Here is a 288,358-nt window from a genome sequence, read left to right as displayed (position 1 = left end):
TGCATCAAAAGTGAAATAAATTTTAAAAATCACTCCATCAATTTTAAGAATCGCTCCATCATTAGAAAATTTAATCGAACACCAAAACAAAAGTTGGGTTTGCTGTAAAAAGGAATCATACCTAGATGCAGAATGAGCAGTATGAAATCACCCTAACATGAGTAGTATCAAAACACCTTTTACTGGAGGATAGATTTATGAAAGAAGCCAGGAAGCCTCTAATAAAAACATGTAAAGATAGCACCATAAATAAACAAAGGACACATATTTTCGAACCACCAGAATATAGATTATGAAAGTTTCTATGATGAAACAGGAACCATAAACAAAACCAAACCTTATGCCAAAGCCAAAAATAAAGAAGATAGTATCAGACAAAGACCTAGATTGTTAATATGTGTTTTATCTGCGAATGTGTAAAAAAATAAGATGGAAGAAGGATAACTCTCACCTTGAAAAAGAGAAAAGAGAATGTGTTTCTTGAAGAAGAGAGAACGGAAGATAAATAGGAAGAGATGAGGAAATAAATAGAAGTAAATAATGGTGTTTTTAAGATAGATGTAAAAGACAAGAAGAGAGAATCTGTGACGTTTGGCATTTCCAAGATTTATCTGCTTATTTTAATTTGGAATTGAAATGGAAAGAGATATATGCTGGACAGAGAGTTTTAGTAGGAGTTCTTTTTTTGTCCAGGAAATTGCGGTAGAAGAAATCCGTTTTAATATTCTGAAAAAGAGTTAAAGAAGCACCCTGACATATCGAGAGAAAGGATTTTATGGGATTTAAAGGCTAAATTAAAGGAATATAGAGAGTTTTTTGAGATTTAACTACGGTCATTATGTTATTTACACGTTTTTTTTAAACCAGGTATAGAGAGGAACTAATATACGATATCGTATGGGAAAGAAAGTTTGAAACGATTTAGACTATTGGAATTCCGACCTTCCTAATTTAGAAAATTTGCCAAAACATGATAAATAGGGCTTTTTAAAACAACGGGATAGAGGAGGGGCTGACACGTGGCACCACCACAGCTTAGAGGAAAGCAAAGTATTAAACACAGAAAACAAACATATACCCATAGATCTAAGAAGCCCGCAAACGACCGTGGAGATATTTTAGTTTTAGTAGATAGAAAGAGATGCTAGGATGATTTGTAGGTATTTTGAAAACGAATGAGTGATTTTTATTATTAGGAAATGTGTTAAAATTGGAAACGATTCATGAGGAGGCTTCGTGAATAGGAAACGGCAGATATAAAGGCAGGTTTGTCAACGACTCTTTATTATATAAATTTTAGAATGTTTAAATAGGAAACATGGATTTTCTATATAAAGACTCTTAATTTACATTCTAACTGTTGGAATAAAACGTTTGTGACGTTTTGGAATAAAACGTTTTGGATTTGTGATATGTTTGTGCTGTTTGAAATCGGTAACCGAATAAAACGGTTATTAGAAACTTGGTTGAATGTGTCAAAAAAAAGGGCTGAATGCGGTTGCAAATGAATAGATGCGTCAAAAACAAAAAAGGCTATATGCGGTTTGCAGAGGTGGTGCCATGTGGCAGACCCTCAGTGTACCACATCCAGCTTTATATAGATAGTATAGATTTGTGATATGTTTGTGCCGTTTGAAATCTGTAACCGAATAAAACGGTTATTAAAAACTTGGTTGAATGCGTCAAAAAAAAACAGAAAGGCTGAATGCGATTGCAAATGAATAGATGCGTCAAAAACAAAAAAGGCTGAATGCGGTTTGCAAAGGGGGTGGCATACCCTCAGTGTACCACATCCAGCTTTATATAGATAGTATAGATAACCAAAGGGAAAATCAGAATTTTTTCTTTTTTCCTCAAACTTACATGTAGGCACGTAGGCGTTACCCTTTTACTGTCAACCCCTTTGCTGCTATTCTAACATCTATATCTATGAGAAATTATACGAGGGTAAAATCATCAATTTAATGACCTTATCTCTATTAGACATCCCCTCAAGGCTCTCTGTTTTACGCATCTCACCCTCTCTCTCTGTCTTCCACGTGCCCTTTCTCGAGATTAGTTGACCCCTCCCCTTCCAAACCCCCCATGTGTTGGTCTTGACTTTTTCCCTTCCGCGTCCCTCTTCCACATGTCCCTTTTCCTCTCCCTCTTCTCCACAAGTCCTCTCTCTATCTCTCTCTCTCTTGGTTGTTCTAACCGGAAAAACCATCGCTGCAATCCGAGATCTTCCTCTTCTGAAGTCTAATCACAAGCTGAGAGGACATTTTTTTTCCCCGTTAATGTAAGAGGAGAGTGAAGATGAAGTTTATCCAGCTAGGGTTATTTTGATCTGTGTTTTTCTCTTCTTCTTTTTTCCTCATTTGTTTCTTTTCCTTTTTTAATCTTTTAAAATGGTGGATTTTCATTTTTATATCTGGATAGGGTTATTTTGATCTTTGTTTTTTTCTTCTTTTTTTCCTCTTTTGTTTGTTTTCCATTTTTATTCTTTTAAAGTGATGGGTTTTCATTTTTATATCTTGATAGGGTTATTTTAATCTTTCGTTTCCTTCTTCTTTTCCCTTAACGTGATGGGTTTTCATATTTATTGGGTATTCTTCAAAAAATGGATTTATGCTGATGGATTCTCATGGGGTATTCTTCGAAAAGGGATCCTGGGTTTTTTTAGGGGACTTCTTGATTATCATTATCATTATTTTTGAATTTTGGTTGCATGTTTTATTTTTCAAAGAGTGGATCTTGATTTTTCATTTATTTCTCGCTTTCTCCTTCGAGAGATTTTGTCTCTGCATGTTCTTTCTTTTCATTTTTTTAAATGGTGATGGATTTTCATGGATATTCTTCAATTGGGTTTTGGAAGGGGAGGGGTATCTTTGTCCTTTTCAGACTCTCCAATTTTTCATTGTTTACTTACCATCTTCCTTAGGCATGCATGTATTATTATGAGACATAGATACCTATAAACATCTGGATTTATGTGCTCTGTTCAATTTCAGTTTGGAAAATGGGTAAATTGTCTTCTTCCATGTAATTTGTTTCTTTATATTATCTGTAATTTTTTTTTTGTTTCTGATGCCTTCGTTTTGCACATTTTTTTCATAATGGTTTTATATTATCTGTAATTTGTTTTGCACATTTATTCCAATCAGATGAATCTTTGTGGTGATAAACATGTTTTTAGCAGGTATAAACTGTATGTTTTTTACAAATCTAAGTGTATTTCTAAAAGTTTGTTCTTTTTTTTTTTAGAGTGGGGTGTTCTGTTTTTGGGAATTCCATGGTGTTTAAATCGAACTTTGCTTATGTTAGATTTTTAGGTCATATGGGTTTTCATTTGTATGTTTTGTATTAATTAATTTTATCTTCATGATTGGTTTTTGGGTCACTGGTGGTGCTTCCGCTTGGACAACATTATGGGGCTTCGTAAGTTACTGACATAATCTCCTCAATTAATTTTATATATACATATCTCCATTGCATTCCCAATGATATTAGCTTGAAAACAATTCCAAGGGCATTTCTATTGCATCTTTATATTAGATTATGTATTATGCTATTAATTATTTTGATCTTCATGATTGGTTCTTAGGTTGGTTCTTCATTACTGAGGTTTTCTTAATAAGCCACATAAAGTCATCGGTGATAGGGTACAATTCATCTCTCCTTTATGTTTTGCACTTCGTGATTGAAGTTGATTGCATTGGTATGACGTTGGAGTCTCACGCTTCAAACCATATGCGATTAGAACGCGATGTTTTGGAAAGCTTCCGCCAAGGACACTAAATGCCAGCTATTATTTATTCCCTGTTTATACGACTTTAAATTTTTACAAAGATACAAATTTTAGGCCACTTTGGAAACATTTAAAATTATTGGCATATAATCTTAAATGCAAATGCTTCCATGAAAAATATTACTATTTGTATGTAATAAACATAGAAATTTTATAGATGCTATAAGTAATGGCTTCCAAGGAGGCCTTAATGTCACCTACAAAAAGAAATGAGCTCTTAATGTCCCATTTGCTATTTAAAGCAACTTCCTCTTTCAAGTTGATCACTGGGCTCTTCGCATTATAGGGGCCTTTTCAGCTTGGTGTGGATTCATATTCCTAAAACCTTCTTGGATGGACAAAGGCTTCAACTAAGGGTATAATTCATATTTCTTACAAAAACTACTTTGATTTTTATTAAATTGAATAACCTGCAGTATGGATCTTCCTTCACACATCTTATTTATGACGATTGTGAAAATTAGAAATTACCCATATCCAAAGATCCATTATTATAATTCTCCAAATCCGGATCAAACCGGGGCCTAATGACTATATTTAGTCCCTGAGCATTTTGGAATTCGGGAATTGATTTTAATTGCAAAACTGATTATTGTATTCAAATAGGCTGATGTTATTTTTACTTAAACAGGAAAAGATTGTTGCGTGTAACTAATTAAAACTTCTTCAGACAGAATCAGAAAATGGATTTATCAATAGTAGTCCAAGGACAAATGTTTTGAAAGCTGGCATTTAAGCTAGCATTGAAAATGCAGCAGGTTGTGTGTACACCACCTGTTTTCTGTGGACCACATGCGCAATGGGTTTGATTTAGACTACCTCTGCAGTCTGGCTCACATGGAGGCGCTCAAGTACAGGCCTTCCTTATCTAGCGTACATACTGTGACAATCTCAAATCATTTTTTTCAGCCATTATTTTCTTAGCTTGGTGGTAGATATTTGTTCACAAGCTCATCCCTATCGGTTGAATCTGATAGAGCTTAGCAACTCTTTCCTTATTCAATTTATACTTCTTCGTTTTTTTCCATTTTAACATAACCTCTCCAACTTCTCATTTCTTTAAATAAATGTGTAGTCACCTAAACAGATCTTATCCATGACAAAGACCAAGGTTAGGTAAGTAGCCAGGAATGATTTTGTGATTGTCCTTATCTCTGACATTTATAATTCTTATCAGCAAACATTTATAATTCTTATCACCAAAACATATAATCACCTAAACATATCTTATCCATGACCAAGACCAAGGTTAGGTAAGTAGCCATGAATGATTTTGTGATTGTCCTTATCTCTGTCATTTATAATTCATTTCAGCGATTCAATTTTGCTTAATTGTTTATATTTTATAGGTTATAGCCTCATGTGCTTTTCTGTTGCTTTACCAACATGATCCACTTTCTACATCCATGGTTTATACATGAGCACATGAGCTCTTATGGTCCACTTTCTACATCCTGTTTTTCTATTTATTGTTGCATCATGTTTTTGGATTTTATACTATTATATGAAATACCTTTTACCCTTATTGATTGTTAAATTTACAAACATTTATTATCCTTTGTGAAAAGCAATTTGTGTATTTCTGGTGCTTTTGTTTCAAATCAATTTAATTTTTAATCTGGTGAGGATGATTTGTTTAGACGTTTCAGACCTTATCCCAAAAATGATGTCTTGAATCTTGATAATATTAGGATTTCATCACTTTGTGGCTGCTTTTTGGAGGTAATAGTATCTTCCATGATCATCTTTCTCCAACAAGTTCTGATTTTTCCTTTAGGTGTACACATTATAGCCCTCTTCACTATATCACCCACTTTCACATTAATGATAAAGACGAAGTACATCCTTTTATACTGCATAGCCAATAAACTTATATCCAATAAACTTAAAATAGATTTTCAATTATATGAGCTCTTTGCAATACTTTATCATGCAGAAGTTCTATGCCAAATTTGTCAAATGTTTGTTGTGTGATCTTAGTCATTTTCAATATTCACTCTTCTACATATGTGCATATGGAAAGTTATTTTCGTATACAGATTAACATCACTGATGTGAATAGACCAATCTTTCATCAGCTCGACTGAATTAGGAATGCGAGGTCAGAGCATTAATTGAAAGTGTTGTGCCCAACTTTGTATGCGAAGTTCCTGCTGGTGATCATGACCTGAAGACATTATCGCTTCTGATCTCAAAGTTGTGTTGTTGTGTTTTACGTCGTTGGGTTTGTTTGTGTTTCTTCTTAAAATTTTTGAATAGCTGTTTATGTTCACATGTAAATAGTCTTACAACTTTTGCACTGCTGTTTATTTCTTGAATTGGTTATGTTTACATGTTACATGTGGATAGAATGATGTGGAAAGCTTTTAGATTTTCTTCAGAACCTAGTGAAGTGCGGTAGTATGATGCATGTGGTTTTTTTTTTGTAGTGATAATGTTGGATTACCTTCTACATATGCTTCAGAGACATGAACAAACCTGTGTAATGAACTTTTTCATCTCATCTATCATTGACTAAACAATTATTAACATCTATAACTATTTACAGATTTGGAAGATGAATGTTAGTTTCATTGGCATAGATCTAGGCCTCATAGGCTGCATTTTCAACTTGCATTTTTTTGTGAATATATCTTTTAAAAAATTTGAGTTTTAAATCGTATTTTTTGTAGTCCCTTGCATCGCACGGGGTATTTTACTAGTGAATGTTAATATCTATCTACTTTAATAAAGCAGCTGGGTTCAGTTCTTTTTCACTTTTTTCCAAACGAGCCGCTCTCAAAATCTCAAAATTCTTTCTATGTCTTCAGCTCTTTCTCTCTCTCCTCCCAACTTCACGTCTACACATGCGTTTTCAACTCGCCACGTGTCCAATCAGTTTTTTTTCTGTGTCCAATCAGATTTTGTCCGGACTCACTAAAAGTTGAAAAAAACCATAGCTAAAAAGAATTAAATAGAGGGAGCTAGATATGTGAAAAACCATAAAATCTTATCTTCTCTTACCTAGAATAGATTCCAGATCTAGCCGTTGGATGATTTGATTGGGTTATCAGATTAAATGAGAGAAAGGGATGGAGAGAGGAGACAGATTATAGCGAACTTATCTTAGATATATAACTTAGAGAGAAATATACGTACCTTTCTTTTTATCTAGAAGTTATGACGATCTCATTTCTCAAAGGAAACCCGGTAGATACCACAAAATCGTTCCTTAATTATGTCCACAAATATTTGTCAACCATTATTCACATCGAAAATTACATGCAAATCACCCAAAAATCACACGTACTATGAGCAAACATTACTCATGCAAACAGGGGGCGAAGCCAGGAATTTACACTTGGGGGGCCCGGACTAATTTACCCTTGAATGCATTGGTCATGGGGGGGGGGGCCATGGCCCCCCTGATGCTATATGTGCCTCCGCCCCTGCATGCAAAAATTATGTGCTTTTATGACTGCATTTGTATGAGATACAAATATAACTTAGGCGTACATATTAGAGAATAAAATTATATTAAGATCAAATCTTCTCTGATTTGATTTGATTGGGCTATATTGAGTTATGGGATTAGATTAGGCAAGTGAATTAGATTAGGTTTATCTCTTTCCCTTCTTATCATGATCTCTTTCTATGTTTATCCCTATCGGTGTTTTATATAAACACACATTAGGGCTCTTTGTAAAGCATCTAAGAAATCTGAGAATAGTAGAAATCTTAAATTCTTCCTAGTATCAGAGCCACCGATCTTGTTGGCCTGAGCAAAGCCCTTCAAGCTCTGTTCTCCGGCGGACGGGCCGTCCTCCCGGCCATGCCTTGCTCCCACCTTTCCAACATTTTTGTCTTATAGTTTATAGTAAATCTACCCCTCCTCCTGCACTACCCATTCCAAACCAGTTCTGAATTGTTCCTCTCTCGAGCCGCACTCCACTTTATTTTGCCATTCATTAGATAACAGATCCATCATCAATTACAAGCCCATTTTTCATCTTGGAGGTTACAATACTTATGCTACATAAATATTTGGGGTCAACAGCCATATTTCCCAAGTCCAATCATTCCACAAGCTCTTGCTTCACCGGGATATTTTCCATCACAAGGTCAAATGGATTAGAGGTAATGCCGATGCACTTGTGGACTTGCGGATAGTGGACTCTGTCTTGCAATGTTGCCCATGAAAGAGTTGTTTACAGATAGTGGACTTTGTCAGTTCGGTTCTCATGAACACATAGATAGAAAAGGGTAATTAATAATAGTTGCCCCTCATTTTGATCTCTACCAGCCGATTTTTACTCCCATTTGGAAAATATTTTCCTTAATTGATAGTTGCACCCTTAGCCATTTCTGTTTTTTTCCTATATATATTCCATGCATTTTTTAAAGTGCCTATTTTCTTGCAAATACCCCATTCTATCTTCCACTGTTAATGACCCCCAAATTTGACATTTTCATCCCCTTAAAAAAAATCCTCCATTCTTCAAATTCATGAAATCGTACTCTTTTTAGTCATACTTTTCCTGATGATATTTGTTGCTACAACCCGCTATTTGTCACCACTCTGTATATTTTCTCAACTTTTCTCTATCCTTCAATTCCACCGTTTTTTTGCCTTTTATTTCAGTTGAGGTACCTCTTTAAGGTGAGTGCCTGAAATAAATCGCTCTACTCAGTTGAGGGGCCTCAATTCTTTGAGGTGAGGGTGTAAACGGATCGAATTCGAAGCGGATATGGCTATATCTGAATTCGATTACAGAAAACACTATTCGAATTTGGATTCAAATTCGACGAATATTTAATATCTATTTCCGAATTCGATTCCGGCGGATATTGTTTGAATTCGGATATTATTCATATCCATGTATCCGATAAATTCGAACATTTTATTGCAGCACTTTATCTTTCTTCTCTTCTTACTCCTCGAATGAATTTTTCAAACCCTAAAATGAAACCTCTACCTTCTCTTCTCAAAATTAACTCTCAAATATATGAGATCCTCTTCTTCCTTTTAAAACAAAGGCGCACGCGCGCGCACACACACACACACAGGCGGTGGGATGGATGATGGTGCTGGTAGTGGTCTTTGGGTTTTTTCTCTTTTTTTGTGTGTATATGATGGAATGGGTTTGGGCTATTTTGAACATGGAAAGTGGGAGTGCTGATGGTGGAAGATGAAGAGAAATGAGGATGGAGATGGGGATTGGGTTAGAGATGGAGGTGAGTAGCGGTGATGGAGGTGGTCATGAGAAGGTGGAGAGGGGCGGTGGTGGATTTTGGTGAGGTTTGGCGGCACTAAGGAATGCCGGAGATGGTTTCACGGCCTCCTCCTTTCCCCTCTCTTGCTTATCCTTGCAAACCTTAGAAGTCCCCTCTTTTAATTGTATTTTGGGATTTTAGATAACCCTACGTTGGAAAATTGATCCGAGCCGTCCATTTACCATCAATGACCTAGATGGCCTTTTTGCTTTAGAATTCTCTAGAAGCTATGCCATCTTCTTTCAATCACCATCATCTATTTCTCTCTTTCATCCTACAGCCCACATTTGTTGCTTCATAAAGAAGCCATGTCAAACTCCAAGAATGCCCTAAAAATGAAAGATTACTCCATTTCCCACCCAAAACACCTTTTGTTTTTGTTTTTTTTTTTTCTAAAAAGAAAATTCACTTTTCTTTTAGAAACAAAAAATAGTGTCTCATTACAAAAAATAAATATTAATAATAAATAAAAAGGATGTACTTCTCGGATTCGGATATTAAACGGATCGGATATACCATTTACCAGATTCGCATCAGCTAAGAGCCGGATATCTCATAAACGGATTCGGGTAATATCCGCTCGAAACAGATTCAGATAATATTCATTTTAAACGGATTCAGATGCGACTGTTATCGAATTTTTGAATATCCATTTGCACCCCTACTTTAAGGTTCGTGCCTGAGAGAGCCAAATTCCATGAGGATCGGTACTTGCCGACCCATGCGTCTAGCCCATTGAGGCCCATTCTCGCCCATCGAGGCATCATTTTCCCCATCGAGGCGTTGGTCCATTGTGACCCATTTCCAGAAGGTTCGGTATTCAAAACTGTCCTAGGACATAGTTTGTCTCCCTAAAAGGGGTAGGCTCCAGCTAGCACTATCATTACCCTTGCAATGAGAGGGGATTCTAATGACTTGAAGCTGTCTTTATAAAAGACAAAAGAAAGAGGGATACTACATGGACCAAGTAGGTCTCCCTAAAAGATGATCTTGCTTAATACTCATGAACAATTTAGTTCTATGTTCAAAGTGATTAAAACCTTATATAAGTGTTTTGAATCATGAACTAGTGATATGATGTTTCAAGAAAATGAATTGAGCTAATGCAATAATTCTTAAGCATTTTTACTGAAGACAAAAGAATTATACATATTCACCAAAACTAAAATCAATATTGCTAATAAAGGGATTACTGATAAAGTATCAATATGATGCACAAAATGGATCCCTGAACAAGATAAAATAAGGATCATACGTATAGGAATATGATGAATATGTGAACAAGTATCAAATAAAGGTAGATGTGAGTCATGACATGTCTGTGGGCTGTCGGATTATTATATGTAAAAGTTTATAATAATTAACAACAATAAAAACTGGTATCATAGTAAAGAAGGAAAGATGCATATATGAAGGCTATGACAATAAAACATAATAAAGGTGTGGTACAATTCAGCATTTAACTTGTGAATAGGATTCTCTTATTCTGCCATATTTAAACAATTATATTGTTATCATCCATTCAACTAAACTGCACTCTACTGATCATGGTGGGCAAATATTTAATGTCATTGGACTAAACAAGAAAGTGAAGTTAACACCACTACTAAAACATTTTATCTTTCAAAGAGCAATCCAATGACCTTGAAAATTCCCATGAACAATATAAAGGGATGATTTAAACACTAACAGGTCTTGCCATCTCTATATAATCATCGCAACTCAACACCTCCATGAGTATTCAAATTATACATTCAATGACATAGAAGGTAACCATAGTTCCAGCCTTAATTTTGAGTTGGTAAGGAGATTGAAGCAATATAGATTTTCTATCCTGTACCACAATGATAATGAACAGACCATAATCATCCCCTCAAAACATTTGATTGATATGAGACAAACTGTATCTATGTCTTTTCATCAATGCAAATAAAAAAGAATATTGACACAGATTTCACTTAGTCCCAATAGCTACAACTTACCCATTCATGTATTTTATAGTATAGTGCAGGTCAAAATATCAAGAACTGAAGCAAGTGACTAAATCTTTGCTCTTGGTTTCCAAAATATTTATCAAATGAGTCAACATTTTCTTCTTTAAAATAGAACTTCAAAGTACACAGAATCAAACAGAACCTGTTTTTCTAAAAGAAAAATTAACTTGTCTCTATCCAATTTCTTCCATTGTAAATTAGTTCAAACTAAAATTAAAAACATGTAGATCGAACTTACAATACAAATCACCATAGTGCAAAATATATTAGATTATCTAAAAAATCAAATAAATATGATGATTGATTCATTCTCAGCATATTAACGAGGCAAAAACAAAAGAAAACACACAAGGACATGTAAATCAGGAAGAATATAATCATAAAAAAAAAAAAAACGAGATTAGTTTGGTTACATACCTCAAATTTCTTCCTCTTAATTTTTTTTACTCTAAGCTCTATTAACTTTCCATCTCTCTGATCTATCTTAAGCACAGATCACTCGAATTTCTCTCATCGCTATGCTTTAATTTCTTTCAGATTCATATGAGATCGGAGATTTGACGGGATCTGACCGGAGAAGGAGATGCTTTGATCGGAAAAGAGAAATATCTTACCGGAGATTTGCCGGAGAAGATCACCGGCCAAAGAGGAAATCGATGAAGAAGAATTGACAAGATCTGAGCTTTAAGTTTTCAGATCAGAGGGAGTAGCCGGAGAAGAATAAGAAGGCCGGAGCGCAAATCCGCCGGAAAATGGAGATCGGAGAAGAAAAGATTTTGATCGGAAAAAGAAAAAGAAAAATGAGATTTAGGTTTTAGATTTGGGGAAAACTCTCTCTTCTCTTTTTCTCAGATCTGCTCGAGCGAAAATCCCCCTATGCACTCGGATCTTGCCGGATCTCCGATCAAGATGATCGGAGAAGAAGAACGAAATTAAAAACCTTATTTCTCCTTTTCTTTCTCTTCCCTCACACTCCTTTTTCGCACAGATCTCATTTCTCTCTTCTCTGCTCGCAGATCTCTCTCGGAGTAAAATTAGAAGTCCGATCGGAGACTTACCTGAGAAGAAAAGCTTGGATCGGAAAAGGCATAGGTTAGGATTTGGGTTTCTCTCTCTCTCCCTCTCTCTGTGACGAAAATGAGATCTCCCTGCCGCATATATGCCATGCTCTGCACAAATCACCTCCGAAACTTGGCTCTGATCTGATTCCCGCACTAGCCGCCCGGAGAAGATGAGCTTTGCTTAGGAACCCTAGCTCCTCTCTCTCTCTCGCTCCCTCTCTCAGATCTCTTTTGGTTTCTCAAGAGAAACCCAAACGAAAATGATTTTTTTTTTTTTCTACTTCGATCTCTTATAAAGAGAAATGATATATTAATGCTCCCCCCTCTTTGACTTGGGACAACCCCCTCTAATGCATTTCATAGTCAATTTTTCTCTTAAGGTAGTCCGAGCAAGAACAGGGGTTCCAAAAAGAAATGACATATAATCTACCCCTTTATATCTTCCATGGACAACCCATTTTGAGGTGATTCATCCCCCTCCTGCGGTTTACACTACGGACACTCTTCCATCTTGTTCGATAGGCAAACGTGCTCGGATTTTGACAAAATTTTATGGGGACCTAGTTGGGCCCCTAAACTAGCCTAGGGTGAAATTTGAGGCCCTAGCTGATTGATTTGGTTGGTTTTTTTCTCAAACACGGGAGACTCAAGGTACGGTCAAAATGGGGTGTCTACACTATTGTAATCAAACGTATATCAATTTTCAATCCATATACGTTTGAGGGGGCATATTAGAGAATAAAATCAGATTAAGATCAAATCTTCTGAGATTTGATTTGATTGGGCTATATTGAGTTGTTGGATTAGATTAGGCTAGTGAATTAGATTGGGTTTTTCTCTTTCCCTTCTTATCATGATCTCTTTCTATGTTTATCCTTATGTGTGTTTTATATAAACACACATTAGGGCTTTTTGTAAAGCATCTAAGAAATCTGAAATTCTTTAGTACATGTTTAATAAATAAAGGGAAATGACTTCAGCCAAACCATTTTTTATAATGATTTTGTGAACGAGTGCCCTAAGGCACCCGTTAGGGTGCAGTGGGATGGAGATTTTATGAAATACAAGTGTGGCAACCCAAGAGGGGGGTGAATTGGTCAATTCAAAATTTGTGCCTTAAATACAAGGGTGTGTGAGATTAATCCTAGATTATTCTAACCCTTGTTCAAATATACTTGGTTGAAAATGAAGAATGAGATAATATCAATTTTAAGCCATTTATATATAACCATTGTTCAATTAAACATAAACACAAGTAAGGTTAGAGATTACCAATCACCACATGCAAGAAAGGGGCAAGTAAGAGAAGAAGAGACACTAAGATTTATAGCGGTTCGGTCTATCAACAAGACCTACTCCACTCTTCCAAGTTTGGCTCCTTGGGTACTCCACTAATGTTGAGATTCTACACGCCGAATCTCCAAGCGTTACAAACGTCTTCTCCACCTCCGAGGGGACAAACCCTCTAGCTTCGGATTCTCCTTTCTTAACGGGCCGAATCAGAGACCCTCTTACAATCAAGCTTCTCTTTTTAAGGCCGAAGCGAAAACCCCTCTCCACAATGTTGATTCATCTTTCTTACCGGGCCGAATCAGAGACCCTCAATACAATGAAGAACAAGGAAAAGGAAAAACTCTCTTAGCCTCTTAATACGCTTAATACAAAGATAATAACTCACAAAACTCTCCAAAAGATTAAGTAAATAAAAGCCCTATGGAGATTTTCTTCAAGTATGAAAAATGCAAGTTCAAAGCTCTTGAAGAAAACTAATGAATTTCAAGGTTTAAGCTCAAATGAGGTTTTCAATAAGTCCAAAAGTCTCTTAATCCATGATAGAATAGTATATTTATAGTCCATAATAATTTATGACCGTTTGGGGGTGATTTGGGTAAGAAAATATCCCAAACGGATCAAAAAAGCAACTAGCCGTTAAGCCGCAATGGCTAGTTTCTCGTGCAGTGCTAGTCGACCGGGGTAGGGCGGTCGCCTGCGGGAGGGCTGCTGGAATTTTAAAAAATGGCATTTTTACTGCCCCGGTCGACCGGGATTCTGAGGTCGACCGCGACTGCAAAAAATAATTTTTTGCCGCAATCTTGTAAAATTCATATCTCATTCGTTTCTTATCGGATTTTGACGCTCTTATACTTGACTTGAATGGAAATGATGAGATCTACATGTTAAAAATATTTTCAAAAATATTGAAAAATATTCTGGATAAATTAAAGTGGAAATAAGTTGATGTACACTATGCAAGTGCCAATTTTTATGTCATTCACTTTTCAACTTAACTTAGCACTTGAGATTTAATTCCTTAGGCTATGACCTTTTGTTTTAAGAGTATTTAGGACCTTTGAAAATGGTTTTTTATGAAATATAATTTGGTCTCAATGGTGGTTTTGAAAAAGGTATAAAAACTCTTCGAAATCTAAAACCTCATGAAAAAGATCTCCAATATATTATAGAAATGTAAAACTACTTAGTACCTTGATTGTATTGGCTTCAAAGGTCTTTCTTGGGCTTTTGGCTAATAAGTGAACACTTGAGAATGCTTGGTACATGTGACTTCCTCTTCTTTCATCATCTTCACTTTGAATGCTTGACATAGTCACCAACACTCGTTCATCTTCAAACTCCTCTTAGCATTGTGCATGGCATGCTTGTGGGATATTTAAGTTGAGCTTTATGCTTGGAAATCCTCCAAGGATGATGTCTTCATTGTGTGCAAGCTCTCTTAGTTCCTTTGTGTATGTTGATCATCAAGCCATGTGTTGTGTTGTATTGTGTAATGGCGATATGACATAAGAAGTTCTTGTTTAAGGCACAACACTACAAAGCAACACATTAGTCCATAAAGACTAATCAATTTGGGTTTGCTAGCATCAAAAAAAGAAGGTAAGGGTGAATAGTTGAACCCATGGGAACCCTTGGGCTAACATTTTCCAATCATTTTACACATACTTTCAATCATGATTGGGCTGATGTCATTTTCCGATCATGGTTGGGATTTTCCAATCATTTTACACATACTTTCAATCATGGTTGGGCTGATGTCATTTCCCAAGTTATGAGCCTTTCAATCATGGTTGGGCTGATGTCATTTTCCAATCATGGTTGGGCTGATGTCATTTCCCAAATTATGAGCCTCTCATCCGCATACTCAGCTACACGAACTAGGATTTTCTTTGGCCGCATTTTAGTCCCCTTCCACATTTTAAAGTGCTAGACTATATCTTTAAAAAAATTAAAACTGAAGTTGGTAATTTTTCATTCCCTAAAATGGCAGTTATCTTACAAATTGTCACTGTTTTCACTACCCCTTAACATAAGCTTACTAATTGCCATTCAGAAAAAAAATAAAAAATGAGCTTACTAATTTCATTTTTTCAATTTGTTTCCAGCTTTTGCTTATTGAAGAGGAGCTTGGGAATGTGTGCTATGCTAGCGAAGCTTTTAGATCACCATAGCAAGAGTAAATTCATCATTTTTATAGTGTATGAGGTACAGTATCAACAAATCTGAGTTATTATTTAGAGTAGGTTCAGCAAAATCAAGAAAAATCTTTTGTAGAACTGATCAGCTTAGATGCATTTAGGAGAGCATCTGTTGACCTGCGAGTGTTTGCAACTCTTTTTTTTTTTGAAATAGCGATTTGTATTAAATGAAAAGGGAGCACCCGAGAAGGGGCAACCCAGAGAACAAAAACAAGAAAGAAGATACAGGAAAGAAGACGAAAAGAGACAACAAAAATTACAAAATTATACTATGTGGGAAGATGATCGAACCAGAGAATACTCTCCCCCCAACTTCCTACTTGGCTAACACATCTGCCTTTTCGTTTGCCGACCTCTAAACATGTTTAAAGACAATAGCCAAACCCACAACAAAATCCTCAATTTCATCAAATAACGCCAAAAATCTCCAAGGAAGAGCTACTCCACCCTTCAACCACCGAATGACATTCAATGAATCTCCTTCAACAATAATATGGTCCAAGACTTCCCTACTCAACTTCTTCATCTCAAAATAGGCCACTTTGACTTCTGCCTCCAAAGAATCACACACACCAATAAGGCCAGAAAAAGCCCAAAGTATCTCACCAAACTCATCACGACAAAGTCCCCCCACTCCCGCTGGACCCGGGTTTCCAAAACAAGCAACATCAAAGTTGATTTTCAACATTCCTAGCATCGGAGGCTCCCATCCTGGTGAAAGAACAGTGCATGAACAAATGATCCACAGATTCCCCATCATTAAGACAAAGAGGGCAGTGATCAATTAGCAACATCCCACAGTTTCTCAAGAAGTTAATGGTTTGTATCCTTTGACGACAAACGACCCAACCGAAGATACTAACTGAGGTGGGCAATGAAAATTCCATATCTGCAGGTTTGCCTGTCCAAACTTCTTCAGGAGTTCTCATGTTAAGAGAAATCGTGGGTGATCTATTAACCAAATACATTGCAGTATTCACAGATACAGCTCAAAAACATTTCTCTAGTTTTGTAGTGCTCAACATACTACGGGTACGCTCCAAAAGTCTACGGTTCATCCTCTCAGCAACACCATTCTGCTGAAGTGTACCTGGAACCGTCAAGTGCCTATTAATACCATGGTCACTGCAAAATTTCTTAAACTCATTTGAACAAAACTCTCCTCCATTACCAATTCTCAAACACTTAATTTTCAAACCCTTTTGGTTCTCCACCAGTACTTTAAAAGATTTAAATTTTTCAAAGGCATCTGATTTTCTCTTAAGCATAAAAATCCACACTTTGTGAGAAAAATCATCAATGAAAGTCACAAAATATGAGCAACCTCCAATTGATTCTGTAGGTGCTTCCAAGGTGTTAGCATGAATCAATTCAAGGAAATTCTTACTCTTGCCGGTGGATAAATTAAGAAAAAGACAATCTACGTTATTTTCCATAAAGCAATCTTCATAAAGATTTAAAGAAGCATACTTTAAACTAGAAAGGAGATTTTGTTCATAAAGTACTTGAAGTCCACGCTCACTCATGTGACCCAAACGTTTGTGCCACAGCATAGTGCACTCCGACTTGGCACTTGTAACAACTGCTTCTCCCACCAAAGTCTCTACAATAAGTTTGTATAAGTTGCCAACTAGCTCTCCCTTTGCCACCACCAATACGCCTTGGACCACATTCAACTAATTATTCACACCTGTGAATTTCATACCATGCTCATCAAACTTTTCCAATGATAGAAGACTTTTCTGAAGACCTGGAACATGCCTAACATTATTAATAGTCCGAATACATCCATCAAACATCTTAATTCTTACATCTCCAACTCCCACTACTTTGCACTCGTTGTTATCTCCCATGTAGACAACACCACCAGTAGAGGTATTGTATGTGTGGAACCACTCCCTATGGGGTGTCATATGGAATGACGCACCAGAATCAAGAATCCAATGCTGTAACATATCCGTCCTCTCTAATGCAGACAAGGCATCTCCAAGATCAAAAACATCAGAGTTACTACCCTCTACCAAATTTTCCTGGGAATTATTAGAACCAGGTTTAGAATCCTTGCCACCGTTCTTCGATCTGCAATCGTTCTTCACATGGCCTAACTTACCACAGCCCCAACACTTCACCTTCTTTTCCCCCCTTTGGACTTTGACATGGACTTCCCTTTGTCATTGTGTTCCCTCTCAATGGATCTACCCCTCGCGAACATTGCATCACCGGAAGAACCTTGACTGGATTTTCTCCTCATTTCTTCAGTTAGAAGTGATGCCACAACCGGATCCATTTCAAGAGACTTAGACCGGCTCAAGTTCATGACCAAAGTGTCCCTTGATTTTGGCATTGAATACAGAAGAATGCTGGCCTTTTCTTCATCATCGATTTTAACGTCAAGTGCCATTAACTTGTTGATAAGGGTGTTGAATTCATTAAGGTGTTCCTGCAAAGATGCACCATCTTTCATCCTCAAATTGTACAATAGTCGCCGCAAAAAGATTTTGTTCGCCAACGATTTACCCTTGTACATGTTTCTCAACTTGTTCCACAACCCCTTCGCGGTTGTCTCAGTTTCAACATTGAACAAACCCTTGTCATCCAAAGCAAGAAGAAGACCCGCCATAGCCATCTCGTTTTTCTCCTGAAACTCTTCATCTTTCATCCCTGCTAGCTTTTTGTCTTTCCCCATGGGAGTGCAACCGCACAACCATCCTTCACCAACACTGCATTCATCTTTAATTTCCACAGTGTAAAATTTGTTGGGTATATAATATAACCCATATGTGTTCTAATATAAGCCAAATAAGATAATGGACCGGTGTAGTGGGCCTACATGGGCTAGAGTCCATTAATCAGTTAATAACCCTAGTATATCTCTATATATAGGTCCTGGAGGTTGTAGACACCTCATTTTGACCTGACCCCCAAAATTCCCAAAAATCGAATAAAATCCTGAAATTCAAGTTCCCAAACTAATTCTGAAACCAATTCCCAAAATCGAATAAAGTCCCCGAGCCGAATCCCCAAATTCCAGAATAACCAAGCCCCGAGTGTGAAAGAAACCCAAAAAATACTCATTTTTAGATCATTCTCAAAGTCTCATTGAAGCCCAAATAATCTCTAAACTCTTATCGGAACCCCCTCGTCTAGTTGCCCCAGTCTTTTCCCTTCTTTTTATAGAAAATTGAAAAAAAAATGGCTACAAGAAAAGTACCTGAGTTTTGGTACTGGCACACCTCTATACAAACCTCTCAAAGTGCGGATGATGCCGACTCGACCTCACTTTGATATTTTCACTAACTTATCTTGTCTTTTAGTGTTTAAACCATGATCAAATGCTTGTTGCATTTTCAAGTTAAAATCAGGCAAAAGACAAGCTGAGTTTGTGTCATGATCGAAACATGGAGACGCTGACATCATCACTCGTTTACAAAACATTAAGAAAAAGACAAAGTGATGGTGCCAATATCAAAACACAGATGTGTAAATATCATTTCCCTTTAAACAAAAAATGTACCAAAAGAAATAAAGAAAGAAAAGATTTTTACCCTTCCTTGCTTGTCCGGACCACCCTTGTGGAGTAAATGAATAGTCATAAATTACACTAAATGTGGGCTGCCCATAGAAATAAAAAGAGGTCAAATATGTCATTTTTTCATTTGGAGTTGTCTCACCTCAAGACCACCCCCTTGTAGCTAAAAACGAGTAGTCATAAAATGCACTGAGGGTGGCTGTCCAGGGAATATAAGGGGGGCCGAAAATATCATTTTCCTTAATATAGCCACCGAATTAGGGCTTTCAAGGGTGGATTCTTCATTTTTTTAGAGGGTTGCAGAGAGAGACGGAGGGAGAACTGAGGGAGAAGGAGAGGAATTGCAGAGGGGAGCTCGAGCTCCACCCCTGATCTGCGGCCTCCCCATCGCCGCCGGTTAGCACCACCACCTCATCCACCATCTTCACCCCATTTACCTCCATTGACAAAACCCACATCTGCTGCCCCATGGCGGCCATCTCCACCACTTCTCCACCACCTCCGCCGGAATCCGACCATTGACCACCACCATCACCATGACCACCATCTCTACAACCCTCTCAAATCCATCTCTTCTACCCCCCACTTCCAAAACCCATTCCTAGAACATGTCCCCTGTTTTATTAAAAAACCCCATCTCTATCATCTCATCTCCCTATTACCACCATCAAACCCTCTTCTCATTTCCCCAAAACCCACATCCACCATTGCCGCCACCATCCTCTTCGCCACCACCTTCTACCACCATTTCCGCCCAAGTCGGCCACCTTCTTCTTCCACCTTCATCACAACAGCCACCTCCACCCTCTTGCTAACCCTAACTCATTCCCCATCCCCATCATACCCTCATTCGTCTCTTTGGCCACCTCCTCCAATTCCCGCCAGCCATCTCCACAGCCAACACCATCCCTTCAAGCCACCATCTCCAGCCATTCTCACCCCTCCATGGTCGCACCTCCCTAGCAGCCACCATCGACGTCGTCACCCATACGAATCCGACCCTAGCTACCCTCCACCTTTATCCCATTTTCACCTCCATTGCAGCCCCACTTCGTCCAAACCCATTTATCTTCTCAACCACCAACACTACCAATGAAGGGGAGGAAAAATTCAGAGAAGAGGATGAGAACAGAGCTCAGAGAAAGTTAGAGATTGAGAGAGAAGGAGAGAAGGAGCAGCTCCGATCTCTTCCTCTGGTAATGCGGGTGCTTAAGAGGGAAGAAGAAGAAAATTAAAACACAAGAACACAACTTAGAGAAGAAGAAAATGGGAGCAAAGCTCAACCCAATTGATATTCCATCAATTACATAAGTTTATTAACATCCAAAATCCCCTCTAAAGATGATTTTTAACTCTTTAAATAAAAGAAAACCAAAGCAAATTCGTTCAAGATCCTCCACTAGCTAGCTTAGGGACTAACATAACATTAATTGCATTGAAACTCACTAACTTCGACTGTTTTGGGAACCCACAGACACATTCCACAAAAACTGCCATAACTTTCTGCCCTCTTGTCCAATTTTCAAGCACAAATACTTTTGGAAATATCTCAAAGATACCTACAACTTTGTAGTTTACCACTTTCCATAATTCTTCCATTTAAAAGCTCAAAAATCAGGTTCAAAACGGGCCAGCAACATTAATGAGGGATTGCACCTTGGAACTCCACCAAAACCTCCTAGGCATGACATAGCTGCCATGTTGGCACTGCATCATTATCTCCGGGTGAGAAAGAACTCGCCCACGAGTTCTCATCAAGCTCTCCATGATAAGTTGTCAAGTCTTTAACATTGAAGTTGGGTGAGTAATGATATTTGGAGGGAGCTCAACCTTGAATGCATTATCCCCAATTTTCTTAAGCACTTGAAAAGGGGCATCCACACGATCTTGAAATTTGCTAAACTTCTTTGGTTCAAGAAAACTCGCCCTCGAACCTTGAAGTATCGAAGAATGATCATCAATTGAAACTTTCCAAGATCAAACTCCGCTTCATAATTTCCATGAAGAAGTGATAATTTGTCTAGATTTTAAACATGTTTGAATATATAAATATCAACTGTGAGCTTCAATGTAGGATCGAATAAAAATGGATCGATGTAATTGGATGAAAAAATCAATGTAATATTTTTCCATTCACCCATCACTTCAATATCCATCGATTCACCTAATATGTAATCGGATCCAATTTTTTTGGTGATGAATTCATTGAATTGCCGTTGAAGTTCCTCATACTCCTCGTTAGTTTCAACAACAAGTAGAGCATTGAATTTACCATTATCATTGGTCTCTTGATCAAATTCGTTCTTGGAAATAAAAAAGTTACTCTCATACCCTTTCTTGAACCATGCAATCCGATACGGCTTTGGATGTTGTTCGGTTTTGAGCTTGTGCTTGTTCACCATTTTATAAGATACGATGTTCTTACAACTCCCACCATCGATCACAATGGAGCAAACCTTGTCATGAGATTCGCATCAAGTCTTGAAAATATCGGAACGAAGCCAATCATCATCGGATTCAACCTTTGGTGTAGCAAGTGCTCTTTGGATCACCAAACTTTCTCCTTCTTCGGATTCGATTTCTACATTTTGTATGCCATCTTCCTCATCATATATGGGTTGATTTGAATAGTCAATAAGATCCTCATCATATATGGGCTGATTTGAATCATCAACAAAATTATCATAAGTTTCTTCATCACCGAAGGCAACTACTTGCCTCTTTGGACAATCTTTGAAACGATGGCCAACTTGACCACACTTGAAACAAGCATTTGAATTGTTGGGGCGATTGAGCTGATTTCCAACTTGATGTGTAGAGGCTGATTTTGTAGAATTTTTGTTGAAATATTCGGACCTTGACTTTGTACCTCCACCATGTGAAGATTCACCTTTAGAAGAAGGATAGAGACTACGAGCATCCACATACTTTTTAGGACCACGACGAGAAAGTTTAGCCTCCACCTTCAAGGCTAGTTGATAAGCATCATTGACGCTCAATGATCGGTGCATTTCCACCTCATCACGAATGGAAAACTTCAAACCATCAACATACCTTGCCACAAGTTGATCTTCACCCTCTTGAATATCATTACGAGCCATGAGTTTGTAGAATTCTTCGGTGTAGTCCAACACACTCTTTGATTCTTAGCGTAGGTTGTTGAATTGAGAAAAGATAATTTGGGAAAAATCCAACGGAAGAAATTTCTCCTTAAGCCTTGACTTCATTTTCTCCCAATAAGAGATCTTACGCTTTCCTTTGCGGATTCTCATCTCTTGAACTTTATCCCACCATGTTGAAGCATAGCCACAAGCTTCACACGTTGGCTTTCGGGTGTCTCCTTGTAATCAAATAACTTCTCAATGGCACTAAGCCATTCAAGAAACTCTTCGGGTTGTACACGATTATGGAACTCCGGCAAGTCAATCTTGACGGTGTCGAAATCACGATAGAACCTTTCCAACCTAGCCTCTTCACGAGTATTGGCGAAGGGATTCACATCGAATTCATCATTAGAACCTCCACGGCTTGATCTACCATGCTCACTACGAGCCTCTTGGTGTTCAAGTCACATGGTAAGTTGCTCAACTTGTCTTCGAAGTACTTGAAGTTCATCATCTCTTTTATCTCTCAAATCTTCCATCATTTGGTTACCACGCCTTCGTCTACCTCTTCGTGCCGCCATAAAAATCAAATTGAAGCTAGCCCAAGAGAGTAACATTGGCTCTGATACCAGATAATGCGGGTGCTTAAGAGGGAAGAAGAAGAAAATTAGAACACAATAACACAACTTAGAGAAGAAGAATAAAATGGGAGCAAAGCTCAACCCAATTGTTATTCCATCAATTACATAAGTTTATCAACATCCAAAATCCCCTCTAAAGATGGTTTTTAACTCTTTAAATAAAAGAAAACCAAAGCAAATTCGTTCAAGATCCTCCACTAGCTAGCTTAGGGACTAACATAACATTAATTGCATTGGAACTCACTAACTTCGACTGTTTTGGGAACCCACAGACACATTCCACAAAAACTGCCATAACTTTCTGCCCTCTTGTCCAATTTTCAAGCACAAATACTTGTTGGAAAGATCTCAAAGATACCTACAACTTTGTAGTTTACCACTTTCCATAATTCTTCCATTTAGAAGCTCAAAAATCAGGTTCAAAACTGACCAACAACATTAATGAGGGACTGCACCTTGGAACTCCACCAAAACCACCTAGGCATGACATGGCTGCCATGTTGGCACTGCATCATCTGGCCATACCACCGGAGCTCTGCCCTTGCCACCACACCCCTCCAACACCATGTCCATTCCCCTCACCACCGAGCTCCAACCTCTCCATTAAAATTCCAATAGACCCTATTTTAATCACCTCTGCAAAATCCATTTCTCCTCATTTGCTCCATTTTCACTTCTTCTTTAGTGAAACCCATCAAACCCTAATTCCACCACCGCCAGCCAATTCGCCTCAGTTCTGATCTTGGACAAGGAAATTCTCCATCAGAAGACCCAGATGAAGGGCGTATTGTGGGACTGACCTTGATCTTAGGCTCTATCTCAGATAATTTTACCTTATTTAATTCATGTTTAGAGCATAAATTTAGGTAACTTGATGAATTCATCTCTTTTGCAATTTTACTTGATATACTAGCAGTTTAGGGTCATTCTATCTATCATGTTCTTGCATAATCTGGGAAATCTAGTGGATCGGATCACATCTTTGATGGGAATACATCTTCTAATCCGACTTCCTATGTGCTTATCCTATTCACTTTGCCTTAGTTCAGCCCCCCATATAATCATTAATAGATCTGGGCATAGTTCCGTTTTCTTTGAAACTAATTGATACTCCTACTACCCTGTCCTGATAAGGAGACAGATTCATCCCTTGATTTTTTGGGTAGTTGTCAAGGGGTTATTGCAGTTGTCAAGGGGTTATTTGAATGACATGGTGATAGAAGTGGGGTCTTTTGTTTTAATTTGGCTTTGATGTTGAAATTCTCAGTGTGTGTGTGTGTGTGTGTTTGAACTAAGCGCGGACATTTGAATGGCATAAAGGACGGGTCATCTGTATGATGATTTCTCTCAACTTGAATTTGGTGCTCTCACCCTCACCATCATCAGATTCACTTCCCCTTTAAATTGTCCTTAAAGAAAAGAGTAGAAACTGATATTCATGGGTTTGAGTTTATATCTTTTATTCTTCTCCCAAGTTTGGGTGTGGGAATTGTTGGAATCACTGCATTGATATTGGATCCGTGTGCATTTCCTTTTCTCCAGGTTATTGGCATTCTCGCCATCATGTCTTAATGTGGGACCCGATCCCGCGAGAGGGTCGCGGCGCAAGCCGCCACGCTCTCTCTTGGTCTCTCATACCCACCCGATTGGCGTGTGCTTTTTATTATTGATTTTAATTACCCAACTAAGCAGGCAGAAACCAAGCCATAGGGTGCAAAACAAACGTGCAACCCAGTACCCAAAAGGGTAGGGGTAAGCCGCCGAGCCTATTAAGGTGTGATTTAATTCATCTTTTCCGTGAACTTGAGATCGCTAAGGCAATCCGAATTCCACGCAAAAGAGAGTGACAGAGTCACCACCTAGATGAGGGATTCAGGACCCATAATTAACCAGAAATCTAGACTTTAACCAGAAATCTAGACTCGTTACCTGGTTACGAGAATGGAAGGTATGGGGAGTTACCACCACATGCACCATTCCTGCCCGATAATCGGTCTTCAATTCCAAAAGTTAACTCTTTTGAATTTCTTTTAAATGGCTCATTTAACTCTATCTTAATGTGCGAACTACATGACATGCATCCTAAGATCTAATTTCAATGTATTCCCTAATGTTGGTCTTGATTTCTTAATTTGTCTGAATTCAATCTAAGTGAAAGTTCTCCTAAAATTCTAATTTCATGGAAAGTCCTAAGTGATTTAATTACTTTTAATTTAAGGATTAATGTACAAAACACCACCACTTATGTGTGGAGCCGACTCGTGATTGGTATGCCATCAAGCATCCAAGCTGCCTACGTACCCAAGCCTCACTGGAATCAGAGTCGACGTAGTTCGGTGCACCTGAACTAAGCTACTTATGCCTAACTCATTTAGGACACCGATCTAGACTGGATTGACCGTTTCAACAGTTTTAAGAGAAATTATTTAATTCAAGTTGAAGATTTTATTATCCTAGGACTTCATCTAAGATGCTATATGGTCCTATTTAAGTGCAAGACGTCCCTTAGACTAATGCAGGTTAACCTACATCCTAGGCAACTAGGTTTGTCCTAGGGAAAAAGTGAGGTGACTAGTGTAACTAGATCTATGCCACGGTTGGTATCCATAGCAAACGCCCGTGATGAGGCTGGACTCCTAACTCTAGGACTCCCTAAAACTTAGGACACAACGTGACGTAAGTGTTCCTAAGAGGCCCTAAAGGTTCCTACGATAGGAGACCGTAATCCAACGGCTCCTAAGACACGGATCGAGTTAATTCGATTTGTTGAACTTAATGATTTTCAATTTTTGAGGATTTTTTATTCCTAAACATCTAAGGAATACCAAAAGCTCTATGGTTCGCAAGTTTCGGCCTCGAATCGCAACCATGGAAGGGAATCGTGCTCTCAACACTTGTATAATTTAGCATGTAAATTATAGTATCTTATTGCCTGGCATATTTCTCAGGATTTCCGTGGACATTGGACCTCGGAGCCAATATCATACTATAATTTACGCTCTCCAATTATGCAAGATTAATCGCAATTAGTATACGATTACGGTTGCGATCTCGGCAATTAAATTGTCATAGAATAGCCAATTTACAAAGGCAATCTATGAACCCTAAGGTTTCTGTTTCAAAAAGTTAGGGATTGAATTTATGATGAAAAGTTAAGATTTTTTGAAGATTTTTACTGACTTTTGTATTGATTTGCTATTAAATTGTGATTTAATATCATTAAGACTAGATTGCTAGAATTAGACAGTAACCCTAAGCAACCAAACTCCAACTCAGTTGAAACTTTTCCAGTAATATGATATGGATGATTGTGGCTTACTAGAGATTTTTCATGAATTCTCATTAAGATTTGATATCAATTTCTGATTTTTCAAAATTCAAATCAGATTATAGATTAACACAGTAACCTATATCATATCAATTTTAAATTACTCCAAACTTTTAAAGAATAAAGATATAGATGATTAAATCTTACTGAAAAATTTGCATGACTTAGCATTAAGATTAGATATCAATTTTTGATTTTTTAAAATTTAAATCAGATTATAGATTAACACAGCAACCTATATAGCATATCAATTTCAAATCAACTTAAACTCTTACAGTCTAAAGATAATCATGAGATTAGACTACTGTATCACTTTCATGGATTTTTACTACGATTTGATGCCAATTAATTCACAAAAAAAAAAGATGAAACCAAAGAATTACTTAAAAAAGCAAACATAATAGTATCCTAAAATCAAATAAAAACTTTCAGTAGATATATAATAGATTATAAATTTTCTATCAAAACTTAAAAATTAAATCCCCTCTATAAAATTGGTTTTTAAATATAAAAGATCAATTTGTTTCCTAGGCGTTAAAACCCGTTTATTAAAATAAATTGTAAAATGTTATCAAATCTTTACAAAATTAATTGAAAATATTTCTCTAACATTCCAGTAACCAAAGTTACTAGTTTGTAAGGAAAAATTTTGAAAATATATTAATTTAATAAGAAAAAGAATTATGGCACGTAAAACGGCAAAACGATTAGAAAACAGTAAAAATCATATTTGTTTTAAAATATTTTTCAATAGGAACCTTCATTTATTATTAATATTTAATTCTGGAAAGTTTCATCAATTTTTAAAACAATTTGGTATTTATTAAAAATAGCCGAAATTTAAAATAATTAATAATCCGATTAAACAAACTCCAAAAAATATGAAAATTTTTGGGTGATCTAAAAACCTTGTAAAACTACTGGAAACAAACTCTCACTAAATTTGGACATGATTTGATATACGTTTGGCTCCATTCATCAAGAAATAACCCTTTTCGGGGTTATTCTTTGAAAAATAGAATAAAAAATAAAACGGCCGAACCGCGGTTGGAAATTAAGTTTCCAGTAGTTTTGTATTTTATTTAAAACCCAGAAAATATCAGTTTTTAAAAAGAACCATGGTTTCAAACACTTGCTTTGATAATCTAATTTAAATCCATATTGAATAAAAACAAAAGAAAACCATTTTTAAATGGAAGAAAATTAATTTTTGGATCAAATTTTGGATTTTGAAAACTCATAATCTATATTATAACATACTGGAATTTTCAAAGAAAAACTCGTTGATTTGATCCATTAGAATTAAAACCCTAGCATGTTTTTTTCTACTTCACAAAGATGAGGAATCCTTACCGTTGATCGTGATCCTTGTCTCTAAGGTTGGTGATCCAATATATACGCTTTGTCCAACCCTTTTATAAGCTAAAAAAAATCGAAAGAACACTCCAATAATTCTTGATTGTGTGATGCCTTGGAGAAGAAGAAGGAATTCAAGAATTCATTTTGTGTAGAACACTTGAGAGAGAGATCACACTTAAAAAGAGAAGAGGTTTTTTTTTTCTTGGCAGGAGAGAGAAAAAGGACGAATTTGGATTTTTTCCCATCCTTTCTAACATTGTTTGCTTTGATTTTTATACAAAAAAAGCTAGGATTAAGAGAGAAATAGTAATTTCCAATGTGAGAGCTCCCTTTTTGGCTTGTTTCCAATTTTCCCCTCTTGCTTTCTTTCTTTCTTATTTCCAAATTGGATTTGATTACAATCTTAATTTCTTGTCAATCAAGACATGCTATTCTCATTCCATATTGCTTCTTTGGAAGAAAACTTTTTTAAGCAATCATTCCTCTTTTCCTTCTTTCCTTCTTTTCATTTTTTATTATTTTTATTTTCTTTTAACAAATATGATGTCACCATTGTGACATCATCAAGGTTGCGTGCTCAACTCATGTGGGTCAACCATGTGGGCCGCCCACTATGGTGGTGACCCATATGGGTGAACCCACATGAGCTTCATCTTTGGTGGCTTTAGCCCAATGGGCCATTTCACACGAGTTTCGGATTTTTCCTTAAAAAATCAATAAAATCTTTCTAAATTCAACATTCTATATATGAACCTAACCCATTTGACATTTATGGTGCACCCCTCACACATGATCGGACCATCTTTTTTGGAAAATAACTTTTCGGACCAAAATGCCCATATTTGACTGTTAGACATCCAAACGCGACCAAAATACCCTCAAATTGATTCACCCCTAAAGGAAAAAATTAAAAATGGAAAGTCTTTGTGGTCAAACTTCAAAAATAGAAACTTTTAAAATTTGGTCCTTTCGGTGAGCAATATTAAACAGGATCATTTGGTATCCCCTGAAAATCCCCAAAATGCCCTCAACACTTAGAATTTCCAAATTAAGCGAAACTCCTGAGAAATTCTAAATTTAGCAGGTTTTCCAAAATTCAGGAAATCATTCATAATCTCTCAGACATATTTCGGGGATCAAAAGAATTACACAGGAAAAGACCAAATTACCCCGAGGTGCTAGAATTTGGCGAGACTAGGAAAAACCCTGAGAAATTCTAAAAATAGCAGATTTTCAAAAATTTATGAACGGACTCAAGATTTCTTAGACACAACTTAGGGATCAAATATGATATGTTTGGAAATGTCTAAAATACCCCCGAAGTGCAAGACTAAGAGAAAATCTTGAGAGATCTAAATTTAGCAGGTTTTCCAAATCTTACGAAATTACTCTTAATACATCAGTCGTACCCTCGAGATGGTTTTGGACATATGAGAAATGATTGAAATATCCATAACATGATGAAAATGTGGAAGCCCCATGAGTTTCTAAAAATAGCAGCTTTTTCAAAATTTGTAAAATCACTCAAGATTTCTCAAATATAACTCGGGGGGTCAAATGAAACACATCGGGAATGACCAAGATACCCCTGCAGTTCAAAATAGGCAAAAATGAGGGAAACCCTGGAAATTCTAAAAATAGCAGGTTTTTTCATTTGCTTGGAAACTTGAACTTTCATCTTCTAGAGGCCAAAAGAACCCCCTAGAGACCTTCAGGATCGCGAATCAACTTCAAAACTCTCATAATGAAATGAAATCTACCCTAAAATGCATGGATGACTAATCTAATGCTGAATACGGATTCAAGACTCGATGATACTACCGAATCTTTTGCTTTTTAAAGAGTAGAAAAATGGGGGTGTCTACACTTAATAATGAGATAAATTCATGGCCTTCTCACTATTATGTCTCTCTTTAGTTTCGGCCTAGGTTCCTTATCGATTTCGGGAATTCTATCGGTGCTCTAGGGATTCTCTATATTTTTCTTTCAGAAGTTTTCTCATGTTAGGCAATAACGAAATGATTCTTAGGTTTACCCCATTCCTTTCTTATCCTCTTTCCTTTCCAGGACATCCACGGCGTTAAGAGTTTCTCCTTCTTTCGGGTCATTCTTTCCTCTCCTTTCTATTCTAGTGTCTTACGATCTTCGTAGGGTTAGGGGTTCCTTCCTTATCATCTTTCGGGACTACTCTCTTCACGTTCCTTGGGATATTCCTTGCATTTCGGGATCCATCGATTTTGGGAACACTCGTTCGGGTTTAGGCGACGACGGACGGAAACCTCCTGGGCCCAAAAACCCCTTTTTCAATCAAAAAGAAATAAAAAACAAAAACACATAAAAATCAAATAACACAAAAACACGAAACCAATAAAAAAACTTAAAAAACACTAAAAACGTATTTCGAAAAGTTGTTTCGAACTACGTTGGCTTGATCCCTTTCCACAGGATACGTAGGCAGCTTTGGTCCACCCAAGTTCAGTCAAACATTTCAAAAATCTTTCTTTCAAACTTTTTAAATAAAACCTTTTCAAAACAAGAGCTAAAAAATGGGCAAGGATAGTGATTGTCAGGTCACTTGGAGCCCTCTTTTCATTCTATTTCCAATTTTGATCGCTGTTTTTCGGTTCTCATCTGTTTTCTGATGTTTTATCAGGTTTTGGGATGGGTGACGACGTAGCCTGGCCCCTTCACAGGGATTATCCTCGCTGAGCCCAACGATAGGCTATGACGACGGCGAGACTGAGATTTGTCCGATCTTTAGTAGATCGGGATCACTGGGCTTGATTGTTTTAGAATCGCTCCCTGAGTCTATCGTATGCCCCCTTTTCTTTTTCCTAGCATTCTGGTCCTCGCATACCGTCGATTTTCCGATTTCTTCCTTTCCTTGCATCTTTTAGCTTATCGCGTGTTTGTCTTTGGTTGAAAATCCGATGTAGGGGGGTCCCAAGTTATACTTGATTGGCAACACAATGAGGAGGGAGAATATGGTTGTTTAGAAATAGAATCTACCAATTTTAAACTTTTAAACCGATTTTAAGATTAAGAGATCAAGAATCAATATTCAAGCATACAAGTTAAATCTAATGGTGCAATCCAAATAAGAGAGCAAAGAGATAGAAAGAGTGCACCCGAGATTTAAAGTGGTTCGGTCCTCAAATCCGAGGCCTACTCCACTCCACCAACCAAACCCGTTGATGGCTTCACTATTTGATCTTCTTAACCTTGGCGAAGATCGAATGCCAATTACAATAGCTTTAACTTTGGTGGCTATCCTCACCCCAATAGCTTTAACCTTGGTGGCTATCCTCACCACGGAGAATGGGCTTCGCTTCTCCGAATACTCGCCCGAATACAACACTCGAAGGTTGAAAGAAAGAAATGAAAAATCCCTCACAAGGGTTACAAAATGGATGTACAAATTTGAGCCTATGATCCAAATCCTAAAGATGGTGATGAGAGGCACAATTGAAGTTTGATTCACTCTTGGATATTCAAATGAAATTTTAGAGTGTTAGGATTGATGCTTTGTATGTTTAGAACACCCATATTTATAGGAAAACCAAAATATGACCGTTCAATGGTATTGAGGTAATTTCAGCAAAATTCCAAACGGCTCTTTTTCAGACCGTTGGAGTGTTCTCGGAGTTCCGAGAATAATTCTCGGAGTTCCGAGAAAAAATCTCGGAGTTCCGGGAATTCTAACAGAAGATGAAAAAATGTCTACTGGACCATTTCTCGGAGTTCCGAGAATAATTCTCGGAGTTCCGAGAAAAACTCTCGGAGTTCCGAGAAGCCTATGAAGAGCAGATTTTCAATTCTGTTTGAGCTTCCAATTCTCAACCAAGATGGGATTGCTATGAGGGTTCCAAGGTGTTAGAACTCCACAAATACAATCACTTGTTTATTTATGATGTGTGAGATTAACTTAATTATGCCTCTAAAAGCCTAATCTAGGTTTGGATCAATTACATTCTAAAAGACAAAAAATGGTCTTCAATATGAATTTCTTCATGTCTTCAAGTCTTCATGACTTCTTGCTTGATGACTTTGGCCTTCCAATTAGTGGTCCAATGTGAGCTTCTTGGCCTTCAATCCAAGCATCCTTGATCTTACTTTATCATAATCTACAACTTAGACAATCAAACACATTAGTGATAAAAGATCACTTGTGTATTGGAATCATCAAAACAAGATGGGAATGCTAAGGTAAAAACCATTGGGCTTACATTGGTTTCTTGTGTGTTTACTTTCAACTTGCATACTTTTCTAGCATGTGATTAATTACTATTTTCTTAGCATTATCTCTTGTATAGGCTCGTATGCTAGTGTGTTTATTCTACTTCTTTGGTTGTTTACTGCTTTGCATTATCTTCTACGTAGTTAGGTGCATATTAATGTATTTACTTTCTTTGATTCATCTTATCTTGATTATTTGCTTAGACGTAGTTCTTTACTGCTTTTCTTGCTTTTCTCATCTTATCTATCATTATCTGCTTAGTTATAGCTGTGCATGTGCTTGTTTATTGCTTTTCTAGATGCGGTGAGTTAGGACTTGTTTGCTTTGCTTTTTTTGCTCATCCCTGGGTCATGCTTGTTTAGGTAGGCGTTTTCTCGGGGATATTTATTCCCATTTCATATGATTTTCACCCAAAATTCTTCAAAGTTAATAACTAATGGCATAAGAGACAGAGTGCGCTCGGGCGAGTTGGATGCCTAACACCTTCCCAACTCGTAATCAAGCACGGATCCAATTATCTCTGGATTTATCCATTCCACAGAGTAGATTTATGGTTCTATGGCCTATCCATGGATGGCGACTCTGAGTTATTTTAGGTACGTCTTGGTTTCGAGGCTTTTATTTTCGGATCAGGATGTATCTCATTTATTTCGCCACTCGTGCTATGCTATGAGCGTGCACCTGTTTCGAGAGTTCCTTGGTAGAGTTCTCCTTCACATTGTGGAGATCCAAAGGATGTAGGGGGATCCGTCCCTTGGTATTCTCGGATCGGGGTCCAAAGGCTGGCGACTCTGCTAGGGATCTTTCAAGATATCGCATAACTCTGTTAAAGTGTCATTTTAATTAATTTTGAAGAAATGTGGACCAAAATTATTTTAAATGAGAACCTTATTACTTAGAAATCCAGGAGCACCAAATAAGTGCATAAAACCAAGGATTCACACACTGCACTGCATACATTATCATATTATTTTATTCTTTCAATTCTTTTTTTCTTTATTTTAAAGAAAAATGAATTTCAAAATAAATTGGCCCCAGGGATAGATACGACGCGTACCGAATGGGAGGTCATGACCCTGATGAAACTGCTGGAATCTATTTTCAAGCTATGTGTCAGTGTGGCGGCCATAGAACAGTAGGTGTACTTGTGTTCTACAGCAACCAGTGAGCAATGAACATATTCTGTATAACACTAGGTGTACTTGAGTTATACATCAAGAGTATGGTCATTTGCATAGTACCTTGTAGATTGAGTCCAGAGCCATACTTTCATTTTATATATTATGCATATAAATATATTTGCTGACTGGGAGAGACCCAACTAGGAGGTGCATGTGTTTGTATATAAATATTGCATATAGGGACGAACATTTGTTGCTTACACATGCGGAGCCTAGAGTTAAGAGCCCAGTCCTATTTATAGACTAGGAGAGTTCACCTCGTGTGGCTACAAATGTGGTCCTAGAACACTCACCAGTTTGTCACAAGTCAAGACCTCCTTGACTCCGCTAGATTAAAATAGGGATGGTGCCCCTAGTTAAAATGTATATATATATATATATATATATATATATATATATATATATATATATAGGGCTTACCTTCTTACTTAGGTTTTCCTTCCTAATCTAATCAATCCTCCCTATCTATCAATCTTTTGGATTATGATCAGTTCATTGGTTTCACATCATTATCTTTATAGCTATGATCTATCTTCTTTGAGCCTAATCCTTTGATTGATCTTGATAAGATTGCATTCTGCTTACCGATTGCGAGTCTATCTTACACCATTGTTAGAGTGCATGTTTTCTTTGCTGAGAGCCTTGCTTTATCTTGACCATGTCAGCATACCCCTCATGTTTAGTGATTTAGATCCCTAGTACAGCCGTCATGCTGTCGGATTTTATCTAAAAACCTTGAGAGTAATCACTATCCTTTAAGGTTATTGATAAACCATGAGTTTACCTTATCTAAAAACTTCGAGCGTAATCATCATCCTTTTAGGCTTGATGACAAACCATGTGCTTACCTTACCTCATCTCCATGTACAGTCGTTCTGCTACCGGATTTTATCCAAGGGAAGGATGTGTTTGTGCTACCTTTTATTTCAACTTGCACATTACATTGCCATGTGATTACTTCTCATTGAACCGAGTGTTTGTCAATTCCATGACAGGAGTCTGACTTAGTTACCTACCATATCTTCCAAAAAAGCCTTCATCTTTGAACTCGCTCAGTCTAGCCAGTCCTCACCCCACCCAGATGGTTGAGTCTCCTGAGAGTCTCGTCCTGGCAGAAATGAGAGAGATGATGAAATTCAGGACCTGATAGACGGGGATCCCCTCATTCGTCTCGAACTCAAATGCTTCCGAGAACCCTGCACCTAACCATGTTGCACCTCTTTCACCCACCATGGGAACCATTCCACTCATTCAACCCTTCATAGATCTTACCACTTTTACCTGTACCACCCCGGGGCTAGGAAGTGAATTGAAAAGGAAAAGGAAAGATGTTAGAGCTTGAATTCCTTGAAAATATCATGCCAGAGAAAGCCTTGCCATTGTCAGGTTCTAAAGAACAGTTTGAGCCAGGTCAACAGAAACCAAAGAGGCCGCCCCTTCCGAGATTCCTACTCCGGGGTCGAACTCCCGACATAGTATCATCATGGAGGAAGGCACGCCACCACGAACTTTCAGCGCCAGCCCACTGCCACTGAAAAAGTGTCTGTTCTTTGAAATTAGTCCTTGTCGTGTGTACCAACTCTCTTGTCCAAGTTGGTAAGTCAAATAATCATGCTAGTGTCAAGTCTGAATATTTTGTGTCTCTTCACCTTTGTAATTGTGAGTCAGCATTCAGCCCATTGTTATGTCTGCTGTAGAGCCCATTGTCGCCTGTCGAATATCGCCGATGTACATAAACTCCTCAGTGAAATGAACATGTGTTTTCGGTGTCCAATTTCCCTATACGTTCACTCTTGGATCTAATGTTAACAACAAGCTAAGACACCCTCCTCAGATGAGGATGCAGACGAAATTCCCCTCGAGATCTTAAAGATGGTCAAACGAGAGGAAGAGCGTCGAGCTTAGCCACTTGAAGACTAAATCGAAACCGTGGATGATGGTATCAAAATCCAAAACTCAAAAAATAGGGATTGGCAAAACTTTATCTCCTGAAGGGTGCTAAGAATCGATAAACCTATTTAGAGGGTTCAAAGAAGTCTTGCTTGGTCCTATAAGGATAAACCAGGAGCGTACCCTAGCACTGTTCAATGTAAGTCTCCATCAGCTTTAGACATCAGGGTGAAAAAGTGAAAATTTTAAAGGATGAACATCAAATATTAAGTGAAGATAATGAAAAGATTAAGAAAAGACTTTCGGACAACAAAGTCACAATCATAGAACATGAGTCCCACAAGAATACTTGGGCCATGCATTGTGATGAAATTTCAAGTTAGATACTTCAAGGAGTAGGGGCCTTCCTTACATCCAAGCAAAAAAAAAGAAGAAGAAAGAGAACGAAAAAAAGAGAGATAGAATCCAGAACAAAAAGAGAGAAGGGAACATGCCCTTACGTCACCTCTTTAGAAATATCGGAATCTCAAGAAGTGGAGTCTATTTCAAATCATCTTCAGCATACCGAGAAGACCCAGAGTCATAGAATACTAAGCATCAGTTCATCACGAAGACAAGTGAGAACTCAATCAGACAAGCCCGTGCATCACAATTGAAGTCGTGCTTGGAAATGCTGCCAGACTCCTCGAAAAAAAGGAAGAAAAAGTTCAAAACGATTGAACCTCAATCATTTGAGAAAATCTCATGCCAGAATACAAGGCCACCTTTGGTCGTTGAAACGTTCAAAACCAAAAATCCCAAGTTTGAAAAATCCTTTTGCAAACTCCTTTGAGTCTAAGTAAAATCAGAATTTCTTTCAAAGACCTATAAACCAGGGGCATTCTAACTTGAACTACGCTCGGCCTGATCCTCATCACACGGGGGTACGTATGCAGCCTGGCCAATCCAGGTTCGGTCGAAACCTTGAAATCCAAGACCAAATCCTTTTCTTTTGAACCCTAACCACCTAGAAAGTCCTTCTGGTGCAACAAGCAGAGGTTTAAATTCAAAAGAAAAAAAATGATGGAGTCTGAAGACCCGCTAGGCTGAAAACTTGAAAAAGGGAGTCTAGGCAAAAGTTATGGTCATTAACCCGCTAAGTTGGCAACCAAAAGGTCATCTTAGGCAAAAATCAGGGTATCGAGCTCGCTGGACCGATAACCCGAAAAGGCGATCCAGGCAAAAGTTAGGGGAAGAGGTCCGCCGGATTGAAATCCTGGAAAGGCAATCTGGTCAATGGCAATGACTTCATGCAAAGAGCAAATCAATGAGACGGAGAACGAATAGTCAATCAAGGTAAAATCCTGGAGTCCAAGTAGTGCCGGCAAGCTTACTTTCATACTCCTCTAAACTAGGGGCATTTTAACCGAGCAATCTGAAAGGAGATAATAACCATGACGGAAATACTGAAAGAGGAGGTTAATGCCTCTTGACAAGGTATTTGAAATGCTCTGAGAGTGGCTAGTCCATATCCTTTATAAATAACACATAAGATCCAAGAGTGAGTAAAAAAAAATTGAGTCGAGTCTCTAGAGCAATAGGAGTTTTCTTTGGTTGAGTCCTTGGAAATCTATTCATCTTTTTTTTCGCTTTCCCTTTCCTTTGAAGTCAAAGTCATTGGCGTTGGAAGAATGAAAGCATACCTTCAAAAAAAATCGGAGTAAACCCTAGTTTAGGTATCAGAAGGGGCAAGAGACATCCTATTCAAACCTACCAGAGACCATAAGCCTCCAAAAGTGAGCAATGCAAGAAAGAGATTCTCAGACTCAGCCATCATGGTGATTGTCCTACTCTCTCCACACACAAAAAAAACCCGTGAAACATCTAGCCTTCATGAAATAAAGCTTATTTTCTTCAACCATCATTGTTCCCCCTCCTTAAGACTCTTGTCATGGAAGAACAATACACTAGGAGCATCTTTTATGACTTGCGTCATAAAATATATCAGACACACAAAGGCAATCAATGTCAATGTCTTCAGCAAGTTGAGATGAGAGAGGCATGAGCACATTTCGATTCAAACCTCCAAATCCCCAACCAAGTCAACTCCCCAGCTGAGTCCGCTCTCTAACAAAATCTACTCTCCAGAAAAATCAGTATCTCCAGCTGAGTCCACTCTCCAACAGAGTCAACTCCCCATCAAAATCAATTCCCTAGCGGAGTCTAGAGTCTACTCCCTTCCAAGTCTACTGTCAACTCCTCGTAGAATTCAATCCCCTGGAGAATACAATTTCTCAACAAAAACAGTCAATACCCAAACCCTAGCAATTCATTCAAGTCTTGTCCTCAGCAAAGAACACGCACTCTCAATTTCTCTCGGCAAGAGATGATCAATCAATCCCCGATAGAGTCAATCAAAATCCTCTTCTAATTTCGGATCCAATCCAATTTCCTGAATCCCTTAGCTCCCTGTCTCGCTTACACATGGACTAACTCCTTCCGTTAACCTGCCTTCTTCGTCAACGAAGCCTGTTCATACACGGCATCAAAGCCCGTTTCTACACGGCATCTAAGCCCGTCCTCACAGGGCATCCAACCCGTTCCTACACGGCATCAAAGCCTGTTTACTTGATGAATTAGTTGTAAAGTTAGATGTATAATCACAAAAAATCATCTTACATGTACCGAGGACGGAACAAATATAGTCCGTCTAATAGAATCTGCCGCCCTATCCTTGTTGGAGGAGCGTAGGTAATTCCCGTATAAGTCGACCACCTTTACATATTAAACTTAAAGTTAGTAGCCTTAATGTTTGAAACTGAATATACACAGAAAAAAACAACACTTACAGCGCAACGTTGTGGACCCCGATCCGAGAGAGTCGGCGGGGACGAGCCCCCACACGCTAAGTCTCAATGGATCATCCACGTGAATGGAGAGCTCTACCAAGGAACTCTCGAAAGAAGTGCCTCTCACAGCATAAGTGGCGATATAAAAGGTGAGATACCTCTCGATTCGGGGACTAGCCCAGATTCGAGGCGTACCTTAAACAAAGAAGAATCGCCATCCAAGGAAGTGGGCCAAGGATCCCATACTATGCTCTGTTGCAACGGATAACCAGAGATTATAAAAAGAGGGTTCGTGCCTGGTTACGAATTTGGAAGGTCTAAAGAGCACCTCATCCGCCCAAGTGTAAACACCTGGTCTCTTATGCCATTTATTTAATGATTTTGAAGAGTTTTGGGCAAAAGTCATATGAAATGAGAATCAATATCTCCGAGAAGACGTCTATCTAATCATGCATGTCTCGGAGATGAATAATAATCACACATAAGAGAAGTGAAAGAAGTGTCGCCTAATAATAGCTAGGTTATCAGTGTCATACCTAATTGGTGTCTGAGTTCTGGTGTGCAAACGCATGCATGCTACAGCTAAAGGTATAGGATCTGTACATGAAAGTAAGAAAACACAGCAAAACACACAACACAATTCAATTCTAAACATAACTGGATAAAATGAATCCTAAAACTCTAATGCATTGACTCTGACCAAGATGGCCGTCCATCCCAGCTGCTCTACGTATCCCGGCCTCGGGAAGAATCGGAGTCAACGTAGTTCGATGACCTATTCTAACTACGATGCCTAACCATCTAGAACCGCTATCCTAGACTCGATCCACTAGACTCGACTGATTTTTAAAGCTTTTTTGTACGATTGCTTAAGTTTATATGAATTGTAATTTTTAGGACTCTATATGCCCTAACTAATGCAAGTCGGTTAGCCTTAAGCTAATGCAGGTGTGCCCTACATCCTATGTGTAACTAGGCTGTGCATCTTAAAGAAAACCATGGGCTAACTATATGCTTCCTAGTCTAGCCATCGGTTCGACTAAATGTCTAACCGATCGACTCGAGGCCTCCTAACTCTTGGGACACTCACACGACAGGACACACCATATCAATACAAATCAGGACAGACTCTTAACTCTAAAACACCTCAAACAGCTAAGACAGATTCCTAACTCTAGGGGAAGATTTTTTTGAAAAAAAGGTTTTTTGAAGAATTTTTGCATTTTTTTGAAGGGTTTGAAATGTTTATTTTTAAGAGTTTGGCTGGACTTGGGATGTGAATCCCAAGCTGCACTACGTACCCTGTTGAAGGGATCAAGCCAACGTAGTTCGGAAACGATTTTCCTAACTACTCCTAAATGACTCAAGATTTTTGAGATTTTTGGATTTTCAGATGTTTTTTATGTTTTTTGACTCAAGAGGACAAAATCCTATCATCATAAGGGGAGGACAGGCTCCCAATATCCCGCAAAGGTTGGACAGCATCCTATGCTTTGCAGGGGAAAAAGACAGAAACACGACTCTGCAAGGGTTGGACAGCATCCTATACCTTGCAAGAGCGGATAGAAGAACATGATCTGATGAAAGGTTGGATAAAATCCTAACCCCTATGATGATAGAATTTGATTCCTGAACAAGAGGACTGACTCTCTAGACTGACAGATTCCTATGCTAGTGGACTATCAAACCAAAATAAAGCTCACAAGTAATAAGGAAAAAAAGAGACCCTGTGCATATTTGGCAAAGGAAAAACACCCAGCCGGGCCGGACAGCTACCTAGCCCTAGGGTGCAACAAATGTGCAACCCAATACCCATAAGGGTAGGGGTATGTTGCCAAGCCGAGTAAGGTGTTCTCCCAAAACTAAACGACGCACAAAGAGGAGGTTTAGCAAGAGAATGAGACTGGGTAAGTCTCTTAGACACAGAGATAGGATAGAGGAAATTGCTAACGAGACTAGGCAAGTCTATTAGGATGGGCTTGGGCTATCACCTTCATCGCCCTACAAGAAAAGGGCTAAGAAGTCTCTATAGAAAGAAAGAGAAGGGAGAGGGAATTACTGAGACTTAGTAATTCTCCCCGTTAAGATGGGCTTGGGCTATCGCCTTCATCGCCGTTGCAATGAGAGGGGATTCCAATATCTAAAGAAATTTAACAGAAATCTATAAGACTGTGTTAGTCTATCAAAGAGAGAAGAAAAGGCTACCAGATAATCGCAAATTTCATTCTATTCTTATAAAAATAAATCAAGTGCTAAGCAAAGAAGAATTTTCAATATAAAAAAATACACAATCTATAGCAATCATAAAATGATAAACAACATTAATTAGTCCAGACCAGCCGCTGGATAGCCTAATAAAGTAAAAGAAAACAATATCAAACACTTCTATGCCCAACCACAAACACCACCCCAATATGGGGATGAAATCAGATGATGCTAAAGTAATCATCTGATATCATATACACATGATAATATTCCTATATCCCGCCTTGAAATCAGACAGTACTCATGTCGATAATATCGAATAGAGTAGTCATCTGATCTCCTTCTTCCTATTAAACAATTTATTTAAATAAAAAGGAATGAGTATAATAAGCTTTGAGATAATCTCACCTGAACAATCCATTTATTGCCGTCTTCGAACCCCAACTCAAAGCTTAGTATGAAAGAGAAGTATTAAATTTATAAATACTGGACTATAGGCTTAATTTTGGAAATCCTTATCGAAATTTTCTCAAATTTTATTTCAAAGTACTCTTTATTCAGTTTTTTTTTAATATATTTATCAAGACAAAGAAAAATGATTTTCTTTGCACGAGACATAGCTTGTCTCCCTAAAGAGGGACTCTAGATAACTCTTAAATTGGAGTAGTATGAAACTGTAACAAACTGAACAAAGACCATCAAAGTAATTGGAAAAACAAATAATACCAATGATCTCACTAGAAGTTATATTGGACATTGGAGTAGCAGATATACAAAGTGATATCAATACCTCAACTTCCAAATGATCCAAAAGAATAACAACTAACAGAACTTGCAGATTTCATGGGATAAACAAAACCATTTCCAACTATCAGTTCAGCAAACATAAATGAGCTTCCAAAGCTCTCAAATCAACACAATGTAAATGAACTACATATATCCAACAAGCACTTTTTCCACCTATCTGATCAAGAAATCTATCAAACAAACAGTATTATCTCTAGCTAAATTACACACAAACATGTAAGCGTTACAAACAATTTAAATTAATCTGTGTCATAACGAGATAACTTCCAACCATGTAAACATCTTAAAACAAATTGTGCCTCAACATTCACGACATCACCATACACCTGACATCACCATACACCTTCCAAATCTCACCCAACGATTCAATTAAAACTGGAATACTCATCTGATCAAAACAGGGTTGTGCAAATAACCAAATTTACTGAGGTTAATACAACAGGTTAGTTAAAAAAAAATGATATTGTTACCTCTCAAAACTGCCCCAACTCAACCTGTCTTATTTTTACTCAAAGAATTATCAAGTGGTCTTTACCATTCCTAAAAAGGATTCTCACAAAATACATTTGGAATTAGACAGATCTGAAAAATCTAGATGGATCAGCAACTTATAAAAGAACAAAATCAAGGAAAAGATCTCAACCGGAGCTCCGGTGAGCTCGCCGGAGAAGGGGATCGGTGAATGAAGAAAATGGGGTAGGGATTTGGGGAAAAATATATCTCTCTTTCTTGCTCGCTCTCTGCAAAAGCTCTGACCAGCTTTTAATGGAAGCTCGGTAAAAGACGGCTGACCGGAGGGAAAATACTGGTCGGAATCCGATCATAGGTGCGATCGGAGAAGATGAAGTAAGGTAAGATCTCCTCTCTCTCTCTCTCTCTCTCTCTCTCTCTCTCTCTCTCTCTCTCTCTCAGATGCTTTTCTCCTCCTCTTTCTCTCAGATCTTGAATCTCTCTCATCAGATAAGGAAATAGCCAGCCGAATCCTACCGGATCTCCGATCAAGATGATCGGAGAAGAGGAACGAAGTTAAAACCCACTCTCTCCCTCTCTCTGTTTCCGAAATTTTTCCCAAAAATGAGAATTCTCCTCTTGCATACGATTTTTTTTTCATTTTTATAAGGAAAAGGGGAATTGATAATAGCACTATCATTTGATGGGCGCGCGGAAAACTGCTATGGCGCGCCCGTCAAATTTGTCTCATTCGGCCCAGGTTCGGCCTCGTCCAGGATAATCCACCCCCCTCTTGAATTTGCCCTACGACACCCATCTCGGCTCGTTCGCTAGGCAAACACGCTCGGAATTCAACGAAATTTTACAGGGAGGTTGGTGGGACCCTAACCTACCTTGGGGTGAAATTTGGGATCCTAAAGCATTGGTTTGATAGGGTTTTGCGCAAAATCGGAAGGATTAGGGCACGGTCAAAATGGGGTGTCTACAAACGTAGGACTCTTCTCAGATTCAAAAGGTGTTCAAGGTCCTCACCAACTATCACTACACCGTCAACATTCATGAGGATACGACTGCAAAATTATAGCAGGGTTAGAACTTAGAAGATGCATATCTAACTTCCATACTTACATAACTTTAGATATCTACTCGCCTTTGTTCCTGTTTTTTCAGCCTTTGGATCAATTCTTTCTTCCTCTCAAGTCCACCCTCCTCCGCCTCCTCCTCCTCTATAATAGCATCTTTTCTCTTCTTCTTGTACACCTTTGCCTTTCCCTTCTTTGGGCCTACTAGTGTTGCATAAGGGCTTCTCTTGGCATAGCTTCCTTTCCTATCCCTAGCCCTAGTTTTCACCCCTCTTTCTATACTCCCTATTTGTCTCGATGCCGCGTGCTTCCTCTTTTTTGGGTCAGGGCTGCTGTCGGAAATGGAAAAAATCAGTGTCCACCCTGAATTTCTTCCACAACATTCATTATATCCTGACTTAGTATGTTTATGACTTCCACCTCCCCCTTATCTTTCTCATCCTCTATCCCCCTCCCCAATCCAAATAAACTTCCCATTCCATCCTCCCCCATTCTTCCTTTTTGCTCCTCATCTCCTCTATCTTCCCCCTTTGCCCTCACTCCCTCCAACTCAGTCCCCATTCTATAATCACTCCCTTCCCCCATTCTTCCTTTCTCCTCCACACCTCCTCTAACTTCTCCCTCACTCGCTCCAACTCACTCTCCACTCTATACTCAGCCTTCTCATTCATTCTTTCTTCCCCCCTTCCCTAAATCCCTCCAACTCCCTCATAGATGTAGGGTCATCCCCTTCTTCCATTTCTATTCCCCCTTCCCCATTCCCTTTTCTCCTCTCATCCTTTTGTTTTTTTAACACAGAACACTCTTCTTTTTAACTTATGCCTCTCATCTTCTATCCCCTCCTTAGCTTTCCTTAACTTCTCATTCTCCTCTTCAATCCTTAGCTTTTCTCTGCGGATACCCCCGCCCATGCTGCATTTATTTTCTCCCATTCTCTAACTATCCTTCCTTCCTCACCACCATCACCATCTACACTGTCCCTTTCTACAAATGCATGAGAGGTGGACAGTGGGGTGTTTGTTGGTGTCTGGCACAAAGTCTAGAGCCCCAAAACGGCTCTTGTCTCCTCTTCCTGATATAAGATAAAAGAAAACATAATGAGTTTGGTTATATCAGGAATTCTAATTAAATAATATAGACGTGCCCTATTATAATACCTGTTCATCGAAGTACTCAACTTCCTCGCCTACCGGCGTCAATGTCACCACCACCTGATGATTTGAGAAGTTAGGTAGTTCACGAGATATTGCAGAACTTATGATAGGGTATGCAGTTTTATGTCTACCTCAGAATCCTCTATCTTTCCATCCTCAATCAACTTATACTTCTTCGACCCTTTCGCTGTCTAGTCCCACTTGAGCACACGTGGATGGGCATCTGGTCTAGTATGAGTCCATAATTTGGTATGCTCATATAACCAAACCTGCATGGAAGAGGCATACTTTGTTATTAGTTTGTTAAGAATAAGATAACAACGCCAAATTATTGAACCACCTCAGCCCATCATACTTGCAATACCATCGCACAACCGCGGAGGTATTTCCCACCATCTTTGCTCCATCTATTCAAATATTCTACAAGCCATTCGTATGGCCAATATTTTTCAAATTGTTGACAAACAGCCAGAATAGTTTGTCGATCCGATGGGCAGTTTGGGTGAATAGGACGGTGCCAAATAGGTGCAGAAGAATATACTTGATAGTTTTCTTTATGGTTGGTTCGTCCTCATCCGCAACTAAACCACTAATCTTCTCCTTAAGAACACGTGCGATCACAGAGGCTTTATCAAATGGCCATCCGGCCACTTTGGGAGGATGCTTTTTCTTGTCCATATCCCTCACCACCTTTATTTTCTCTCCTGTGAGAGGGAATCCTATCGCTAAAGCAACATCACTGGGAGTAAAAGGAACTCATACTCTCTCTAGTCTGAAAGATCTAGTGGCGGGATCCCACTTCCCTTGTAGTGCTCTAATGAGAGGCTTGTGCATCACAATCTCCTTCAGGTTTGTTCAGATCAAATTATTAAATGGAGTCTTCTTTAGACCTTCATAATGCCATTCCCGCAACACCAAACTACCCATAGCCTTGGTAAAGCACGACGGCGAACATCGTGCAGGGACATAGGGAGCCTGCAAAACAAATTACTTAATCAAACTACAAAAGTAGAAAATAAACTTACCATATTTGAAAAGACATATATACTTACATGTTGCTTCCTGCTCGCTTTCTTTTTCCCCTTCTCCTTCTTTCCCTTCTTTAACTCACCTGTCGACTTCCTTAAAACCTGCTGTGTCATTTTTCCTTTCGTCTTCTTTAAAGACTTTGCCATGTTAGCAATCACTTGTAGCCCTAATTTAAGTGCCTTATCTCTGTTAACAAAATCATTTTGTTAATTATGATGATATGACATTGAAAAAAGGATTGAAGGCAATTCAAACTGTATGATTCAAGCCATTGAAAAAAATGTGCTATCCTTTCATATATATGAAGCATTCTAAAATATCTCACTGTTAAGTGATAAAATAATGAAGAAATGTCATTTTTAAAACACAATAAGTTGAAGTCTCCACCATAAACAATAAAAAAACAGAGTATGACACCAAATCCAACGGCCATGTCTACAAATTATTAGGCCACAAGACCTTCATGACCCTTATACAAGTTACAAAATGCCAGAAAGTCACTTGAACCTCCATGAAGATCTCAAGGACAGTAAGAAGTTCTAAAAGTTAGAAACAGAATCAAGACATTAGCCTAAAACCCTAAAGAGAAAGAAGGATAAAGAGAGAATGGACAGGAATAGAAACTAAGTTCTAATTATGAAAGTATCCAGAGCCTCAAACAAAATATTCAATCGTGTCTCTATGCTACCCAAATGCACAACATGAAGATTTGAAAAATGATTATGTATGGTTTTCTCGTAATGACATTTGGGACTTAGAAAAATTAGGCTTACTAAAGTCTTACCATGAGTTTGTTATCCGAAGGAACAAAGAATCTGGATCAATAATTCGAAGGAACAACAAATCAGAATCAATAACTATCAATTCTTACCTTTTTTTATGAAAGAACTAAAGAAATATTAAACATGCTAGTGATATGAATAAGAATCACTTCGTCCAGCTGATGAATATGAAACATTATACACATGCCAATTTGCCTTTTGTCATTCAAATACTCATACCTTGTTCACACACTTATGCTAAGAGCTGGATTCTCAAAATCATCTCAAAATAAAGAACATGTCACTTGCATACGATGGAAAAATTATTTGATTCACATATCTTTTACACAGTAGACGTATAACATTCAGGAAGAGCGGAATGTATACAAAGGAGGAATTATGAACCCATAAATGATGTAGAATCTGACAATCAAAATGTTCCCTCAAAATGAGGGCATCTGTTCAAATGAATAAGAATGGATTAATTTGACCCAACCATTCAGAAACAATGAAGCATTTATCTCTACTTATGTATACAAAATCAGTTAGGTTAGCACCAAGATCAATTTATGCAATTCTCAGAATTTACCTATACCAACAACATTTCTAATTGAGTACGAACACAAATTACCCTATTTTGATAAACCAGTTCTCTCAAAGAACATTACCTGACCTCATTTGGAAATTAGCATTTGAGCCTATTCGCAGAATTGAATGAAGTTAATCACTATCAATTTAATATCTTACGCATAGAGATAACATGCTATGAATAAGATGAATTGAGTAAATGACATCTCAAATATCCTTATCAGAATATGCCCACCAAATTTATAGGAAATCGATCAAAGCTTTAATCTACAGAGCATAATTCAGTTCCAACATGAATATTATTTGTAACATGAGAATCAATCAAAGCTTTAATCTACAGAGCATAATTCTGTTCCAACATGAATATTATTTGCAACATGAGAATCAATCAAAGCTTATTAAAGTTTATCAAAGCTTTGCAACATGAATATTATTCCCAACATGTATGTACTCCTTTGAATCCCTTTGATTACTACGAATAAGATGAATTCTCTCAACAATAGTGATCTACACCGTTGAAAATTCAGCCCAGAAATCAGAGATTACTACAAGTCCCACAAAAGAACTAAAAGAAAATATACTAGGCAAAAGTGCAAGCTATGCTCATGCAATGGAGAAAAGAGTAATAAAATGAAGGCATCTAACAAGGAAATTGAGAAAGACAGAAGAGATTACCTAGTCGAGATGGTTGCGAACTTCCTTGGCTGAAATTCCAAGGTGAAGAGAGATATATGAAGCGAGAATATGGTTGATGGCCGGTGGCGATGAGGTGCTTCAGATCTTGAAGGTAAGTATTACAATTTGCATAGGGATGGTTTGCGATGACGAGGCCAGCGAAAAGGTTAAGTTCTCCTCTTCTCTTCTTCTTCATCAACTAGTTATCAAAACCCTAATTAAAATAGCATTTGCAGACCCTATTTTCACATCAGCGACATCCCTTTGTAAACCCCAAATAAATCCAATTCAAAGGATGTAGATCGAATCGGAGAAAAAAAAATTGAAAAACGGTGAGGTTGCCCGGATTTGATGAATATCTATTATATCTGGGAACAAGGAGGGTGAAAATAGTAGTGATGGGGTTTCAAATTTTTGTTGCTCTGAAGATCTTATAGTATAAACCTGTAAAAGGGGTTTTTTCTTCATAGAGACTTTCCTACAAATTTATTACCAACAAAAATTGAGCAAAGGAGAGGAGTGAAACCCATACCAGTTTCTTCGCAGACGATGGGAGGGAAAAATGCCCTGATTTCTCGCGATGGAGGTGAGGGAGATGACCTCTCTCTCTCTCTCTCCTCGCTGTAAACGGTGAAAAAGGGCTATAATTTTTTTATTTTGAAGAAAAGAGCCTGAGGGGTATTTCTGTCAAAAACAGTGTCAGGAAAAGCAAAATGGCCCCCTTTTACAAGTTTCAAATTCGGTGGTACCGTCTCACTATTTCAAATATTTTTTGGGACCGTTTCACCAAATTTCCCTATAGAGAATGATAAACAAAATTTAATCCTTTTCCTTCTGGACAACCCTCCTCTTAGTTACTTCACCCCACTTTTATTCAAGAGCATATATGGTTCATTGAGTGGATAATGCACTCCCCTTTTATAATTTATCACAAACTAAGTTTGTCTTATTATGCTTTTTTTATCGGATTTCTTTGAAATTAAGCAGGGACCTTCTCGGGATTCTAAATACCTCTCGGACAATTTTGAGACTCTAATTCATTTATTTTAGGATTTTATTCGAATTCAATGATGGTTTAGGGTCCTGTCAAAATGGGATGTCTACAATATTGTATAGAGCATGTTGCAAATACATAGACATTACATGATTCATTGACAATTAGAAATTCTATTATTGATTATATTGAGACTCCATTGAATGTAATGCAATGTGAAATATTGTCAATGATTTGATTATTGGTCGCCTTAGCTGGGACCTATAGTAAGGTGTCATCTGATTATTGGTCACCTGGGCTGGATCCTCCATTAAAGTGTCATCTGATTATTTGTTACCTTGGATGGGTCATCCAGTAAGGTGTCATCTGATTATTGATCACTTTGGCTGGGTCTTCCAGTAAGGTGTCATCTGATTATTGGTCGTCATGGCTAGGTCTCCAGTAAGGTGTCCTCTAATTATTAGTCGCCTTGGTTGGGTCCTCCAATAAGTTGTCATCTGATCAATTAGTTACCTTGGTTGGGTCCTCCAGTAAGGTATCATCTGATTATTTGTCGCCTTGGCTGGTCCTTCAGTAAGGTGTCATCTGATTGTCCCCGTCATGAAGGCATTAAGGATCATGGCTTGCACAAGTCCTCTGTTACTGCCTTTGGACCCATCCGGATGTGGTTATTTGTATAAGTTATTTGATAAATCTTGAAGATTTGTTCTGTAGTTGTTTGCCCTTGGAGGAATTGCACCTGTTGTTTATTGTTATTATTTTGATCAATTCTACTGAGAATTTCTTAGTCGTGCACCTATGTGCCATATAGAACATAAAATGTTTAGAAATGATATGCATCATAAATTGCCAAACATTGTTATTCTGATATCGGTACAGTTGAGTGTTAACATGTTTTGAGTTCCTTCGCATCATGAGTAGGGCATTTATGTACTCATACGGCATAACGTAGTTACTTGCTGAGCCGTTTTGCTCATTTCAGTTATTCAATTGTTTTTATAGAGGTTGAAACTCCAAGAAGGGAAAGGGAGCAGTGAGGATCTTGGAATGGCTTCGTAGGAGAGCTGTTTTGCTATACCTCTGTTAACAGTTAATATGCGTATAATGTAAAGGGATTTGCTAGCGTCCGTCGCAGAAGGCATTTTGCGGAGCATCTGTTGCATGAGGGAGTAGCGACCTCAGATGAATTAAATGAATAAGACAAAATCTGAGCCTATGTGGTTGTTCCGTCATGCAACAAACGTTCTACCAAATGCCTTCTGCGATGGACGCTAGCAAATCCCTAATGTAAATATATAATCAAAGTTTTGATTTGGATGAAAGACAAAATGCCTTTTGCGATGGACACTAACAAATCCTTTTTGGATGTATGTAACTACTGAATAGATGAATGGAAGTGATCCTTGATTGTATGTTCATTGGAATTCGTGAAAGAAAAAAAAAATATAGTACTCTGTACCAATCCATGGAAAGACTTTTGTGTGGCACCACACCACAGGATTTTTTCGGATTCTGGGGCGTGGGTTGTTAAATAAAATCTCCCAAGGACAGTGCTTGCACATTAATTTTTCCTTCAAAAGCCATATGGAAGGCATGAAACCCTACCCTTAATCCCCTAGATCCATTGGGAAGGATCAGAGGTTCAGGTTAGCAGGAGAAAAGGAAGCTCAAGGAGGGAAAGAAAAGGCTACTCTCTCTAATCCTAATACTGAGTTACATCTCAAGATGGGGGGGGGGGGGGGGTGCTTAACATTGATTTTCCCTTATGGGGTCCGGCAGGAGCAATGGAGCCCTGACCTCAACCTCCATGATCTATGAAAAGAGATCGGAGGGGTGAGGGGACAAGGAAACAAAAGAAAGGGGAGGTGATAAGTTAAATTACCCTACTTCTATTTAGTAATGGGGAGGCCATGGGACGTGGAGTATATGGAGCTCCAAGCTCCATGGCTTCCCTCCCTAAGCTAATGTCCAAAAAAGAAATGAATAAAGAACAACAAAGGAAAGGAAAAAGGGAGAGATTCCCTAAGGGATTGATGAATCCCTAACACTCCAAAATGGTTGATGTCACCGCTCCAACTCCTTAAGGAACTCTTCTGCAAACTCACCGGAACTTCGACAGAGGAGAGTGTGCTCTCCTCTGGAAATTATTCGGCGGAGTTTCGGCTTCCTCCTGCGGCCTCCGAAGATCCAAAGGCACTAAGGTAAAGAGTTCCCCCTAGCCAAAAACACTTGGGAGCCCAAGATTCTTCTCCTCTAATGAATAGTCCACATGTCCTTTTATAGGCACAAAAAATAAGGTAGATTGAATTGGTTTTCGACGTGGGACTAAAAGTCTATGTTCTTACTATCCCAACAAAGGTTACAATCGCAAGGCATACTCAGGATCAGAAAACTTGAAAATACTATGGGTATTTGCTGGTTCCAGGGCTCGTCGTCTTGGTGTCTTAGATTGGCAAGCTCAGGGTTGTATTGGCAATCTGGTTTTGATAAATTTGAGCTGAATTTGGGTGTACTTTTAGGTCATAAGGTTTTGGAATATTTCTGTTTTCCATGCCGATAAAGGACAAGTAGTCAAGTCATTTAGAGAGATGAAGCCTTTTGGATTCATCATTGGAGTCATCTTCGCGGCAACCTATTGTTAGTCCGATCTTGGAAAAATGGGGTGTCTACTTGAGGATGTAGGCGAGATCTCTTTTTTGAAATTGAATTCAAAATTGAGCCTTTTTCCCTCTTTTATTGTTCATGATCTTCTAGTTTTACGCTTCCTTCCATTTAGAACTTTCTCATTGGGCCAGTGCGTCTGAGCAACTATCTTTTAGTCTGTTTTCATTGATTTTTCCAATGGTGTAAGACAACTGGTGTCAGCCTGATTTCCCTTTTAGTGTCTATTCCTTTTGTTCCGTGATTCATCTTTTTGATAATTCCTTTTATAGGATCTAGCAGGCCAGACTTCTTTTTATGGTAATCACTCCTTCTGCGGGCATGGCTTGAATTTTCTATTTTTGAGGGGGGAGAAGCTAAAGTGAGGTGTTCAGGGATAATCTCCGCTATTGTTGGGAGTGTGGGCGGGTTTTTCATTTGTTGTAAGCTGTTAAGGGCTTCTGTAATCAGTTTTTTTTTCTTCCCATTTGAGACGTTTGTCCCTCTTATTTCCGTGTTTCTCCTTTTCTCTTCAACCTCCCTTTGCACTGCTATTCCTTGATCTTATTTGGCAAGTTAATGATCAAGGGCTTCTCAGTGTCGATTAGGCAAGTCTCCCCCGGCTTTAATCCTGGCGAAGCAGTTCAAAGCAAGTGGTCTCCATCGTCGTCTCCAGTTCAGAGCTCCCGAATTCCCTAGTCAACAAAGTCGAAGGTTTGGAATGCGGTCTCATTTTTTTCTCAAGATAAATCTTTAGAGAAGAAGGGGATTCGTTCTTCTTAGTGACTTCTGCTGGAAACCCTAATCACACTAGAGCTTTCGACATGCAGATGCTCTTCAAAGTACATTTTTGAATGCTCTTCACCATGAATTTTTTTACCACGGGGTATTAGTTTATTCAATAGGATTTGATTATGGTATTAGTCGACTTCACCAAGTTGACCCCCAAATCTCACCGTTTCGACCTTAAATCTCATCAACTTTTCACATTCAACCCCAACTTTCTCTTCTTTTTCTTTGTTTTTTCTCATTTTATCCGGCGTAGATTCTTCTGTTTTATTTCCTCCTTTTTTTTTTTTTTTTACGGCGACTTCAATTTTTCCCAGCGCCGATTCGTCCTCTCTTCTTCTTTTTCCTCTTCCGAGCTTCATCGGTAGTCACAGTAATAGTGGAGATCGAAAAATCGAAAAAAAATAAAAAAGGACGAAATAGTTTTGAAGGATATTTTCATCTTTTTCCCATACATTGGGAGATAAAACTTGGGGTACAACTTGGGTCGGGCTCAACCCGAACCCGGCGGTTTGAACCCGATTTTAGCTCAGGTTGGGTTGGTATTTTTTTGGGTTGGGTTGAGTTTGGGTTGAGGCCTCGGCAACCCGACCTGACCTCCGTCCTCTAATTTTATCGTGATTTTCTTAGGATTATGGTTTTCTACTTGTATTTTTCTATTTGGCCCTAGATGAAACCGAAACCAACCCGACCTGATTTGGAGGCTGGTTGGGTTAGGGTTGACCATTCTCAACCCGAGGCTTGGATTGGGTCGGGTTAGGGTTGAGGGAATGCTATCTTGGGTTGGGTTAGGGTCGGCCTCAACTCGACCCAACCCGAGTCGAACCCTAGATAAAACTCCATGGGAGTGGGTCATTTTCCCAAAAAACAGCAAGGAAAACAAATCCAAGCACTTTTTAAAGCAATGGAAGGGCGTTTTCGTCATTAAGTACAAAGTTAGTGGCAATTCCTTCAACGGATGGTAAATTCGCACCCCCTCTAGGATAATTCGCACTCCGTTTAACTTGATTCGACGTCAAAAAGCGTTAAAAGTCTGCCACAATTCACGTTATACGGGGGTGCAATTATCCAACAGCTGGTGCGAATTTATCATCTCCCTTTCGTCATAAAAGCTTTTACTAATGCGTCTCCAACTCTCCATATATCGATCGACGCTCTCTCTTTTCCCCCATCGTCTCCTTCGTCGTCTTTTCGCTCAAGCGCTGTCTAAGCTCAACAAAAAAATATAAAACAAAACAAAAAAAAGCACCGCAAATTCTCAGATCTCTTTTCAGAACCCGAGAAATTCCCGAAATACTGAGGTTCTTCGATCTAATCAAGGTATAACTCCTTTAATTCCGTTATTTTGATCCTCAATTCTTCCCACGAACAGTTATTAGGTCACGAATTTGAGTATAATTACCATTAATGTTATGCTTTCTCTCGATTTCTCCATACTTTTCTCGATTTTTTTTTTCTTTTGCCCTTTTTGTTTTCTGTCTTTTTTGAATTCATCTATCGATCGGCTTTTGACTTTACGTGTTTGATTGTTTTTCTGCTATGTGTATTTAGGGTTATGTTTTTTCGATTCCTTGAGTCGTGTTATTATGAATGTTGAATGATTGAGATGGATGGTTTTTTCAATTAATTGTAGTTGTTTTTGTTAGTTCTGGAATTAATTTTAATAAGTTATTAGTTATCCAGAACCATTTTTATATATATGCATTTTTATGAGGAAATTTAGATAAACCCTGATTATATTTGAATAACTTATAGAGCAAGTATCCCTCAATAGCTATTTTATATATATCTTTTTTTTTTCTTTCTATTTGACCTTTTTTTAATGCAAAACCATGGTTCTTTATTTACAATCGCAATTGTGGTTATGAACAAAACCATGGTTCAAATTTACAAAGATAAATTGTGGCACGAGTTGTAATTGTTCTTAAGTATGGCTCAATACCTAGAATCTGTTTTTTTCTTTAAACTGTTTTAATGCAATTTCAACCCTCTTTGATAGTAGCTAAGTTCTCCATATAATTCGTTATTTGCAGTTTCAATTGCGGTTATCTACAAAACCATGATTCAAATTTACAAAGATAAATTGTGGAATCTGGTTACTGGCATGAGTTGTAATTGTTCACTTCAGAATTCTTGATGTGTCCTAAATCTCGAGGAAAGCATGAACATTGTTAAGGGTGTTGCTGACCTTCTCCGAAGGACATCTGGTGGCCAAACGGGAGAAGGTTCTTCATGGCCACAAGCTGGGAGATTCTCTGTTCCCCCTCCAAGAATCTGCTTTGGGTACTTCTTTTTCCATCATCATTATAACTGCTTTAGTTCATTATTTTAAGGGTGTGTTTGGTTGCCCAAAAGACAGAATAGGATAGCTTTGGGTTTTGCTTTGCATTTGGGTGCCACGTCAGCAAAATCTCTTGTTTAGTTGCCAATGTATTATCCAAATCCCCAAAGACTACCAGACAAGTTTCATAGGTAATTATTGCATGTCTGGTGACGTGGCCCTTCCTTATACCTTCCAAGCCAAATTTCTCTAAAAAGGTGGAATTTTGCTTGGAATAATACTTTTTCTCATTCTCTCTCTTCCTTCTCTTTCTATATTGGTAATGACACCCCCTCCCTCTGCTCTACGAGCTTGGTAACCAAACACTACTTATCACCATTCTACGAGGTAAATTTTAGGTAAATCAAATGTTTGTCTCCTCCCTATTGACTACTTATACCACTAATCTACAAGGTAAACTACCTGCAGCAAAACAGAACGTAAGATCATGAAACACTGCTGTTCATTGTCTAGCTTGTTATATTAGGGTTACTGAGGCGGAGAGGGTATATATGCATTTTTCTATTTGTCTGTTGCGTTCATGTTTACGAGTGATTTTCCTAGGCTACATTGAGCTCAAGGGTGGCATACACAGATTACAATAAGAAAAAGCAATAAAACTCTCTTCACAAGGGTGGCATACATTGAGCTCACAAATAAAAACTCTCAACAAAGATTTACGAGTGATTTTCCTAGGCTAATCCCTCAAATGATGTAACAAGGGTTTAACACTAAGCAAGTAGGTCGAAGATAACTCCATTAGTGTTAGATCGGTGTTTGTGGACCTTGGAACCCCTTTTATTAAATTTAGAACCCAAAACTACCCATTTTGGCCCTTACAATGGCTAGGATGGACGATCATCGGATGTTTGTGCAAGTAGCTGTTGGGAACTGGCCGTTGGGGTAGTTCCTCTGCCAGATGTCCACCCACGGCCAGATGTCCATGCGAGGTTCTGTTCTGGTTTGGCCGGCTTGCACTAGTTTTAGGCCAATTTGCACGGTTAACTTCAGTAAATCATATATACTTTGTTTTTATAGGATTTTGAAGTTCTTGTGCGTTCCGGAAACCTTAGAAAGTTTACTTTCTGTAAAATGATTTCAAAATAATTTGAGACTTCCCTAGTGCGATTACTCTTGTTTTAGATTAACCCTAGTGCCATTATCCACAAATACCATTGAAGGACTGGTTTGTACATTCTAACATTGAAGGATCCACAAATACCATTGAAGGACTTGAACATTTCAAATCTTCTCTTGAATCTTCAATTTGATCTTCTCCAAGTCTTGAGATGGATCTTCTTCTCCTTTCTTTGGCCCAGATGATCTTCTCAATTCAATCCGTGCCTTTGTCCAAACTCCATGACTTTTATTATGCATGAATGCTCATCACACTTCAACACTATTTAGCCATTAGTATGTAAGCAACTAATATAAAATATCAAATTGTGTTTGGAATCATCAAAACATGATTTGAGAAAGTGACCAAGGTTGACACTTGAGCTAATAAGCATTGCTGCCTGGAATTTCTTCATGCGTATTGGGAAAAAATTCGTCGGAGTTGGAGAAATTCCAACTCTTCAGAATGTTGACAGTCACCACATAGGTTATGGCCTAGGGCCCAAATTACGACTCTGTAGACCATGGCCTATGACCCGGAAAAGTGCTTACAGTCAGATTATGAGACCGACAGGTGCTAAACATTGGCCTCACGTGGTTCAAAGAACTGGTTTCTATTTAGGATTTATAGGGTTCTGACTAAATCTGAAATTAGACAAGAATTTCAAATGTAGATGCACAAGATACTAATATCTAGCTAAAGATATTACGATGAAGATATAATTGTAAGTAACAACTAGTGGGAAATAAAAGAAAATGAAATATCCATGGTTCTGTAACCTAAAAAATTTACGACCACAACTTCTTAATTTCAAGTGGTTAGTAAATTTGACTTCATGAGATCTAGTTTCCAATTTCAAATTTGAATCTATATCTATTTGCTATCACATGGCAAAACTCATGAAATGTTATCATAAGGACATTAGAAATTCCTTCAACATACTTTTGTTTCTTTTGATAATTTTCCTCCTTGTACACATTACAATGTCTCTTCCAAAGTTACTGGAAACACCCCCGGAAGGTGGGAAGTGCGCTTTCGTCATAGTGCATTTCAAAACCGGGAAATGCCGCACTTCCCAAAAATTGGGGAAGCATGTTTCCGAAATGCGGGAACCATGTTTCCCCAATTTGGGAAGCGTGTTTAACTGCACGTTTCCCCAGTATTTGCCTTTTATAATTTACAGAAGTAGAGGGAAAACACAAGGAAATACATAGAACAAGGTATATGCTTGCAAAGTCATTTAAGTACTTAAGATTTACATGTACGAAGGGAAATAGCCCATTTGGATTTATTAAAAATAGTTTCAATACCCAAATCTAAAATGATAAAAAGTCAACTTTTCAGTTCTAGTACAAAATCCCACATTTTTCTATCATTCTGGGTGGGTCAAAATCGTAACTTCCAAAAGATGGGGTATTTTGCCATTTTTAAAAATTCGTAAATTCTATCATGTCCAAACATTATTATATCCTTAATGTCCAAGAAAAAAAATCTCATAATTTGGACTTTAATTTTTTTTTCATCTAGTCAGACACTAGTCAACATAGGCATTTCTGCTAACAGTTGTTGAATAATGTATTAGGTTAGTTTAGTAATTACGTGTAAAGTTAGAGGGTATTGTAGTCATTGTACATTGTTGCCCTAGTTTGGGCCTATATATAAATCATTTACATGAGGAGCTCCCTATTGGTGACTCACCATCTTCTCCATTCCTCTTCTTCATCCTCTCTTCTAACCCTAACTCCATTTCTAACATAGTATTAGAGCAAAGATCCTAGGGAAGAAGGAAAAGAAGAGTCTCGCATCTTTTCCACGCTATTCACTCTCTCTCTTTGTCTCTGTCTCTATCTCTCTCGAAAACCTCTCTTTATTTCCGATTTGCGTTTTGCGCAAATACATGGGTTTTCTATCAAAACCCTAAAATCTCTCTTGGATCTCCTAAAACATCTATCACTCTTGTATTTTCCTCTATCTCTCCTAAAATCCCTAAAATATCTCAAATCGTATTTTCACTCAATCTCCCGTAGATTTTCTCCCTTTTTTTTTTTTTTCGACATCTCTCTCATTTTGTAGTTGCACATTTGCTCAAAACCCAATTCTGGGTTCGGGTTTGCCACCCATCTATACCTCCACGCCTTTTCTTTTTTTTTTTTTTTTTCACGGAAATATCCTCCCCAACCCCAACAACCCCAACAATCTCAAACATCTCTCTCTATAATCTTTCTCGCCATCCTCTCTGATTTACGACAAAGGTGTTTGCCGTAAAACCTCTCATCCTCTCAGGTCTCTCTTATGCGTATTATGGTTTGCCGTAAATCTCTCTTACACACAGACACAAAAAAAAAAATCTCTTTTGTAGAGCCCGGGACCCATTTTGGGTGTCTCCTCCATCTATTCCCCCTTTCTTTCTCTTTTGAATCTCCACTCACAAATCTCCTTTCCAACCCCTAATCTTTCCTTTCTTTCTCTTTTGAATTCATTTGGGTTGAAATCTTCTTCCCAAATCCCTTTTGGCCTTCCACCCAAAACTCCACATCTCAACTCCAAATTCTTTTATTCTTCTAGATCTACTCCCCAAAATCCCTTTCCATTTTCCAAATCTTTTCTCCAAATCTCTTTATCTTTTCTTTCTATAGATTTTTGGCGTGGCCTTTTTCTTCATCTTCAAGGTGCACACCAAGTTTCGAATGAAATGTCCGAGCGATGTGTGGTGCCTTGATTGTCTTCTTTTCTTTGCAAGTTGAAGGTATATGGCCTTGAACTTGAGGGGGAGTGTTGTCATGTTCTACTGTTGTTATGTTGTTCTTTTTCTTGTGGTTGTCTTCTTTTGTTGTCTTTTCTAGAGAGGGAGTGTTAGTGTTGTCTCATTGTTATCTTTTCTTGTGTCGTTGTGTCTGGGCTCATATAGTCTCGCCCGAGGGGGAGTATTGTTGGTGATTCCATTCTTCGTCCTTCGTCATGATGTCTCCTCATTGATGTATTTCACCATTCCTTCGTGTTGTGAGTTTCTTCTTCTCTTTATGTTCTTCCGTCTCCTTGGTGGTTGTTCTTTCATTGTGTCAGTTTTTCTTGTTCGTTGTTTCCTCTTTGATGTCTTCTTTTGGTGTAGTTTTACGAATTATTGTCCTGCTTTATGCCTTATCAGTCACCGGGCGATGGTTTCCCCATCGTTGGTCGGTTCACCGAGCAATAGTTTCCCCATCGTTTGTCGATTCACCGGGCGATAGTTTCCCCATCGCTGGTCGGTTCACCGGGCGATATTGTCCCCGTCGACCTTCTTTCCAGACGATGGTGTCCCCATCGTTGGTTGGCTCTTTTCAAGCGACGGTTTCCCTGTCGACCTCTCATCAGGCGATGATGTTTGCCCGTGAAAAGTCACTAGAAAACTGATATCTACTTCCTGTGTGAGGTCAAAAGGTCAGTTGTCAAATATCATCCACGTAGGAGATTGGTCAGTCATTTTGACATTATTTGTTCGAAGTTGGGCATGGATGATATTTATATCTGTCTTGAGGGCGAGTCTTAGTAGTTAGTATTGTTTATTGTTTAAGTTGGCTTTACTTTGTTTATGTTTCTTTTCATTACTCCTTACTCCTTAGGACAGTGTTGTAGTCTTGATTTATATTTCCTTTCATTACTCACGACTCTTTTTGTTTCTTTTCATTACTCATGACTAATTAGGATAGGGCCCATCATAGTGAGTGCCCTAATGTCATCTTTGTAACTATTCAATCGTGGAGTTAGAATTCAACCCTCACGAACGTCGCCTTCTCCCTACTCTTCCTTTCCACTTTTCTTTCTCCTTTCTCCTCTGCTACATCTTCCACAACTTAAGTGGTTTCTTCCAAGAATTTCTTCTTCTTTTTCACTTTACAATGTTGAAGTAGAATGCTACCATTGCTTTGTCGCATGGACATCATAGATTCTCATTCTCACACTAGCAAACTTTAGAACCCCAAGTTAGTTATACGGGATGATGTAATTGAGTCTCAAACAGTTGTGTATATTAGTATATTTTATTTTCATTGGGTCCACCATCCCGTGGATTTTCTTTTGTCGAAATAGAGTTCACCTTACATATCAATGTGTTTCTTTTGGTTTCATCAAAATATTAGCTTTTCATATTTTAGAAAGTTTTGCCATAAAATATTAGCGACATACAGTTTGGATGTCATTTTGGCAATTTTTTGAAGTGCTTTGATTTACTAAATATTGATTTCTAATCAAGCCCATTACCTGAGTTTTGTTCAATGAAAGGGGAATTTCACATATGCATTCCAATTTAGTCTGACAAATAAATATTATTTACCATTCATTTTGATTTGTATTTCCTATCTCATTAGTGTTCTAATTTATAAAAGTGGACACGAGTCTTGATTCTTTGAACCTTGCTGCTTGTAATTTTTGTCCAGCTAGATTTTGTGTGATAGAGATGGTAGCTTAAGTATTTCTTTTGACTGGTCTACACAACATTTGTTCCTTTAATTTGTATTTTATGGTTGCATGAACTTGATCTTATAATATTTCAATTTTTTTTTTTTGGAATGGTCATTGTATTTCAAACATTGTCTCTTTTTCAGTGAAGTTGGTGATGAGGCAATTCTTAATACGCTTTGGGGAAAATATGAGAGCGCTATTGACAAGGTATTTACACTATATTTTCAAATTTTTCCTAATGTTAATATCTGAAGTATAATCTGTTAATCTTTTGTAAATAGTAAATACACTTGACCAAGGTGGTTGCTAGACCAATTTTAGAAACTTGAAGTTGGAGCCGTCTCTCCCAAAGGCATTCTGAGGGAGTCGGCCTAGTCAATCGACTGAGACAAGTGAGTTGATAAAAATACTAAAATGGTAATTGATTTAAGCTTAAGAGGATAAGGGTAAAACTTGTTTTACAACTGCCTATTTATGATAAAAACTACAGGTTACCATCTACCCACTAATGTATCATGTAATTTTTTTTACTTTCAATAAAAATAATGTTATACTGAGTAGCTAGGTGTAACTTATCTCAAAAGCAAGATGATGTAGGACGAATTGGATGATAATTAAGGAACAAAGAGAAGGGATACGAGGGTTTAAGGCTGATTTAGAACTGTTGGGGAGATTTTGTTAGGGTTTTAAAATCAAGAATAACAATAAAATAAGCAAGGCTAATCAATGAATCTCACAACAAATAGAAGGAAAATTTTGGCTATCATTTTCAAAAACAAGAAAAAAAAAAACAAATAGAAGGAAAATTGCAGGAAATAAATACCTTAATCAGAGAATCACAATAGAGAAATATGCTAGAATCATTCTAGTATGTTCTGAGCTTCATTCACATCTAGACGCAAGGCATCACACCTGAGAACGCTTCATACCTCTTACTGCACATTATTGATGAAAATTACTTTCAAAAGATTCATTCATTCATCCCTTCAAAATTGTTCAAGGCCTTTTCTCTTAAGAAATGGGAGGTTCTGTTAGTTATCTAAATAGACGAGGCTCTCTTTAAAAGAGAGACTTACGCATGACAATGGGCTGTTTTGGTAGGACATAACTACCTGGCTAACTACTTGGGACTCTCTTTAAAAATAGACTAACACATGGCTATGAGTTGTTATAGTAGGACATAATTACCTAGAGCTCTCTACCTCTCTAAAGGAGAGACTGACACATGGCACCCCATAATTCTCTCAGTATAATATTACAAGCTTACAACATATGTAAATAAAGCAGAAAAAGATATGGTTTTCGTGGCTTCACGAGGTCTTCTAAAAGAGTTACCTTTTACCAGTTGTCATTTCTCTTTTTTTATAAAGAAAAACCTTTTGTAAAAAATACGTTTAGAAGGTTATCTTTGATCGATGCCCTGTTCTCTCTAGCAACCATTTTGATGCGGAAAGGACTGAAAGGTAAGGTCAAGAGATATGTGGGTATGGCATAGATCTCTGCTTATCTAGTCTTTCATCCTTCTCAAAGAACATGGAAAAAAAGAAGAAAAAAACGATCTTCATTAAAAAAATGGCCTTATGCAAGAAGAGAAAAGAGAAGGAAGAAACAATTTGTCATTTTTCAGGGAAGGAAAATTAAAAAACTAATGCTTTGTCAAAAAGAAAACCTAATCTGTAAAGGTGAAAGATAAAGGGTAAGAGTAAGAAGAAGATTGAGGGTGCATAAATAGTGCTCATTCTTCCTTTTTTTTTGTACATGTTTTATGGGAAGGGTATATGTATTTTGGTTTCTTGATGTTGGTTGCTTTCTAACCATCTGCCCCAATGTACATAAGGCAGCCTTGATTCCATTAGTGGAGCTTTACACAGTAGGAAACTCCAGTCTTTATCTAGGAAAAGACGTATTAGGGATTTGTCATCATGGCCAACGATTCCAATCTATTTACCGTTACATCGTCTTCATCAGGAAACTCCAGTCTCTATCTAGGGAAAGACGTATTAGGGATATTGTCATCCTGGCCAACCATTCCAATCTATTTACCGTTTCATCGTCTTCATCTTGGGAGTAGCAATATTGTTCCTAGAGGGGTTGATAAGGAATGTTATTCTCCAATTCCATGAGAAAATACTTGAGATCGTGATAACAACAAAACATGAAACTTTCCTATGGCGCGGAGGAAGTGCCATGAGAGGATACCCTGTTTACTATCTAAATCTGAAATATTTTCTACTATTCACTAGGTGGAGCAACATACCTAATCCACTTGATAGTGTCAAGACTCAAGAGAATCAATCTGTATGATTAGCTTAGAATGGGAGAACTTACTATGACATTGGGCACCACGTCATATTGTTTTTTTACTCCCCTCAACTTACCGAATGGCCTTGCTTGCTTTAGAAGCTGTACGGCTTTGCTAGAATGAAAGACATTTCTAAAACCTTTTGGACTTGGATTTTGTTTTTTTTATTTTTGAATGGTTTGGACTTGGATTTTGTTACTTTTTTTAAAAAAATGACTTATATTAATTATAAAGAAATCAGATAGGAACTAGTTGTTCCCCACTGATTTTACATCAATTACATTAAACTGATTACAAATTTGGAAGAAAAGAAGTCACAGACATAGAATCTCTCAGCACCTCTTCCTTTGCTAAAGAGTCAGCTGCTTCATTTGCTGATCTCCTTCTATATTCTATTCACGGCTTTAACACCAATAACAGATCCAAAATTTCTGCAATTATTTCTTCAAATTGCCAAGGCCCTTTTGATTTACTCGATGCCCAGCTAATTACGTTGGCTGAATCTCCTTCAACTATTAGGTGACTCAACGCATGGTCTTGGGCCCAACGAAGGCAAAAAAGGAGCACCCTTACTTCTTCTTCATTCACATTGCATTCTCCTATCGGGCTAGAGTAGGTCATCACTGTTGATCCTTTGTCATCCCTTATAATTCCTCCAATCCTAGCCCTACCTGGATTGCCGATCGAGCTTCCATCGAAATTTAGCTTGAACCCACCCAACAGTGGTGGTTTCCATTTAGGTTGAGGTTTAGCTGAGACTCTCTCCCATAGGTTGACTGCCAGTTTTGCAGAATGTCACTTATAGTGAAGGGAATTTTCTTTTTTAACCTTGCCAAAGAAATGGTTTCTACTTTAATGTCCGATACCACCCGATTGAGGTTCCTACTTTCCTCTTTGAAGATACGCCTATTCCTCTCTCCAAATGTTTCAGACAATACTAAACAGGGTAGCTTTCCACAACAATCTGCCTATGTCCCCAAATGGGCCGCTATTCTAGTGAAGAAGCACCTTCCTTATAGAGCGAGGGCTAAGCCAAGACATTCCAAAAGCTTGCAGTGCCCTATCCCAAAATTGCGAGGAGAAGGGGCAGTGAAGCATGAACTGCTCTAGTGTTTCTTCAGCTCCCAAGCACAAAACACACATACTGGCCATCTGAATTTTCCACTGTTGTAGCCGGTCCTAGGTATTGATTCTCCTATTTGATACAGTCCATGCAGAGGCCACTACCCTCGGCGGTGCTAAAGAATTCAAATTATTCTGACTGAGGACTTTCTATCTTTATTAATTTCCAGCAAAGAAAGACTTCGCCGAAAAATTTCCATCCGGTTCCTTAGTCCATATTTTCTCATCTTCTTTAAGCTTTGAGCAATATGCTGATAGTAGGTTACTCAAGAGCTCCTGCAGGTTTGCAACCTCCAGTTCCTTAAGGTCCCTTCTCAGTCTGAGGTCCCAAAAACCACGGCCAAAAGAGTTTAGTCATTACAGATATTCCGCCACGGTTACTTCAGGATTCGAGGCCACACGAAACAATCTTGGGTAGATATCTCTGATTGGTTTTTCTCCAATCAATAGGTCCAACCAAAATCTATCCTGGTCCCCTTTACCGACCTTGAAGCGAATCAACGGCTCAAACATTTCTCTTACCGAGCATATTGATTTTCAGGCCCCTGAACCCTTACTTGCCCGCGGGGCTTTGGTTCACCATTCCCACAGTCTGTCCCATACTTTGCCCCCACCACTTTGTGCCACAAAGCTGATTTTTCGTTTCCAAAACTCCATAACCATTTTCCTAAAAGTGACTGATTGCGACCTTTTATCTTCCCAATTCCCAGCCCTCCATTCTTTTTTAGCTTGGATATGCTCTTCCAGTTCAGTAGGTGCTTTAACTTCTTACTTTGACCATCTCCTTCCCAGAGGAAATCACGCTGCAACTTTTCAATTCTTTGAGCCACTTTTAGTGGAATTTTGAAGTGACAAAATATATTGGCATATTGCCAAGGGCTGCTTTAATCAACGTTATCTGACCACCCATCGAAATGTATCTTCTCTTCAATGATGCAAGTTTTCGCTCTATCCTTACTATCACCGGGTCCCATTGAGCTGTAGCGGGGATCCCAAAACCAAGGGGCAACCCGAGGTATGTAATAGGGAAGGATCCTGCCTCACAACCTATCGAGCCCGCATACCTCTGTACCACCCCTGGATCCACATTAATTCCTGCCAATTTGCTTTTCGCGAAGTTGATTCTCAGACCAGAGACTAGCTCGAACCATCAGAAAATATATTTGACGTTATCTGCCACTGCTTCCTCATTTTCAATAAAAACCAACGTGTCGTCCGCAAATTGAAGATGAGTAATATCTTCGCCATATGACCCTGCTCTCAGACCTCAGATGAGACCCAAGCCCCTTGCCTTAGAGATCCCCAGGAGTTAATGCTAAGTTAGTGTTATGGAGAACTACTTTGGAATCTAAAGGTTTTAGATTGAGTAGGACTAAGAAAGAGTATATGGAGTGCAACTTTAGTAATGTAAGGAGGCGGGGTGAGGATGTAGTAAATATGATTGGATAGGAGTTACCTAAGAGGGATATCTTTCGCTATCTTGGTTCAATCCTACATAAGGAATGAGAGATTGAAGAGGGTGTTAACCACATAATAATAGTAGGTTGGTTGAAGTGGAAGCATCCTTCAGGAGTTCTGTGCGACCCTACCAAGTTGAAGGGAAAGTTTTATAAGACAGCTGTGAGGCCAGCCATGCTGTACGGCTTAGAATGTTGGGCCACCAAAAAGCAGTGTGTGCATAAGATGAGCGTAGCGGAGATGTGAATGCTTAGATGGATGTGCGGCCACACAAGGTTGGATAGAATTAAAAATGAAGACATCTGTAAAAAGGTGGGGGTGGCACCAATTGAGGAGAAGATGAGAGAGCACTGCTAAAGATGGTTTGGGCATGTCCAACGTAGGCCTTTGGATGCTCTAGTGAGAAGAAGTGACTAGTGCCAAGTTGATGGAGTAAAAAGAGGAAGGGGCAGACCGAAAACAACTTGGGTAGAAACAGTGAGGAAAGACTTTTGATGGCTGGGAACATAACTGTGAAACTACCAGTTTACTCCAAAAGCTTAAGCTGTTGGAGAAAGACGTTTTTAATCTTTTATACTTTAGCACTCCCCCTCACGTGTGGCCCCTCTTTCTTTGGGTTGGCCTACACGTGGCACATGTTGCCCCTCTTTTGGGTTTGGCCATTACATGTGGATTTTTGCTATCAAGGAGGTTTGGACCCAAGATTTGCTCTGATACCATGTGAAACTACTAGTTTACTCCAAAAGCTTAAGCTGTTGGAGAAAGGCGTTTTTTATCCTTTATACTTTAACAATAACAAAGAACATGACTTTGGAAAGGAGAGAATGGAAGAAAATGATTCATGTAGACGAACCCAACTAGTGTCAGGATTAGACTTAGTCAATTTGAGCCGGGAAGATTCTTTCACCTTCTTCATGAATTTTTTTCTAAAGGAATCATTAGCCGACCCCAACTAGTTTGGGACAAAGGCTTAGTTGAGTTGAGTGTGTGTGTGTGTGTGTGTTAGGGCTTACTGTTCCTGCACTCGAGCACAGATAAGTGGGCCCACATTTTTTTTTGGGGCGGGGGGATCCAGAGCATTCATGTAATGGGCCCTATCATAGATAGGGTATCCACAAAAATCAGCTCCATTGGATCATTCAAAGTCCCGACCCTTCCATTTGTGGTTTGGGGGGGGGGGGGGGGGATGGGGAGATTTGTGGACAAACAGTATCTGCCCTTTTTTCACTCCAGAAATGGAAGGGTTATGATGATACAATGGAGCTGATTTTTGGTACATACCTTATGTATGATAGGGCCCATCAAATGAATGCTTTGGATCCATAAAAAAATGTGGGCCCACCCCTTTTTTCTGCACTCAAGCGTAGATACGCTTCTTGCGCTCGAGCGTAGATACGCTTCTTGCGCTCGAGCGCAGAAACAGTTTTCCGATATCTATATACTATATAGCAGAAGAGAAAAGAAGAGAATTTTTTGAAAATTCTATGAGAATTACACATCACTTTTTTTAACAAATGCACCCATTCAACCCACATATTTTCAATCCTACCCCCTCCTTTATGCTTTTTAACAAAGGCACCCATTAAAGCCACATAATTTCAATCTTACCCCCCTCCTTTACACATCACTTTTTTGACTTTTTTTAACAAATGCACCCATTCAACCCTCATATTTTCAATCCTACTCCCTTTTTTAACAAAGGCACCTATTAAAGCCACATAATTTCAATCTTACCCCTCTCCTTTATGGTTTTTTAATAAAAAATCTATAGGGTGATCTTAACCATCCGATTTAAGAGGAATTATGGAAACCTCTATAGATTGGAGGGCTAGGATCAGCCTATGGAAATGATTTTTGGGGCACAACCTATTTATGTTGTGTTCCATCACATGGACGGTTTGGATCAACCTATGACATGGTCCGTACAGTTCTTTGTCGGCCTACTAGTATATATATATATATATATATATATATATATATATATATATGTATGAGAAAAGGGTTCTTGCTCTCGAGTGCAGGAAACAAGGGTGAGGCCACATTGTTGGGGTGATCCTAAGCATTCATTTGGAAGGCCCCATCATGGATGGGATGTGTACCAAAAATCAGCTTCATTGGATCATTATAGGGTGTCCATTTGTGGGGGTGAAAATGGACAGATACTTATACTTATATATATATATATATATATATATATATATATATATATATATTATATTGGTAGTGACCAAGGTTGTAAATCTTGGTTTCGGTTTCGGTACAAAATTTCGGACGAAATCTTGTAAAAATTTCACCGAAATTTCTGAAATTTCGGGTGAAATTTTGTACTTCACCGAAATTTCCGAAACGTTTCACCGAAATTTTCAAAATTAAACCGAAATTTCCCAAATTTCACCGAAATTTCACTGAAACGAAATGTTTTGGCGAAGTTTGGTACTTTTCAGACTCAATGTGGATTTCGTTTCATTTTCCAACGAAACCGAAATATTTCGGCCGAAATGAAACGTTTCGGCTGAAATTTAAAACCATGGTAGTGACGTTTGTAGAAAGGGATTTTCGGCTGGCTGTTGCATATGAGAGCAGCCACATAGGCTCACTTTTCAACAGATTTTGTCTCATTCATTCAGTTCATCTGAGGTGTCTGCTCTCACGTGCAACAGCCAGCCGCGAAATGCGTTTATGTGAATGTCGCTAGTAAATCTCATATATATATATATATATATATAGGAAAGCGTTCCTGAGCTCGAGCTCAGATAAGCTTATCAGACTCAAAAACACGTGGTCCCACATTTTTGGGGTGATCCAAAGCATTCATTTGGAAGGCCCTTCCATGGATAGGGTGTGTACCAAAAATCAAATCAATAGGATCATCCTAACCCTGCCATTTGTGGAGGGAAAATATGGGCAGAAACATGGACACAGTGTTTGTCCAGCAGGTACACACATACCAACTGTTTTGGCTAGGTAGATGTGATCTGCTCTAATGAGGGTTTAGCGAGTTTCATGGTACTTACCCAAATCAGGCAAGTAGTGTGCTGTGGTTACACTTTGCACATTTAAACAAAGTAGCTGTTTTCATCTCCTAGAGCCAAATCTTAAAGCTGTGAATTGAATTTGTGATTACGACAACGGGCAAAAGATTGTTTGTATCCTGTACATTTGTGAGAAGCACCTAATAAAACTGTCTTCCTTCTGCCAAAAGTTACAACACATCACTTAATAAAAATGTCACCCACATCAAATAATTGTTAGGAATTCACTAGTGTCACTCAGGTCATAAATCACATAGAGAGACATAAATCACTTGATGGGTCTAGTATGGATAGCTTTTTTTTTTTTTTTTTTGAAAATTGACATTTATTATTCCAAAAGTGCCAAATAAGGGACAAGTTGTCCCCTAAGAGGCTACAACAGTACTGCCCCTACATATAGTAAGATTAGCTTACATATCCGTTATATGCTATCCATCCCCATTCCCCATTACATTACCCAATAGCCTAAATTGTATCGAATCCAACAAAAAGTGTCATATTTGAGGCCCCACCAAGTCATGATTCGCGCCGCCATGCCACGCAGACTTCTCCACCTCATTTTAGCCAGCGATTTCGATTTTCAAAAATCCCGCCCGAAGACCTAAAGCTATTGTGCGCCCCGAACCATGCACGATAGCCGTTTATTCTATCGTACGCCACTAAATCTGGTGACCTCTATTAGAGCTGGCCACCAAGCCCTGACCACAAGCCAACTTCCACGATTTTGAATCAGAAACCCACGACCTCCTATAACCAGATCTGGTGACCCCATTGCTATATCCGGTAACACACGGCCTCCTAGTATGGATCGCTTTGAACCACATAATCTAGCAAGACTTGAGACATACATTCCTCACTATATGTTCCCACTGACCAATTCCTACGTCTCAATGCTTAAATCTGTGTTAGTGCTTATATCGACTCTTATAATATGACAAACATATAGAATGAAGGTTAAAGTAATCCCAAAATACTTCATTTCAAAAAAAAAAAGTAATCCCAAAATACTTTGTTATTGAAGAACTGACCATGGTCCATGACATAATCATCCAGGCCACATGTCCTAGGATGAATCTAGTTGAACAAAAACAGAGGAAAATTCCTTTAAAGGCCACAAATTTTCATCACCGTTCTGTTTATATATCTTCATGTTTCCATCAAAATGTATTAATTAAGTCAACGTAAACTGGTAGTTTATTTATAATTTGTTGCAACATTATTTGTTGCTTAAGTTATTGTATGCCGACTTGCATGAATTCATAGTTCTTAATATTTATTTCATCTTTTGTTGTGACTTTTCAATTTTTTGTTTCTTGATAAATTTGTAGGTGGAAAAGAGAAAGTTATTTCAAATTTTTCTCATGCACTTTCTACGCGTATTTAAGAATTGGGAGCCTGTATATTCTCACCAGTTCTTAGAGGCTGCTTCATCTACCTTTTCTACTGCGGAATACACATCGAGTTCTGAGATTGTCTTTGTAGGCTGCTTTGCTGGACATCCGGCTGAAATTATTCTTGTCTTCAGTCAGGAGATTGCACGGATAACTGCTCTTGTTGCAGAATGTGAGAGCTTAAGTTTGTTTAAAATAATGTTCTTACTGATTTCTTATTACCATACTCTTCTAATTTTTAAGCTTTCAAGAAATAGGGATACTGTTCACTGTTTTACTGACTTGTGGTGACTTCAATCTTGGAACTACTACATTGCATTGTCTTGGACATGAATGCTTAACCCTAATAGCTTTACCTTCATATGTTACAATCTCTCTCTCTCTCTCTCTCTCTCTCACTTTTGGATGGTAACTTATTAGTTTTATTGAAAATCAGTGTGTGGTTTTCACCAGAGGGACTTCCAATATTCAAGATGGATCTCTCTGAGGACTTCAGATGGATTTCTCTTGGGACTTCTGGATTGATGACGATCTTCTAATATGACTGGCTTGGTGGCAAATGTTTTATCCGGTCCTTGGAGATTAGCTACATCCATGCAAGAAATCCAACAAGTTCATCTCCGAAAGCTTTAGAAGAGTCGAGATGGACGTGGGGTCCATCAAGGGATGATCCCAATTCCATCCTCTTGAAAATAACCCATCGGGATATTTTTGTAGTTTTAGACAGTTTATTTCGGCCAAACTAATCCACGTGGGTTTTTAATCTCCATTTTGATTTTTGAGAGCATGGGTTGGTTCCCCCTTGGTGGTCGACTATTTTTCCTAGAGGTTTTGTTTCAGATTTAGTTACTTTAGTGCTTGGTTAAGGACTCAAGGTTTCCTATTGGGAGCTTATTGGTAAGCGTATCTAGGTTAGTCTCTTAATTCTATATCAGTCTTTAGAAAGTGCTGGGTGTGTCTTTATTTATGAATTGTAAAAAGGCCTTTTTTTTTTTTGAATAGTAACAGAATTCATTAAAAGAAGACCGAGAAGGTCCCCCTTTCAGAACAAAGACACACATACAATCCAAGAGAGACTATTACACCCCACCCATATTCAGTTAGGGCGGAAGGAAATCAAAAAGCTCTAAAACCTGCTTAGAAACTCCATCTTTTGCCAATTTATCTGCCATTGCATTAGCAGATCTTCTCACATGTTGATATAGAACCGAAAGCCCTTCTGAACGATCTTTTATCTCATCAAATAAATGAAGAAATCTCCACGGAGGATTCAAAGATCCCCTGAGCCATCTTATAACGTTAAGCGAATCTCCCTCTACAATGCAACTGCCTAAATGTTCCCTTTCTATGGTCAAAATGCCTTGGTGAACTGCTCTTACCTCTGCTTCATTTGAATTGTAAAAAGGCCTTAAAGTAAGTTAATTCTAAAGTGAGTTTATCTTTAAGAAAGGGCTAAAGAGTTGATTAGTAAGTTTGGATTCAGTAGTTGCTTGGAGACAAGAGTTTTTTTTCCAGAATTTCGTCGGGCTTTGTTCTATATATTGTGGGCCCCCAGAGCCATATTTTTTTCAGTTCAACATCCATTTATACATCACCATATGCCTAGTTGCATGGCAAATTAGATCCTTGTGTGTCAGTTCCAGGTCGTGCCTTTGTTAAACCTACAACTTATCAAAGACAATCTACCACGGACATATCACAGATTCTTTGTCTGCCCTCATTTCCAGAGAAGCTCTTCGGCACAATATCAATCTTTCTCGTCTTGGCTCAAACGTTATTACAAAGTGACTTGAAATCAAGTCTAGGTATTTGGTCAAACAAGACCTACAGTGTTCCATAAAATGGAATTAAAATGGTTGATTTGAATAACAATCGTTGCCTTTTCATATCTTTCTCTTGTGTGTCTTCCATTTATTCAGTACATAAGATAGAATGTTCCTTTCTTTCCCTTTTTTTTCCCCGTTATATGGGGCTTCTCAGGCCCTTTGTTTTCATTCCCTTTTTAATATTAATTGTTATTCTCAATGTAGAAAAAGAAAGTGTGGTCTTTACTTGAGCATTTTATATATCAGGCCAATCTCTGTATGGAGAAATATGTTACATTGTCCCATTCTTGTTAATGCTGGCTGGAGTCCTTCAGGACATCACAGGCTGCATATCACTTTTCCTCTGAATGCTTTGATGACTAATCTTTGAAAATGCTGCACTTGTTGCTTCTATTGGTGCCTTGTTGTTAGGTGATTATAAGCAAAAGAAGGCTAGCTTTTTTTTTTTTTTTTAACCCTGTACACTATCTTTGTCGTTGTTGGTTGATTTGATTCATGCACATCCTTATTTGTTAACGGGCTAGGTTTTTTTTTGACCCTGTAGACGATCTTTCATCTTTTTCATGGTCCTTTATGGTTAATTTGATTCATGCACATCTTTATTTGCTTCATGATGGTAATTCTTTCGCTAAAATTTTTGTAACACCAGCATTATCTGTTTTTTTTTCTTTTCTTTTCACCGGGGATCTGATATTTCTCTAGGCAGTCTAAATGTGCAGTTTTTTAAGTATTTGAAACTTTTTACTGCCTAGTCTGACGAAGCATGTGATATGCTACTCCCCAAACTATTGTGGTGGATGTAACACATCTTTATTTGGACCATCTTCTTTTTGTAAGGATTCCCTGTTGTACTCTTTAAGGTTACTTCCATTTCCCTAGGAAGTCATCTAAGATTGTCTGAAATTAGTTTTATCTTATTTTTAATAAAAAACTATGCAGCACAATCTAGTCCAGACCTATCTGCAACGTCCATGAGCTTGACTTTTGGCGCTGAAGGGTTTCCGGTCTTGGATGCCTTGAAAATTGTAATTCGTTCAATGCACAATATCAGAGTTTTTATCTACTATGGAGGGATGCAAAAGCTTACAGCTTTATTGAAAGGTATCTCATTTTCCTTCCTGTACATTTTTCTTTATGCTACTGAATTCTTTTTATTATCTTTTTTTTTTTCCGTCTTATTTGTCCAAGGTTTCGGACAAAGGCTTAGTTGAGTTGAGTTATTTGTCCAAGGTATCTATATACATGCATGAAATATGTGTCACATCTCTAATATGCTTTGTTAGAGATGTGACACATATTTCATGCATGTATATAGATACCTTGGACAAATAAGACGAAAAAATAGCCGACCCCAACTAGTTTAGGACAAAGGCTTAGTTGAGTTGAGTTGAGTTATCTCTAATAAACTTTGTCTATCATTGTTAGTTGTTGCTTATTTTTCCTGATGATTATCTCTGATGTCATTCATGTTGAATAGTGAAGGTGATCTGGTTGTTATTTACTGATTTTAGCAATTAATTATCCTCCAATTGTTACGTTCATCATAACTAACGAGTCTCTACAGGATGCAATATCAGTTACTATACTTGTTTCACAGAAGTTTAGATGTTACTTGCAAGGATTCAGGTATCGGTTTCCGTCCAGACTTCAGTCTCGACAGAAGTGCTTAGTACTTCATGGAAGTTTATGGAAGTCCATGCAAATTATAGAGGTCTAAGATGAGACTTAAAGAAAATTCTACAATAATCACAAATACAGACTTAGAAACCATGACATACGGAAGACAACCATGCGTAATACTTTAACGAGATCAAACACCAGTGACATGTACTGCTCACTCTTGCCTTAATAGTAAAGTTCATTCTAAATATAGATATTCCACATGTTTTCAAAGCCGCTGATTGTTCTTTTCTTTTATGTTTAAGTATCATCTTATTATTGGAATGGGCATTAATATTTCCTGGATTGATATGATTATTTGGTTATGTGGGTGCGTGCAAGGAATCAAATTTCAGACCTCGTTACAAACTCACTTTGGACTATGGTTTCCATAGAAGTCGATACATGTTGGTCTAGATTGACACGTGCCCATGGAAGTTTAAACCATTGCTTTGGGTACATTGGGATGAAGCTCATGGTTGAATGAAATCCTCTCTATTATTATGTTGAAATTATGTTGATTCCTGACCCGAATGTGTGTGGCTCTTTGGCTTAAAGTCATGTGTATGCTCTCCAGTGACGAGAGTTCTGATCCCCCTGTAGTAAGCCCGATGCGCGTGGTTTACTGGTGATTGCGCGCATCCACCGGGATCAGTCACACCCTAAAATGACGTGGGGATACCCTATGTCTTCAAAAAAAAAGAAAAAAAAGAAAAAAACATTATGTTGATTCCTATCCATACACATTTAATTGTAAACTGGAAATTCATTGATGACCGATCAGATTCGTCTATTTTCTGGTGCTACATGTTAATGAAATCTTTAGTAGGTTTGTGATTTAAAACACGCATGATTAACTCCAATGCTTCTAGTCATCATTCGTTTTGTTTCTTTGTGTTGATATGAATTATATAATTTCATGCAACTTAGTGGTTAAAATTTTGGAGATGCATTGGTTTATGTTGGCTCAATAATTGTTCATTGATTTTGACACCACTGTTCGTGACTCTTGATGTCATCTGTTGAGTTTATCAATCTGTCATCCTCCTCCGTGTCTTGGCCTGCTCTTGCAACCATTTACTTGCTCTGGGAGTTCCGTATTTATTCAAGCTGTCACTTTCTTATCAGTAGCTGAATGCAATGGGGGATTTGCCATCCATTTTGTTGCTTGCAAAATGCAAAATGTTTGTAATGATTAGTTTGTTTTTTATTTAGTAGCCTGAAAGTGTTGTTTAGATTAATATATATGCATTCATAGAATAAAGGGTTGAAAGTGTTGTTTTGATATAAAGCTTAGCCTGTAAACAAGCATTTACCATGGTTACCGATTTGCATACATTATTTAGCAACTATTCGTGTTAAAATGCATGCTACTTTCAAATGCAAGGTTTTGAATTTCGGTTTCGGTCGGTTTAGCAGAAACATTTCGGTTTCAGTTGAAATTTCGGTGGAAATCTTGTAAAATCACGGAAACATTTGGAAACTTATGTAAATGATGAAATTTTAAAATCTTTTAAAAAACATACAAATTATGAAATTTTAAGATGAAACTTTGGGAAATGCTAGAATAAACACAAATACTAAAAAACCATCGCATAAGCAAGAAAGCCACACATAACGGTTTAATCACATCAAACACCTAGTGACTAATAAACTATAAGAAAGTATAATGACCAGTCTCCCCTATGAGGACCATGTCAATACCATGTAAGAGTTACGAGGTATTATTGGCCCCATGCCGATCCGACATCACATGCATAAGATACGGTTACTTTGCTGTGTAGTTCAATGATGTTGCCTACCAAATATCTTTCTCTACGTTAATGAAATGAAATTAAATGCAAATAATAATATCTTTCCAAAGTAATCGCCTCAGTAATTGCTTGGGCAAGGGCTCTCCCCTGTCCAATTTGTTTCGGCTTATGATCTTTGGGAGGCGTGGAAGGAGGTTTCCTTCAGTAGGGAGAATCAATCGCTGATAACCCAAAATTGGAAGTCTCCTCCGGATGGTATGGTCAAGATAAATTTTAATGGCTCTAGTTTGGGTAATCCTGATCCCGCAGGTATTAGTGAAGTCTTGAGAGCTTCTAGTGGAGTTGTCATTTGGGTCTTCTTGAGACCAATAGGAACTTGTGACGCAAGTGAGGAAAAAGTAAGAGCAGCGTATCAAGGAATAAAGTATCTAGATCAAGCCTTAATGAATTGTATGATTGTAGAGGGAGATTCCTTGAATGTGATTCGTTGGCTTAGAGGGACGGTTGTGCCACGTTGGCCGTTTGCGCACCTTTTTGCTGAGATTCAAGATCGGATAGAAGGATCCTCAATTGTATTCAGTCATGTTAGAAGATCTGCTAATAGTGATGTCATCAGATTGACGCGGGATGGGGTTGGAAGGCCGGGACTAGGGATATTTGATTTTTTACCCCCCTTATAGATCTTTTCTTTTGCTTTTTGTATCTTTTCATTGGCTCCTTTTGTATTGTTTCTCTCTCCTGTACTCTTTTGGGGTGGGTCTTCCCTACCTTTAATGGATTTTTTACCATTCATGTTGAATAATATGTATGGGTAGTTTAGGCATTACTTATAGGTTGAGGGATATTGTAATCATTGTACATTGTTGCCCTACTTTGGGCCTGTATATACATCATATACATGAGGAGCTCGACTCTCCATCCTTCACTCCTCTTCTTCTTCCTCTCTTTTTAACCCTAACTCCATTTCTAACATGGTATCAGAGCAAAGATCCAGGGAAGAAAAGAAGAAGAGTTCCCATCTTCTATCTGTCTCTTTTCACGCCACTTCTTTTTCTTTTTTCACACCATATTCTCTCCCTGTTTTGCCGAACAAAGGCAACCCTAAAATCTCTCTAGACAAATCCCTATAATCTCTCTCGCATTCTCTCTCTCTCTCTCTGATTTCTCGCTCATTTAGCGCAAATTTTTCTCTCCGTGCTTTCGTGCCGTTGAAAGAAAAAAAGGTCCGACGCATCCCTTGCTACTCTCTCTCTTTCTCGTACGTCTGTTTGTTGCCGTAAGTCTCTCCAAGTTTCTCTCTATCTCTCTCATATCCTTGTCTCTCTCCCCTGTCTTGCTATCCTCTCTCTTCTCTGTTGCGAAAATCCCAAACACAAAATAACACATTTTTTCTCTTTTGAAACCCTTTTTTATCTAGATCTACTCCCCAAAATCCCAAATCTTTCCTTTCTCTTTTGAATTCATTTGGGAAGAAATCTTCTTCCCAAATCCCTTTTGGCCTTCCACCCAAACCTTACCGTCTCCATCTCGTTTCTTTTTCTTTTCTCTTTTTTTTGGGTTGCAAATCCCTAAAATCTCTCTTGTGACCCTCTTTCTCGTTCTTATTTAATTTTGGGGTTTTTTCTGAAAATATCTCTCAATCTCCCCCTAGATTTTCTCTCTCTAGTCGTCTCTCTCTCTCTCTCTCTCTCTCCCTCCCTCCGTCCCTTCCTCTCTCTCTCCTTTGTTTTGCGCAAACCCATTCTTTGGGTTTTCCGTAAATCACCACCACATCTTTCCCTCGAAAATCCCTCTCGCCGTATGTTGTGTGTGCTACTCGTGTAAACCCATTTAGGGTTCTCCTCCACTCCAAATCTCTCTTTATTTTCTCTTTTCTATTTGCTACCATTTTGGGTTTTCCACTTCAACCCGACCCGACTCGAGGAACCCATTTTTCCAACTCGAACCCGACCCGACCCGACCTGACCCAAGGAACCCTTTTTTCCAACCCAAACCTGACCCGACCTGAGTTTTTAAGTTTATAAAAATAAAAAATTATAAAAAAATATCTGGTTACACTCAGGTCGGGTTGCCACACCCTCAACCCGAACCCGACCCGAAGTCAACTTGGGTTGGCAAAAGTCAACCCGACCCGAACTCAACCCGACCCGTCCCGTCCTTTTTTCGAGTTGAACCCGTTGGGTTCGGGTACTGCTCCAAGATATTGGGGTCCAAACGACGAAGCTCCGCCTCTGTAAGCCAAGTAGTGTCAGAATCTGGTTGACGGCACCACTTGACAAGATAGTGCTGGAAACCACCATGGCGTGATGAAACAATATCATCGGCAAGTATAGCATCAATCTGGTCGGTAGGAAGTGGTGGAACTGGCGAAACCACTAGTACTGAGATGGACTAGAAGAGTTGGCAGTTCGACCTGTAGAAATATATGTCGGCATAGTAGGAGGCTTGAAGGTACCTCGATATGTGATAAGATCTTCGATATTGAATACGAGACTAATATTCATATCAACAACTAAGTCTATTAAACATGTATTAGGGCCGTATCTTCAAAGAATATGAAAAGGTCTAATGGCTCGAGCATGCAATTTTTGAAACGCTCACGACGAACACGAACCATAACATAATCGCCTTCATTAAGTTCAAGGTTCCTACGATATACATCAGCGGCTACTTTGTAGTCAACATTACTTGTAGCAATCCTATGATGTATATCAGCATGTAGGTCATGGATGTGCTGGCCAAAAAATCGGTGGACTGAGAGGGACGTGCATCAGGGGGTAATGGTATAAGATCAACGGGCTGACGAGGCTTGACGCCATGAACACTCTCAAAGGGGCTCTTTCCAGTAGTCCAAGTAGTCCGATTGATAGAACTATTGTACGCAAACTTAGCAGTCGGTAACAAGAAATCCCATGTACCCATACGGTCTCCTACCGAACATCTTAACAAATCATCAGTCTGTGGATGAAATGCTGATGAAAACTTCAATTACTTTCTGAAGAGTTTCCAAAGTGTCCTCCAAAAATAACTAACGAATTTAGCATCACTATTAGACACAATGGAAATAGGAAGCCCATGAAGTTTGACAACCTCTTTAAAGAACAGCTTAACACCTGCCCGTAGTAGAGATGAATGGTATAATTGGTTAAAATCTTGAGAGTCTGACCATATCAGTTGGCGATACTGTCGATTTAGTGAAATGGTCTTCTTAACCCAAGAGGATTGTGTGTCTTTCCTAGGATTAACAAAAACATCTTTCTATATTCTAAAGCGAGTCCGTCGTCAGTATGGAGGTATGCAATACGGAGAGATTGATATAGCACCACCTCGTACCCCCACAACCCTTAATCCCGTAGTAGTCAGGGCATTAGCAGCTGCATGGAGGAGCAAAATTGTGAAATATTTGAAGCGAATGGTCGAATGAATTATGGGGCAAGTCACAAATGATTATTACTCGTGGTTGGCCAAAGACTTGGAGGAACGGAAATCCAAGAAGACGAATATTGAAGAAGCGGATTCTTGAGGAGTTTCATTTTGTTCATACATACTCAGATACTCGTTGATATTCATCTACATGTTGATATTGAGAACATGTTTATGCGAGGATATCATTTTACTTTTATTTGTTGAGTTCTCTTTCATGTTATCTCTTATTACTTGTATAGCAACCGAGAGTTATCAATAAAAATGTGTGTCCATGTTATTCTTGTCTCAATTTGTACATAGCATTCTTTCTGATTATCTTAATTTAAATTAGTGTTTTTACTTCCATCTCAGGAGTCTGAGATAAGCAAAATCCATTGCTCTGAAAAAGGTTACCATTTCACAGCCTACTTGGTCCCGACAATCTTATACGTCGAGACTGATTCATAGATCTTCTTCATCTATCTCACCAACTTCAGTTTCACTTGTTTCCCCTAATCTTAACCAAATGGCCGAGTCCAATGAATGTTATCTGAAATGAGGGACATGATAAGGAATCTCACAAGAGAGGTGTCTACCTTGAAAGAGGAATTCACTGAGATGAAAAGTGATAAAGCTACAACTCGAAAGAGCCAGTTGTCCAAAATCCTCCTAATGTGATTCAAAGCTTTGTTTGATTAGTCATCTCTCCTGAAAAGGATTTCTATGATGAGCAGTATGCTGAGGAGAACTGTCTCCCACAGCCCGTTAAGCCTAACAAAGAGAAGTTAGCTGATAAAATTGAAAAATTAACCCTACAAGTCGAAAGTATGCAAGTTTAGGGCCCAAAGAAGGTCAGCATGTCAGAATTTTCCATTTTCCTGGGAGTCAACCTACCTCCAAAATTCAGAATGCCCGATTTCGATAAGTATGATGGGATGGGGTGTCCAAGGAGTCATTTAAGATCATTTATTTTGAATCTAGAAGGATACGGGCTTTCTCCTGAGCAAATTGCCAAGGTATTTCCGATGTCTCTGACAGGAGTTGCTAAGAAGTGGTTCCTTCATTTGAAACCTGAAGAAATTGGAACCTTAGAAGAAATTGTTAACAAGTTTGTTGAACAATTTTCGATAGAGGAGGGAATAGAAGTTACGAAGAGGGATCTGAAAGCAATAAAACAAGGACCTCATGAGACATTTACCTCTTTCGTAAGAAGATGGAGAAGGAAAGCGGCTCAGATGACTAACGTCTTCCTGAAGAAGATCAGATCAAAATTGTGGTGAAGAACTTGTATTCTCAGTATTACCATTTCATGGCAGCACAGTATTATTCTGATTTCAATCACCTGATTAAGACCGGGACTATAACCGAAGATGCGCTGATTAAAGGGTCGCTGTCTTGCTGCACGGAATAAAGTGAGCCATCCGTGAGAATCAATCTACCACAACCAACAGAGTCTTGTCCTCTAGCTGTCCTAGGCAGTCCAAGGAAGAAATCCATGCTGACATCTTGCCATGGAGAGTGTGGAATAGGCAAGGCGTGTATAATCCAGTGTTTTGCTTCTTAGCCTTTCCCAATTGGCAGGTGCGATATTGAGACACAAGTCACGCTATGTCTTTCTTTAAAGATGGCCAGTAACATTGATCCTCGACTAACACGATTGCCTTATCCTTGCCAAAGTGTCTTGCTAGGCCTCCATCATGCAATTCCCAAACCCATCTTTACCACCCGATCTCCGGCAGCCTCCACATCGCACCACCACCAAGCTCCGGCGCCCCCATTAAATCTGGCAACATAGTTGTTTCTGCTACCATCCCCTCCATTTCCTACTTCCACTAACCCCAAAAGGTTAGAGTCCGGCGACCTCCATTACCGCTGGCCACCAAGCCCAACCTTAGGCCACCTCTCATGATATTGAATTCGAAACTCACAGCCTCTTACAATCAAATCCGGCAACCCCATTGCTAAATCCGGCAACCCACAGCCTCCGCGACCTCTAGATCCAGCAACCTACGGCCTCCACAGCCTCCCACGACCTCCACGACCTTCTACGATTCCATATCCGAAAAGCCACGGGCCTTCTATTGCCACCCACGGCCTTCCACGTCTCCAGATCCGGCCTTATGGCCTCTACAGATCCAGATCCGGCCTCCACGGACCCAGATCCGGCCTCCACAGACCTAGATCTGGCCTCCACAGGAGAGTCATGCTCCATATGCGGCTTCCACGGCTCCAAATCTGGCCTCCACAGAGGAGCTACGGCCTTCCACGACCCCAGCTTTGGCCAACATCACGGCTGTGTGGCTGAGAGAGAGAGAGAGAGAGAGAGAGAGAGAGAGAGAGAGAGAGAGAGAGAGAGAGAGAGATCTGAAGAGAGAGAGAGAGAGAGAGAGAGAGAGAGATTTGAGAGAGAGAGAGAGGTCGGCTCCCCTCCCCAGGGTTTTCATCGCCCTAGGGGGGAGCCAAAAGGCGGTTTCCGCCTGGTAGTCCAACCGGGATGTTTCTTTGAGCGGGACAGAGGGATGATTTTTTTGACCCAACTATTCACTCAGGCCGACAAATCCATGAATGCCGAGGAAACCCTGGCACTAGAGAGGGAGGTGGAAAAACATTGGTCGATTCTCTTATAGGCGATGATCTCAGTTTTTTCATCAACCTTCTTTTCCGGGCGATGGTGTCCCCATTGTTGCTTGGCTCTCTTATAGGCGACGACTTCGTTTTCCCGTCGATCTCTCTTTTTTCTGGGCTATGGTTTCCCCATCGTTGGTCAGCTCTCTTACAGGCGACGACCTCGTTTTCCCGTCGACCTCTCTTTTCCGGGCAATGGTTTCCCTATCTTTGGTCAGCTCTTTTACAGGCGACGACTTCGTTTTCCCTTCGACTTCTCTTTTCCGGGTGATGGTTTCCCCATCGTTGGTGGCATCGACTTCGTTTCTCGTCGACCTTCTTTTTGGGCGATGGTGTCCCCATCGTTGGTCGCCTCTTTTTAGGTGATGATGTTCATGTCGTCGACCTTGTCTCCAGACGATGATGTCCCCATCGTTGGTTGGTTATCTTCTCCCTCCTTTTCTTCCTATCTTCAGGCGATAATGTTCATGCCGTCGACCTTGTCTCGTGACGGTGGTGTCCCCATTGTTGGTTGGTTATCCTCTCCCTCCTTTCCTTCCTATCTTCAGGCGACGATGGCATGCTCCCTCATTTTCTTCCTATCTTCAGGCGACGATGTTCATGCCATCGACCTTGTCACCAGACGATGGTTTCCCCATCGTTGGTTGATTATCTTCTCATTTTCTTCTTCTCTTTAGGCGATGGTTTCTCTGTCGACCTTGTCTCTGATGGTTTCCCCATCGGTGGTTACCTTCTCTTGGTGTTGTGCTGCTTAGTCGGTGTTCCCGCTTGTGGTGCTTCGCCGTTGCTCATGTGGGCACCTTTGGTATGCGTATTCTGCTTGATGGATCGCTACTATTTCCTTGTAGAGGTGTCACCGTTCGATCCTTCGTGGTTTGCAGATATATTTGCTGGTTACTCATTCAGGGGAAGGCCACCCTGTTTTTTATCGCTCTCGCCGTCATGCTACTCCAGGAGCTACTTGTTTTTTTATGGCCGTCGATCTCGATGCTGTTCATGGTGGATGTTATCTTTTATTATGCTTTCATTATGTATTCATCACACCAGCTTGAGGCGTGTTATACTAAGTTAGATGTGTGTATGAGCTTATTCAACTTTTTGTTATTTTTAGTTGTTTGTGGTAGCCTCTTTGTAGCAAGCTGGAGTTCCATAGTATATACACTCCAACTTGAGGGGGAGTGTTGAATAATATATATGGGTAGTTTAGGCATTAGTTATTGGTTGAGGGGTATTGTAGTTATTGTACATTGTTGCCCTACTTTGGGCCTATATATACATCATATACATGAGGAGTTCCTTAGTGGAGACTCTCCATCCTTCACTCCTCTTCTTTTTTGTCTCTGTCTCTGTCTCTCTCTCTAACCCTAACTCCACTTCTAACAATTCAAAAATAAAATAAAAAATCCTTCCATTTTTTGTCATTCTGACCATTTTGGTTGTATTTTGGAAATTTTGGTCGAATTTTGGGAATTTCGGTCAAAATTTCAGGGAAATAATGTTCTAAAAGGAAATCATTTAGATTTTTGTTTCGGTGGGGATGGAAATATTTATTTCGATCCTTTCGGGAAAATTTCGGCGAAATTTACAACCATGTTCAAATGTTATTTTCATCTAGAATTCTCAAATGATGTTTTCAATATCCATTACTATAAGCTGTTGCCATTTCTTTGTATTTACGGTGTTTTTTTTTGTCAAAATGCCTTTTCTATATTTTGTTGAAATTCCTTTATAATGGTATTATGTATTAAGGGGTTACTTGAACTCAGCACTTTCTTGTTCTGTCTGATTATTATGTTTGTATTTTATTGCAATCTTTCTCCAAATAATAATCAACTGCAAAGTAGCAGTGTAGCACTAGTTTCCCTCTGTGTATGGTATTCAGCTTCAGACTAATTATGCGTCACTTTCCTGCCTATGCTATTTTTTTAACATCGTAGATTCTAATTAGATTTTTCTTTAAAAAAAAAAGATTTCTGATTATGGGGTTTGCTTTCTTCAGCTGCAGTTGTCCAACTCAAATCGGTGACTAGTGCATTTGCTGTTGAAGAACATTTATCACACCCTACTGTGGAGAAAACTAAAATTTTGCAGAAGATACTCATCTATGTGGTTTCAATAATTGCTAGTTTCGTAGATATGAACTCAAATGTATATGAGAAGACGCAGTCATACACCAATACTATGAACCGTTCCATTTCAAAGGATAGTTCTTCTTTCCTTAATCCTTCTAGCAGTGAAAAAGACCTTGTTTCTGAAGCAAGGTTCCATTGGAAGCAGAAGGCAATTGTATCAGTGTTGGAAGCAGGTGGACTTAATTGGTTAGTAGGTAAGGTATGCCATACTCTTTTATTGGATATTGTTGTAATTGGTTTGTAACCTTTGTGGATTTCATGCCCTTCACTTCTGAACTCTTAGTAGTGACTGTGGACTTTCTGGTAGCATTTCTTTTTGTAACTATTATATTCAAGTAAATTGACTAAACCCCAGATATTTTGTGATATACTTAACCCAATTAAATATTAATAGTATAGATATTTTATTAAGAAGTGAAATCCTAGGAGAAGTCCTAGATACTAAAAAATATATCCATTTATGCTATATATTTGCATGCAACTCCTTTCCAAACAAATAAACTATTGGGTTACCCATCTGGTTGAAAGGTCTTGAGTGTTTTTATTGGCTAGTGGGGGGCCATTACAATGACGACATCCATGCAAAGCCCCAGCTAAGTTGCTGATGCCGGGCAGTTTTACGTATGGGACCTTTACAAGGATACCACATAATGTGAAAGATCTATTCACCTTTCAAATTAACTAATTCTTGCTGTATACCATAGCTTCTTTCAGATTTATCTTTGCATTGTTATTCCATTCTTTCATTCACAGTGATTTTCTTTTTCCAGAGCTATTACGGGTTATCAGAAGGTTGAGTTTGAAAGAACAAAGGACAGAAATATCACTTCAGTATTTAAGTCTGAGCACCCTTAGATCAGCTCTATCTGAAAATCCACGCGCACAAAATCATTTTAGAAGTATTGGGGGCCTTGAGGTTCTTTTGGACGGGCTTAGTTTCCCATCAAGCAGCACGTTACCATCAATGAATACCTTCGATGGAGGGTAATTTTCTGAATGTCGATTTAATTCATCATCTAATATTTGTATATTTTGCTGCCTTTACTCTGATGATTTGTCTAGTTGCTCCTTTTTCCTATTCTTTTTATTAAGATAACTAGTTTTTTAATACCTCTTTTAGTATGGTTTCAAATGAACTCTTAAAAATGACATGGATTATTTTTTTTGCATGATTACCTTGCAACTATACTTCAAAATTGCATCTTCTGAAAGTCAATGTGACATTGGTTGCGTTGGCCTCATACAAGCAATTTGAGTTTGTTTCTTTGATGTTTATATTGCAAACCACTCTATCATCTTTGTGCGGTATTTTTTGCTAGAGTAGTAGTTAAATAAGTGGGGGATTTTCATCTTTTGCATTATGTGGTCTAATAAAAGTTGCTGGTAAAATTTTGTACAACCTGCCTGTGTTGTGTCTGATGCCCTTCCTAAGGGTGAAAATGAAGTACCTTCCATCAGTAACTGCCATAGAGAAAATTTTCTTTCTCCAAATTGTGGGGCAGAAGTCATTTTCTCGAGAGTGGTTTCTTAGTTTGGTGGTCAATGAATGCATTATTAGTTGACCCTTTCACGAAGTGTGGAAGTCAGCATCTTAACTGATTCCAATTCGTGTGTATAGGACGTGGATGATGCAAGTAATCTGTTAGCAACCCATAAAAAGTAGAATACTTGCTAGATAATTGAACAATTACACAAATATTTCAATATAACTCAACAATTCAAGAGAGATAAAATCACAATAGATTTAACTCTTGCAGTGAGAATTTGACTAAGGTTGAGGAAGTGGTGCGCATTTTTTGAAGTTATGTTTTCGTCATTCCTCTGTTTCCATTTTGGGAATTGGCTCATGTGATTAAATAATGCATTGGTTGAGTCCTAAATTGCTGCGTGACTCGAATAAGTGGATTTCTGTTGTGTGGGAGGATCGGAAAGTCCTTGATGGGTGAGCGGAAGTTGGGGCGGAGTCTGCAGGAGATGATTTCCAGATAGATGATTGCATTGTCTCATTTTGGCTTTATAACCAATAGACTTTGTCCTGCACACGGGGAGGAGAGCCAATGTTATAGTTGTGTTTAGTTGTTTTGCATTTGTAATTTTGGTTTAAAACTATTTTCTTCTTTTATATTACAGGCAACTGTATGTAGAAATGCAAATACACACCAAAAAAGGAAAAAATCCTTGTGTGTAAATCTGTTTTGCCTCATAAACGGGTTAGTTGTAACTTGTATCTGTTCATAACTGTTAATGATTTAGTCAAGTCGACAATTATGAAGTCTTGTGAAGTATGTTTTTTATTCACAAAAAAGGAAAAAAAACATTGAAACATATATTCCTGTAGACTAAATGGTGAATGATATTTCCCCTCTCTGACGGATGAAATCCCCCTGTTTAAAGTTATCCGTTAAGTTTTAAAGGCAAAGAAAAACGTTAAAGGGGGTGAATTTATCCTCAACCAGTGAACCATTCTCACCGAAACCGTTAAAGGGGGGGGGGGGGGGGGGGGGGAGGAATATCATTTCCCTATTATATATACCATCATCTAAGAACTCCCTGATTCGACTCGGTTTAACTTTTCCAAGTTCTTGTCTGAATCAGTGTTTGGCCTCATCAAGCCAATCAAAATCCCCTTGGACTCACCCGAGTGGATGACATTGACTGTGTCAGTCATTGACTCGCTCTAGTTGACTTGGCTTTACCGTGGTCAAGTTTCTATCGAAGTCTTGTTCTCAAACACTGAGGAACATACTGAATGGTTGATGAACTGGATTTTTACCTTTTTTATATTTCCAAGTATTAACATTCATACTCTATCCAGATATTACTATTTATAAAGAGCTGTATGGTTCCAAAAAGTGAAAGAAAAAGAAAAATTACTAGTGGCAAGAACTTTGACTCCAATATGTATGGGATTGTAGGTAAAAAGACAAATATTCATGCTTGGTCATGTCGTTAATGTGAAACGGGATATCCTGCATGGAATTGTGGCTTGTAGTTATTATTCATGCTGGGTCCTTTCGAATGTTAATTGATGTGAAACTAGATTTCTGGCATGGAAGTGTGGCATGTTGTTGTTATATTAATGTGGCCCAAAGGAGAAGAAATAGAAGATAGAGAGGAAAAGAGAAGAATAAGGGGAAGAGAAGAAGAACAGAAGAAGAGAAGGAAAGAGATTAGAAGAAAGAAGGGGGAAGACAAGAAATTAGAGGGGAGAAATAGAATAATAAGAGGTGGAAGGTGAAGAGAAGAGAAGGGGATGAAGGGGGATAGGGGAGAATCTCTATTCTCAATTCTTTAATAATTCATCATCAAAATCTAAACACACTAATACATGAGAGCCTTACATAGGCAACTAAAATAACCTAGAAATAAAATAACATGGAAAATAAAAGCCCTAAAAACTAAAACCTGGAAATAAAAATCCTAGAAACTATATAACATAGAAATAAATTCCTAAATTGTCTTAATGGGTGACTGTCTCTTATGGGGCCTACAATCTGCATCATTCTCCCCTTATTGAAAAGAACTCGCCTCGAGTTCTAGTCCACCCTGATCAAATATGTAAATGACCCACTCTCGCAGTAGGAGTACAAGGTCGTCGAAGTCACATCTGATATAGGCCATCAAAAGCGGTCCATCCGGTAAGTGCGACGGACTAGAAAAATGGCAACCCGACTGAGGCCAATCATAGACTGTAAATGGTCACTCATTTGGTAACTGTATGAAAGATCTCGGCCGTGTCAAATGTAAAATCCACAGGCATCACCATATCCACATGAACAATGTTTGCCAAAATCTCCTCTGTAATAGTGTGACCATCTGCAACATCGGTATCCCCATGCACCGCACATGTACCTATATGTATCAAGCCATCACCTGCATCCTCACGGCAACCTCATGTGCACTGAAATCCTCGGTCTCAACCTCCACAATCATCTCGATCGAAGCATCAACTGTAGAGTCAATACTGCCACTGTGCTCATCTACTGTAGAACCAAGATCCTCAATCACAATGCTCATCATGGCCTCGGTGTCTGCAATCTCTGCAATTGGCTCAGACTCAGTACGCCCAGCAACTGGGTCATCAGTGTTAGCCTCGTCACCAAGAACATCCGGACCATCAATAACATCAACGGCGTCTGGCATGTCATGGGAATCTGTAACATCGGTCGTGGCATCTTCCTCCCTTCTTGAGATGTAGCCTCATCAATAGGGGAAGAAGGAGACAGGTAGGTTGAGCACGAATTCGTGGTAGTCGTGGCCTCCCTGGGAGCCTTAAGCCCAAGATGCTTGTTAATTCGATTCAAGGTTACCGTCATATTAGCCATCATGTCTAAGTGCTGATCGTAGCTTGAATGTGTCCTTCCTAGTCTCCTCGGGGTTGGACTTGTCTTTGCCTTTGATGATAACGATAATAAGCCTTTCGAGCATATACCTTCGCGAACTCATCACGGACATCTTGCCATCGATTAAAACAAGGCATGTCGAAGTCACTGCATTGTCGCAAGAAGTTTCTCCATTTCACCTTGGCATTTCTACATACTGCATCCTTGACTCGACGAATGGTCATTTGATGATCATAACCATAATACTTATGGTATGCATCAAGAGCCTTGATCCATTGTAGACACACAACATCGTAATTTCTATAAGGATAGTAGTAGGCATCAAAACCATAGAAATATGGAACCCCTGGTGCAACCATTTTGAGGCGAATCAATGTCGCATGGCCCCCAAATGGAATCTGTGGAAATCAGCCGTCGGATATGCCCGCAATGTCGAAAGGAACATGTTGCCTTTCGCGGATCTCAATCAGACTCCTGGATGGCTCAAATCGACAATCAGACTAAAACGGATGGACGACCAAAGTTGATCGAAATAGTACTTGCGCTCTCTAGTGACTCTTGAAAGAGGGATGGTTGTCACAAACAACTTTCGTATTGATGTCGAAACCAAATTTTGAGTGAAAATTACCCGAGTGAAAAGAGAGAAAATGAGATGAGGGAGGAGAGAGATTGTAGAACCATTAAAAAAAGGAGATTGTAGAGAGAAACATTGCGGATTTTTTTCTCTTTTTTTATTTTCCTTTTTTATTGGGGTGCCTAAAGGTAAAAGAGGGGGGTCAAATTGCGTGAAGAGAATTCCCCAGGGGGGGGGGGGGGGGGGGGTTGCCCAAGGGTAGAACTGGGGGGTGTATAAGATATTCAATAACTAAGGGTGTCTAGATGGAAGAGAAGGGGGTTAAATTACCTTATATTATAAGGTAATAACACAAAAGGGGGGGTGGTCCAAGTAAAGAAGGGCGGTATTTTTCTTATCTTTTACCTGTAACTGGCAGTTACCTGGTCAAAGTTGCTAATGTAATTGAATTTCACCGGGTATATTACCCTTCCTTGCTTGAGTATAAACATAATGTGCATGTTAGAGAAGTTTTCAGGAAACTTGCTTAAGTTACCTACCTCAGGTAACTTACCTTTTACTTTTTTTTTTTTCACCTTGAATGACACGACAGCTGTTGTATGCGTGTACTGTTGTCTGCAACTTGATTCTACCTATTGCCAGAGCTCATCTATATTTGGAGTGAATTTGGTTCAACACTGTTAAAGTATAAACGTTTAAATAACGCCATCTCCAACAGCTTAAGCTTTGGAGTAATTGGTTGTTTAACATGGTATCAGAGCAACGGTCATGGGTTCAAAACTCTTTGATATTAAAAATCCATGTGATGCCACCTCAAAAGAGGGGCCAGATGTGCCAAGTGTTTGCCAACCCTAAAAAGAAGGGCCACACATGAGGGGGAGTGTTAAAGTATAAAAGATTAGATAACGCCATCTACAACAACTTAAGCTTTTGGAGTAATTGGTTGTTTAACGACCACAACAATGAGCATAGAGGGGCTTCTATTTTAGGAAGCCATCGATATGTGATGATTGTCACAAGTCTTTGATTATTGTCTAATTTTTACTCTATGGAACTGTTTCTATGTCTCTCTGCATGTTATACACTATTGGGTCTGTAAGATTTGGGCGGGAAATAGAAAACTGAAATGACTTTGACTCAAATGACTTGAATCAAAGGATTGTTAAATGAACAATTTTTTCCGCAATAATAGTGACTTGCTGACAGATTGGTATAATTGTGCAAATATTACCATGATGCAAATACGACTGAATGTGGGTCTTATAGTTGCACTTCCATTATTTTATAGTCGGAGCACTCAATAGCCATTTAGTGCTTCCTTTTTCTTATTAATTCAGGGTGTACCATGCTAAATCTTTTATTATTGTGGCTATGAGTATTCACACCCTCATAATATATACCCTAATATGGACACATGTATGCATATGTACATGTATAGATATATATTATATATATGCATATGCATATGTTTAGAGGGCAAGCCTTGGCGCGAAGGTAAGGTTGCTCCATTGTGACCTGGTGGTCACGGGATTGAGTCACGGAAACAGCCTGTCTGCAAAGCAGGTGTAAGGCTGCGTACATCTAGCCCTCCCAAGACCCCGCAATGGTGGGAGTCTCATGCACTGGGCTGCCCTTTTATATGCATATGCATATGTTTCTATAGTATGTATTTGTACATGTATATATATGTATGCATAAATATATATTATATACATATGTATATGCATATGTTTCTATAGTTTGTATCCGTATGCAGATATAGTATGTATCATATATATATATATATATATGTATGCATTTTTATGCATTCATATATAAACTCTTAACACACATACATAAATATATACATTCAGAGTTTTTATCTGGTGCCCGACCGTCATGTACCGTGCTGGTGGTACGCCCTTGATGATCCAACTGCTGCCCACATTTTAAGAGGCTGCTGTTGGATCAAATATCAAGGACATTACTTCCATCATAACACCTACGAGGGACTTGACGGCCGGCCACCATATAATTTCTCTATACATACATATTTGTCTATATTTATGTAAACATATATTTTTTTGAATGGTGAATATTATGTTCACACACACACACACGAGTTTGTATATGGTGGATGACACACACACACACACACACTATGTGCACATGAGTTTGTATATGGTGGATGGCTGTGCATGCACATGCAGGAAAACAAATGCACTAGGACCCACATTATTGGGTGATCAGGCCCAATTTAGATAGGCTGTGCCCCGAAATCTTCTTCATAGGATGATCCTAATTTTTCGAACTGTTAAAGTTTATAATAAACCTCCACAAATTGAAGGTTGGGATGATCCTATTGAACTGATTTTTGGGGCACACACTATCTATGTCAGGGATCATCAAAGGAATGCTTTGGATCACCAAACAATGTGGGCCCGCTGTGTTTCTGGCCGACCGAGCAGATAGCTTTATCGGCTTGACCGAACAGAATCACTTATATATATCTTTTATTTTCGTGCATTTTTTTTTTTTCATTTGAAACATATACTTTTATGTTTAATTTCATGATTTTCATGCCACGTACTGATACTTGTAATTTAATTGCTTTGCAGAAGTGAAAATCCTGTTTTCGGGATTTTTGAGCTCCAAATTCTTTCATTGGAAGTTCTAAGGGAGGCTGTGTATCCTTCTGTTTGCCATCCTTTTGGCTGAGAACCATAAGGTAGTGTAGTTTCTTTTCCCACAGATGATACATTGGCTATATGTAATGGTCTTAATAATATCTGTAAAATGGCCAACTTATCTTAAAAAGTTCTACCACTTCTTAGGAATATATGGCTTACTAGATCCACCAATGGTATGTCTTAGAATCCTCGTTCTCTTTCACTTTTTGAAGACCCATATGTATTGGTTAATTTTTTTCATGTATTTTTGTACAAATAGTTATCTGTGTCCTTAACAGTTGGTCCAGATTTGGGAATTTGAACAATTTGCAGTTTCTCTGTGAAAATGGAAGAATACATAAATTTGCAAACAATATCTGTGGGCCCGCCTTCATGCTTCAGGAGTTCCAACGACAAAGGGCGGAGTCATCTATAGAGAATGATTTTCAAATGGTTATTTTGGATACTGAAAAGGAAATCCATGAAGAGAATGTCTATGGTTCCAAGTCACAAAATTGGAATGAGTACGCTGTTAAATTGAGCAGAGTACTTTGTTCTTTCCTTCTTTCTCCTCAAGACATTGAATTTCATTGTATCCAAGCATCAGTTGGTCGAAGTTCTATGCCAGTCTCATTTACCTATTGGGAGCTTTCCATAAAATGGGTCATGAAGGTTCTTGTTACAGTGTTTCCATGCATTAAAGCTTGCTCTAATCAGAATGAACTTCCAAGCCATTTAAGGTCAGTTCGAATGATTTATTTGTATATTTATTTTTTTGGAATGGCAAGGTTAGTTCGAAAGTTGATGGACAATATCTGTTGTCATTTTGAACTGGCCAATGTTTTCCTAAACCTTGGGCTTGGTTTTCCTGTTTTTTAGTATTTATTTATACCTATTATCATTATGTTTGTTCATCAGTTTCATTATTTCTGTTATTTTAAATGTAAATATGGAACTGTATTGATGCCAAGGCATTCAGAGGCAAGCCATCTGAGCCACAAAGGCTTCAGAGGCAAGCCATGTGAGTCACAAAGGCTTTCCAATCTCCAAGACCGTGAAATATAAGGCATAATGTACCATCCAAAAAAAACAAAGAAAAGGAATATAAGGCATAAGGTGTTCTCCCCTCTAGACCTATATAAACTGTAGAGTAAGAAAAATTGAAAAGTGGGGAGAAATAGAAGTTGGCGAGAAAATTTATTAACAGTTTAAATAACACAATTTTAATCATACTCATTTATGTTCGGAATATTCATTGTCTATTAGGGTACATACCTGATGCTAAAAAAACTTTATGAACCTATTGTACCCTTTTTATAGACATAAGAAAAAAAGATAAGGCACATGAATTGAAATTTTGAGCTGATTACATCATATATCATGATCATGGCAATTGTTGTTCTTGTAAAGTTCATATCTGGACTCCATTTCCAATCCTAGTTTTACTGAAAACCCTTGAACTAAATCATAATTCCTTTCAAATCCTTATATATTTCTTTCTACTCAATTTCCAATAGCCCATGGCCAAACTTTGTGGAGTGTCTTAGTAAGGTTCTCCTGATTGGGACACAAGTTGGCTTTTGTTTAGTTTCTTTAAACGTGAACAACTCATTCCTTTGTACCACTTTTGTTAGTAAAATATTTTACGATTAAAAAAATCATAAAATGCTGGCAATCCAGTTAATTTAGACCATAATTATACTAAGATCAGGAAGAAATAAATTATCAACTTATATATATATATATATATATATATATATATATATATATATATATATATATATATATATATATATATATATAATACAGACACACACACACACACACATGTGTGTGCGTGCATGCGTGCGATGCAAAAAAATATATGATTTAAAACCGTAATAGAAAAAAGATGTATTCATGTAAAGAAGCAAGTTGAAAATGCAGGGGGTGACTAAAACGATGGAAACAGAATGATAGTTTGTATAAACTAAAACATAAAAAATTAAAGGAAACAATTTTTCCGCTAAAAAGAGCTGTATTTCTCATATCAAAATAAGAGTGTCGATATCAAATCATATCTATAGATATATATCCATATGGAAGGAAATATCAGAAATAGAAACACATAACTTGTGAAGGAATTTAAACCTTAAAATTGGCCCATAACAAAGACATGCTTGGAAGAAACAGTTAATAGAGTGGAGACTTCGAATGTAATACAGATAATAATATAAGGATATGAAGAATTATTGGGTAGCATATTGTAAAGAGAAATTCATTGTTTTGTGTAATCTGTTGAAGGGAACTTGTAAAATTTACTTCATTGGAAGTATCATAGGTTGCATTGAAGAAGCAAAAAAAGAAAAGATATGAAGAATTATAATATGTTAAATGACTAAATTCGGATCACATAACACAAAGCAACAACCTTTGCTTTCATTTTTATTCAGCCTTCAAAATGGACAAAAATAAATAAATCTAAGCATGAAGTAAAAAAAGGGAAACAAAAACAAAGGAAATCTGTCTTTCTCCCTCGAGAAATTCATCAGTTTCTCATGTTACAAAAAATATGTTAGGTTAAACCCCGAACATATAGCCAATGTAATGATATTTTCTCTCACATTTTCAGTGCAAAATTTACCAGGAATTTAGAGGATCTTGATCACAATTAATGCAGAAAACATAGAAAAAATTACAGAAGAATTACCTATGAATCACACCCTTCTAATCTTCTCCACAGGATACATTGTTCGTTGTTGGTAACAACCCCTCTCATCTCTGCTGACATATTCCTATAAGCTTAATTTTATCATCTAATGCGGAAAACCAACACCTAATTAATAGGAGCGAAATTCATACACGACAATAGGGAAAGAATAAAGGATATCTTGTCAGTTGTCAATTTATGGTTTTGCAAAGTTTGTTTTGGCAAATGAAAAGTGGGTTTGCTCTGTATATAGTGGTCCACTTGTACGTTTCCGTTCCTTGACGTGAAGCCTATTATATGCCACAAAAGAGAAGGATTAAAACCTTTTGATATAAGCGCGATGGTAGATGTTAGGAAAGTGTTTTTTGACTTTAGGTAGCCTTCATGCTGTAACATAGAATAAATGGAAAAGAATCACACAGTAGCTTAGGAAATAAAAAAACACAGCACAAAATAAATCCAGACGATCATATTGATCAACTTGTAGCAACCGAATGGAATACCCTTTTTTTTTGAATGGTAAATGTAATACCTTTTTAACAGCTCAATGTGTAATATGAATGGAAAAAAACATTAGTAGAAAGAAGACTACACATGAACCAACCTAAGCAAAACTTAACTCCAATTACTATTTTAATGACGTGTTTTTCTTAAAAATGTTCCTATAAAGCTTACACAACTCTCAGAACAAGTCAAGATTATTAGTTGCAGAAATCTATAAAGCTTTCAAAATAACAAACAAAGTTGCTGCTATGTACTCGGTCCGAGATTTTCAAATTATCTCGAATACTCTTTAAATCGTCCTGTTAAAGTAGAAACCTTCTTTCCTACTACTTTATAATCTTTATTTATGTTCATATTCTGTCCTGTTTCTATTCTAAGAACTTTGCATAAAGTTTTTCTTGGAGACACATAAAAATTCCTTGTAGAAAAATTCCAGAAAATGATTTGGAACTCTTCCACATTAAATCGAAGCACGCTTTGAAATTCTGTCAAAGCAAAGCGGTTCAGAGTTAAGACTGATTACAAATAAAATAAATAACTTCACATGATGTGAAAGATAGCAAGAAAGGAAAATATAATGGAAAGAAAAATCTATAATCCGAAGGAAATATTCATTTATTACAAAGGTAACTAAAGGACATGAGATGTTACCCCAATTGGACCATGTTATATTCTAATAAGGATTCAAAATCTAGTGAGGCATGCATCTAGGAAGAAATATTCAGAAAATTCACCTTCGGTTTGAGCAGTGATCTGTGTTCCCATAAGTACGGCAGAGCAACACAACATACATTCAGACGAACTGATAGATAGAGATGCCATCATCTATTTCATGACCTTCAACTACATCCGACAAAAATGGTAAAACCATAAGATATACCAAATTAATAACTATCAAGAACTTAAATAGTTTGTCTCTGCATCTAGACTAATATATTCAAAACCCAAGGCAGAGTACCTTCTCTGAGACAGTCTTTTCATCTCTCTCTCTCAAAAAAAAAAAGAAGAAAAAATAAAGAAAAGAACAAAAACAACAACAAAAACTCTTCTCCAATCCCTTCATCTGCCCAAAACAAACACAGAAAAATAATATCTAAAAAATTCCCCCAAAGGAGAAAGAAAAGAAAACCCAAAGGAGAACAAACATTACCTTTATCTCCATCTCAAGCCCTCTCCATCTCTATCTCTCTAGTCTTCAATGTTCTAAGATAGGGGATTCTGCAGAGAATCATATTCATAGGAATAAAAATCCCATACTTTTCCCCATGTGTCAGATATCATGCCCATCATCGTAAGATGACCTGGCTGAAGCACTATGATGCCCGAGCATTGACGAAGATCAAGGCCATCTCGGCTGAGGTTTGTCGGACAAAACCCTTAAAATCTAGCGGATTTCAGATTCCAGGTTCGGCGAGAAAACAAAAATCTGGTGGATTTATGGAGAAACCCTCAAATGGTAATTTGTTTCTTGAGTGAAAAACTTCTTCAAATCCAAAAGGCAGAGAGATATAGAGAGAAGGGTAGAAGATGCTAAATGCCTTTCTGTTTCGCCACGCAGGGAGGAAGATGTTTTCTTTTGGTGACGTTGGGATATGGGGAGGGAGAGGGAATTGAGGGCAAAGGAGAGGCGTAGAGACTAATAGAAGCAAAAACATCAAGCCTTGACGTGTTAATTCCTCAGAATTTACAAATAAATGAAAGAAATCAAGCCTTTTCTCTCCTGCTATATATATATATATATATATATATATATATAAGAGAGAGAGAAATTGTATAATGCCTCACCGTCAAGTACCTTGTTGGTGGTACGTCAAAAATACCATTCTTGGTGTTTGATCCAACAGCAGCCTCTTAAAAAGTGGTCTGCTGTTGGATCAAACATCAAGGGTGGTACTGCCCACAAGGGACTTGACGGTCGGCACCATATAAAACCTCTTAAAAATTGGTCTGCTGTTGGGTGAAACATCAAGGGTGGTACCGCCCACAAGGGACTTGCCGGTCAGGCACCATATAAAAACTCTCTCTCTCTCTCTCTCTCTCTCTCTCTCTCTCACACACACACACACACACACACACACACACACACACACATATATATATATATATATATGAGGAAAGGGTTTCTGCAAACGTGTGCAGGTAAGCTTACTTGCACACGTTCGCAAAAATAGGGTGGGGGCCCACATTATTTGGGGGTCCAAAGCATTCATTTGGAAGACCCTTCCATGGATAGGGTGTGGCCCAAAAATCAGCCCCATTGGATCATCCTAACCCTGCCATTTGTGGAGGGGAAAAATGGGCAGAAACATGGACACATAGTGTCTGTCCATCCCCGCCCCCCCCCCCCCCCCCCGCCACCTTTGATTGGGTTAGGACGATCCAATGGGGCTGATTTTTGGGCCACACCCTATCCATGGAAGGGCCTTGCAAAAGAATGGTTTTGATCCACCAAAAATGTGGCCCCTACCCTGTTTTTGCAAACGTGTGCAGGTAACTTACCTGCACATGTTTGTAGGAACCCTTTCCTCACACACACACACACACACACACACACACACACACACATATATATATATATATATATATATATATATATATATATATATATAGAGAGAGAGAGAGAGAGAGAGAGAGAGAGAGAGAGAGAGAGAGAGAGAGAGAGAGAGAACATTTCCTACACACTTGTGTAGGTAAGTTACCTACACACTACCTTAAAATACAGTGGGGGCCCACATTGTTTGGGTGATCCAAACAATTCATTTGAATGATCCTCACATAGATAGGGTGTCCACAAAAAATCAGATCCATAGGATAATCCCAACCCTACGATTTGTGGAGGTAAAATGGACGTGTATAAACCTTCACAAATTAGTCCATTTTTTGCCTCCATAGTTTGAAAGATTAGGATGATCCTATGGATCTGATTTTTTGTGGACACCCTATCTATGTGAGGACCATTCAAATGAATTGTTTGGATCACCCAAACAATGTGGGCCCCAACTGTATTTTAAGGTAGTGTGTAGGTAACTTACCTACACAAGTGTGTAGGAAATGTTCTCTCATATATATATATATATATATGAGGAAAATGATTGTGAGCTTGAAGCTCATATAGCTTATATGAGCTTGAGGGCCCAAACACATGGGTCCGACATTTTTTGTGGTGATCCAAATCATTCATTTGCAAGGCCCCATCATAGATATGGTGTGTACCAAAAATCAGCTCTATTGGATCATCCTAACCCCTCCAAAAGCGGAGGGCAAAAATGGGCAGATTTGTGGCAAACAGTGTCTGTCCATTTTGCCCTCTACTTTTGGATGGGTTAGGATGATCCTATGGAGCTGATTTTTTGTACATAGCCCATCTATGTAAGGGCCTTTCAAATGAATGCTTTGGATCATCCTAACAATGTGGGCCCACATGTGTTTGGGCCCTCTAGCTCATATAAGCTATATGAGCTTCAATTTCACAATCATTTCTCTCTCTCTCTCTCTCTCTCTCTATATATATATATATATATATATATATATAGGCCCGTATATAGGGAAACGTTTTCTGCTCGATACCTCAGATAAGTTATCTGAGCAAGAGCTCAAAAAAACATATGGGCCCACATTGTTTGGATGATCCGAAGCATTCCTTTGGATAGTCCAAAGATAGATAAGAGTGTGCACAAAAAATCTGCTCCGCAGGATTATCCCATCCCTTCGATTTATGGAGGTTAAAGTGGTTGGGTATAAACCTCCACAAATCTGTCCATTTTTAACCTCCAAAAATCAAAGGGTTAGGATGATCCTATGGAGCTGATTTTTTGGGCACACCCTATCTATGTAAGGGCCTATCAAATGAATGCTTTGGATCATCCAAACAATGTGGTCCCAAATGATTTTTTGAGCTCTTGCTCAGATAAGTTATCTGAGGTATCGCGCAGAAAACTTTTCCCCTATATATATATATTTATATAACGCGTTCAACGGGAAACAAAATTATCATGTGTAAATAGCAAATTCATGATTGAGTAAAGGGTGGCCCATTGCACGAGGCTCCCGCCATTTTGGGGTCTGGGGAGGGCTAAATGTACGCAGCCTTACCTCTGCTTTGCAGAGAGGCTGTTTCCGTGAATAGAACCCGTGACCACCAGGTCACAATGGAGCAACCTTACTCGTGACCAACAAATTCATGATTCAGTGAACCCAAAAAAATAGTTAATTTTGGTTTTTAACATATGTCCTGGAACATGTATGCCTCAAATGTTGAGGTGTACACCTCATGTGTTCCTCAATGATTGTGTTAAAAATAACAGCTGTGAGGTTGTTGGGTAATGTTTCAACTTTGAGGTGCATCTTAGCAAATTGAGTGAGACCAGAAAATAGTTAATGTCTGGACTTTACCATATGTCCTGGAACATGTATGCCTCAAATGTTGATGTGTACACCTCATGTGTTCCTCAATTTAAGTCTCAGTACTCAGTAGTAAAAGCCTGGAGGTGATTGTTACGTTTCACCTTTGAGGCGTATCTTACAAATTCCTTTTGAATGCAATGGCTAATACTTTTTCAAGGTGTTTTATTGAACATACTTGGCATGGTAGACATGAAGTAAAATTTTTGTGTTAGAAATGGGGATTAGGTTAAAGAGGAAGAAGAAGAGGAGTTAAGATAGGAGAGTCTCTACTAAGGGAGCTCCTCATGTATATATATATATATATATATATATATATATATATATATATATATATATATATATATATATATATATAAGGGCAACATTGTTCAAAGACTATAATACCCTCTAGCATACAAGTAATGCCTATACTACCCTTACACATTATTCAACACTCCCCCTCAAGCTAGAATGTATATATTATGGAACTCAAGCTTGCTATAAAGAAAAACTGCAACAACCAACTAAAAATTCCCATACAACAAAAAACATAATAATCTCATGCACACATCCAGCTTGGTACGACACTCCTCCTCAAGCTGTTGTGGTGAATACATAATGAAAAACATAAATGTTAGATAGAAATGTATAGTAGAAATGAAGATTGAGTAGGAGAAGAAGAAGTAGAGAAAGAGAATATGGGAGAAAGGGGAATCGTGTGAGAGTCTTCTCTCTCTCCATGATTAATATGTATATGAATATTTATATAAAATGACAATAGTGCCCCCAATACGTTTAACACTCCCCCTCAAGATGGAATGTATATATCATACATTCCTAGTTTGTTACATGCGTCCTTTAATTTTGCAGGTCCTAAAGCTTTGATGAACACATCAGCAAGTTGATCTGTGGATCTAGCTTGTTACATGCGTCCTTTAATTTTGCAAGTCCTAAAGCTTTGATGAACACATCAGCAACTTGATCTGTGGATCTAGTAAACATGGTGCAAATCTCTCCTCTTTGGATCCTCTGACGAATGAAGTGGCAGTCAACCTCAATATGCTTGGTTTGTTCGTGGAAAACTGGATTGTTGGTAATGTAGATAGCTGATCTGCTATCACAATGCAATCGTGACGGTCCCGAAGGAGGAAAACCAATCTCTGACAGGGAGGAACGCAACCAAATTAACTCTCCAGTTGTATAGGACATAGCTCTGTACTCGACTTCTACACTAGATTTAGACACAATATCTTGCTTTTTACTTCTCCAGGACACAATATTACCACCGACGAATGTACAATAACCAATCGTAGATCTCCTATCCGCTGGAGGACCTGCCCAATCAGCATCAGTGAATCCTTCTATAATCTCATGAGTCATGACAATTCTTCCTAAAGCATAATCCCTTTCTTGGTGTGCCTTTCAAGAATCGAACAATCTGGAGTAATGTAGCCCAGTTAGATGTGTGAGGAGAACTCATAAACTGACTCGCCACTCCTACAACATATGAGATATCAGGTCGGGAAACAGTCAAATGAATCAACTTTCCCACTAGTCTCCTGTATCGACTTGGATCTTCCAATAAATCTCCTTGTTCAGGAAGAAGTTTGACAGTTGGGTCCATAGAAATTTTTTTTTTAAATTGACAAATATATTCATACCAGCAAACATTACAATGGGGACCAGTGGTCCCACTAGTTTTACATAGTATGAGATGCCCAGGAACAGTCTCCTTGGTCCAAAAATTACCCCTTACAATACCCAATAATCTCAGTATAATCAAGCCATGCAAGAAAACCAAAATTTGGAACCTCCAAAAGAAGAACGTAAAGGGGCCAAAGCACCCCTTAACCGTTCTCGATAGCCAACCACCCAACATCATCATTCGATCTCCGGTAGCCACCACCTCGAATCTTCACCAAATAGCGACAACTCCTTTCCTCCCCAAGACTTTATTTCTTGAGGTCCCGAATCCTTCCATAATGGACTGGATTAGGCAAGTTAAGTGCCTATCATCACCATCTAGATAACCGGATGTGATTATATTCGTGATTCGATAACCTTCCACCATATCCAATCCTTCCAGCCGGGAGCTCGCCTCAAACCAAACCCATTTAGACCGTCTATCCATCCATCCAAGGCTTCTACATGGAAACTCCTTAGCTTCTTCAAAAGAGGAGGGCTGAGCTTGAGGCTTAGATAGCTCACCGCTTTGAAATAAAAAATAATAGGTCTTTGCGAAGTCCGCTTTCTAGATAGAAAAACCCAATTTGAAAAGTACACAAACCGAGGAGATAAGACTAGACCCTCTGCAAGTTATTACTAGGCAGAAGTCTATCCTTCCCGAAAAAACAAAACCTAGTAGCTACAGAAAGTCAAAGGTTCTGAATTATATGCTACCAGGACCTATCCTACCAGATTTGGCGTAGAACTTAAGGAAACTTACCAGTCTGCTATTCGTCTTTTTTGACCCACGGTTTGAGACCAGAATAGACTCCAGGACATTTATAAGCGACTTTTCTTGTAAGCCTGACCCCTTAGCCCTGGTACCTAACCCCTTAGCCCTGGTACCTAACCCCTTAGCCCTAGTACTTGAACCATGGTAATAGGTCCCAGGGGTGCGAGATTTAAAATTCCTCCTAGATCTTATTTGGGGGGCCGCTTGCTTAAATTCTTAAAGGGAGCACCCTTCTTGCTAGCTTCCTGCCTAGGTACCACACAACTAGATAACGGTAACTTCACTGGTCCCACTGCGCCTTTCTCGTGAGCAGAATTCAAATTTGAATTTCCAATGGGAAGCAGAGGCTTACCTGGAGAGCTTTCTTGACTCGCCGGAGGACAAGCTGCCGGCAAAGAGAGATCCAAAACTGGGACGGCCGAGAAAACAGAATCCTCCGGAATTTCAATTCCAACAGTAAAGATCCGATCAAGAACTTTAATTTTTAGGGAGGATTTATGAAAGGGCCACCTGGGGGCAAGAATTTTTGCTGAGACAAAACTCATACAATTCAAATTATTTCCTTCCATCTTAGTTTCTAAGACCTTTCCAAAAAGGCCCCCTATATCCTCCACTGTTGAGACAGCCCAGGCATGCAAGGGAATGTCGTAAAAACAAACCCAGTGTATTTCCTCAGCTTGATTAAAGCCCCTACTCCATGGTACGGGGGATAGTAGATGTTCACCTAGAGCCTTAGATCCCTTAGCAAGGATTTCCAATGCTTGAAGTTCTGATTCAAACATGAAAAGGAACTCATTCTCAGCCAAAATAGAAGGACAATTTAATGTTGCCCATTTCCAACACTCCTCCAAAGACTCATTATGATTTTTCTTTGTCCCTATTAAGCATGCTTTAAGGAAACCCGTTCGAGCATCAACTTCTCTCCCCGAGATCGATAAAAAAGGACTCCCTGAGATTTTATGATGCCATCTTACCTGAATCGGGCCAGCCTTCATCTTTTTCTTTATCTTTATCTTGATTAGGATCAACCCCCGCAGAAGAATTACGAGAAACCCATTTTGAAGGAGCTCTAGCCCGATGACACCATCTACATTCATCCTGCCAACTAAAATTTAAGTATTGACAGGGAGAGCAGGACCAACCTCTTGTCCTCAAATCTTGGTAAGGCTTGAAGAATCTAATAGGTTTCTCATTCCCATTCGTAGATATTGAATCCGAACATCTTCTACAACTATTTCGCCAACCAAAATTGTGATAGAGACAAGAGGGGCATTGCCAATCCACTCCGATGTTCGTACCTTCGAAAGTCGTTTCCACAACTTGGTTTTTGTTAGGTTCATAGGATTAGATGCTGGCTTGATTCCCATGGAACCTGTCTCTTCTAGAATGTCTAAAGTATACTTTCTCTGTGATAGAGAAAGACCACGTTTAGAGTGAGCCACCTCAATTCCAAGGAAATACCCGAGAAGACCCAAGTCCTTTGTTGCAAATTCTTCCTGAAGGACATCTTCAGTCTATGAATTCTGTCTTGATCATTTCTCGTAATAACAATGTCGTCAACATAAACCATTAGGAAAATATATCCCGGTACTGGAGTGATGGCTAAACATAGAATGATCAACAGAGCACTGTTTCATACCATACCACATAATTGCACCACTGAAACGACCAAACCATGCCCTCGAAGATTGCTTCAACCCATAGATTGCCTTCCTAAGGCGACACACTAATGAACCCATCTCCCCATGAGCAACATACCCAGAAGGTTGCTCCATGTAAACCTGCTCAGTAAGGTCGCCATGAAGAAAGGCATCCTTCACGTCTAACTGGTAAAGTGGCCAACCACGATTAACGGCAATGGAGATCAGGACTCTGACAGAAGGTATTTTGGCTACCGGTGAAAATGTCTCTTGATAATCGACACCAAACGTCTGAATATAACCCTTTGCAACTAGCTTGGCTTTGAGGCGCTCAATTGTCCCATCAGGTTGATACTTAATAGCAAACACCCATCTACAACCAACTGCCTGCGCACGAGAAGGTAGTGGAACAAGTTGCCATGTTCGATTGAATTGGAGGGCATCCATCTCTGCATCCATTGCAGCTTTCCAACCAGAATGAGCCATTGCCTTTGTAACTGATTTTGGAATATAAATAGTAGAAACACTGGAAAGAAATGAGCGGAATTTGAGTGAAAGATGATCATAAGAGATGAACTTTGGAATAGGATGCGCAGTCGTACGTGAACGAGTACGAGTAGCAATAGGAGAATCAGATATAATAAGGGGATTACCTGAAGGATGATCTTCAGACAGAGATGTAGGATTGGTTGGTTGAGGAGATGAGGGCAAAACTACTTGTTTTGGACGCTGGATGTATACTTTTGGTGCATGCAGTGTAGGAGCTTCAGGAGAATTTGGCACAGGTTCTGCAGAAGCGGACGAATCTTGCATATGATCAGCCGAAGGTGACTCAATACTACTAATAATAACATCTGGAGCACGGAGAGGTAAAAACAAACCTGGTGGCTTAGCGGTAGAAACCTGAGAGTCTAAAAAATAGGGAGTATCCTCAAAGGATACATCTGCCGAAACTAGGGGTGTCAATGGATCCAGACGGTTCGATGGATCGTCCGAATCCTAACGTTAATGAACGGGATCTAAACATATGAATAGGATCCATGGGCATATTTCGGATCATCAAATCTGGGATCCGAAATTTTTGGATTGTGTATGGGCACGCCACAGATGCCCATTGGATAGTCACGATCCGAAATGGTTTACAAAAATACCCTCCAAATTTTGTTCATGCTAACCGTTCTATGAAGGGTATTTTAGTCAAAACCTCTCTTATCACTTAATGAATCAGATGGGAATGCGATTTCACTCATTTCAGTCGTTTCATTTCATACTTTCACGAAGGAAAAGAGAGGGGTTTTGTTCTTTATGCATCATATTCTTTGATAATAGTTATACATTATATTTGTGTATGTAATTTTGATTAGTTTTATTGTTTAAAAGGATTATTATACACAGATTAAACATAGATGAATTTTTAATTTAGTTGAAGAAAATGCATAGAGACATACTGATAGTGGACTGACATTCTCTCTTTTTACAAAATTAATTGTCTTCTTAGCTTAGTGGGACATAATAGGACACTTCGATGGACGGTCCGAATTAAATGGATCGTGATCATGACATGGAAAGTAGGATCCGAAGAACAATCCGACTCCGGCCCGACCGATAAGGAATTTGAATGGATCGTGACTGTGACATAGGTGGATCCGACCCGAAGTGAATCCATTGACACCCTTAGCCGGAACAAATGTTTTTCGCAGGGTAGGACTATAGCATTTATAACCTTTCTGAGTCCTTGAATAACCCAAAAAGATACATTTTTCAGAACGAGGGTCTAATTTCTTTTTTGAAAGATGACATATTTCATTAATATTAAAGTAGCATTCGGGACCAGAAGTCCCATCCTGCGTTACAAGATGTAAAAGAGCGCTGGCACAGGCATACCCGAAACCAGTAAGAAAATACAGCAAAGCAAAGCAAAATACAGTAACCAACCACTTCTGCCTTTCTTCATTCTATTAGCAAGCTTTCTTTACAAATTCAAAATGATTCTTTGTACACCTTTAAAGGTCCCCTTCAAAATAAGCAATTACAATTACTAGTCTATTCCTTACCTACTGCGTACCAGTGATAGCCTATCTTTGGTAGCTCGAAGTGCAACCTTCTGTCTCGTGAAACCTCTCCTTAACCAATACCCTGATAAGTCAAATAATCATAACAGGAACTCAGATTCTGAAGCTCTTAAGTAATCACCATACCCCAGGAGATACAGAAGCAAAGCAAGAGTATCCAAATTAAGACTAGTTTAAGCAAAAGACAAAGTCTCTCAAGCAAAATCCTTTGAAGTTGCAGTTCCTCTGGATATAGATCGAATACATTCTCTTTGCTATGTGACGATGACACTCATCCCTCTGTAATAAAAAACTATAACCATTCTCCCCAATTCACACCCAAATTTACACATCTAACTAAACTACTAGATAACTTAGAAGAAACCTTCTCAACTCAGTTGTGCTAATGCCCTGAGGCTATCTCCCATAATCAACCAAATTTCTAATTCCCGAACTCGTACCAAGTGGTTAATGTGGAGAGGGAATTCGCTGCTTATCAAGAAGTCCCCTCCCCAGCCTTCTTTTCAGCCTCCTTTTCTCTTTCCTTTTTTCCTTCCAAATCTCTTGCCGCCATAGCCAGGAACATTTCTTTAGTCACCCCTAAGTCCTCATATCCAATCCCAAAGACGTTCCCCATTGATAGCAAATCATCAAACTCTTCCGAGAACGACCCTCGATCCTCAGTATGTCCTGAATTATCTACCATCATTACACCCTTACCTTTAGTGTCCACGCTAGGCCCTAAAAGCTCCCCAAGTAGTTGACTTACTTCCAACCCTAAAGGGTCCTTGGAAATAATAGGCTCCTCAACCGAGCCGGCCTGCATTTTCTCCAGGTCCCTAATTATAGCCCTCTTTTCCTCCTCCCAACGACATCTACGGGATCACCTTTCCTTCTCTAACAACTTACTAAAGATGGGGAGTTCAAGTAGGGGTATATGCAGTTCCCTGTCATTTGTCGTCTCGGATGAACTATGGAGGTTGCCCTTACTGCTACTAGACTCATTCCTTAGCTGAGCCCATTGCTCTTTTAGCGGGCTCAGAGAAACCTCACATTTAGTGGGTGATTCCTTCCTTGCCAACTTTTCTTTATAACTTAGGTTTTTCAGGAGGTCTAGGTCTCTAGCTTGAAATGTAAAGTCCTGGGCATTCCATGTGTTGCTAGACTAGTTCACTTCCTTCCCTGTCATAGTTGGATCGGGAAAGTTGTCGAAATCTCGGAGAAACTGTTATGACTCAGATACAAGTTTTCGCAAAAATAGAAAGGCCACCTCGAGTAGCTAGCAACCGTGCCTTTGAATTAATGCCTTAACGCGGTATCTTACTTTTCCCAATTCGTAGATGCTTCTGCTTGGTATTTTTACTCTCCTTATAAAGTCTATTTTTTTACTTTTAAAGCATTTTTCTATTTTGCCGACTTCAGTGTACAATTGTCAGCAAGATCTTTTCTAAGGGCCTTACCTTTCTCGCCACGTGCTGCTACATTTAATTATTTCAGCATCGCCCCTTCTCCAGGTTGACCCCACTTCCCACTCACAACAGCGATTCTATTCTCTGACAATCTAGGCGAAATGCTGTCTGCTGGAACAGGTGAGGATCTGGGTAATTCAAAATTCAAAGAGGGTCCCACCAATGGCTCCCTGCCACTGTCAATACCCTCGGGATTAGTATCTGTTGACTTTGCGATGGGACGACCATCGCCGGCGACTCCTTGCTGGAGGCTTGCATGCCGGGCCCTCAAAAGAAGCCGAGAGACCTTTACTGCTTGATTCCCCCACTACCGACATCGCCAGGTTATTAATACTATCCTTGGAAATCACCTTAACTCCTACTGAATAAATGTTGGACTCAATTCTTAGGTTAATAAAGGAGGGGATGGTTTTCCAAAGGGGTGTCATGACCAGAGCCGTAGCGAAAGCCATGCAATGGGCATGGTTGCCAAAAAGGTGGGTCTGGATTACCTGGCCCAGGTGTTGACCTAGGATCTCCACAGTTGACGTGGACCAAGCATGGAGAGGGATATCATAAAATCTGATCCTTACGGTTCTAGCACCAGTATTATATGCTGGGAACCAAGGCTGAAGAGAAGAGAAGTATCCCCCAGGGAGTCACCTCCATGCCTGAGAATAGAAGTGGCCTGGGACTCCTTATCAAAGCAAAACAAGATGTCCACTGAGTTGATGGAATAAAGTAATTGCAGATCGGGAAGACTCCAACATTTTCTAGCCCACTCCCAAACATCTTCCAACAACCAGGATCCAGACTTCAAGCTCCCAATGAGGCAGCTCTTAAGATTCCTTTTCCTTTCCTCCACCAGGCTAATTGGGATATCAAGTGTAGGAAGGTCGTCATGAACAGAGACCTGAGGGGGACCATCTTTAGGTCTCCATACCATGGATGGAGCCAACTTATTCTTAGGCCCTGAGCATTTCCGACAGACATTGCGCAAGCCAAAGTTTTTATAATGGCACTTCGCACACATCTAATCGCTGCCATTCGATGGCACACGTCGTTTAAACTCAGAAGCTCTACGGCCAGGTGCTCGTTTGGCCCCCAAATCCAATCTTCTCACTTTAGTACCCCTATCCTCAATGCTTCCCAGAGATCCAGAGTGAGATCTGGGGGAGCCGAATGGGATCTGACCAGGTTGTCTCCTTGCCGAAACAAGCTTAATGACTACCGACAACAAATATTAAAGATCCCCAGGGATTCGAACACTTCCAAGGCGTGATAACCAGACTCAATAAAGTTTAAGAAATGCCCCGCTAGACGGTCAAGATTAAAGCCGCAAGAGCACGTAAGAGAGTCCAAGGGGAAACCAAAGGCAGGAGCCACCAGAGGGAGAATCCGGCGGCTTCTGAAAAAATCCCTAATGGTCGTCCCTCCTTCCTTAGGAGTCTTGTGTTTTTCTTCCTTGATTGTATTTTTCTTTCTTCGTTGCTAGAACGAGGGTCTAATTTATCCTGTCCCGTGGCTAACTTGTGAACAAAGCAAGTACATCCAAACACACGAGGCAATAACGGGAAAGGATTACCCAGAGGATAAATGACTAAGAAAGGGGTCCCCCGAGAAAGTACAGAGGATGGCAGTTGATTCCCTAAAAAACATGCCGTGAGTATGGCATCACCCAAATAGACCTTCGGTACTTGCATTTGGGACATGATGGTGCGAGTTATATCGAAAAGATATCTGACCTTGCGCTCAGCAACACCATTTTGTTGGGAAGACTAAGCACACGAAGATTGATGAATAATGCCCCTAGAGTCAAGAAATTGATCGAAACCAGTACTACTGGAAATATACTCCTTGACATTATCAGTACGCAATTAAGAGATAGAGCATTTAAATTGATTCTCAATTTCAAAATAAAAACTATGAAAAGCAGTAAACACACTGGAACTCTTCTTGAGAAGATATAACCATGTAGTGCAAGAAAAGTCATTAACAAATATAACAAAATACCGATAACCATATAAAGAAGTTATTCGTGCAGGACCCCATACATCTGAATGAATAAGTTCAAAAGGTTTAAACGACCATCTACCACCACAAGAAGGAAAAGACACTCGATGGTGCTTTCCCAACTCACATGACTCACATGAAAAGGACTCGATAGAATTATTAATAAAGGGCGATTTCCGCAATTTGTCCGCAGGATGATGACCCAGACGACAATGCCACTGACAAGCGTCTCCAAAGGTACGAAGTGCAGTGCCAGTAGGAATGGAATCAAGGTAGTATAAGCCACTTATCTCACAGACCCAATCCATCCTCGTCCCAATCTCCAGATCCTGTAGAGTGCAATAAGAAGGAAAGAATGAAACAGAGCACATCAAAGATTGTGTTAAGTGACGCATAGATAATAGACTAACTGGGAAGGAAGGAACATAAAGAACATATGATAGTAAAAGACCATTAGAGATGGACACCGCACCAACCCTGAGACAGGTGATGTCGTCCCATCTACTAATGTAACAGTACGAGGCGTACTAGGCGGTGCTGACTGGAAAGAAGAAAGAAGTCGAAAATTACCAGTCATATGATGGGATGTCCCTGAAGCAATGAGCCATGATTCAGAGGATGGAAGAGAACCGAAACAAGATGAGCTACCTGGCTAGGCAAAGGTGGCAGCAGGTTGCTTGCCTTTATCATGCAGGCGGATGAGGTCGTCATATTTAGCACGATTGACTACCATCTGATCAACAGTCGGCAAAGTGGCAGGAGGCAAATTTTCAGGAGTAGCAACATCAGATCCAAAGCCACCAGATGTAGCAACAGAAGTAGTAGGTCGTGAAGGACGAAGCTCTAGATGTAAGTCATAACAATAATCAATGCTGTGGTCCTCAAACCTACAGTGGGTACAAAAGCGAGATCCATGTCCACGACCACTCGAGGAGTCTCGACCACAGCCTCGTCCAATAACATCTTAACCGCAACCACGACCCCAACCTCCACGACCAACATGGCCAGATCCTCGACCACGATCACTACCATAAGAGGTAACAAGGGCAGAGTTATCAAGAATATTTTTTGTTGTCGGATGAGCTCTCATACGCTGAACTCGAGAAAATGTCTCCTGAAGCGATGATAAGCTACCAAAACCAAAAATCTGCTGGCGGAACTGTAGGAAATCCGACCATAAAGAATCAAGATATCGAACAACGTGCATCTCCTCCTGTCGGCACGCCAGCTCAACAGGATTGACAGTATAGGGCATGAGTAAATCTAACTGCTGACAAAGAGCTAAAATGATCTGAAAGAGACATGTCATCACGCTTGAATCCTAGCCAGTCAAAGAACCGGTCGCACATTCGTGACATTATTAGCACCAGAATACAAGGTTGCAGCATACTCTCAAACTTCCTTAGAAGAGTCAAGAAACATCATATTCGGTGCCACTTGAGAATCCATACAACTCCAAAGAAAAGATCTGACTATAGCATCCTCCTATTCCCATTTCTCAAAGGAGGGATCCTTGGTGGGAGGAGGATGCTCCAGAAAACGTACTTTGCCACGACCAAGGAGATAAGTATGAATGGATCTCCTCCATGGAGGATAATTCTTTCCATCCAGTCGAATCAAAGTCATCTGAAGAGGGGCTTCCGCATGCGAGTAATTAGTAGAAGAACTAATGGCACAGGAAGAAATCACACCAGTTTTCAAGGACGCCATCGACGGCGAAGAGGTGTCAGTGGGCTCCATAAGGAATTACTGAATGGGAGAGACGGTGGAAAACAATAAGGAAGGAACAACTAAATAGCCAACAATACAACTTCAGGTCACCACAAGTATAATCGAAACACAAACCCGCCGAATCACGAGTAACAACATACGAGAAAAGGCACCCCTTAGTATCAGTAACACAAATCATCAATAAAACTGCGAAACACACATCGATAGGCACATCAAGCGTCAAAACACTACGAACACCAACATGCCCATCACCAACACGCGACCAACAATCCAAACAATCACCATGAGCCAGCCAACACCCAAATATCCAGCACACCAACCAATCACTGAATGAAGATCAACCATGTCACCAACAACCACCTAACAGTCCACCGCAAATATAGCCTAATGACAATCTCAATAAACTACGAATTACCGAAGAATGGTGAAATACATCAACTAGAGAAGGAAACAGAAGGAAGGATGGAGAACATAACACAGTCCCCCTCGAGCGAGACTACATGAGCCCAGGGACAACAAGACAAGAAAAGACAACAAAGAAGACAATACCAAGACAACATGACAACACTCCACCTCAAGTTGAGGTCGAAGGGCTTCAACTTGCAATGAAAAGAAGACTTTCAAGCCACCGAACCCCTCTTAGGTATTTCATCAAACACTATGTGCACCTTCGAGATCGTGAGAAGGACCAAAAAATACAAAAAAGAGAAAATAAGGATTTGGGGTTGAGTTTTGGGAAAGGAAAAAGGATTTTGGGGAATAGATCTAAACAAAGACAAAGGCCATAGATGCCAAAAAAATATAGAAAGGAGAAAATAAGGGATTTGGGGATGTTGCGCAAAAGATGAGAGAGAGAAATACGACGAGAGATTGAGTTGGAAATACAAAAAAAGAAGTAGAACGAAACCCAAAATGGGTTTGCGCAAGGGGGAGAGAGAGCAAGGGATATGGGAGAGATTTTCTAGGGGGGAGATAGATTTTAGGGATTGCCTAGATGCGCAAATGCGCGAAGGAGAAAAAAACATATGCCGTATGCCGTAAACCCAAAAATGGGTTTTACGGAAAAATGAGAGAGAGAGAGAGAGAGAGAGAGAGAGAGAGAGAGAGAGAGAGAGAGAGAGAGAGAGAGAGAGAGAGAGAGAGACTTCTATCAGCATAACTAGTGGGTTTTTGCTCTCAAGATTCCTACCTGGTCAGCTGCCAGATGGTAGAGAGAGAGAGAGAGAGCACTTCTATCAGCATAACTAGTGGGTTTTTGCTCTCAAGATTCCTACCTGCTCAGCTGCCAGATGGTATATAGTGATGCCAGAGAAACAAGGTTTCAAAACTTTCAAAAAAAGCTTCATTCATCTCCATGAAATTAGATGAGACATTTTTTATAATTATTGAAGTTTTCTGACATTACTATATAAAGAACTCTACCCTGGCTGTTTGCTCTTATTGGAGGAGGTCCAACGACTACCATTAAATCCTGTACCCTGAATTGGCATTTTAAACATTATATTTCAGAATACAAGCATTTTCAACTTGCATTGCTTATTTTCTTTTTTTGAAATGGTGCATTGCTTATTTTCTGGTTTTGTAAATTTTGATATCTTTGAAATTCTCAGTTTTTATGTGGTATTTGATATAATGGTCATACTCTCTATAATATGGAGCTGTATCCTCTGTCTGCTCATATATAATAAGTCCAATGGGTAGAATCAAATCCTCTATCCTGAATTTATATTTTTGAACTGTACATTTTGGAATACAAGGATTTTCATGTCTGCATCTTCTATTTTTTTGGTTCTGTAAGTTTATAGATCTTTGACCTTCATATTTTTTCCATTAATATTTCATAATGGTCTACATTTACCTGAGGAATCAAGAGTCCTTGATTTAGATTGTATCTGTAATGCTAGTTCATTTCCTCTTTGTGAGCTGTTGGCATCCATATCTATTAAATATCCTTCCCTGGTTTTCCTCCCTTAATTTTCTTAATGTCCATAATAAATTTCTTTCTTGATGTATGTTATATTAATTTTTCTTTAGGATTTTAGCCAACACTTTGCAACAGTACATCCTTTATGCATTCCGAAAGGTTCTTATTTCCTCACCAGCATTACTCGAAGTATTTCGTGACGAGGGAATATGGGAACTTACTTTCTCGGAGAACTTTTTCTACTTTGGACCAACTTTAGAAGAATTTTCTGGAGACATCAGCACATATACTGGAGTCGCTCCAAAAGGCGATGAGCCATTTGCTAGCTCTAGATCTTCCCAGAGTCTGGTAAAGCCTAGTGAAGTCGGAATTCTTCAGATGGAGATAATTTCTTTCGTGGAGTTTGCTGCAACACTAAATGGGAATAAACATAACCTGGTATCTCTTGTCTTCACCTTTATGTTTCTTTTGTGCATCACATAGGCAATATAATCGTTGTGTATACTTTATATAATCATTGGTTAAAAGGAATATAATCATCGGTTAAAAAAAGAGACTCTAGCAATGGATATTGAAAATGTGATTTAAGCATTGTAATTGAAGATAAGCATTTGAAAGCCTTATGCATTTTAACACGAATTGTTCTTCATAATATCTGTAAAGATGTAACCATGGTAAATACTTGTTTAGGGGTTACTGTTCATATCAAAACACCACTTTTCGACCTTTATTCTATGATATGCATATTGATTCAGGAAATCTTGAAATCTTTTCGCCAGCTCTATTGGAAAAGGATGGTCATGAATGAATTCCATTACGATCTTCTCTTATAATTTATGAGTGGCTTTTGAGTTCATGAGTAGCTCGCTTCAATTTCTTCTCTTCCATTCTTAATAATGACAATATTCGATTTGGTTCATGATTGTGTGCCATCTACCCAAGTTCGGTTATTTTCCTGTTCTAGGGATTTATGAAGGGTACAAACTAGTCAGGGGAACTTTGGGATAGAGGTTTCCAAAAATGAATCTATTTCCATTTTCTTAGAGGTTATTGTAAAAATTAGCTAGAATATGATGAATCTAAAGAGACAAATAACATAAGAGATTTTAAGTAGGAAGTGACAAGTTGTATACACACAGGGAAATGATATTTCCACCATGTTCTTAACATTTCCCCCCTTTATTGTCTTTTTCTAAGAATGACTTAATTTTTAGGAAATACGAACCAAAAGGTAGATGTAGCCATTTGTTAGTAACTTCAAACACGAGGTGGTGCATATGCTGAAAAAGGAGCGTGGTCGCTCTGCTACCAAATGACGAAGTGTGACTATGTAGAGCTTTCGAGTTGTTGGAAGGGTTTTCACTCCCAGGAGAAATTGCTACACGCAACGGAACTAGAAATTGCGTAAAACAAAAAAATCTCACCAATTTCGCCTGTTAACCCAAGAACCTAAGGACTAGATCATCTGATGGTGATTCAAATAAAAATATAAGACATGAAAATACTTTTGTGACTGACCGTAATATTAGACATGAAAAATACCTTTGTGACTGACCTTAATATCAGCATCTGTTTGATCGACTCCTCGAACGGCCACAAATGATCCGATCACTATAGCCCGTAAGTTGAACCGATGGATTCCTTCAAATTGCCCAAAGGGAAGTTCAAGAACTTTTATTCAAACATATATATATATATATATATATATATATATATATATATATATATATATATATCAGTATCTTTGGATGGGAATTTGAATTTTCTTGATTGAGCTATAGGTTTTCTCCGGACAACTTGAATTAGAATTGAAAAACTAGGAGATAAAGAGAGAGAAGTTGAGAGGAGAAGAGAGAGATAGTCTTGGATGTTTCTCCAAGGAGGGAGCATTAATTTTTTTCAGCCTCCAGAAACTTGTTATGACGGTTTATATAGAGTTGGTTTCCTACTTTAATAAATTCCTAATGTTTCTCCCACTATTTGACTCAAGTTGGGAAAACTAGTTAAGTAGATTTTGAATATTGGAAACCAACACAAAGTGGAAAGCTATGGAGGTTTCCTGCTAGTATTGAGCATGTTCCCAACCTTGGTAAAACGTGGTTTGCTAGGGCTGGGGTTTTTTGCATGTGCGACCCACCCTGATACAGGTGCATTCCCGCTACAAAGCTGTTGGACAAACTTCGACTTCATTTTTGGACTATCATATGGACAAATTTAGAAAATCCATAAACTACAAAATTGTAGCCCTTTAAAAGTTGTTCGAAATGAGTACTTACACAATCAATTTGGCCAAAAGGTCAGAAAGTTATGATTGTTTTAGTAAAACAAGTCTATAAGCTAAAGACACACTTGTTATTTAATTTTTCTAATTAAATAAACTTATTTCCTCCCATCCAATGGGATAAAAGTTCCATTCATATTTTCTATAATTCCCAAAATACTCCTAAGTTAACAATTAACTCTTTGGGTATTCCAATGCGTCCTACGGTGTGTATACACCAAAGGAACTACATAAATCTTTTCTCTTGCATCAAATGTGACGAATCTAGTCCGTTCGTGCAATCTAGTAAATGAGGGACCCTTATCGAAAGGATATAAATTGGTCATTCGATTTATGAGTGGATCATTTCAGGGATCCGACGGCCGATCCTTCAGAACCCAATCATGGGCCTCACAACGATTTTGCTCGGTAGTCAATGACTACAATCGCATTGGATCAGTGGCCTCCATCAAGACATAACCCTGAAGATGACTGTCAAATCATCGTACCTCTAATCAGATTTAATATGTGCAAGTCCTTTCTCTATTCCTCATCTACCAAGTTGAGTCCTACGGGGGGTGAACAACTACTACCCCCTGGACCCACTCGTGGTATACCTTCCAGTCAAGCAGTTAACGCCTGCAAATGCATTTGCAAAATCATTTCAGAAACATGTGTTAATAAAACATTTAATAAACCATTTATCAAATCCGGTTGGCTAAGCTATTTTATGGGCCTACTGCTCTGACCGAAACTGTAGATGATATCCCCTTAAATCGGGGCGGATAATTCCATGTCGGGTATCCCTATTAGCCTTGTGGGTTTGTCCAAGATTCCAGTACTACCCTCTGACGACCCATAGAAGGACCATGGTTAGTTAGACCAAGAATCTAGGTCGGTCCCACAGACCAATATGACCCCTCAGGTCTAAGGACATGTAAAGGGTCTCGTCTGGTAGAATAGCCTTGCTAACTTTTGTCCACAAGCTATTCTAGTTTGATCCTCTTCAGTGTGCGATCCTATCGTTTCACCCACTCTTCTTGCTTAGGGTCCACTACCCAACTGACTGAGATAAGCCACTCCACGACACATGTATGTAAGCAAGACTGGTGCTGGTTGTGTACAGGAGGAGATGTCCAATCTCGACTCCAACCAGGAACCTTTAAGGTCTGCAAAGAACTGGGATACCATATCTACCTACTCCATAGGATGAATCCTTGAGCATTGTATTCCTACTTTGCTACCTAAGGATGAATATGTGACGAATAACAACCACATCAAACATATTTAATCATATATTACCCATTAGATGTCATGAAATTAAACTTTTATTGATATTAATGTGACAAGATATATGAAATGTACTGACTTCTAGGGCACTAACTCTAACAAGAGCTTTCGATACCTGATGCACGATGTTCATAGCGGAAGCTATATTGACAGGTACTATCTAGGTATTACCTAAAAGTGTTAATGGATGAAATGGGAAGTAAAAAGGCCATGAAAGTCTTGGAAATGCATAGTTGGAATGGTAGAAAGGGAACTTGGATTTGTTGGAAAAGTTTCGTGGCTTTATTGAAAAAGGCCATTACACTATAAAATTCAAGTCATTTAAACTAAAGGAAGGGAAGGAGGTTGTATAGGGAATCATATGGCTGTAATTAAGGTGGTAGGGATGTTAAGGTTAGGGAGAAATGAAAGTTGTTGGTTGGTTTTCAAGAACTTGCTTAGGTGGTTAAAAGGAATCAAGATGAGGTGTTTTTCGGTTAACAAGTATGCGATCTTGAAGTTGTTTTCAAGTAGTTAAGAAAGATCAAGGGAATTCTTGGGTTATAGAATTCAGGAATTGGTGGTTGAGGCGTAGTTTGGTTGGTAAGGTACAAGGAAAGGAAATCTTGGAAGGGTTTAATTGGTTAACACTACAAGGTTCTTACGGCTTGTTTCAAGGAAGGGTGAGGGCTGAAAATTTGTTTGCAGGGCTAAGAAGTTCTAGTTTGGGCAGGTGATCAGCTGACAATTCAAATGTGTCTGTGGGTCTTCTTTGTTAGAAATTAAAGGGAAACTAGGTTGCTAGGTTTGTGTAAAACCATGCAGCAAAAAGGGGTTGTAGTGGGGTTTTGCGTTCGATATTTGATGAAGATATCGGATGAACTTTGCGTAGTATAATCGGCTATAGTTCCAGGGATTTTCGTGACTGTTTTTTGTGAAAGGAAGGTGGTGGTCGTGCTGCTGAAGGGAGGGAGGAATCGTAGGGGGTAGGTGGTGGGATTTAGGGATGTTTGGGGCTGTTGTGATTGCCTAAAAACTAGGGGCTTGTGGTTGGAATAGAGACTCTCTGGGGTATGTTTGCATGCAGCAACACAGAGCTATCTTGTTTTCGAGTAGAACCTCGCTGAATCAATAGCAACACAGCTAAGACCTGGGCTGGTGTTGCAGCGCTCGAGCTGTTGGAAATCTTTTGAGGTAAGATTGAAGTAGGTGAGGGGTGCTTCTTGTTGAAATCTTGCATAAAACAAAATGGTAACGGGGATGAAACGGGGTTAGAGATAACTAGAAAAGAGGGGAGGTTGTCCATCCAAAAACCTAACTAGAAAAGAGGCGAGGTTGTCCATCCAAAAACCTACAAATCTTCTTCCTATCAGATAAATTGGAATAGTGGCAAGACCGGTAGATAGAAACATAGTAGCTTGCAAAATAGTATACAAGCTAAAAATGAAGCGTCATGAAGGCACATGCCGGAATAGTAGCCATGGTGTATAGTCAAAGGCACGACCTTGAATATGATGTCATTTTTGTTGAATAACATTTAAGGGTAGTTTAGGCATTACATGTAGTGTAGGGGGTATTGTTGTCTTTGTACTTTGTTGCCCTATTTAGGGCCTATATATTCATAATATACATGAGGAGCTCCCTAGTGGAGACTCTCCATCTCGCTATGCTTCTTCTTTGTCTCTTCTCACCCTACCTCCATTCCTAACATGGTATCAGAGCAAAAATCCAGGGAAAGAAGAAAGAAGAAGAGCTATCCCATGCTTATCTCACGCCATTCTCTCTCTCTCTCTCTCTCTCTCTCTCTCTCTCTCTCTCTCTCTCGTTTTCTGTTCCCCCGTAAAACTATCCTATCCTATTTTCTCTCTCGGAAATCCCTAAAATCTCTCATCAATCTCTCCATTTCTCTGTTGTGTACAATCCCCATCCACCTCACCACAAATCTGTAAAATTTCTCCCATCCTCTCTCTTGCACATTTGGGCAAAACAGATTCTATTTTCCTTTTTTTTCGTAACACAACCCGTAAAATCTCTCCTCTCTCTCGCGCAGTCCCGTAAAATCCAAGCCGTGAAACCCTCTCTCTCTCTCTCTCTACCCTTGCGCAAACCGATTTTGCGGTTTTCTCTTTCCTTTTTCGCATATCTCCCTCAAATCTATCCCTATATTCTCTCTCTCTCTCTCTCTCTCACGCACGTCTGTATGCTTTGGTTGCCGTAAAGTGAAATTGCAAAGAATTCAAGCAATTCCAGCTCTCAAAACTTAGGCAGGATGCCGTGGCTTTTGAAGACAGGCCTTCAGAACTGCTGGCTTTGGTGAAGGAAGGCAGTGTTCCCCCGCCCAATCATCAACATGAAAAGCATTGGCAGGAAAATAAGGGTTGGCCGGAGGCTAATCAGGCAGGAGAAAGGGGAAAGGAGAAGGAGATAATACCTTCGGATGAAGAATCCAAGGCGGCGAGAGACTTAATGGAAGTGGAACTCAGAGGGAAAATTAAATCCTGCATTGAGAGGGGGGAGCACATATCAGTAGGGGAGACGGAGACTCTTGGGGATGGGACTTCAGAAGAGGAAAGAGGAATTTCATCTGATTTAGAGGAAAGTGTATCCTCTGAGGAGTTCTAAAAAATGACTAAATTGAGAGATCATTTGGGAATAGGATATCGGGAATGTATTGAAGAAACAAAGAAAATGTTTATAGATATAGAAAAAGAAACTCTGCGCTAAAAAAAAGAAAAACCTCAGGAAGAGATAGGAGGGAACTTAACGCTCTCAAAAGTTAGAGATCCTCTTTTTTTTTACGGATCCTTAGACTGTCGATAATGGTTCTATACTCCGATGTTGGCTAAACCGTAGAGCAAATTGGCCTTTCTACTTGAAGATCTTTGGGAGTGCTTAGAAGAAGATAATCTATAGCGATAGGAATTGCACCTGCTGCGACCATCCACTATGAAGGACCGGGCTTCCAGGGGAAGCTCTTGTGCTGTATAATTTTGTTTAGTGTTTAATTCTAGAAGGAATGGATTTTCTTTTTCACTTGGGAGAATGCTCCTGGGTAATTCATACTATGTACATCCACTGGAACTACTGGTCCCCATTGTATTTTTGTTCTTAGGAATATATTTGTCAATTTTTTAAATAAAATATGTATGCACGTGTCAGAATTTCTAGGTTTTAGATATGACCATGTTAGACAACTCGTATCCGTGTCAAAACCCAACACACGAATCTGTATCCACAAATCATGATTACATATAGTTTGTATTTTAGCCGTGTCCTCGTTTCTAAATTTTGGGGTTTTGCCGTGTCCGACACTCCATGTCTGTGTCAACATGAAATACTCGTGTCAGTGTCCACAAATCATAGATCTTAACAAATTTTGAGCCCCCTGGGCCTTTCCCCTACTTTGTAAACTTATTTGTTTCCTTCTTTTTTCTATTCCCTATTCCCGAAATCTTACATCTTTACTGAATATTTTTTAACAAATAGTTAGGACAAAAAATTAGCATGTAAACCTTAACTATGTGTATTTATAGTCAGGGGCCAAAGGTTGGTCTGTCTGGGCTTACTCATCCTCCTCTTCTTCATTTCCTTTTGTCTTTTGTGATACTTCCAAGGAATTTGGTTTTCCATGTAATCTTTGTAGCATGTTTTTTGGGTGTTTCATTAACATTGAATTTTGTTGAGTTGGGTGTCTTGAATTAAAAGCCAGTTGGGGTCCGAAATATTGTATGCTTTTTGTCCGTTTATTCAGCCCGGCCTGTTTTAAGTGATTTTGGCCCTTTTTGAGAGCTCAAAAAGGGGGGAAGGGTGTACTAGGGTTTCTTGGGGTTTTGGTGAGAAATACTGGTCTTTTCTTGTAATCTCCTATATCTTTATTGGTTTTTCTCGTCGCCTCTGCTGTGAATGTAGGCTTTACTGAACCACATAAATCTTTGTGTCTTTGTGCGTTTGCTTGTGTTTGGTTCTTTCGTTTTGCTGTGCCATTGTTATTGCATATTGCTATTGGGTTTTTTTCGCAACTTCAATAATTATTTGAGGAAAATTTCTAATTTTTAATTCTCTATGGTTGTAATGGCAGCTAGAATGCTCTGTTCTGTTAGATGCACTTGAACAATCTGCTTGTCAGCCCGAGATTGCTAGCGTTCTTGCAAAGAGCCTGCAACGAATCTTACAGCTTGCTGGTGAACAGACAGTTGCTTCCTTCAAGGCACTGGATGCTAATGCTCGGGTTCTCAAAGTGGCTAGCATTCAAGCCCAAGAACTCCGAAGGTTTGGAAACTTAATCCCTCCGACTGAGAGTGATTCATATGCCGGAGTTTTTCCAGATAAGTTACAGATGGATAACTCAACAGAGTTTTCCAAAAATTGGGTTAGATGCTTGGAAGACTCCATGGAGCTCTTTACTGAATATCTCTCTATCGCTGATGATGCAAAAAGTTTGGTTTTGCATAATTCCAAATGTATCGATTGCTTGTTTGATCTGTTCTGGGAGGAGAAGTTGCGGAGGCATGTGCTGGAGCATATTCTTGGCTTGATGAAGGTATTCTATCACAAGGTTTAAAATTTCGGTTTTGGACCTAGACGAAACCAAAAATTTAGCTGAAATACTGAAATTTTGGCCGAAATTCGGTAAAAAAAGGAAATTTCATTAATGTGCCAAAATTACCGCTGAAATTAAATTTCTGTAATTTCAGCCAAAATTTTGGAAAAAACAATTCTAAAAATTACATTTCCCTGAAAATTTCGGCCGAAATTACCAAAATTTCGGCTGAAATTTTGGACTATGGATGAAATTTTGGATTTTGGTGGTTTCGGTTTCTGTCCCAACCGAAATCCGAATTTTTTGCTGAAATTTCGTTATTTCAGCCAAAATTTAAAACCATTTTCTATCATGCCCATTTTTTTGTCCATCTTTAATTTATTTTTGTAGCCATGGTACTGGTAAAGACTCATAATTAAGATTTTTTTCCCATCAACCATTATTCACAGCTACCTCCGTCTTCTGAGGAAGATCAAGTAGCAATGTTGCAGTTATGCTCCAAGTATTTGGAAACATTTACTCGTGTGAAGGAAAGAGAGATTAGTTTTGCAGAATTATCAATTGATCTGTTGGTTGGGATGAGAGATATTCTTCTGATTGATCAAATGGTATGTTTTCCCATGATAACATAGTGCTTCATTGATATATGGACTAATTTTGTAAATTTTTGTTAGCCAAATGTTTATTTGGTCACAGATAGATTGATATCCAGGAAAATGTTTTTTTCCTTTCAGTACTATCAGGATCTGTTCCGTGATGGGGAATGCTTTTTACATATCGTCTCTTTATTAAATGGTACCCTTGATGGGAGAACTGGAGAGCAGTTGGTCCTAAATGTTCTCCAAACATTGACATATCTTCTTACTGGAAATGATGCCTCTAAGGTATGTTTTTAATTTATTTTTTGTTACATGATCTCAATGTGGGTGATAGTGCTTCCTATATAATTCCATCCCAGTGCTTAGCATATCATGTTTTCACATTTTAGTTTGTGTGTTACTAGAAGAATTTTTTCATTCTTCGTCTATTAAGACTATTATCCAAGGTTTTTGCGGTTTTGTTTATCTTTTCTCGGTCACATGTGGTGCACATTCACAAAATGAAATATTCCTGATTCTTTGCATGTTGGTTTGTTGGGGTTTTTATCATTTAGCACATGACATGTTTCACGAAATAGTTATATTACCATTGTTCTTGGAAGATATAAAATAAATGCGCTCATATTTATGTATTCTTTTCAGAGAAATTTGTATCATAAAAGGTAGTGCTTTGTTTTTCTTTTTTTCCTTTTTCCTTTTTTATTTTAGTCAGTACTATGGAATTCATAAACAACCTGATATACGAGAAAACGACTAGCATGGTAAAAAGAAACCCAACCCAATACTGGATGTTAAGGAACTGTTCTTCTCATGTTACTACTTCTGGCACATTGATTATCAAAGGCATGTGCTACTTAATTCCCGTTGAAAAATCTCTTAAAATATGGAGGTTTGGAATTTAGGATGCCAGTCAAGGATTGTAAGAATACGCGTTAGATTTGATGATGAATAACCTTTTCTTATTCTTTTTGGAAATTCTCTTTAATCAATAGATGGAGGTGGCTCTATGTTAGATTTTCTAAGAATCTTTCATTTTCTGATAGATTTGTCTACCTCAATATCTTACCTGCTTGAGGGCTTAGCCGTTGTAAACAAGCTACTATTCAAAATGAAGAAACCTCAAATGTTGAATTTTAGCAAATTGAATGTAAACTCAAACTAATTCTAAGTTAGATACGTCTTAATGATGATATTGGTTTCAAATGTTCAGTTCTAGTTTGATTAACTCATATATAAATACTGGAGAAGTGATCAGCTTCTTTTGTGCAAACTATTACACCTGCACTAATGGACATGCATGGTTACCAAGTAATACAGATGTGATGTAAAAATTCAGAATATGTTTATCTTTAGCATAGTTATAAATTCCGTTCTGTTCCGGCCAGAATGTACCGGAATTCTGGTTCCGGTCTGGAATCTGGAACGGAACGACCATATATTCCGTTTCGGTCGTTCTGGCCGGAATTCTGTCAGAATCCGGAATTCCCGACAAAACAGTCGGAATGCTATGTTTCGTTCGGAATTCCCCATTTTTTGGGTTTCTTCATCTTCTCTTGTGTCCTCTTCTTGGTTCTCCTTTTTCCTCCTTTCTTCTTAGTATTTACATGTAAACTCATTCAAGTAAATGTCTTTACTATTTTTATGGTCTATTTACATGTTTCGTCCAGAATTCCCAATTTTTTGTATTTCTTCATCTCCATCTTGTTTCCTCTTTTTGGTTCTCCTTTTTTCTCCCTCTATCTTCTTAATATTTAGATGTAAAGTCATTCTAGTAAATGTCTTTACTATTTTTATTTTCAATTTACTTAAGATTTAAATAAGGGAATACCCCCTATTTGGATCTATTAAAAATAGTTTCATAACCAAAATCTAGAAGGATAAAAAGTCAACTTTCTAGTTCTAGTACAAAATTTGAAAAAATGGGTCGGGTCAAAATCTTAACTTACATAACTTCCAAACAATACGGTATTTTTCTAATTTTAGAAATTCATGAATTCAATAATGTCCAAACATTATTAAATCCCAAAAGCCCGGTAAAAAAAAATCTCATAATTTGGCCTCTAAAAACTTTTATGCTTGTCAGGCACTAGTCAACACACTTAAGATTTTCCTTTAAGTAAATGTTGAATCTTTTAGATATTTTGTTCATTTAATTGTTTCTTAAATTTTTGTAACCATTTTTGTTTTTTTTTTAGTTTTTTCATATTTTTAACTACTAAAAAAATATTCCCTCACCATAGCGGAACGAAAAGTTTCGAACGAAACGCTGAACGAAATGGACGAAACACTAACACTTTTCTACTATAATGACCCGGCTTTTTTTTGGACATTTTTTTTCAAATCCCAAATTCCGAATCGCTACCAAAGACAGAAATTAAATACAACTCATATAGAACATATTTCTTTTTGAAGTATACACTTATATATATAAGGGATAAAAGCTACTAACATTAAAATCCAAAGGTTTTCTATAACAATGTCAATAATAATAAACAAGATGAGACGGAGCAACCGACATAGACATGTCAAAAATCCACTACTCTTGCACTCTAACCTGCACACTTTTTTTCTTGATCTCCCCACCTACATTGCTTTCATCGTCCATTGTTGCGAAACCTGAGAGGTATGTGGCAACATTAGATCCAACGATCTAGCAGGGTCATTCAGTGACCCAAACAAGTATCGAGAACAATAAATGCATAAAGCAGCAATATAGTTTACTAAATGAAACAATAATATGCAGTGAACATCATAGCTAGTCTACAAAGTGACATAAATCCAAGTGTATAGGAAGGAAGTAAGCGTAACAATAAATGTAAATAAATGCTAAATAATACGTATGAAGTATAGGATGGCTACCCAAGGTAATCCAACTCCCCTAGCTTGTTACCTTTGCCTGCATGGTCGGTTCCGTGAGTGCTTGTTACGACAGATCCTGTCGTCTCAGGACTTTTAGTCTCCAGAAGATTCCGCATCGACAAGGGTTATTGCTTATCACCCTTGACGTCTAAATATCTGGGGATTAGCTCGTTGGCCTCCCATCACCAACCGCATTAACAATGTTCATGTAATGGTTCCTTTTTCCCTTTTGAGTCCATGGCATAATAACAATTTCTTTTTATGCAATAGAATCTACTATCGCATGACAGCTACAACATTACATCCCTTTCAAAGAACTAACAGTTTTCCGATTTTTATTTCATGCTACAAGTACAACAAGTAAGTGTGGTGTAACTTCTTATCAGATCTAAGCATATATCATGTTATCGTTCAATAAACTATATTATTGCATTTACTTCCCTTATTGAAAGCCATACAAGGTTAGGTTTAACTGTCACCTGCCTTAACTTATGAATGAGGAAGAATGGACGGCTCCTGATAGGTAGTGGAGTGTGATAGTCCTGGAGTCAGGTGATAGAACATAACAGTGTCAATTTTTCTTATGATAATTTTTCAAAAACAAGTACACGTACTATGTTGATGCCCTATCTTAGGCGAAACCCATGCACATACACATACCATTGCTGTCCTGTCTTTGGACAGGAAAGATACATACCCGAAGAAGACTCTTGCTGCCCTGTTTAGGCACCAAAACACTATCATGAATACACTATATGGCTGCCCTGTTTTTGGGCAGCAAGAACACACATAAAGGACACTATTGCTGCCCTCTTCTGGGGCGTGAAACTCATGCACAGAAAAGCCTACTGCTGCCTTGTTTGAGGGCATAAATCTCTCACACAGAAACACATGAGTGCTTCCCTGTTTGAGGGCATAAAACTCACGCACAGAAAAACATCATTGCTGCCCTGTTTGAGGTTATAAAACACGCACACAAAAATACTCACACAGAGAAAAACATCATTGCTGCCCTGTTTGAGGTCATAAACACGCACACAAAAACATTCACACACAGAAAAACATCATTGCTGCCCTGTTTGAGGTCATAAAACTCACACACGGAAAAACATCATTGCTGCCCTGTTTGAGGGCATAAAACACGCACACAAACATAGAACACTGCTGTCTTGTTTTTGGGATGCAATCACATACAAACATAGGACTAGAACACTGCTGTCTTGTTTTTGGGACGCAATCACATACAAACATAGACACTACTGTCCCGTTTTTGGTATATAAGATATGCATATGAATGACATAGAACCTGTCCAGTTTTAAAACACGAAAACATGCATATATCTGACTCTAAATCTTTCCGGTTTTGATACATAGAAACACGTATATAACGGTCTTTAAATCTGTCCAGTTTTAATATATAAAAAAATGCATATAACTGACCTTAAATCTGTCTAGTTTTGATACGTAAAAACACGACCAACCGTATCCAAATCTGGTCCTTTTTGGGACCAAGGGAACACATATCAACAGGGTACAAATCCGGTCCGTTTTGGGACCTATAAAGCTCACATTAACAGGGTATAAATCTGGTCCGTTTTGGGACCAAGAAAAACACATAAAAACAGTGCTAAATCTGGTCCGTTTTGGGACTATGAAAACACTATAAGACAAGGAAGGTAATAAGGGTACTTACTTGTTTGATGATGACAAAAGTTAGAGAAAGTCAAGCCTCCCTTTAGCCTTCCACACCTCTCCTTCACTCTTTCTTTTCTCTTTCCTCACTCAGTCTCTCTCTTCTGCGTTTTGCAACGAGGGAGAGGGGGCTGTTTTTCTCTTTCTTCTTCTTCCTTTTTTTTTTGTCTGTTTGAATGATTTCCTAAAGGGAAAGGCCAAGCATATATAATTCTCTTAGGATTTTCATGTTTGACTTTCTTTAATTGAGTGGTCTTAATGGTTGAGGAATAAACACTTTATGGAGGGTTGCCTTTTAGATTTCCCTCCAAGAATTTTGTTGTTCAAAAATTAAATATTCTTTCCTAAATTAAAACTGAATTTATTTACTTGCTATTTACTAACCAAACTTTCCATGTGGTTTTTCCCTCTAATTCAAATTTTAGAAGTCAAATCTCTTGTCTAGTTAAAAGATATGCAAGCTAATTTTTCCTTAAAGAAAAAGTCAACCAATCTAAGAAATTTGCAAAATCTAATTTGATTCTCATGAGTTGGCATGGGGAAAATTTGTCACTCCCATGGGGGAAATGAATATTTTTCATGGAAAAAGGGTTTCATGGAAAATCTCTCGGTACATGTATTACTTTTAAATTTTAAGGGATTGAATAAAAGTAAAAACAAGAGAGTTTTGAATCACAAATCCCGTATTTGACCCATACCTTAATGGTAAATGGGTCATAACTTCATCGAATCGCGTCCAAATTGCGTGATCGCTTCCAAATTGTGTGATCTTGGGTTCGTTGGATGGGTAATCGAAAAACCCATCTAACGGGACCAAAATCAAGTCAAACGGACAAGATTTGATGTCCAATAATGAAGCTATAAATAAAATGACGGGAATACACTATGGGCTGTCGATTTCCCACAATATATTGGTCTCTTGATGATCTAGGGGGATCGATACTCAAGTGACGTGATATGTCATCCATTCGAGCTTGATCGACGGTCTGAGGGATCTGGTAATCAATCCAATGGTCTGAAGGGCTCCAATTCACAGATCTAGATTGTTGATCTTCTATGGGAAAAATCTACGGTTAAGATTGAGTCAAATTTTACCAACTCTAACCTTGGTGAGGTCGGGCATTTCATCTATTGATTGTTAATGTATTTCATTCTTTAATTCTTTCATTACTAGTTAAATTGAGCTTTATATGAATATTCAGCTCAGGTCCCTTCAACATTATCAGTGAACAGCTCTTTCTCCACATGTGTAGTTTATCTTGTTGCTCGTCTTGTTCTACAATGTGCTCTTATTTTTTTTAGTCAAGTCAATTGTAAGTTAATTTGTGCAGGTTGCATTTAGAGCACTTGTTGGTGTGGGTTACCAAACGTTGCAAAGTTTGTTATTGGATTTTTGCCAATGGCGACCAACTATGGGGCTTCTAAATGCGCTCCTTGACATGCTTGTGGATGGGGAGTTTGATATCAAGGGGTCCTCTGTAATAAAGGTAATTCATTAAGGAAAATCCTATTCCGAAATGTCTGCATAACCTCCTTAATTGTCTAATCTCTTCCTAATGTCGACGCTAATCCACTTGTAGTTCTGTGGATTATTTGCTTTCTGCATATTGCCCATGGAATTCTGTTCTGATAGGCTTTAGGAACTTGTAATCATGGTTTTAAATTACAGCTGAAATACTTGAAATTTTGGATTTTGGCCGGGGTAAAACTTTGAAACCGAAAATGAAATTTAAAAATTTCGGCTGAAATTATAAGATTTTCACCAAAATTTCGTTTTTGGCTGAGGCCGAAACCGAAATTTCAATCCTTGCCCGTAATTGTTTGCCATAATTCTTGTCATGACAATTCCCTCTTTTGCTTGGTACAGAACGAAGATGTAATTGTCCTTTTCCTTAATGTTCTGCAAAAGGTTTGGATCCAACTGACCCTATGCAAATTTTTATGTTATTTGACTTTATATCATTCTGACTAATTCCTTCAGTTTATCTGTTAATTATGATTTGGCAGAGCAGTGATTCTTTGCGGCATTATGGGCTGGATGTCTTTCAGCAACTGCTAAAAGATTCCATCTCTAATCGAGCTTCGTGCTTCAGAGCAGGAATGCTAAGTTTTCTTCTTGATTGGTTTTCTATAGAGGAAAATGATGATATGATTTCAAAAATTGCACAGCTAATTCAGGCCATTGGTGGGTATAGTATATCTGGGAAGGACATACGGAAGATATTTGCTCTTCTCCGTAGTGAGAAAATTGGATCTAGGCCAAAATGTTGTTCATGGCTGTTGACTAGCATTCAAACTATGCTCCAAGAAAAAGGACCAACAGCTTTTTTTGAGCTCAATGGCAATTACTCTGTATGTACTACCATTTACCATTTGTTCTTTTCCTAAATTATGCATCTCACGTTTCCTTCAAATTTTAAATGAGCTCGAATTTAGGCGAATACATCGATTATATTTTGTCTGTTGCAAAGATGAAGAATAGAAGTTGAATTTTGTTTTTGAATGTCATAAGTCGTTCTTACTTGCAATAGGTAGCTTTTGAGTGGTGCTTATTGTTATTCTGTAGAGACTGCAGCCACTACTAACGCCCTATATTTCAGGATATTGTCTGTTGTTAATGTCTATACCGAAAGAGCTGTTCATAAATTTAGGACTCAATATAGGGGTAAAAAAAATGTAGAAAATCTGACGAGCAGTAATTGATCCAATCACAGTCAAGGCAATGGAAAGATGCAAACACACAATCTCACACAAAATTTACGTGGTTCAACAATGATGCTTACATCCACAATCAATATCACGATCTTCCACTAAAAGGAAGAAGACCCAATACAAGGATTACAAATGGATTAACACAATGCCACTACTTTCAATCTTACCTCTCTCAACCCAAAGATCGGACCAACTTCCTCTCTCACAGGCCCCAAGTGATGACAAGGCCTGTCTCTCTTCCTTATGTATAAACGCTGCTCACAACTATTGAAATTGCCCAAGCACGTCCCAAGAGAAGACAAGACAACTTCTCTCCTCTCGGAAAGGGTTCCTGCACACGTGTGCAGGTAAGCTTACTTGCACACGAGTGCAGAAACAAGGTGGGGGCCCACATTTTTTGGATGTCCAAAGCATTCACTTGGAAGGCCCTTCCATGGATAGGGTGTGGCCCAAAAATCAGCCCCATTGGATCATCCTAACCCTGCCATATGTGTAGGGGAAAAATGGGCAGAAACATGGACACACAGTGTCTGTCCATTTCTCCCCCCCCCCCACCTTCGATTGGGTTTGGACAATCCAATGGAGCTTATTTTTGGGCCACACCTCATCCATGGAAGGGCCTTCCAAATGAATGGTTGAATGGTTTTGATCCCCACAAAAATGTGGCCCTCACCTTGTTTCTGCACTCGTGTGCAAGTAAGTTACCTGCACACGTTTGCAGGAACGCTTTTCTCATATATATATATATATATATATATATATATATATATATATATATATATATATATATATATGAGAAAAGCGTTCCTGCTCGATCGAGTAGATAACTTATCTACTCTGCCCCAACATTGTTTGGGTCATTTGATGGGCCCTTGTATAGATAAGGGTAAATGGGCAGCCCAGTGCATGAGGCTTCCGCCAGTGCGGGGTCTTGTGAGTAAACAGTTCCTGTGCTCGAGCTCAGATAGCTTATCTACGCTCGAGTGCAGGAAACAAGGGTGGGCCCACAATTTTTGTGTGATCCTAAGCATTCATTTGAAAGGCCCTATCATGTATGGGGTATGCACCAAAAATCAGCTCATCCATGATGGTACCTGTCAAATGAGTTTTGGTACACACCCCATCCATGATGGGCCCTGCAAATGAATGCGTGAGTCAGCAGTTTCTGCGCTCGAGCTCAGATAGCTTATCTACGCTCGAGTGCAGGAAACAAGGGTGGGCCCACATTTTTTGGGTGATCCTAAGCATTCATTTGAAAGGCCCCATCATGTATGGGGTGTGCACCAAAAATCAGCTCATCCATGATGGTACCTTTCAAATGAGTTTTGGTACACACCCCATCCATGATGGGGCCGTTCAAATGAATGCTTAGGATCACCCAAAAAATGTGGGCCCACCCTTGTTTCCTGCACTCGAGCGTAGACAAGCTATCCGAGCTCGAGCGCAGGAACTATGATCGTATCCGGATAGTGATGATTGTCTTCCTCTGATGTCTCCAAGCCATTCGTTAGGCCGCCCTTTACCCTATCTATACGAGGGCCCATCAAATGAATGGTTTGCATCACCCAAACAATGTGGGGCTGAGGAGATAAGTTATCTACTCGATCGAGTAGGAACGCTTTTCTCTCTCTCTCTCTCTCTCTCTCACACACACACACACACACACACATATATATATATATAGAAAAGTGTTTTTGCGCTCGAGAAAAGATAGCTTATCTACGCTCGAGCGCGAAAAAATCATGTGGGCCCACATTTTTTGGGGTGATCCAAGGCATTCGTTTGGAAGTCCCTTCCATAGATACGGTGTGTACCAAAAATCAGATCCATAGGATCATCCTCTCGTGCCGTGTAATGTCGTATGTATGATAGAGGTGGTGTGGTGATTGATCTCAATGCTAATGGTTATCCCCAAGGTTCAACGAATGAATGAAGCTATGATCTTATCCGGATAGTGATGATTGTCTTCCTCTGATGTCTCCAAGCCGGCCAACATAGATTAGATAGGCTACGCAGTCAATAGCAAGCCGTCTATTCTCGCCTACCTCTTATAGCAGGTTGCTTCCAAGCTCAAACCATTTGAAATTGAATTGCGACTTTGTGATTGGAAAGTGTTATGAAGTGTTTTTTCAATGTCGGATTTTCCCTAAAGTGTCGTCTGTCAAGGTTGGGTTGTTTCTAGTAGTTCGTTTGTTGCGTGTGTTTGTAGTTCTTTTGAAATTGAGATTGTGTTTGAACCCATGTGACATTACTTGCTATTGGGAAAAGGCACTAAACACTCCCCGCATCTTACTGGAGCTAGACCCACCCAACTCTCTATCTATGATAGACAATATTCCTGTGTGAAGAGCTAATTAGCGCTAGCAATAGCGCGAGGCAATAAAGCAGCATTAGAAAGAGGCAGCTATCGGCTGGAGTTTGAAGCTAGCAAGTAAGACATGACTTTTCATTGATCATCTTGAGTCAGGTCTAGTTCATTGCCCTAGTGAGTAAGGGTCAGGTCAGGGTATCAGAGGATATGAGTAGCAAGGAAGACTCACTGATGATTTAGATGGAGGGCGGAATAAGGCACGCAGAAGACTACAGACTCGGAGATCGGAAGACTCCAATGCTTTTCTTGGACAGTTGTATAGCCCCTTCGGACTGAGGCATGAACCATCATAGAATTTCATATGGACGGGGTAAGGGCGTTTATGGCACTAGCCCCTCTTAGCCCTTATTAGCCCGAGCAAGTTAACTTTAGAAGCTGGGAATCGCAAGAATTGAGAAGTCCTCTATTGAATTGAATGGGGTGTGAAAGACAGGTTCGGAAATGGCCGGATTAGGAGGATGGAGGGCGGCCCCACCCTGCAAAAAAGGTGTAAGTAGATAAATAAAGATGGTTATGTCCATCTCCTTCCCATCAATCTTGATCGGAAAGAGGGGGAAGGCACTTGCAGAAGCCCTGCCCGCCCTTCTCTATTTTGAGGGATCCCTCATATTGATGATTCCAAGCTCCCGAACTCGTCACATACAGCTAGGAACAAGAAGAGGGTCAGTACACACACACACACACACACACACACACACACACACATATATGCGATTTGCTAGCATCCATCGCAGAAGGCATTTCTTGGAGGACCTGTTGCATGTCAGAGCAGCCGCACCAACACACTTTTCAGCAGATTTTGTCTTCATTCATGATGTGGGTGCTCTAACATGCAACAGGCCCTCCGAGAAATGCCTTCTACGATGGATGCTAGCATATATATATATATATATATATATATATATATAGAGAGAGAGAGAGAGAGAGAGAGAGAGAGAGTTCCTGCGCAGCTGCTCAGATAGCTTATCTGAGTAGCTGCTTCAAAAACTCATGTGGCCTCACATTTTTGGGGTGATCCAAAGCATTCATTTGGAAGGCCCTTCCATGGATAGGGTGTGTACAAAAAATAAGCCCTTTAGGATCATCCTAACCCTGCCATTTGTGGAGGGAAAAAATGGTCAGAAACAGTGTCTCTCCATTTTCCCCTCCACCTTTGATTGGGTTAGGATGATCCTATAGGGCTGATTTTTAGTACACACCCTATCCATGGAAGGGCCTTTAAAAAGAATGCTTTGGATCACCCCAAAAATGTGGGCCACATGAGTTTTTGAAGCAGTTGCTTAGATAAGCTATCTGAGCAGCTGCGCAGGAAGACTATTCAAATATATATATATATATATATATATATATATATATATATTTATTTATAGTTGGTTTAGTCATCCAACCCATTAGTTTTATAGGTTGTAGTTATGCTTATGGTTTATGGTTAGGGTTCTGATTTGTGGAAGTTTAAAATGGATGGCTATAAATTACGCTCCTATAGATCGGATGGTTAGGATTATGGTATGGAGATGGTTTCTTAGGAACATCCTATCTATGTGAGGTGCTATAAAATGAATGGGTTGTAAGCTCTAGCGCAGGCTGAGCTCTAGCTCACGAACCGCGCCCCCATATATATATATATATATATATATATATATTCCAACGCTGGTTGGAATATTCCGATAATTTGAGGCGGCTTGAATGGGAGGAAAAGCGAACCCTTTGTATTCAGAATATAGCAGAGATCATAGCTATCCGGAAGAACCCGGTGGAAGAGGTTCCTTTTCCACAATCTGCCTCAGAGTTTTGGCCTGTGGACATGGAACTGGAGTTGGATATTGTGATTTTAATGCTGGAACTGAATGAATACTCATGACAGTCTTAAGTTAAGGATCAGGTTCACTTGTTTTTGGTATCCTGAATTCCTGATAGAGATTTCTGTGTATCTAGGCTCTGGACGCATGAACGATAAAGGAAGTATAGAGTACAAAGAAATAGAATGAATCTTTGATAAATAGGTTGTTATGTATGATACACTCGGGGAATCTTATTTCTCAAAAAATAAGGAAGGAATTGTGGTATGCCCTGGAGGATGTCTTGAAGTTGGGCGAGATACACGAGTTTTTGGATTTTATTAAATGTTTAGGATCGATAGTCCTAATGCTCTCTGGTAGTTCAGGGTATGCCTTGAATTGCCTATTTAGATACTATGTAATGGTCCTAGGGACTTCTTGTCCCCATTGTACTTTTCATGGTATCAATATATATGTCGCTTTTCAAAAAAAAAAAAAATAAAAAAATAAAAATATATATATATATATATATATATAGATAGAGAGAGAGAGAGAGAGAGAGAGAGAGAGAGAGAGAGAGAGAGAGAACGCTTTCTACACACAAGTGTAGATAAGTTATCTACACACTAGCTTAAAACAAAGCGGAGGGCATATTGTTTGGGTGATCTAAACCATTCATTTGATTGGCCCTCACATAGATAGGGTGTCCACAAAAAATAAGCTCCATAGGATCATCCCAACCCTACGATTTGTGGAGGTAAAATGGACGTGTATAAACACAGCGGAGGGCATATTGTTTGGGTGATCCAAACCATTCATTTGATTGGCCCTCACATAGATAGGGTGTCCACAAAAAATAAGCTCCATAGGATCATCCCAACCCTATGATTTGTGGAGGTAAAATGGACGTGTATAAACCTTCACAACTTATCTACACACTAGCTTAAAACACAGCGGAGGGCATATTGTTTGGGTGATCCAAACCATTCATTTGATTGGCCGTCACATAGATAGGATATCCACAAGAAATAAGCTCCATAGGATCATCCCAACCCTACGATTTGTGGAGGTAAAATGGACGTGTATAAACCTTCACAAATCTGTCCATTTTTTGCCTCCACGGTTTGAAGGGTTAGGATGATCCTATTGAGCTGATTTTTTGTGGACACCCTATCTATGTGAGGGCCAATCAAATGAATGGTTTGGGTCACCCAAACAATATGCCATCCACTGTATTTTAAGCTAGTGTAGATAACTTATCTACACTTGTGTGTAGAAACCGTTTTCTCATATATATATATATATATATATATATATATATATATATATATGAGGAAACTGTGCTCACCAAACTTATGGTGAGCTAGCTTGCCCAATCACATGGGGGCCCACTTTGTTAGGATGATCCAAACCATTCATTTGAAAGTCCCTTACATAGATGGGGGGTGTACCAAAAATCAGCTCCATAGGATCATCCTAACCCCTCCATTTGTGGAGGACAAAAATGGACAGACACAAATCTGCCCCATTTTTGTCCTCCACAAATGGAGGGGTTAGGATGATCCTATGGAGCTGATTTTTGGTACACCCCCAATCTATGATAAGGCCTTGCAAATGAATGGTTTGGATCACTCCCCAAAATGTGGGACCCATGTGATTGGGCAAGCTAGCTCACCATAAGTTTGATGAGCTTAAGCTCACCAACAGTTTCCTCTATATATATATATATATATATATATATATATATATATATATATATAGAGAGAGAGAGAGAGAGAGAGAGAGAGAGAGAGAGAGAGAGAGAGAGAGATTTTCATCTGAGAGAGGGGTAACACGACTCACCTCATTCTTTCTCCTCCATTCTCTTCTCTTCTCTTATTCTACCATGAAAGATAGGATACCTCTAACATGGTATCAGAGCTAAAGGATTAGAGGATTCTCCATTCCATATCAAAGTGAAGAAGTACACGGCCCTTCCCCTCTTTCTTTATTTTCTTTTTTGTTTTGTTTTCCTTTTTGATCAAATCTAACCCTGACCCTAATCGACCTTCTCTACCCTAATTCGTCCCTCCCAAACCTATCAATTTTTTGGGTTTCTCATCAACCCTAATTCACCATTGCGCCCCCCCCCCTCCCCCCCCCCCCCAACGCCAACCTAGACAGACACACACACGCACACAATATTCTTTGGTTTTTTTCCCTCAAACCTAACCCTAGCTGCCCACTCCAGTGTTTTTTCCTCAACCCTAACCGTAGCCGCCCACCCAATGATTCCCTCTTCTTGGTGATATGTTTCTGTTGTGTTATCGGTTTGCGTAACCCGGAACCACTTGCTGATGTGTGCGAACGCGTATGGTAGTGATTTCGTTGTTGACCTATTTGTGCTTTTGTGGTGATTTGGAGTTGGCGTATGTGGTTGTTATTAGTGGTGATCGATTCTTGTTGGCATTTATCGTTGGTTTGTAGTTGGTATTGGTGGTGGTGAGTACTGTGGTGGATGGTTCAATACGTGGTTGGTTGCCTCATTGTTGTTGGTTGACTCATTGGTGGATGGTTAGTTGTGTTGTTGGTTGCTCCGTGGTTGGTGCCTTGTCCGTGCCAAGCTGTTGGTGATTTCTATGTTGATGTTTGTTGGTGGTTTATGGTTCGTAGCAAGGAAGCAGGATTCTTCCCTAGGAGCCTTCGATTCCCGCTCCGATTTCCGTTTCGATTCCTGCTTTCGATTCCCGCTCTGGCAACCTTTAGTAGGATTCTTCCCTGGGAGCCTTCGATTCCCGCTTTCGATTCCCGTTTTGATTCCCGCTTTTGATTCCCGCTCTGGCAACATTGGTTCGTAGTGCATTGTTATTGGAGAGTTGTTAGTGTTCGTGGTGGTTCGTTGGTGTTGGTTCTTGCTAGTTGTGTATAGTTGGAGGTGATTGGTATTTTCTCATTCTTGGTTGTTTACGTGGTGGATATTCTGTGACTACTCCTGCTGCATCATCCAGTTCTGTTGCTGGTTCTTCTACGACCCTTCCTATGGTGCCAATGACCTCAATCAAACTAAATAGCATGAATTATCCTGCATGGTCTCGGCCTGTTCTAATTTATCTTTCGCGCACAAGGGAAGTCCTGATGCCGATTTTAGGCCTAAATAAGAGGCATATTTGCCCTTTAGATTTTCTAGGAATTTATTTTCCATGTTATTTAGTTTTTAGGATTTTATTTTCCATTTTAGGCAGTTTATTCTGTTTAGAGTTCTTATTTTAGTAGGCTTCTTTAAGAGTTCATGTTTTAGTAGGATTCTAGTTCTTAAGTTATTTATTTGCCCGTATATAAGCATCTTTATAGCTTATTTTGTAACTTTTTGATGATTATTGATATTGAATAAAGATTTTTCTTCCTCTAAGTCTGGTTTTCTTCTTCTCTCTTCTGATTTCTTCTCTTCTCTCATTGAATTCGTCTATTCTTCTGGTTATTTTCTTCTCTTCTACACCTATTCTTCTAATTCTATCCCCTTTCGTCTTTTTCTCTCCCCTTTCCTCAATTTTTCTTCACGGTGCTGCATCAATTTGGTATCAGAGCCAAAGATCCGAGAGCTCTTCGGCAAAATCGACCGTTCACAACCACCAATCTCCAAAGCTACTTACAACCAAATCCATCTCCATTAACCTCCTACCCCAATCCAGTCTCTTCGCCTCTTGTTCACACTGTTTTAATACCACAAAATATAAGCATTCTCCTCTCCTTGCCCAGCCAAACCTGACACCACAGACCTGACCCAGTTTGTCTCTCTTCCCTGCTACAAAACCCGTTTGCAAAACCGAAAACCAGCCATCTTTTTGTTGCCTCCACAGATTCAACAGTACCCAAACCACCCATCCTACTCTATGCCCCTTTTGCAACATCTTCTTTCCTAGCTCTAGACGAGCATTATAAACCCTAAATCCTTAGCCGATAGAGCTCTTCCACCACCTCCTTTTGTTTAGCCTTCCGAAGCCCTAAGCCAACTTCTTCACAAAAACCCTGCAACAATCTCCTATTGTCAGTTAAACAAGACCTCCATTCTCAGCCCATACCCATCTTTTTTGCATCAGCCTGCAACTTCCAGCAGTGCTATTTCCGGCTTTTTTTTCGGCTTTTATTTCCAATTTGCAATTTTTTTCACAGCTTACGTGAGGAAGAGGAAGCTGGAATAGCTTTCTTTGGATAATAATCTGCCAAAGGAAAGCTACCCTTCCTTGCAAGAGTAGAATAAGAAGTTGTTCTGTACGTGCCATCCAAATCTTACATGACCTGCAGAAAAGGAGTGACTTGCTAGAGAAGCAAGATTTAAAAAGGCAAGTTATTCTCCTTCTCAGCAGTAGTTGTTATCTTAAAAAAGGGTATGTTACGTGTCCAGCACCCACTAAATGCTTTTTAATTAGAATCTTTCTAATTAGGTTCCGTATCTAGTACCTTTAATTAGAGTCTTTCTTCTTTTAATTAATATACTTCTTTTCGGGGTTTGAGTGGTTCGGGTGACCACTTCCAACATAAGAAAAAAAAAAGGTTTATACCTTCTCTCTCTCCCCCCCCCCCCACATTTTACCTTTGGGCACCCACGTCAATTAAGGAAGATTAATTAAATCCCCCTTGTTTTGCCTGGACAACCCTCCTTTATATTAATTGTTTTGTGAACAAATTCCATCTGTTCCGTGGATCTAGTCACGGAGGAGCGAGAAAAAAAATCAGACAAAAAAAGAAAAAAAGAAAATAGAAAGAGAAAGAGAAATTCCTTCTCTCTCTATTTTCTCTCTCCTCTCTCCATCACTAGTTTCTCTCTACTTTCTCTCTCTACACCATCGCATTTTCTCTCTCCTGACCCGACCCATTTCCGCTCAAAATTTGGTTTTGCCATCAACACGAAAGTTGTTCATAACAACTTTTCGAGTACATCAAGTCTACTTTCAGCAGTCAACAGTGAGTGCCACCACTACTTTGAGCAACTTTGGGCGTCCGTCCATTTTGGTCCAACCATTGATTCAAGCTATCCAGGAGTCCGATCTGAGATCCGCGATAGACGTTGTGCTTCTTTCGACATGCCAGACAGATCAGACCGTTGATTTCAGTTTTCGACATCGATCCCTATGCTTCCACCATTTATTCCATATTTTGATGGGTACGACGAAAGCTATTGGAATGGACACACTCCCTTTAGCTATTATGAGGATGCATGTTTACAGTGGATTGATGCTCTAGATGCATATCATGAGTATAATGGCCATGGTCACCAAGCGACTATATACTGGGCTAAAGAAACGGTGCGACGACATGCCCGATGCTCATGGGACCTCATGGAAACGTACCATTGTAGAAGAAGCGAGTCTCCAATCTGTCGTTGGAAGGATGTTCATGATTTGTTTTATGGCTCTTTATACACTCCACTATCTACGGAGATTGAAGCATGAAGAAGCCGCTGGACAAGAAGCAGCAGCCCGTCGTGCACGCGAAGCTAAAATTGAAGCTGAGAATTTAGAGCGTCGCATGCGTGAGTTTGATTTGCAGAGCCGCTCCACTACTTCATCCGTCTTACTCGTTGCTGATATTCTTACGGGTTCAGATGCTAGTATTGATGAGATCATTGATGTTGAGCTTTTGATTCCATCAGATTCAGACTCTTAGATGGACGATCCAGAGTTAGAGACTCAGTTGATTGCTGATATCGACATCGTTGCGCATGATGCTTCTGAGATTTCTGCCGCACCGATTGACGATCATCTAGAGAGTGAGCTTCACTCTTCTGAGGCATATATTGTGGGAGATCCACGTGAGGCTGATCTATTGCCTGAGTCCGAGCCGAGTGACCATATCGTTGAGGCATTACCAGAGCATACACAACACGAGTTGATCATTGAGGATGCCGATTCCATATCATTAGCATTGCTTCTCCAGTAGATGCCCCGATCGAGATGATTATGGAGGTCGAGCCATCCGATTTCAGTACAAGATGACCATCTTGATGCTGATCATGGATTGATACTGCCCATAGTTGTTTTGCAATCCAGGAGGAGCACGTTGCGATCTTCCCAGCTAGTTTTACTTCTCCAGCGCAGATTTTGTCCGCATGAGTCTACATGGGAACTTCCCTCTTCTTCCGCCGACCTTGCAGATGCTTCTCCCGATTGTCTAGAGCGTTAGACATTATGATTGCTTCCGCCGGATTACGCGTTCTACTACTTCAGTGGATTGTTTACATCTTTGACCCAGGTGGACTAGAACTCTAGGGTGTTATCTTTTTCAACCTTGGGAAAATGATGCCGATTATAGGCCTAAATAAGAGGCATATTTGCCCTTTAGATTTTCTAGGAATTTATTTTCCATGTTATTTAGTTTTTAGGATTTTATTTTCCATTTTAGGTAGTTTATTCTGTTTAGAGTTCTTATTTTAGTAGGCTTCTTTAAGAGTTCATGTTTTATTTGGGTCACAAAGCTCGTGATTTTTGTACTTTCCATTCAATCTATTCTAATAAATAATTGTATGTTTTCTTGTGACTTTTGGATTGATTGTGATTAATTTTTCCTAAAGTGAATAAAGGTGATGAGTATAAAAAGAGATGTGTGCTTTTCCTATATTATAACTTATGGGAATTAGTAAGTCCATTTTGTATTCTGTACTTTTTCTTGTGCTAATGTTGTTTACTATGTTTGTCACTAACTTATTTTTATTTTGAATAGTGTGTGATTGCTAATGTTTCTTTTTTTCTTGTTTTGTTATGTAGGGAATCATTATAAAAACACCTGTACAGTGGCCGTACAACAAGGGTTTTTCTTTTTCATGTTGGGTTAGGGTAGAGAACTTCCCTGAGAATGGAATGATGGGTTTATTTAGTTTTCTCACTGAAAATGGAAGAGGCTGCTCAGGCATGGTTGGAAGAGACAAGCTTGTCTTTGAGGTCTGAATCCTTTAGCCCATGGGATATTACTTTCAACTGATTGCCATATGCATGCATGATAGTTGTTTATCTGACTTAATATTATTGACTTTTATTGTAGACTAACTATTAATCCAGTAAAGGCATTCTTTCTTCATATCCATATACCTCTTGAGTATTGCTCATGCAGTTCTTAATGGCCATGGATGAAAAAATGTAGGGAAATGATATCAGCACAACCATGTTTTGTTATATGCGCTAATGTATCTTGTCTTTTAGTATTGAAGAACTGTCAAAAGGTTATTAGAGTTCCCGAAAAGCTCTTAGGAAAGATAAGCTAGGACTATGCAATTAAAAAGTAGGGAAAAGATATCAGCACAACCATGTTTTGTTATATGCGCTAATGTATCTTGTCTTTTAGTATTGAAGAACTGTCAAAAGGTTATTAGAGTTCTTGAAAAGCTCTTACATGCCATTTAAAAAAGGAAAGATAAGCTAGGACCATTCAATTATTAAAACATGGTTGTGTTGATATCATTTCCCAAAAAGTATTGTTTGTTAATTACCATCATTCTTGGGCCTTTGCTATGTGTTCTCATTTTGTCTAGAATGCTGGAATAGCTATTTCTTTTTGGAGATGTTCATTCAAGGTATAAATTTCCTTGCCTTTTTCCAACTTCAGATCAAGGACCCCAACATCAAAATCAAATCATTCATTCACAATTTTTGGCATGCATGATCACCGTTTAAAGACTCATACTTGGTAAAGAACTCACCTAAAGTAAACGTAATCATCATGGGTGAGTCAATGATTGACATGGGTAGCTTAGTTTTTGTTTTATTTTAATTTTTTGACTCAAGATGAGTCGAAGGAGTTTATGAGTGACTTGCTAGGATGAAAAACAACTCGACTAGGACTAGGGGTGCAACTCGGGTTTGGTTTCAACTCAACTCAACTCAACTCAACAAAGCCTTTGTCCCAAACTAGTTGGGGTTGGCTAAATGAATCCTTTAGAAAATTTCATGAAGAAGGTGAAAGGAATCTACCCGGCTCTAATCCTGGCTTTAGTTGGGTTCTTCTACTTGGATCATTTTCTTCCATTCTAATCTATCCAATGTCAAGTTCTCCGTTATGTTCCTAGCTATCAAGTCTTTCTTCACTGTTTCTACCCAAGTTGTTTTCGGTCTGCCCCTTCCTCTTTTTACTCCATCAATTTGGCACGAGTCGCCTCTTCTCACTGGAGCATCCAAAGGGCTACGTCGGATATGTCCAAACCATCTTAAGCGGTGGTCTCTCAACTTCTTCTCGATTGGTGTCACCCTCACCTTTCTATGAATGTCTTCATTTTTAATTCTATCTAACCTTGTGTGGCCGCACATCCATCTAAGCATTCGCATCTTCGCTACACTCCTCTTATGCACATGCTGCTTCTTGGTAGCCCAACATTCTGAGCCGTAAGGCATGGCTGGCCTCATAGCTGTCTTATAAAACTTTCCCTTCAACTTGATAGGGATTTTACAGTCTCACAGAACTCCTGAGGCAAGCTTCCACTTCAACCAACCTGCTCTTATTCTATGGTTAACATCCTCTTCGATCTCTCCTTCCTTGTGTAGAATTGAACTAAGATAGAGAAATATATCCCTCTTAGGTACCTCTTGTCCAGTCATATTTACTACATCCTCGTCCCGCCTCCTTATATTACTAAAGTTCCACTCCCTATACTCTGTCTTAGTCCTACTCAGTCTAAAACCTTTGGATTCCAAAGTAGTTATCCATAACTTAGCATTTACTCCAGCTTTGGTTTCGTCGATTAATACATGTCAACAGCACCTCATCCTGGATACCCTCCGTAAGCTCATCCATAACTAGCGTAAAAAGATAAGGGCTTAGAGCTGATCCTTGATGCAGTCCTATTATAATTGGAAACTCACTAGACGTGCCATCCGTGGTTCTGACACTAGTTAGTGTTCCATTGTACACATCCTTAATCACATCAACATATTTAGTAGGTACTTTTTTTTCCTTTCAAGGACCAACCACATAACACTCCTAGGAACCCTAGCATACGCCTTCTCCAAATCAATGAAAAACCATATGAAGTCCTTTTTATTTTCTCTAAATCTCTCCATTAACCGCCTAATCAAGAAGATAGCTTACATAGTCGATCGTCCGGACATGAAGCCAAACTGATTCTCTGACACCTTATTCTCTTTTCTTAGTTTATGCTCAATTACCCTCTCCTAAAGCTTCATGGTGTGACTCATTAGCTTAATTCCCCGGTAATTGATGCAACTCCTAATATCCCCTTTATTCTTATAAATAGGTACTAATATACTCTTCCTCCACTCATCAGGCGTCTTCTTAGTCTTCAAAATATTGTTAAATAATCTAGTTAACCAAACCAAACCCGCGTCACCCAAGCATCTCCAAGTCTCAATGGGAATATCGTCAGCCCCCCTAGCCTTACCTAATTTCATATTTTTCATAGCTACTCTTACCTCTGATGTTCGAATTCTACGAACAAACCTCCGGTTTGTATCATCAAAAGCGTTATCAAGTTCTCCCAAATTTGCTACAGGTTCTCCATTAAACAACTTATCGAAGCAACTATCCACCTCTCTTTAACCTCTTTTTCTTTTACTAACAATCTTTGATTCTCGTCTTTGATGCATTTTATATGATTCAAGTCCCTTCTCTTCCTTTCTTTCATCTTATCAAGCTTGCAGACATCTTTTTCACCCTCTTTCGTCCCTAACATGTTGTAGAAATCCTCATATCCCTTGCCTCTAGCTTCCCTTACTACCTTACTACCTTCTTAGCTTCTTTTCTAGCCAATTTATACTTCTCAATGTTCTCCTCATTTCTACACTTATGCAAACATTTATAACACTCTCTTTTAGACCTAATTGCCTTTTGGATCTCCTCGTTCCACTTTCCTGATATAACTAGACATCCCATTCCACATAATATTAGTCCCCTAATCAAGACTCCAAGGTCCTTCTTTAAGCAGTCTATCCTTAAATATCTTTAGTTTTTCCCCTTTGAGTTCTCACCACCTAGTCCTCGGATGTGTAACATCTCTATCTTTTCTCCTCCAACGTTTGATGCATATATCCAACACCACCAGCCTATGTTGTGTGACTAAACACTCCCCGAGTATGACTTTACAATATTTCCACGCAGCTCTGTCCTCTCTCCTAGTGAGGATAAAATCTATCTGGCTACAGTTGGTGCCACTGCTAAAGGCAATCAAGTGTGAATCTTAAAAAAAGTATTTGTTAACATCAAATCATATGCCACTGCAAACCCTAAAATATCTTCTCCTGCCTCATTCCTATTGCCAAAACTCAGTCCTCCATGAAGCATCTCAAAACCTCCACTAGTTCTTCCCACCTGTCCATTTAAATCCCCTCCTATAAATAACTTCTCTCCATGTGGTATTCCTTGCGCTACGTCATCCATATTGTTCCAAAATTGCCTCTTGACAGAGTCATTTAATCCTATTTGAGGGGCATATGCACTAATAACGTTAATCGTCTCTTCACCTAATACTAATTTAATTAGAATAATTCTATCACCCTTCCTTTTAACATCTACAACCTCATCTCTTAGGCTCTTATCTATTATGATCCCTACATAATTTCTATTCCTCTCTTTCCCTGTATACCATAACTTGAAACCTGTAGTTTCTATTTCCCTAGCCTTTTTTCCTACCCATTTAGTCTTGAAGACAAGCTATATTAACTCTCCTTCTACTCAGTGTATCAACTAATTCCCTCAGCTTACCTGGCAGTGAACCTATGTTCCAATTGACTAAACGAATCCTACTCTCTTGGACTAGCTTCCTCACACACCCGTCCAATAGAGTGCGAGGACCCTTGCCCATTTTCCATCACACCTGGGAGCCAATGTGGCTCTTCACTAAAGGAAGTGACGGCCCAGGACTAGCCTCCTCACCCCCCACACCCGCCCATGAAGGTGTAAAGACCCTTGCTCATTTAACACTACATCCGGGCACCGATGCAGCGCGTCGCTAAGAGGTTACACCCAAATGGAAAAAAGGTTCCTCAGGTTGAACCTCATCAGGTTGGAATTCGGGTTCGGGTTGAGGTAATGGTTCCTTGGGTAGGGTGCAGGTTGGCCTCAACCCGACCCAACCCGACCCGAATTGCACCCCTAACTAGGACGAGTCAATGATTGTCTTGGTGAGTTTTTAAACAGAACACAGGATAGCATTTTGTTACTTCATCTTCAATGTTTTGTGTATGCATTATGTGTATGCTGAGAGAGGGATAGAATCAGTTACAGTGCATTCAATACGACTGCCTGAGATTTCAAAGGATTCGGAGGCTATCACGGTTTCAAAGCCTCTAAGTCGACAAACTTACATACCTAATTCTTTTCTTTTCTTGATCTAACAGGGCTTTAGTCAAATACGGTCATATAAAGGGTTAATTTTAATGCCTTTCAGCTTACATGAGCTCTTTAGTACTGTATGTGTCATATAAATCCTAATGCCTTTCACCTTCATGAGCTCTTTAGTACTATATGTTTTACTCTATTTAATTATTTGAGTCAGGAAACGGGATCTGTTCTTCCAATTTAAGTTTTTTATGACAGTAGAATGTGCATCTCTTACTGGGTATAACGGATGAAGTATTGATCAGTTCTAAATCCATTTCTATATTTTGTAATCTATTTTTTTAATCTCAGTGACTTTGTAATTTTCTCCATAATCTATTTTTTCATCTCAGTTACTTTGTAATTTTCTCCGTTTTTTTTTAAATTCATTATTGAGTAAGTTTGTCCTATATTATGTCTGTATGATGCTGGCACTATCTATTTTTTTCTGACTGCTTTAGTCTTTTATCCTGAAACTCTCAAGGAGTGAATGTTCTGCGCATCTTATTCTGCAGTCTATCAACCAGAAACAGCAGAGAGTTTCATTATCTCTCAACCTTGTTCCAAAGAAGTGGCATTTTCTTTGCATAACACATAGCATTGGGAGAGCATTTTCTGGAGGAAGCCTACTGCGATGTTATTTAGATGGTGATCTTGTATCCACTGAGAAATGCAGGTCATCATTATTTTGAGTATCACCATTCTCTATTTGCTAGAAATATATATTTTTAAGACAGTTGCTTCACCTTTAACTACCATGACAGCTTCCCATATATGGTTTCATATTTTCAGGTATGCAAAAATTAATGATGTTATGACACGTTGTTCAGTTGGAACAAAAGTAATTCCTGCTCCAAATGAGGATGATAACCCCCTGCTTGCCGACAAAGATTCATTTTCTTTTATTGGTCAGATTGGTCCAGTTTATATGTTTGGTGATGCCATTTCTTTTGAGCAAATAAAGGGCATCTACTCCCTAGGACCAAGTTACATGTATTCCTTCCTTGGTAATGACATCACGCTGTCTGCTGATAATCCACTCTTCAGTGGAGTTCTTGATCCCAAGGACGGTCTTGCATCTAAAATAATTTTTGGTGTCAATGCACAGGTGACATTTCTTATCTGAACAAGGTTTAAAATTTCAGTTTCGGTTTCGGACATGGCCGAAACTGAAATTTCGGCCGAAATCTGGTAAAATGAAAAAAATTTATTGAAAATCCGAAATTTTTATAGAAATTTCAGCCTTAATTTAGGTAAAAATTGAAATTTTTAAAAAATTGAAATTAAAAAAAAAATAAAAAATGCCAAAACTTACCGAAATTCATTAAATTTCAGAAATTTTTGATGAAATATGGGCCGCACTGAAATTGCTACTTTCGGTGGCTGGCCCGGCCGGAATTTCAGCTGAAATTTAAAACCATGTATCTGAATTAAATAACTGTGACATAACCTGATATCTTGTTAAGCCGTTGATGACTTAAAGCTTATATTTAACCTTTCTATTTGCAGGCTAGTGATGGCAGGACTTTGTTTAATGTGTCACCAACAGTTGATTATACATTGGATAAGAATTTGTTTGAAGCCATGGTTATGGATGGAACACAGATATGTTCCCGCCGCTTGTTGCAACATATAATTTACTGTGTTGGCGGTGTCTCGGTATTTTTTCCACTTTTAACTCAGTTTCATAGCTCTGAAAAACAAGAGAATGGGGGACTTGAGCATACATTACTTAGATCTATTACACGCGATAGACTAGCCGCTGAGGTCATTGAGCTCATAAGTTCCGTTCTAGATGAGAATCCAGAAAATCAGCAACAAATGTATCTTCTTTCTGGTTTTTCAATCCTTGGATTTTTACTCCGTTCCGTTCCTCCACCGCAACTTAACTTGGAGACCTTTTCGGCTTTGAAACATCTGCTTAATGTTGTGGGTAACTGTGGTATGTAAAATGGCTACTTTTATTCTATGATTTAGCCGACACTTTGAATTTATTGCTGACACACGTGTCGTGTCCAACACGACACCCATGTCCACACGTGTCGACACTCCTTTCGACATTGTGTACATACTGCTAGAATATTATGTTATGCTCCGGCCGCACGAGCTTAAACTGTGAACGGCATAAACAGACAAATATTTTATTTCACTTTTATAAAAGATTATTAAATATTATGTTTACCTCTTTTATCATTAACTCTTATTATATTATAAGATCTTCTATACCATTCAAAAAAAATTATAAAATCTTCTATTAGCTCTTCTTTAACTAAATATTTGCTATTATATCCCTTCTCCTAAACCTAAAACCTTGAAAACTCTTATTCCAATATTATATTCATTGTATCTTATTGGTTTAGCCGTGTCCCCATTTCTAAATTTTGGGGGTTTGCCGTGGTCTGACACTTCGTGTCCGTGTTGACACGCGACACTTGTGTCAGTGTCAAAAAATCATAGCTTTTATTGTATTCACTCTCTTTCAAGATGCAATTAAATTGGCTGATTTTTAGGTGTCCCACAGGTATGTCAGAACTGCTTGTGAAAGAAGCACTTTCAAGGATATATCTGAATCCTCATATCTGGGTGTATGCGGATTACAAAGTGCAACGTGAATTGTACATGTTCCTCATCCAGAACTTCGAAAAATATGCAACATTATTGACGGCTCTGTGTCGGCTCCCACGGATTATTGATATAATACGCCAATTTTACTGGGATAAGATGACAGGTCGGTCTACGTTTGGAGGCAGACCACTTTTGCATCCTGCAACTAGACAAATAATTTGGGAAAGACCGGCCCAAGAAGAAATTCATAAAATCCGTCTTCTTCTTTTTAGTCTTTCCGAAATGAGTTTAAGGTAGAAACAGTCATCCATTTCATGTTTTGATCATTCCTCATAGATCTCTGAATTTGGATTCACTGATATTTGGCCTTTTAACATTTATTATGCTATGAGGTGCACATTAGTAATCGAGGTGTAAAATTTCGGTTTCGGACATAGCCAAAACCGAAATTTCGGCCCAAATTCGGTAAAAAAACAAATTTCATTATTTTGAAATTTTGGAAAAAAAAAAAAATTTCAGAAGAAAAAAAATTACATTTTTCTGAAATTTGGGACTCTGGTCGAAATTTTGGATTTCGATCAAAATTTAAAACCATGCTAGTGATACTCTGTCCAGATTTTGATTAAAAGACATTGAAACTGTAGGCAAAACATTGCAGCGTCTGATATAAAAGCCCTCGTAGCATTTTTTGAGAGAAGTCAGGATATGGTATGCATTGAGGATGTGTTGCATATGATTATTCGTGCTGTTTCTCAAAAGACAGTATTAATATCTTTTCTAGAGCAAGTCAATTTACTTGGTGGCTGTCACATCTTTGTTAATCTCCTCCATAGGTATGCATTATCTTTGTTTAAATTTATATTAGAGCCTGTATTCCCTGTTAGGTCATTTTGTTAATTGCTATGCAGAATTAAAGCATTAAACAAAATTTTAATTCTTTAGAAGTGGAACTAAGTTTGATCCCAGCTTTACCTACCAAAAAAAGAAAAAGAAAAAAGGCAAAGAAGTGGAACTGGGTTCTGGTATCCATAATCACATTTTGAGTTCTTTCCTGAAAATGTTCCGTTAATTCTTTTAGAGTTTTCATTAAGTAATTTCCTAGTGAAATGTTTGTCTTTTTCTGATCTATTTTTTTGTAGTACAACTTTCACTACGTGAAACTACTCTACGTTTAGCAACTTTTCTAATGATACTATTTTCCTTGGTTTTAACGGATTTTTTCTCGAAAAAAAAAAACAATTGTTTGTTGATTGTATATGTTAATGTTAAGTATCTTTGCCTTTAGATTGCTGCTTGATAAATTAGTTGAGGAAATTAATGATAAACAGACAGAAAACATTACTTTTCAGAAGCCTGTAATTTTTTATTGGAAAAACTATTTCACAGTTATTCTGTAACTTGGAAGTCAATGACTACATGTTAAACTCAGACAGCAACAAAACTGCATAAGAAATGTGACCATGGCAAACCTGAAGCTCCTATTCTCTTGAATTTATACCTTAGGTTAGTAAAAAATGTAATATCATATGGATATATCTGGTGTGCATAATATAATACAGAAAGCATCCAAAACTTCCGTGCATAAAATATTGAACTATTATCAACATATAACCACCAATATCTGGTGTTGGAAGGTGTCAAGGACAACAATCAATTAGATACCTGATGCAGGTCGGAAGCAAATCTTGTTATAGGTTTTAGACCTTAAGAAAAGGGGGATTTGCTAGGGACCATCGTAGAAGGCATTTCGCCGATGGGCTGTTGCCTGTGAGAGCAGCCACTTTTCTGCAGATTTTGTCTTAATCATTTAATTCATCTGAGGTAGCTTCTCTCACAGGTAACAGCCCATTTGCGATGGTCGCTAGCAAATCCCAAAGAAAATGGATAGTGACAGAAGTAAAACTAAAATGAAAGGTTACAGAACAGATCGGAAATTCTCTCGGAAGGAAACTGGTTGTAGCACACATCTGAATGTTACTTAGATCTGGTATGAATAACTGGAAAATATTTTAAAAGAAACTGACAATTGTAGTTTTAAAAGAAACTGATAATTGTAGCTTCTTAAGTATATCAGAACATAGACTTTCCAAGGTTTCAGATCTGAATTATGTAGGAGCAAACTGATTGCAATTTTTTTGATCAAATAATTGAGAACAGCAATGAAGGCATCGGAGAGATATGAAATTGACAGTCTCCAGCAAAACTGAAATAACAGAATTAACAAAAACACAACAAATCGAAATGGAGAGGAGGTAAAAATTGCAGATTCTATTTTGTATGACCAGATCACACACTGAGTGCTCTTCGATGAAGAGTAACAACAGGAGAATAGAAACCGATAGTGGAAAAATTGCAGATATGTCGTGTGAGATCTGATCTCATACATAGATTTGTAGGACTAGATGTCGTAGACAGATTTGCAGTAATGGTCAGTTGCCAATAAATCCTGCTGGATTCTGTGACTAATGGTTCTGAGATTTAGGTTTTGGAATACAATTATGCAAAATGATTTACAATGGAACTGAATTCAGCAGAGATCTTCTGTCTTAAACACTAAACCAAAGACAAAACTCAGGTTGTGTGAGGAAAAATTCAAGAGGAACTTACCTGATCACGACAGATCTGGATAGATCAGAATGAAGTTCATACTCAAGCACTTGAGTACGCCGTAGATTGACATGCTGATTTTCTGTTCTCGGTTCTTCAACTAAAAAGAGGATGAATTTCAACGATGGGATACTAGAATTATTCAAGCACCAATGGGCAGCAAACTTTACTATAACAGTTCAACAATCATTCTTGAAAGATGAAAGTATGAAAGGTGAAACCAGATCCAAGTTAATGAAGGAAGATTGGGAAAAAAAAGCAATCAGTTGTTGTCTGCTTTTCCATTTCTCTCAGGAATGAGGTTGAAGAAATGTAGAAGTCTATCTTCAATGCAAAGCGTAGAACTTCGCTTACAATCACCAGAAATGAGAAAAGCCTTGAGGGGTTTTCTATAGTAGCTCTTCACGACAGAAACTAAATAATCCAACTAAATTAACTATCATGGTGAGCTGGCAATAAGCTTCTAGTGAGTTGCGTGATCCGCCTGTGTTTGGCGGATGAGGTTTTGTGCTATGTAAACAATGAAAAGGCTGCAATCAAGTCTCTACCGTGTGAAATCGCGAACCAACAATCTTTTGCTCAAGAAGCAACTATATGCTCTTCAGATGGAAGAAAACATTAGCTTCCTCAACACTTTCGACATGATGGTCTCATAATTGTGGAATGTTGCAGGCACGTTGGAGGAATACACAACACTACTTCTCTCGGCATCTCTCCCATCCTCCTATGATCACTTAGTTAGTACCCTTCTCTTTCCTAAGGATACCTTAGTCACAACAGAGGTAACACCAGCCCTTCTTACAAGTTGCAAGTGAAAAGATAAAGAAGGTTACCGGAAAAGGATCCAAGGTAGATGGGCTTGTGGTAAATGTCAACAATAGGCCATGGCCTGATCAATCTCCTAATAGGAGACCAGACAATACCATGCGACATTGATGAGAAATACCATGTGACTCCAAAAAGATTTGAAAACCATCACTAGTAGAAAAGTATTCCCTGGCATTATTAGTACATAAACACCTGATGGAACAGTGATATTGATTGCCAATCTCAGAGTAAAAGGTACGAAATGCCGGAAAAACCACTTAATGATCTTTCATTAAAAACAATCATGTCATTCGTGACTAATCATAAACAAAAATAATAATGTACTTAAAACTATATAGATGAAGTTAGACTGGGACCCCATACGTCATAATGAACTAACTCAAAGGGACGAGAAACACGACTGACTACTCTGGTGGGAGAAGGCACTCTGGTGTTTTCCAACTCATAGGACTCACACTAAAAAGAGCTAATTGGTCTCAATACTAAGACTGACTTTCGAAGCTTCTCAACTGAAGAGTGGCCCATATAGCATTGCCATTGGAAAGAATCAACCGAGCTTCATAAAGCTGCACTCTCCATCGTCTGATCGAGGTAATAATGGCCGTCCACCCCACCTCTCGAACCAATCTTCCTCCCCCGTCTTCAGATCCTTGAAAACACAATAGAAGGGAAGAAAGAAACAAAAAGATCAGATGCTTAGTCAACCTACTAATAGAAAGTAAATTAAAATGAAATTTATGAACCAAAAGAACAAAGGATAATGAAAGGCTTGAGTGAGGGGAAGCTACACCTACTCTTGAGACGGGAGAAGTAGTCCCATCAACCGTGGTAACAATATGTCTAGGTAAAGAAGATGACTGAAAAGAAAGATGTATATCAGATATGCCAATCATATGGTTGGATGCTCTTGAATCAATAAGCCATGACCAAAAGCAGAGAGAAAACATGAGGAATTGCTACCTTGTTCGGCTAAGGTGGCAGTTGGCTTCTTGCCTTTATCCTTAGATCTCAAAAAATCATCATACTCAGCCCGAGAAACTACCAAGGAATCACCTTTCTCAGCTTATCTAGATGATCAATCAGCCGCAACTGTGCAGCTAGGGATGATCGATCAATAGACGGGTCACTCGAACCCTCAATCTGCATAAATCTCTGTACACGAGAAACATCAAGAGACTGAAAAGACCCTACATCCACTATCTACTGATGTATAAGGAGAAACTTTGGCTCCAAGGCTTTCAGAAAATGCACCACGTGCAACTCCTTCAAACACTTAGCCAAAACAGTGACATTGGTGGTAAAAGTCAGATACATATCAAGCTGCTCGCATAGAGTCACATACTGGGAGTAAGACTCTGAAATTGACTTATCCCCATGCTTCAGATTCAAAAGCTCTGAGTACACATCACAGATTCTAGTCAAGTTGTTCACTCTTGAATACAAGGTTTCTGCCCGTTTCCAAATGTCCTTGGATGATCAGAGATGCATCGTAGGACCAGCGACCTTGGGTTGGGTTCCATAATGTTTCAGAGAAGGGTCTTGATCATTGCATTGTCCTGCCTCAACTTCCCATACGACCTATCCTCACTGTTGGAGGCATGGTTTGAAATTTTGGTTTCGGCCTCAGCCGAAAATGAAATTTCGATGGCAATTTCGGTTTGGGTGGAAATTTCGGTGAAAATCTTTAAATTCTTACCGAAATTTAAAAATTTTGGTCTTGATTTTAAATTTCGGTCCCTCTCGAAATCGAAAATTCTGGATTTCGACGAAATTTAAAACTATGGTTGGAGGGTCCCTTTCAATATACGCAACCTTTCCTCTGACAAGGAGAAAGGTTTCAACCATTGTTTTTTGTTCAAATTTCGGCCGAAGTACCAAAATTTCGGCCGAAGTACCGAAATTTAAAACCGAAACCGAAACCGAAATTATAACATTTTTACTGAAATTTAGACCGAAACCGAAATTGCCACTGAAATTTTGTTTTCTGCAGGGGCTGAAACCAAAATGAAATTAAATCCCTTGGTTTCAACAGCCATTCGCCATGGAGGGTAATTCGATCCATCCAAATTGATGGATGTCATCTGTATGTTATGTATCTCCATACTGGAAGAATCAGTGGATGCAGCCATAAACACACTATCTTCAGATTATCTCAGGTCACCAATCACAGCAAAGAAACCAACACAAGAAATACAATTAAAAAAATCCAACACAAGAAAGAAATCACCAGTCAGTTCATTGAACTAAGTCAACAAAGAAAAAGAGTGATGACAGGAGATGTCGAGCCTCCAAATGATATAGACTCTTGCAAAACACCATTCGAAAGTGGTCAATGCACCAAACCATAGATGCACTATCTAGTTCCTTCCAACAACCCTAAAAAAAGGGTTACTCTTTGTGTGATCAGTGCAGCGGTACTGTGCATGCGGTACTGTTCACGCTGTACACATGAATGGAAACTTTTTTTTTTGAAGTTTAGAAAAGAAAGGTAAAGTGGGTGAAAAGAAAAAAAAGGATGCGAACGTAAGAACCCTAGGGCTCTGATACCATGTTGATGCGCTGTTCATGCTGTACTGTTCACGTCATTGAAACTTTTTTTTGAAGTTAGGAAGCGAAGAAAGAGAGTGGGAGAAAAGAAAAAAAATGTGAATTTAAGAACCCTAGACGGGGTTGGTATTTATCAACAGCTTCTGCTAGTTTAAAAAATATGTAGTAACACAAGAAAAGATCAACGAAACTGTGTTAGCTCAATTGCAACTTTAGAAGAGGGGTTCAATGGTCTGCTTAGGGATTAAATGGGTCTAAATGGCCGAGTAGTTGTTTTTATGTATCGTAGGTGGAATATAATCTCATATTCCAGGCTCTGATGCCATGCCATGCTGATGATGAAGGAGAAAAGTTAAGAGAGATGAGAGAGAGATGGAGAAAAAGTGAGTTGATAAAAATAACCTCTCTCATAGTATGATGTCTCTCTCTCTCTCTCTATATATATATATATATATATATATATATATATATATATATATATATATAGAGAGAGAGAGAGAGAGAGAGAGAGAGAGAGAGAAAAGTGTAGCTACACATACGTGTAGCTAAGTTAGCTACACCAACGGCTTAAAATACAGTGGGCCCCACATTGTTTGGGTGATGCAAACCATTCATTTGATGGGCCCTCACATAGATAGGGTGTGCCCAAAAAATCAGCTCCATCGAATAAGAATGCTCTTGTTAACGAATGTTTTGACCGGGTTGATCATAAAGTAATTTGGAGGCCTTGTTTTAGGAGAAATTTCTTCGATAGAGAATTGGAGGCGATTTCCCAGTTGTTAGAATTGTTAGAAGGTTGCTATATCAAAAGATGTGGGGTTGATAGAAGAATTTGGATTTGGAATCCTTCCGGGTTTTTTTCGGTAAAATCTTTCTATTTTCATTTGGTTCCTTCTAGTGGTGAGCCCCTTTCAGCCAAAGTTTGGAAGTATCACGGTCGCCCCCCAGTCAGTTTTTTTGGTTGGGCAGTGTGTAGTGTCCGAATTCAGACTATTGAGTTCCTTAGAAAAAGGGGCATGTGGTTAGTGGATCATTGTCCTCTATGCTTGGAGGATGGGGAGTCTATTGACCATCTTTTATTCATTGTAAGCTACTGAGAGAGATTTGGGGACTGTTATTGTCAAGGTTTGGTATTTGTTGGGTTTGTCCTAGATCGATTCCTGAGTTAATGAAGAGTTGGGAGGTTGTTCCTGGAAAAAGAAAGGGAAAGTTTTATGGAAAATGTCTCCTCGCATTGTGGTGGGTTACTTGGAAAGAAAGGAATTCAAGGGTCTTTGAGGGAGTGGCTAAATCTTCTTATTGGCTTTATTTGAAAATTATAGCATTAGCTATATCGTGGGCTAAAACTCTGCCGTTGTTTCGATTTGTTTCGGCTTTTGACCTTTGGGAGAGGTGGCGTATAGTTTGTTTTGAAGTAGGAAGAAGACCTCAGATTATTCATAAGTGGGAAGCCCCGCCTGCAGATTTTATCAAAGTCAATTTTGATGGATCTAGTCTTGGAAATCCAGGTCCGGCTGGTGTTGGAGGTCTGTGCAGAGATTCTTTAGGATCGACTTTGTGGGCCTTTTCAGGTCCTATTGGGATAACTGATTCGACTGAAGCAGAGGTTAAAGCGGCATTCCATGGAATCAAAGCATTTGGGTTTGGATTTGTATGATAAGGTGATAGTGGAAGGTGACTCTTCGAATGTGATAAGGTGGCTATCGGGTTTGGTGTCTCCCCCTTGGAGGTTTCTTAGTTTCTTTGAGGAGATCTCAGATTTGACTTCAGGTTCTTCTATTGTCTTTAGGCATGTTAGGAGATCAGCAAATGAAGAAGCTGACTCTCTCGCTAGATCAAGGGTGGTCAGGTTGGATTTGGAGTGGTTTGACTTCCTTCCTCTATGAGACGATTGTATTTCTTGTAATTCGTATTTCTTTTTTTCTTTTGTAATCCTTTAGGACCATCTCGGTTCTTTTTTTCAATATATCTTATTGCCATTTCAATATATATATATATATATATATATATAGACTATAGAGAGAGAGAGAGAGTTTTCGGTTCCTACACACAAGTGTAGAGAACTTCTCTACACACTAGTGAACTGTTAACGCCTGTTTCACCTCAGCCCTTAGATGAGGTTGATCTCAACCGTACATTCTCAGAAATTAGGTCGTGGAGAAAACCCCCACGATATAGCAAAAAAATGTGATTCTTCCTCTTGTCGCCTCGCTGAAACCCTCGCCCGCATCTCTTTCTCAGGTGTTCACCTCTCTGAAGCCCTTGCCTCATCTCCTTGGGTGTTCATCTCCTTCCCCAGGTAAGGGTTTCTCCACTACATTCTTTCTTCTTCCTCTTGGCTACTGTGGCAGCTTCTTGCCTCATATTGTTAGCCCTCTGTGTTCTCAAATGAGACAGCACTTGATTTGGTGTGAGAGAGCACTAGATGAACCATTGTTTGAAGCGTTAATTGCCCTTGCAATGCCAGTAGGCCCAAACCCATCACTGCGCAGTATATCCATCAAATTCTTACATGAGGCTTTCTTATGGAATGTATTATGTGAATGGTGCAACCGTGTCTTCAATGGAGATGTATGATCATGACAATGTTCCTCCACAAAAATTCTAACTTCTCACTTCTCCTCTTTTGTCAACTTGATCTCCATCTTTGCTTCGCAACCCTCTCTTGTTTTACGACGCCGCTTCCCTTCCTTTCCAATCTATCTCTTATCATTAGGATTTCTCAATCCATCTCTATCACATACATAATTCTTCCTTATAGGTTCACCTGTTTTCATTCGACCATTGGTCCTGCCTTTTCGAATTCCAAAACCTGTTGTCAACACATAAGTTATAAATTCGTAGGCATCTTCACAATTATCAAAAAGCTGGCCTTCAAAAGGTTTGCTACCTACAACGCTCCCACCATCATCCTTATTAGTTTCATCATTATCAACCCAATCTAGAGGAAGCTCAGGTTCCTCTTCATCACCAAACTCTAATCTATTTCCCTCATCAACACAACCTACCAGCTTGCAACAACGTATCATCAACCATAATTAATCTATTTTCATCAACCTCTACAATAGAGAGCCCCAACAGATCCATATACTCTAAAGGCATAATAAAAAAACCTGAAGATGCAAGTGATCGACCATACAAACCCAAAAAACATCAGATCGAGTTAAACATGTGACTTCAAAAATTAGAAAATTGCAAATTGATGAGAGAAGTAAATAGAAACCCTAAAGGTGAATCTCACACCAAAAACCACCATCATTTGATACCAAAAACCAAGATAATGCACAATTCAAGTAGGATGCAAGGAGGACTGCTCAGATTCTTCAAGTAGATAAAAAGGAAAAAGGAGATTTGAAAAAGTAGAAGAAAAACTTCAATCTCTCCAACCCCACTCCAATCTAAACCAAAGCCCAGATTGCCAAACCCCAAATTCTAAAACCCTAGTCCCTATATTCAGAACAGGGTTGTCATTATCCATTGATGGTATTTAAACCCAGTTCCCTGTTCTTTGAGAAAATCACTGTGTCCAATTATTCAGAACCTAATTCGCTAGTTTCTTTGGAGAACCTCAAAAAGATTGAAAGATTGAAAAGATTGGAGCTTTCACCTGTTTGCTTCACTGGTGAACTGGACAAACTTGCAAGAAAAGATTATTGACTAAAGACCCAAATCCAAAACCCAATTCAGATTGAAATCTATCTATTCTTTCTTCCTCAAAAAGCCAAAACAGTATGAGAATGGAGTTTTTTGGATGAATCAGACGATTTTTCATATCTTTCTCACTTGCAGGGTTTTTCTATAGAGGGTGATTCTTCAGGTAAAGGGTGAGAAATGGCTAAAAAACAAGGAAAAAATGGAACCCATATTTTGAATGGGTTTTTGTTTCCTTGTTTTTCCGGCTTTTCTTGCCCTCCCCTTACTCAGTCCCTCTCATATCTATCCCTCTCCCACCGAAGCTAAAAAACCAGAAAAACAATCCCTAACCCCTTTTCCAATGGATAGAATGGAAGAAAATGGTACAAAACCCACATTTTAGCGTACAAAATAAAAGAGAAAAAGAAAGAAAGTGGTGGAGACCCCCTTACCTGGGGAAGGAGATGACAGTGGAGAAGGAGATGAAGGTGAGGGCTTCAGAGAGGGTTTCACGGAGAAGAGAATCGGGATTTTTTTCTCTATCTTGGGTCTTTTCTCCACGCCCTAATCTTTTAGAATGTACGGTTTAGATCAATCTGATCCAACGCATGCTGTTTGAAAGGCGCTAAAATTTCACTAGTGTGTAAAGAACTTCTCTACACGTGTGTAGGAACCGAATTCTCATATTTATATATATATATATATATATATATATATATATATATATATATATATATATAGAGAGAGAGAGAGAGAGAGAGAGAGAGAGAGAAAACATTTCCTACACACTTGTGTAGGTAAGTTACCTACACACTAGCTTAAAATACAGTGGGGGCCCACATTGTTTGGGTGATCCAAACCATTCATTTCAATGGTCCTCACATAGATAGGGTGTCCACAAAAAATCAGATCCATAGGATCATCCCAACCATTCAAACTATGGAGGCAAAAAATGGACTAATTTGTGAAGGTTTATACACGTCCATTTTACCTCCACAAATCGTAGGGTTGGGATGATCCTATGGATCTGATTTTCTGTGGACACCCTATCTATGTGAGGACCATTCAAATGAATGGTTTGGATCACCCAAACAATGTGGGCCCCCACTGTATTTTAAGCTAGTGTGTAGGTAACTTGAAATGTTTTCTCATATATATATATATATATATATATATATATATATATATATATATATGAGAAAAGTGTTCCTGCGCAACTGCTCAGATAGCTTATCTGAGCAGCTGCTTCAAAAACTCATGTGGCCTCACATTTTTGGAGTGATCCAAAGCATTCATTTGGAAGGCCCTTCCATGGATAGGGTGCATACCAAAAATCAGCCCTTTAGGATCATTCTAACCCTGCCTTTTGTGGAGGGAAAAAATGGATAGAAACAGTGTCTGTCCATTTTCCTCTCCGCCTTTGATTGGGTTAGGATGATCCTATAAGGCTGATTTTTGGTACACACCCTATCCATGGAAGGGCCTTTCAAATGAATGCTTTGGATCACCCCAAAAATGTGGGCCACATGAGTTTTTGAAGCAGCTGCTCAGATAAGCTATCTAAGCAGCTGCGCAGGAACACACTATTCTCTCTCTCTCTCTCTCTCTCTCTCTATATATATATATATATATATATATATATATATATATATATATGGTTTTTTTAAGAGTTTGCTAAAAATCATGGTTTTGCTAGGAAGGGATCCCAACTTTTGGGATCTCCACCCAAAATTACATTTTAACAATTTTATTAAATAAAATAAAAAGAAAATATTAGGGTGGTCGTTACATTTTTTTTTGTTTTTTGTTTTTTTTTTTGAAATTGACAATTTTCATTAATATTAAGTTTATCAATCGGGACCAGTAGTCCCATCCTGCAATTACAAAATATTAAGGCGGACTAGACCGACATATGTATAATATATATGTGTAATTAGGGTTGCACAAGTTAATAAAGTCTAAATTACCCTTCAACAAAATTCACTGCTTGGTTTCTTACATGAAATCTACCATAGAAAGTAAGTTTTAATTTTTCATCTGCGCCTTATCCTTGCTCTCTTCTTTTTGTCACAGAGTCAAAATAACCTTCACACCTTGTGTTGAGAGAGAGAGAGAGAGAGAGAGAGAGAGAGATTGTTTCTTTTTTGTGGATGACTAGCTGTGAGTCACAACCAGTCAAATACTTGCAAAAGGTTTTAGGGAAACGGGAGTAGCTCCCATTTCTATATTATCAAGTTATAGTGTTAAATCTTTTCTATTGATATTTCATAGTCTCCATAAGCTATATATATTGTAGCTGATAAAATATTACAGATCATATATAATCAATATGCTTTTTTTAATGGAGATAATCAAGGTGCTTATGTAGGAAACAAAGGTGCTTATTTAGAATTACATGATGATCATCAAATGTTTCCGCTAATCTCCAAGATGCTCGCAATTGCAAGCACCATTTCATAACTTTGTTTGGTTCAAGTCTGTTGAACTTTTTGCTTTTAATCATGGAATGCGCTGTAACTTTCCTGCTTCCAACCAAATGATGTTTGGACACAGTGTTCTTAGTTGCCATCTTTTCATAAAATATTTAATTTATTTATAATGCATCACATCTTGATGATGTTTTTTGTATCATATTTTAATTATATAAGTTGTCTTTTCATTTGTTTATTTTAGGGAAGTGGAGCCAATCAGATTGCTTGGTTTGCAGTTTTTGGGAAAACTTTTGGTTGGTCTTCCCACGGAGAAGAAGGGACCGAGATTTTTCAATATCGCAGTTGGAAGATCAAAATCAATTTCAGGGAGCCATAGGAAAGCGATTGCAAGACCTCAGCCGATTTTTTCTGCCATATCTGACAGACTTTTTATGTTTCCACAGACAGATCATTTATGTGCCACATTGTTTGATGTTCTTCTTGGCGGTGCTAGTCCAAAACAGGTTATATGGCAAAATATGAGTATATCATCTAGTTTTGTGTGTGATTTAATCTCACCTCTTTCCTTCTAGTTGTTATATAATTAGCGATCTGAAATTGACTTTATTATATTGCTGTTGGACACACTGACTTCTACAGGTTTTGCAAAAACCTATTCAGCCTGAAAAGCAAAGGAGTAAGAGAAACAGTTCCAGTGGCTTCTCTTCTCACTTCTTTCTTCCTCAGATTTTGGCTCTCATATTCAAGTTTTTATCAAGTAGTGATGATACCTATACCAGAGGCAAAATTTTAAGAGATTTGCTTGATCTGCTTGATTCAAATCCTTCGAACACTGAAGCCCTAATGGTATTGCATTATTTTCTTATTGAAGTACTATCTAACTTCTGTGGATATCATCTAATTAGGTGAATGTTTTTATATAGGAAAATGGATGGAATACCTGGTTATCAACATCTATCAAGCTTGATGTGTTTAAGAACTACAAAGCTGTCTCACAAGTTGAAGCTGATAGTTCTAAGACAGTTGAGCAAAATCTTGTAAGAAATTTATTCTGTTCTGTACTTTCGCACTATATATGTTTCGTAAAAGGTGGTTGGCAACAACTAGAAGAGACGTTGAATTTCATACTCTTACACTGTGAACAGGTATGCATATCACTTCTTGATTTATGAAGTCAAGTGTCTTTTTTTTTTTTGCAACTTCTTATCTTTTGACCTTGGCTAACAATAACCAGTCAAAGGGGCAGCACAGTTTCAACTTCATTCGTCTTTTTATCTTCAGGGAGATCATTCGCATCAAAATTTGATTCGGGATATCTTTGAGGATTTAATAGAAAGGCTGGTGGGATTACCATCTGAAGAAAACATTTTTGTCTCGCAGCCATGCCGGGACAATACATTATACCTCTTAAGACTAGTTGATGAGATGCTTATCAGTGAAAGAGGACATAAGCTTCCGGTATTCTACTATCCTGTGATGGTTTGAATTTACTAGCTCTGAACTAAATGTGGTGAAGATTTTCAATTTGTTAAGTTTAATCATTGTAGCTACAGCTTTTTCATGTATGAAATGATATTATTTTGCATTTCAATTTTTAAAATTCCCTTTCATTCTCTTATTTTTCCTTTGTAAAATTTCTTGTAGTTTCCTGGAGGAAATTTGTCTGATTTTAACCCTGATTGCCTGGAATGGGAAAGCCATAAAGATGCCAGCTCTGATGTATTTGAGCCTCCACGTGGAGAAGCTGATGACCAACTTCATAGGTACTCGTTTTCCTTTTTCTTTTAGTTGTTATCCTAATTTTTTTCTACTGATGCAGGTTCATATGTGATGTATTAGTTTCCTTTCTTCATTATATCTGATGTTCTATGCTATTCTTCGTTGCTTATCATTGATAGTTGAACAAAGATGTTTCAGCAAGGAGTTACTATGGCATTTCTATTATATATGATTTGTCGTGTGGGTGATTCATCACCTTTTTTGTTGGAATATCCTTCATGAGTGCAACACTTGGCTCAAAATCATAAACTTTCTAACAAACTTTTTGATCCAGATAACAATAAAAAAAATGTAAAATAGCTTCAGACTTAAAAGTAGAAACTATATTCAACTCAAGACTTTGTTGATTAATTCACAATTTAACGCAACTAGTGGTTCCGATTCTCACCCATGGTGCTTCAAGTTTGAAAAGGCTACTCATTGAACAGTAATCTTCCTATTGTTTCCAAGCTGAAATTTCTAGTTGCGTAACTCACGGCCCCAGATCTGAATTTTTTTTCTACATGGATTCTAAGCAACTAAAAGTCTAGCTCTTAGCTTTAGGTTGGGCTTCCCGGTGATGCCTATTTGTGGTGATGAGGGGCAAGCCAGATTCACCATAACATGCCATCTTATTGTGGGTCCCAATGGGCCATCGGTGGAATATCAGTGGCTTCCATTTTCCATTTGCCATTTGCATTCTAGACTGCAGTGAAGGTTCAAACAATTTGAAGCAAGCACCCTCTTAACACTGGTGAAGCTGCAACCCAATTGAAGTAAGCATCCCCTTAAAGCTCAACCAGAATTTTTTATTAGAAAATTTAAATGTCGACATAAATTTATTATTTTTTTAAATTTGTTTGAAATGTAAATTTAAATAATAAAATATATATAGAACTTTCAGTATGTAAAATTTAGTTATTTAAATAAAATTTAAATTCGAAGCACCTGGAATCTAAATGTGAGACATAATATTTTAATAAATCATATTCTATTATAAATAGGCATGTTAAATATGATGTGGAGTTTTGAAAGTATAATAAAAAAGCACCATGGTCCTTATTCTAATTGTCGACTTGCTTTACAATATATTTCAATGTGGGAAAAACGGTTGTGCAGTTAATCATTATTTGAGGAATTCCTTCTTTTAGGGTTATTAGAATATTAGGAGGGATTTTAATGCTCTATGTGGATTCCTTCCCTCTCGTGGAGGATTTTCTTGTACGATTCGAATGGCTGGTCTATAAGACCTCAAACAGACTTCAGTTGTGTGGGTAGTGTGTGCAGAGCTTTGGGTGTCACTAGGTTGATTTTATTTTTCACCTTCATTTTGATTATGGAAAGTCGCTATTTTTTTCCTTGGGGTCTATTTGTCCGCATGTAATAGAGAAGTCGAAGAAAAGAAATAAAGAGTCCCATTTCTTTGCTTTCCCTTTTCTATTGATTTGAGAGGAAAGTTGAATGTTGCATTTGGAAAATTTACATCCCAGAAGGACTGTCATATGAATAGTAAATGGCAACCAAATAAAGTTATGAAATGGAAAGTATGTACTTTTACTTTTAATTTCCCACTTTTGGTCCATCCAAACAGACCCTATGAAACTAATTCACTTCATATTTTATTTGGGGTCTTATTTTGACAAATAAGCTATGGAGTTTTCCATATTTTTAAATTTCTTCCTCTATCAACATCTTGAGTTAAAATTATTTGTTTTGTATTCTTCCCCTTGGCTCAAGTAATTCTGAGTTGGTTGATCCAATTATTTATTATGTTATCACATTATTGTTCTTTTAAATCAATTTCAAATCTAATATTGCCATCCAAAACTGAACAATGCTCACTTAACTTTGTGACTTGAATTATAATAGACATGATTGTTCTTATTTTTTAAGAGGAATTGATATTTCTTTGTATATTTTGAGTATATATTCAGTGTTTATTTTATTTCCTGTATCTGATAAGGTCGCAGATAATGGGGAATTTAGTTTGTTCGCATAGTGGCTTGATACTTTCTTTTCAGATGAGCATCATTCTTGTATTAAGAGTCTAGTTACCCGATATGTAAATGCTCCTTCATTTTCTATGTCTTTGGATGGTAACACTATTATATTTGATAGTGTAACTAACAGCATATGTCCTTGCAATCTTTGTTGTTAACCCTGCCACTTTTACTGACGTAATTCCTAATTTGTGTTTACTGCCCTTAATCTGTTTATTAATGATCTGGAACCATGTCATTTCCAGAAACCCACTGGGCCGTATGCCTTTTGTCTTAACAGAAGGTGATGTAGTGGAAGACTTATGGTGGAATTTATATGACAAGATTTGGATTCTTATTAGTGAGATGAATGACAAAGGGCCAAGCAAATCATTCCCCAAATCTTCTAATCCAGGAGGCCCATCTTTTGGCCAAAGAGCACGTGGGTTGGTTGAATCATTGAATATCCCTGCTGCCGAAATGGCCGCAGTAGTTGTATCAGGAGGAATTGGCAATGCGTTGGGTGGAAAAACAAATAAACAAGTTGATAAGGCTATGCTTCTGCGGGGAGAGAAATGCCCGAGAATTGTTTTTCGACTTGTAATCTTGTATCTCTGCAAGTCTGGTCTGGAACGAGCATCAAGATGTGTTCAGCAGTTCATTTCACTTCTACCTTGTCTTCTTTCTGCTGATGATGATCAAAGCAAGAACAGAGTACAGCTTTTTATTGGGTATGTTTTCCACTTAAGTTGTAGTGATCACGGTTTTAAATTTCGGCCGAAATACAAAAATTTCAGATTTCAGTTGGGACCGAAACCTAAATCACCAAAATCTGAAATTTGGGCCAGCGTCCCAAATTTTCAGCTGAAATTTCGAAAATTTGTGTAATTTTGGATGCTGAAATTTCTAGGAAATTTGATTTTTTTTAAAAGTTTTTTCCCCAAAATTTCGGCCGAAATTACCAAAATTTTGAAACATTAATGAAATTTGCTTATTTTTTTACCAAATTTCGGCTGAAATTTTGGTATTTCAGCTAAAATTTCGGTACCAGCTGTCCGAAAGCGAAATTTAAATCCTTGCTAGTGATGCTCTAGAGGAGTTTGCGACCTGAAGAAATGAATCATCTAAGGCTCAATTTTTTAATTGATATGTGTAGCAGACTCAGTACTTTGCTTACAGTGTTTTGAATCACAAGGATGTGACATTCAGTTGCAATGCATGCAGGTCATTACTCACTGTGAGATCGCAATATGGAATGCTGGATGATGGGGCCCGTTTTCATGTTGTATCACATTTGATTCGAGAAACTGTTAATTTTGCGAAGTCCATGCTTGCCACCAGTATCTTGGGCAGAGACGATTCGTTAGATTCAGGCACCAATCTGAAGGAAGCTGGCTCTATTCACAATTTAATTCAAAAAGAAAGAGTTCTTGTTGCGGTGTGTCATTACTTTATCTTTATCGTACATTTTTATCTAAAATTTGTTTCTTGTTTATTTAATATTAGGTTTACAAATGTCCCCCATTACTTATCTGGCATGTTGGAGCTGGGCAATTGATGTAACCTTCTAGGGAGAGAACAGATGCCAGATATTACTTTTTTATGCAGAAAGATAAGTAAAAATAAAGCAGAAAAGAAAGGCTTCAAACTCCAACATTCATTTATAATGCCAATACCATTTTATGATGATTGGTACCATCTTGCCAAATAGCCGATTTCCATGTTACTTGGATTCTTCTAAATGGGTGAAGAATCTGTGTCTGACATATCTCGGATTCCAATACTTTAGGATTCTCTGATGCACTTCTAGATTTCGTTTATCTGTTTTTTCTGCATACCCCTCCAACAACTTTACAATTACCTCATGCTTTGAGTTTTCACCCATCCTAGAAGTAAGTTTCGTAAAGAGAAATAAAATAACTCTATGATTTGGCTGACACTTTGAGTTTATTGCTGACACATGTGTCCACACGTGTCCGACACGACACGTATGTCCACACGTGTCCGACACGACACATGTGTCCACACATGCCGACACTCCGTTGGACACTTTCTATATGTACTGCTAGATGTGTCAGACTTAACGTGGGTGTGTTGACACATATTTGTACAGTGTCAAGTGTGACATTCTATTTTATTGTTTTATATTTTTTTGAATGGCTATTTTATTATTGAATATTGTGTTTACCTTTTAATTTTTGACTCTTCTTTTATTATAAAATCTTCTTTTAGCTCTTATTTAAGTAATATTTGTTGTTATATCATCTCCTCTAAACCTAAAACTCTAAGCAACTCTTATTCCAATATTTTATTCATTATATCCAATTGATCTCCCTTTCTCACTGCATATTGGAGACTAAAGAGAATAGATTAAATTGATGAATGTGTTGTTATTTGATTATCTCATGTTTACTTTAGATTATATCTGAATAGTCCCCTATGATTTATTCGTTTGTTAAATGAATACTGCATTTATATTGTTGCAAATTGTGATAGTAATTAGTAATTTATATGTATGTATGTGTATAGGTGTTTAACCATTTCTAGATTTTTAGGAGTTGCCATTCTAGATACATTGTATCCGTGTCAAAACCCGACAGACGAATCTGCGGCAACAAATCATGATTATATGTAAATGTTTCAGCCATGTCCCTGTTTCTAAATTTTTTGATTTTGCTATGTCCGACACTCCGTGTCTGTGTCGGCACTCGACACTCCGGTCCATGTCCACAAATCATAGACTTAACTGATTAATTTTTTCAATATTTTTCTTGTTATAACTTATAACCATATTATTAAGAACACAAAATTTGAAAATTAATTAGCATATCTTGGCCAATCTACAAATCTTTCTTTTTGAGATTTGCCGCGTCTAACACTCGATGCCTGTGTCAGAATCTGGGACTCATATCCGTCCTATTGCAACATAGGCCGAGTTGCTCTGGAAACCCAGTAACATCCAGTTTTCATGCTGACTAATTGTATTGCTCATTTCCATATTTATCTCACTTCTCTTCATTCTTTGATGTGCCAAGCTATTTAAAAATCTTGTTTTGCTGTCAGGTGGCTGATGAAATAAAGTACATGAAAACTTCAAAAGCTGATCGTGCAAAGCAGTTGCAAGAGCTTCATGTTAGGATGGATGAAAATTTATCTGCGGAGCTTAATCAGAAGAAAGCCTTTGAAGATGAGATCCAAACTAACTTGGCCGCCATTCTTTCTTCAGACGACTGCAGGAGATCCACCTCCCAGCTAGCCTATGACGAGGACCAGCAAACTGTTGCCGTAAGATTCAATTTGTTATGGCTACTGATATTCATACTGCATATTTTGATCATGGGGCGAACTCACCTATTTCACAAATATCTCCGATATTTTCAAAATATCGTGTTTTTATCGTGACATTTTGATAAAACAACAAAATCCCAAATTAATGCCAAGATTCTTAAAATATAGCGTTATTTTCACTTTTATTATCACGATATTTTTACGATATTTTTATTTTATATTTTTTGTTCTTAAATTTTAAATATTTATATATTTTTAAAAAAAAATATTTTTATCGTTTTTTCCCCGATAGAAACCTGAAAAAAAAATTAAAAAAAAAATTAATCTATCCCGAGATTTTCCCTTGCTGAGAAATTCCCAAGAATGATATCTGTGACATAGGAACTCACCTCTATGAGAACATGGTAATGCGAATATCAGTAGCCTTTGTTATTCGTGGTCATTTTTATCTTTTAAGTGTTATAGAATTGCATGGTTTTTGTCAGCGAGTATAATAATAACCAGTATAAATTCGACAGGAAAAGTGGATCCATATGTTTCGTACATTGATTGATGAGAGAGGTCCATGGTCAGCTAATCCTTTTCCAAACAGTACAGTGACACACTGGAAACTTGATAAGACGGAAGACATATGGCGGCAGAGACCAAAATTAAAAAGGAATTATCATTTTGATGAACAGCTCTGTCATCCCCCTACCAGTACCTCTTCCAATGAGGCCACGCATGTTGTCAGTGAATCCCAAACTGGTTCCATAAGCCACATTCCTGAGCAAATGAAACGCTTCCTTTTGAAGGGTATACGTGGGATTACAGAAGATGGAGGCTCAGAACCCTCTGAAACTGACACGTTATTAACTGAGCCGAAGGCATCTGTCCATGATGACCATAGTTCAGAGTTTGTGAATGACATTACTGATCAAGAGGGTATTGTCCAGGATCGAAAGGATCCATCCTCCAGTACAACAGATATAGAAACAAGCGAGGTATGACAGACTTAAATATGCTCTTTTTCATGGTATTAAATTTCGGCCAACACACCGAAATTTCGGATGTCGGTCCAGACTGACAGCCAAAGTACAAATTTTGTTGTCGGACCAGATTTCGGCAGAAATTGCCGAAATTTCGGATGTAATTTTTGAAATTTTTTTCCGAAATGACCGAAATTTCATCACATTAATGATATATGTTTTTTAAACCGAATTTTGGTAATTCGGCCAAAATTTTGGTTTCGGCTGTGGCCGAAACTGATACTAAAACCGAAATTTCAAACCTTGCTCTTTTTCTCTATATGGAATATAGTGACATCTCTAAAAGTATTTGGGTCTTCATCTTCCAGGTTCTTTTGTCAGTTCCTTGTGTTCTCGTAACACCAAAAAGAAAATTAGCTGGGCATTTAGCAATCATGCTCAATGTTCTGCATTTTTCTGGAGAGTTTATGGTGGAAGGAGCAGGAGGTTCTTCAGTTTTTCGTTCATTAACCAGCCTTGATCACACCAAACCCGATCAGTTGGGAGTAGCACACAAGTTACAAAAAGGGCCCACGAATCATTATGTGGAATATGAGAAGGGCAATACTAATGATAACATAGCTACTATTTGTGAATCTGTGCTTCAAAAACAACCTAACAAAATTAAACGTCACAGAAGGTGGAATGTTTGCAAGGTATGAAAATGTGAAGTTACACTAGTATCTGATTTACTGCTATATCTTTTACCTTCAACCTTGTGTTTATTCTTTCTTGTTGTATTGGCAGGTCAAAGCTGTCCATTGGACTAGGTATTTACTACGATACACTGCAATAGAGATTTTCTTCAATGACTCTGTTGCTCCTGTGTTTTTGAATTTTGCATCCCAAAAAGACGCCAAAGATGTTGGAACTTTGATAGTTTCCTCAAGAAATGACTTATTATTTCCAAAAGGAAGTACTAAGGATAGAAATGGAGTTATTTCCTTTGTTGATAGACGTGTGGCAGTGGAAATGGCCGAAACTGCAAGGGAGAGTTGGCGAAGAAGGGAAATAAGTAACTTTGAATATCTAATGATACTTAACACACTTGCTGGGAGGTCCTATAATGATTTGACCCAGTATCCTGTCTTTCCTTGGGTATTGGCTGATTATTCCTCGGAGAAACTCGACTTTAACCGGTCATCAACATTTAGGGACCTTTCAAAACCCATTGGCGCATTAGATTTGAAGCGGTTCGAGGTGCATATAATATTACCTGTTATTTGTGGGTAGCTTATGTCTTCTCATAACTGACTGACATATTGACTGCACTCATTTTCTTTATTACATTGAATGTCATCTTCTTTTGCTTCGATGCTTTGTGTAGGTTTTTGAAGACAGATATCGTAACTTCTGCGATCCAGATATTCCGAGGTAATAATTTGAACCACAATTGGGGGCATAATGTGCTTCCTTTGTGAGACGTCTAGTTTCATTCTTTATTTTAATATTCCCATTTACACTTTTTTCAGCTTTTACTACGGGTCTCATTACTCGAGCATGGGGATTGTGCTCTATTACTTGCTTAGGTTGGAGCCCTTTACAGCTCTACATCGTAATTTGCAGGTATATCAATTTAGATTTATTTTTTTTGGTCGGTATGCTGGGATCGAACCTGCGACCTCAAGGTTGAGAAACAAAGCCTCAACCATTGAGCTGCAGGCCCAACCCCGTATATCAATTTAGATGATCACTTAATCATTGACTTGTTCCAATTTTCACTCTACTGACTCCATTAGTTGTCAGTTTTACTCAAGGCAGCTTTATTTCTTCATAGATTCTAGTGGGCCTCCGGCTTCAAACATGTTATTGTATATTTTATGTGGTATCCTTTTTCCTTTTCATTCTTATCAACTCACTTGGGTTGCCCATGTTAACTAATTCTTCAATATTTGTATTTACCATGCGGCATCATATTTTCATGGGCAGGGTGGTAAATTTGATCATGCAGATCGCCTTTTCCAAAGCATTGAAAGCACATATCGGAATTGCCTTTCTAATACAAGTGATGTGAAGGAGTTGGTACCTGAATTCTTTTACATGCCTGAGTTTCTTATTAATTCCAACTCTTATCATCTTGGCGTGAAGCAGGATGGTGAACCTTTAGGTGATGTTTCCCTCCCACCTTGGGCAAAGGTATGTATGTTTTCCATGTATTGGGTTAACGTAATATACTTTTTGGGTAAAAAAGTGCCTTGGGTACTCATATTACCATAGAGTGCAATCAACACTATGTTTTATTGTACTTAAAATATAATCAAGAATAAAATGTTGGTAATAGAAGAAAAGTAAAAAGGCTCAGATTTTTTTCCTAATGTCTACAAGACATATTTGTTAATGCATTAGGATCTTTGTTTTTCTTCCGTAGGTTTTTTCCTACTACTGATTTGTCAAATCCACTCTATGGGAGCAGGAGCTCGCTGGACTCTTTTTTTTTTGTCTGGTATTTCCATTTTGGTGCTGGACTAGTGCTCATAGAATAACACACAGGTTCTTCCAATTGGAGCTCCCTCCATGAGTGGACATACTACTAGCATTGGTCATAGCTAAAATTCGTCGAAGGGATAAAAAAAAGAAGAGAAAGAAACGGAAGTTTGTGTCTTTCTTTCTTTCAATCCAAATAAGAGAACAAAGAAACCAATAAAAAAGTGAAAAAATCAGTTTCAGTAAGAACTAGCACTAGACTTCTTCCCCCTTTCCCCTTCTCCTTTCTCTTTTTGTCTGTGCTTCCACCCGGGCTTTTCATTCTGTAATTTCTGTTTGCATTATATTTTCCTTCATTTATTTCCATTTTGTTCTCATCTTTCTGTGCAAGTGCCTTTTTTTATTTAAAAAGGGAGGGGTTGTGTTGTTGTCTGTAGAAAGAGGAGTTACTGTATTTCCTCCTATATAGCTAATATGTTGTGTATCCAAATTTATGCCCATTCTAACCGAACCCGCAAAACATGCATTTACTCTATTGTAATCATTTTTATTTGGAAAATAGGAATATAAGTAAAAAAAAAAAAGAATGAAAAATAAGAAAGGGAAGAAAGAAGAGTTATAGTAGCTTGCCGGTGCTTGATTCTTCGAAATCACCTTATGTTGATCATAATGAACAGTCTCGTTCAAGTATATTTTGAACCGAAATACATTTCTGACATTGTTTCTTGGTGTAGAAGAAAATAAAGGGGCTAATATGTACTTATGTACTTTCATGGGTTTTTTTTTTTTTTTTTTTTTAAAAAAAAAAACAGTGCAACCAACCAGCCGATCATGTGAGATCCCACAATCCATGCTATTCCTTCTCAACTATCCACAAAACAAACAGCCCATATAGGGAGTTAGCTAAACTCCAAAATTTCTCTACATTTAAAACATATTAAATGGTTCAAGGAACTGAACAGAAATCCTAAAACAGAAAAATCAATTCGCCAATTCTCTTCATGCTGCCCACAAATTGAATCGCTCAAAATGAGTTTGGTTCAATTGTTACTTAAGCAACATCGATATAGATAACCAAAATTACCTATTCAATTTGGTCAGCAAGTCAAATACTCTTCTCAAATTTCCTAAATCAGTTGTTTTGTTTCCTATTACTCGCCCGGCCCATGTCAACCTTTTTTTTTTTTTTTGCTTGGTCTGTTGATGTAATGAGGTGTCCTAAGTGGTTCTGAGTCAATATGCAAATTATTTCCTTGCTTGGAGCATCATATTCTATCAAATTCAGCTTAATTTCTTTCGAAGATGATCCTTTCTTTCTGGAAGACTTGATTGAAGTTTTCTGGTGATCTTCATGAAGCTTATTTATCCAAAATTAATGGTTCAGGGATCCCCTGAAGAATTTATATACAGAAACCGAGAGGCCCTTGAAAGTGAATTTGTAAGTTCCAATCTCCATCACTGGATCGATTTAGTATTTGGGTATAAGCAGCGTGGCAAGCCTGCCGTAGAGGTATGTTCTCATTACTTATAATATAAATACTCAATATATGAAAAATATTAAGCATCTGTTAGTTTTTCAAAATTCATTAATCTTTTTCATATTATGTTGGACTACAGGCAGCGAATGTATTTTATTACTTAACTTATGAAGGTGCTGTTGATCTGGACACCATGGAAGATGAATTGCAACGATCTGCCATTGAAGACCAAATAGCAAATTTTGGTCAGACACCAATCCAGATTTTTCGTAAAAAACATCCTAGAAGAGGGCCACCAATTCCCATTGCCCATCCTTTATATTTTGCTCCTGCGTCAATCACTTTGACTTCTATCATTTCTAATACAACTAATCCACCATCGCCTGTAATATTTATTCGTGTATTGGACTCGAATATTGTCCTCGTTAATCAGGGGCTCACCATGTCTGTTAAGATGTGGTTGACCACCCAACTGCAATCGGGTGGAAACTTTACCTTCTCTAGTTCACAGGTAGGATAATTGTTCTTTATGCTGATTGATTGATTCTATTATGTAGTGATGTCTATGGCACGTTTGACTGCCAGGAATTGTTTTTCATGATAAATTGGGCGTCTCCAAGTGGAGATGAGGGTGAAGTCGGCTAAAAATCCGGAAACAAAATCCCAGAACTCATTTCTCCAGCGAGGAGAAGTTGCTAAAAAACTGGAAAAGGTGGATCCGATTTTGAGTAGAGTTTTTTGTTTCCAAATTTTTAGCAACTTATCCTCGCTGGAGACACTAGTTCCGGGATTTTGTTTCCGGATTTTTGGCCGACTTCACCCTCATCTCCGCTTGGAGACGCCCAATTTGTCATGAAAAACAATTCCCGGTAGCCAAACGTGCCCTTAGTGTTTCACAAAGGGCAATATATTTTTTTCATCCTCGCATTAATTGTTACTTTCTTAATGTCTTTTGTCAACTACTTTCAGGATCCCTTTTTTGGAATTGGTTCTGATGTTCTTTCCCCTCGTAAAATTGGCACTCCCTTGGCTAGAAATATTGAGCTGGGAACCCAGTGCTTGGCTACATTGCAAACACCATCAGAAATTTTTTTGATCTCATGTAGCAATTGGGAAAATAGTTTCCAGGTTGTATCCCTTAATGACGGAAGGATGGTTCAGAGTATCCGGCAGCACAAAGATGTAGTCAGCTGTATCGCAGGTATCTTTTTTTGTGGATTATTTTGGCTTCATTATCATCTTACTGAACCTTTTTCTTCTTTTCTTACATTCTGATTAGGTTAAGCATCTTTTTACCGTAGTCTCGAATGTTTCTCTTGGGAATTTCTCGGAAAATGGATAGAGTCAGAGGTTTTAATATTTTTGTTGTTTTGCTGTTGATGCCCGAAAAAATTGAAAAACTAAAACATATACAAATATATAAAAATATAAATTTAAGAAAACAGTTAGAAATGAGGCATGGATAACAGTGATCAACAGGAATTAGGGCCTGAATTATCACCTCGTTATAGTCACATTTTGAATTTCTGTAACAGCTAGCCTACAAGTGTCTCAAGTTTACTCTGACAAGTTCATGGGCCAACCAGGGATTGAGCCTCTACCTCAATGGTCAAGGCTTTGCACTCTTTGACCTCGAGGTCGGGGGTTCAATCCCAGCTTACTCACCAAAAAAAAACAAGAAGAAGGAAGTTCATGGACCAACCTGGTAATTTTGTAAAAGCGCTTTACTTGTGACGTTAATGTTAAATTCTCTGTGTCCATTGTTATTTGCACTGACGGGCCACGAACTCATGATTAGTCATTCTTGCTGGTTGTTAGAATAAGCCCAGTAGGGGCATTATAGTCATTGTATCTATTTCTATCTCTTAATATATAAATACTATAGTGAGGGGGAGCTAGCTCTAACTCACTTTTCTCTTTCTCTCTATTCTCTCTCACAACATGGTATCAGAGCCCTAGGGTTTCTGATCCCTAGGGAAACCCCGTAGCCTCCATGTTCTCCGCCTCTCCAAAAACCCTAACTCTTATCATCTCCCCCACGTAACCCTAACCATAATTCTAATCCTAACCCTAACCCTAACCCTTCAAAACCCACCCTTCACCACCACTCATGTTTGAAGAAACCCAAAACGTAGAACTTCTAAAACACTACCCTGAAGACGAGACGCGACGAGATAGACTGAGTTTCATGTGTTAAATTTGTCTCCTGAAGACGAGACGAGACGAGACGAACTGAGTTTCATGTGTTAAATTTGTCTCCTGAAGACGAGATGAGACGAGACGAACACAACACAATTTTTCTCCTTTAGTTTCATGTGTTAAATTTGTCTTATTTGTTTTCATCTCCCGCATCTACCTAGCTTCTCTATGGGTTCATCTCTGCACATCTTCTTCACTCGTGCAATCGTCCTATGAGTCCCTCTGTTGATTAGTTGGTTTTATCCTTCGTCGTCTCCACTTCTACTAGTCGTAGCCGTTGGTGTTGGTCTCTCTGTTGTCGACATTTGTTGTCCTGATGGATCTTCCTATTATTGTTGATCCCTCTATTGGCATGACCACTGAGGTCCGTGCTTCTACCACACCCTCGGCCCCTTCTTCATCTTCATTTTCTACCTTAGCACCTGTAGACAACTCTTACCCACAATTGACTACTGCCAAACTTGGTGGGATTACTACCAAACTGGAGCACATCATCTCACTCGTATTTGTAACACATATTATGACTGGATGTGATTACGCCGTGGTGATCTATCGCTCGAGGTTCACTATGGCCAGTTTGTATCTTTATGTCAGCAGTTTGATGTGTTCCTGCCTCTTACATCGGATGTCACTGTTCTTCGTCGACAACGGGAACAGATTCGTGTAGTTCACTACCTTGATAGCCTAGGCCCTGAGTTTACTCATCTACGTCATCAGATCCTTGGGTTAGGCACTATCCCTTCACTATCTGAGGCCTATAATCGTGCACAACAGTGTCTTAGTGAGTCTCTGTCGCGCCTCCATGCTGATAGCTCTGCACTCGCTGCTTAAACGACTGGTAGTCGACCTATTCAGGGCGGTGGCTCCTTTTCACGTGGCCGTGGTGGTGGCCGCGTTGGCCGAGGCCGCCCCTACTGTACACATTGTCAGCGTGATGGCCACCAAATTGAGACTTGCTACACTCCATCCTGATTTTTGACTGTCTCGCTTAACTCATCTCTCGACTGCCCGCCCCTCCGAGGCGCCTCTTCCCCCATCTAGTACTGTCGTTGCACCTGCCGATGATGCCTTTACCTTCACCAGGACAGATTATGAGGAATTACAGCGCCTTCGTCAGGGTACTCGTGCTCCCACCGCAGTTTTTGCCCAGCCAGGTAGTTCACCCACGACTTTGTCTCTAGCTCCGGGTCCTGGATTATTGACTCGAGGGCCTCCAATCACATGACTGGTAACTCATCTCAGCTCTCATCCTTTCGCACTTTTCCCTTTGACTATCAGACCATTACTCTAGCTGATGGGCCTACTACCCCCATCACTGGTAGTGGTACTATGCGTCCTTCCCCTAGTATCTCATTACCTTCTGTACTCTGTGTTCCTAAATCTCCTTTCAGTCTACTTTATGTTAGTCAATTAACGAAAAACCTTCAGTGCTCAATCTCATTCTACCCTTCGTATTGTTTGTTTCAGGATCTTTCGACTGGGAAGACAATTGGTTCGGGTCGTGAGGTGGATGGCCTTTATCGTCTTGATTGCAGACCTACTTCTACTATTTTGCATAGCTCTGTGGATGCCTTCCAATGACATTGTCGTCTTGGACATCCTTCTCTTCAGAGGCTCCAGCAAACGTCATTAGTTCCTGCTTTTGTGTCTTCATTCCAGTGCGAGTCCTGTGAATTCGGGAAGCACTACAGGGTGTCTTTTCCTTCCCGAGTCGTTAGTCGAGTTGATAGTCATTTTTAGTTAGTTCATTCCGATGTCTGGGGACCTTCTAGGATCACGTCAAATACTAGATTCAACTATTTCATAGTATTTATTGATGATTATTCTCGTATGACTTCGGTGTATTTGCTCAAGGACCGTTCTCAGGTTTTTTCAGCTTTTCAATCTTTTCATGCTGAAATAAAAACTCAATTTCATTGCAAGATTAAATGTCTTCGTACTGATCATGCTCGAGAGTTCTTATCGACCACTCATGGCTTTAAGGATTATCTTTCCTCTCATGGGATTCTTCATCAATCCTCTTGTGCCTATACTTCGCAGCAGAATGGTGTAGCCGAGAGAAAACTGCGCTATTTACTCGGGTCACTCGTACCATAATGTTTCAAATGCGAGTTCCTAAGTCATTTTGGGGCGATGCAGTTTTAACTTCATGCTTTCTTGCGAATCGTCTTCCATCATCTGTCATTCGCGGCTCTTCCCCCTTCCAGGTCTTGTATCCTAAATAAGACCCTTTTCCCCTCACACTTCGTGTTTTTTGGTGTGTTTGCTTTGTTCATCTCTTGGGTCCAGGTTGTGACAAACTTGATCCACGGTCAGAACGATGTGTTTTCTTGGGTTACTCTAGAACTTAGAAAGGCTACCGTTGTTATAATCCTCGTCTTCATCGGTGGTTTGTATCTGCCGACGTTACCTTCTTTGAGTCTGAGTCCGTCTTTCACTCTCCATTTTTTCCTAGTTCGGACCCTCTGGAACCCGAAGTGCCTATATTTCTTCCTGTACTTCATGAGTCAGTTCCTCTATCGACCTCTTTACCATTTGTAGCTCCAAGTCAGCCTATTGTTGTTCAAGATGGCGATTCAGTCCCTGTAGCAAATCCACCACCAGTAACAAAGCATTATCATAGGCGGCAGCGCAAAGATGGACCTCCAACAACTCCACCCGAACCATCATCTTCACTGGTAGAGATCCCGGTTCCATCTACACAGGTTTTGTCTATCCCTTCTCCTGTCGTTCTCAGCAACTCACCTATTGCCCTCGTACTCATTCTCATTCTACTGCTCACCCTCTTTCTAATTTTATCTTTTATGATCATCTGACTCCTACTTTCAAAAGTTTTGTTTCCTCTTTGTCTTCTATTGTGTTACCACAGTCGTTACAGGAGGCTCTCGATCACCTAGGCTGGCGTGCTGCCATGGACCTTGAAATAGGTGCTCTACACTCGAACCAGACATGGGATCTGGTTCCCCTTCCCTTTGGTGCTAAACATGTTGGCTGTCGATGGGTATTCTCTATGAAATACTTGTCATATGGTACTGTTGAGAGACTGAAAGCCTGTCTTGTGGCGAAAGAATATACTCAGACGTTTGGAGTTGATTACCATGAAACTTTCTCTCCAGTGGCAAAGATTCCTTATGTTTGCGTTATTCTATCACTTGCAGTTAATCATGGTTGGCATCTTCATCAATTAGATGTGAAAAATGCCTTCTTACATGGCGACCTTCATGAAGAGATTTATATGGAGCAACCTCCAGGTTATGTTGCTCAGACGGAGATGTCATCTTCTGTATGTTGCCTCAGGAAATCTTTGTATGGCTTGAAACAGTCTCAACAAGCATGGTTTGGCAGATTCAGTGAGGCTCTTATGCGAATTGGTTTGAGACAGTGCGTTGTAGATCATTTAGTATTTAGTCATTAGTCCCCAGCAGGGTGCATTCTATTGATCGTGTATGTTGACGATATCATCACCACAGGTAGTAATTTAGGTGGAATACAGAAGTTGAAGACCTTCCTGCAAAGAGAATTTGCTACAAAAGACTTGGGACGTCTCAGATATTTTCTTGGGATAGAGGTAGCATACTCTTCTTGTGGTTTGTCCCTATCATAGAGGAAGTATGTTTTGGATTTGTTGGAGACAGGGAATCTTGGTGTAAAACCTGTGTCTGCACCTATGGATCCCAATACAAAACTAGTTCCAGAAGAAGGAGATTTGTTGGAGGACCCTAGCAGGTATAGAAGACTGGTGGGCAAGCTCATATATCTCACTGTTACTTGCCCTGATATATCTTATGATGTGGGGGTAGTCAGCTAGTATATGAGCTCCCCACGTACCTCACACTGGAGTGCAGTGATTCAGAATCTTAAATACCTGGAAGGTCACTAGGAAAGGGCCTATTATTCAAAAGACACGGTCATATGAGAATTGAAAGGTTCTCTGATGTTGATTGGGCTGGATCTCCTGCAGACAGGAGATCAACTACTGGGTATTGTACCTTTGTAGGAGGTAACCTGGTGTTGTGGAAAAGCAAGAAGCAGGACGTCATTGTAAAGTCGAGTGCTGAAGCAGAATACAGAGCGATGGCGCACACAAGCACAGAGCTTATATGGTTGAGATCACTTTTGTCTGAGATTGGCATTGTATCTTCTTCAACGTCACAGTTGTACTGTGACTACAAGGCTGCCATCTATATTGCAACAAATCCAGTCTTCCATGAACGAACAAAGCACATCGAAGTCGATTGTCATTTCATCCGTCAGAGGATTCAGAAAGGGGAGATATGTATTGTGTTTACTTGTTCCGCAGAACAGTTGGCTGATATGTTTACAAAGCCATTGAATAAAGCAAAGTTGAATGATATCTGTAACAAGCTAGGAATGTATAATTTATACATTCTAACTTGAGGGGGAGTGTTAGAATAAGCCCAGTAGGGGCATTATAGTCATTGTATCTATTTCTATCTCTTATTATATAAATATTATAGTGAAGGGGAGCTAGCTCTAACTCACTTTTCTCTCTCTCTTTTCTCTTTCACAACACTGGTGTTTCTTATTTATTTATTTATCTGGTCCTTAATACTAGAGCCTAAAAATTGCTCTCAACACAGTGTGAATCAGTCTAAACTTATGTACCAATTATTTCCATTTTCTTAAAGTTTTTTCTGTTGATATAGATGACCACCTCTCTCTCTCTCTCTCCAGAGCAAACTTGACCTACCTTCTTTCCTATTTTATGTAAAATAGTAGTTAATTTATGTGCCCGGATGTATCATTCAAAAAAAAATTATGTCTGGATGTGTAGGCATATCTGATTTTTATAAATGTCAATTGCCAAAACCTGTAACATTTTCTAGGCATGTTGGTGCGAAACATAGAATAATTCATGGTTGTGGTTTATTATTATGTCCCTCCTGTTATAAAACTTAATATATTGTTTATGTTAAGGTTCAAAGTTTGCACGAAAGGTCATCTCATTATTACTTGTTCTTTAAAATGGTTGCCCTCGTCCATTATTGTCTAACTAATGTCCATTTCTTCGGCAGTGTCATCTGATGGAAGTATTCTTGCTACTGGAAGTTACGACACAACTGTCATGGTATGGGATGTTTTCCATGGCAGAGCCACGGACAAAAGAGTTCGAAATACACAGACAGAGCTGCCCAGGAAAGACTATGTCATAGTTGAAAATCCCTTCCATATCCTCTGTGGTCATGATGATATCATCACATGCTTATTTGTTAGCGTGGAGCTTGATATAGTTATCAGTGGGTCAAAAGATGGGACTTGTGTTTTCCATACTTTGCGGCAAGGAAGATATGTAAGATCCATACAACACCCATCTGGGAGTGCCTTGTCAAAATTAGTGGCTTCTCAGCATGGAAAGCTAGTGTTTTATGCCGACAATGACCTCAGTTTGCACCTATATTCCATTAATGGAAAACATATTGCCACTTCTGAATCCAATGGCCGACTCAGCTGTGTTGAACTCAGCAGTTGTGGTGAGTTCCTTGTTTGTTCAGGTGATCAGGGGCAGATAGTTCTAAGGTCCATGCACTCACTTGAGGTTCTGAGGAGATATGATGGAGTTGGGAAGATAATTACATCTCTTACTGTGACCCCAGAAGAGTGCTTTTTGGCTGGGACCAAGGATGGAAATCTCCTTGTATATTCTATAGAAAACCCTCAGCTTCGCAGGGGTGGCCTTCCTCGGAACTCGAAATCTAAAGCTTCCGCGACAGGATAGATCCAGAAATTTAGAACTCCATAAATGAGACATTATTTTCGGTGCCCGTCATTTGCCCCAGGTATCTTTTTCTATGAATCATTCTTTCTTCTTATTAACCAGTTGTGGTTCCCATGCAACACAAGCTTGGTTTGTGCAATTTAGACCCTAGTATAATATTGAGTTTCCGTGTTCCACAACTGTCTATACATTGTTATACTAGCCATCTATGGCATCACGTGTATATATATATATATATATATATATATATATATATATATATATATATGGAGGAAACTGTTGGTGAGCTTAAGCTCACCAAACTTATGGTGAGCTAGCTTGCCCAATCACATGGGGGATATATGTATTTTAAGCTAGTGTGTAGATAACTTATCTAGTGTAGATAACTTATCTACACATATGTGTAGGAACCGTTCTCTCTCTCTCTCTCTCTCTCTCTCTCTCTCTCTCTCTCTCTCTCTCTCTCTATATATATATATATATATATATATATATATATATATATATATATATATATATATATATATATGAGGAAAGTGTTCCTGCGCAGCTGCGCAGGGAGCTTCCCTGCGCTTAAGTGGCTTAAAAAGCCACCGATTGGTTAGTATGGCGGGTCCACCTTTGCGGGGTCCATAAAAAGCGACCAATCGGTGGCTTTTTAAGCCAATTAAGCGCAGGGAGCTCCCTGTGCAGGAACACCTCTCTCTCTCTCTCTCTCTCTCTCTCTCTCTCTCTCTCTATCTATCTATATATATATATATATATATATATATATATGTTGACCAAGATGTTTATTTTCTTGTATGATACTTCCTCGAACGAGATTCTGTATCATTTTAGTCCCAAGAGTATACTACAGCTATCCACTGTGAGCCGACTTTAAAAGATATCAAAAGTTGAGGATTTAATCTGCAATACCACGCTGCAGTATGTGATGTACCCAAGTGACATGCATGATGATTCATACTCCTTTTTTCATTTTTTGTCTAATGAGGTGCATTTCAATAAATAAAAGGGAAAAAGAGGGAACGACAATAGACACATGGCCAAGGGAAACGACCCAGGAACTAAAAAAACCAAAATATTACTAGGAAAAAGCATATGATGCCATATTTCCATTTTATGACAAGAGACAACAAAATTATCTAATTTTTCAGCTTTGCCCCTACCATACCAGTTTCACGTAGGAGATCAATTTCATACTTTCTTTGGAATAGGCCGATGCCAACTTTTGATATCTCCACTTCAATCCTGTAAAAATCCTTTATCTTTGGTTTGTACATGATCTTGTACTGCCTCTTACCTCATTTATTTTTTCAATACCTACAATGTCATCTACATATACTACTAGAATCAAAATATTATTATGATGTCTCGACAAAATGATAGAGCAATCCACATGACTTTCTCGAAAGCCAAACTTGATGACATTAGAGTTATATTTATCAAACCATGCATGGGTAAACTGCTTTAAGACCATATATAGCCTTTCAGAGCATACAGACCTCTTTCCTGACTCCCCCTGAGCAACAAACCAGGAAGGTTGATCCATATAAATTTCCTCATGTAGGTCGCCGTGAAGACAAGCATTCTTAGCATCAAGCTCCTATAATGATTGGTCTTTATTAGCAGCAATTGTAATAATTACTTGTGAACAGTCGGAATAGTAAATGCCAATGGTTTGTGTATATCTTTCAGCTACTATATTCCTTCCGGGAGATGATAGTATAAACCCAATGACGTCCCATGGCATGCTTTCTTGCAGGAAATTCAGATAGTTTCCACATTCAATTTTAATTTAGAGCACTCATTTTAGCTTCCATGGACATAATCCATCATGAGACATCCCATATTCGGTAGTATAGGGTAGAATTGTAGAAGAAAGAGGCACAACAAACCTTGTGTGTGTTGATTGTTAAAGTATAAAAGATAAGTAATGCCTTTCTCCAACAGCTTAAGCTTCTGGAGAAGTTGGTAAGTTAACATGGTATCAGAGCCAAAGGTCTCGAGTTCAAACCTCCCGGATAGCAAAAATCCACATGCGATGGTTGGCCCAAAGTGGGACCACATGTGCCACGTGTTTGCCAGGTGGGCCACACGTGCGGGGGAGTGTTAAAGTATAAAAGATAAGTAACGCCTTTCTCCAACAGCTTAAGCTTTTGGAGAAGTTGGTAAGTTAACATAGATGACAAGTGGTTGGACATAATACTGTTTCACTTTTGTAAGTCTACCACATCAATATGCTTTGTTCACTCGTGAAATAATGGATTGGTGGCAATCTGAAAAGGGCTCTTATTGTTGGCATAAAGGGAGGGGAGTTGACGAATTGGAATGCCAAATTCCAAAAGAATGAAGCCATATCAAGTCACTATATGCTGCTTCTTGGATTTCCATGAAATCAGTGAATCTTATAAGAACATGCACCAACATTTCTTGAATGTGTATGAGGGCAGGCTGCCCGACCTACATCAACATTGGTAGTTAACTCCAAACGTAGCATGAGTGTGTTGTTCCCAGGCCCCTCGGGGCTGGACTCGCCTTTGCCCATGCGGTGGAGAATTGATCTAGTTATGATCATCTAAATTGTGTGATTTATAGAATACAGTCCATTAGAGGATCCTGATGGTCCATCAAGATTGTGACTCACGTGTGCTACAACGGTAGAGATCGACCCTCATGAGTGTGCCATGACTGTTGTTTAAAAGAAGAAAGGAAATTCCAACATTCAATGTCATCCATTTACTTTGACAAAGTTAACATTGGATGAGATTTTCCTTAACTCAGAGGGTCCTATCAATAAGCAACAGGATATAAGAGTTTTAAGTCATAAATCATTGATAGATGACTTAGATTCCTTCAAATCACGACTAAATAGTACTCAGGGCTAATATGATCATATTATGCAATGAAGTGGGGTGTGAGGTGGTGTGGTGTGGGCCCATGTGTTGTAGACAACCGTCACGTCTAGGCTCCAAATAGCAAAAATACCAAAATAGAAAATGTTTACCAAAGAAAAATAGAAACCATAAGCAAAATATCTTTAAAGATGTCAAGTAATCAAGCTCAAATCACATCAGAAACTCTGGGCCTCATAGAATCCATGGACATGTTGGATTTGAAATTTGACATGACTAGTTTAGAAAGAGTTCTAGTTATGCAAAAAATGCTGCAATGGTCAAAATTATTACTGGTTCTCCAGCCAGAATCACGGAAATGATACTACTTTAATGCATTCCATCCCCGATTGTTGGAAAATGTCAAGAGCTAATAACAGAATGGCCCAAATTATCTCTTCGGTCATCTCAAATTCTCAACAGTGTCGTTCTACCCCATCTTCTACATTACACCTGCTAATGCCTACTCTTCTAGTCTGTGTTACAGTGTTGGTGTCCTCATATTCATTTGTAGTCCTCCCTGACCAGGACATCCACATTTTGGATTCCTTTTTTTGCAATGTTGACACACTAATGTTTTAATGTCTATGAGTTGGGCACTCCTGGCTGCGCGGGATAGTTGGCCCCACCTCATGTGCATATATATGGACACTACTTGGATGGCGACAGAGGAACAAGCTTGGGACAGTTGTGCTTGGCTTGGCATTCTAGGTAAACAGTCTTTGTTTGGAAAGATATCTATGATACATTTTCATCTTACTTTGGGTAAAGCACCCTATGTTTGATGTGGTGGATATTTAGGTCCAACTAGTATTGCTAAATCTGGCCGTCATTAAATTTGGTTTTGTTGATAAGGCACAAATGGATTCACATGATGCAGTATAAAAGTGAATTTCATCCATGTTTCAAGGAACTTTCTGTAGTGGTTAGTCTTCATTTTACTGCCCAAGACTAAAGGCTGGGATATGTTGATCACTTACTTTCAGTGAATTTGTTGCCAGTTGAGATCTGGCTTGATTTTTTTTTCCCCTAGCGGCATGCTAAAGTCATTTAGTTTCAACTAGCACAAGGCTTATGTGTACCATACAGACGATTGCCATAATGTCTTTTCTTGAGCTCCAGATATAAACTTTTCAACTTCCACATTTAGTCTTCATGAAACAATTTCGGTTGGTAGGTTACCTAGAAACACATTTGGTTTGGTTTTTTGTCTTTGCACTACATTTAGTCCCTGTTCGTTTTAGATTATGGAAGCCGATTGTGTGTTTGATTCCAATAATAGGTTTTGGACTCACAATCGGTTGTCATAATCTTAAACGAACACGACCTTAAGCTATTACCACTCCTGATTGTAATGGGCGTATCATCTTCTTCCACCCCAGTTTTCTGACCAAATTTTGCACAGTTTTTTTTTTAGTTTGGGACTGCGAGAGCACCAATTTGAAAGTTTGGATCCCAGCATCCGGGGATAATTACTCCAGCCTCCAGGTCATACTTCCATCCCTTTATGAATTATAATCAGAAGCTCTGTGTTCTATTCATTGCCGTGTTTCAAGTATGTTTATTAGTTTCATTCCCCATGCGTGTTTTGCTTTAATGCATATTGCTTTATCTCTCTGTCTGTTCCTATTCAGTTGAGAATGTAATAAAATTTCCAAATGCAATTGGGTTGCAAGCCCAAGCTGTCTGTTTGGTTACCACTGAAAAAGCAGTATTTCTACTTTATTTTTAATTGGAAAATGGCATCATTTTATTTTCCTTCTACTTATTGTGCATCCAAACAGACCCTTGGACCATGTCTGGCAGACAGGATTTTTTTTTTTCATGAGATTTGAGAGGGGATGTTTTTTGAGTAGGACTTTTTTGTTTCCTGATTTTTAGCCATTTTCACCACTTGGAGATACTAGTTTCCTGTTTTTTGTTTCCTGATTTTTAGCTGCTTCACCCGCCCTTCTCCTCTCTCACCACTTGGAGACACTATTTTTTCATGAAAAATAATTCAGGGTAGCCAAACGTGCCCTCAGTGATTAAAAAAATCAGAGATCTCCCAGCGATAATTCTAATTGCTTGTTTCTAAAATGACTCTTTTTCTTCTCCATTTCAGAAGCAGTTACAGCCATCGGAAAGTCTAGCTCAATGGTTTTCAGGTGGAGTCACCTGGCCAGCAGATAGTCTAGCTCAATGGTTTTCAGGTTGAGTTGCCGGTGATCTGAAAAACTTTGGCAATATACAGGCAGTGGCACAAAGACCCCTCATTGTCTTATTTTTCTACAAATCTTTGTACCTGACTGATTCTCTGTCACCTGTATATTATGTACAAATATCATCCAGATAGATAGTCTTGATTACCCAGACATTTCGAAATGTGTGAAGGACCCATGTCTACCACTTCCATCTTTAACTGTAAATTTTGATACTTGGGTGACATGGCTTCTAGCTGATGCTGAAAAATATTTGTATTTTATCTACAGGAATAAAACCTTATTAAGGGAGTGTATAATCCCTTATTCATTTGTAGTATGCTTTGCCAAATTTCATAACTGCCTACCCAAAGTATTCTTAGAATTTTCCGAAACTGCTTGCCTGGTTATTCAGAATCCCAAATGATTTTAGGGCCCGTTTGGATGCCTCAGATTTTGTATTTGGATTTGGAATTGAGTTTTCAGTACAAAATGAATAGATCTGCTAGCTAATGTTGAGGGAGACAGAGATGGAAGGGGTAATTCCGGCTGCAGGGGAGAGGTTGAGGTGCCAAGAGGGTGAAGGAAAATGCCAGATAATTGGATTTCCAATTTCTTATTTCCACAGCTTATTTGGAAATCTGCTTTTTTTTCACTGTCAGTCGCTGAATTAGAAATTCAAGGATTTGATCGGGATCCAAATGTCAACGCAAAAAGGGCTGCAAATGTGAGAATTCCAAATCAAAATCTTCTCAACATTCAAACGGGCCCTTAGGGTGAGTTTGGATTGTCGGAATTTGGATCTGATTCTAATTCTACCCAATTCCAGTGTTGGAGTTCCACGCAAAAGCAAAGATTCCACGTTGGAAAAGTTAAAAGATGTGATGGGCTTATAAGGATTTGGGCACCTTGGGCTAGCTTTTCAGGGTGAGATCTACCCAGGTCCAAACACATTGTTTAAAAATAGATTTATAGGGTACTGAGACTATAAATAGAATTAAAAGGCAGTGAGACCCACGCCATTCCAACGTGAAGTGCAAGGAGCTGCCCAAGTAAATAAATAAAAAAAGGGAGTGATAAATCGACCCCTATGTGTCTTTCTCTCTCAGTCCCCAAAAAAATATAGTTGGCGAATGTATCACTTCCCTTCTACATTGTAGAGGAACCAACTCTGCCCAAAACTCGTGCGCATCATTTTTCACCATGTTTTCATAGGTTCGCTCCCACCAACTCTACTCAAACCCATGCATTAGATGGAGCCCACCATTTTACCATATGTTTATATTGGGTGGGTCCCATAATCTCCAACACGGCAAATTACAAAGGGTGGGGCCCTCCATTTTGCACAATGGGGACGGGCCAAGAATGCTAGAACAAATATAAATGTTCCATAAATGAAGAAGCAAAGTTGTTTATCTACTTGGCTAAATGATCTTTGGGCTTCAATTACCCTGGAGCAGAGACATCATATAATATATATGTAAAACAGAATCATGGACGACGTGGTTGCGCCACGTGGCAACCCTTCTATACCCCCGATTTTTCTATCGTACTCAAGTCGTTGTACTTGTACCTGTTTGCGCCACGTGTCAACCCCTCTATACCCCTGATTTTTCTATCGTACTCAACTCGAATTGTACCGGTATTCTCACTCTCTCTATATCTCAAACAAGGACTCTTTTCCCATCTTTATCTCTAAAAAACTAACTAAATTAGGACTCCTTTCCAACCTTCATGTTATTTGATTGATTTATATATTTTTTTATAAATTAAATTGTTCATGAAGAAAACTTTAATTGAGTCATTAATTTATTTTATTTTTTGTTAGACACTCTCATTTATTATACCACAATGTTATAGCCAGTAAACCATATAAGTTTGATCCATCACTCACAAATATAAAGCTATGATACAGTAGCCTCATTGAGGATGGATGTCATGCCCCAAAAGGCATCCTCATCAGTTCATGACTTGATGTTCACCATTCGGTTATTAGCATCGTTTAAGAAAAAGTAGCTCATGGTCACATTGAACTATAAATTGTAATTGGATAGCTGGGATTATTCTATGGATGGCAACCCTTCTATACCCCATTTTTTCTATCGTATGATGGGCTGTTTTTTATATATTTTACAAAATAGTATTCAACCCTAAATTTAAAAAAAAACAGAGTTATAACCATGATAGAACTCTTAGTTAACTTTTGACCCTTAATATAATGGATGTCATAAGCTGCACGTCAAGCTGGTATTTCAAAGAACCGTATCCATTTGGAATACAAGTGAAAGTAGTTAGACGATTGTGTTTCTACAAATCTTCTAAAAGTCATATTTGTCATCTTTATATCTATGGTTTAAAGATAGGGTAGGAAAGCTATTTTATGGGTATTGTTGGACTTGTGGAAATTTGTCTATTTAAACGGATGTTTTTAGATGAATGAATGTAGATGTGAAAAACTATTGAAACGAAAGAATATGTCGTCCACTTTATTTTGTTTTCTTAGTTTCAATAGAATAGAAAGGCTTCTTTTATTCTCTTCTTGCTATGTATTTTTATTCTTAAATTTGTTAGTCATTCCCTTTTTCTTTTTTTTTTTCTTTTTTACCTTTGTTTTTTTTCTATGTTGGTGTTTATTCTACTATTTGTTGATGAAATATAGTGCTCGGTTCTATAATTTTAGCTGCCCAAATGTGAATTCATTTTCTTTTATTGGGAATACGATTTTTCTCTAACGATGTGTGTTTTCTCCGGTGCGCCATCAATCTCTTTAGAGATCCGTCTCTCCCATGCCAGTTTGGTCAAGTGGAAATGGACTTGCTTTTATGGCAATGAAGCTCGCCTGGGTCACCAGAGATGGCGACAATATATGATGGTATGGGCAGTGATACTCACGCCTGGCTCTCTATTATGCTACAATTTCTACTAAGGTTTGCAATATTTTGTATTTTTTTCTTTTCGCGTTCTCTATTTTTTGTTTACATGATGCTTTTATCTCTGAGAGTAAGCAGGAAATATTTTTTATTATTATGATTACTGTATTGCACAAAAACAGAATTTGTACTACAAGAGAGCAAATGAATCATGTTCTAGATTCTTTTATAAGCTACCTTTAAAAACAGTTTTTAATGTGATTTTAAGAATAGTTAGTGATGCGAGTTATGTCATAATATTACAAAGAACCCGGTAATTTTCTGTGCCATTTGAGTTCTAGCATGGAGCAAGCATGTGAACTATAGGACACATCCAATTTGGCTCGGGTTTGAAGAGAGACTTGAGATGGTTCATTGGTATAGCTGGACGAATGTTTTTTTTGTTCATGTACATATGCAAATTTTGGTTTATTTTTTCCTTTGTCCCGAGCAGATTTTTCTTTGTTGCACATCCGTTTCTATATATGTCGCTATATGGTTTTACATTTTTTAATATCCATAAGGTGGCCGTGAGAAAATTTCATAAGTTTATTGAGAAAATATAATACTCAACCCTTTCTATCTATTTTAAAACAAATTTCTCCATTGTGCACTCAATCTACTCTTTTCAATGCACTCTTGGACAGTAACAAAACCTAATCAAAATTAACAAGTCTTTCTTACCTTACTGTTAGTATCTTTTACTTTTTGTTCACTGCCACGTGCATCGCACGGGTTCCCCACTAGTTAAAAATAAAACCCGATAATTGGTACTTTATTGTTGTTCATACTTATAAATTATAATCATGGTTTTAAATTTCGACGGAAATCTGAAATTTCAGATTTCGGTCAAGACCGAAACCGAAACGTTCCAAAATCGAAATTGGCAAAACGTACTGAATTACGTCAATTTTGACGAAATTTGACCTTTCCCAAATTTCAGCTGAAATTACCGAAATTTCTGTAATTTCAGCTGAAATTTTGGCCCAAAAAATCGACGTTTCGTGCGTCTTTACCAAATTTCGAATTTCAGAATTTCGGTTTCGGCTAGGTTCGAAATTTATGCTGAAACAAAATTTTCAAACCATGCTTATAATTATCTATGTTCTCAGTACACTAATGATTTCACCACTTTGACTGATTAAATCAACCAAAAGGTGGGACCTGTTAGGCCCAAAATTGATAACAGATGAGACAGTGACGAAGGAGCTGATCTGGCGGGTCCAAATTGCCGAGCTAAATTAAGATTGTGCCCTACACAGAAGTACACGAGGTCAGAAGACCAACCCGGAGTTGTTGCTCCTGTGGACCCCGATCCGAGAGAGAGGTGGGGGAAGAGCCCCCAACGGCCTCTTTGGATCATCCACGTGTGAAGGAGAGCTCTACCAAGGAACTTTCGAAACAAATATCACCCTCATAGCATAGCACGAGTGGCGATAAATAAATGAGATACGTCTTGAACCGGAGCCAAGGCTCAAAACCAAGACATATCTAAAATAAACTCAGAGTCGACATCCATGGATAGGCCATGGAACCCCAAAAATAAATATGCTCTGTGCAATGAATAACCAGAAATATGTATGGGCTCGTGCCTGATTACAAATGGAGAAGGTCTGAAGAGCACTCCCAATTCGTCCGAGTGCAAGCACTTGGTCTCTTATGCCATTTATTATTAACCTTGAAGAGTTTTGGGCGAAAATCATGTAAAATGGGAACAAATATCCTCTAGCGGACGTCTACCTAAACATGCATGGCTCGGGGAAGGAATAATAGCGCACACAAAATAATGAAAGAAGTGTCATCTAAGCATAGCTAGGTTGTTAGTGTCATGCCTAATGGGTGTCTAAGTTATGTTGGTCAAACACATGCATGCTTCAGCTAAAGGTATAAGGTCTGTGCAGGAAAGTAAGAAAACACAACAAAACACGCAATATAACATATTGATATCACATACGACACAACACAACGAATCCTAAGACTCTAAACGATTTAACCTGAGTCTTTGGATGGTCTGATGTTCATCCAAAGAAGCCTACGTATCCCCGCCTCCCCAAGAATCATAGTCACGTAGTTCATCGCACCTATTCTAAACTATGATGCCTAAGACATCTAGACCTTTATCTTAGACTCGATCTAAAAGACCGGACTAGTTATTAAGGCTTCTTGTGCGATTATTTAAATTTCAATGGATTGTAGATTTTAGGACACCCTATATGCCCTAACTAAATGCAGGTTACCCCTAAGCGAATGCAGGTGGTTCCTACAACCTATGTGTGACTAGGCTGTGTTTCCTAAGGAAAACAAAAGGCGGACTAACGCATCATATTCTAGTCATCAGTCGCCGATGTGGATCGCCCACTGACCGGACGGAGGCGCTCCTATAACTCTAGGACAAACCCCTAACTCTAAAACAAGCACACATCAAACAAACAATATACCAAGGACAAACCCCTAACTTAAAAAAAAAAAAAAAACTCTCTACCTAGGACAAAGTCTTAACTCTAGAGGAAGCTCTTTTTGAAAACAAGGTTTTAAAGTTTTATTCAAAATTTTTTTTTTTTAACACTTTACAAAAGATTGGCCGGACTTGGGATAATGATCCCAAGCTGCACTACGTACCTCGTGAAAGAGGATCAAGCCAACGTAGTTCGAAACGAACTCTCTTAACTACCACTAAAAACTTTAACTTTTTCAGATATTTCAATTTTTTTTTTGAATTTTAAAGGTTTTCAAATACTTTTGAGGTTTTTTGGATTTTTAACTCTTTTCACCCTTTTGGTCAAAGACCTAAGGGAATACACAAAGCAACACCCTAGGGCTAACAGGGGAAACCCTTAAACCCGGTAAACTAATGCCAAAGGCAAGGAAATAATAGGATTTCAAAAGGCAAAGCTCTAATGAGACTGTGCTAGTCCCTAAAGAAGAAGAGCGACGACGACACTAGGGAGAAACTCTGAACTAACAACACTAAGGAAATGAGTAAACAAGTCAAAGACTATCTAGCAATGCTACCAAAAGGACGAATGAGTCAAAGACTCTCTAATAATACCACCAAAAGATGAATGAGTCAAAGACTCTCTAATAATACCACCAAAAGATGAATGAGTCAAAGACTCTCTAATAATACCACTAAACAAGACAAATGAGTCAAAGACTCTCTAATAAGGACCAGATGAGTCAAAGACTCTTTAATAAGGACAAATGAGTCAAAGACTCTCTAATAGTACCATCTAAAAGATGAATGAGTCAAAGACTCTCTAATAATACTACCAAAATGAGGGCCAATAGAGTCAAAGACTCACTTTATAAGAAGGGGTTACTCTAACATGAGGCTGGGTAAGCCTCCTAAAGGGGAAACTCTTTAAATGAAACAAGGCTTGTCTCCAAATAGGGTTCTATAAATGAGGCAATGCATGCCTCCTATACACACAAAGGATGTAAACAAGAGTGCTAGACTACTAACAGACCAAAATGGTCCCCAACTAGCAGGGAGACAAGTTGGGGAGGTTCTATAAATGAGGCACCGTATGCCCCCTACAAGCTTACTCTCTATAAGACTAAGGTAAACTTCCTAAGATACATGCTCTAAACTACGAGGCTTGTCTTTAAAAGAGAAATGCCTCACGAGACGAAGTACGTCTCCTAATATAACTCTCTAATGAGACCACATTGGTCTCCTAAATGAGGGCTCTAGTATCTAAAGATATCTAAAAGACTGGGCAAGTCTTATAAACAAAAGAGATGAGTGTTATTAAGACTAGGCAAGTCCCTTAAAGATGAGCTTTTTCCATAGAGACATAGCTTGTCTCTACGACTTGATCATCAATTGTCCTTCTCAATTACCTTAATGAAACACTCTTCACTCAAAATTCACTTTTGAAATGCTAGCTTCCAAAGGCTACAATGGTCATAAATTGAAATTGCACAAGGTCTGTACACAATCAAGTGACCTAAGCTTGACTCAAGGTTATTCTAATTCATATAGACCCAAAGGAGCTGCTATATAACTAAAGGAGACGACTATAAAATTCTATCATGTAATCAACATGCACATTAAAAGAGTAATCACAAAATCAAACCAGCATTACCTCATAATTTCCGTAAAATCTTTGCACTACCTCATTCATACAAATTTTGCACTTCCTCAAACTTTTCTTAGCTCTAATGATATTAACTCCAACCCAAATGACAATTCAGAGACTCTAGTATCACATGAATTCTTATTTCTTTCCCTTCTTTTGTAAATGAAGACAATAAAACAATATCCAAAGCAAACATGACATCCGCAACCTGCTATCATTATCCAACTATCTTGCAACTAAACAAGAAAATATTAATATGATACAACCTCATTTAAAAACACAAACTCAAATATTTACAGATGTTCTCAGACATATATATATATATATATATATATATATCTGCACATATACATTCGTTGACACTTATACATATATACTTATACAAAGGTAATTTGTCCTAGTCTTCCCTACCATTATCACTAAATCAATAGATTATAGCTATTACTGACCCCTCAATTGTACTGATGTATTAAGGGTGATCAAAACATGAGCTCAATTTGGATGTCTAACAAACCAAAAGAGACACAAGAATATACCTCATTTCAATGACCATACGCTATTATCATTATTAGAACTCTTCATGGGGCAATCAAAGTAAGCCATATAAGCAACAGAACAAATTCTTTAATAATCATGTTCAAATATTTATATATTATTATAATGCAAACAGTTAAAATTGACAAAGCTTCACATTCTAACTCAATTTATCATAAAAAGAAAAAATATAATTCGACACACAACATCCCATTTTTTTTAGACCAAGTTATCCTGACTTCAGTGGCTGGCACAATGACATGTGACCTATCCAATTTCAATTACATGCTTAACACAAACCATCAATAAGAAGTCAGTCACAGGACCATGCCATATCTATTCATGAAATACTCTTGTAACAGTAATAATTGCAAACACAATTTATGACCATCCAACTATCCAACCAAATTTCTACAGGCGTTAAATCTTCCTACCTAAGCCTAACTTTTAAATCTTGACAAATAACTGATCTTATTCAAGGAAATGTCAATGCCTCTTCTCTTCAACCTCATTTCAGTCAAGTAGCATTCTAGTTCGTGAGGAAAGTATCCTATTACATTGTCACAGCCAAAACACAAAACAGCACGTTCTATATCCATCACTCCATGACGAACTATAAGCAATAGAAACAAAGTTCACTGTGAACTGTCTCCAAAACGAGTGAATTAAATGGATAGAACAAAATCCGCTAAGGAGTGAGCCAGTGTGGCCAAATTTTCACACCTCAATTAATGCAACAACTAATTCTACCCATTTACCAGCAGGTATCAAGACTAAAATTATTCAATAAATACCCGGAAATGATATTTACAAGCATAGTTGCTACATCCCCAAAAACACCAAGATGTGAAGACGTTTAACCATCATTCATTAGTATTTCTACAACACATACTATTCCTAGCCTCCCTGGGGCCAAACAAATTCAGTCCAATACCCACTAGCATATTATCTCGCCTTCACGTCATAACACATTTTCACACAATAAGGCCTATAAAGAAACAGCTACTTTACAGAATCAAATACTCAAACAAATCATTTGACTCGGTGATTCAGTTCATTTACATCACAAGGATCCATTGCACAAGTTATCATACAGAGATAAGACCAACTACACATATATAGAACAAATGCAATAGAAAATAAGAACTAAATGGTCTAATTATGAAACCTGATTCTTAGGGTACAATAATTTGCCTTTCCATCAATATTACTATGTCTTAAAGTAATCCTTGTCACAATCACTAAAAATATAGTAACATTAGTCAAATCTACTTAATTACACAAATTTACACAAAATTAACCCACAGAAAGATCAGAAATAATTCTGAAATTCAACAATTTGTGCTATCATTTTCCCAATTTTGAAAGGAGGTGTAAACACCTGATGAAAATAATAACGTGAGCTGCTGCGATTTCTAGCACATAAAAGATCATCCTTTAGAAGTTTAAAACTAAAAATCTGGATCTGAAGATTTTCTGCACTCTTTGTATACTTTCCACAAGCATTATATCAAAGAATCAAAACCAATGGGATCAGATGAAGCAAATTAGGCACTATTTTATCAATTCTCATTCATGAGTATTCAGAACATGAAAATAAAACCAGAAAATAATATAGATGAAATTACGACTTTGAAAATCCACAAAATATAAAGGTATAACAGTTCCTTCTGTTCTTGATTAAATAGAGGTTAGCTGCATGAATTTAGTCTCCAAAAATGTCAAGGAATCAACTATTATTTTGAATTTACCACAAACCATACAAAATCTAATGAACCGAAAGTTATGTTCAAAACATTCAAAATTAATAGGTGCTACCACATGTAATCAATTCCTATTACATGAGATCTATTCAAAACCATTTCAAATCCTATACAAATTCAATTGAAATTTATGACTTTAATGCTTATTCAACAGGATCATGAGCTCACATTTTACTAAGTTTAACATGACAGATCTGACAAATTTTCGATTTACAACACATTAGTAAGAAATACAAACAACTAGATAAAGAAACATACTCATATAGCATACGTCCAAGCATAGTAGAAGAATTTTACCTCGCGATCCCGTTCTTATTCACAAATTCACAATCCAGGACCTTGCTTTCCTTCGATGAAAAACCTAAACAAATTTTTAAAAATTTGCATAGAAAATGAAATTGAATTGCACGCATAAAAAAAATGCAGAGAACGGCTAGATCTGATATTTCAAATGAGCTTTGGGGTTTCTAACCTAGTTAGGGTTTGGAACTTTTATTTAGGGTTTGGATCGGAAAAAAGAAATGCGATGAAATTAGAAAATCAGTTACAGAAACTGATCGAAAATGAAATTCCAGCAAAGATTTGAGAAGAATCGGAGAAGAAGATAGGGTTTTGAAGCTATAGAAACAGATCTTAGCTTGGCTTTGATGAAAACAGAGGTTAATGATGTTGAGTACAAGATGCTTGAATGAAGAGAAGATCAAAGGAATTGATCGGAGAAAGGGTCTGATTGCCGGATTCCGGCCGGATTTCGTCGAAGAAGATGGGAAACCCTAACTTTTCTTCTTCTCTTTCTCTCTCTCTCTGAATTTCTCAAACGAGAATGAACAGTCCCCTTCCCATTTTCTCTTCATTGGTTTTTATACTAAATAAAAGCAATTAATATTGGCACCACCCGATTGATAAGCGCACCAAAAATTGATGAGCGCACGAAATTGGCTCGACTTCCGAAGGGCTAATTCACCCCCCTTTCCATTGGATATTCCTTGCTGCGGATAAATCACCCCCCTTCATTGTTGTATTATACTACACTGCAGCGTTCGTCCTATCTGACAAACCTTCACAGATTTTAACCAAATTTTGATGGGACCTAAATAGGACTCCATCCAACACTAGGACTGAATTTGGGACCTTAGTTCAACTATTAACAAGGATTTTTAATCAAACCCAGGATTCAGGGTTCGGTCAAAATGGGGTGTCTACAGCTCTAGACAGGCCCTTCGACACTCAAGTCAGTATGAGCAGAAGAGTAAAACCAGAGCTTAGAGCTGTATCTTAGGAATTTTTCTATCTCTCCCTTACCTTGGCATGGGTGAAGGCTATTTATGGTGAGAGCTCTAGGGTGGTTGGGTTACCTACCCCGGGACAGGTGACGGCCCATGTGTGGGCTTGTTTTTACCTGCACTTGGTGAATTACTAGGTTGCCCTTGGGGCTGGTGTCAACTCAGGGTGGGCCCTTCAGGGACCACGTGTCGGCGGCTGGTTGGATGTGGCTTTTCATACCCCATCATTTGCCCCCCAGTTCTCCAAGTCATTGTAGTGGCTTGGGGAAGTATGAGAGGTTGAGTCCCTAAGCGGTCGGATGAGCTGAGGTTTGGGAGGAGGCACGTAGGCCAGCTTCCGACGTCTTACCTAGACAGGGATGACCAGAAATAAGAGGTGGAATAGTCTGGCCGGCCAAGCCCTCTGCACGGCCTAGGACAATCAGAAATATGGAGTGAAATATTCTGGCCGGCTAAGCCCTCTGCACGGCCCAGGACGACCAGAAACATGAGGTGAAATTCTCTGGCCGACCAAGCCTTCTACAAGGCCCGGGATGACCAGAAACATGGAGTGAAATTCTCTGGCCGGCCAAGCCCTCTGCATGGCCCGGGACGACCAGAAACATGGAGTGAAATTCTCTGGCTGGCTAAGCCCTCTGCACGGCCCGGGATGACCAGAAACATGGAGTGAAATTCTCTGGCCGGCCAAGCCCTTTGCACGGCCGGGGACGACCAGAAACATGGAGTGGAATTCTCTGGCCGGAGTGGACCCCGATCCGAGAGGGGCCGGGGACGGGCCCCCACGCGAAGTCTCAGGATCATCCAGGTGAATGGAGATCTCTACCAAGGAACTCTCGAAAGAAGTGCCCCTCACAGCATGAGTGGCGATACAAAGGGTGAGATACCTCTCGATTCGGGACTAGCCCAGATTCGAGGCGTACCTTAAACAAAGAAGAGTCGTCATCCAAGGAAGTGGGCCACAAATCCTTTACTATGCTCTGTTGCAACGGATAACCAGAGATATAAAAAAGAAGGTTCGTGCCTGGTTACGAATTTGGAAGATCCGAAGAGCACCTCATCCGCCCAAGTGCAAACACCTGGTCTCTTGTGCCATTTACTTATTGATTTTGAAGAGTTTTGGGCGGAAGTCATGTGAAATGGGAACGAATATCTCCTAGAAGGCGTCTATCTAATCATGCATATCTCGGAGATGAATAATAAGCACACATAAAAGAAATGAAAGTAGTGTCGCCTAAGAATAGCTAGGTTATGAGTGTCATACCTAGTTGGTGTCTAAATTCTGGTGTGCAAACACATGCATGCTACAGCTAAAGGTATAGGATCAGTACACGAAAGTAAGAAAACACAGTAAAACATACAACACAAATCAACTCTATACATGACTGGACAAGATGAATCCCAAAACTCTAATGCAGGACTTGACTCGGACGAGAATGGCCATCCACCCTGGCTGCTCTACGTATCCCGGCCTTGGGAAGAATCGGAGTCAACGTAGTTCGATGACCTATTCTAACTATGATACCTAACCATCTAGAACCGCTATCCTAGACTCGATCCACCAGACTCGACCAATTTTTAAAGCTTTTTACACGCTTGCTTAAGTTCAGGTTAATTGTAATTTTCAGGACTCTCTATATGCCCTAACTAATGCAAGTTGATTAGCCTTAAGCTAATGCAGGTGGGCCCTACATCCTATGTGTAACTAGGTTGTGCATCCTAAAGAAAACCACGGGCTGACTATATGCTTCATAGTCTAGCCATCGGTTCGACTAAATGTCTAACCGATCAACTCGAGGCCTCCTAACTCTAGGGACACTCACACGACAGGACACACCATATCAATACAAATCAGGACAACCTCCTAACTCTAAAACACCCAAAATATCTAGGACAGACTCCTAACTCTAGGGGAAGATCTTTTTGAAAATGTTTTAAAGAAGTTTTTTATATTTTTGAAAGGTTTGAAATGTTTATTTTTAAAGGTTTGGCTGGACTTGGGATATGAATCCCATGCTGCACTACGTACCCTGTGGAAAGGGATCAAGCCAACGTAGTTCGAAAATAGATTTTCCTACTGCTCTTTAATGACTTAAAACTTTTAAGAATGCTTTTGTTTTTTTTCAGATGTTTTTTGTATTTTTGTTGTTTTCAAGTGTTTTTGACTCAAGAGGATAAAATCCTATCATCATAAGGGTAAGATAGACTCCTGATATCCCGCAAAGGTTGGACAGCATCCTATGCTTTGCGGGGGAAAACGATAGAATCACGACTCTGCAAGGGTTGGACAACATCCTATACCTTGCAAGAGTTGATAAAAATCACATGATTTGAATGAGGTTGGAAAGAATCCTAACCCCTATGATGATAGGACAGACTCCTGAAAGAAAGACTCTCTAGCTAAGGATAGATTCCTATGCTAATGACTCTGAGAAGGGCTCTAATAAGACATGACATGTCTCCTAAAAAAGGATAAGTAGGGCCAATGAGACAAAGCCTGTCTCCAAAATGTTTGAATTTTCCTACATGAGACATAGCTTGTCTCCCTGAGGGTAAGCTTTTCTACGAGACAAAGCATGTCTCTCTAAAAGGGTGTGACTTTCTATGAGACAAAGCATGTCTCCTAACAAGATAAGACATTTCTGCATGAGACATAGCTTGTCTCCTAATAGGGTAAGACATTCATGTTGAGACATAGCTTATCTCCCTAAAAGGGTTTGATTTTTCTGTTGAGACATAGCTTGTCTCTCTAAATAGATGATAACTACTCAAATAAATGAGACACGGCCTGTCTCCTAAGAAGGCTCTAGATAGCATCATTCATTGCTCTTGCAATGAATAGGTTGAACCTAGGGTCTTAAGGGATATACATCTAAAAGTCTTGGGCAAGTCTATTAATATGAGAGAGAGGAGTGCTACTTTGACTGAGCAAGTCCCCTAATAATGGGCTTGGGCTAACGCCTTCATCGCCCTAAAAAACTAATGTAACCTTTATAATAGTCAGATTCGCTCATCAAAAAATTAACACAGCAACCATATTTACCATTATAAAATTTATCCTTTATGACAAAATAAAATTCATTAAACCAATTCAAACCCATACAAGGAACAAGGTCGTTCTCTCCACCTTAATGAACAAATAAGCTAACATGAAATCTATTTAGATGTTCCAAAATTAGAATCTTTTGTAGAAAACCTCAACTCAAAAAATTATCTATCTCCCTAGAACTATCCTGAATCACAAAACCCATATGGCTACAAATCTTTAAAGTATCTATGTAAGTATGGCCTAAAGTATCTCTATGCTTCCCAAATGACTTTACCAGATGGATTGAAGAAGAATGGCTACAAAATTTGGTCATATACTAGCTAAAGCATAATTTGATTGAAATCATTTTCAACTAGCCTATTAAACGAGTACGCCCAACCTAGACAAAATGAAATAGGCCCAGCCATATTTTTGAGAGTTAAAATAACCTTCTATGACAATCTGCTTCATGAGACATAACAATGGTGAACTAAGTAGAAATGAATTCTAAGACTCTCAACCCATATGTACAATAACAATAAACGCATCTCTATTTAAACTAACAGGTTAGTTTTATAATTACTAAGGTTCCATTATATGCTTTCACAGGAGTCAAATTGACCCAATGAAGAGAGTTGATTGTGAATAGTTGCAGATAAACACCAAAAATAGTCACTATAATCCTTTAAACAAAGTAGGTCCTACTGCAATTTATTAATAGAGCTGAGAGTTACAGAGCTGACAGTTGTAAACAAACCCAATAATATGAAATAAGATAATAAAGAACAAATGAGCTAATGGCAAATCACATGTGATAACAAGAAGGGAATCGGTTTTGATAAGCTATTGTGTAGCTATCATTGAATGCTAAGCTGCAAGAAATAGAAAAACAAGGTGGGGTCATCAGCATAAATAAAAGACAGTCATAGCTCTTTCATTAAGTTGGCACAAATCAAGTGTTCCAGAATTCAAAGTGATTTTATTCAAGGGATTGGGGCCGTTTTATATCAAGGGTATTAGGGCTATCATTTTCAAAAGAGGGCTACACATGTCAAGGTAAAAAGGGCTGCGCATGTCAAAACAAAAGGAGGCCTGCTCATGTCAAAGTAGAAAGGGCTGCCACTATCAAGGTGTAAAGGCTGTCATTATCAGGGTGTTAGGGCTGTTATTATCAAAATGGGTGAAAAATCATGACACCTCATGATTTTTCTTGCAAGTAAGCAACCAAATAATTGTATCAAATTATAAACCATTTCTTAGTACAAATTAAGCAATAAAACAAGAAAGTCATCTGAGTTATGCTTATCCCCTAAATTATGCATGTTCATCCTTATGCCTTTTGTTATTATTAACTTCTAAAAATGAAACAGAAGTTCCAGCCCTATATCAATATTGTTCAGACAAACACAATAGGAATCATGGGAAGCCTTAAACATGTGATTCAAGAATTGAAGGGCACAAGGACCAACACAAAGGTAACTTTGCTAAAGGAAATTTCAGAACCACATAAGCATAGGCTTTGTAAAGGGGATTGTAACAAATTTTAAACGTTCAAAAAAAAGTTTAACAAAGACCAAAGCATAAGGACCATCAATATTTATATATGTCAGACAAAAATTCTTTGAAAGCATTTTACCCCAAAAATAAATAAATAAATAAAAAAAACTCCAGCTACATAATCATGACTATTGTCCATAAATGGTGAAGAAGTTTTCAATCATGCAATTATTGAAGCTAATTAATATTGAGACTTTAAAATTACTTTAATTAGAGAAAATCCCTAATTAAGAGTGGACAAAGCACATAAAGAAGAACTATACAAGAACTATTCCAAATTCGTAACCAGGCACGAACCTTATTTTATATCTCTGGTTATCCGTTGCAACAGAGCATAGTATGGGATCCTGGGCCCACTTCCTTGGATGACGACTCTTCTTTGTTTAAGGTACGCCTCGAATCTGGGCTAGTCCCCGAATCGAGAGGTATCTCACCTTTTATCGCCACTCATGCTGTGAGAGGCACTTCTTTCAAGAGTTCCTTGGTAGAGCTCTCCATTCACGTGGATGATCCAGAGAGTCTTCGTGTGGGGCTTGTCCCCCGCCCCCCTCTCGGATCGGGGTCCACACTTTGCTTCACCAACCCCCTGAATCTAACTTATCCTTTCATTTGGAATAAGCATTTTCAAACCCCTCTTTAGGGCTACCACAAATATTTACAAATACTAGACAGTAATGATGGAAAATCTATACAACTAGTAAACCCATGACGATAAAATACCCCGGTTTAAACTACACTCTCATACCTAGCATGATTGTAGGTATAATCTGTTTTGACTCCTAGAACACATATAGGCATCCCAAAATCATTCTAAAGAACAAAGCTTTTTGATTCATAGCCTTTACATTTTTTACAATAAGCACTCTTTACATTGCTTTTGAAAACTAGCAAGAAAGATAATAAGAACTTACACATGCCTTGAGGGAAATCATTAAAATAACAGTGATTATACTAATTCTTCAGATATTCAGCTCATAGATCAAATACTTTAGCATTAAAGAACATCATTAAATCAATCATATTACTAAAAAAAAAAAATCAGAATTTATGAACTCAGCATTTCTAGGTAAAAGAGAATCTATAATATGGCTATAATTATGTAAATTCTAAAGATTTAAACTATGAATAAGCAATTATCAAATCATTCTGCACCAAAGGGAAGAATAATACCTGAATTTAAGAGTTTCTTATTACAGACAATGAAGATCCGATCTGAGATTCTGTAGTATCTGCTTGCGCTGATGACTACTAAGCCACAATTTAAAGATGTAGAACCAAATTGGCGCGCAAGAAAATCCGATCGAATGTACAAAAGATATATTCCAACTAAAAATCTACAGATCTAATAAATCTAAGATTTCTAAGCCTCAAAATGTCGATTTAGGATTTCTACTGCAAAAGGAAAACGAATCTGGACAAGGTAAAGGAAAACAGAGAAGGTATATCAACCAAAACTTTACCGGAGCATGATCGGAGTTGCGGAGTTGCCAAAGAAAAAGGATTTGGAGATCAAATCCTGAAGAATATAGGCTTGATCTACCTTAGATCTAAGGTTCTGAGTTAGAAAATAGTAAAAGGTAGGGTTTCTAGCAAGATGAATATGAAGTTTCAATATTAGGAAGAAGGACAGAGGAAACAAAACCAATATAACTGAGAACAAGATCCGGCTAAAAGCTGACCGGAGTTAGGCCGGAATCTGAAGGATTTGGTCGGAGAAGAAAATGAAAGAGGGCTAGGGATTTGGGGATCAAAACTCTCTGATCTCAGCAATTTTTTTTCTCTTTTTTTCTTTTTTTTTTCGTTAGCTTCGTATTTATAGCAATTCTTGGGGAATGATATTGGCACTACTAACTTGATGAGCGCGCGGTTGCGCGAAAAGTGATAAACGCACAGCCGAATCGTGTCCTATTCGGCCAATGCACGTCCGTTCGAGGATAAATTCGCCCCCCTGTAGACACCCCATTTTGATCGGACCCAAGTTCGCTATGCTTGGGCGAAACCCCATCCAATCATTTCCGCCATGTTTCGCACTTTTCCGTTAAGTGTTGAGAGAGATTATTCCCAAGAATCCGAGCAAGAGAGAATTTGGATCTGATTGATGGGCCCGTCTTGAGCATTTGTTTAGATTTGGATCAAACAGGGTGGCTCGCGCATTGTTTTAGTGAAAAATGAGTTTTGGACCTACTTCGATCCAACACCTAAAGATGATCATCAAGAGAACGGTCAAGATCTCAGAGAAGTCGTTTTAACAACCAATTTTGTTACGATCATCAGGTTGAGTTACTCGGATCAGCCCATTGAAATGATTTAGGAGGACACAACCTACTTAGGTAGGGGACCCATCAATTGGATGGTCTGGATCGTCATAGAGGAATGATTTAAGGGGGCACAACCAATTTACATTGCGACCCACCATTTGAACGGTCAAGATCATCAATTGTCGCCCATCAAATGGACGGTTCGGATCATCAAATGGGAGTGATTTAAAAATGGGGTAACATATTCACATTTTGATCTATTGGATGGTTTGGATCAGCCCATAGGATTGATTAGTGGAGCACAAATTAAATCACATCGCAGCCCACTATTTGAACGGTCAAGATCATCAATTGTCGCCCATCAAATGGACGGTTCGGATCATCAAATGGGAGTGATTTAAAAATGGGGTAACATATTCACATTTTGATCTATTGGATGGCTTGGATCAGCCCATAGGATTGATTAGCGGAGCACAAATTAAATCACATTGTCACCCATCAAATGAACGGTTCCGATCATACTTTGGAGTGGGGCATATGATTTTATGCACAATTAGGAATTTGGTCACATATGGGACCCACTTGGGTTATCTTTTACCTACTTAAAAGGACTTTAAAAAACATGCATGGGGCCACACACATGTCAAAATTCAATGTCCACAATGGTGGCCACCTACCATGGAATATGTCCACAATGGTGGCCACCTACCATGGAATAAGTCCACAATGGTGGCCACCACCCTCCCATTCCTTTGCTATAAATGGTTCAATGAGGGTGAGTAAGAGGAGGGAGAACTCATTTCTCTTCTATCATGTGTTCTAACAAAGTTGCTATGAGGGGTTGAAAAGAAAAAAAAAGAAAAGAAACAAGAAAAGAAGAAAAAGAAGCAAAAAAGAAGCAAAAAGAGAAAGAAAGCGGAAGCGATCGCACGGAGGCGGAATTTTCGAGTTTTTCGGCTCTCGGATTCGGCGAGGATTTCGATCACAGGTAGGTACACCGTTCTCGGAATTTTTTTTAGAATTATTTGGTATATTTTCGGATTTTTGCATGATTTTTAACAAAGAAAACTAAACGATATACTAAACAGATTCCAAAAATAATGAAATTTCGTGGGAAAATAATATGATAATGATACATTCTACCATGAATTTGTGAAAATTTTTGGATTTTGTTTGGTATATTATTTTACGCATTCTTTGAAAATTATCAGATTTTGGGAGAATTGTTACTGACGTCAAATCACAGATAAAATTCTCCAAAGTTTTACAGTAGTCTTAAATTCTATACTTCTTGCTTCTGTAAAATTTTCAAGTGATTTGGATCTTGTTTCATATGAGCTGTAGTGTTAATTCATAATCTGGTTTGAAATTTGACAAATCCGAAACTGATAGTAAATAGTTTTCTAAATTCATGGAAATCTCACAGCATGCTATTTTCACTTATCTCTTACTACTGTAGAAATTTCATGGAATTTAGATATCTATTTCTAGTAGTTTATGTGTTATTTTTGCAATCTGGTTAATTAATTTTTAAATCCATATTAAATATGAGTTTAATGTAAAAATCTGTAAAAATCTTCCAGTAAATTACATCTCATCATATCTTGTTGGTGGAGAAGTTTCAACTCATTTCGAGTTCGTTTGCAACAGCTTCACTTGTAAAATCACTCATATGGTTAAAAATTGGTAAAATCCATTAAAAAAATAAAAATTAAGTGAAAATCATCTTAAAATCTCTAAAGCACCTTCATCTTTGTGTGTGTTTGGGAGACCCGCCCGGTCTCATTCTCTCATTAGTCCTCTTTGTGCGCCGTTTGGTTTTGGAAGAACGCCCTACTCGGCTTGGCTTCATACCCCTACCCTTATGGGTATTGGGTTGCACATTTGTTGCACCCTAGGGCTAGGTAGCTGTCCGGCCCGGCTGGGTGTTTTACCTCCGCCAAATGTGCAAATTCGTGTTTCCTTTTCGTTTAGAGAGTCTTTGACTCATCTATCCTTTAGTTGGTGTTATTGGAGTCTTTGACTCATGTTTCCATTTCTTTTAGAGAGTCTTTGACTCATTCGTTCTTTTGTTGTATTACTAGGAAGTCTTTGACTCATTGGTTCTTCTGTTAGCGTTATTTGGGAGTCTTTGACTCATTCCTCCTCTAAGTTGTAGTATTAGAGAGTCTCTGACTCATTTGCTCATTTGTACCCTTCTTTAATATTTTTAGTTAGGAGTTTCTCCTTTAGAGTTGTTGATTACTTCGCTTTAATTAGAGGCTAACTCAGTCTTATTAGAGCTTTGCTTGCTTGAGATCTTGGATCGTTTTCTCTCTTCTTGGGACGCTATCTTTCTTGTTATGGTTCGTCTCTTTGAGACGTTAGTTGTTTGTTCGGGGTTTCCCCTTTTGGATTTAGGGCTTTGCCCTAGTTTGTGGTTGTTCTTGCGTGTTCCCTTTAAGATTGAAAACATCTAAAGGTCCTGAGCATTGGAAAAGCTTTAAAATCCAAAAACATTAGAAATTTAAAACTCAAAAACATTTGAAAACTTTAAAAATATCAAAAACATTTGAAAATATAAAAAAACCTTAAAAAATCTGAAGTGTGAGTATTTCTTTTAGAAGCGTAGTTTGAGAGTTCGTTTTCGAACTACGTTGGCTTGATCCTCTTCCGAGGTACGTAGTGCAGCTTGGGATTTACATCCCAAGTCCAGCCAAACTTTTTTGTAAATAACTATTTTAAACCTTCTTAAAAAACCTTTAAAATCTTGTTTTCAAAAGATCTTCTTCTAGAGTTAGGAGTTTCTCCTAGATAGAGAGTTTTAGAGTTAGGGTTTTTCTTTTGATAGGTTATTTGATTGTTTGTTTGTTGTGTGCTTGTTTTAGAGTTAGGGGTCTGTCCTAGAGTTATAGGAGCGCCTCCGTCCGGTCAGTCGGCGATCCACATCGCCGAGTGATGACTAGAGTATGATACGCTAGTCCACCCTTGGTTTTCCTTAAGAAATACAGCCTAGTCACACATAGGTTGTAAGAACCACCTGCATTAGCTTAGGGCTAATCTGCATTTAGTTAGGGCATATAGGGTGTCATAAAATCCACAATTCACTGAAATTTAAATAATCGTACAAGAAACTTTAATAACCGGTTCGGTCTTTTAGATCGAGTCTAGGATAGAAGTCTAGGTGTCTTAGGCATCCTAGCTTAGAATAGGCGCGAAGAACTACGTTGCCTTGATTCTCGTGGAGGCGGGGATACGTAGGCTTCTTTGGATGAATACCAGATCATCTGAGGACTCGGGCTAATCACTTTTAAAACTGTTGAAACAATCAAATCACTTAGGATTTTCCATGAAATTAGAATTTTAGGAGAACTTTCACTTAGATTGAATCCAAACCAATTAAGAAATCAAGATACACATTTAGGATTCACATTGAAATTAGATCATAGGATGCATGTCACATAGATAGCACATTAACAGAGAGTTGAATGAGCCATTAAAAATGAATTTAAAAGAGTTAACTTTTGGAATTGAAGACCGATTATCGGGCAGGAATGGTGCATGTGGTGGATAAATCCCCATACCTTCCATTCTTGTAACCAGGTAGCGAGTCTAGATTTCTGGTTAATTATGGGTCCTAGATCCCACATCTAGGTGGCGACTCTGTCAGTCTCTTTTGTGTGGAATTCGGATTGCCTTAGTGATCCCAAGTTCACATAAAAGATGAATTAAAATTAATAATAAAAGGCACACGCCAATCGCGTGGGTACGAGAGACCAAGAGATAGTGCGTGGCGGCTCTCGCGCCACCACCCCTCTCGCGGGATCGGGTCCCACAGACTGGCGACTCTGCTGGGGACAACCTAACTTCATTACAATTCCAAAGGATAACTCATTTGAATCTATTTCAACCGGCTCATGAAAACTCTATCTCTTTTATGCTTGTTAGATTACTTTGTATGCTTTATTTTCTCATCACATTTACTCAAACTTAATCTAACAAAACCTGAAGGCATCATAGATTGCGCGAACTTATTGCACACACTTACATCACTTTCATCTAACCCCCTGCATCTCACATGCACACACGTCCTATTTTAGGAACCCGGAGTGTTATCTAGCATGGTTGACTGGGATTTCATCACCTGGTGCCTCTGTGCTAGAGAAGCATTCCACCCTTAGCCTAGTACCTTTATGGTACGTAAACGGATCTCTTGTTCACGTACTGATACGCCGGACACTGGTACAGTATATCGAACATGGATTCGCGCTAAGGGAACTCTCGGCCTTACCCCTAGATTAACCCACACATGCATGTAGTATACGAACACATGTGCATCACGTGTGTGAGCCTAGTTTAGGATATCCAACCCATTTGTGTCTAGATTAAGCCGTAGTCCATCTTCCAATGGCTACGATCGGTCCTAGGTACACAAACAAAGTCATGAGTCGAGATCCTCTCTCCACTCCGCTAGATTAGGGTTAGGATTGATGCCTTCAGGTAACACTGATAAAATGTGCGAAGATTAAAAAAACTTTTCCTTTGGGGTTAGGATGTAAATCCCATTCATTTTCAAAGATCTCATAGGATTAGTCATTCATGATCCATCCGTTGAAAGCAATCTTATGCTATCTCATCTTATCTTGATCTAATCATATTGATCTACAGTTGTTGATATCCATCATTCAGATTTTAGATCTGGCCCTGGACTCTACTTTTGTCATTCTTATGGCCATGGTCTATTATCTGAGCCATTGATTTTTCATTGATCAATGTTTACCTATCATATATCTTTTACCTTTGGATCATATCGAAATCATTGATGGAAAAGTTTGATCTTACCTGTATTCTTTGAGTGCATGATCGTTGCTGAGATCGAAACTTATTCTGATTAGGGATGTTTATCGTTCCTGACTCTTTCATTCCCAAAAGAAGAACGGTTATACCCAAAGAACATCTTAAGGAATAGATTGAGGATTCTTTCCAAATTAACATACCCGTTGATGTATTTCAAGATTACTCTTTTCTCTATTTGTTTAGAATTTTTATCCCATGACTATTGAGATAGTGTGATTGCTTCTAAGTCAAAAGTCTGTGTTCAACAAAAAGCCCCTCTTCCAAAAGACTGACCATTTCTGAATTCATTCGATACATCAGTCTATTGCTTTACCCACATTGTCAGCATAAGCCTTTTGTTGCCCCATTTAACCTAGACCTTGTGGAGTTGCCTTTTCTGGGATTCCTACTTCGGGATCGAACTTTGTAATTATCATTATCATGAAGAAAGGTGTATCACCTATAAACTTTCAGTGCCGGTTCACTACCTTTGAAGAAGTGTCCTGTGTCTTTAGATTTGTCTTTCATTGAGTGTACATCAACTTTCTTCTCTCAAAGTTGGAAAAGTTCAGTTATGTTGATGTTAAAAAAAGAAAAGAAAATGTGTCATGTCAATCAGTCTTTCTCGTTCAGAGTCGGTGTTTAGCTTTTTGATTAAATTCAATGTAGAGCCTACTGAGGCGCGTTCAAAGTCATCTATGTACTTCAAAGTATTTCAATTCAATAAAGCATTTGAGTCTGTATCTTCAATTTTTTTTATGATTCACTCTTGGATTAAATGTTTAAAACAACTACAAGACCCCCTTCTCGGATGAGAATGCAGACGAAATTCCCTCGAGATTTGAAAGATGGTCGAACGAGAGGAAGAGCGTCGAGCATAGCCACTTAAAGAAGAAATCGAAGCCATTGATAGTGGTATCGAAATCCGAAACTCGGGAGAAATGGATTGGAAAAACTTTATCTCCTAAGGAGCACAAAGAATTGATAAACCTGTTTAGAGGGGTTTGAGGTAGTCTTGCTTGATCCTATAAGGATAAACCAGGGGAATGCCCTGTCGTTGAGCAAAGCAAGACTTCATCTGCTTTAGGCATCCAGTTGAAGAGTACAATTTTAAAGAGATAAGTCTCAGACATCCTGTGGAGCTGATGAAATACTGAGAGAAGATTTTCGGACAAGGAGTTGTGGAATCTTGAGCATAAATCCAAGATCTTTGAGATGAGAGTGGAGCACAGTGGTTGAAGTTTTGCCAGAAAACCGCCAGACTCCTCGATAAAAAAAAAATTCTAAGTCTTTGAACCTCAGCATTCAAGAGCTTGTACATCATATACATCAGGAGGCCATCATTGGACATTTGAGCCTTAATAGCCAAAATCCTAAAATCCTTTTGAGAACCCTTTGGGCCAACAATTTAAAGCCAATGTTTCTTTTCAAACACATTATAAATCCGGGGCATTTATGCACCCGAACTACGTCGGACCTGATCCCCATTTCTTCAGGGGTACGTAGGCAACTTGATTAATTCAGGTTCGGTCAAACCTTGGGATAAAATCCCTTTTCAAAATTTTGAAGCTAAATGCTAAACCATTCTTTGAAAAATCCTTAAGCGAACTACGCGGACCTGATCCTCCATTTTTGGGGTACGTAGGTAGTCTGGCTAGACCAGATTCGGTCCAAATCCTTAGAACCTTAGGTATTCAACCCTTTTGAACCCGAGCCCACCTAGAAAGTCCTTCTGGTGAAACAAGTAAAGGTTCGAGGCGAATGAAAAGAAAAACAGAAAGAAAAGAATGAGAGTCTGAAGATCCGCTAGGTTGAAAACCCGAAAGGGCGGCCTAGAGAAAGGTGAAAGTCGTTTTTCTTGCTAAGTCAACAAGCAAAATGATTGACTTATCAGAAGGTAAGGGTAGTGGTATGCTGGATTGAAAACTTGAAGAGACAATCTAGTCAAAGGCAAATACTTCCCATGAAAAGTTGAGTTGAATAGAAGCAGAAGGAGGTCCTCAGTTACGTAGAATTCCCAAGTTTGAGTACAAGCAAAAATTGAGATAAGTAGTCTTTTAGACTGAAAGCTTGGAAAGCAAAAGTTGAGATAAGTGGTCTTTTAGACTGAAAACTTGGAAGACATTAATTTTGACTTCTTCCGAAAAGACAAATCAAGGAGACCGAGAAGCAACCTCTATAGGGCAGGATCCTGGAATCCGAATAGTGTCAGCAAGGCTTACTTTGACACCTTTTTAAACTAGGGGCATTAAAACCGAGCAATCCGAAGGGGTATAACCATGACGGATGTCCTGATGGAGGAAACTAGAGCCTTTTGGCATGGTTTTTTAGACTACTCTAAGAGTGGCTGACCTTACCATTTAAAAATAACACATTTGATTTAAGAGTGAATCAAAATTTAGTCAAGTCCCATGAATATTGTAAGTCTTCTTTGAAAGAGTCCTCAGGAGTCTGTTCCTTGTTTCTCATTGTTTTCTTTTAGAATCAAAAGTGTTTGGCACTGGAGAGAATGGGTGTACACCTTCCGAAATGTAAAGAAAAATCTAGAGTAGATCCTGGTTTAAGAATCAAAGAAGGGCAAGAGATTTGTTATTCAGACCTGCCTGAAACATCAAAGCCTCAAGCACTGAGCAAAATGAAGAACTCTTACGTTCAGCCTTTGTGAAGGTGGTCTTACCATTATACCAAAGAAAGAACCCATGCAAACTCAAATTTTTCCTACTTACCTTGGTTCTGCTTTCTTAAAACCTTGTCATGGAAGCACATCATACTAGGGGCATCTTTTATGACTTGCGTCATAAAAGATATTACACAATGATAACTGGGATATCTATTCTTAGCAAATAGAAACCAGAGAAGCTTGAACATACTCTTTGAGTTGAATTCCTTGATCAAGTTGTTTCTTTTGGAGTCAAAGTTTCATAAACTTCAATTCCCAGCGGGGTATATAATCTACTCCTGCATCTTTCAAACCTCATTAGAATGCTTTTCATCTGTTAAAGAGAGTCAGCACCTAAAAATCTCATCAATCTACTTGAGTTTTGCTTTCAGCAAAGATCATGCACTCCCATTTATTCTCGGCAGGAGATCGCTATGCTATCAATGAACTCGATATAAGATCGATAAATATTTTTGTGTTGATTTGAGACTCTTTGAGTAGTTAAGGCCCTTTGAGTGTTACAGACTCTTCGGGTAGTTTAGACTCTCTGAGTATAAATGTTTTGATTTGTTTTGAGACTCTTTGAGTAGTTGAGACCCTTTGAGTGTTACAGACTCTTCGGGTAGTTGAGACTCTTTGAGTATAAATGTTTTGTGTTGATTTGAGACTCTTTGAGTAGTTGAGACCCTTTGAGTGTTACAGACTCTTCGGGTAGTTGAGACTCTTTGAGTATAAATGTTTTGTGTTGATTTGAGACTCTTTGAGTAGTTGAGACCCTTCGAGTGTTACAGACTCTTCGGGTAGTTGAGACTCTTTGAGTATAAATGTTTTGTGTTGATTTGAGACTCTTTGAGTAGTTGAGACCCTTCGAGTGTTACAGACTCTTCGGGTAGTTGAGACTCTTTGAGTATAAATATTTTGTGTTGATTTGAGACTCTTTGAGTAGTTGAGACCCTTCGAGTGTTACAGACTCTTCGGGTAGTTGAGACTCTTTGAGTATAAATGTTTTTGTGTTGATTTGAGACTCTTTGAGTAGTTGAGACCCTTTGAGTGTTACAGACTCTTCGGGTAGTTGAGACTCCTTGAGTATAAATGTTTTGTGTTGGTTTGAGACTCTTTGAGTAGTTGGGACCCTTTGAGTGTTACAGACTCTTCGGGTAGTTGAGACTCTTTGAGTATAAATAGTTTTTGATGTATTTGAGACTCTTTGAGTAGTTGAGACCCTTTGAGTGTTACAGACTCTTCGGGTAGTTGAGACTCTTTGAGTATAAATAGTTTTTTATGTATTTGAGACTCTTTGAGTAGTTGAGACCCTTTGAGTGTTACAGACTCTTCGGGTAGTTGAGGCTCTTTGAGTATAAAAGTTTCTTTGATGTGTTTGAGACTCTTTGAGTAGTTGAGACCCTTTGAGTGTTACAGACTCTTCGGGTAGTTGAGGCTCTTTGAGTATAAAGGTTTCTCTATGTAGTTGAGACTCTTTCGAGTATAAAGGTTTTTCGTGTGCGTTTGAGACTCTTTGAGTAGTTGAGACCCTTTGAGTGTTAGAGACTCTTCGGGTAGTTAGGGCTCTTTGAGTATAAAGATTTCTGTATTGTTTTGAAACTCTCAGAGTGTTACAGACTCTTTGAGTGATTGTTTTGAGACTCTCAGAGTGTTACAGACTCTTTGGGTGATTATATTGAAACTCCCAGAGTGTTACCGACTCTTTGAGTGATTGTTTCACATTTGTTCGGGTGATTGATTTATATTTGCATTGATAATGGTCTACATTCTCTAAAAATAATTTCATTGTGTTAGTTTTCTTAAAGCTTTGTTGTTAAAAAGAGTGTGTTTGTGTTTGCTTTAATAGAGCCCTTGCGTATTTGTTTTAGATAGTTGAGTCATGAGTATTAGGGAGAGACTATCTCTTTGAGATGTCTTAGTTGCCGAGTTAAGAGTTAGTGAGAGGCTATCTCTCTATTGTTGGTAGAGTTTTATCTTTGTGAATATCATTTTAAAGCTGAAAAAAAAAAAAAAAAAAAAAAACCAAAAATTTGTTTTGCTTTTGGGTCAGTCAAAATGTGTCGTCTGTTCAGCTTTGTCATTCGCGTGTTACACACGCTCTGCCAAAGAGGGGCATCTGTAGACACCCCATTTTGATCGGACCCAAGTTCGCTATGCTTGGGCGAAACCCCATCCAATCATTTCCGCCATGTTTCGCACTTTTCCGTTAAGTGTTGAGAGAGATTATTCCCAAGAATCCGAGCAAGAGAGAATTTGGATCTGATTGATGGGCCCGTCTTGAGCATTTGTTTAGATTTGGATCAAACAGGGTGGCTCGCGCATTGTTTTAGTGAAAAATGAGTTTTGGACCTACTTCGATCCAACACCTAAAGATGATCATCAAGAGAACGGTCAAGATCTCAGAGAAGTCGTTTTAACAACCAATTTTGTTACGATCATCAGGTTGAGTTACTCGGATCAGCCCATTGAAATGATTTAGGAGGACACAACCTACTTAGGTAGGGGACCCATCAATTGGATGGTCTGGATCGTCATAGAGGAATGATTTAAGGGGGCACAACCAATTTACATTGCGACCCACCATTTGAACGGTCAAGATCATCAATTGTCGCCCATCAAATGGACGGTTCGGATCATCAAATGGGAGTGATTTAAAAATGGGGTAACATATTCACATTTTGATCTATTGGATGGTTTGGATCAGCCCATAGGATTGATTAGTGGAGCACAAATTAAATCACATCGCAGCCCACTATTTGAACGGTCAAGATCATCAATTGTCGCCCATCAAATGGACGGTTCGGATCATCAAATGGGAGTGATTTAAAAATGGGGTAACATATTCACATTTTGATCTATTGGATGGCTTGGATCAGCCCATAGGATTGATTAGCGGAGCACAAATTAAATCACATTGTCACCCATCAAATGAACGGTTCCGATCATACTTTGGAGTGGGGCATATGATTTTATGCACAATTAGGAATTTGGTCACATATGGGACCCACTTGGGTTATCTTTTACCTACTTAAAAGGACTTTAAAAAACATGCATGGGGCCACACACATGTCAAAATTCAATGTCCACAATGGTGGCCACCTACCATGGAATATGTCCACAATGGTGGCCACCTACCATGGAATAAGTCCACAATGGTGGCCACCACCCTCCCATTCCTTTGCTATAAATGGTTCAATGAGGGTGAGTAAGAGGAGGGAGAACTCATTTCTCTTCTATCATGTGTTCTAACAAAGTTGCTATGAGGGGTTGAAAAGAAAAAAAAAGAAAAGAAACAAGAAAAGAAGAAAAAGAAGCAAAAAAGAAGCAAAAAGAGAAAGAAAGCGGAAGCGATCGCACGGAGGCGGAATTTTCGAGTTTTTCGGCTCTCGGATTCGGCGAGGATTTCGATCACAGGTAGGTACACCGTTCTCGGAATTTTTTTTAGAATTATTTGGTATATTTTCGGATTTTTGCATGATTTTTAACAAAGAAAACTAAACGATATACTAAACAGATTCCAAAAATAATGAAATTTCGTGGGAAAATAATATGATAATGATACATTCTACCATGAATTTGTGAGAATTTTTGGATTTTGTTTGGTATATTATTTTACGCATTCTTTGAAAATTATCAGATTTTGGGAGAATTGTTACTGACGTCAAATCACAGATAAAATTCTCCAAAGTTTTACAGTAGTCTTAAATTCTATACTTCTTGCTTCTGTAAAATTTTCAAGTGATTTGGATCTTGTTTCATATGAGCTGTAGTGTTAATTCATAATCTGGTTTGAAATTTGACAAATCCGAAACTGATAGTAAATAGTTTTCTAAATTCATGGAAATCTCACAGCATGCTATTTTCACTTATCTCTTACTACTGTAGAAATTTCATGGAATTTAGATATCTATTTCTAGTAGTTTATGTGTTATTTTTGCAATCTGGTTAATTAATTTTTAAATCCATATTAAATATGAGTTTAATGTAAAAATCTGTAAAAATCTTCCAGTAAATTACATCTCATCATATCTTGTTGGTGGAGAAGTTTCAACTCATTTCGAGTTCGTTTGCAACAGCTTCACTTGTAAAATCACTCATATGGTTAAAAATTGGTAAAATCCATTAAAAAAATAAAAATTAAGTGAAAATCATCTTAAAATCTCTAAAGCACCTTCATCTTTGTGTGTGTTTGGGAGACCCGCCCGGTCTCATTCTCTCATTAGTCCTCTTTGTGCGCCGTTTGGTTTTGGAAGAACGCCCTACTCGGCTTGGCTTCATACCCCTACCCTTATGGGTATTGGGTTGCACATTTGTTGCACCCTAGGGCTAGGTAGCTGTCCGGCCCGGCTGGGTGTTTTACCTCCGCCAAATGTGCAAATTCGTGTTTCCTTTTCGTTTAGAGAGTCTTTGACTCATCTATCCTTTAGTTGGTGTTATTGGAGTCTTTGACTCATGTTTCCATTTCTTTTAGAGAGTCTTTGACTCATTCGTTCTTTTGTTGTATTACTAGGAAGTCTTTGACTCATTGGTTCTTCTGTTAGCGTTATTTGGGAGTCTTTGACTCATTCCTCCTCTAAGTTGTAGTATTAGAGAGTCTCTGACTCATTTGCTCATTTGTACCCTTCTTTAATATTTTTAGTTAGGAGTTTCTCCTTTAGAGTTGTTGATTACTTCGCTTTAATTAGAGGCTAACTCAGTCTTATTAGAGCTTTGCTTGCTTGAGATCTTGGATCGTTTTCTCTCTTCTTGGGACGCTATCTTTCTTGTTATGGTTCGTCTCTTTGAGACGTTAGTTGTTTGTTCGGGGTTTCCCCTTTTGGATTTAGGGCTTTGCCCTAGTTTGTGGTTGTTCTTGCGTGTTCCCTTTAAGATTGAAAACATCTAAAGGTCCTGAGCATTGGAAAAGCTTTAAAATCCAAAAACATTAGAAATTTAAAACTCAAAAACATTTGAAAACTTTAAAAATATCAAAAACATTTGAAAATATAAAAAAACCTTAAAAAATCTGAAGTGTGAGTATTTCTTTTAGAAGCGTAGTTTGAGAGTTCGTTTTCGAACTACGTTGGCTTGATCCTCTTCCGAGGTACGTAGTGCAGCTTGGGATTTACATCCCAAGTCCAGCCAAACTTTTTTGTAAATAACTATTTTAAACCTTCTTAAAAAACCTTTAAAATCTTGTTTTCAAAAGATCTTCTTCTAGAGTTAGGAGTTTCTCCTAGATAGAGAGTTTTAGAGTTAGGGTTTTTCTTTTGATAGGTTATTTGATTGTTTGTTTGTTGTGTGCTTGTTTTAGAGTTAGGGGTCTGTCCTAGAGTTATAGGAGCGCCTCCGTCCGGTCAGTCGGCGATCCACATCGCCGAGTGATGACTAGAGTATGATACGCTAGTCCACCCTTGGTTTTCCTTAAGAAATACAGCCTAGTCACACATAGGTTGTAAGAACCACCTGCATTAGCTTAGGGCTAATCTGCATTTAGTTAGGGCATATAGGGTGTCATAAAATCCACAATTCACTGAAATTTAAATAATCGTACAAGAAACTTTAATAACCGGTTCGGTCTTTTAGATCGAGTCTAGGATAGAAGTCTAGGTGTCTTAGGCATCCTAGCTTAGAATAGGCGCGAAGAACTACGTTGCCTTGATTCTCGTGGAGGCGGGGATACGTAGGCTTCTTTGGATGAATACCAGATCATCTGAGGACTCGGGCTAATCACTTTTAAAACTGTTGAAACAATCAAATCACTTAGGATTTTCCATGAAATTAGAATTTTAGGAGAACTTTCACTTAGATTGAATCCAAACCAATTAAGAAATCAAGATACACATTTAGGATTCACATTGAAATTAGATCATAGGATGCATGTCACATAGATAGCACATTAACAGAGAGTTGAATGAGCCATTAAAAATGAATTTAAAAGAGTTAACTTTTGGAATTGAAGACCGATTATCGGGCAGGAATGGTGCATGTGGTGGATAAATCCCCATACCTTCCATTCTTGTAACCAGGTAGCGAGTCTAGATTTCTGGTTAATTATGGGTCCTAGATCCCACATCTAGGTGGCGACTCTGTCAGTCTCTTTTGTGTGGAATTCGGATTGCCTTAGTGATCCCAAGTTCACATAAAAGATGAATTAAAATTAATAATAAAAGGCACACGCCAATCGCGTGGGTACGAGAGACCAAGAGATAGTGCGTGGCGGCTCTCGCGCCACCACCCCTCTCGCGGGATCGGGTCCCACACCCCCTAACCGGATAAATTCAACCCCCCTTTCTGGTTTACACTACGGTCCTTTCTCGGCTCGCTCGCTAGGTAAATGCACTCGGATTTCGACGAAATTTTACGGGGACCTTAGTAGGACCCTAAGCTAGCTTGGGGTGAAATTTGGGACTCTAAGCGATTAATTTGGTTGGGTTTTTGCTCAAACACGAGAGGCTCAGGGTACGGTCAAAATGGGGTGTCTACAGATGCCCCTCTTTGGCAGAGCGTGCTGGTCTCGCGAATGTCAAAGCTGAACAGACAATCCATTTTGGCCGACCCGAAAAAGAAAATAAATCAAATTTTGGTTTTTGTTTTCGAAAATAATATTCACAAAGATAACACGGTGAAATAGTCTTTCACCGGACTCTGGCTCTGCAAACGCTGGTGAGATAGCCTCTCTCCAACCCGTAACTCAACAATTGATATATGGGTGAGATAGCCTCTCTTGCAAAATATTAAATGATAGATTTGATTGTAAATGATCTTGAAATTTGGAGAAAAAATGGATTTGAATGCCGTGTAGAAACGGACTTGAATGCCGTGTGGAAACGGACTTTGAATGCCGTGTGAAAACGGACTTTGAATGCCGTGTGAATGCCGTGTGAAAACGGACTTAGAATGCCATGTGAAAATGGACTTGGAATGCCATGTGAAAACGGACTTAGAATGCCATGTGAAAATGGACTTGGAATGCCCTGTGAAAACGGACTTAGAATGCCGTGTGGAAATGGACTTAGAATGCCATGTGGAAATGGACTTGGAATGCCGTGTGAGAACGGTCTTAGAATGCCATGTGAAAATGGACTTGAATGGTGTGAATGCCGTGTGAAAACGGACTTAGAATGCCATGTGAAAATAGACTTGAATGTCGTGTGAGAACGATCTTTGAATGCTGTGTGAAAACGGACTTGGAATGCCGTGTGAAAACGGACTTAGAATGTCGTGTGAGAACAGACTAGAATGCCGTGTGAAAACGGACTTAGAATGCCATGTGAAAATGGACTTGAATGCCGTGTGAGAACGGTCTTTGAATGCCGTGTGAAAACGGACTTTGAATGCCGTGTGAAAACGGACTTTGAATGCCATGTGAAAATGGACTTGAATGACTTGATGTGGGACCCTATCCCGCGAGAGGGGAATGGCGCGAGCCGCCACGCTCTCTCTTGGTCTCTCGTACCCACGCGAATGGCGTGTGCTTTTTATTATTGATTTTAATTACCCAACCAAGCAGGCAGTAACCAAGCCATAGGGTGCAAACAAACGTGCAACCCAGTACCCATAAGGGCAGGGGTAAGCCGCCGAGCCTAGCGAGGTGTGATTTAATTCATCTTTTTCGTAAACTTGGGATCACTAAGGCAATCCGAATTCCACGCAAAAGAGAGTGACAGAGTCGCCACCTAGATGAGGGATCTAGGACCCATAATTGACCAGAAATCTAGACTCATTACCTGGTTACGAGAATGGAAGGTATGGGGAGTTACCACCACATGCACCATTCCTGCCCGATAATCGGTCTTCAATTCCAAAAGTTAACTCTTTTGAATTTCTTTTAAATGGCTCATTTAACTCTATATTAATGTTCGAACTATGTGACATGCATCCTAAGATCTAATTTCAATGTAATTCCTAAATGTGTATCTTAATTTTCTTAATTTGTTTGAATTCAATCTAAGTGAAAGTTCTCCTAAAATTCTAATTTCATGGAAAGTCCTAAGTGATTTAATTACTTTTAATTTAAGGATTAATATACAAAACCCTACTTATGTGTGGAGCCGACTCGTGATTGGTATGCCATCAAGCATCCAAGCTGCCTACGTACCCAAGCCTCACTAGGATCAGAGTCGATCGTAGTTCGGTGCACCTGAACTAAGCTACTTATGCCTAACTCATCTAGGACACCGATCTACACTGGATTGACTGTTTCAACAGTTTTAAGAGAAATTATTTAATTCAAGTTGAAGATTTTATTATCCTAGGACTTCATCTAAGATGCTATATGGTCATATTTAAGTGCAAGACGTCCCTTAGACTAATGCAGGTTAACCTACATCCTAGGCAACTAGGTTTGTCCTAGGGGAAAAGTGAGGTGACTAGTGTAACTAGATCTATGGCACGATTGCTATCCATAGCAAACGCCCGTGATGAGGCTGGACTCCTAACTCTGGGACTCCCTAAAACTTAGGACACAACGTGACGTAAGTATTCCTAAGGGGCCCTAAAGGTTCCTATGATAGGAGACCGTAATCCAACGGCTCCTAAGACACGGATCGAGTTAATTCGATTTGTTGAACTTATGATTTTCAATTTTTGAGGATTTTTTATTCCTAAACATCTAAGGAATACCAAAGGCTCTATGGTTCGCAAGTTTCGGCCTCGGATCGCAACCATGGAAGGGAATCGTGCTCTCAACACTTGTATAATTTAGCACGTAAATTATACTATCTTATTGCCTATCATATTTCTCAGGATTTCCGTGGACAGTGGACCTCGGAGCCAATATCATACTATAATTTACGCACTCCAATTATGCAGGATTAATCGCAATTAGTATACGATTACGGTTGCGATCTCGGCAGTTAAATTGTCACAGAATAGCCAATTTACAAAGGCGATCTATGAACCCTAAGGTTTCTGTTTCAAAAAAGTTAGGGATTGCATTTATGATGAAAACTTAAGGTTTTTTGGAGATTTTTATTGACTTTTGTATTGATTTACTATTAAATTGTGATTTAATATCATTAAGACCAGATTGCTAGGAATACACAGTAACCCTAAGCATTCGAACTTCAAATCAGTTGAAACTTTTTCAGTAACAAGATATGGATGAGTGTGGATTACTGGAAACATTTCATGAATTATCATTAAGATTTGATATCAATTCCTGATTTTTCAAAATCCAAATCAGATTATAGATTAACACAAAAACCTATATCATATCAGTTTTAAATTACTCCAAACTTTTACAGAATAAATATATTAATGATTAAAGCTTACTGAAAATTTTTCATGAATTATCATTAAGATTAGATATCAATGTCCGATTTTTCAAAATTCAAATCAGATTATAGATTAACACAGTAACCTATAGCATATCAATTTCAAATCAACTTAAACTCTTACACAAAAAGATAATCATGAATTTAGACTAGTGTATGACTTTCATGGATTTTTATGACGATTTGATGCCCATTTAAATTCACACAAAAATCAGATGAAACCAAAGAATTACTTAAAAAGCAAACCTAATGGTATCCTAAAATCAATGAAAAATTCCAGTAGATATATAATAGATTATAGAATTTATTATCAAAATTTCAAAATTTAAAACTTAAATCTCCTCCATAAAATTGGTTTTTAAATATAAGAGATCAATTTGTTTCCTAGGCGTTAAAACCCGTTTATTAAAATAAATTGTAAAACCTTATCAAATCTTTGCAAAATTAATTGAAAATATTTTTCTAACATTATGGCACGTAAAACGGGGAAGCGATTAGAAAACAGTAAAAACCATATTTTTTTTAAAATAATTTTTAATGGAAACTTCAATTTATTATTAGGCTTTAATTCTGGAAAGTTTCATCAATTTTTAAAATGATTTCGTATTTATTAAAAATAGCCGAAATTTAAAATAATTAATAATCAGATTAAATAAACTCCTAAAAATATGAAATTTTTTGGGTGATCTAAAAACCTTGTAAAACTGCTGGAAACAAACTTTCACTAAATTTGGACATAATTTGATATACATTTGGCTCCATTCATCAAGAAATAACCCTTTTCGGGGTTATTCTTTGAAAAATAGAATGAAAAATAAAACGGCTGAACCGCGGTTGGAAATTAAGTTTCTAGTAGTTTTGTATTTTATATAAAACCCAGAAAATATCATTTTTAAAAAGAACCATGTTTTCAAATACTTGCTTTGATAATCTAATTTAAATCCATATTGAATAAAAACAAAAGAAAAACCATTTTTAAATTGAGGAAAATTAATTTTTGGATCAAATTTTGGATTTTGAAAACACATAATATATATTATAACATACTGGAATTTCAAAGAAAAACTCGTTGATTTGATTCATCAAAATTAAAACCATAGCATGCTTTTTCTACATTCACAAAGATGAGGAATCCTTACCGTTGATCGCGATCCTTGTCTCTAGGGTTGGTGATCCAAGATATACGTTTTGTCCAACTCTTTTATACGCTAAAAAAAAGTAGAAAAAACACTCCAATAATTCTTGATTGTGTGATGCCTTGGAGAAGAAGAAGGAATTCAAAAATTCCTTTTGTGAAGAACACTTGAGAGAGAGATCACACTTAAAGAGAGAAAAATTTATTTATTTTTTCTTGGGAGGAGAGAGAAAAAGGACGAATTTGGATTTTTTCCAATCCTTTTCTAGCATTGTTTGCTTTGATTTTTATACAAAAAAACTAAGGTTAAGAGAGAAATAGTAATTTCCAATGTAAGAGCTCCCTTTTTGGCTTGTTTCCAATTGCTTCTTTAGAAGAAAACTTTTTTAAGCAATCATTCATCTTTTCCTTCTTTCCTTCTTTTCATTTTTTATTCTTTTTAATTTTCTTTTAACAAATATGATGTCACCATTGTGACATCATCAAGGTTGGGTGCTCAACTCATGTGGGTCAACCATGTGGGCTGCCTACCATGGTGGTTGACCCATATGGGTGAATCCACATGAGCTCCATCTTTGCGGGCTTTAGCCCAATGGGCCATTTCACACGGGTTTCGGGTTTTTCCGTAAAAAATCAATAAAATCTTTCTAAATTCAACATTCTATATATGGACCCAACCTATTTGACATTTATAGTGCATCCCTCACACATGATCGGACCATCTTTTTTGGAAAACAACTTTTTGGACCAAAATGCCCCTATTTGACTGTTAGACATCCAAATGCGACCAAAATACCCTCAGATTGGTTCACCCCTAAAGGGAAAAATTAAAAATGGAAAGTCTTTGTGGTCAAACTTCAAAAATAGAAACTTTTAAAATTGAGTCCTTTCGGTGAGCAATATTAAACAGGATCATTTGGTATCCCCTGAAAATACCCAAAATGCCCTCAACACTTAGAATTTCCAAATTAAGCGAAACTCCTGAGAAATTCGAAATTTAGCAGTTTTTTCAAAATTCAGAAAATCATTCAAAATCTCTCAGTAGGGGTGTCAATTTTGGCTCGGGCTCGGAAGCTCGCTCGAGCTCGGCTCGAATCCTTACCGAGCCGAGCCGAGCCGGCTCGTTAAGCTTAACGAGCCGAGCCCGAGTTACGCCAGGCTTGGCTCGGCTCGGCTCGTTAAGGCTCGTCATGTCACATCATCTGCAAAAACGTGTAAACATCATTGCAAAAACGTAGACATATTTCGGGGATCAAAAGAATTACACAGGAAAAGACCAAATTACCCCGAGGTGCTAGAATTTGGCGAGACTAGGGAAAACCTTGAGAAATTCTAAAAATAGCAGATTTTTGAAAATTTATGAACGGACTCAAGATTTCTTAGACACAACTTAGGGACTAAATATGATATGTTTGGAAATGTCTAAAATTTCCCCAAAGTGCAAGACTAAGAGAAAATCTTGAGAGATCTAAATTTAGCAGGTTTCCCAAATCTTACGAAATTACTCCTAATCCATCAGCCGTACCCTCGAGATGGTTTTGGACATATGAGAAATGATTGAAATATCCAAAAGATGATGAAAATGTGGAAGCCTCATGAGTTTCTAAAAATAGCAGCTTTTTCAAAATTTATAAAATCACTCAAGATTTCTCAAATATAACTCGGGGGTCAAACGAGACACATCGGGAATGACCAAAATACCCCTGCAGTGCAAAATAGGCAAAAATGAGGGAAACCCTGAAAATTCTAAAAATAGCAGGTTTTTTCATTTGCTTGGAAACTTAAACTTTCATCTTCCAGATGCCAAAGGAACCCCCTAGAGACCTTCAGGATCGCGAATCAACTTCAAAACTCCCATAATGAGGTGAAATCTACACTAAAATGCATAGATGCATAATCTAATGCTGAATACGGACTCAAGACTCGATGATACTACCGAATCTTTTACTTTTTAAAGCGTAGCAAAATGGGGGTGTCTACACTTGAATGCCGTGTGAAAACGGACTTAGAATGCCATGAAAGGCGAAGTGAGGATAGATGCTGTAAAAAGCAAAGGTTGAATGATTAAAGAAACTGAATTGGATTCAAAATCAGAAAAAGATTTTGACTGTCTTAAATGGGGGATTGATTGATCATCTCTTGCCGAGAAAAATAAAGAGTTTGCGTTCTCGGTTGAGAACAAAACTTCAAAGACTTGAAAGGATTTTAGGTAAGCCCTCTTCCATTTTAAAAAATAGAACTGCAAATTAAAGATTATTTTGAAAACTGTTTTGAAGAAAACTAATTTTCACAAGTATTGATTTTACTGAAAAGCATTTGACCGAGAGGCCGGATTCAAAGAATGCTCAAGCTCCTCTTGTCATTATTTGTTTGAGAATAGCTATCTCAATTGCCATTACTTGCTTGATATCTTTTATGACCTGAATGTTCGGGTCATAAAAGATGCCCCTAGTATGATTTTACTTCCATGACAGATTCATAAGAGAGCAAAACACAGGAAAATGGTCAAAAATTTTCATTTCATTGAATACTTGAGGTTACAAAGCTTTCAGGTTTACAACAGACTGTATCTGTCCGACAACCGCCTTTCATTTCTGATGATCTTTGCCATTTCATATGGGCTTGAAAGCCTGCCATATGGACTTAAGAATCTACCATCTTTTGAACTTCGCTCTGCTGTGTATTACCTTTGAGGAGACACAACCTTATCATTTTTTTTATCACCCCAGCCTTGGGAGGGATACTAACCCCACAGGACTCTGGAGTTTGACCTTGACTCGTCATAGAAAAGACTTGGACAACCAGCAAACGAGGACTTCGACGGGCACAATGACTTAAACTCTAAGAGATACTGAATCTGCTTCTTAGGCTGATAAGTATTTTTAAAATGGTACAGTCTACCACTCTTAGAATCTTTTGAAAACCGTATTTAAAGGTGTTTTATTCCTTTTTCAGTATTTCCATCATGGTTATTATTCCCTTGGATTGCTTAGTCTTAACCCCCTAGCTTAGAGAGTGTCAGAAGAATCTCTGCCGGCGCTTACTCAGACTTTGGAGTAGTGCCGCCGAAGAAATGAAAGTCTTGCTGGCTTTCAAAGGTTTTGTCCTTTATGAAGTCACTGCCATGACCAAATCGCCTTTTTCAGGTTTTCGATTCAGCGGACCGCATGCCTTAATTTTTGCTTGGACTGTCTGCCTTGCAGATTTTCCATCCAGCAGGTTCAGCACCCTGATTTTTGCCTAAACCGCCCTTTCGGGTTTTCAGCTTAGCGGGTGAATGACCCTAATTTTTGCCTAGACCGCCCTTGCGGGTTTTCAGTCTAGCGGGTTTAAGACTCCATCATTTTTTTTCTGTTTTCTTACAAACCTGGGCCCAAATACACCAGAAGATATTTTAGGTAAGCTTGTGTTCAAATAGGTTAATCTTTGGTAAGTTTTCATATATTTGTTGTATTTTGACCGAATCTGGATCTCCAGACTGCCTACGTATCCCCAAAGAAAGGGAAATCAGGTCTGCATAGTTTGCCCATTTGGGGTTTCAAAGATTGTCTATTGGTTTGAGTTTATCAAAGAAAGAGTTTATATATATATATATATTTTTAGGCCCAAAGGGTTTGCAAATGGTTTTTGACTTTGAGGTTGTTGGCTTTTAAGCTCTGATCGATCAAAGACGGCCTCCTGGTGTATCTAAGCATAGTATTTCTTTAGTTGGTCCAGGTTTGTGGGTTCTGTTAATTTTTCTCCGTTTTCATTGAGGAGTCTAACGGCTTTTCCAGGCAGGACTTCATCAACAATGTAAGGACCAGACCAGTTTGGTCTGAACTTCCCTCTGAGATCAAACACCGATGCCCGGTAGGACTTCAAGACGAGATCTCCTGGCTTCAAGTCTCGGACCTTGACTTTCTTGTTGAATGCCCTTTCGATTCTTCTCTGATACCCTTGGATGTGATACAAGGCTCTCAGCCTCTTTTCATCAATCATCTGTAATTCCTGATGTCTGGCTCTTGCCCACTCAGACTCTGGCAGATTTGCTTCCATCATTACCCTTAAGGATGGAATTCTCAGCTCAACAGGCAGGACTGCTTCCATTCCATACACTAGAGAGTACGGAGTTACACCTATAGAAGATCTGATCGATGTCCTGTAAGCCCATAAGGCAAAAGGAAGCTTGTTCGACTAGTCTTTATAAGTCTCTGTCATCTTGCTGATTATGACCTTGATGTTCTTATTCGCTGCCTCTACAGCCCCGTTGGTCTGCGGTCTGTAAGGAGATGACTTATGATGCTTGATTTTGAACTCTTCGCACAGGTGTACTACCTCTTTTTTGAAATGAGATCCATTATCAGAAATCAGCTGATGAGGTACTCCATATCTGCAAATGATATTCGCACGAATGAACTTCACAACTGTATTGGAAGTTATGGAAGCATATGAAGCAGCTTCTATCCATTTCGTGAAATAATCAATTGCCACCAAGATGTACTCGTGTCCACTTGATGATTTGGGATAGACTTTGCCAATAATATCAATCCCCCATACTGAGAATGGCCATGGCGAGGTCATAGAGTGTAACTCTGACGGAGGCACATGAATAAGATTCGCATAGACTTGGTATTTATGACATTTCTTCACGAATGCGAAGCAATCTGCTTCCATTGTGGGCCAATAGAAACCAAGTCTAAGGATTTTCCTTGACAGCATTTTACCGTTCATGTGAGGACCACAAACACCTTCATGTGTTTGTTCTATAAGCTCTGCAGCCTGATCTTCATCAATACACAGAAGCTGTATTCCGTCAAACGACCTTCTGTACAACTCTTCACCACAAATGATGAAGTTGGCAGCGAACCTCTGAAGAGTTTTCCTCTCTATGCTGGAAGCTTCAGGCGGATGTCCCTTGCCCGAAATGAAATTTCGAATGTCCGTATACCACGGCTTTCCGTCCGGACATCTAGCAGATATCTCGATTGCATTCACATGTGCGGGAGCCCATTGCAACCTCACAGCTAAAGGTTGAACTTCCATTGTAGCAGAAATGTCCAACATTGACGCCAGAGTAGTCAGAGCGTCAGCAAAATGATTCCTTGTTCTCGACAGATGAATAAAGGTGACATTCCTGAACTTCTCGACCAGAGATGCAAGATAAGTGTGATATGAGATCAACCTCGCTTCTTTTGTTTTCCAATCCCCATTTATTTGACAAATGATCAAGATTGAATCTCCAAACACATCTATGTCTTGAATTCGTAAAGCCAAAGCCGCCTCAAGTCCTGCAATGCATGCTTCATATTCAGCCATGTTATTGGTGCATTCGAACTGCAACTTAATGGATATAGGGATGTATTCTTTCTTTGGAGATACTAAAACTGCCCCTATTCCTTGACCATGATTATTGACAGCTCTGTCAAAGTACATAAGCCACTTGGAACTCGGAGTTTCTTCTTCAATGCCCATAATCTCTTCATCAGGAAAGTCAGCCTTCAGAAACGCATTCTCCTCAACAGGAGCATCAGCCAACTGCTCAGCGATTACCCGCCCCTTAATTGATTTCTGAGTGACATAAGTGATGTCAAACTCAGACAACAATAACAACCATCTAGCTGTTCTTCCGGTAAGAGCGGGTTTTTCGAACAAATACTTCAACGGAACCATCCGTGAGAGAAAAAGTACCTTGTTCGAAAGCAAATAATGTCTAAGCCTTTGAGTCGCCCAAACCAATGCTAAACACGTCTTTTCCCAAACAGTGTATTTGATTTCATACTCTAGCATTTTCTTACTAATGTAGTAAATGGGCTTTTCCTTTTTAGATCCCGCATCTTGCTGAGCAAGCATACAACCCATTGCTGTATTCGTGATGGACAAATACATCAACAATGGTTGACCAGGAATGACTGGGGATAGGACAGGAGGCAAGGACAAATACTGTTTGACTTTTTCAAATGCTTCTTGACATTCTTCATTCCATTTCTTGGAAGGATTCTTCTTTAATAACTTGAAGATGGGTTCACACATCATAGTTAAATGAGATATGAATCTTCTCAAGTATTGCACTTTGCCAAGGAATCCACCGATCTGCCTTTCCGTCTTTGGTGGTTGCATTTCTTGGATGGCCTTGATCTTCTGAGGGTCCACTTCGATTTCTCTCTCGCTGACCATGAATCTAAGCAACTTCCCTGATGTGACCCCAAATACACATTTATTTGGGTTCAAGCGAAGTTGAAACTTTCGGATTCGCTCAAAGAACTTTCTCAAAGTGATTGTATGCTCTGGCCGAGTCTTGCCCTTGACAATCATGTCATCTACATAGACCTCGACCTCCTTATGAATCATGTCGTGAAGAAGAGTAGTCGCAGCCCTCTGATAGGTGGCACCAGCATTCTTGAGTCCAAACGGCATAACTCTGTAGCAATATGTCCCCCACTGAGTAATAAATGCCGTCTTCATCATATCTTCAGGCGCCATTTTAATTTGGTTGCACCCTGAGAATCCATCCATAAAGGATAAGAGTGCATGACCAGCTGTATTGTCAACCAGGAGATCAATGTTCGGAAGCGGAAAGTCATCTTTTGGACTTGCCTTGTTCAGATCTCTGAAATCGACACACATCCTGACTTTCCCGTCCTTCTTGGGCACCGTTACAATATTTGCAAGCCATTCTAGGTATTCAACTACTTCGATGAATTCACTTCGAGTAGTTTCTTAACCGCATCATGAACTTTCAACTCCCATTCTGTTTTAAGTTTTTGGAGTTTTTGCTTCTTCGGCTTGATGCCAGGGATTAAAGGTGATTTGTGTTGGACAATGTCCTCGCTCAATCCCGGCATGTCGTCGTAAGACCAAGCAAAAACCTCCTTAAACTCTTTTAGCAAGGTGATTAATTCTTCGCGCTCCTCAGGAGATAAAATTTTGCCAATTCGTATTTACCGAATTAAGGTTTCATCACCTATATTTACGGTTTCAATTTCCTCTTCAAGTGGTTTAGCTCGGCGACTCTCCTCTTGTTGAATCATATGTTTGATTTCAAGGGGAGTTTTGTCGGCTTCCTCATTAGAGGGGGAGTCTTGATTGTTATTATTAGTTACTTGATCAGGTTTAGAGGCAGAATCAGCAGAAGAGACAAGTACAGGAATATACACAAAAGAGTCTTTTATTTCATTAGAATGAATGATTACATCAGATGACTCACCCACATCAGGCGTTACAAACTCTAAAACAGGATGAAAAAATAAGTCGACATCAGTATCGACACAACCAGAAACATGTACAGACAAAGAATCAATGAAAATGTCCTCTAATTCGGACTCGACGTCACCAAGAATAGACTCATCACCCACTCCAGAAGTAGACTTGACCTCTACAGTACCTGCATCAAAAGAAAAGTTAGAAATGACAGACTCTGGGACGGACTCAGAAACTGACACAAATTTTGAAACGACTAACTCTTTTGAAGGGATTGGACTATACTGAAGGACTACTTGGGATATAACCTGTGAGGTCCAGTTATCCAGAGGTCCCTCGGCTGGGGTGATGCAATTCTTTGGGTTCACGAAAGGTGTGTCTCTTCCAATCATAGCAATGACTGGTGCCTCGACCTGAAACAGGGAGTCTAGGAGTTCTGATTCGAAGCTCTCAACCCAGTCTGAGTCTGGTTCCTCTGTCACTACTGCCTCTGCAATCTGTTTACTGTAAAAATCTGCTGGCAGCTCATCTGCGAAGAAGATCTCAAGACCCGGCAGCTTTGTCCCATTCTCATCATACCATGGCTCTGAGAAACCGTAATAAGGGCAATCAACTCCCTCTTTTCGGAATCTGCCATTCATGACCATGCTGAATGGTCCCATTGGAAACTCTAAGCCTCTGCGACGACATTCGGCCCACTTCAACATGTAAGCTCTCATTTCCTGCATTTCCTTGCGAGTTGGCTTGTATCCCAACCCAAACAATCCGTCAGATGCTTTTAACTCTGGCCTCTCAGTTGGACCCTGCATATTTTTTCCCAGACCAACCCCTGGGATATATCCAAATCGGCGCATCATCTTTACTACCCGAGTATTGGTGCTAGAGAGAAACATAATTTCTTCACTCATAGCCTCTTCCATGGTGATAGCCGAAACCTCCACTGAAAATCTTGTCAGACTAATATCTCTTGTGTTTTCAGTAACAAGCTCTTGAGATATTTGTCCGACTTCTGGCTCGGGATCTCCTCTGACTGTGAACACCCGGTTGTTTCGAATGAATTTCAATTTTTGATGAAGCGTGGAAGGGATGACTCCAACCTTGTGCAGCCAAGGTCGACCGAGAAACAGACAAAAAGAAGTCTTGATATCCAACACCTGAAATTCAATGTCAAAGGTTTCCCCTCCGATGACAATCTCAGTAGCCAGTGTTCCAATTACATCCCTTCGGGTCCCATCATATGCCAATATGCCTTGCTCAGACGGTATGAAGTCTTCAGGCCCAAACCCCAGAGCGGTTCAGGTTGAGAGTGGCAATAGAGGGACATAGGGCTAGCAACGATAGTACTGACGTCTGCGTTTACGACGAGGCCTTAAGGGCCGGACTTAGACTCCCCTTGCATCCCTTTTTTGCTGAGGTCCTCCAATATTATGGCCTTGCCACGGCTCAGGTTGCGCCAAACTCGTGGAGAACGCTGGTCGGCTTTATGTACCTGGTTAAGGGCCGTCTCCAAAGAAACTTGTCCATACCGCTGTTCCGTGTGTGCGTGCATCTGAAAAGGCATAAGGACGGAGGTTGGATCTATATCACCCAGCGTGCCGAGATGAAGATGATCACTGGCATCCCAACCTCCATACACAATTGGAAAAACAGGTTCCTCTATGTCGAGGACAGCGAGCCTACCGGACCCTGGCCGGTTCCTTTAAAATGGTCTACCCCCGACACGCTTGCGTTGAGTTGCAAGCCGCTCCTGGAGGGCGAGGATAAGCTCACGTTTGCACAAATCTGTAAGGAGCTACAACGAGAGGGCCTGATCTACTGCTCGGAGTTCTCTAGGGAAGAGATTATGGTCGAGCTTGGCATTAGTACTGCGACCCGGGCACGTAGGTGGCTTTAGGCTAGCCTTATTCCTGAGCCTTCTTTTTTTTTGTTAGTGACTTCAGTCTTATTCCTATTGAATCACAGAGATGCAGAAGCAGTCCGCATTGTAGAAGGTAAGACAGAATGCTTTTGGCAGGGCCAGAAAAGGAAAGCCCCCGAAACCACCAGTCCGGCGCCCGTCCAGGACGCACCACCCAGAGTGGGCAAGCTAACGGTGAGGATCGTTGGCGCATACGGTCGGGGTGCCGGATCCGGCTAGAATGTGGTCCTTGGTGTTTCTTCTCCCTCCGTACGGCCTGGGGGGTCCAAAAGAACGACACCGGCCTGGGAGACAGCCGGGTTGCCCGAGAGATTATCATCAAGGGCTTGCTGGAGGAGGACAAGCTCAAGGTTATGAACGAGCCTTCGGGCACTGCCGAGGAGGCTATGTTTTCTTCAATCTACCAGGTACTCCGATCTCATTTAGTTTCTACCCATCCGCTGTCTGTCCTTGTGGGACCCGATCCCGCGAGAGGGGTGGGGCGCGAGTCGCCACACTCTCTCTTGGTCTCTCGTACCCACGCGATTGGCGTGTGCATTTTTATTATTGATTTTAATTCATCTTTTATGTAAACTTGGGATCACTAAGGCAATCCGAATTCCACACAAAAGAGAGTGACATAGTCGCCACCTAGATGTGGGATCTAGGACCCATAATTAACCAGAAATCTAGACTCGTTACCTGGTTACAAGAATGGAAGGCATGGGGAGTTATCCACCACTTACACCATTCCTGCCCGATAATCGGTCTTCAATTCCAAAAGTTAATTCTTTTGAATTTCTTTTAAATGCCTCATTCAACTCTTTGTTAATGTGCGAACTATGTGACATGCATCCTATGATATAATTTCAATGTAGATCATAAATGTGTATCTTGATTTCTTAATTTGTTTGAATTCAATCTAAGTGAAAGTTCTCCTAAAATTCTAATTTCATGAAAAAGTCCTAAGTGATTTAATTAAGCATTTACAAGAAAATTAATATACAAAACCCCACAATTTATTATGGAGCCGACTCGCGGTTGGTATGCCATCAGACATCCAAGCTGCCTACGTACCCAAGCTTCACTGGGATCAGAGTCGACGTAGTTCGGTGCACCTAAGCTAAGCTACTTATGCCTAACTCAACTAAGACACCGATCTAGACTGGATTGACTGTTTCAACAGTTTTAAGAGAAGTTATTTAATTCAAGTTGAAGATTTTATTATCCTAGGATTTCATCTAAGATGCTATATGATCCTATCTAAGTGCAAGTTGTCCCTTAGACTAATGCAGGTTAACCTACATCCTAGGTAACTAGGATTGTCCTAGGAAAAATTTGGGTGACTAGTGTAACTAGACTTATGGCACGGTTGCTATCCATAGCAAACGTCCGTGATGAGGCTGGACTCCCTAAAACCTAAGACTCCCTAAGACCTAGGACACGACCTGACATAAGTGTTCCTAAGTTGGGCTCTAATGGTTCTTATATCGGAAACCATAATCCAATGGTTCCGAAAGACATGAGATAAATTGATTCAAGTTCTTGAAGTTAATTAATTTCAGATTTCAAGGATTTTCGGTTTCTGGACATTTAAGGAATACCAAAGGTTCTAGGGTTCTCCGATTTCGACCTCGAATGGCATCCAAGGAAGGGAATCGTGCCCTCTTTCCTTGTGTAATTTAATACTTAGGTTATAGCACCTTATTGCCTGGCATATCTCAGGATTTCCGTGGACAGTAACCTCGGAGCCAATAACATGCTATAGCTTAAATATTCAAATTGTCAAAGATCGGTTGCAATTGGGATACGATTATGGATGCACTGGCCATTTTACCAGGGAAATCTAAAGATCTTAAGATTTCTGTTTCAATAGATTAAAGAATTAATATGTAACAAAAATTTAAGGTTCTTTAGAAATTTTGATAATGATTTTTAATTAATTTCAATTTTGAGTGGATTTTATCAATTTTAAACCGCATGAGTAATTTTACAAGTGAATTTATTGCAAACGAATTCGAAATGGATTGAAATTTCTACAGCAGCAAGATGGGAATGTATGTAGCTTACTGGAAAAGTTTTGCAGATTTTTACATTAAGCTCCTATTTAATTTTGATTTAATAATAATATGACCAGATTGTTAAAATAACATAGAAACTACTAGAAATTGAAATCTAAATTCATTGAAATTTCTACAGAATAAGATATGGGTAAACATAGCTTGCTGCGATATTTTCATGAATTTTAAAAACCATTTACTACCAATTTCGGATTTTTCAATTTTAAGACCAGATTATGGATTTACACTACAACCCTTAGGAAAAAAAATCCAAATCACTTGAAAATTTTACAGAAGCAAGAAATATGAAATATAAGACTATTGTAAAAAATTTGAGAATTTTAATTGTGATCTGATGTCAGTAAAAATTCTCACCAAATCTGATAATTTTCAAAGAAAACATTAAATAATATATCAAACAAAATCCAAAAATTCTCAAAACTTCATGGTAGAATATATCAGTATCATATTATATTTTCACGAAATTTCATTAATTTTGGAATCTATTTAGTATATATTTTATTTTTCTTCGTCAAAAAGATGTTTTTGAAGAGTTTTATATTTTTAAAACACGATTTTCGAGAAAATTACGACTCCGGAAAATATCCTTTAACCTTGTTCTGATGTGATGAACACAAGAAAAATTTAAAATTCCACAAAACAAATCATCCTGAGATAGCTATTTTTTCAACTTTTGTAATTTCTCAGGCATTATTTTAAATGAAATTCCACTCTTTACTCAAATTTTCAAAATCCTTTGATTCAATGTCCGATCCGATCCGATGGTTATTTTAGTCTATTTAAATAGATCAGTGTATTAAATTTCGGGACGAATCGGAATTGAAACACTCATGTAGATCATGATTTTGAGCACACACATATAATATCAAATTAAATTCAATTAAATGCTAAAAACCATGCAAAATATATAAAAAATACCAAATAATCCTGGAAAAATCTGAGAATAGTGCACCTACCTGTGATGGAGATCCTCGCCGAATCCAAAAGCCGAAAATTCCGAAAAACTCGCCGACGCTCGATCCTGCGTCTTTTCTTCCCTTTTTTTCTTTGCTTTTTTTTTATTTCCACGACGTTGATCGCGCTCTTTGTCTTTAGGGTGCGTATATCGGAGGAATACGCTTTGTCGCACCCTTTTTATGATGAAGAAAACCCAAAGAACACTCCAATAATTCTTGATTGTATGATGCCTTGGAGAAGAAGAAGGAATTCAAGAATTTCTTTTTTGAAGAACATTTTAGAGAGAGAGATCACACTTCAAGGGAGAAAAGAAAAAAATTTCTTTTTTTTTCTTGGGAGGAGAGAGAAAATTGGCGAATTTGGATTTTTTTCTTCTTTTCTGGTTTGTTTGCTTTGATTTTTATATAAAAAAAAGTTAGGGTTAAGAGAGAAATAGCAATTTCCAATGTGAGAGCTCCCTTTTTGGCTTGTTTCCAATTTTCCCCTCTTGCTTTCTTTCTTTCTTGTTTTCAAATTGGATTTGATTCCAATCTTAATTTCTTGTTAATCAAGACATGTTATTCTCATTCCACATTGCTTCTTTGGAAGAAAACCTTTTTAAGAAATCATTAATCTTTTCCTTCTTTCCTTCTTTTCATTTTTTATTCTTTTTATTTTTCTTTTAACAAATATGATGTCACCATTGTGACATCATCAAGGTGGGTGCTCAACTCATGTGGGTCAACCATGTGGGCCGCCCACCATGGTGGTTGACCCATATGGGTGAACCCACATGAGCTTTATCTTTGCGGGCTTTAGCCCAATGGGCCATTTCACACGGGTTCGGGTTTTTCCGTAAAAAATCAATAAAATCTTTCTAAATTCAACATTCTATATATGGACCCAACCCATTTGACATTTATGGTGCATCCCTCACACATGATCGGACCATCTTTTTTGGGAAATAACTTTTCGGACCAAAATGCCCCTACTTGACTGTTAGACATCCAAATGCGATCAAAATACCCTCAGATTGGTTCATCCCTAAAGGGAAAAATTAAAAATGGAAAGTCTTTGTGGTCAAACTTCAAAAATAGAAACTTTTAAAATTGAGTCCTTTCGGTGTGCAATATTAAACAGAATCATTTGGTATCCCCTGAAAATACCCAAAATGCCCTCAACACTTAAAATTTCCAAATTAAGCAAAATTCCAGAGAAATTCTAAATTTAGCAGGTTTTCCAAAATTCAGGAAATCATTAATAATCTCTCAGACATATTTCGGGGATCAAAAGAATTACACAGGAAAAGACCAAATTACCCCAAGGTGCTAGAATTTTGGCGAGACTAGGGAAAACCCTGAGAAATTCTAAAAATAGCAGATTTTTGAAAATTTATGAACGGACTCAAGATTTCTTAGACACAACTTAGGGACCAAATATGATATGTTTGGAAATATCTAAAATACCCCCGAAGTGCAAGACTAAGAGAAAATCTTGAGAGATCTAAATTTAGCAGGTTTCCCAAAGCTTACGAAATTACTCATAATCCATCAGCCGTACCCTCGAGATGGTTTTGGACATATGAGAAATGATTGAAATATCCATAAGATGATGAAAATGTGGAAGCCCCATGAGTTTCTAAAAATAACAGCTTTTTCAAAATTTGTAAAATCACTCAAGATTTCTCAAATATAACTCGGGGGTCAAACGAGACACATCGGGAATGACCAAAATACCCCTACAGTGCAAAATAGGCAAAAATGAGGAAAACCCTGAAAATTCTAAAAATAGCAAGTTTTTTCATTTACTTGGAAACTTGAACTTTCATCTTTCAGAGGCCAAAGGAACCCCCTAGAGACCTTTAGGATTGCGAATTAACTTCAAAACTCTAATAATGAAATAAAATCTACCCTAAAATGCATGGATGCCTAATCTAATGCTAAATACGGATATAAAAATTGATGATACTACCGAATCTTTTGCTTTTTAAAGCCTAGCAAAATGGGGGTGTCTACAGATGCCCCTCTTTGGTAGAGATGACGTAGTCATCGAACACCAAAGCAAAAGTGACAGTGCCATTTTGCGTAGCTTTGATCGACAAAGGACTCTCTAGACACAATGCAACCTAACATAATGCAAGACCCTAGATGAAATCCTAGAATTTGAACATATATCAAAATCATTTACTCTAAACACCATGAGATGGCAGTTTAGAATAACAGAGAATCGGATTTATTCTGGGTGCAAAAATCTTACAATCCAGAACAAAAGATGATTATGATGCGGCGCCGTTTTCGAACGGGCAATGAAGGAATGGGATACCATTTTCAAACGGATTTTTGGAGGAAAAAAGAATACCGTTTTTGAACGGTTTCCGAGGAAATGAGACGCCATTCTCAAATGGTCTTAGAGAGAATAATGGATGACTTTCGAAAGATTTTTAATGAAAACGAAGCATCTTTTTTGAATGAGCTTAGACATATTTATATGGATTCAAAGGACACTAGATATCATTTCGAATGGATTCAACAAGAATGATGCCTCGTATTTGTACAGGCCCACAAGGAATGAGATATCAGAATGAGACACCGACTTTGTATGGTTTCCCAAAGAATGAACAACCATATTTTTATGGATCCCAAAGAAGAATAAGAGACTATTTTTTAATAGACTAAGGAAGAATGAGATATCGTATTTGTACGGTGCTCAAGAGAGTAAGAGACCATTTTCGAATGGACCTGGAGAGAATGAATTAACGCATTTACACGAATTCCACGAAAATAAGACATCACATTTATATGATGTCCAAAGATAATTCAGAGATAATGGAACATCGTATTTATACGAATGCCAAGGAAAATGAGACACCATATTCATATGATACTCAAAGATAACTCAGAGATAATGGAATATCGTATTTATACGAATTCCAAGGAAAAGAGACATCATATTCTATGATGTTTAAAGAGAAAAGACCACTTTCAAATGGACTCATGGAGAATGAAATGACGTATTTATACGGATTTCCAGAAAACGAGACACCATATTCATATGATACTCAAAGATAACTCAGGGACAATGGAATATCGTAATTATACGAATTCCAAGGAATGAGACATCACATTTATATGATGTTCAAAGAGAAAAGACCATTTTCAAATGGACTCAGGGAGAATGAAATGACGTATTTATACGGATTTCCAGAAACGAGACACCATATTCATATGATGCTCAAAGATAACTCAGGGACAATGGAATATCGCATTTATACGAATTCCAAGGAATGAGACATCACATTTATATGATGTTCAAAGAGAAAAGACCATTTTCAAATGGACTCAGGGAGAATGAAATGACGTACTTATACGGATTTCCAGAAAACGAGACACCATATTCATATGATGCTCAAGGATAACTCAGGGACAATGGAATATCGTATTTATACGAATTCTAAGGAATGAGACATCACATTTATATGATGTTCAAAGAGAAAAGACCATTTTCAAATAGACTCAGACAATGAGGCACCGTTTACAAACGGCCTCAAGGAGGATATGAGACCATTCACAAATGGACTCGAGAAATGAGGCACCGTTCACAAACGGGCTCAAGGAGGACATGAGACCATTCACAAATGGACTCGAGGAAAAGAGACACCGTTCACAAACGGGTTCAAGGAGAAGACGAGACCATTCACAAATGGACTCGAGAAAAGAGGCACCGTTCCCAAACGGGCTCAAAGAAACGAGATAGCTTTGATTGATGAATTCAACAACGAAGAATTTAGAGATTTTTCATGAACTTGAATTTGATGTAAGATTGGATTTGATGAATTTTTGATTTTTTGAACTCAATGAAATCGGGGATATTATAGATCGTGCCCGACAAAGATATTGGAAACTAGGACTTTGACGAATGATGAAACGGCAAACCTTAGGAACGAAGAACCATTACTAACAAGAATGGATTAGGAACACTTTTATGAAACTTCAACAAGATTTTTCTCAAAGAGACTGCTGGTCTTGTCTTCTGGGGATTTTGATAACTGAAACCTTGAACAAGATACTTGAAATTGGTAATCTAGAACAACGGCTCTCTTTGATATAATCATGGAAAAGTGGGATTTGCCTCTTGACAGGTGTTTAGATAAATATTTCTTGACCAGGATAGTATTTAACTAACTGGAAGGAGATTTTGAATTTTAATAGTTCATCTTTCTGAGAAATTGGCTCAACCACCATTGCATCTGAGGCTCTTCCAAGCTTAAGGTGTCTTCCTGGGGTATGATCTTTTTACGGAAGCTGGGCTTTCTGATGTTTCTACTTCTGAATTTTTCTGAGTTGATCGTCTTTGAAATGAGGCTGCTTGACTAGATTACCGAGCTCTTTCATACGATCGCAGGGAGCTGCCGAGGCCGGGCCTCCTTCACCAAGACAGTTGCATCGTTTGGACATAAGAACGACGATTGACTCTTTCTAAAGAGGAAACTTAGATAAAATGCACTACTCAAAGGATTGAACAGCCCTGAAGGAGTGAACATAGAATGACAAAGATTGACTAACTACACTGACAGACACAGTAATGCTTCTGACTTAATTAACGTTTTATTTGGTAAGTCTATCCTTTCAAGGAATGTTTTTTTCAATTGGTACACACTGGACTTTTTCCTTAAAATAGTAATGCCTCAAGGATTTAATTACGATCCCTAAGATTGCTTAGCTTCAATGCCCCCAGTTTTGAGGATGCCACTTGAATTTGCCTGAACTCCAGTTGATCTTCAGTCTTGATACCGGCTGTAGCCTTCTTATAATGATTCTCTTACCGCGACCAAGTCACCTCTTCGGGGTTTTTAACTTGGCAGACCGTGTTAGCCTTAACTTCTGCCTGAACCACCTTTCTAGGTTTTTGATCCAGCAGGCCATCCCCTTAGCTTTTGCCTAAGCCTGCCCTTTCGGGTTTTCAACTTAGCAGGGGAATGATCTTAAATTTTGCCTAGACCGCCCTTTCAGGTTTTCAGTTTAGCAGATCTTCAAACTCCGTTCTTTTCTTATTCATCATCATTTTTTTTGTTACTTATTGTGTCTCGGGACCTAGATCATTAGTTCTGAACACCAGAAGGACTTTATAGGTAAGATAGGGCTTTTCAAAGAATGGCTTAAGGCTCGACAAAGATTTCGACCGAACCTGTGAACAGGTTGCCTACGTATCCCAGGGTAGGAATCAGGTCGTGCGTAGTTCAGGGCGAATGCCCCTAGTTTGAAGATAGATTGTTTGAAGGTTAATTGATTTTTCTTTTTTTTTTCTCTTTCTGGAATAATTGACTTCTCTTCTTTTGGAACTTGTCCCCTTTTTTTTTGGAACGATTGAAATTTTTTTTTTTTTTGAATCGACCGAACTCGGTTCAACCGAGCTGCCTACGTACCCCAGTGTAGGGATCAGGTCTCGCGTAGTTCGGGGCGAATGCCCCTAGTTTGATGGGTTTTCAAGAAAATTTCATTCAGGCTCAAAGGGTTTGCAAACCGGTATTCTTTTGACGTTGGGTTTTGATTTTGGGATTTATTCGGCCGAAGGAGGCATTCCAATGTTCAGATTGGGAATCGATCTAGGTTACTAGAGTCCCTCTGGTACTGATTTTTTTTTCTCTTTTTTTTTTCACGGAGTTTGACGGCATTTCCAGGTAAGAGATAATGGATTTTCTTCTTTCAAGTTTCTAATATGTGCTTTCGACTTTCATAGAGCGAAACTTGTTATTTGACATCCTCCATCTATGGATTTGTAACTCTTGATATCTGATGATCACTTTTCAATGCTTGCTCTTGAACTTCTTATCTCGAATTTGTTGGCTTCATGTTATGAATTTGAGAACCAAGGTCATTGATTGGAAATATGAAAGTTGTTTCCACTCTATGCCCCTTGTATAGCATATGTCTTCTCACTTTCTTCATTCTCTTTGAGCTTTCTATCTATGTCTTGCCCCTGGTATCGGTTGTAGCTTTTCTAGACAATCTTCTTATTCTTGAAATAAGTTTATCAATTCTTCACACTCTTCAGAGGGTAATGTACTTTTAATCGGCATTCACTGAATCAAAGTTTTAGTGCCAATGTTTACCACTTCAATTTCATCTTTGAAAGGCTGGGATTGGCGCTCCTCCTCTTGTTCAAGTAATTGTTGTGACTCAAGTGGAGTTTCGTCAATTTTGTCCTCATTTGAGGAGGGAGTCTTACTTTAAGATCAGAAGCATACTTAAGAAACAGACACCAGTGAACTTTTGGAACTGAAATTTTATTTAAAGAAAAGGCTATTACATCTGACGACCTATCCTGAACATTCTCAGGATTCACAACTCTAAATAAAAGGAAAGCAAAAGATAACTTGCCATGGACTAGGCATTGACCTTGAACCGTAAGACCGGACTCAACAATTGTACTGACCATGATGACTGACTCAACATAAAATAGTAAATGACTAAAACTTTAACTGCTGCAACTGTCTAGCTTCGGAGGCTCGGCGAAAACTGAATCATCATCATAACAAGTGCCTTTTAACTTCTGGTTCTTCCCATTCACTGCAACTGAACCTGCGCTTATCAAACCCCAAGTGTCTAAACATCATCCAGCGGCGGTACAACATGGTTTTGCATAGGATTATCAACAATATTTGGCACTTGCTGAAATGGTAGCTTGCGCTCATTGATCAACTTCTGGATCACATGCCTCAGAGTTATACACTGATCAGTACTATGCCCCGATCCTCGATGAAAATCGTAGTGCTCTTCCGCCCTCCATGTCCTGGGGAGTGGATTAGGAGGTTCCTTAATGCGAGGTAAATAGATATCGCCGGATTCCAATCCTTGCTGTAGTATGGCAGATGGTGGAAACAAGAGAGGGGTGAATTCCCTATTGGGCTTCTGCTGAGCTGCAATCCCTGATTGATTATATTTGAATACCATAGGGTTCTGTAGCTCGTTGATATTTTTTGAAGTATAATTGCCCCCGCTATAAGCCCCATGTGTTGTGGCCACTTTAATTTCCTGACCTATGGAGACCGGGCTCAATGTATTTCGACCCATCATTGTGCATTGCTGGTTGCGATTATCGTGAGACTTTCTCTTCATTTGCTCAACCCACGGTTTGCGGTCATCAGGAAAGGATGGAGCTTCGCCACTTGACAAAAGGTTTTGAGGGTCGAGGAGCCCCATGTCTATAAGGTCTTGAATATCATATTTCAAGCTGAGGCATTCATCAGTTGCATGACCATGACGTAAATGATAATCACAAAATTCTTTCATTTGGAAGGTCCCGGGACTGGGAAGATGATTAGGAACAGGCTCTGATCCCAATAGTGTTATCATTCTTTCCTTGAGCAACCATTTCAAAGCATCAGGTCACGAGATCGGCAAGTCAGTGAATTCTCTTTTAGAAGTTTCAGATGGCGGCTCTTGGTCATATTCAAGAATTAAGGGCCCAACAGAATCCTGCTGGTGCTGAGAGACAGAGTTTCTGGTAACAACACCCTGGACTTTGGTATTTTTGTCAGCGAAGTGCTCCGAACTTTGGGACTGACAATACCAGGTTTGCATTTGTTGCTTCATCTGATGAACTTCTTATGTTAGCGCAACCATTTGTCTAAAGAGATTCACAATTAGCTCTTCCGAACCCATAACCATGGAGAGGCCCGGATTTTTGCCCTTAGAAACAACAGTGGTTGGACCAAATTTCTCAGTAAGTTGAGCTTTGATGAATTTATTTTCTTCCTTCAATTCCTTCACCTGTTGGACGAGCTGGGTCAAGGCTTCCATGATGTAAGAGAGTTGTGAATTTTTCATAGAGACTGCCATGAGTATGGAAGGAGAGGATTGGAGACGCTTCCAAAGAAAATGGGGAATTAGCTTCTTCACTGACCACGAATAGATTCAAACCCAAGAAGCTTTCCTGGATTTTCAGCTGTGAACAGTCCTGACATGGAAACAATAAGAACGTTATATGAGCTTGACATTCAAGGAGTGTCCATTCTCAATGACTGAAAAGAAGATTACACATTTAAGCAAGTAATTGGGACAATAGAATGAATCCTAAAGGACCAAGACATGACAATGATGACAGATTCGTATAGGGGAATGCCCCTAGTTCAAGGATTATGAGAGTGAACTCTGAAGGACTTAGCAAAATATTCTTGAAAAATGTTGCCCTTAGAGTAAGAAAAGACTAAAGGTACAAGTACGATCAGATCAATAAGATTGCACAATCAAATGATTGAGACACAATTCCTGCCAATTGAGAAAGGGAATGAAGACATAATTGAATTCCACAAGAGGCGAATGATAGACACATGATCAAAAGATGAGATTGCATAGGATTACTTTCAACGGATAGATCAGGAATGACTAATCCTAGGAGATCTTTGGAAATGATGGGATTTATATCCTAACCCCAAAGGGAAAGTTTTTAATCTTCGTACATTTTAACAGTGTTACCTGACGGCATCAGACCCTAATCCTAATCTAGCTGAGTGGAGAGAGGATCTCGACTCATGACTTTGTTTGTGCACCTAGGGACCGATCGTAGCCATTGGAAGATGGACCACAGCCTAATCTAGACACAAATGGATAGGATATCCTAAGCTAGGCTCACACACGTGATGCACATGTGTTCGTATACTACATGCATGTGTGGGTTAATCTAGGGGTAAGGCCAAGAGTTCCCTTAGAGCGAATCCATGTTCGATATACTGTACCAGTGTCCGGCGTATCAGTACGTGAACAAGAGATCCGTTTACGTACCATAAAGGTACTAGGCTAAGAGTGGAATGCTTCTCTAGCACAGAGGCACCAGGTAATGAAATCCCAGTCAACCATGCTAGATAACACTCCGGGTTCCTAAAATAGGATGTGTGTGCATGTGAGATGCAAGGGTTTAGATGCAAGTGATGTAAGTGTGTGCAATATGTTTGCGCAATCTATGATGCCTTCAGATTTTGTTAGATTAAGTTTGAGTATGATATGATGAGAAAACAAAGCATACAAACTAATCTAACAAGTATATAAGAGATAGAGTTTTCATGAGCCAGTTAAAATAGATTCAAATGAGTTATCCTTTGGAATTGTAATGAAGTTAGGTGGTCCCCAGCAGATGCGCCAAGCTGTGGGACCCGATCCCGCGAGAGGGGTGGGGTGCGAGCCGCCACATTCTCTCTTAGTCTCTCGTACCCACGCGATTGGCGTGTGCATTTTTATTATTGATTTTAATTCATCTTTTATGTGAACTTGGGATCACTAAGGCAATCCGAATTCCACACAAAAGAGAGTGACAGAGTCACCACCTAGATGTGGGATCTAGGACCCATAATTAACCAGAAATCTAGACTCGTTATCTGGTTACAAGAATGGAAGGTATGGGGAGTTATCCACCACATACACCATTCCTGCCCGATAATCGGTCTTCAATTCCAAAAGTTAATTCTTTTGAATTTCTTTTAAATGGCTCATTCAACTTTTTGTTAATGTGCGAACTATGTGACATACATCCTATGATCTAATTTCAATGTAGATCATAAATGTGTATCTTGATTTCTTAATTTGTTTGAATTCAATCTAAGTGAAAGTTCTCCTAAAATTCTAATTTCATGAAAAAGTCCTAAGTGATTTAATTAAGCATTTACAAGAAAATTAATATACAAAACCCCACAATTTATTGTGGAGCCGACTCGCGGTTGGTATGCCATCAGACATCCAAGCTGCCTACGTACCCAAACCTCACTGGGATCAGAGTTGACGTAGTTTGGTGCACCTAAGCTAAGCTACTTATGCCTAACTCAACTAAGACACCGATCTAGACTGGATTGACTGTTTCAACAGTTTTAAGAGAAGTTATTTAATTCAAGTTGAAGATTTTATTATCCTAGGATTTCATCTAAGATGCTATATGATCCTATCTAAGTGCAAGTTGTCTCTTAGACTAATGCAGGTTAACCTACATCCTAGGTAACTAGGCTTGTCCTAGGGAAAATTTGGGTGACTAGTGTAACTAGACCTATGGCACGGTTGCTATCCATAGCAAACGTCTGTGATGAGGCTGGACTCCTTAAAACCTAAGACTCCCTAAGACCTAGGACACGACCTGACATAAGTGTTCCTAAGTTGGGCTCTAATGGTTCTTATATCAGAAACCATAATCCAATGGTTCCGAAAGACATGAGATAAATTGATTCAAGTTCTTGAAGTTAATTAATTTCAGATTTCAAGGATTTTCGGTTTCTGGACATTTAAGGAATACCAAAGGTTCTAGGGTTCTCCAATTTCGGCCTCGAATGGCATCCAAGGAAGGGAATCGTGCGCTCTTTCCTTGTGTAATTTAATACTTAGGTTATAGCACCTTATTGCCTGGCATATCTTAGGATTTCCGTGGACAGTAACCTCGGAGCCAATAACATGCTATAGCTTAAATATTCAAATTGTCAAAGATCGGTTGCAATTGGGATACGATTATGGATGCACTGGCCATTTTACAAGGGAAATCTAAAGATCTTAAGATTTCTGTTTCAATGGATTAAAGAATTAATATGTAACAAAAATTTAAGGTTCTTTAGAAATTTTGATAATGATTTTTAATTAATTTCAATTTTGAGTGGATTTTATCAATTTTAAACCGCATGAGTGATTTTACAAGTGAATTTATTGCAAACGAATTCGAAATGGATTGAAATTTCTACAGAAGCAAGATGGGAATGTATGTAGCTTACTGGAAAAGTTTTGCAAATTTTTACATTAAGCTCCTATTTAATTTTGATTTAACAATAATATGACCAGATTGTTAAAATAACATAGAAACTACTAGAAATAGAAATCTAAATTCATTGAAATTTCTGCATAATAAGATATGGGTAAACATAGCATGCTGCGATATTTTCATGAATTTTAAAAACCATTTACTACCAATTTCGGGTTTCTCAATTTTAAGACCAGATTATAGATTTACACTACAACCCTTAGGAAACAAAATCCAAATCACTTGAAAATTTTACAGCAGCAAGAAATATGAAATATAAGACTACTATAAAAATTTTGAGAATTTTAATTGTGATCTGATGTCTGTAAAAATTCTCACCAAATCTGATAATTTTCAAAGAAAACATTAAATAATATATCAAACAAAATTCAAAAATTCTCAAAACTTCATGGTAGAATGTATCAGTATCATATTATGTTTTCACGAAATTTCATTAATTTTGGAATCAATTTAGTATATATTTTATTTTTCTTCGTCAAAAAGATGTTTTTGAAGAGTTTTCTATTTTTAAAACATGATTTTCGAGAAAATTAAGACTCCAGAAAATGTCTTTTAACCTTGTTCTGATGTGATGAACACAAGAAAAATTTGAAATTCCACAAAACAAATCATCCTGAGATAGCTATTTTTTCAACTTTTGTAATTTCTCAGGCATTATTTTAAATGAAATTCTACTCTTCACTCAAATTTTCAAAATCCTTTGATTCAATGTCCGATCCAATCCGATGGTTATTTTAGTCTATTTAAATAGATCAGTGTATTAAATTTCGGGACGAATCGGAATTGAAACACTCATGTAGATAATGATTTTGAGCACACACATATAATATCGAATTAAATTCAATTAAATGCTAAAAACCATGCAAAAATATATAAAGAATACCAAATAATCCTGAAAAAATCTGAAAATAGTGCACCTACCTGTGATGGAGATCCTCACCGAATCCAAAAGCCGAAAATTCCGAAAAATCTCGCCGACGCTTGATCCTGCGTCCTTTCTTCCCTTTCTTTCTTTGCTTTTTTTTTATTTCCATCACGTTGATCGCGCTCCTTGTCCTTATGGTGCGTAGATCCGAGGTATACGCTTTGTCGCACCCTTTTTTATGATGAAGAAGACCTAAAGAACACTCTAATAATTCTTGATTGTATGATGCCTTGGAGAAGAAGAAGGAATTCAAGAATTTCTTTTTTGAAGAACACTTGAGAGAGAGAGATCACACTTCAAGGGAGAAAAGAAAAAAAATTTCTTTTTTTTTCTTGGGAGGAGAGAGAAAATAGACAAATTTGGATTTTTTTCCTCTTTTCTCGATTGTCCTTTGATTTTTATATAAAAAAAAGTTATGGTTAAGAGAGAAATAGCAATTTCCAATGTGAGAGCTCCCTTTTTGGCTTGTTTCCAATTTTCCCCTCTTGCTTTCTTTCTTTCTTGTTTCCAAATTGGATTTGATTCCAATCTTAATTTCTTGTCAATCAAGACATGTTATTTTCATTCCACATTGCTTCTTTGGAAGAAAACCTTTTTAAGCAATCATTCATCTTTTCCTTCTTTCCTTCATTTCTTTTTTATTCTTTTTATTTTTCTTTTAACAAATATGATGTCACCATTGTGACATCATCAAGGTGGGTGCTCAACTCATGTGGGCCGCCCACCATGGTGGTTGACTCATATGGGTGAACCCACATGAGCTCCATCTTTGCGGGCTTTAGCCCAATGGGCCATTTCACACGGGTTTCGGGTTTTTCCGTAAAAAATCAATAAAATCTTTCTAAATTCAACATTCTATATATGGACCCAACCCATTTGACATTTATGGTGCATCCCTCACACATGATCGGACCATCTTTTTTGGGAAATAACTTTTCGGACCAAAATGCCCCTACTTGACTGTTAGACATCCAAATGCGACCAAAATACCCTCAGATTGGTTCATCCCTAAAGGGAAAAATAAAAAATGGAAAGTCTTTGTGGTCAAACTTCAAAAATAGAAACTTTTAAAATTGAGTCCTTTCGGTGAGCAATATTAAACAAAATCATTTGGTATCCCCTGAAAATACCCAAAATGCCCTCAACACTTAAAATTTCCAAATTAAGCGAAATTCCTGAGAAATTCTAAATTTAGCAGGTTTTTCAAAATTCAGGAAATCATTCATAATCTCTCAGACATATTTCGGGGATCAAAAGAATTACACAGGAAAAGACCAAATTACCCCAAGGTGCTAGAATTTTGGCGAGACTATGGAAAACCCTGAGAAATTCTAAAAATAGCAGATTTTTGAAAATTTATGAACGGACTCAAGATTTCTTAGACACAACTTAGGGACCAAATATGATTTGTTTGGAAATGTCTAAAATACCCCCGAAGTGCAAGACTAAGAGAAAATCTTGAGAGATCTAAATTTAGCAGGTTTTCCAAAGCTTACGAAATTACTCATAATCCATCAGCCGTACCCTCGAGATGGTTTTAGACATATGAGAAATGATTGAAATATCCATAAGATGATGAAAATGTGGAAGCCACATGAGTTTCTAAAAATAGCAGCTTTTTCAAAATTTGTAAAATCACTCAAGATTTCTCAAATATAACTCGGGGGTTAAACGAGACACATCGGGAATGACCAAAATACCCCTACAGTGCAAAATAGGCAAAAATGAGGGAAACCCTGAAAATTCTAAAAATAGCAGGTTTTTTCATTTGCTTGGAAACTTGAACTTTCATCTTTCAGAGGCCAAAGGAACCCCCTAGAGACCTTCAGGATTGCGAATCAACTTCAAAAGTCTCATAATGAAATGAAATATACCCTAAAATGCATGGATGCCTAATCTAATGCTGAATACGGATATAAAAATTGATGATACTACCGAATCTTTTACTTTTTAAAGCCTAGCAAAATGGGGGTGTCTACAGTCCTGTTATTCATATCCTTTTCCTTTATTCGCAGATCGGATGTTACTATAACGCCATCTGCAAGAAGTGCCAGAGCTTTTCTGCTGCGATTACAAATTATGAGGCTGAGAACGGCAAGCTAATGCAGGAGGCCGTCGAGCTGAATAGGTCCATTCAGGAGAGGGACCAGGAGATCAACAGGCTCAAAAGTGACACGGCTGCCCAAAAGGAGAAGGCTAGTGACGCCCTCAATCAGCAGAGGGAGAGAGCCCAACAGAGGCAGAGGGAGGCCGTGCTGAAGAAAGAAAACGAGCTCGTCAGTTTGTCCACCGAGTCCTACAAATTGGGATTCACAGACTGCCTTGAGCAGGTCAAGGGGGCTAATCTCAATGTCTCTCTGGAAGGCATTATCCTGCCCGAGCCGGCGCTTGGGGGAGCTGATGAGCAGGGCGCCCTTCCGGTTGTTGACGGTTCTGAGGCAAACGACCCTCAGCTGGGCGGTGGTCGTGAGGATTCTTGATCTTCTCATCCTCTTTGTTTGGCATAGCCCTTTCGGCTAAATTCTTTTTGTAATGGCCCTCGGGAGGCCTATTTTTTGTACATCTGCCTGTCCGGGCTTTTATGAATAGAGGTTATATTTTGTCATCCATTTCTTTTACTTGTGTTCGTTTAAGCATCAGCTAAACTAGTTTAACTTTAGTACTTTAGGCTGAAATAAAAAAGGAAAGATTCACTTCATGGGTTCGGATTTGAGAGTCAAGGCCTACCACCCCGTTTCGTCTTCGATCAGAAGTGCCCTCTTGGTTTCTTTGGAGATGAACCGGGGTGACCCAAGAAGTTCAGATCCGAGCTCTATGGAAATTAGAATGTTGTGAAGTCTTGGTTTTCTGCCCTGGTCCGTTCCTGACCAGAAGTGCGCCTCTGGTCTTTTTGGAGACGAACCCTGGCGAACCAAACAGCTTATACTTAAGTTTATGGAACTTGGATTTTTATTTGGAATGTTGGTCTTCCGCCCTGGTTTGTTCCTGACCAGGAGTGCGTCACCGGTCTTACTGGGATGAACCGGAGCGGACCAAGCAGCTTATACCTAAGTTTAGGGAACTTGGATTTTTATTTGGAATGTTGGTCTTCCGCCCTGGTTTGTTCCCGACCAGGAGTCGACTCCCGGTCTTACTGGGATGAACCGAAGTGGACCAAGCAGCTTATACCCAAGTTTAGAGAACTTGGATTTTTATTTGGAATGTTGGTCTTCCGCCCTGGTTTGTTCCCGACCAGGAGTCGGCTCCCTGTCTTACTGGGATGAACCGGAGTGGACCAAGCGCTTATACCCAAGTTTAGGGAACTTGGATTTTTATTTGGAATGTTGGTCTTCCGCCCTAGTTTGTTCCCGACCAGGAGTCGACTCCCGGTCTTACTGGGATGAACCGAAGTGGACCAAGCAGCTTATACCCAAGTTTAGGGAACTTGGATTTTTATTTAGAATGTTGGTCTTCCGCCCTGGTTTGTTCCCGACCAGGAGTCGACTCCCGGTTTAACTACGATGAACCGGAGTGGACCAAGCAGCTTATACCCACACCGAAACACATGGAGAGCTTGCGAAAGATGTATCCTTTTTCATTCACTACGATTTTTGGTGGAATTACAATGGGATCTAGTGCTCACCCAGTGTCTCCAGTCTATTGGTAGTATCTCCTCAAGTTTTTTGAATTCCAGGCGTGGGGGAGTTGGTGCTCACTTAATGTCTCCACTCTGTAACTTCCTAGCCGTACGATTTCTTTCACTCGGTATGGCCCCTCCCAGGTCGGGGAGAGTTTGCCCACCCTCCGGGGTTGAGATACAACCGCCTTTCTCAAAACTAGATCACCCATGCGATGCTCTCTCCGGTGTATTTTCGTGTCGTGGTAATTAGACACTTTCTGTTTATAGGCCGCTACTCTGATGTGGGATTCTCTCAGACTTCTTCCAGCAGATCTAAGTTTGCGAGGAGCCCGTCTCCGTTGAACTGCTCACTAAAGTAGCTGACCCGGGGGGAAGGGACACCAATGTCAATTGGAATTACCGCCTCGGTTCCAAAAGTCAAGTTGAAGGGCGACTCCCCCGTTGCGGTGTGCGGAGTGGTTCGGTAGGCCCACAGGACATGGTATAGCTTGTCCGCCTATCGTCTCGCTTTATCAACCAACCTCTTCTTGATTCCCTGGAGGATAATCCTGTTTGTGACTTCTGTTTGCCCATTGGTCTGGGGGTGCGCTACAGATGTAAACCTCTGCTTGATTTTAAGATCTGAACAGAACTTTCTGAAGCTACGGCTGTCGAACTGCCTGCCATTGTCTGTTATCAGGACGCGAGGTATGCCGAATCTGCAAACCACCGACTTCCAGAAGAAGTTCTGCACATTCTGCTCTGTGATCTTGGCCAGAGGTTCAGCCTCCACCCACTTGGTGAAGTAGTCTATAGAGACTACAACAAATTCACGTCCTCCGGAGGCTGGTGGGAAAGGTCCTAGGATGTCCATCCCCCATACTACAAAAGGGAGCGGACTGACGATCGCGGCCATTGGCACCGCCGCTTGATGAATGGTGGGAGAGAACTTCTGGCACTTCTCGCATTTTTTGACAAGGTCTAGCACGTCTCGCCTTAAGGTCAGCCAATATAGGCCTCGCAAAAGCACCTTGATGGCCAGGGCCTTGCCCCCTAGTGCTCTCCGTAGATTCCTTTGTGTGTTTCTTGCAAAGAGTACGATGCATGCATCGCCAGGCCAGAGGCATTTCAAGTAGGGGAAGGTGTACGACCTTTTGTACAGGGTTTCACAGTCGAGGGAAAATCTTGCTGCTCTCTGCACCGCTTTGCATGTCTCTTTCTTCCCTTCAGGAAGTTTCCCGCTTCGTAAATAGTCGATGATCTCGTCCATCCAACATGGTTCATAGTCAATCTGCATTACTTCTACGATCTCGTTCTCAATACTGGACTTTTTCAGAAACTCAATGCATATGTTTGCGAGAGCGGTGTAACCTGAGGCCGCTAATTTGGATAGCACGTCTGCCTTCGTATTTTCGGTTCTTGGGACTCTTACGACTTTGAAGCTTTCAAATTTGTCAACCAGACGACGGACTTTTGCTAAGTACTTGATCATCCGCTCATCGCGAGGTTCGTACGTTCCCTGAACTTGGTTAACGACCAGCTGAGAGTCACAGTGAGCCTTGAGCCTCTGGGTGCGAGTTTGTACTGCTAAGTTCATTCCGGCAATAAGAGCTTCGTACTTCGCCTCATTGTTAGAGGCACGGAATCCGAACCTTACCGCGTAATCCATAATGAAATTTTCAGGTCCGGTGAGAATCAGGCCAACGCCGCTGCCTATCTTGTTTGAAGATCCATCCACATACAATTCCCAGAGCGGTTGTTCATGCAGCTGATTCTACCCTTCAGGTGCAATTGCCGTTACCGAGCCCACGGGTTGAGCCTCCTCGATTCGAACTCGCCCCCCAAGTGTAGTTAACTCTCCACCTGGGGGTTGGACTGTCTCTGTTTTCGGCGCGGCGTTCTGCGTGGGCACGGTGCATTCTGCGTGGGCACAGTGCATTCTGCGACAAAGTCCGCCAGTACTTGGGCTTTTATAGCCGGCCTTGGTAGGTATAGGATATCGAACTCACTGAGTTCCACGGCCCACTTCATAAGTTGTCCCGAGGTGTCTGGCCTATGGAGAATCTGTCTCAGTGGCTGGTCCGTCAAGATTTTTATTGTGTGTGCTTGAAAATATGGCCTCAGCTTTTTGGCCGCCATAACGAGGGCATATGCCAACTTTTCAACTCGTTGGTATCTGGTCTCGGCATCGTGTAAAACCTTGCTGACATAGTAAATCGGTTTCTGTTGGTTGTGCTCTTCTCGAATCAGCACTGCTGCCAAAGCCAGGGGCTCACCGACAAGTACAGCAGCAGTTCTTCTCCGGGTTCCGGCTTCGTTAACAGCGGCGGGGAGGCTAGGTATTACTTCAGCTCTTCAAACGCCACTTGACATTCCGGAGTCCACGGGGCGGTTTTGATCCCTTTAACAGCAATTGAAGAAAGGCAGGCATCTTTCTGCAGACTTGAGACAAAGCATCTCAATGCGGCAATCATTCTGGTTAGCCGCTGCACTTCCCTAATGGCTCTTAACCAGCATATCATCTACACAAACTCCCATGTTGCGCCCGATCTGTTTTTTGAAGAGCTTGTTTACAAGCCTCTGGTATGTTGCTCTGCCATTTTTCAAACCGAAGGGCATGACATGGTAACAGTAGGTTCCCTGATCCGTTACAAAGGATGTTCTTGGTATATCTGATTCATACATTGTGATCTGATTGTGTAGACATCCCATTTTTACCGAACCCTTGCATCCCTTTTTAGTATTGATTGTTTAGGAGTCTATTTCATAGACTGCTAGTTTGTCCTATGGCTTAGGAGTTAATCCTTTAGAGTCGTTGTCTTCTTCTTTGTTATTAGAGCCTTGCTGGCTTGGGACCTTAGATCATTTTTCATTGTTCGTGGGACGCTAGTTTACCTGTTGTGGATCGTCTTCTTTGAGACGCTAGTTGCTTGTTCGGGGTTTCTCATTTAGGTTTAGGGTTTTGCCCTAGTTTGTGGTTATGCTAGCGTGTTCCCTTTAAGGGTGACAACATTTAAAGGTCCAAAAATATTGAAATTCAAAATCCAAAAACGTTCAAAAACTTAAAATTTAAAGAGATTAGAAATTGAAACTTTTAAAAGTCATTAGTAGTAGTTAGGAAAGTTTGATTCCGAACTACGTTGGCTTGATCCTCTTTCACGAGTTACGTAGTGCAGCTTGGGATCTTTATCCAAGTCTAGTCAAACTTTGTAAATAAATCACTTGAATTCTTTAAAAAGCACAAAAGTCTTTTAAAACCTTATTTTCAAAAAGCTCTTCCTCTAGAGTTAGGAGTTTGTCCTAGATAGAGAGTTTTAGAGTTATGAGTTTATCTTTGATGTGTTGTGTGGTTTGTTTTGTGTTTGTGTTAGAGTTAGGTGTTTGCTACGCCTCCGTCCGATCAGTTGGCGATTCACATCGCCGACAGATGACTAGGTCTAGGATGCGTTAGTGATCCCATTGTTTTCCTTAGGACACACAGCTTAGTTACACATATGTTGTATGGACCACCTGCATTAGCTTAAGGCTAACTTGCATTCAGTTAGGACATATAGGGTGTCCTAAAATCCACAATCCACTGGAATATAAATAATCGCACAAGAAACTTTAATAACTAGTCCGGTCTTTTAGGTCGTGTCTAGGATATAGGTCTAGATGTCTTAGGCATCATAGTTTAGAATAGGTGCGAAGAACTACGTTACTCTGATTCTCGTGGAGGCGGGGATACGTAGGCGGCTTGGATGAACATCAGACCATCAAAGAGTCGAGGAGTACGTTTAGAGTTTAGGGTTTGTTGTATTGCGTCGTGTGTGGTGTCAAGAGGTTCTATTGCATGTTTTGTTGTATTTTCTTACGTTCTTGTGCAGACCTTATACCTTTACCTGTAGCATGCATGTGTTTGTCCACCAGAACTTAGGCACCAGTTAGGCATGTCACTGATAACCTAGCTGCGTTTAGGCTACACTTCTTCCACTTATTTTGTGCATGCTTATTATTTTATTCCCGGGTCATGCATGTTTAGGTAGATGTCTACTCGAGGATATTTCGTTCCCATTTCACATGATTTTGCCTAAAATTCTTCGAAGTTAATAAAAATGGCATAAAAGACCAAGTGCTTGCACTCAGACGAATTGGGGGTGCTCTTTGGACCTTCTCCATTCGTAACCAGGCACGAGCTCATATATATTTCTGGTTATCCATTGCACAGAGGATTTATTTTTGGGGTTCCATGGCCTATCCATGGATGGCGACTCTGAGTTTGTTTTTAGTACGTCTTGGTTTGAGGATTTATCCTTGGATCAAGAGGTATCTCATTTATCACCACTCGTGCTATGCTATGAGAGTGGCATCCGTTTCGAGAGTTCCTTAGTAGAGCTCTCTTTCACTCCTGGATGATCTAGAGGCTGTTGGGGGCTCGTCCCCTACCTCTCTCTCGAATTGGGGTCCACAGGCTGGCGACTCTGCTGGGGAGTTCTTGAAACATTGCCTAATTCTGTAAAAATGTCATTTTTATTAATTTTGAAAAAAATTGGGCTAAAATGAAGTTAAATGAGAACTCTCTCGTTAGAAATCCAGGGGCACCAAATAGATGCTAAAACCAGGGATTCACACACTACACAGCATGCATTATCATATTCTTTATTTCTTTGATTGTTTTTCATTATCATTGGTTCCATGGGATAGATACAGTGCGTGCCAGATGGGATGTCATTACCCTGATGGTGCTGTTGGATCTATTTTCAAGCTATGCGTCGGTGCTGCAGCCGTAGACATTGGGCGTACTTTTATCTACAGCAGCCAATGAGCAATGAAGCATACTATGTGTAACATTAGGCGTGATTTTGTTATGCGTATTAAGTATGGTTTATATGCATAGTGCCAGATAGATTGAGTCTGGAGGCCTACTTTGTTTTATATATTATGTATATACTTACTGACTTAGTAAAACCTTACTAGAAAGTACCCGCGTTTTTATATGTATATATTGCATTCATATAGGAATGGACATGTGTTGCTTACATATGTGAAGCCTAGAGTTAGGAGCTTTGTCCCACTTGTAGACTAGGGTAACTTATTTTATATGGCTACAACACGGTCCTAGTATACTCATCAGTCTGTCATGAGTCAAGAAAGTTCTGACTTCGCTAGATTAGATTTAGGACCGGTGCCCCTGGTTAGGATATATGTATATATATATATATATATTGATTATTAGATTAGAGCCTATTCGTTAGTTAGGATTCTTAATCTAATTCAATCAATCATTTCTATCATCCAGATTCTTGATCAGATCAATGGTTTTTAATTGTTATTCTCATAGCCATAATCAATCTCTCGATCTTTTGGTCATCAGATCCGACCCATTGTTATATGTTATCATATTTTATGGTCAGTTCTTCATGTGATCATATCCCTCTTCAGTGACCATATTCCGTTTACTGACTCTCTGCCTATCTTGCCACCATTATTTGAGTGAGTATCCTTGATGACCATATTACGGAGTTTTATTCATGTACCCTTATATCGAGCTTTGGGATTCCTTTTGTAGTGCTGTCATGCTGTCGGATTTTACCTAGAACATTTTGAGCATGATCGATGTTCTTTAGAGTTAGGTAAACCATGAGTTTATCTTGTCACTACCCTTTTGTAGCACCATCATGCTACCGGATTTTATCTAAAATATTTTGAGCATGACCGCTATTCTTTAGAGTTAGTTAAACCATGAGTTTACCTTAACTTGACCTTCTTGTCTAGTAGTTATGCTGCTGAATTTTTCGCAGAACATGTTGAGCATGACCGCTATTCTTCAGAGTTAGTTAAACCATGAGTTTACCTTAACTCGACCAACCGTAATGCTGTCGAATTTTACCCAGTCAGGGATAAACCATGAATTTGTTTTATCTTGATCCTTTTGTTTATTCTTATCTATCCAATTTGTGGATTGTTCATCAAATTACTTTGTAATTAGATTAGTGGCCTGTACATGTTGCTTTCATAGCCACAGTCTATTTACTACCCTTTGATTGTGTATCTATTCTTTTGTTATGTCATAGATTCATGTGGGGTATATATTATTCATTATGTTCACCTGTTCTGTCTTAGATCTGGTCGATGGCTTGTCCGCTGTCTTTATGGCCCTAGTCTATCATTGCAAATGTTCTTGATCGTACAGTTGTTGATATTTATCTTCAGATTTTAGATCTGGTCTTTGACCCTACTTTTGTCGTTCATATGGCCATGGTCTATTATCTGAGCCATTGATTTTGCATTTGATCTATGTTTACCTATCATATATCCTTTTACCTTTAGATCATATCGAAACCATTGATGGAAAAGTTTGATCTTACCTGTATCCTTTGAGTGCATGATCATTGCTGAGATAGAAACTTATTTAGATTAGGGATGTTTATCGTTCCTGACTCTTTCATTCCCAAAAGAAGAACAGTTATACCCAAATGAGACTTAGAGTGGATTGAGAATTCCTTTAGACCCTGTTAATGTAGGTCATATTACCACTGTCTATTTTTCTTTGACCTTCATAGACAGTATTTCTTTGATTTTCAGAATAAAATACCTGTTGATGTGTTCAAGATTACTCTTATCTCTATTTGTTCAGAATCTTTATCCCATGACTATTGATCTAGTGTGTGCTTCCAAGTCAAGAGTCTATGTTTAGCGAAAGACCATTCTTTCAAAAGACTAACCATTTTCAAACACATTTGATCAATGCAGTCTATTGCTTCTTCTATATTGCCAACATAGTCTTTTATTGTCCCACTTAACCCTGGTCTTGTAGGGTTACCCTTTCCGAGATTCCTACTTTGGGATCGAACTCAGTAGATACCTTTATCATGGAGATGGGCGTATCGCCCAGGAATTTTCAGTGTCATTCTCTTGCTCATGAAGAAGTGTCCAGTTTTCAAAGTTTGTCTTTTGTTGAGTTTATACCAACTCTTATGTCAAAGTTGGTAAGTCTAGTCGTGTCATCAATAATTCGGAATATATAGTGTTTGTCAGTCTTCTTATCAAGTCAATGTCCAATCTTCTGTTAAGTTTGATGTAGAGCCCATTGAGGCACGTCAAAGAGTTACTGATGTACTTACATTTTTCAATTCAATAAAGTTGTTGGTTTCGTATCTTTGATATCTTTTTAATTCACTCTTAGATCTAATGTTTAAATAATTAAACACACCCTTCTCGGATGAGAATGCAGACGAAATTCTCCTTGAGATATGAAAAATGGTCAAACGAGAGGAAGAGTGTCGAGCATAGCCACTTAAAGAAGAAATTGAAGCTATTGATAGCGGTATCGAAATCCGAAACTCGGGAAAGATGGATTGGCAAAACTTTATCCCGAGTAGTGCGAGGAATTGATAAACCTATTTAGAGAGGTTCGAGGTAGTCTTGCTTGATCCTAGAAGGATAAACCAAAAGAATGTCCTGTGTTGAGCAAAGCAAGACTCCATCTACTTAAGACATCAGGTCGAAGAGGAACATGCTAGAGAAGTAAACATCAGACCTCGGGCGAAGCTGAAGAAAATAATGAGAAAAGACTTTTAGAAAATGAAGTCAGAGATTTGAGCCCTAAAAAAAACAGTTGGGCTGTATATTTTCAGTGTGATTCTGAGGCGGAACATTTCAAGAGTAAGAACATTCCTAATGTCTAAATGCAAAAGAAAATGTGAGAGAATATTCAAAAGAAAGAAAAGTGTGAGAGGAGACAAGAAGGAGAAAGGAATGTGTTCCTAAGATAACTCCTTAGGAGTAACAAAGACCCAGATGATGGAGTCAATGAGATAAATAGAATATGAGAATTGTCTTCACCATTTGGAGACAAATGAGAGTTGTAGAATCTTGAGCATAAATTCAAGATCTTTGTGATATATGTGAACTCAAGTGGAGCATCGAGATTGAAGTCTTGCGCAAGAATACTGCCAGGCTACTCGACAAAAACATTCAAAGCCGTTGAACCTTGTTCTTTAAGAGCTTGCATGTCAAAACACTAGGAGGCCATTCTTGGAAGTTTGAGCCTTTATAGCCAAAATCCTAACGTGCGAAAAACCATTTGCAAACCCTTGGGGCCAAAAATTTAAATCAAACTAAACAATTTTTTCAAACACATAATAAACCCGGGGCATTATGCACTTGTGTTACATGGTTTGGTCTTTTCTTTGATCATTTTGAAAGGTTTTAATAAAGAAAATCACCGAACCTGTGTTACACGGTTTGGTCTTTTCTTCGATCATTTTGTAAGGTTTTAATAGAGGAAATCACCGAACTTGTGTTACACAGCTTGGTCTTTTCTTCGTTCATTTTGAAAGGTCTTAATAGAGGATATCACTGAACCTGTGTTACACGGTTTAGTCTTTTCTTCGATCATTTTGAAAGGTTTCAATAGGGGGAAATCACCGAACCTGTGTTACACGGTTTGGTCTTTTCTTTGATTATTTTGAAAGGTCCTAATAGAGGGAATCACCGAACCTGTGTTACACGGTTTGGTCTTTTCTTCGATTATTTTGAAAGGTTTCAATAGGGGGAATTACTGAACCTGTATTACACGGTTTGGTCTTTTCTTCGATCATTTTCAAAGGTTTTAATAGGAGAAAAATCACCGATCCTGTGTTGCACGGATTGGTCTTTTCTTCCTTCACCTGGGTATTTAATACCCAGATGATTAGTAATGTAATGTCAAATAGTGCCTTTCCTAATCATCGTTCCGCAATGTGCAGCTTCCTAACGAGTTAGGAGTCATGCATATCTGCGAAGTCAGAATTACTGTTTAGCAAAACCATGTGAATTGGGGTGATTCGCTACCTTGAAAGAGAGGAGTCAGAATTACTCGGATAGTTGAACAGATGTATTTTTAGCAATGATCTGTGTAGCTATTGCTTAGTGAGATAGTTTCGCCTTGGTATTAGATGTTTGAGTTTGGCTCAAATATTTGAGTGGCAGTAAGTTTACACCCCGGCCGTGTAGTTGGAATGAATATGAAGTGATATCGTCAACTAATACGGATCATGTGGACTTAGAGAAGAGAACGTGTACGTGTGGTCTTTTCCAAATTATGGGATTGCTGTGTGGGCATGCCATAGCAGCCATGGGAGTAAACAAGCTGGACAAATATGGGTACTGCCAAGATTTGTTTTTGGCTTCAACTTATCGGACTACATATGACGACGTGATTCGCCCTAGTTTAGATCGCACACAATGGCCGGAGCCATCCCATCTTTTAGAAGTAGTGTTGCCACCACGAGTAAGAAGACAGCCTGGACGACCCAAAAAAGTACGAATGGAAAGAGGGCTGCAATTTGGACAACATCACAACTGCAAATCATGTGGGGAACCTGGACACAACAAAAGAACGTGCAAAAATCCCCCCCTTGTAAATCGTCACTTAAATATGACGCCCATCGGTCCATCCGCACCTACAGAAAATAGGTATGTTCCATTATGACTCCCTCGATATGATTTCTCTATCAAACCCATCATTTTATTGATTGTTGCAAGTTTTTCTTGTAGGTCCGGTGTCTCATTCGCACCTCCTTTCTTTGCTTAGGGATGGAGTTGTTGGTTTGTTTGTACAAAGTGGCATTGATTTTGGGACACTTCATACTGCACATGATATTTACTCACACAGAATTTGTATAAATTAAACGTTATTATAGACTTATAGTATTACATTGGTTGTACAGCTGATCGTGACTGTTGTAAAAGTGATCATTAATGTATCATTGGTGTTGGAAATATCATTGGTTCGAAACACTACCGAAAAGTCAGTCGCCCCACATTGTTTGGATCTTCCAAAGCGTTCATTTGATGGGCCGTCACATATATAGGGTGTGCTCAAATAATCAGGTCCATCGAATCATCGTAATCCTTCCATCTGTGGACGAACAAAGTGTACGTACGATTACTCGAAAGTCCGAACCCAGCGTCGGACTTCCGAATGACTTCCAGCAGAAGCGCAATTCCACTGGACTTCATTCGGAAATCCGAACATTTGTTCGGAATTCCGAGTCGGAAGTCCGAACATTTTATCGGACTTCCGAATGAAGTCCAGTGGAGTGGCAACCCTACTGGACTTCCTTCGGATGTCCGATACATTGGTCGGAAGTCCGACTCGGATTTCCGAACATATGGTCGGCTTTCCGAATGAAGCCCACTGGAATTGCAAGTCTACTGGACTTCATCCGGATTTTCGGACGGTTTTTCGGATTTTCGAGTCAGAAGTCCGACTAATGTATCGGACATCCGAACGAAGTCCAGTACGGTTGCCATTCCACTGGACTTCATTCGGAAGTCCGATAAAATGTTCGAAAATTCGACTCGGAATTCAACCAAATGTTCGGATTTCCGAATGAAGTCCAGTAGACTTGCCATTCCACTGGACTTCATTCGGAAGTCCGATAAAATGTTCGGAAATCCGACTCGGAATTCCGACCAAATGTTCGGATTTCCGAATGAAGTCCAGTAGACTTGCCATTCCACTGGACTTCATTCGGAAGTCCGATAAAATGTTCGGAAATCCGACTCGAAATTCCGACCAAATGTTCGGATTTCCGAATGAAGTCCAGTAGACTTGCCATTCCACTGGGCTTCATTCGGAAATCCGAAAGGTTATTCGGATGTCCGTGTCGGACGTCTGAACACAATGTCGGACTTCCGAGAGAAGACCAGTACAATAGAAAGCCCATTTCAGTGGACTTCATTCCGAAGTCCGAAACAAAGTTTCGGATTTCCGATCTAACACCAATTCAAATCCCAGTGTTTCAAAATGGGAAAGGGGTTCGGAGGGGTGTATGAGGTCTTCATTACCATTGCTTGTGTTTGAAAGAGGGGGCTACCTTATAGAAAATGAAACCTTTAAGAGGAGTTCGCCCTAATATCAAAACATCGTACTGCCAATATCAGCGAAAATAATAAATTGCATATTACATTTATAAATAATGAGAGACCAATGGCGGGGGGGAAAATTAGCACCTGCCGCTTGGTTTCATTGAACATAGGGACTGAAACAAAAAGTCTCAGCTGTGTCAGTTATGAGTTCAAAATAAAGATACAATCAACATTTAGAAGTTAAAACAAATAAAAAATTTCAGTGTGAACAATGAGTACTACTACTAAAAAATCATATGAGACAATCTCTTCTGTAACATCCACGACTTCTTCAACTTCCACTTCTTTGGCTTCATATTCTTCCTCTTCATCACTAGCTTCGCCATCTCATGCAACTGTCTCCAGTGCTTCTCCCATCTTTCCCATTCTTCCAGCAACTTCTTCTGCTTCTCCCGATCCTGGTCACTCAGAAGCTTGCTATTGAAGGAGCAGATGTTGAAGCCATTCCTCATCCACGACTTCTTCAAGTTGCCACTAACGCTGAAGAGAGCCAGGATTTGGAACAAGACTTACCTGCAAACAAGCACAATTATCATAATGAATAACTACAACATTTTGATGTTTCCCAATTGTTTGCAAAATATCAACTCACCATAGTAGGTTGAAGTCTAATACATGTACAACCAACAACAATGTCTCCCAGGTAAGAATGTCAACAACTTATAGGGATACTGTCCCATAGACCCCATTCAACATTTCCGAAAGTAGCAAAGCTCACATAGCCGTAATATCTTTCTGGTTGAAATCGAGGCTCGCGTCACGGGTAATGTATTCCATCTCTTTCAAAACGAACAGCCCACAGTCGTGGCTGCAAAACATGAAGAATATATGCAAGAAGAAGCATTAATCGTTTACGGAGGTTTCGTAAACTGAAGTAATTGCACGTAACATACCTGTTACCTTGTATGGGCCGATCGACCACTACATCAATGGGGAATGCACTTATATCAATGTCTTTGACCCTTCTGAACCATTTAACAAGGTAATCGACCTACAAATCAAAAATTCCGTACGGTAGGGCAGTAGTAAGAAAAAATTAATTAATAATTGGCCTACGAATCAAGTTAAGAGTAGTACTCACAAGGGGTTGCACCCTCCTAGAATCCGTGCGACTGTAAAGAGAATCGTAAAGAAGGAAGGTACGATGCCCCATATCCAACACTAGAAGAACCCAATGAACCATATCTATGTTAATTGGAATGAGTACTTTTCGTATCTCTTGAAGAGGGATGTTCTGTAGACGATTTACGAATCTGGAACATGCATCGGGACGTTCACATCTTTCGTCAAGAATAAGTTGCTGCAACCAGAAAAAGAAATGTTAGAATTGCCTGCAGCTTAAAAAACAAAAACCATTACTTATAACTGAATTTAATCTCACAGCTAGATGGGTAGTAAGGCAAATGCATGATCCATTTTCTGTTGTTCGCAAACATTCGTCCCACAAGTTCAAGTAATCCATATATACATTAACAATCTACAGAACAGACCATACGTCAACGAGAAGGAATTTAAGAAGATATGTGTAGCAACGCATTATTCACTCTTTACGTTACTAACTGAACCATATAACATCTTACCGGAGATGATAACCACCCTCTACGATCGGTTAGTATAAGCAAGTCTTCTTAACACATGTGGTACCCATCACTATGAATGACTTTCTCATTGCAAATCGAGTAAAAAGTCACCTACCTCTATGGACCTTTGGTCATATAATTGTACTGAAACAACCTATGTATGAAATTAATTGGAGAAATTAGAATTCCAAAACAATGTAGGTTGTACGAAAATTTACCTAGGTTCTAGCGCTTCCAATGCATCCACCTTCATCGCTGCAGGCCCGGTGACATTGCGAAGAGCATAACTGCTTTTCCGATTGCTTATGACAGACGGTGAACTGAGTGCTCTACTAGGTTGTAACTTCCTTCGACGTTGCTTCACATTTTTTTCAATGCTCCCAATCAGTTTTTCATCTTCTTTCTTATTTGATTTCTTACTCTGACTGAGGTTCAAATCAGGACTGTCAAGCAAGATAACCATATTAGCTGCAGCATCCCTGACATCTCTAGTAATTAGGCTATCAATAGAGATATGTTCTACGCTATCATCACTATGTGTTTCCCCATATCATCTACAAAAACACCATCCCCTACTTCCCCCTTCGCAGTCACTATCTCGGCTTCCCCATCCATATTGGCGGCCTCTGGTTCCCTCTTTCTCCTTATCTTCGTTGGGATATTATTCCCTGACTCCAAACCTTCCCTCTTTCTGGAATCTCTCCCGAACAAATGAGTTTTTACCTCCCTCATTTCACGTTCAACTTTGGTTAACCTCTCCAACAATGAACTCTTTGTAACAGATTCATCTACTTCGGACTTCTCATGTGCCCCACTTCCTCTCCTACTTCTCCTCCTTCCTTCCCTCCTCTGATATGTCGCAATTGGCCTCATTGGATCCCTCAGTACAGGCACAGTTGGACCCATGCGATCCCTCACTGCAACCACAATTGAACCGACTGAATCGCAAGGAATACTAGCATCGTCGTGTTGATCATCGACTCGAAGTAGAGATTCTTCCCTTGCCGTAGCTTCGACCCTCCTAACCACCTGGAATACATTTCATATTATTAATTACAAATACGACTGTAAAAATAACACGAAAGACATACAACGACCAACATGCATTATACTCTCACCTCTGAGGCTTTCACCGTCCCATGAAGAATACAGTTAATCAACTGTTGATGCTCCATCTTCTTCGTATTCATCTGAGCGGTCCACTTAAATAGACGTGGATTCGCATGAGGAGAATTAGGTGCCCATAACGTGGTATGCTCAAATAGCCATACCTGATATCAAACTAGATTAGATCCGCATAAGATAGAAAGAAAAAAACTATATGCAATGAATGGAAAATTACTTGTAAAAGGATAGAGCAACCCAATATATGTCCCTTTCCACGGAGTGCAGCATGTGAATCTAATGATCTGACCAAGAACTCATGAACGGGATAAGCCCATGCAACATTTCCTATAGTCTGCAGATCAATATACGGGAAGAGGCAAGAACTTGCTTTCTGGTCCCTCTGCGCAAACAAGACAGTGCTGCAGAATAACAATATCAAATGCTTCACAGTCGACTTCACGAAGTCTTCTTCGTCTGAATCCATATCGGCATGAATAACCTTGACCACCTCGTCAAAGGTGGCGGTTGGAGCCCCAAACCTCCAACCATCCACAGTATCCCTGCTAGACCAATCAAATTGCGGCCTTTCCCTAATCATACTTAAACCTAATATTTTCGCTACATCACTAACTAGAAATGGGAGTACGATGCCACCCAAACGAAATGCTTTCCGTTTGGGATCCCATTTATTTACCAATGTCGTCAAAATCTTCTTCTGCAACTCCACATCTTCGAGGCCCTCATGCAGAATCAAATCTGTAAATGGGGTCTCCTTTATCAAATCCCTATGCACATCCCGTAACCGAATATTTTGTAGGGATTCGTGAAAGCGTGACGGACAGCATCTAGATAAGACATATTTCGCCTGCAAAAAATGGCACTATTAAACAGTTGAGGTAGAAACACGAGGAGATGCAGACGGAAAATAGAACAGTTACTCACCATGACGAAGATGGAAATAATTGATGGGAAAGATCAACAATTTTCTTAACTTCGTCTGTATCTGTCGAAACCAGCAACAATCACTTCAAACACAATATTAGTCTATTCAAACACAGTATTACTCCATTGAAACAACAAGGATAGAGAAACCATATGTAATCACTTGAAACAACACAAGGCTCCCCAAGTAACTTCAAACAACCATACTTAAAGATCATCAACACCAAATATGACAACCGTAGCTAATCCCTTCAAATTTAAACAATCAAACATCGCTTCAAACAACATACGGCTCCCCAACTAATAGCAACCATAACAGACCGTACGAGACTCAAGCTAAACCATTCAACTTAAACCACCAAAAATCACTTAAAACAACCATAGCTATATAGATACTTTAATCAAATTCATAAGAACCATCAGAAACATACCATGCAAGCAAGACACATAAATAGAACCATACTAACATTTCATCCATCCATCCATAATAACATATGAAACCCGTATATAACATAACATCCATCAATCCATAAATCAATCAATCACAAGAACCATAATAACATACGATCCATATACATGCCAAAAACAGTAAAGGGAAAAAAATTGCACAGCAACGGTCTAATGATCTGGGGGCAACAGACGGTGGACCACGTTGGTGAGTGAAGAAACTTGCTTCGTGAGTGAGGTGACCGTTGTGCCGTAGTCCTGGCGGAGGGAGGTCACTGCCGTGGCGTAGTCCTGGCGAAGGGTGGAGACCTCGGTGCGTAGCCCAGTCAAAGCTTGCTGAGTCGCCAATTGGTCCTGATGATGGGATTCTAGAAGCTGATGAACCGCGGTAAACTGCCCGTCAAGGTATTGAGGATGTGCACGGAGCTCCTGCGCAACAAACTCCTGTGATGCAAAACGCTGAGCCGGCTGACGAGAAGGGGGAGCAGGGCCCTGTATATCAAGCCGCATGGCCTTTATAGTTTTAGCATTGAACATAGTAGAGGGACTAAGGCATTCTTCACCACCTTGTATCAACTTCTCATGGTTGAATACATGCGTGAGAAGCATCCAGAATGGTAGACTAGTCAAGGCCTTCGTCCTCGTGTCCTCCATGAACCTAAGGAGGATATAGCCAAGGTGAAGGGGCGTGCCGCGAAGAAGTCGGTGCATAATAAAAGCCTCAAAAGGCCGGAGCATGTCAGCATTGCCTCCACGAGGCGTGATATCGCTCGTCAAAATCTTGTGTAGGACTTTGCACATAGGGCTGAGGGAATTGTACGATACGTTGGTTGACCCATCAGTAGGTGGGCCTTCGCAACCAAGCTCCCCATAGGCGGCGACCGGATCATGTATACAGGCACTAATGTCATCCGTATTACGGCCAAAAGTAGATTTCGTCGCCTGTGGTGGGAAGAGAGACAACTTCACGAAACTTTTGAAGTGTCATATGGATGGTTTTATTGTTTACTCTGAATTGGAACACCTTCAAATCTCTGTCGAATCTGTAATTGGCATAGAATTGCTTAACGAGAGTCGGGTACGAGTCACAGTGAATTTCGAGAAAATTGTCCCATCGAAATGCCACAAATAAGGGTTTCACATTATAAACTTCGACATCTTTAAAAATGACTTTCCTACCTCGGAGTATGCCCTTCGTTTCTATACGACCGAGGGACCGAACCCCTCCATCTGCATCCTCATTGCCCATATCCTCGTCAGAGGTAGGAGGACTAGGGGAGGGCTCACGGATAGCCTTCCCATGCCGTTTGCGGGTGGAAGACCCTTCATCTACATTCGCATTCTTCTTTCTTTGCTTCGCGCGCTGCATGACTATAGGGGTTTTGGCTTAGGTGGTTAGTGGGGTTCACAAAGTAAAAAGGGAGCCGCTTCCGGTCCTTATCTGTAGAAAGTAGGAGAATAAACTTGGAGGGGAAGATACTTCAAGTAGAAGATAGTTGAAAAGTTGAAAATAAAGATACTTCGAAGAAAACCATGTTTCAGATAGTTCGTACAAAACCCACTATTTAGAGACTTCGAACCACTTGAAACCAATGTTAGGATAGAGGAACTACGGAACCACATATTACAAAGTTCACAAATACGATTATTGGAACCACATATTAGAAAGTTCAAACCACAATAACTGGATAGAGGAACTACGGAACCACAAATTACACAGGTTGAACCAGTAATACTGGATACAGGGTCCATGGAATACTGGTTCCAACTTGGGCAGAAAATGTGGTTTCATGGATCCAACTTCCATGGAATAACGGTTCTAACTTTCAAACCCCTAATTGAAACCCTTCAAAAAAATTCAAAACATTGCAACCATTGAAAAGCATTGAAAACCATGGAAACCCCAAATGAAACCCTTCAAACCATTGAAAACCTATATGCAACCATTGAAACCCTAAATGAAACCAGCCAAACCATTAAAACCATAAATGCGAGCCTAAACCATTGAAACCCTTTCAAACCAAAAATTAAACTATTGAAACCCTTTCGAACCAAAATTGGTTCCAACTATATACAAAAAAGAAACCAAAGATGAACCTATTGAAAAATGCCGAAATAGAGGATCCTTGTTACGTGCAGAATCTGTAGCAGTTATTTAGTTATTTTCTTTTATGTTAAGTGTATGTAGGGTCAGTCCCATGTATGTAATGGAGTTGGTTTTGAGTGATTGTGGTGTCAGTTATGGAGTCCTGTTACTAGTACGTGGAGTCAGTTGTGGAGTTGTGGTAGTTGTCATTTGGAGAATTGTATTGTACTTAAACTCTTTTCTCATGTATGAAAGGCAGACAACTTTCTTCTCCTAAAAAGTATACTCTTTCCTGCAGGTTGGCTCCCTCGAAGTAGCCATATTTGAGGATAGGAAAATCCAACAGAAAGAACGTAACAGATTTGGTATCAGAGCTAAACGGTTCTGGTCTAGCGGACGGAACCCGCTTAACAAAATTGGATGAGCCAGTCACAGAATTGAAGGAGACCACCATGAGAATACAGTGAGGACTCTACAGCTTCAACTGATGAATGATTTCCTTCAAAGATTTTCCACACTAGACTCCAACTACGAACAGCTTACATGACAGCCTTTTCAAGATAGAGCGGAGGATTCAAACCGCCAATCCGTGAATAGGCAACCCGCAAGTTCACCAACTGATGGGAGTGGGGGGATCGAAACGCAGTCTACCAGGCTGGACTTTCGTCGGTTCGAAGGCGCGGATCCATGAGGGTGGGTTTATCATGCGGAACAGTTCTTCCGTTATAATCAAACACCCCCCAATCAAAAGTTGCAACTACCTTCTTCCCATTTAGAAGGAAAGGGGCTACAATGGTTCCGATGGATGGAAAAAAGCGGAGCTCTTACAGATTGGGACTCTTTCTCCAAAGCTCTTTAGGTTGGAATTGGGCCCACAGAGTTTGAAGATCCTACAACAGCGCTTGCTAAATTGCTTCAGACCATAAGCGTATCTGAGTATCTGAGTACAAAACAGAATTCGAAGCGCTCGCGAACCGCACCGAAGGTTTGAACGAGTCATTTATCATAACTTGCTTCATTGGTGGCCTTAAGGGTGATGGTGGGGAATGGAGAAAAGCTTGCAAGTGAAGGCTGTTGTTTGGGAGTTACTATAATCATACAAGGTTTCCCATAACCACTGATTTTTATTTATTTCAATTACAAGGTTGTGATGTGCTTCTTGGAGCCCATTGGTTGAGGACCCTTCGCCCAATCTTGTGGGATTTTGCTAATCTCTCTATGCAATTTACAATTGATGGGAAGACTCACCAATTTAAGGGTGAGGTGACAAAAGAGGTAACTGTCACTAGTGGGGATGGCATCAAGAAGGCTTCTAAAACTGAAACAAGAGGAGTACTTCTCCAATTATTTACTGTGGAGGGGAGTCTGCCGCAAGTAAATCCCAACTCATATCTCAAGACATTGCTGGCTGAATTCCAAGATGTCTTTCGAGAACTAAAAGGACTACCACCGCAACGCCAAATGACCACAGATTTCCTTTGCTTAATGGAACTCAGCCAATCAGTGTTAGGCCATATAGATACCCTCATTGTCAGAAATCAGAAATTGAGAAGTTAGTAAGACAGATGATACAGCATGGTATAGTTCGACCAAGCGAAAGCCCCTTTTCCTCACCTGTCTTGCTAGTGAGAAAAAGTGACGGAAGCTAGCGTATGTGTGTGGATTGTCGTTCTCTCAACCAGGCTACTGTGAAAGACAAGTTCCCAATCCCTGTAGTCGAAGAATTGTTGGATGAGTTGCATGGTGCCACAATCTTCTCCAACCTTGACCTTCGTTCAGGCTACCATCAGATTCGAGTGCATCTGAACGACATTTCTAAGACATCCTTCAGGACTCATGAAGGCCACTACGAGTTCCTTATAATGCCCTTTCGGCTCACCAATGCACCATCAACTTTTGAAGGTTTGATGAACGAGGTATTCAAACCCTACCTACGCAAGTTTATTCTTGTTTTCTTTGACGACATACTTTTGTAATCATGGGATGCACACCTTTTACATCTTCGTACCACCTTCGAGTTATTAAAATCTCACAAGCTCTATGTAAAGGAGTTTAAATGTAGGTTCGGTTGTCGCAAAGTGGAGTACCTTCGTCATGTAATATCAAGAGAAGGAGTACCTGCTGACCCAAACAAGATTTCTTGCATACTTAGTTCGCCATTACCTACTATAAACTAAAGCATTACGCGGGTTTTTGGGGTTAAGTGGGTATTATCGGAAATTTATAAGGGATTATGGTAAAATCGCTGCACCTTTGACGGCTATGCTAAAGAAGGACTCTTTCAAATGGTTCGATGTAGCAAGGGAAGCTTTTGAAGACCTCAAAAAGGCAAATGGCTGAACCTCCAGTGTTGCCTCTATCCAACTTCTCCAAACCTTTCACCATTGAGTGTGATGCTTCAGGAAAAGGGGTCGGTGGTGTCCTCATGCAAGAAGGGAGGCCATTGGCATTCTTCAGTCAACCCAGTATTTTCTTTTCATGTCTCTTTGCTCAAGAAGAAGTTGGGAGAGAGCATTCCAACCCAGACCTCGCTGCCACCAGTTACTGATGAGGGATTAATCCAACCTCAACCTGAAATCATCTTAGATCGTCGAGTTCTGAAGCGTGGGAATCGAACCATGACTGAAGTGCTACTGCAATGGCAAGGAGCTGAAGTTGAAGATGCAACCTGGGAGCGCTATCATGATCTATTGAAGAGGTTTCCAGATTCAAACCTTAAATGTTTATATCAATAATATGACACCTTTTTATATGCTTATTGTAAGCCCAAGGGTCTACTCTCCTATCTTGTTTTGATGATTCTAAACATAATTGATTGTGTTTTTGAATACTAATCAATTTGCTTTGAAGTGTTGTGTTTAAGATAGAATTGATCATTGAAGAAACCAACACACAACATGGTCATGCTTGAAGATGTACCCAACAAGAGTCAAAAGAGCTAAGTGGAGCTCACATCATCTCTCAAGCAAGGATACAAAGATGGAAGATCAACTTGAAGACCAAAGCTAAAGAGAAATTGAAGGTTGCATAGGTATCATTGTACATCTCCTCTCTTTAGATTTTCAAGTCAAGGCAAAGTATTTTCAAAATGTTTTTCAAAGAACACTTAAAGAACTTTAAAGGTTTAGTGAATGATTATGCGGTGGACTAACATGTTGGGACCCTCATAAACATTCCATAATTATCATAGGAGTTGAGTTCCAAAAGCCAAAAATCAAACAAGCAATAAAATCTCAAATTTGCTGATTTTTTAGGCTTCTCGGAACTCCGAGCTCGGAACTCCGAGAGTTCCCTCGGAACTCCGAGAAAGTTCTCGGAACTCCGAGAAATGGTCCAGTAGAAATTTTATTTCTTCTGGCCGTTCTCTCGGAACTCCGAGAATATTTCTCGGAGCTCCGAGAATTTCTCGAAGCTCCGAGAATGGTTCTCGGAACTCCGAGAACCTCGCGACAGGTGAGAATATAGCCGTTGGGATTTGAATAAATTTGTGATTTTTGTTATTGCCACCCCCAAACAGTCATATTCTATAGAGAGGCTATATATACAACATCTAAAGGATTCATTTCCTCTCTCTTGATGATTTGAAAACCTCCTTGAGCATTAAAGAAAACCTGCAATCCATTTGTGCTAAAGATTTTGTTTTCTTCCCAAACTTGCCTTGCACTTGCAAATTTCTTGAGTTGGGATATTTAGAGCTTTCACTTGCAACTACCATCATTGAAGAGCAATCAAGGGTCTACAAAGAGCATCAAGCTTTCAAGAAGAAGCCAAGCTATTCAATCTTCATTTCTTGCAAAGGTGGCTAGGGCATCCTACCCTAGGGAGCACCGCTTAGAACTCGGCGGAGAAGGAGAGTCTTTTGTAAAGGTGTAAGGGCATCCTTATTTAATATCCCTTGGAAGTGTAACCGCCTCGGAGCCGGGCATCGTGGAGGTCTCCAATAGTGAAAATCCTTAAGGACGATCTTAAGAAGAGTGGAGTAGGGCTTTGCCCGAACCACTATATATCGGTGTGTCATCTCTCATTTTTGTACTTTCATTCTTGTTTTTGGTTTGGTATATCTTTTGTTTTCAATCTTACTTGCACTAACCAAAAACCTAATTTAAAGAAGAAAAATTCTAACTAGGTTCACAAGTAATTGTCAAAAGGGATAATTTAGTGTTAAAATTCAATTCACCCCCCCCTCTTGTAAATTTCAATTGGTATCAAAGCCTCGTTTCTAATTTCTTAAAATCCTAACCGGTCTAGAATAAAGATTCTAAAATGGCAAATCATCCTCAACACCATGAAGGTTACTCAAACACTAGGCCACCCTATTTTGATGGAACAAACTATGGTTTTTGGAAAACTAAAATGAAAATCTTTTTAACCCAAGATTATCAAATGTGGAGAGCAATTAATAATGAATACACATTACCCACAAGAAATCTAAATGATTGGACTGAAGCCGAACAACAAGCTTCAAATTATAATGCCAAAGCTATGAATTCCCTTATTTGTGCTCAATCTCCCGGAGAATTCAATAGAGTATCAAATTTGAATTCGGCTATACCTTAGAGGTCACCCATGAAGGAACCAATCAAGTCAAAGAATCTAAAATGAATCATCTTTTTCGGCAATATGAACTCTTTCAAATGACACCCGATGAAACAATTGCCGACATGTACACTAGATTCACCAATCTTGTAAATGGACTAAGGGGTCTTGGAAAACAATTTTTTAATAGAGATTTAGTGACCAAAATCCTTAGGTCCCTACCTTTGTCATGGGAATCCAAAACCTCCGCAATCACGGAAGCCAAGGACATGAATACATTAAACCTAGATGAACTAATAGGGTCCTTGATCACCCATGAGATGATTTTCAAAACAAAAGCACCCGAAATTGAAACTAAAATTGAAAAAGGAAAAGGAATTGCTTTTGCTTGTAATGTAGGTGAAAATGAAGATGCAAAGGAAGACATGGAAGATGAAGTTGCCCTCCTAACAAGAATGATCAAATTCTTGCAAAGGAATATGGGAGGCATGAGAAATAGAAGGACCAGTCCTCCATTCAAGAAGAAAGAAGAACTTGGTGATGGATCTTCTCAACCCCGATGCTACGATTGCAAGAAGCTTGGACACATTCGCCCGGATTGTCCACTCAACAATGAGCCTTCTTCAACCAACCGCTTCAAGAGAAGAAAAGGCAAGAAAGGAATTACCGCCACTTGGGATGAGGAAATTGAAAGCGAAGGCGAATAAAATGATGGCGAAGATTGCTTGATAGCAAAGAACGTGTGCTTCATGGCCTCAACAAACGACAATAACGAGGTAAACACTTTAAATGATGTCATTGTCTTAAAAGAAGTTCTAGATTCCTTACAAAATGCAAATGATGAACTTGAAATTCAATTTGATAAAATTGCATCACTTGAAAATTCTCTTGCTAACATGACAAAAGAATTTGGTTGGTTAAAGAAAGATCATGAATTTTTAGATGATAAAAATGAAAAATACAAAGTAGAAATTCATGAGTTAAATGCTTCTATCAAAATCTTAAATGAAAACCGACAAGAACTTTCTAATGAAAACAACAAGCTAAATCATGAAAATGGTAAACTATCTTTTGAATATGATGAACTAAAGAAACTTTTTGAAAAATTTGAAAATAGTTCATTGAAATTGGATAAGCTTGTTAATATACAAAGAATGTCAAGTGACAAAAGTGGACTTGGACATAAATGGAATACTACAATATCTAACTATAAAAACAAACTTGAAAAGGCTTCTTCTAGCAGTACCAAGATTTATTTTTATTGTGGTCTAGAAGGTCATTACAAGGTTTCTTGCTTGCATGCTAAACAAGATAAAATCAAATTGAACTCTAAAGTGAAAATAAATGAACATAGCAAGATTAAGAAGATTTGGATACCTAAGGGATCTCACTTGCCTATTCATATGTAGGTATGCCTTAAAAGCCATAACAAGAAGAACACATGGTACCTTGATAGTGGATGCTCTAGACACATGACAGGAGACCTTACTCAATTCGCATCCCTATCACTCAAGGATGGTGGAGACGTTACCTTTGGAGATGATAAGAAAGGAAAAGTCAAAGGTGAAGGCACCATACGTAACTCTACCTCTCCCATACATGATGTACTATTTGTTGATGGCTTGTCCCATAATCTTATTAGCATTAGTCAATTATGTGATAATGGGTTTGAAGTAGTCTTCAATCCCGACAAATGCATTATTAAAAATAAGATAGATGGAAAAGTAAAATTCATAGGTTCTAAAGACAATGACATTTACACAATTGGACTAAATGATCTTAGACTCCAAAATGTGACTTGTCTTAATGCCATTAGTGAGGATTCTTGGCTATGGCATAGGAGGTTGGGTCATGCCGGAATGGAACTCATTTCGACCATCTCCTCAAAAGAAATTGTTAGAGGATTGCCTAAGTTCAAATACACCAAAGATCACATTTGTAGAACTTGTCAATTAGGAAAACAATTGAAGAGCTCATTTGCACCTAAAAATATGATTTCAACTTCCTACCCCTTGGAATTACTTCACATGGATCTTTTTGGACCAATGAAGACAAGTAGCCTAGGTGGAAAGAGGTACGTGTTTGTAGTTGTGGATGACTACTCACGATTTACATGGGTCATATTTCTAGCACACAAAGATGAAACTTATGAAAATTTCCTTATACTGTGCAATCAAATACAAAATGAAAAAGGTATTGCTATCTCCTACATTAGAAGTGATCATGGAACGGAATTTGAAAATGTACATTTTGACACTTACTGTAATGAGCATGGCATAAAACATAATTTTTCCGCACCTAGAACACCTCAACAAAATGGAGTTGTAGAAAGAAAGAATCGAACTCTCCAAGAAATGGCTAGAACTATGATGCAAAATGATCTCCCTAGATATTTTTGGGCGGAAGCGGTTAGCACCGCTTGTTATATCATAAACAGGGTATATTTAAGGCCACTTTATAAGAAAACACCTTATGAGCTTTGAAAAAACTTGAAACCAAATATAAGCTATTTTAAAGTGTTTGGATGTAAATACTTCATTTTAAACATTAAAGATAATTTACACAAATTTGATAAGAAGTCGGATGATGGAATATTCTTAGGGTACTCTTCACATAGCAAGGCATATAGAGTATTTAATAGAAAAACTCTAGTTGTCGAAGAATCCATGCATGTGACATTTGATGAGAGAGAGCCAACACCTCAAGAAATGCCACATGATGAGGATGAACCTAATGAACATCTCTTACCTAAGTTAAGTGCTCCTCTTCATGCATCTACAAGTCATACATTACCTAGTGAGGAAGCAGAAAATATAGATGATGACTCACCACCTAGGGATAGGAGAACATTGGTAGATCATCCTGAATCCCAAATTTTAGGTTATGCCACATCGCCAGTGAGAACTAGATCATACTATCGTAGTGTGAGTAACAATTTGGCGTTCCTATCCGAATTAGAACCTAAATCCATCAAAGAAGCTGAAAAGGATGAATATTGGTTGATGGCTATGCAAGAAGAGTTAAGTCAATTCGAAAGGAACAAGGTGTGGAGGCTAGTGCCTAGACCTAGTGATCATCCAGTCATTGGCACGAGATGGGTGTATAGAAATAAATTGGATGAAAATGGAATTATCACTAGAAATAAAGCTAGGCTGGTAGCCCAAGGGTACAATCAGGAGGAGGGAATAGACTATGATGAGACATTTGCTCCTGTTGGCTGTATGGAGGCTATTAGGATACTCTTGGCATATGCATCTCATAAAGGATTTAAATTATATCAAATGGATGTCAAAAGTGCCTTCCTAAATGGCTATATCCAAGAGGAAGTGTATGTTGAGCAACCTCCAGGTTTTGAAGACTTTAAACATCCAAATCATGTCTTCAGGCTTGATAAAACTTTGTATGGGTTAAAGCAAGCTCCTAGAGCTTGGTATGAGAGGCTTTGCACTTTCTTGGTTGAAAAAGGATTTGAGATGGGAAAGGTGGATAAAACATTAGTTATCAAAAGAGAAAATCAAGATATCCTCCTTGTCCAGATATATGTAGATGATACCATATGTGGCTCAACTAATCAAAAATTGTGTGATGAATTTGCAACTTTAATGAAAAATGAATTTGAAATGAGCATGATGAGTGAGTTAACCTATTTCTTAGAACTCCAAATTAAACAATACAAAAATGGAATATTTTTAAATCAAGAAAAATATACAAAGGAGTTATTAAAGAAGTATGGCATGGATAGCAGTAAGACATCAAGAATTCCCATGAGTACTACTGCTAAGCTAGAAAAGAATGAATTTGGCAAATCTGTGGACCAGAAGATGTATAGGGGTATGATAGGTAGTTTACTCTATTTGTTAGCCAGCAGACCAGACATTATGTTTACTGTCTGTCTCTGTGCTCGATTTCAATCGGATCCAAAAGAGTCTCACCTATCAGCAGTCAAGAAGATCTTCAAGTATTTAAGAGGAACACAAAGTCTAGGACTATGGTATGAAAGATCATCTTCCTTTACTCTCATCGGATATTCAGATGCAGACTTCGCCGGATGTAGAGTAGATAGGAAAAGCACTAGTGGGACTTGCCAATTCTTGGGTAAATCACTTGTTTCATGGTTTAGCAAGAAGCAAAATTCAGTAGCTCTGTCCACAACAGAAGCAGAATATGTGGCAGTTGGAGCTTGTTGTGCTCAAGTCCTATGGATGAAAAGCACATTGAAGGACTATTGCATTAAAATGGAAAATATTCTCATCCAATATGACAACACTAGTGCTATAAGCTTAACAAAGAACCCCATACAGCACTCAAGAACAAAACACATTGAGATTAGGCACCACTTCATTAGAGATCACTCACAAAAAGGGGATATTTGCTTAAAGTATATCAACACTGAAGATCAATTAGCAGATATCTTTACAAAATCCCTTAGTGATGATAGAATTTGTTATATCCGAAGTGCCTTAAACATTTGGAGTGCAGATCAAGTCAAAGAAATTGCCAAATAAATACTTTGTGCCTTTCACCAGCTTATCTATATAGTATTTATATATATCATCTTTGTTTGGTAGTATCTGCATGAATGAGATGTCAAATATTAATCTTAAAAATCACTCAATTGGTACTCTTAGCCTTCTTAGTTTTGTAAGTTGGAGAGGTACTTTCACTTTAATTAAAATACGTAACATTTTGACATCTGTCAACATCTCGATCATGAACAGGTATATGTGCATCACTTGGTTATATATATTTTTATATATTTTTATACCATAAGCATTGATTTAGGGGGAGTACCTAACTCAATCTTTATCTACTCCTAAACTGCTTTTATTTTTTTACACCATTTTCTGTCGATGACAAAAGGGGGAGAAGTTTGAAATTGATTATCTATTCAATTGACTTTATGCACCATATGCTTTTAATTGTTATCATTTATCTATGTGCATATATTGAGGGGGAGTTCCAGTATTCACTTGCCTACTATGTCACTCCACACACACCTCATAATCAATTTTGTTTGTCATCATCAAAAAGGGGGAGATAATTTTAACTTAAGGCAATCGCAAACACCTTTCTATTTTGCCTTTCTACTATCTTGCGACAAATTTTAACTCCTACCTAGACGTCAATGGCTTTCTAATATCAGTCCCATTCACTCTTGGGAAGCATGTTATTTTCTAACTTAGATAGTTAAATTCAACCTAATAAACCCTTTTTCAACTCCAAAAACACAACTTCCTCTGTTTGGACTTCAATCGTTTCCTAAGACAACTTCTGTATAACACTTTAACCGCTAATTCAAAAGTAAAAGCAAACAACCCTATCACCGCTATTCTTTTTTTCTGGGTAAGGCTCACAAAATGCAAACGTAGACTCATCCAATTTCAAGCAAAATCAATAAACCCTTTTTCAACTCCAAAAACACAACTTCCTCTGTCTGGACTTCAATCGTTTCCTAAGACAACTTCTGTATAACACTTTAACCACTAATTCAAAAGTAAAAGCAAACAACCCTATCACCGCTATTCTTGTTTTTCTGGGTAAGGCTCACAAAATGCAAACGTAGACGCATCCAATTTCAAGCAAAATCAATAAATCCAAATATATCAAACAACACCACCCTCTACTTTTTTTGTCCTAACCAAGACGTGTCTGCCCAAAAGTTCTGCGACATTTTTTTTTTTTTATCAGTGACCCCTTCCTTCTGTTGCTATTTAAATTCTTCTTGTTCACCTTTTTTCACTATTGAGGAATTGGGGCCTTGGTTTAACATTACTTTCACAATGGAGAGCTTTTCTTTCCTTCTCCAATTTCTTGTTTCAAGGACTTATGACTTTCTGCTGCATTATCTATTTTTGTTCCAAGTCTTCTACGTTGATGTCTCTAATCCCTTTCCTCACAATTTCCTATGAATTACTAACATCTTCATCTCCAGTAAGGATGTGCCTTTATCACTAAACTATCTTCCATTCTCTTTTCAAGTTTTTTAACAAAATGACATAATAGCATATGATATAGTTTCCTAAAGATGCGCCTTCTTATACGGTTAGTGGCCTTCTCAACCATGCTACTGATGAAATATCATCTCATGCGGAAATATTGATAAAAAAAACTAATCTCTTAAATTTAACAACTCTTACGATTGAACAATGAATGAAGAACTGGTTCATCACCTATGCTGCCTTCGTACAAGAGTTCACCAATTTGCCATATGGATCTTCCTATTTTGGTTATGATTGCAAGTTAGAATGTTATTTGTTGTTCCCAGGAACTGAAAGCTTCTCCTCTTTGAGGGATACGGACATGCCACACTTTGGCACCAGGTGATAGATTGCCCGAGGAGAGGGGACTTTATAAAAAGACATGATTGGAAACTGGTCAGGACTATTCCATGCCCATACTCTTCTCTCCTACCCTTGGGATTTAGATCTCCTCTGATTTTCCTAGTCATTATTCCCATTTAAAGCCCTCAACGAAACCCTTTCAAACACAAAATCAAAGCCCAACCATTGAAAACCTATAAACCCTGTATCAAAATATTTTGTTTCTAACAATTAATGGTTCCAGCCCATTAAAACCCAAAAATTTCTAAATCCATACAAATGAAACCCCTTGGAAAGCATTTCAAAGGCTTCTACTCTCACAAACTACCAAAGAGGCACTTAAAACAGCTTCAGATACCAACAAACATAGTTCGTGGTGTGTGAGATCTAACCCATTACGAAAAAAACCCAAAATTAACAAAACCCTAGATGAAATGTTTAAAAATTACCTTGGAATAGTGGACGAAATTGATTTCCGCCGGCAAGAGGGGATGCTTTCCGGCGAGTAGGTCGTACGTCACCGAGATTCACACCGACGTACGACAGTGACAAAGGTCGTTTCTCCACCGACGGTGAGAACTCTCGTCGGAGAAGAGAAGCGGCAAGAGGGGATGCTTTCCGGCGAGTAGGTCGTGCGTCACCGAGATTTACGCCGACGTACGACGGTGACAAAGGTCGTTTCTCCACCGACGGTGAGAACTCTCATCGGAGAAGAGAAAGGTAAAAAAAAACAGTGTAAAAGGTAAAAAACGAAAGTAAGAAAAAAAAAGTTAAAAAAGCGTATATTTGTCTTCGTACGCATTTTCTCTCACCTCACACCCTTTTTTTATAATTTTCAAATTACTACCCTTTATTCAGAATTTCGAATAAACTTTGCATTTTTTTCATCATTTGCCCAAAAAGTACCCTTTTGGTCATTAAAATACCCATTTAAGACCTTATACAACAAAGAGGTTATCATATTATGTAATAATTTTTTGCCATCTCTCTCTCTCTCCACAAGAAAGGAATACTACCAATTTTAAAATTACAAGTCCGCCCCAAAAAGAAGAGAACTGTTTATATAAGCAGCCCTTACAACCATCAACTAACTAACCTAACTCCCTTATGGTAAAATGATTAAAAGGCCATCACAAAATGAGAAATTACAAATAAGACTACCACTAAAGACGAAACATGCCAGTACCTCCCCTAAGCTAATGCAGACCACATGTCGAACCAATGCACTTGTATACCGGGTTAGAAGAGTTCGAACTTAATTGAACCGACTCGAATCGAATCTTCTTATTGGCATGAGGGTTTCACTTTTATAAGTGGAGGTTCCCTGACACATGGGGTGATAGGACGATGGCGTGGCGTCCGGGCAATCGCTGCCTTTGGTTTCAGTTAGCGTTGCAAATTTCATATTGGACGCCACATCAAGGTGACAGGATTCGAACCTATGGCCCCCCCTATCTTATTAGTCCCAAGCAGGGCTGCCAGGGGGAGTTGTCGGATGTTGGGGATAGTGCTGATATGTTACCCATTGTGAGTAGGGGTGCAACTTGGGTCGGGCGGTTCGGGTTTTGAAGAACCCTACCCTGCCGAGAAATATCTCGGGTCGGGTCGGGTCAGATTGGGTTTTTTTCAGGAAAACCCACGATTCCCATACCCGGCCCTACCCATGATAATTCTCGGGTCGGGTCGGGTTTTTTCACGTTGATGCGTTGTAGAAAAAAAACAAATCTTAACACCACAAATCTCTAAATTTATGTAATCAAGTGTATAAATTTAAGAAGGAAACTATAGTTCCACATCACAAACATGATCACCTCAATGAAAACAATTATATCAATATATTGAAAAATAATTTGCTATGTTATTCAAGAGATGATTAAAAATGTCATAGTACTACCTACATAAGTCGGGTCGGGTTTTGGGTTTCGGGTTTTTTTTCTTTAAACCCGACCCTACCCAAGATTGAGCCGGGTTGTTAAACTAAAACCCGACCCTACCCGAGACCCATGATTTCTAAACCCAACCCATGCTATTTTCGGGTCGGGTCAATGCGGGTCGGGTAAAACCCGACCCAAGTTGCACCCATAATTGTGAGTGAGGATATTCCTAACAACATTTCTAGTCCCTCTCGTCCCACTGTTGTTCATGAACAGTTCAGTGTTCCGTGTGAGACACGAATTTAAAACAAGTACGTAACAAAAGAAGGTATTGGTAATGGATTGAACTAAAACAAAACCCTTTCCATGTAATTTAATATATGATTGGACTTGGCGTTGTCAGGGGATTTCGAGACATTGGTTGATTGGGCGACGTGGCAGCGCTTGGGCCTAGATGCCGTGTGGGCCGAGAGTTCCAATACACATCGAGGACTCTGTCTTGGTATGCCGTGTGCAGCAATCGACCGGGGGTTTTAACTGCCACGTATCAACACATGGTTGTAGCCTGATTTTGATGCCAACACACACACACATAGCTGATTTTTTGTACACACCCTAACTATGATGAGGCCTTTCAAATGAATGCTTTGGATCATCCTAACAATATGGGCCCCTTATGTTTGTTGAGAGCCACCTCATATAAGCTATATGAGGGCGCCGGCAGCTCCGCTTGGTTGCCAGTTAAGTTTTTGTCCCAGGAAGAGTTAGTTAAATTTTGGTCCCATCCCATGTTTGCTTGCTTTTTAGCACTAGGTTTTTTTTAATCCCACTCTTGTAATGATTGCTTGTGTGGTGAATTTTTTAATCCCACTTTTGTAATGATTGCCTTTTCATCCCATCCCAAAATAACCCCAGGAACAAAAATAAACTCAGGAATCAAAAATAAGCTTGAGAAGAATTTTTTTCTACCCAACAGTTCAAGCAACCAAACAAAGGTTTTTTTTTTCTCACCATAATCCAATCAACCAAACATGGGATTTTTATTTTACCAGGATACTTCTAGGACTTTTTTTTCCCACCTATCTCCCAGGGTATTTTTTTCTCCCACATAACTCCCAGGAACTCACTCTCTCTCTCTCTCTCTCTCTCTCTCTCTCTCTCTCTCTCTATATATATATATATATATATATATATATATATATATATATATATATATAGAGAGAGAGAGAGAGAGAGGAAAGTGAAGCTACACCGCCGGTGTAGCTAACTTAGCTACACCGCCTGCTTAAAATACAATGGGCCCACATTGTTTTGGTGATCCAAACCATTCATTTGATTGGCCCTCATATAGATAGGGTGTCCACCAAAAAACAGCTCCATAGGATCATCCCAACCCTACGATTTGTGGAGGCAAAAATGAATGTGTAAAAACCTTCACAAATTTGTCCATTTTTGCCTCCACAGTTTGAAGGGTTGGGATGATCCTATGGAGCTGATTTTTTGTGGACACCCTATCTATGTGAGGGCCAATCAAATGAATGGTTTGGATCACCAAACAATGTGGGCCCATTGTATTTTAAGCCGGCGGTGTAGCTAAGTTAGCTACACCGGCGGTGTAGCTTCACTTTCCTCATATATATATATATATATATATATATATATATATATATATATATTGGTGAGGTCCACTGCATGAATGATTCATATCAATCATAATCAGTGTCAAATTTAATATAGGGATTTGCTAGGGACTTTCGCGGAAAGGCATTTCGTGGGTGACTTTTCCATGAGCGAACAAGCACCTCAGATGAATTAAATAAGACAAAATCTGTTGAAAAGTGAGCGTAGATTAATTAAATGAATAAGACAAAATCTGCTGAAAAGTGAGCATGTGTGGCTGTTCTCTCATGCAAAAGTAGCCACGAAATGCCTTTCCACGAAATTCCCTAGCAAATCATAAAGATTACAGGGAATATAATGCATCAAGAGTGTATATATATATTAGTCAATGAGACAAAAAGATTAAAAAAAAAATGAACCCACTGATCTTGTAAATATGAAAACCATGTACCTTAAGGGGATCTTTTGAGTTTGAATGTTAATTAAATAAGCCCAGAGCTAGTAATTTTGGCCTTGCCTTGCCATGATCTTATGAACCAGTCCATCCATCTAATGATCCCCACTATAGTTGCGTCATAGATAGAAAATCTCACTCCTCAACCCAAAAAAAAAAAAACAATCAAACGGTTAGGATTGCTCGCTCATCGTGAATTTTCAGTGTAATCGATCTCCCAGTGGAGCCCATCAGATAATTTGTTTCAATGGATCACTGAAACTTCTTTTTTTCCTCATTTTTCTTTCTTTTGTGGGAGAGTCTTGGAGCCGCTATGGCCCACACGAGAAAAACAAATTATGGTAGCCGGAGCACAAGTAATGACAAACTGATAATGAGAAAAAAAAGAAAAAAACAGAACGATGGCTGCAAACACAGCCAAGGCTTAAGAAAAAGACGTACATGGAGAGAAAGACAAACGGATAAGCTTGAGAATTCATTGTTTTAGTGGGGCCAGCTAAAATTGGATCATAACTTGGGCTAACACTAAAACCTTGTGCCCACCAAGTAAAATTGTGTATTATATATTGTCTTCAAATCCTTTTTGCAATTCATGCCTTTGTTCAGCATTTCGCAAAGACTATGGACTATGATGATAAGCTTCACATTGTCATGTTCCCACGGCTGGCCTTTGGTCACATGATGCCGTTCTTGCAACTCTCCAAGTGCTTAGCCAAAAAGGATCACCACATCTCCTTCCTCTCTACCCCAAGAAATCTCCAAAGGCTACCTAAAATCCCTCCATCCCTATCCCAAAACATTGATCTAGTGCAACTTCACTTGCCTCGCAGCGCAAACCTGCCAGAGAATGCTGAGGCCACCATAGACTTACCTAGAGACAAGGTCCCATACCTCAAGGACGCACTTGATGGGGTCGAGGGACCCTTGTGATAGCAGCACAGATGAACAAGTAACCATGGTGCAGATATCAGAAGCAGAGAATGAGGAACCAGAAAGGGATATTAGTATAGAAGTTCAGACAGAACAGGCATTTGTTCTGGCATTTCAAAACAGAGCAAAGAGGGCGACTCGAAAACCTGTTTGGATGACTGATTATAACAGTCATTAGTTGAATTAAGGAGATCTATTAGTTAATAAGTTCAATAGTGGAATACTGGGTAAATAGGAGGGTAAGAGAGTAATTGTCCGTTAGATTAGCCTTTATATGATTGTAATCGATCAGAGAATCAACAACGAAAAAGATATTCTCATTTTTCCCCTTTTCCCTGTTCTTCTTCTTCTTCTTCTTCTTCAACCTCTCTTCTCTAACCGACTCTGTTTCTGTTCTTTTGTCTGTGCTTAAGCTGAAGTTGAGCTTATCATTGGCGCTTTCATTGAGTTTCTTGGCGATCTATGGCCGACAATCCGCGCGCTCAGGCGAAGATTGACGAGCACCTGAAGCATTATCAACAACAGGTCAATGAGATACGTTTGACTCAAGTTCAACAACATGAAGAACTGGTCAATATGATCAAACAGTTCCAGATCCGACCGCCATCGGCCTCTTCTTCTCGACCCCCTAATGACGATCCTTCGGTGGGTAATTCCGATGACGGGATCGTAGCCATTTCACCCGCCTATAGCAAATTCATCCGAATGGATGTTCCTAAATTCGATGGCTCAGATCCAATCGGTTGGTCCTTCAAGGTAGAGCAATTTTTTAACTACTACAGTGTTCCTGCAGATCAGAGAATTCTTATTAGCTCTTTCCACTTCGAAGGCCCTGCTCTTTCCTGGTTTCAATGGGCTAAATCCAACAATTTGATAAACTCCTAGAAAGGACTTTTAGATGCTATTCAAATCCGATTCGGTTATATAAAGATTACAAAGGGCAACTTGCGAAGATTTATCAAATTTCATCGGTAGAAGAATACCAATACAGGTTTGAATCCTTATCCAATAGAGTTACTGGTGTCTCCGAAGCTTTTCTCCTCAGCATCTTTGTCTATGGTCATAAACCAGATTTGAAAAGAGAAATACTAGTTGCTCAACCTACATCACTTTTTCAAGCAATTTCTCTCGCCAGAGTCTCTGAACAGAAATATGAAGGATTGATGAAATCCTGGAAATCAACCTGGCCTAAATCAAGCAGTGACGGATGAGGGTTGTTACCTACACCTAATGTTCCTTCCCTCAAAGCCATCGCTGCTCCTCCGATACGCCAAATTCCGGTTCGAACGAGACAACTATCGAAGGAAGAGATGAAATCTAAAAGAGAAAAAGGCCTTTGCTACTTTTGCGACGATAAATACATTCCGGACATGATTGTAGAAAATGCCTATATCACCTCAATGCTATGGAGGAAGGTGAGGATATGCGAGACATGGCACCTACTGAAGATGCTATCCTTGACAACCTTGCTGAATCATTAGAAGATAAACCAGCAGAGGTCAGTTATTATGCAATAGTTGGCCAGCAGAATCCTAGTACGATCCGCGTTACAGGGGTAAGTCATCAGTACTCCATTCATGCTTTGATTGATAGTGGGTCTACTCATAATTTCGTTAAGGAGAAAATTGCTAGATCATTACATTGGGACATTGTACCTACAAACCCATTCAAGGTCCTCATTGGAAATGGTGATTCGCTACTCTGCAATCGAAAGCAAGGTTGCCAGAGCGGGAATCGAAAGCGGGAATCAAAACGGGAATCGAAAGCGGGAATCGAAGGCTCCTAGGAAAAAATCCTACTCAAAGTTGCCAGAGCGGGAATCGAAACGGGAATCGAAGCGGGAATCGAAGGCTCCCAGGGAAGAATCCTGCTTCTATGATCGAAAGTGTGTCAATGTCAAACTTTCCTTACAAAATCATGAATTTCTGTTTAATCCTGGCTCCATTCCGGTCAATGTCAAACCATACCGCTATCCCCATTTCCAAAAGACCGAAATCGAGCGATTAGTGCAGGAAATGTTGACCAGCGGGATCATTGTTCCAAGCCATAGCCCGTTTTCTTCCCCTGTCCTTTTAGTTAAAAAGAAAGACAATTCCTGGAGATTTTGCGTTGATTACAGAGCTTTAAACTCAATTACTATCAAGGACAGATTTTCCATCCCTCAATTGATTTGGGAAGACATTGCAATGGATTTTATAACAGGATTGCCAAATTCAAATGGTTTCTCCACCATTTTAGTGGTCATTCATCGCTTGTCAAAATATGCGCATTTTGGCGCTTTGAAGGCAACCTATAATGCTGTTACAGTAGCCCAATTGTTCACAGACATGGTGATCAAACTTCATGGGATGCCCAAGACCATCATCTCTGATAGGGATCCTATCGTCATTAGTAGGTTCTGGACAGAACTATTCAAATTAAGTGGAACTTCTTTAAATTTGTCGTCAGCTTATCACCCCCAAACCGATGGCCAATCGGAAGTGTTGAACAGATGCGTTGAACAATATCTAAGAGCTTTTTCCAGCGACAACCCAACGAAATGGCATAGTTATCTGCTGTGGGCTGAGTATTCGTACAACACTGCCTTCCACTCAGCCATCAAAATGACTCCTTTCGAAGCTGTTTATGGAAGAAAACCCCCTTCCATTCCAACATATATTTCAGATTCTTCAGTTGTTGAAGCAGTGGATGCAGAGCTCAAGCAGAGGGATAGTCTGTTAGCGACTCTTAACACAAAATTGCATAGAGCTCAGTCTCGGATGAAGTGTTTGGCTGATCAGAAAAGGCTTGACAGGAACTTTGAAGTAGGGACTTGGGTTCTACTTAAGCTACAGCCTTATAGACAGCAAACAGTAGCCCGCAGACCTTCTCAGAAACTAAACAAACGTTACTATGGACCTTATCAGATTGAGGCCAAGGTAGGAAAAGTTTCATACCGATTGAAACTTCCTGATGGTAGCAAAATACACCCAGTTTTCCATGTCTCCTTACTCAAACCCTTTTATGGACCCCTGCCTCAAACAGTTTGCGAGTTCCCTGTTCAGAGTGTACACAATTCACCCGTCATTTCCCCACTGGCTATTGTTGGTACTCGAACAGTCCTGCAAGGAAATATGCCAATCAAACAAGTTTTGGTACAATGGGCCGGCCTCCTACCTGAAGATACTTCTTGGGAGAATTTGAAGGAATTGCAGTCCGATTATCCTTTTCTCAACCTTGAGGACAAGGTTAATTTGGATGGGATAGGCAATGATAGCAGCACAGATGAACAAGTAACCATGGTGCAGATATCAGAAGCAGAGAATGAGGAATCAGAAAGGGATATTAGTATAGAAGTTCAGACAGAACAGGCATTTCAAAACAGAGCAAAGAGGGCGACTCGTAAACCTGTTTGGATGACTGATTATAACAGTCATTAGTTGAATTAAGGAGATCTATTAGTTAATAAGGTCAATAGTGGAATATTGGGTAAATAGGAGGGTAAGAGAGTAATTGTCCGTTAGATTAGCCTTTATATGATTGTAATCGATCAGAGAATCAACAACGAAAAAGATATTCACTCATTTTTCCCCTTTTCCCTGTTCTTCTTCTTCTTCTTCTTCTTCTTCTTCTTCAACCTCTCTTCTCTAACCGACTCTGTTTCTGTTCTTTTGTCTGTGCTTAAGCTGAAGTTGAGCTTATCACCTTGTATGTTCTCTTAGAACACCTTTCCCCAGATTACATAATTTATGACTACAACACTTATTGGATCCCTCGAATTGCTGATAAATTTGGTGTAGCATGTGCCTTCTTTTGCACATTCAATGCCACGATGTTCGCCTTAATCGGACCTCCATCTGCGTGGTGTGAAGTCCAAAGTATGCGGACACTATCGGATCATTTTTCGGTTCCACCCAAAGGGATCCCTTTCCTTTGGAACAAGGCATCCACCTCGAGGAAGGAGAACAAGTCTTGCAACCCAATCTAAATTTATGGAGTTCAAATGTGTCCGATGGCCAGCTAGTCGGTTTGACACTCCAACACTGTCACTTCTTAGGTATACAAAGCTGCACCGAACTCGAATCGGATTATTTAAGCCTCCTCGAAAAGATCTACCGAAAACCGGTCATTCCAGTAGGCTTGCTTCATCCCTCAATGCAAGAAGAAAACACGGGCTATGGGGATGAAAATTGGGAAGCTGGAAAGTGGCTAGATGAACAAGCACGATCATCCGTGGTTTATGTTGCATTTGGGACCGAGGTGGCACAAACTAGAGAACAAGTGCAAGAGATAGCAATTGGGTTAGAGCAATCCCAATTGCCCTTCATTTGGGCACTTCGAAGGCCGCCGGGCTTGCCCCATGACTTAGACATGTTGCCAGCGGGGTTCAAGGACCGGACCCATAGTCAAGGAATTGTTCACATGGGTTGGGGTTCAATCATTGAGGGTCTTGGGTTCGGAAAGGCCCTAATCATGTTGCCGATGTTGGGGGATCAGCCTCTGAATGCTAGGTTGATAGAAGAGAAAGAGATTGGGATAGAGGTGGAGAGGAATGAGAAAGATAGGTCTTTTACAAGGGATGAAGTGTGCAAGTCATTGAGGTTGGTGATGGTGGAAAAACAGGGGGAGGGATTGAGGACCAAAGCTAGGGAGATGAGAAAGGTGTTTGGTGACCAGGGATGTCAGGATGGGTATGCGGCTTTGTTCGCTACCTCAAAGATCATATACAACAAAAGAGGTTGTTTTAGTATGTAGTTGATTTATTTCACCATGAAATGTAAGTTGTTTAGCTATAATTTTGAAATGACAAGGAGTCGTTTCTTTGCATTTGTGGGTAAAAGTTGATGGGTGAAAATGAATTTTCTAGTGTTTAGCAAATTTATGTTAGGGGTTTCTAAAAAATACAACCTATGATATGATATGGTGAACTATTGAATAACCACCACTTCTTTGAGGATATACAAAAGATCACATACTAGTTGTAGTTCAAAGTCAAAAGGCCACCTGCTGCCAAGTTGGAGACGGGAACTAGAATGACTTAAATACCCTCACTTTCATTAATAGATTAAATTACCCTTTCTTAGTCATTGGAAATTTATTATTTTAAACAAAATAAAGTATTCTTTAAGATCTTATGAAACAAAAGAAGTTATCTTAATATGTAATTAATTGTTTCCCATGAAATGTAAGTTCTTTAGCTAAACTTTTGAAATGACAGGGTTGTTCCTTTGCATTTGGTGGTAAAAGTTGATGGGTGAAAATGACTTTTTTTTTTAATGATAAGGAATATTTATTTATAGAAAAAGGATGGGGATGAACCCTGACGACAGAAATAGTCAGTACAATAAGACAGAGAAAACATAGAGATAGAATACATAAGATTTTGAGCTCTCAAGGAGGGACTACATCTGACATCTCTAGACCTTCAATTTCAACACGTGCTTTGGCTAACCTGTTGGACCCGTCATTGGCCGATAATTTTACATGCCAATAGGAAATGGATGCACCCGTCTAGGGGTGTCAGTTTGGGCTTGGGCTCGGAAGCTCGCTCAAGCTCGGCTCCGTAAAGGCTAGGCTCGAGCTCGGCTTGAATCCTTAACAAGCCGAGCCCGAGCTAGGCCAGGTTCAGCTCGGCTCGGCTCGTTAAGAATTTAATATATTTAAATATATATTATATATATAATTTTATAATTTATAACCCTAAATCCCTCACTGGTTATGTAATTATTTAATTTGAATCATTTGATTGTACAGGACAGGTCCAAAAAAGCCCAAAATATGTAGGATTTTGGGGCCCAATTGGCCCATTAAAGAGCTCGGTAAGGCTCGTGAGCCTGACCGAGCCGAGCCTGAGCTCAGGAGTTGAGCTTAACAAGCCGAGCCGAGCCGAGGTGGGCCAAGCTCGGCTCGGCTCATTTACACCCCTACACCCGTCACTCGCTCATGGATCTCATCAAACTAATGTGCAAATCTCCATGGAAAGGAATGACTCCCGTTCCGCCACCTAATGACAATGAGGGAATCTCCCTCTACAATTAGCCAATCCATGATAGTACTCTCTATGATCCTCATGCTCTGGAGAACCGCTCTCACCTCCACTTCATTGAAATTTGTGATTCCAATAGGTCCTGAGAAGACACACCTCATCGCTAGCTCCCTACTCATCTCTCAATAGGCCTCCTACTCCTGATGGCTCAGGGTGGCTAAAGCTAGATTCATCAAAGTTGAATTTCATCTTTCTAGAGTCTAGTGGATCCCATCCAAGAGATGGAGACGTCACCTGCTCGCGGCTGAAGCATATCTCTCCATCCATTCCATAGATCACAGGCTAACACGAACTTGAAGCTTGGGAGTTTCTTTACCCAAGCGATGGTTAAGGTGATCATGTTAGTATATAAAATGCGTAGTATTAACAAAGCCCTTAAAAATCCGAGAATTCATTCCTTCCAGAGGACCCATAATGTTGCCAGCAAGATTAAATTCTAAAACTTTTTTTTTTTTTTAACAGTTAGGGGATGTAGGACCAGCCCACTAAGAGGTTGATTAACATATGGGAAGACCCATGTTATGCCAAATCTACCCAAAATCCTACTTCTCTGGCCATCCTGCAATGAAGAAAAATGAGGTCTACAGAGAACGTAAATGGTCCATAATCAGCATCAGCTGATTGCACAAGTTGTCTACTCTTAGGATCGTGTTGAGAAAGTCCATCCAAACACAGGGACCTTGGGGGCACCGAAATGCCCCGCACTTAGGCATGAAGCAAAGATCCAAGGTCGGGGATCAGCTTAAGGCAGAAAGATATGACCTTGAATTTCCCAAGGGAGAGAACCATGTTGAAACTCTTTTATCTTCACAAGTTCTCTTGACGTAGCCCTCCGGTATCTCAAATATGCTTTCTACCCGATCCAACTTCATGTCAAAAAATATTTCTCGTGAAATTTATCTTCCATGAAATCCCCTCTTCCACCTACTATAGCCACTCCTTAACAAACACCTCCTCATCCACGACCACAAAAAATAAATCTGGAAACATATCCTTTAGAGGGTCTTCTTGGCAGCACTTTTCATGCCAAAATCAAATCTTGTCACCCGAATGCACTATATATTCGATCCCTTCATGGAACTTTTGTTTTTGTTTCGAAATGTCACTTCACTATGTCTAAGCCTACCCTCAGATAACCAGTAACCCAGTGTACACCCGTCATTGCAATCTCTGACCCTGGTTCATAGTTGGTGTCTTTTCTCCCCAAATCTCCAAAGCCACTTCTTTAGCAAAGTCTTATTATAACCTTTACACGTTTTGATGCCTAGGCTGCCACCCCTAATAGGCTTGCAAACCTCCTCTCAACTAACTTGGTGTAATTAATGATTCTCATCCGATCCAGCCCATAGGAATTTCCTCTGAATCTACCCAATTCTATTAATTAAACTTATTGGGCGTTAAACACTAAAGGCTGACAAATGATGTTGTTCGCTATTACTGCATTTTTTAGTGTGATTCTCCCTCCTCTCCAAAGAAACCAAGTTTCACTTCCCTGTACTCAATCTTTTTTCCACCTTTTTGAAAATTGGATCCCACTCCTTCCCCGCCCTTCCCACACATGGGTGTAGTTGTAACTCAATCAATAGAACCCTATCCACAGTACAACCGAGAAGACTCGTCATTCCCTCTATGTTGTCAAATATGTGGAAACAGAAGAGTCTATATTCGAGAAAATTAGATCTTTGACTAGTAACCATATCATAACATTAGAGAATTGCCTTCAAGTTGAGAACTTTATCGACTTTAGGAATTCTGAAAATCTAAGTATCATTTGCAAACTAGAGATGGGAAACCTCTAGCTACTGATTTCCCATTTTGAAGCCTTCAAATAGACTCTAATTTTTTCCTTTCTCAATCAGTCTGCTTAGTATCTCTACAAACTATCACATATAGGAAACGGGAGAGGGGGTCACTAATGCAAAGCACAACGGCAAAAGAAAATTTTATCTTCAAACAGATTTCATATGATATGGAAATTTCCAAATCTTGCAGGATTTCTTCATAAATGAATTAGATCTGTAACTTCTTTCTTCCATACCTTCATAAAATTTCTAGTAAATTTCAAATTGAATGGAATAGAGATTGAAAGTTGTTGAAATACTTGCATATAAATTTTTTGGATTGTTGTAGGAGATATGGAGCTTGGTCTTGCCACGAGCAATGGAACGCAAGAGATCGGATCAAGCACGGAGTCGGGGAAATGTAATTCTTTCATTCAACAAGAAAGATCAATGCATGTTTGTAGACACCGCATTTTTACAAGATCGGACTAACGATTAGTTTTCCATAATGATGGTCTCAATGATGAATCCATTCTAGGCAAGAATCTGTCCCAGTGATGAATCTGTTCTAAGGATGAATTTGTCTTAGTGATGAATACATCCCCAATATGAGTCTGGAAAGCTTCGGAACTCTCTGGACAAATTGATTGATTGTCTTTTATAGATGACAAAAGTGGAAGAATTTCCAATACGAGTGCAACTCGGGTCAGGTTGAGGCCAACTTGAACTCAACTAGAGGAACCATTTACTCAACCTGAACCCGACACGACCCGAGTTCCAACCCAATGAGGTTCAACTCGACCCAAACCGAGGAACCCTTTTTTCCAACCCGAACCCTACCCGACCCGAGTTCAACCCAACCCAACACGAGTTTTTAATCTTACTAAAAAATAATGATAGAAAATGTCGAGTTTAGTGTTTTTAATCTTACTAGGTTGCCCAAGCCCTCAATCCGAACTCAACCTGGGTGGGGAAAACTCAACCGAACCCGAACTCGACTTTTGTTCAGGTTGAACCCGACCCGAGTTGCACCCCTAATTCCAAAACCATTACTTTGTGACCTAGAAAATACCCTTTAAACCCAGTTCAAGTTTGGCCAAACCAAATTACAAATACAGCCCAGAGTTTGCTTATCTGAGATCATTGAGATCAAGCCCAAAAACCAGCAAAACAGCCCCGTGCTAGCCAATTATTGAAGTTTTTCACCAAACGTACGATTGTAAGATTCATGAGTGTAGACACCCAATTTTGTCAAGGCGGTACTAATGATAGGTGTAGCGAGGAAGAACCTTATGACGAGTCCCAGAGCACCTACTGTGTTTCTCTCAATCTCTCTTTAGGATACCAAACAATTTCTGAAAGCCATTTTAAAACAAAAAGCCTGTTTTCACAAAACACCCGCCTTTTTCGACAAACCAAAAGCCCGCTTTGGGTCAGAAACTTCTGATTACACCCAAAGGACACTTCGTCTTCCGAACACGTACAATATTAGATTCATTGGAAAGCTCCTGGAACAATAAATCCAATGGATCTGACCGTATATGAATCAAAGTTCAATCGGAAAAGTTACGAACAATCGAAACTTTAAAGAGTAGAATTCTAGTCGGAGACGGCCGGAATTCGCCTCAGGCGAATTTGGGTTCGACCCTGATATTTTTTACCCCCCACCTATAAATAACTGGGGGGGGTAAAGGTTTTTTTACACCTTCTCTTTCCCCCTTTGTTTTGGTGCATACACCCTCCTTCGGTGTGTCTCTAGCCCCGAACCCCTGCAGAAATCCAGAAAAAACCCTAGTTAGCTTACTTTTCTGGAAGAGAGAAAGTAGAGAAACACTAGGTAGCTCCAACCGGGTGCGGCATTCCGCCAAAATTCCGAAGGTTCGGAGCGACATCATCTTTTTGCGTCGTTGTTCTACCGAATTTGGCAGAACTACGAGCTGCTTTTCAATAGCAACGCCGTTGTTCTGCCGAAATCTCGACGAACTTGGAGGCTTTTTAGCTATATAGCGCAGTTACGCCATCGATTTCTCCGCAGCCCCGAAGTCTCCACTCCAAACATAGCGTTGTTACGCTGCCCAATTCTCTCGGTAAAATTACATTAATTTACCATCTTTCTGCAGTTTCATTTACAAAGTAAAGTACGAGGTGGTGACATCATAAGATCTCGGGCGCTCAAATTGCCCCCTGAACTTATGATATAAATCCCTCTACCTTTCTTTCTGCAATTTACAGCTTTCTGCTCTTTCCTTTACAAAGTAAGGTACGAGGTGGTGACATCATAAGATCTCGGGTGCTCAAATTGTCCCCTGAACTAATGATATAAATCCCTCTACCTTTCTTTTACTTTCTGCAATTTACAGCTTTCTACACTTTCCTTTACAAAGTAAGGTATGAGGTGGTGACATCATAAGACTGGACGCGCTCAAATTGCCCCCAGAACTTATGATATAAATCCCTCTGCCTTTCTTTTACTTTCTGTACAGTCTTTTCCGTTTGATTTAAGGGGAGGGGGCTTACTTGGGATCAGTTGCAGTATTCCTTTGGAGTCTGTAACATATGGTCTCAAACAGGATCAAACCGAGCCGCTTATTTTTTAGATTTCTGTAAATTCATTTCATTTACATCCTGAAATTAAGCTCAACCAAAACAAAGGATAAAAAGATAAATTATCCTGATTCAAATCCTTCGAAAAATGCCAATCTAAGTTAAGAGACTGGATTAATCCGGGCAAGAGGGGTGCCTAACACCTTCCCCGATTGTCATCATAACCCTTACCCAGATATCTGTAAGGACCACGCCTTAAAACAGAGCAAAATATAAGGTTCAAAAGCCCAGAGCAAAAGAACCCCTTTGGTTACTATTCTTTTAACAAAATTCGAGCCCCAATGCTCATTTCCTTGAAAGAACAGGCATGGGTCCTAGGCCCTCACCTAGGTGGCGACTCTGAATTCTCTATCTCGCGAAGTTAGGACCTTGGTCCCGAGTTCGTAAGATACGCAAATCAAATAACACCCCCTGAAAACCCGATGTGGTGATCCCTTGCCGTCTTGCGCAACGAGGGAAAAAAAACTGGCTCCTACAATGAGTCATCGTATGAATCTAAAACGTATGAACTTACGATCTGAGATCAATCGTATGGATTGCAATTTTTTAGTTCCACGTCGAAAATTCAACAGTTTCTCCCCACTTTTTGCTCCTATAAAAAGGCTCTTGACCCATGAGTTCAGGGAGAAGAGTTCTTTGCTTAAAACTCTCATAAAGAGGAGTAATTTTCCCTCACTTTAGACTTTAAAGAGTAGAATTCTAGTCGGAGACGGCCGGAATCTAACCGGAAGTCTAGCCGAAAAAATTCCAGAGGAAAAGTTGGGTTAATAGGGTTTTTTCTTGTCCTCCTCCAACAAGTTTTCTAGTTAGATTATTGGAAAGATCACCTGAGGGACCGGAGCGACACCACTTGGATCGCCAGAGCACGCCGGATTTCGCCGGAGTTCTTCATTTCTAGTATATTATAGTGTTTTCATTTCAGTTTGCTTTCCTTAGCTTAACTTAGCTATTGACTAGGAGGAAATCTAGGGAGGGAGGATTCTAAACCCTAATTCTCAAGACTTTTCCCCAATCTCATTAGGTTTAGATCTTAGGATTAGGATCTATTTAGCTAGGTTTTCAACTTTTCTATTAGATTTCAGAGGATTCTCATGAAGAATCATGAGGATTATAGAGTTCACTCCATAATTCTCATGAATCTACAGAAAATTCAAAGAAATTTAAAGATTTATAGAGATCTAGTAATGAAATTTGTTAGAAATATGTGCTAAACAATGCTAAAAACTTGTGTCATATTTTGGATGTCGAAAATTTAAAAAAATTGTACAAATTCCTTAGGAAATTCAAAATGTACGATTGAGATTCAGTTCATACGATTTCTGATCGTATGATTTTATTTTCCCGGGGAGTTGCATATTTGAATTTGGAATGAACAGATCTGACGATCATACGTTCCATAATTGATCGTATGTTTTTAAAAATGTACAATCAGATTTGAAACTAATGATCATTCGTTTCTTCGAGAGAGAGCTAATTTTCAATGGTCAATCTGAGAATTCAAAATTTTGGAATAGAGTTTTCAAAATTAAATCAAATCTGATCTGGAGACCAGGAATTCCTAGGCATAGGTGGTGTCGAACACCTTCCATCTATGTAATCAAGCTAAACCTAGACCTTTAGTAGGCTTAATGCCTTTAAAACATAGTCAAGTGAGGGTCCTCGGCTCATTCCTAGGTGGAGACTCTCCATTTCTTATCA

General features: G+C 38.9%; 1 protein-coding gene and 1 long non-coding RNA gene across 5 annotated transcripts; one reads left to right on the top strand and one right to left on the bottom strand.

The window, feature by feature from the left end:
* Positions 1-52,007: 52,007 nt before the first annotated feature.
* On the top strand, positions 52,008-181,114 carry LOC143849891 (binding protein). Of its 4 annotated transcripts, none has more exons than XM_077359181.1 (42): positions 52,008-52,180; positions 52,894-53,143; positions 58,878-58,941; positions 67,977-68,211; positions 70,805-70,966; positions 81,308-81,634; positions 82,211-82,424; positions 88,955-89,023; positions 89,314-89,745; positions 109,957-110,284; positions 117,454-117,915; positions 118,365-118,523; positions 118,650-118,799; positions 124,397-124,552; positions 124,933-124,974; positions 125,073-125,417; positions 136,667-136,840; positions 141,737-141,897; positions 142,014-142,329; positions 142,731-143,163; positions 143,743-144,079; positions 144,431-144,619; positions 156,075-156,336; positions 156,473-156,679; positions 156,757-156,978; positions 157,115-157,291; positions 157,478-157,596; positions 159,837-160,301; positions 160,795-161,008; positions 162,634-162,855; positions 163,377-163,841; positions 164,195-164,521; positions 164,613-165,065; positions 165,193-165,239; positions 165,338-165,431; positions 165,795-166,001; positions 167,674-167,799; positions 167,907-168,278; positions 168,737-168,968; positions 175,003-175,764; positions 180,015-180,085; positions 180,702-181,114. In XM_077359181.1, exons 2-40 carry the CDS (start codon positions 53,022-53,024, stop codon positions 175,701-175,703), a joined length of 9,789 nt encoding a protein of 3,262 aa, XP_077215296.1. In that variant the 5' UTR covers positions 52,008-52,180; positions 52,894-53,021; the 3' UTR covers positions 175,704-175,764; positions 180,015-180,085; positions 180,702-181,114. The 4 variants fall into 4 exon arrangements, with proteins under 4 accessions (XP_077215296.1, XP_077215295.1, XP_077215297.1 ...); XM_077359180.1 differs by having other exon boundaries at positions 180,003-180,085; XM_077359182.1 differs by lacking the exon at positions 180,015-180,085.
* A 94,596-nt stretch (positions 181,115-275,710) lies between these two features.
* LOC143850928 (uncharacterized) lies at positions 275,711-280,655 on the bottom strand. The gene is made up of 2 exons (XR_013236113.1): positions 279,935-280,655; positions 275,711-276,243 (listed from the first exon to the last, which is right to left on the bottom strand). It is a non-coding gene; the product is annotated as an uncharacterized LOC143850928 (long non-coding RNA).
* Between the last annotated feature and the right edge of the window lie 7,703 nt (positions 280,656-288,358).

This window comes from Tasmannia lanceolata, unplaced genomic scaffold (assembly GCF_043159265.1).
Source record: "Tasmannia lanceolata isolate RefF3 unplaced genomic scaffold, GAP_Taslan_0.1 ptg000018l, whole genome shotgun sequence".
NCBI classification, from domain to species: domain Eukaryota; kingdom Viridiplantae; phylum Streptophyta; class Magnoliopsida; order Canellales; family Winteraceae; genus Tasmannia; species Tasmannia lanceolata.
This window is presented reverse-complemented; position numbering and strand designations above follow the sequence as displayed.

What these genes read in the sequence shown, in the direction of transcription:
- LOC143849891 (XM_077359182.1), top strand. Translation starts at nt 53,022, where the DNA reads ATGAACATTGTTAAGGGTGTTGCTGACCTTCTCCGAAGGACATCTGGT. An exon ending in GCTTACAGCTTTATTGAAAG is followed by an intron (nt 70,967 to 81,307) that starts GTATCTCATTTT and finishes TGCTTTCTTCAG; the next exon opens with CTGCAGTTGTCCAACTCAAA. An exon ending in AGCTCAATGGCAATTACTCT is followed by an intron (nt 125,418 to 136,666) that starts GTATGTACTACC and finishes TTTGTTATGTAG; the next exon opens with GGAATCATTATAAAAACACC.